Source organism: Brachyistius frenatus, unplaced genomic scaffold (genome assembly GCF_029030835.1).
Source record: "Brachyistius frenatus isolate BFR_SWC_R1_liver_20210118 unplaced genomic scaffold, ASM2903083v1 Contig_110, whole genome shotgun sequence".
NCBI lineage: Eukaryota > Metazoa > Chordata > Actinopteri > Embiotocidae > Brachyistius > Brachyistius frenatus.
Window position 1 is genome coordinate 214,586 of NW_027210709.1, and position 235,452 is coordinate 450,037.

Genomic DNA, 235,452 nt, shown 5'->3' on the forward strand with positions numbered 1-235,452 from the left:
TAGTTACTGTCGCTACTTTTCAGATACACATTTTCATCCATTTCCTGTCTATGAAAACCATGTATCTCTGTGTGTTGATTTTGCACATTTCTGATAAACTCAATAGTTGCGTGGTCCTTTATGATTTGAGAAAATGATTCTGCCTCTTCTGAAACCAAAAGAAACTATTTAAAACCCTGTTGGATGAGCTAGAAAATGCATCGTCACAAAGCTGAAAACAGAACTGTGTCTGAACTTGTTGACCTTTTGGACATACATGGTTCTTCCGTGTATTTCTCTCTGATAGAATATCATGCATGAATGGAGATTCAACTAACCAACAGTATATAAAGTAGTCCAAATGAGCTCAACTTTAAATAATCACACCAGTAACATGCAAAATCCACATTGATGCTGTCGTAATATAAATCCTTAAACATCATATACACCGACAGGGAGCATTTTACTTCATTGTATGTACGTTTACTTTTTATTCTTGAAGTAAATTTTGCTGATAGTACTTACCGTACTCACGTACCATTTTAAATGCAGGAATTTGACTCGTAGTGGAATATTTTCACAGTGTTATATTAGTACTCTTATCTAAGTAAAGCATCTTCCACAATTGAGAATAAGATAAATTAAATAAACCCTTGACAGAGATTTGTCCCGAGGAGGTGATCATTTGTTACAGGTGCCGAGCTGCAGTGTGACCACAAACAGCCAGTGCCACCACAAAGGGAGAATTTCATTACTGTTTTTATAGAAGACAACCTCGATGTGGAGGCGTGTTAAACATTGTGGCCCTCAAATCCACAATCAGAACTAACGTTTTCTTATAAACCTACACATATGCACTGTATCATAACGTCACAATAAAAAAAAAAAAAAAAAACGTTTTAAAGAGTTGACAAATTATTTTAAATATTATCTTCTCAGAGAAAAAATACCAGAGGAGTTTCTAAAACATAATGACCGACAAAAACATGACTAAATTCATATGCTCATTCATGAAAGATATTTCATTATGAAAGACCTTCACATTTTATTTGGTCGCTAGTAAAGTGGATATAAAATAAAACATATTATAGTCACAGAAAATCACATCAATGATAAATTATCAAAAATCAGGAAAGTTTTTAAAAAGTATTATGAGCCACAAACAGTTTTGTACAAACAGCAGTATTTCTCTCTGTCAGTTTACATGTATGTTGGCATTGTCATGTCAATCTGTGTGACATGGAAAGCACATGCTCATAATATAGCATAATTTAGGTTTTTTTAGTTTGAGGCTTCTTGTAAACAAGTAGCCTGAAAAACTGAATGCTTTAACACCATTCAAAATGCAGTTTTCTCTGTAACAGCCAGTTACATGTCAAACAGTTTCCACCTTTGAGCATTCAGGTTTTTTTTAACAGTCACATCGTCTCTCTAGAGAGAAAGTCAGCTGCTCCAAATGTCTCCACTGAAGAGGACAGTTTACAAGAGGTCACAGCAAGGTCGTTTGGTTCCAGCAATCTCTTTCATGTCCTATGTCCATCACCGAACCACCATGTGCTTGGCTTTCACAGCTGTTGCACGTATTTCACCTCTTGATCTTCCCTATCTCCTCGCACAGTCTGGAGAGGTACTGCGTGAGCTTCACCATCACGATGATGAGGGCCCCTCCTGTGAGCATGCAGGAGGGCCACAGCAGTGAGTGGAAAACGACGCTGTGGCCGTAGAGGCGGGTCAGGAGGACCGTCTCCTGCTGTTCGTCAGGGTCGTAGTAACAGGGGACCTGCTGGTTCACCTTCAGACGCTCGGAAATGTTCAGGATCATGACGTGCATGGACACGCTGTCCTTCTGGCACCTGGGCACATAGAAGCACTGCAGGGATAGAAGTGGAGGACACTGAGGTTATCTAGAGGACAATCACTCAGTCAGACTTGTGTTTTTGGTTGATTAGGCCTTTATCTCTTTTATTTTGAAACACTGAATACTAACAAACATTTTCTGGATTGCCAGTTGTCTATCACCAGGCCAACATCTGACAGCCACTGTCAACATTTGAAACGGTTCAGTGACTCCCAGTATTTTCCCCTCTGGCACAGTACTCACTTCAGAGCTGGCGTCCTGGGTCTCTTCATTGTGAGATAAACGGCTGACACGGCCCGTGCTGTTGACGCTCACATAGACCTGCAGACAGGGATATTTGGACACTCTCCAGCAGTCCGACCCACAGTTGTAGGAACAATTCATGTCTGCAGTGACCGTGGAGTTGAGAACAACACACACACCCTCCTCTGTCCACACGCTGGGGTGACATTTAAATTAATTTAATGCAAGAAAAAAAAAGGAAAAAAAGCAGAAATCAGTTTGGGGATGTTGTGATATCAGCTCAGTTAGTGGTATAATTTGTTCCTCAGGATCTGGTTTCAAAAGGTGTTCATTTTTTACAATGTTCAGGTTGAGAGAGCACTGAAACAGTTTGTCAATATAAGCACATCTGATGAATAAAACATAGTTCTCAATATCAGAGTTACAGTGAGGAAAGAGGAAAGGCTATAGAGGCCAATACCTGTCTGCATAGGAGCGTAATATGGTGATAGCCAGGACAAAATACATCATGAATGAAGACAGAATCATTCCAAGTCCCAGAAGAATTGCCCGATCCTCTCCAGGCTTCAGCGCGGTCACCGTCTTCTTCTTATCCAATAAATCTACCTCTCGAAATTTCTTGTAAATTGACCTGATGATAAAATATTAAGAGGAATCATCACTATATCTTTGTAAAACTAAAGTGCATGATCAAAAAAGAGCTCCCTGGGCAACAGAGGCCCCATTTAGCCCCACTTCATTTCAAATCTGTATTTTTAGGCCTGAAATGGTAAGAATCTGTTTACCTGCTTTCAGTTCCTCTCCCTGATCCGGCTGTATTTCTGGCCCCTGCCACGAAAAACATCTTTCCTGATGATTTATGTCCTCCTTTGCTCGCAGAAGCGGAGCAGAAAGACTTTTGGAAAGACCTATGAAAAATTACAGCCAATTTTATGTTTGGCTGTTGAAATGAGATGCAGGTTCACAATACCAGGACCATAAACATAACACAAATCCCAAGTCAGTGGTTACAAAGCAAATTTGTAAGCCAAGAGAACAACAAATCATACTTTACCTTTGGTGCATATTTTCTGTCAAACACACTATTTTTTGGTAAATAAATCCACTTTTGTAAAAGATAAAGTATCTTTCTAAAACCCTTGCAAACAGCAGTTCCTCATTATGATATGTTGGGACAGGACGCACCCATCTGATAGTGGACTCCACCAGGTAAACATCTCATTTTGAACACAAAGAAATGCTGCAAAGGGCAAACAAGATGACAGATAGCTACAGATGAAAGGTGTTAATGTAGATGAGGTGAAAAAGAAAACCCTATCCGCTGTATCCTGAACACTTGTGCTGTCAACACAAAGTCATTGGGTCCCCTCTTAGCACAACAACAACGCCTTGCATGTGCCTCCTCTCGCTCTCTGCAGCTATACTATTGGCAGAAAACACAGCATTGAATATTTGCATGCAGCTTTTAGCCCAATAAATAACATTTATTTGGATCCGAATGCTCATGAGTTATTAGTTCTGGGTCAGTGAAAAGATGCAAAACCAATGTGGATATTGACATTTATTAAAAAACACCATGTAGAATAAATGTATTTATATGTTATTAGTTATTTGGGGTCATTTACTCGTATCGAAGCAGTAATGTCATTGCTTTTTGGTAAAAAAAATATCTAATATCTGTTCCATCTCGAACCAGAATTTAATCAGGAATACCGATCAATGAAGTAGGGGTGAAAAATCAAATCATATTGACCGTTTGCTTCCCTACAGAAAAAGGACGTGATTTTTACACTCAGTAAAGCAGCATGGAAGCAGAATAATAAGGGCTGCTTTCATTTTTTTATGGGGAATAACAACCTTGCCAGAGTGAGTAGTTGGAAAACAAGCCATCAAGTTCCTCTTACATGAGTAATTTCCTCATTGTATCACATTCCCAGCTGCTTAGGGGAAATGTTGCTGAGAGACAACCCCAGTGTGACACAAGACAACTTGAAGGAAACCATAAATGCTGTCTACAAATATGTTTTTCCTCAAAACATTTCGGGTGAATTTACATGCACGACAAAGACTGTCCCTCACACAAATTTTATGCTCTGTCTCACTGCTTTCCGGCTTTTCTCCTGCGTCAAAACACACTGACCATTGACTCTTGAGTGCCTCGAGTTCCACACATAACTCTATTGATTTCAGCTAAACATGGACACACACACACACACACACGCACACTTTCACATGGACCGCCTTACTCCGTGCTTCTCTGTCAAGCAAAAAGATTTTAAAAGGGTCTGGGAGCTGTAAATGTGTTGGTAGCTGTGCCTCATGCTCCATGCAGGCTGGATTTATAGTGGCAGGCTGATAACTTATAAGGAATGGACTGTGACTGTTCTTAATGATATACGGAGCCGGCAGTCTCACCAAGGCTTTGAGACCTTGCAGGGCCTACTGAGCTCCAAATGACACACAAAAAAACAACCTTTAAAACATTTAGAGTAAATGCTTAAGATTTGAAATATATATTTGCTGCTTTTCATATTGGTCACAACAAAGTCTTAAGATATCCCATAAAATTCCGTTTTTATTATGTTTTATAGTTTATCCAAAAGAGATTTTTTTTTTTAAGAAGAGTGACGTAAATCCCAGTCAAGTTCAAGAGACTCCTGAAAATTGGAATTTATTGACGTGAAATGGATTTAAACTGAACTAAAATATTTGTGGTTCTGAGCGACAGCCACCAACTTCAAAAACTGATTACGGCTGTATTTGCGTCCTTCTTTGCTTATTGAAAAAGCTCCTGAGTCTGCAGTCAGTGTCACCACATGAAGCACTGCAGGGTGACAGTCTTTGTGTGTTTGAAGGGATGCTCCAACGCCTGGCACCAGTGTGGAATTGCTTACAACAGCAGGAACGTATTGTTCAGATTTTCCTGTTATCAGTTTAATGAATATCCTGAGCCAGCGGCAGATAGGATCAGCCGACCTCCCCGTATGTTTTTTATGGGTGTGTCCTCAGTTCATATTTCTTCCAGCTGCCTCTCTCTACTCTTGTGAGACTAATTGCAAGACTGAATGAGTGATAGTAAATCAAAATGGCTTGTGTTAGAGCGCATAACTGTAGAGCAGGTGTTATCTCATACATGGATGGATTACTGACTGGGCCGATTGGGGGTCGGCCTCGAGACCAAGGGGCACTGATAACAGTTCTTCATCTCCAGTGTTAACTAATTGCCAAGTTCAGGTGCAATTTTTCAAACAACAGCAGCCCCTGAGGGGTGTGTTCCATCTGCAAAATCTCATTGGAAAAGATACAAAACAACTATAAAGAGATGCAAAATGACCACCGAGAGGCATTACATTATAACAAAGATTCACAAAAGAACACAGGGACAAAATAATCCTAATGCAACTCAAAACAACCAAAAAGACATGCAAAATGTGAACAAAGAAACATGAAAATACCAGACTGGGACACTGAACAACTACAAAGACAGACCACAAAGAGATACACAACTCTAATATAGAAATTAAAACTCTACAAAGATCCACAAAACATCTCTGGAGATGCAAAATTACCACAAAGAGAAGCAAAACAACTGCACGAAACACAAAACAACAACAAAGAGACACAAAATAACAACAAAGACACACAATTACAGTAAATAGACACAAAACAACTACAATGTGGGTGTTGTTGAATGGGTGACTTGGTTTGGTGCTATATAAACACAATTGAAAAGATGCTAAATTAAAACAAAGAGATGCAAAACACCTCCATAGCCACAAAAAACATGGAGACAACAACAAAAAAATACCAATACAACACAACGACAAAATGACATAAAACTTCAAAGAGACACAAATCAAATACAGACAGAAGTGACAGCAAAGATAAAACTACAAATAAATGAAAAACAACCCAAAAGTAATACAAAAAAAAGACACAAATAGCTGCATCATCTGTAGGGGTTTTGCATCTCTCTGCTCCTACTGTATGTTGGTGGGTTGGTGGGGAGTCTACATGTCGGTCCCGGCGCCCTTTGTCTCATAATCCATCCATGATCTTATATGACTTGTGCATTTGTAAAATTCTTTGGATTTTATTGAATTCATATGTACATCATAATAGCCAAATCGTGGCAGGTGCAGCATACAGAGACTATTGTCTGTTGACTCCATTTGAATCTTTTTCTTTATTAGGTGTTTACTGTTACCTTGCGCGCTCACTGTCACAGGAATTCAAAGCTTGGCCTCCTATCAACACTCTTTGATGAAGAATGTCTCAGGATGTATTTTTTTGCCGTGTTGTTCCAGTGATTATTGCTTCTCTGTCACGTGTCCCCGTTGTTGGTGCCTTGAGAATGTCACATGCTGAGCTGCACACCACCCCACAGAGGTGCAACAAAGCAGTAACCACTTACCTGAGGTGCACAAACTGGCAGCTAATGTGAACGGTGCAAGACTAAACGGCATGTCTCCAGAACATTGTGCACATTGCTCATATTACTGAACACAATGTGATGCCAAAACCAAATCGTCTTTTCATAATTGAATGTCTTTTGCAGCTGTTGCTGCCTTGCTGTTCCTCAAACTGAGTAAAAAACAGTAGGTGCCTGTTAAAATGATCCAGTTATGATTCATAAAAGGCATCAAAGAACAAAAAAATCACAGCATCCTGAATTATTTTATCCAGCAGGCCAGTCACAAAATCGGTGCTTTAGCTGATCACTTATAAATCAATATCACATATTGTATAAGTCTAAAACTCTTTTGTATTCTCACCTTTATCCTGAGTGTCAACCGTCTGTTGTGTGCTGGATCATTTTTAAGCACATGGTCTGTGTTATCTATAAGGGTTTCTCCCTGGTGCCTGTAATGATCTCTTTCTCTTCACAGTCAAATTGAAATAAGCCCCAGATTTTGAATGTGAATAGTGTATGCTGAATTGAAATACGTACAATCTGTGCGGTCCTACTTCTTGTCGCGGCATTGTTATAGTTATCCAGATTTTGGTCTACAACTGTCAGCAGTGGCTCTCTCCAACCAGGTCTGGGCTTCCAGGGGCAGCAGCTAGCTACCTCTTATTTAAACTCTTAGCCTAAGTGAACAGGATGCCTGCCATACCTGTGTCAGTAATGTGAGTTCCCTGTAAAATGCCGTCATGCTTAAAATGAGTTGGTCCGGCACAATGACTCTCTGTGCCTCTGAATAACTCTGACTGGCACCACCATGGGCCCGCTGCTATGTTTGTTGCATCTACAGAGGAGTTCAGGGGGGAGTTATTTCAAACATCTCTGCCTTTACATGTTAACAATGTACAGTATGTATGTAGGCAACTTGAAAGTCAAACACTGTGCCAAAAGAAAAAAAGAAAAACTTGTGGCTAGGTGTGGCCACAAGGTGTCTCTGCAACCTCAGAAATTGGAGAAAGATCAATTTGGGGGAGGAGGGGGGGAGTTCCCGCTGACTGATTAGTAGCAACAGATCAGATGAAATGCTTTTAATTTCAAAACGTGATGCTTTTATTTTGGCATAAAGACAGGTGTAAATGTGTGGTATTTTGTAGGAAGATATGTTATTTTGTGTGAAAAAGGCCACATTGGTTAAAGGTTTAAAGGCACATATTCATCCGTTGGCTTGTTTTCAGATGTCCTTATTGCATCTCATACTCATGTCTCTCCTCTTGTTTCATCTCTCCTTCTGATTTTCCATCCATTAAAAGAAAAACTGCCAACAACTTCAAGAGCAAACCTTCCAAATTCTCTGTGCTGGGTCAGAAAAAGGTCTAAAAATCATGCTTTTATTGGTTTAGGTTGCAGACTACAAAAATGTAATGAATTCACAAGGGAGATTTTGAAATTAATTTTCAAACAACCTTGAGTAGATGCGAAGCATGTGAAAAGTAACTTGAATTTCATTGCAACGCTGCATGAAAGGTTCAGAAAGCTTTTTATTTAGAAAATTTTATATTTCATTTTCTTGTTGCACATTTAATCTTTAGAGATTTCCCAGCTGGGGGGTTTTTTTTTTCTATATTTTTTATAAGCAGTCATTTCCTGCTGACCAGATGGGGATTTTTCCTCGCTGACCCCAGCTGATGAGCCATCTTGACAGCAATCTTTCCTCATCCTGCTTTGCGTGTGTGATTAGGAAAGTCTGTCCCTTGTAGCTTCAGATCAGAAACCGTTAGGAGTCACTGCTCACCACCACTCCACCTCCCCAAAGCCTCATCCAGCTGAACACCAGCATACAGTACAACACAGAACAATGTCCCTGACGAATTCCAGAGCTCTTTCCCGCCTCTTACCTCAGATACTTTCCCCCTTTAATTTGTATAACCTGGCCCTGAATTCAGTCTTGAAAAAAAAATAGCAGGAAAACGTGCACAAATATAGCCGGATGAGAAAAAACAACCTCAAAGACATTTGTATTTATTTGAGGTTAAGCCTAAACATAGCTACAAAGTGCAGGCTTGTCTTCAAGGACCACATTCATGTGCCACATTTGGAGGTGAAACAACAGAGTTATGAGGGGATGAAAGGCAATTCTGCTCCTTTGTTTCTCGGGATCTAAAAATAGCTCATGCTGAGCAGGCAGTGGAGCTGATCTGCAATCCCTTCTCCTGCTCCCTTTTCCTCTTTTCTTTCCTTCTCTCACAAGTTTCTCATAATGCATCATAGAAATGATGCATTAGAGGTGCCTTGTAGCTCAAATGTGCAGGAGCATTTCAACACAACAGCACCTTGAACCCAAGACATTGTATTAATATGTGTGTGTGCACGTCACTGGGCATCCCTCTGCTGGAAGAAATGACAAAGTGAGTCCCAGTTTGAAGGTACATATTTACATCAACTGTTCAGAGCTACACTTGAAGGGATCAAAAGCAAATGTTGCTAATTTTAAAAGGGTTGGAGGTTTAAAAAAAAAAAAATGCTTTCATCAAGTTATTATTTACACTTTTATATTGAATAGAAAATCTAAGATTACTTGTCTTTATCTTAAACACAGACCCTAATCTTATGTTAATTTTCTTTCCTCTCAGTGCCCTCCACACTGAAATGAAAAGGCAGTACTGTTGTTGCTAAGGCAGTTGATAAGGCCTGGTCTTGTTATTGTCCTGCAGATTAGTTCCCCGCCCCCACACTTATATCACACTGCTGTACTCCTTCTAGTCTCACATTTATGGAGGGAAACCGTGCTAATCTCATTTTTATGGAGAACGACCGCCGACACAAACGCCTCATGATCTGCAGATATTCACAGATGTATGCAGACATGTCTAACATCCCTCCATGTACAGTATGTACAGTAAGGTGAAAATGGGAGAGTAGGATTTACAGTCACAGAGATGAGAGAGAGGTGAGTCAATTCACAATGTTTGCCAATGTTGTGTAAAGCCTGGCAACGGAGATGAGGAATTTGCTTCACATTTCTTCGATGGCAGCCAGAACCCCCTCACACGGTGGGAGTGATGGGGCACATATTTCTGTTTCTCCTGGCTCCATAGAGGCAGAATGTGCTGGGAAATCACTCGTAAATTAACTAATGGAGACAAACAGCACGGAAACCTGATTTGCAGAATTGTGAGCCAAATATAACCCCCAATCCCTCTACTAAAATCCCTCCTGAATTGCTGTGTGTAATTACAGGCCACTTTGATATCCTATCATCCATACATACAAGTGAATGAGTGACACAATATATATATTTGACAGGAAGCTCTGATGAACAAGTTGCTAAGGATGATGACAAAGAGCCAGATGAGCCCTGAGATTATTGAGTGGGAGGATCAAACAGCTCAGAGGACTGCAGCAGCATACATTATCTGCTCCAGACAAATCCATCACTCAACTACACAGCTAATCAGATAAGGCTACACAAACAAATGCTCCTTTTTTTCCACTTTTCCCATCTGATTGCATGCAAATGCTTGAACCTCTGATGTATTATCAGTGTTGATTTGGTTATAGAGGATGTGTCAGCTTTGGTATAAATGACCTTATAATTACACACATTATTTCCGTGTGTGTGTGTGTGTGTGTGTGTGTGAGTATGCACACAGTGTGGGAAATAGAGAAGATATAATGCAAGTGTATCTGTACGCAATCAGACATTATTATTGGTGTTAGTAGGAAGATGCAGTGTAACAAAGGCTGTGCTGAGTGTGCTCTAACAACTAATTTAATGGTCCCTAATTCCTAATTCAGCATTGCACGATATGTCGTCATCTTTCATCTGAAAAAAAGGCTGAGCTCGTGCAGCAACTTAAATGGGGACATCCACTAATAACAGTCGTGATACAACGTGATGCTGAAGGTCATCATTTATTTGTATTCTTTTGTTTCTTTGAATTTAATAGTAAATCTTAAATGATTAGAGTGCAGACGGTTAAAATGTTCATACTATTATGGGTATCGGGGACATTGGGGAAATTGGTGTGATTAAAGATTATGCAGGCAGCTAAAAAAAAAAAATCAAAAAAAAAAAAATCCACCCCCCCCCCCCCAAAAAAAAAAAAAAAAAAATCTGTGTAAAACACAGATTGCAATGATGATGTAAGGTTGTTGTTGACTTCCCCCAGTCTGAATGACTGAGCAAAGGATAGGGGGTGGGGTGTCATTAATCCGTGGCTAGTGGTGACCTACCAAGAGAAAACGAGGTGTAGTGGGGGATGGGCGAGGACACTGTTATGACTGGTGCTTGGCTGCGGGACAAAACTTCCAGAGGCCTCGGTACATTTTTTTTTTTTCCTCTCTTCTTCTTCCTCCTTTTCCATCTCGTCGGTTCGGTTTCAACGAGGAAACGCGTTTTCATTTTGGTGTGAACGACTCAGACGGACCGGGAGAGCTGCTATTTTAATCAACACTGGAGACTGGGGAAAAAAAAAAAAAAAACACGAGGTGGTGTTTAATGGCTTTTTGAAGAAAAAAAAACAAAAAAACAGGTTAGTTACAGATCCAGCACTTTTTTTTTTTACTTCCGACATTTAAAAAAAACAAAACAACAACTAACCAACTAATCAGTCTGCGGGTTAATCTTTTATATTGAGGTTTATTTAGTGTCGCTTTGAAATAACAGCGTGGATCCGGGCGGCTCATTTCCGCATGTCGGGTCACCGCCCGTCTGAAGCTCGGCTCTTCACCGCCTGGCTTTAGCATCGATGTTGTACCGTTCATGTGTAGAGGGGACGAAAAACAACACAACGACCGGCCTTTACAACCGATTAAAGCGATAACATGGTCTGACTTTGAACACAAGTGCTGTTGGAAGATAATCGCCCCCAAGTTTGAACGGTGTTGTTTTTTTTGTTTTTGTTTTTTTAAAATCCAAGTAGGTACGAGACTCGTTAGCCTAGCACGCTAGGGGTTAGCCAGCTAGCTTTGTCGGCAGGTTTGTAAGCGGGTTTTTTTTTTTTTTTTTTTTTTTTTTTTTTTACGACCTCACGGTACTCGGCAGGAAAGGCGGTTTCAAAGAATCTAATTTAACAATGTTGTAATAATTTTTTTTTTTTTTAAACTAACATTATTTTAATTGATTTCGATGATTGTAGTCCGCCTCTGTCGGTGACGGGTACGGCCGCCCGGGCGATCACCGATGTTAGCATGCGAGCTAGCGCTAGTTAGCCTACAGCTACGGAGAGCGGACGTCGCGTTCACGTCGGTTTTTAATTCACAAAAACTCTCCATTAAGAGCAGCTGAGGAGGTGAAGAGGGGACGAGGGAGACGGTGGGTGTTTACGTGGGCCCTTTCTGAGATGGTAGTCGGACCCATAGTTCCCATTCCCCCCTCCCACCACCCTCCCCTCCCCTCCCCGGTACGTCCGTTCAGTGACCCGTGACATGTGGACGACCATCAGCCTGGATGGTGGACACTATAGTTGTGTTGTTGTTTTTAATATGTTCAGTAGTCACTGGGCTGAAACACCTTTCAGTAACTCGTAGAGGACAGGACGTCTCATCCAGACGGGTTTTGTAGTTCGTGGTGACGACCTGCCTCAAACAGCGTGTCGGTGAAACTGAAGTTTACTCATTCAGTCTGTGTGTGTGTGTGTGTGTGTGTGTGTGTGTGTCTGTGTGTGTGTGTGTGTGTGATGGGGATGAGGGGTATTTCCACTCGCGGCAGATTAGCGTGATGACATAACGTGCATGTTGTTTAACATGCACGGAGTCGATCAGACGTGAGAAGACAACAAAGGCGACTTTTCGTCTCCAGTTGGCTGCAAAACAAAATGTTGAATTGCGCAGTTTGAATTCAGCCTCTTGGAAAAAGAAAAAAAAAAAAAAAACAACCTCCTCCACACTCGGTGTGACCCAGCAGCAGCAGAGGAGACACGTCGGTTCATATATTTAAGGCCGATTGTGAAAATAACTATGACATGTGTGTCTCGTTTTTCTCACACAACTCATGAGCATACTTCTCTAATTACAGCCCTTCAGGGGACGGTGACACCACGCACAGCACACACATCCATGGGGGTTTTGTGGCTCTTTTTTTGTTTGTTTTGTTGCATTGCTGACCCAGTTTCTCTCATTGTTTGGGTGACACGCCCCTTCGTTCACAGCTCTTTTCCTCCGGCTGCCTTTTCACCCTCTCCCTGACAATCTGCCGGTAAAATGTCCATTCTGATTACGATAATTTGCTGTAGCAACCGATGGAGACTTACACTGTTTGGTCTGAATATTTAGCAGGGAGCACGACGCTTCTTGCTCGGCTTGCTGCTGCTCTTGTAAAAAAAAAAAAAAAAAAAAAAAAGTGCTATACAGGCATTTCTAAAAAAAAAAAGAAGCAGATTATTAAAGTCAAGTACACGGTGGAAGGTGGTTTGAAGTATAAGAAGGCTGCCACTATTCAAGGGAATGAAGGATTTTTATTTTTATTTTGCTCGTCTGTTGTATTATTGATTGGAATATTGCGCTGGGTAGATGTACCCAATATCAATGTCTTTATTAAAAGCTTGAGTATATGTGACCCCCTCACTGGAAAACCCTTTCAATTTGCATTATTTACATAACGTAGAGGTGTAGTATGATTTATGGGTCAAAAGGAGAGCATTCATTTTCTGACTTTTTCTTCTTCTTAGGGGCTGAGAGTTCTTGCTGAGGACAACAGAGCCATGATGCGCCCCTGAGGGTATCTTGATCACATGGGTAGTGTATAATGTCACACTTTTATTTTTATGTATTTTGTACATTGATCTAGTTTTGTCTCCATCTTTGGCTGCGCTCTTATATGGCTGTCTAGAAGATAGCCTTGCTATTGCACAGGGTCAGGAGTCATATTGATTGACAGATTGATCATCAATGGGTATTTATGGTGTCGTAAAAGCAGTTCACATGAATGACAAAACGCACGTGGCTTTTACAAAAATGTACGAAAGGGAGGTCAAAAACAAAAAAACGTTTATAATTATACATGTGTATATAAAGGCTGCACAATTCTGGATAAAATAGGAATCAAGATATTTTTTCTTAAAATTTAGATAACTGTTCTCTCATTTTTCTGTTCTATATAAATGTTAATGGCGTGCACCTCAGGATAATGCACCTCATACTTTGGGCCATTTTGTCTTAGCAGTGTGAGTTTCATACGTTTTATGGTGACCTTAGCTAAAATAATAGGAAATGTTGCAACAATCAGCTCTGTGAAATAATGCATGCGCCTGTTAACTCTCAGTAATAAACTTTAAATCTTGTTTGCAAATGTGATAAGAGTCAAATTGTTTTATCAGCACTTATTTTATTTGATCAACTTTAAGTGAATTTTTCAAATTCATTTGTCCACATCTAAAAACATTTGAGTATAACTACCCATTTTAATACTGCGATCTGAATTCCTTCGTTAATCTTAAAAACACATCAAAGATATTATAATAAAAACATTGCTAATGAGATTTTGCTAAATATTGAGAGATTAGTCAAGGACACCTTTTAAATTAATCGTATCAAGCAAATTCTACTGCTGAATCTGATAAAACATTGCTGACTAAATGTTCAAAAACCATAGATTCATGGTCATTTATCGTCAATGATGAACCTGACAAATTTGATTACATCGCTTTCAAGCAGCAGGCCTGCGCCTCACCAAATGATCACAATATGTAGCTGTGTGCGGTTCTACGAGGTGCATGCAAATCTCAATCCTTGACACTCAGAGGATGACGCTTCTGTCCTGGCACAGAGTATAGTCTTTATAGGCTTGTATTGTTATTGCGGTGGGCAGGAGTGTCCTCTGAATGTCCCTATTACAGCCGAGCTGTAGAAACCTCCGACTGAAGAAGGGCTGTCATTTAGTTTTGGTCTCACCAGCAGTAGGACAATGTACAGAGACAAGACCAACAGGCTGGGAACATCCACAACTTGTTTAATGTATCTCTACAACAATCTTCAAATATCTGCAGTAAACCAGCTGCAGATTTGATCAGTTGAAGCGTTTGCTTGCCTCTAAATGTGACGTGCATCCTGCTGCCTGCTTGGCCTGTTGTTTCAAGAATGAGCTTAGATTTCTTGTACAGTGCTCGAGGTTTAGTGGCGTGTAGCACTGGTTCAATACAAGTTGGTCTCTTATTGAAATTTGTATCATGAAATGCTGAAACAATGGCTTTCAACCAAAGTTAATATTTGTAAATGCTGTGTAGTATTTGTTTAAAGAATATATCAATATAACGCTTGGCTGCTTTCAAAGAACACCAATAGTGTAAGTCCACAGTGTGTGGACCTCTGGCAGACTTTTTTGTTTGTACAGTTGACTCATTTGTTGTCCTTGACACCTGTGTAAACTATCCAGGAACATTTGGTGGGTGGTCATTGTAAGTCCATTAGTATGGCTTGTTGAAGGTCCTGTTTTAGGAGAGTAAATGAGGCTCAAAGAAAGACAGGAGAAAGTGTGGTTCGAGCAAAGCACCATGCAGCATAGGAATGATCCTGCAGCCTGTATATAATTTAAAAGATGAACTCGTGCTGCTGAATAATTTTCAAAGTTTTTCATCTCAAAACCCCTGCGATTAATTGTGATCAGTTGAAATACATTTGATACTTCCAGCATCCTTGAGAATTCAAAGCTTGACATTAGTGGCAAGCTAGAAATGAAAACACCTTTGTAAACACATCAAAACTGATTCTGTCAAACAAACTAGAAAGTCATTCACCAGTAAAAGAAATGCAGACTCACTCTCTGAGACCAGCTTTGGCACGGCGCACAAGCACTGTGGACTTGTGGTAATGTGAGACCAATGTCAATGAGTTTAATACCAGAGTGTAAATTACATCTTTAGAGATCTCCATTCTAGCTGTTTGAGTCAGTCTTAGTTTGACAAGCAGCTACTTCATGGTGCTCAATCTGTAGGAGTGAACTATTAAGTTGATCCACGTTCAAATTTGATGAGATAAAGCTTGAAATTTAGAGAGCCTGCCAACTGTTTGCTTGCAGTGTAGGCCTGACTTCCACACAGCGTGTTGCTAATTAGGCTGTCCAATGCTTTCGTTGCACATCTTCACCTGAAAATGTTGTGATATATCATTTTGTCAGGTGAGCATATTTCATTTTTATGTGCAGCTGCTGTATCTAAGTGAGCAGCTGGATTACTCCCCTGTAGAGAGAAACACACTGTTTGTTTACTGTTGTAAATATCGATATGTCAGCGCTCCTGTTGTTCAAAGCTGATGTTTATTAAACTTTTAGATATTGGACATTCAGTCAGCCAGATAAATTGGTCGACTTATTCCTGTAACCGAGCTCTGACCCTGTTCGCTGCTCCTGCGTCACTTGTATGGTGATGACATTTTGTGGACACCCTTCGAAAGCCAGCCTGGTGTGAGATAAGCAAGAGTGCAATATGAATGTGCTTTCACTGCCTTTACAATACTGAACCTCAAATAAAATGAAATTGAAAACAAATTGCACTGTTACCGCATGAGCACAACACTGACACAGTGGTTCGGCACATAATTTGTAGAAATCATACTGTATTTTAGGTAGAAATATTGGTGTCATTTATTGTTGATTAGAGCCTAGCTGATATATTCTGGTTTTATCAAGCTTTTTGCTGATTTGCACTGGCACTGCTTAGTTGTAAGAAACACTATTCGCCAGGACTTTCTGGCCACCTTGTTAGAGACTGCTGTAGGACTTCTACTAGATTCCAGCCCTCTTGGTTCAGTTGGTCTTGGATCTCAGCCTCTGGGATGCGGCAGGAGAGATGTTGACTTTTTCAGCGGGTTGGCATGGTGGAAACAGTGGAGCTTCTGTCCCTCGTCCAGACCCCTTGTTTATTTCCACAGTCCCATTTAAACAGTGCGGGTTCTGCATGAACAAATATGGAGGACGGACACAAGCACTGTAGGATGGGTTATTGCTGAGGTTTGAAGCCTTTCTGTCCCAGACGTTTTTTATTCCAAAATACCCAGCCTGCCTTGTGAAGACGGCTGGTAATTATTTCCAGTTGTAGGTTAATGAATGGAAACTGGTGCCCTGCCTGGAGCCATGAGGCTTCTGCAGCCAGCAAGAGTAGAGAGGAACGTGACATCGTTATTTATCAAATGGCGTTTGACTTTGCCTACTTCTCTGTTTTGAAGTTGAGATCTAGGTCAAGCAAGGTGATGCGTTTTTTTTTTTTTAACCTCTTCTTCTCTTCGGTTTTCACCGTGTGTCCCAGTTTAGTAGTTAGCTCGTAGTGTAACACCATCCTCGGTGTGCGTGTGCGAGAGAGATAGCTCTCTCGTTTACACCTGGCTCAGCGCCCAAGAATGCCAACTTACTTTTTTACAATCCATTGATGTTTCTGTCGGATGTTAGTGCACGTAAGTAATGGAGATATGTCGAGCTACAGCAGCCTTTCAGCTCTTGTCTATGTTGTGTAGTACCGTTTAGCCTTTGATTAATCAAACCTCTGTGCCCCGTGTTTTGATTTCACAGGCTCCTATCCTGTGCTGACCCAATGGTTTAATCACCAGGACTAAAAATGAGCATAAGCAGTGATGAGGTTAATTTCCTGGTTTACAGATACCTGCAGGAGTCAGGTACGTCTAACAAAAAACATTTTTGTAAATACCGCTGCATGCAGTCGTAGTGGCAGTACATTGCACCGATTTTATTCGTTTCAAAATTATTTAAAATGTTCTTTGAAATTGAACTTTGCCTCCATCCTACTTTCCAAATGGACCTTTTCTCCTCCAGGCTTCTCCCACTCAGCATTCACCTTTGGCATAGAGAGCCACATCAGCCAGTCCAACATCAACGGAGCCCTGGTGCCCCCTGCTGCCCTCATCTCCATCATCCAGAAGGGCCTGCAGTATGTGGAGGCTGAAGTCAGCATCAACGAGGTCAGGCTCCATCTTCACATCGTCAGCTGCTAATTAGTGGAACCGTTGAATATACCAGCAAGAAGAGATGCACTGTTAAGTGTGTGTGTGTGTGTGTGTGTTGGCTAAGGCTTCAACTTAGAAACTTTGGCACCGTCCGAATTGTTTCGGTACTATATAGTATTTAAAAATGCCTCGTCATTCAGTAAAAAAAATTTGATACCAAGGCTACATCCACACTAAAATATTTTCCTTTTTTTAAACATATAAGTTGTTACATTTAAGCGGGAATAAATCTCATCAGCGTCTGTGAGCCAGAGCCTTCAGCATACATACGCTCTACTCGAGCAGCCTCTCAAGATACATAAGATTATTCAGTTTTAACTCAGGACAATCTTTTCTTACTTCATCTAATTTCACACGTTAAACACATTTTTGCCGTGTGCCTATTTAAGTTACGTGCGCGACCATAGCCCGAGACTGGAGGTTTCTCTGTGTACAGCTGGCTAGCTAGCGTCCACCAATAGAATGCATGTGAGGCGTTTAGGAAACATCTGTAAATTGTAGCTACAGAAAATAACCTGGTTCCCACTCTCCTCTTCTAAACTGCATAAAACCAAAGATTTGTACTATAATGTAATTTTCTTTTTGAAAAATGGATCTTATAAAATTGGTTTTGAAAATAGTATTGTTTAAGAACAGCATTTCACCACCGGTGCTGGGATCAAATATCTTTGAGTCATACTTAGCCCTACCATTGGCTTATACATTATAAAATGTTTCTCAGTTATTTACAATGATGTCCATCATTAACAATAAATTTACTTGAGGGGTGTTTGGTTATATAAAGTTGAATGTTCTCCATGTAGGACGGGACCTTATTTGATGGGCGGCCCATCGAGTCGTTGTCTCTGATTGATGCCGTGATGCCAGATGTTGTCCAGACCAGACAGCAGGCCTACAGAGACAAGCTGGCCCAGCAGCAGCAGGCAGCAGCAGGCAGTGGCAGCAGCACAGGGCCACAGGGAAGCACCAAGAATGGAGAGGGCGCCGCCAACGGGGAGGAAAACGGATCCCACGCCTTAGCCAGTAAGCTAAGTCATGGTTGTAAACAGTGGCATGGTTGTAAACAAATCAGCTCCTTCACAAACAGCTGTTTTCTTCTCTTTGGGTAAAAAAAAAAAAAAAAAAAAAAAGGTCTTGGGCAGGATGTTATTTTCAGGCTAAATACATCAACACTGGGTTATACCACAAAACAATGTTTACACTTATACTTTCACATATATTTGAGCAAATTCATAAACAAAGCACCTATCTAATGTAATTTGGGGCTGGGCAGTATGACCTAAATTTTTATAACACTCATAAGTAAAGTTATCAAGTCAAACTCTTGTGCTGCTTTCACTAGAATGTGTTTTGTGTGGTCAACCAGTTTTCTGGGGAAAGACTTTGTTTGTGCACGTGTGATTTATTTTCTACTGCCCACGACGGCTGCCGTACAACTCTGGGATTTGGGATTCTGTAAAATGTCTGTGGCTTCCTTGGTATTATGTAAAGCTTCTCTGGTGTTTTGTTTGTACCGCCGCATGTGTTTCGGCACGTTTTGTCCTGTCGGTGTGGTACCGTCTCCATGGCTACTCACCGAGTCCTTTTCCCCGAGAACATCTGCCTTTTCCCTTTGTGCTTCAATCGCAGTAACACAATGAGCAGTGGAATAAAAAACCAGAACCTGCTGCTCGGGGCTGGATTCAGGCTGTAATGGGCTTAAGATGAGTCCTGTATTAGTTTACTTAACCTGATAACTTGTATTTTGCTCGGTGCCTTCTTTTAACCGGACAACTTCCGGTTTACTACAAACACTCGTACAGAAGTGCATTTTCCTGTTTAGATATTCCTGTGTTATAAATGCACAACTGTAGAGACTGTGTGTTGGACTCTGCTAAAACATGGATGACCTACAGCTCAGTGCAGTGCTTGAACACCTCCGCAAAGAGCAAGCGGCTCCTTTAGTGGGGACCTGTGGGACTGGTCTGCTTTGTAGGAAATTAGATGATGTCAGACTGAAACTACAAAGCTCTGCCAGAGTTAAATCTGTTGCAGTTTGCTTGTCTGTTTTTTTTAATTTTTTTATGTACTTACCACAATAAACCATTGTGTAGAGAAACACTGGATAATTATTTCTGAAGTAATAGACTATTTCACTGGAATTGAGGATTAGTTACATTTTATTTGTATTTCTTTGCTCTTGTAAAATGCAGTTGTGTCTCATCCTCCTCACTTTCAGTAGGTAATGAATAATGTCATTTAAACCTTTTGCTTAAGTATTTTTTCTTCATTCCTTTCTGTAGATCACCACTCGGAAATGATGGAGGTGGACAGGGATGTGGAGATCCCCCAAAGTAAAGCCATGGTTTTGAGGGGCCACGAATCAGAAGTTTTTATCTGTGCCTGGAACCCAGTGAACGACCTCCTTGCCTCTGGGTCAGTATCATCTCTCTCTCTCTCTCTCTCTGTCACTGCTCATGCACAGTCTAGATTAGCGTTGAAAAGTGTCAATCTTATGGGCAACTAAGTCCTTAGTTGCTTTAATGCACGTTAGTCACTGGCAGTGACAATATCACAATATTTCTGGGTTGTCTTAACTGCATTCTTGATGATATGACAAATACTGAAAAATATGATATTCTTCATTTCAAGAAAATGGCACAAAAAAAAAAATCAGCAATACCGTTTTATATATCAGCAGAGACATAACAGTTTGCCTTCAAATATTCAGTAAAAATTTAACAAAAATGATCTCAGTTCTTCAGTTTGTAAACAACAACATTAGCTCTGATTTAGATTCTGTAAAAAACATGGTCATGCTTGTTGTGGCTGCGTGCAAATTACGCACGTAACGTTATGTCATACCATTAAGCTATGTAATGGTATGACGTCATTCTGTCAACAAGACTGAAATATTGCTGTTATCCCGATATGATCATGTTAAAGTTAACACCAACGAGATCATGAACGATACAACATGGCACACCCCCCGTACGTCTCTTTGTTAGCGCACTTTTATATGCAATGCAATTGGCCTTTTAATGGCATTATTATGGCCTTCATCATCTGGTCCTGTTTGCTGTTAAGAGTTTAAGTCTGAAGTTTACTCATGACTCTCAGTGAATTCATTTAAAGTAAAGTCTTTGCTCAGCTCGCAAATTTTCAAAAGATAATTACTCTTTTGTAAATAAGCTTTGGGGAAAATGTAGTGTCTGAAAAAAAGAAAAGTCATTCCTCTTTTATCACCACTAAACGTTTGTTGACTGGAGTCTTTGTTTTATCAGTGTCATAATCCCTCTCTAGATAAATGTGATCCCACTAAGAATCTCAGTGATGTGCGTCGTGTTTATTCAAGAGCAAAGCATATCTCAGAATATTACTGCAATGCTGGAAGCGTGCCAGATCTTAAAAACTGGCACCAGAACGGCAGATTCACTGAACACTTACCGCTCAAACCAGCCCCGACTGACGGGTCGATTGACAACAAGTGTGTCCGGTGTTCGGTACAATCTTGTATGTGTCAAACTAAGCAGTTTGATGCCGTCTGCACGACGTTTTTTATGGCTTTAGCAGAACCAGGCAGATGGCTGTAAGAGTAGGGTTAGCTACTATGCACCTCCGAGCACATTGGACCAAACCGCAAACTGCAGTTTGTTCCAATCTACTTTGCAGATTGTTTGTGAAACTGCATTTCTAGTCTTATTCAAACATTATGGCCAAAATTACACAATTTTGGTAGTTTCTAAGTTAAACACTGTTATACATTTCCATCTTCAATCTTACTTCCCAGTGTTTGTCAACATGGCTCAAGGGAGATCCCTTAATTTGTGAGCAGTCAGACAGATGGGAAAGAAGCAAAATGTAATTAGACAGGATGCACAGCTTGTTTCTGTTGAATGAAACGGCAGTCGGCTAAAAAAAAAATATATGACATTCTGAATTAAATTATATGTGTGATAAATAAATGCTGTGCCAATGTGTGTGATCGTAATCCATAGATTAAAGCCTCAGTAGGAAGAAACGATGCAGCGTCAAGGATTGAGTTGTCAACAATTGAAAGTTGTGTTTGTCTTCATCCCAAATTAAACACTTTAATGTTTATTTCTAAAAGTGGCCAGCCCAATAATGGATAAGTATTCAGCCAGGCACTTGCTGAATATGTAACAGTCCTGCTCATAACAGAGCACATCTCATAAAACTAAATAAAAACGGAGAATTGCAGCAGTTCTCTTTGTTTCTTGAACGGATCATGTAAAAGGTTTGTTAGGGATTTGAAAAGGTTTTTGATTTGGGTTCAAATTCGACGAAATGCCTTTAAACCGCAACCGTGCTTCGGAGAAATGATGATCGGTTGTGTGACATTTTGAGCTCTGATTTTGGAAGTGAAAGGTGTGCTGCGGCGCCCAACGTTAAGTTGTCTTGACTCGGGCAGGTCTGGGGACTCGACAGCGCGGATCTGGAACCTGAGTGAGAACAGCACAGGCGGATCCACCCAGCTGGTTCTGAGGCACTGCATACGGGAAGGTGGCCAGGACGTACCCAGCAACAAAGACGTCACCTCACTAGACTGGAATGTGAGTGTGTCGTTGAACACTGACGCGTGTGTGTGTGTGTGTGTGTGTGTGTGTGTGTGTGTGTGTGTGTGTGTGTGTGTGTGTGTGTGTGTGTGTGTGTGTGTGTGTGTGTGTGTGTATTTTCCACCGAGTGCTGTTTTTAGTAATCTAATCTAAGTGTGCCTGTGTGCATGCTTGTGACCACTGCTTGTGCTGGAGGCATTCCTTCCAGCCATATATATATATATATATATATATATTCATTCCTTCCAGCTATATATATTTATATATATATATATACATATATTTATTCCTTCCAGCCATTTCCACAAGGGAGACGGTCTTTTATGCTGTTCGGCCGCAAACAATTTTTTCCTTGAACAGTACAAGTCAATGCACAACACCCAAATCAGCACTAATGTTTAATTAACTACTTAAAGTGGGCCTCAATAACAAACACCGAGGACTATATCTGTGAAATGAGGCAGAAAACATGCAGATGGGACTGAAAGAGCTCGACTGCTCTGACTGCAGCTAACGAGGTTCCTCTCCGTGTCTTTCAGAGCGAGGGCACGTTGCTAGCAACGGGCTCTTATGATGGCTTTGCTAGAATATGGACTAAAGACGGTAAGACTCTGGGCTTTTACTACATTGTAACTTTGCAAGCATCCTGGTCTCTTTCTCTTTCTAAGTGTCATTTGGATATAATATATTTTAGGTAACCTCGCCAGTACTTTGGGTCAGCATAAAGGACCCATATTTGCTCTCAAGTGGAATAAGAAAGGAAACTTTATCCTCAGTGCTGGTGTAGACAAGGTAAGGCCTGGTGATTTATATCTTTGTAAACTGATTGTTTTGGGGAGTCAGACTGCTTGTCCGACAACAACAAGTAATTTGTGGACATCGTCTTTAGCTCAGATGGTCTCTTTCTACAATTGTATTGAGTTATTAAAAAACAGATCAATCGTGATAATAAGTAAAAACAAATATTTGCGTTACAGCCAAATTAGCCGTATCATAAGTGGATTCAAATTAGCTTCTACAAACATTCATTGCAGAACAGGAAAGCAAAGCAAATACGTGCGTGTGGATGCATATATCACGAGTTGTCCAATTGAGGTGCATGTTCATCAAAAATCAGATCCACATGCTCACTTCCTGTCAGAATAATGACAAACATTATTTGAATCATGGCTCAACATTGCCACCTAGTGCACTGAAGTATAATAATATGCACCTTCTTTCCTTAACATTCATATCAATGCCAAAGTGCTGATGTCTTGGTGGTATGAAAAGGTCTTTGGTGTGTGAGAGTTGTTAGCTTCCCTGTGTCTCCACATTATTCAGGTCAACTGAGTGTGACTCGTAGCAGTTTTTCAAATCGACTCCTGAGCACCTTTTTACTCTCTATGTAATGATTTCATTGATTTCTTGGGATGAATGATGCTTGTTTATTCTAGCTAATGAAAATCTCCTTCTTGACACAGACAACAATTATTTGGGACGCGCACACGGGAGAGGCAAAGCAACAATTTCCTTTCCACTCGGGTGAGTGACAGGAGTCAGCTGGATTGTTCCACATGACTTTCAATGCACAAGTGTTTCTGTTTTTAGACAGATGTTACCTTTTGCTGAACTGCAGCGACACCTTAGTGAGAATGGAGTTTTTTTTTTTGTTGTTGTTGTTTTTTTCTGCCATCGAGTCTTTCATCACACCGTCACTGACATTTTTGATCTACCCAGTTCATCTCGACACATTTTGCACAACAGCTCTGCATTTCTGGTTTACTGGAGCGTGACAGTAACAGACGAGAGCCTGAAGGCGTGTTTTAAAGCAACCACCTGCACTTAGTGTATTGATTTAAGTAATCAGATCCAATAAGAAATCACCCTCTCTCACTGTCCGCTTACCTCACTGCCGCGGCAGCCCTAAGCTGTGTCTCTGCCTCCCAACAGCACCTGCTCTGGACGTAGACTGGCAGAGCAATAACACGTTTGCCTCCTGCAGCACAGACATGTGCATCCATGTGTGTAAGCTGGGTCAGGACAGACCTGTCAAGACCTTCCAGGGACACACGGTAAGACAGGACTCCTCTGCGTGTGCACTGCTTTCTCACAGCAGGCCAGGTATACTTCCTGTCGGATCATAATGAGGGGTGGTACGGGATCACGGTAGTTTTCTGATCAGAGATTCAGTGGTTCTTGAAATGCGTTTAGAAACCGCTCTTATCACTTCTATCTGTTGAAAATCAAAAAATTCCCGGTTTCAGCTTTCCCTTTCAGCTCTTTGTGTTTTTTCTAACTCTCATCTTACTCACTTTAGAATGAAGTGAACGCCATCAAGTGGGATCCCACTGGCAGCTTGTTGGCCTCCTGCTCTGATGACATGACACTTAAGGTCAGTTCACATAACAAGCTGATGTAGTGGATGTCTCCTAATGGCCAAGAACATCACAGTTTGGCCAAGCAATCAGGCCGTTTGTGTGCATTGTGTTACAAGTCAAACTCACAGCTGCTTTTTTTTTTTTTTTTTGTAATTAATATTGTCTCCATCCTCTCTGGCACAGATCTGGAGTATGAAGCAGGACTCGTGTGTCCACGACCTCCAGGCCCACAGTAAAGAAATCTACACAATCAAGTGGAGCCCCACAGGACCCGGGACCAACAATCCCAGCGCTAACCTCATGCTGGCCAGGTGAGAGTATGAATCAACACTCCTCTTCCTGACATTTGACATCATTTGCTTCAGGCTAGTTCTGTATTCATACAGGCGAGATTACATAAATGATATATGTGGTTCCCTCTGCAGTTGCTTTGTGGTTATTGATTTAACATTTCATTCTGTAGAGATACCAGGAAATTAGATCCTCTGGATATATATATCCAGGTATAGATATCCATTACTGGTACACACCACTGTGCTGAACTGTGTTCAGTAATATTAGTCAGAAGATTTTTTTTTTATTATTTATTTTTAAAGATTTAACTGCCATAGTTTTAACTGAGATACAAAACAAGATCTTATTTCACTGATGAAATCCTTCTGTAGAAAGTTCTTAGTCCTATTTTAGAACCGTTTCTAACACCTTTTCTGATCAATAGCCCTCATCAAAAAAAGATCTATCAATGACCTTCAGGCCGTTCCTCATATAATATGCAGATTTGACTTGACTTAATAAATTCAACCTGAGCAGCATACAGGCAGTCAGCTGTGGTGGATCGTGTGTTTTACACTATGGACTGAGTCTGATGAGTCACCGCATTAGCTCCTTCAGTGCTCTTCAGATGAATCCTTGAGGAATGCCACACTAGCTCAGCTCATCCTAAAGAAGTAACGGGGTCAAACAGAGGATTTATGTGATTGTTGTGATCAAAAATGCTTCATTTTGCATCGGCTTTTCTTTAAAATTGCAGTCCAGCTTGCAGAGCTTAATGTGATTGTTTTTCTGTAAAAATTGGCAAAAAATTGCAAGACAAGGGGGATGTTTTAACATGACGGTAAATATTTTAGTTCTCAGCTTTCTTTCTTTTTTAACCTATTGAATTATGCAACTCGGTTACAAAAATTCCTGATATGGAAGTGAAAACAGTCTGTGACTAGTACAGAGGTCACATCTTCGGAAAAAAAATATATATATATGTTAATTACAGCTGTATGTAAAACTTGTCTTATTTAATACATGCTGTACGGTCAGACTGATGTAGGGAAGTGTGATAATTGGTGCCTAAAATTCTCACGAGACCACATTTCCCGTGAACCCCATCGCTTCCTGTTCTGCAGTTGTTTCCAGTGAACTGCATGTGGTTTATTTTAATGAGAGCTCTGCTGACTAAATGAGGAGGTATTTGTATTCGTTGTAAAGGCTTACTGTACCGTGATACCTTCAGTGGAGCCTCTATTGAGTAACTTTACTACAGAGAAATGACAGGAATTTTGCAAAATAGAAAGCTTAATGCAAATGCTTCAGAGATTCATTCATTATTGCCATTGCAACATTACAATTTTGTCGAGGGACTGAACAACTTTATTAGATTGCCAAAGTCTTATATGGACCTGAAGGTGCCTCTACAGTGAATTATTGAAAGACACTGCTCTCTCCATCACTTGATGTAAAAACAGCAATGCCATGTTGGCTTTCCAATGGAGTGCATCTCTGAATTCATAGTCTGGCTTTGTAGATTTTAAATGTTGATAAGGATTTAATCCCAGAATTGGGAGATAGTTGATGTCTGATGGAAGGAAACAACAATATTCTCTCGTAGACGAGTGCAGCAAGTTAATTAGTAGCCGTCTTGTCCTCTTGACTCGCTGCATTTTATAGTTGTGGTACATGGCTCCTGACACATGACACTTCGCTCATTTTCACCCCCCCCCCCGCCATCTCGTTCCCTCTCTCTAGTGCATCGTTTGACTCCACGGTGCGTCTGTGGGATGTGGAGCGTGGGGTGTGTATCCACACACTGACCCGTCACCAAGAGCCCGTCTACAGCGTGGCCTTCAGCCCTGATGGCAGGCACCTCGCCAGCGGCTCCTTCGACAAGTGTGTCCACATCTGGAACACTCAGGTCTGGGATAATAACGTTCAAACTATAACCACACACACTTTACAAAATACAGAGCTAAAGCAACACAGGTGCTTCCTGCCACTGTTAAACCTGTGCGTGTGCGTGTGCTCGTGTCTTTGTCTTTGTCTTTTCAGACGGGTGCTTTAGTCCACAGCTACCGAGGGACAGGAGGGATCTTCGAGGTGTGCTGGAACGCCACGGGGGACAAAGTAGGAGCGAGCGCATCAGATGGATCGGTAGGTTTTGCTGCCCGAGCACTTCGTCACACGCAGCGCAGATTCAGGGTTGACACCGAGGACAAACAGACTTTTAATGCCCGATTCGTGACGCGGGGAATCCTCGTTTTCAGCATGTAGCTCGAAGAGCGAGTGCGCCACAAGACCGCTGACTGATGCGGGCAATGGTGTGTTTACGGATGGTGAGCAAGCACAAAGTTTGAAGTTCGAGGAAACATCATTTGACTCGAGCTGAGCCGACGGCCTCAAAAAGCGGAACGCAAATGTGCATTTGACGGCTGCAGTGCTATCGGGTGACACTAGATAGAGCGAGCAGTGCATGAAAGACGAGTTTCTGCTCAACAAAAGAACCGTCTGCGTGTTGTCAATACACAACGAGCAGCCTGTGATGAACACTCTTTAAAGAGAAATGTTCAAACCCCCCCCCCCCCCTTCATCTTTTGTTGTAATTTTTTATCATTAAACAAACATTGCAAGCATGAAGTACCACGATCGGGGAGGTGAGTTATGGTCTGTAGTGGGTCGACAGAAGCCACTGCAGAGTTCAGACATTTCTCTGTGGGGTTGGTTTTTTTCTCTGATTTCTCTCGGGGGGGTGGGGGGGGGATGCTCTGTAAACACGTACAAAGTCCAGTCTATTGACAAATAATTGGCATATATTCTGAAAGCTATCAAATTATACATGTAATGTGATTCTAAAACTGTTCTGAACATATTACGGTTAATGACGAACTAACGTTTTCAGCAGGCAGTTTTTATTTTGGTTTCCTGAAGTTCCCTTTTAAAGTTAACATGTTTTAACATTATAAAAATGTTTTGTGGTCACATTCTTAGAATACTTTTCATAACATTGTCAGATGCCCATATTCTTCAAAAAAAAAACATTTCCAGTAGCAAGTTTTTTTGTTGTTTTTTTGTTCCCAGGATGTTATTTTTTTCTGGAGTTGAGAGAGTCGATCTGTAATCTGTGGCTTTCATAATATCCTGAAGCATTGAAAACATTTTTCATCTGTTATCATGTAACATGGTGAAAATGTTTAATAAGAAACATTTCATAATCTGTTCCTTCAGCAACATCCCCAAATCATCCTCTGAATATTGCAGTAAACGCGTTATGTCTGCAGAAACATTTACCCTCATAGGAGCATGAGATGAAAACATTTTCTTTGAAGCCTTATTAGAAGTTGTAAGTTAATGTCAGAACGACCAAGATGTATTGATGAACTTACTGTCAGTCTGCTCATGAGGACCACAGTGACACACAGTGAAACTCCTGTGGTAGAGCAACTTTAGATCTGACTGTTTCCGTCTTCTTGTTCTACAGGTTTGTGTACTAGACCTGAGGAAATGACACTCGTCTGGGGGAGCCATGGACCGACTACGAATGTGTACATAGCCAAAATGACTGTCCCTGCCTGTCCGCCACACTGCTGTAGTCCCATCAGATGCCATGGCCCACCGTTACAGCCAACCGGAGCCCTCCCCTCCCTCATATGTACACAGAAGGACCACGCATTGGCCACATGCAGTCTTTACACACATGCATCAGACATACAACAGGTCTGTACGGACATTTGTTTTTGCTCCACAGACTCGGAGGAAGAAGCGTTTTTTTTTTTTTTTTTTTTTTTGTCATCACAGTAGAAATATGTCGGACCCGTCGTACGCAAAACCAAAACACCAGGATTCTTCTTGCTTTTCCTCTTTTTATCCTTTGTATCAGAATTGTAAAGATTTTTGTTCTGTGTTGGTGTGTGCATATTGCATATGTCAGCATTTGGTGTCCTGTGGACATTGTTGTGTTGAACTTGGATTTTACTGATCTCTGTAGGTTTTCTATTACATGTGGGCTGGGAGAGAAGAGAGCTGGGTGTTGAGAGTCGTCGTTCAAAGTTGATTATTGGGAGATCCATTCATCTACTTGTCTGCAGTCTTTAAGGTTCAAAAATGCAGATGTACAGCTCAGAAGATCATTTTTGTCAACTCTTATTATTGTCCAATAGGTTTGCTACGTTTTTGCCATTTTTTTTTCTTCTTTTTTTTTTTTTTTTTTTTTTAACAAACTGTAGAGCAGTTAATCTGAGGGTGGACTCAACATTTATCCTTACAAATAAATGGTTTTCAGGTGTTCACATTTCATCAGGTTAACATAAAGCCCTGAAAAAAATTGAAATATCTCGGCTGAAAGACGATCCGCTCGTGTTCATGAGCAGTCGGCTTCACGTCCGCTGGAAGCGAGCCCTTCCCGGGTCTGCGTCTTCAGCTGGCGAGTAGACGGCTGTGCTTTTGTGTCAGTAGTGAGGTAACGTGGCACAGTGAGAGCTCGCTGAGAAAACGGACCCAGAACCGCTCGCATCCATCTGACGTGAGCAGATTAATAGTCTGAAATCTTTTTTTTTGTTTGTTTGTTTCCTGACTTCATGGCTTGTTGCTCAACAACGCCGAATGATAATTGGACTTAAGTCGCTCTAATTGTGTCCCGTTTCTCCTGCTTCGGTCATTACACGCATCGGGACGTCATCTGAAGTACAACCGCACCTCGTCCGGGCTGACGCCTCGTTCGCTCACGTCTCGGCTGAAACGCTGGAGTTCAGACGACGCGTCGGAGCGGCCGCTCGATAAACTTTCCTTCTGTAACGTGTGCGGCTTTTGTGTCCAGTGTTGACCGCCAGTACACACTACAGTCCCTTCTTTGGTTTGCTGCTGTCAGGCAGTTGTTGCCCAGCATTAACACACACACACACACACACACACACACACACACACACACACACACACACACACACACACACACACTGGAGACAGGCTGTGTTCAGGCCTATGCACGGATAGACGGCGCTTTTGTTTGTAGTGTTCAGAGTTGGCGTTTTGAGGCAAGTCTGTGCTTGTTGTTAAAAAGCAGACTCGCAGCATATGGCTTGATGTAACATGGTATTTGCATATAATATATATATATATATATATATATATTAAAATATATCTGTGCTATTACAGGGGATTCTTTTGTATGCCACTCCTTTGCTAAGGGTGGATTTTAAAGTAACTTTTTGAAGACGCTTGAAATACAGTAAGTGATGTTTGTTGTGCATCACTGAGGGTCATGACCATGAGGAATGGGTTTTTATAAAATACCATTAAACAGTCATAGCTAAAAAAAAAAAATTAAAAAAAAGAGCAGCCCTTTTTTTTTAGGGTGTTTTTTTTTCTGCACTTTAGACTAAAAATGGAGAAAGACGGGGAGGGGGTGTGTTTATTCAAGCCATCGAAGACACATCTGATATTTAAAAAATGCTCTCAAGAAAGAATCAGAATTGATGCAGAAAGTGTGCCCCGTGGGCGAATAGTGTCTTGTGTGACTCCTCGGGTACGTCAAAGTTTTAAAAAAAAACAAAAAAAAACAACAACAACAAAAAACCGGCCAACTTCATGGCATTCCAGGTCTCATCTCGTAGCCATAAGCAACACCTAGCGGCTTGAAACACGCACACGTCGTTGAACATTTCAGATGTTTTGTTCAGAATGTTACTTGTTTTAAAAAAAATAAATAAAAAAAAGATTTTCTACCGAAGCTAAAGACTATTTTGAAGTTTGCTTTAACGCAGTCAGCGGTGATTTGGACTGTTCTCACAAAGACACTATTTCAAATGATGTCTATGACAGTGGAATGGTATTTTATAATGGTTTGTTTTTAGACGATAAGCTTTTTACACTGCATTCAAGTGTGTTTGCTATTTTTTGTTCCTACCGAAAGTACTAACGTTACTTCTATCTTTGCTATGTTGGAGAGCCCTTGAAGGTTTTGTACTTATCAAAACTTTTGTAATTTTGATTTTATTTGTAGCCGCGTACTCAATGAACAAAAACTATAGAATCTGGATTTAATTGTTGATGTATTATAACACAGAACATGTAAATACCAATTTGCAGATTTCTTTTTTTTTTTTTTTTTTTTTTTGTCTTTTCCCTCACCTATGTTGTACTCTCTTTCTCTCTCACTCACATGGTTGCAGTCTGCAGCCTCCTGATCAGACTGTTGTAATATCACTCAGATCTCAAGGTCTAGAATAAAATCTATTTTGATAATATCAGTGTGTCTGTTTCTTTTATTGGTAATTCACACACTTGGAATTATTGTCACAATCTATGGGCTTCATAGAAGCTGCGTTTACGTCCTGCATACAGAGCAGCACAAGCTAAACTCCCAATAAACAATTTTCAGTTTTTGCCATGCCAGCTAGGCACCGGTAGGGATCACGTTGTCAGGCAGACAGTCCACCACTTTGATCTCGATGTGAATATCTTAAACAGCCATAAAATATAGCTGAAGCTGTATAATTTGCAATTGAAATTCAGCCTGACATATTTGGCGTCTTTTTGTGATTTTCGCCACAAAGTAAAGGTTTGAATGAACTCCTGGACTGCTACTAGTCGGGATTAAATAACTGAAAGCTCTTTGAACACATAAAATCTAAACTTCACCTTCACTAACTCTGTCGATGTGTTCTTGTGGCCTGGAGGTCTCATGGGTACTTTTGCCATCATCAAATCTGGGTTTATCCATTGTCAAAAAAAACAACCTCAGAACTGGTTCATTTACTCCTGGTTGTATGAGTCTTGCTAAAAGGCCCAACAATTGCACTCCAACTGGCACCAAGTCCAAAAAGATGATCATTTCATTACATTTTTATTAGAAACAACAGTTAGTATATGTACAGTTCACGTTGCAATCATGTAAAATGAGTTCAATATTCATCTAAATATGAGAAATGTAATATTTGCCTGTGTTTAACCATGTAGGGTAATTCAGACTCCTGGATTGTTGACTTTATTAAGTGGATGAAGTGTCCAGAAGATGGAAAAAAAACTTTTAGAGGCAAGAGACTACTGGGAAACGCTGCAAGAAGTATGCAGCGGGTAAAATAAGTATTGAACCAGCACCATGTTTCTCAGTAAATATATATTTCCAAAGGTGCTATTGACATTAATTTTCCCCAGATGTTGGTAACAACCCAAATAATCCACACATACAAAGTAACCAAAACAAATAAATTCAGAAATGAAGTTACGTGTAATAATGTGAAATGACACAGGGAACAAGTATTGAACACGCTTACTGATGTTTATTTAATACTTTGTACAAAAGCCTTCGTTGGTAACGACAGCTTCAAGACGCCTCCTGTACGGAGAAACTAGTCCGTTTTCATTGCTCAGGTGTGATTTTGTCCGATTCTTCCACACAAACAGTCTTCAACTCTTGAAGGTTTCGTGGGCCTCTTCTATCAACTCTGATCTTCAGTTCTTTCCATCGATTTTCAATTGGATTCAAGTCAGGTGATCGACTGGGCCGTTCCAGCAGCTTTATTTTCTTTCTCTGAAACCAACTGAGAGTTTCCTCGGCTGCGTGTTTGGGATCATTGTCTTGCTGAAATGTCCGCCCTCGTTTCATCTTCATCATCCTGCTAGATGGCAGCAGATTTTTTATCAAGCATGTCTCGGTACATGATGTTCCCACCTCCAAACTTCACTGTTGGTTCTGGTGTTTTTAGGGTGCAGTGCCATTCGTCCTCCAAACATGGTGTGTATTATGGCATCCAAAGAGTTCATGTTTGCTCTCATCTGACCAGACTATACTACCATAGTATTTCACAGGCTTGTCCAAATGTTGTGCAGCAAACTTTAATCGAGCTTCGACGTGCTTTTTCTTCAGCAATGATGTCTTGCGTGGTGCATTGTGACAAATCTTTGGCTCCCTGCAACCTATAACTCCACCGTCCATAAACATTCATTCAAATGTGACCAAAATTGCCGCAGACATTCTTTGGATAGTAGATATACGTGTTTTCAACGGGGTCATTGCAGAGATATTGAATATCTCCCTGTAATGTGTAGTGGATGCAAAACTTTTTTAATTTCTCCAAACGTTTCAACTTCACTAAAAGTTGAATCACCATCAACAGGCCGAGGTGGAATCTGAACCATTAACATCAACCTTGGTGAAATCTTTTACCTGTTGAGTTAACCGGGCTGTCGCTTGAGTCGCTGGAAGCTTTGAGTGAACTCCGTGAAACTCTTTCTCCGCCGCAATTCATTCTTCAGCGCTGGAGATAGTCCAGCGGTCTACGAACGCCGCTTCAGAGCTGGAAGCGACCTCCTCACGACGCGGGTTCGAGCCCTGCTCAAGGTAATCCACGTGGTTCACAGAGAGCAAGTTCACAGTTATAGGTTCACAGAGGGTGAATCTCCCTGACAGTGAGTCACACGGTTCACAGAGGGTGAATCTCCCTGACGGTGAGTCACACGGTTCACAGAGGGTGAATCTCCCTGACGGTGAGTCACACGGTTCACAGAGGGTGAATCTCCCTGAAGGTGAGTCACACGGTTCACAGAGGGTGGGTCCTGCTAAGGGTAAACCACACATTTGCATTGTTAATGCAGTCAGACTAAAGGTCAATAACAAAAAAATAAAGGATGTGTCTAAATCTTCTTGGATTTTTGTCCAAATTACCACAAACTTTATCCCCCAAAATTGCATTAATACATTTTAATGTTATAATATGAGGGTTTTTTTGTTTTTTTTTAAATTTAATATTTTGGACAACATCCCACTTGACACAGTGGTGCAGTGGTTCCCTCACAGTGAGAAGTAACTGGGTTCAATCCCCACTTGAGGCATACAGGTCAGTTCAAAAAAAGTCATTCTCCAAAAAGCGATGAAGAAGTCATATTATAGCATGTGACCCAAGATTATTTTTTTTGTATGTGGTATACCCAGGGCGATGCGGCTAACTTTGATGGTTCGCTTGTGTCACAGGAAGTTGATGTTTTATGACCCAAACCTCACGAAACTTTGCACATCCTTGAAGCACCAACTTTCATGAGTTTTTGAAGATGTTAAGGCCGCCAAAAAAAAAAAAAAAAAAATATATATATATATATATATATATATATTTTTTTTTTTTTAATTTTTTAAAAGAAGAATAAGGAAGGACATCGAGAAAAAAAAAATTAAACTGCAAGCGGGATTGTGCGGACCCTCTCGTGCTGCACGCCGGGAAACCGGCGCCCCGGAGCCGCTGGACCCCCGACTTGCAGCGTGCGAGGGTTTTAATTTATTATTATTATTATTATTATAATTATTATTATTATTATTATTATTATTATTGTTAGGCGGTTTTCAATTGGTTGCTAGGGCAGGTTCGGAGTATCCACTCATCTTGAAGGGAAACAGCCCGGGTCCGATTTTTGTTTAGGTTGGATAGCTATAAAATTAGTTTGAGTCTATTTTCACAGTAAACTTTTTTTTTTTTTTAAATAACGTTATAATAATATTTAGACACAACACAAAAAGTCACTTTTCTGTGTGCTCATCAAAGAGGAGCTCGTTCCGACACTCCTCACCCCTCTCTGCTCGTCTGTTTGGTTTCTCCCGGCGGGGAGCCTTTCAGGGAGTAACGGCAAGACGGTTTCGCGGAATCGCTCAGCAGCGGCTGTGGAGGTCTGGACATCATCACCTGTGGAGGTCTGGACATCATCACCTGTGGAGGTCTGGACATCATCACCTGAGGCGTTAGCCGCAGACTCAGGTACGGACAGACTCGTATTTCACTCCTTAAAAAAAAACAACATTTAGACTCTTAAACATTTTGAAAATGACTAAGCGAGGCCGAATGTCCCTGTTTAAAAACAGTTGACTTGTTGACTTCTGCGAGCGGTAAAGTTATTGATTTTGTCATAAATAAAAAAAAATAAAAAAAAATAAAGAAAGAAATCAACCGCAGCACCAGAATACGTCCTACAAAACCGTCGAGCGTCACATGGTGTCGAACAAGCAGCACCGTGTTGACCATCTGAACTTTATTTTTACTTCACGTCAGTTATGAACAGTTGGCTCGTTGACCTTCCTCTACTCTGGAGAAGAGAGCCCGTCACGGGGTTTATTCCCATTTCATATTAACACATTAAAGGCAGCTGTGAAGAGTAACTCATTTCGGAGTTTAAAACAAAAGTAAGCATTAAAATTGTTCTGTAAACTGGCCACAGCGGCAAAATGGACTTCCTCTTCAGAGTGAATTCATGTTGAGTTATTTGTGTGCTGAATTTAAGTTTGCATGTTAAGGATTATATATTAACGGTGTAGGGTGTCTCTCCAGGAAACATACTAGGAAATTACAGGACTCATCAAATAAAATGCTACCCAATAAAAAATAAAAAAATAAAAATAAATAAAAGCAGCAACTCCCACGATCCTGCTTCACTGATTTTTCAGGACTAACTCTTCCTGCAGGCTCCGGTCCAACTGTATGCTTATCTCAGTATCATGTTTGCTGTGAATAATGTAACTCAGATCAAAAGTTTTTTTTGTTGTTGTTATTTTTTATAGTAATCCATCCAGTGTGCACTGACTCGATGTGGTTTCATTCAGGTTACCTGCGGTTGTTTGCATATGTATTTGCATTGCAGACCCCGCACACACACACACACACACACACACGCACACACACACACGCACGCACACTGCTAGTCAAGAGCGGTGAGTGTGTCATTTGGTGGTGCAGCGGTGGAAAAGTATTTTCTGTTCGTTGAATTAGAGGATGTAGTGTGTATTGGTACCTGCTGTCGGAGTTTGATTGAGAAACTACGATTGTTGTGAAAGCTCTGATTCATCACAGTTGGTGCTAAATAATGTGAGAAAATAACCATCACATATAATGCCTTAAGTTAGAGCCAGAACCTGTCATTTCAAGTTCGTTCATCGTTAATTTAATAGGCGTAGCGCTATGTTGTTTATGTGCAGTTCAGTGTTATTCCATGTTTAAATTCAACTCTTTCCAGGAGATATTTAGTGTTATGACAGCTCGGTGAGCCAACATGTCCTTCGGTGTACTTTTTACAAATGTTTCTCTTTTAATTTTATTCATGTGTGCTGATGCCAATAGTTGAGACTGAAACAACACAACAGCAGAAACCGTGTAAAGGCTTGAGCAGGCAGAACGTGACAAATGTTTGCCTCCTGTCATTCACACAGATTTGACAGCCGGACCATTTGTGTGTATTTGTTACAAACAGCCGACGTAAAGACAACAACTGTGAGCTAGCAGTGAAAACATCCAACGTGTCTTCGGGTTTTCTTTTCTTTTTCTTACCTCCGGCCTCCGTCTCTTCTCGTCTTGACTCTCTTCTGATTCGCTCTTCCGACTCCGTTTCATATAAAACACGTTCAGAAGAGTGAACTTTTATCCTGTCGAAACATTTTCACCTCACAGACATATCTTTATGTGAGCTTGCGCCACGCTGCCTGAAGTTGTGTCCCCTAATTTGCATCTTTCCTTCGACCATTGGAAGGTATTTGCTTTACTGGCCACGAATTGAAAACCCTTCCCAGCCCAACTCCAATGAAGCTCGTATAAAAACATCAGCAGTCTGACTTTGAATCAGCGATTAAAGTTAGTTATTTTATGCTAAAATTGCAAAAGACTCTGGGGAAACACAAAGCGGGTATGTCATACTCAACACCTTGTAACTTCGGATACTACCGAGTTGTTTTGGTCATCCTCGGCAGTACTATTGCATTTTTTTTTTTTTAACACAGAAAAGGACTGAGCATTATACTTTTCATTGTTCATGTACATTGGAGTTGTACCAGGAAGAGATCTCTCCTTGGCAAGTGTGGAGAGAAGAGATTATAACTAACTATTTTAAGTAATGAGTTGCTAACCACCAAGTGATCATGAGTTACACCTTCAAAATAAAACGTATCCATCATCGTTGGATTTTAATTTGCGCACAAGTGAAACGGTCTTGATCCACTGAAAGCTAGTTTAGCGTCTGCAGCCAAAGAGCATGTTTGCATTACGTGTGAGTAGGTGGGCGCCTCAGCCCACACACCACTTTCTTCACACTTACCTTGAAAAGTCCCTCGACGCAGACATTAGTCATGTCTGTCTCGTACTGTCGTCTTTTACATCTCTGACCTCCTGACAAACGTGATTTTTAATTTTTTTTTCTTCTCTCTAATGAGGTCATTGGGTATATTTTTAGACATCCATCTACTGTACAGTTGATCGCAGAGCTCTCAGGTGAAACACTTGGCGCGGCTGTTTTATGAAAGGAGGCTGAATGACGACCGGCTGCCTGTTGGTTTCCTGTCTGCATCGAATGGAAAATAAAAGAAGATAAACCCCAAACCAAAAGTTTAGACCAACATTTGACCTGATAATGGCGCTCCATTAAAACTGAAGGAATCACCGATTTATCCTGACAGGAACACGTATACCAAATTTAATGACAAGGCCAATGTTTCCTCTGAAGGACAATAATTACATCATTGACTGTGTCCTTCCTAAAAACTAAAAATATATGCATAATTAGGACCGAATTACACAGCTCTCTGTGGGGAAAATGTATTTGGAAACAATTAAGAAATTACAGGACCCTTAAAAGACCATGTTATCTAATGAAAAAATGAATATGGAACAACTGCCACCATCTTCCTTTCCTTATTTGTTTATGACTAACACTTCTTGCAGGCTACAATCCATCAGTACATTCATCTTGTTGATCACCAAACTGTGGCTGTCAAGATGAAATAAAGGTTTGTTGTGAAACACGGAAGCGCTTAAACCGAAGTGTTTTTACAGTAGTTGGTTCAGTGTAACGTACGTCAACATGCGCGTCACCCGTTGCACATCGCCGTGTATTTGCATCTGCAGGACAGCTCCTCCGTGCTGGTAGTTTAGAGGAGCGAGTCAGTGGAAAGTATTTTCTGTTAGTTGCATTTAGAGATCGCAGCTTCACAAGTGTTGTTCCGTGACCGTCTGGGAAACGTACGTGGGATGCTTTGATTATCTTTGCTTCCATCCGGAGTTGCAAACATATTCAAATCAAAGATAACAGATATTCAGGTCTCTAAATGGAGTCTCATAAAAAGGCCTGAATGAATTTTGCCTTCTCAGGGAAAGAAGCCGCGGTGCGCTTCGGCGGCAGGAAACCACCGGCACCTTCGAGCATCACTGCGTACGCCGTCACGTGTCAGAGATCATTTTGAAAGTAATTCAAGTCCAACGTTTGTCACCTCACCTTTTTAGTTTCACACGGACCGTGAAGAGGAGGCACAGGGCAGGCCCACCACCCATCACGTCCTAACCCCGCCAACCCCCACCCCACACACACACACACTCCACTACCACCTACACAGGCTGCGGAGGGAGGGAGGAAGGGAGGACGGGAGGGAGGAAGGGAGGGAAGGAGGACGGGAGGGAGGACGGGATGACGGGATGACGGACAGGCGGGAGGGAGGGGAGAGAGAGAGAGAGAGAGAGAGAGCAGAGTCACAGCAACCGGCGGCTCATTTACAAGCAACTTACAGTCTACACGCTCAGGCCAGTGGAAAGACCTGAAAAACCACACTGGCACACACCTTCACAGATACCCTCACACAGACACACATCTGTTCCCCCCACACAGAGGGTCTGACTGTTTGCACTGAGGACGGATGCCCGCCTTTTTGACAAGCGTTTTCACCTCCTGTCATTGAAGAAAAAAGTAAACTTCAAGCAGAGGAGACGGGTGCGTGCAGCCGAGAGGACGACTGAGCGGCGGGAGAGAAGACTGTTGCTGCCTCCGTGTTGGATTCACACGCAGATATCTTCTTTTGCCGGTGAGTGTCGGAATGATCATTCGAGCGATGGCGTGAATATCCCCCCCCCCCCTCTTTTCCCTCCCCAATCCCACCCCCCCCCCCACCCCCCACCCACCCCATCTCTCCCACCCTCCCTACCTCTGTGCTTTCAAATCTATTTATACGAATGGTGACTTTGAAAATATGCTCGTGGGGTGGCTCACTTTCACAGCGCTTGTTTTAGATGCAGCTGGAAGAGCGAGGAGCAACACTTGAATTTGTACACGTTGCAGTGTAGAGAGCGTACACACAGCGAGGCCTGTTTCCTGAACATGACGGTGGAAACACCCTCAGTCAATAACCTAAAAAGTAACTAAGGTTAGAGTAAAAAAAAAAAAAAAAAAAAAACGACAACAGCACACAGCAGCCACATCGCACAAATACCGGTGATCATCTAACAAAAAACAACGGACGCATAATTATAAATAGGGGAACATTTCAAAGCGGTACAGATGATCAGATAATGACAGGCAACACTGTTCACCTGCCACTGCTCCGACTTTATGCCGCTTCTTTTTTTTCTTCATTTGGACAATTGAATTTGTTATCTATTATAATTTTCTATTGATAAACTGGCTTCATACATATTTATCAGAAGGTTATAATTTCATCAACATCACTATCGTACATTTGTAAGCAAATCCTCTTTTACTGGCGCTATTGATGATTTTTCATGGGAAATATTACATTTTGTACTGTTCTATATTCTGGTGTGTAAATGTTGAAGACTATAAGATAGGATGTGAAAGAAGGTATGTCAGGATATACTATACTTCCTTACGAGGGGGGGGGAGAGAGAAAGCAGAACTCGTCATTCAAATCCCCTATTATCTGTTCACGCTTACAATACCAGTTATATTTCTCAAAGGTGCTTTTTAGAAGAAATGTTGACGGGCTGTGTTCAACTGCCTTCCCTCTAGCAGAAAAATAGCTCACATGTAAACCAGCCACCGTGGTTTTTTTTTATTTTTTTTGTAGCTGCAGAGGGATTTTTCAGATGCGAGCACAGCATGGCGTTTGGGTAGAGGCAAGATATCTCAAACTCTGGGTTTCAAATCCTTAAACTGTCCTCAGCTTGTTGACACCGAAGTAGGTGAGAATTTTTTTTTTTTTTTTTTTTTTTGTGTGTGTGATTTGTGTGAACAACATCGAGACGTGACGAGTTTCTCTTGCCTCAATCCACACTCATCCCTCACTAACACTCTGACGTGTGTTGGTGACAGTCCACAGCTGTTTGTGTGGTGACCTCCATGTCGGCTAATAGATGTCTGTTTATTAGCCAACGAGCTATAAAGTAACTTTAACTTCAATGAAGTGGGCTGTAAAGAACTCGGCATGACGGTGGTGTTTCTGCGTGTTCGCGGGAGGACGGTGTGAACCAGAGGTGAGGCAGAGCTTCTCATTATCCGGCAGAGAGAAAAGAGAGCCATTCTGAGCCAGTGACCCCATTAGGCACAGGCCATCCCGTGATGTTTAAAAAGCTCTCAGGGCGCAGTGGGAGTCCCAGGCCCCGGGCCCATCATGATCCCCCCCCTTGGTTTTTAGCCCAGGCCCAGACGGAAGCGGGCTATTCTCGTCCCGCATTGTGCTGCTGACCTATTCTGACACGGGCCATTGTGCGTTCCATGACTCTCAGCGTTTTCAGTGGGTCGGCACCTTAAACCCCTCCATTATGGACCAGCTTGTATTGCGACATTTGCTGTGTTGGCTTTTGCATTCAGTTGCAGCCTCACGGCCATCCAACCATACGCACACACACAAGTGAGTGCAGTCATAAGGCAGAATTCAGATCTAACCACAGAAAGAATGTTTCAGAATGTGGTTTCTTTCAGACCTGAAGTTTGAAACCGTTTCTCTTTCTCTCTTTCTGAGGGATAAATACTTCGGCCTCACTGTGAGCCCGCGTCACTGTGACTGGACATTTGATTAAATCTATAAATAGATTTTTTTTTTCCTTCTCTATTGTCATCGTATATGATGGAGCAAACATGATGGCACATCATGTATTTACGGCCATTACAAGTGCACACAAAGGTGCATGTTAACCAAGCAGACACAATTCATAGTTCACTTCCTCCTTTACAAATAAGCAGGTGTTCCACTTTTTTCAGTGTCTTCATTTGAACTGACTACGCCTGCAACTCTTCTCTCTCTTCACAGAACTATGAGCTTCTCGGGTGAAAGATGAATCCCCAGCTGCGAGGCGACTCTGACCTTGTGAGGGATTGTGCTGAGATGGGGCATGTTCCCCAGCAGGCCCAGTGACTCCCGCCACTGCCTTTGCCTCCTGCTGAATGTGGAAAGCCTAGGATGGAAGACCCAGCAGGTGCTGCTCTGAGGCACTGGAACGACACTCTCAACCTCCGCTATCTCGCCTCCCGCGAACACGCCGACACGACCAGCTGCTTCACCGCCATCTCCAACCAGACAGGGAGCGCCGCCACCGGGTGACCAGACTCCAGGATGTTCGTAAACTTCCGCCGGATACGAAAATGCCAGTGTGTGCAGCTGATGACCACCTGCCTGGTGCTGTCGGTGGTGATGGTTTGCTGGGAGCAGCTGGACAACAATGTTGTCAGCCACGTCAAGTCGTACTCCTACCGCTACCTGGTCAACAACCGCTTCACCTACATCAACAAGAGCCTCACCATCCCACGTGAGCAGGCCAGGCGCTTCCGCAACTTCCGCTACCTGCTGGACCACCCCGATAAGTGCGCCGGCAAAGACGTCCTCCTCCTCCTCTTCGTCAAAACGTCCCCAGAGAATATTGAGAGGCGGAACGCCATCAGATCCACCTGGGGCAACGAGACCTACATCCAAAACTCCCTGGGAGTGACGGTCAAGGTGGTGTTCGCCTTGGGAGCGATTCAGACCAAGAAGGAGGAACCTTCGTGGAGCAAGAGGAGCGGCGTCGGCATCCAGAAGCAGCTCATCCTGGAGGATCGTCTCCACGGCGATTTGATCCAGCAAGACTTTTTAGACTCCTTCCACAACCTGACCCTGAAGCTGATCCTGCAGTTCCACTGGATGCACAGTCGCTGCGTGCACGCCCGCTTCCTCATGACCGCTGACGACGACATCTTCGTCCACATGCCCAACCTGGTGAGCTACCTGCAGGACGTGAGCGGCCGAGGCGTCGCGGACTTCTGGATCGGTCGGGTGCACCGAGGGGCGCCGCCCATCCGCAGCAAGGACAGCAAATACTACGTTCCCTTTGAGATGTACCAGTGGCTGTCTTACCCCGACTACACGGCCGGGGCCGGCTACGTGGTCTCCAGCGACGTGGCGGACAAAGTCTACCAGGCCACGCTGACCCTGAATGCCTCTCTTTACATAGACGACGTGTTCATGGGCATCTGCGCCAACGCCGTCGGCGTGTCACCGCAGGAGCACGTCTATTTCTCAGGGGAGGGCAAGGCGCCTTACCACCCGTGCATCTACGACCAGATGATGACGTCGCACGGCCACGTAGAGGACATCCACGACCTGTGGAAGGTGGCGACCCACCCGCAGGTGAAGCAGAGGTCCTCTGGACTCTTTGGGAGGCTGTACTGCACGGCCGTGAAGGTGGTGCTCCTTTGTAAACCCTACCATTTCAACACCTACCCCTGCAAAGCAGCCTTTTTGTAGTAATATTCAGGTGTGTGTGTGTGTGTGTGTGTGTGTGTGTGTGTGTGTGTGTGTGTGTGTGTGTGTGTGTGTGTGTGTGTGTGTGTGTGTGTGCGCGTGTGTGTGTGTGTGTGTGAGAGACGGAGAGAGCGAGAGTGTGTCATATTTTAGATCATGATATTACCTCAGTCCTTTCAGTCGGACATCCGTGTCACAGCACTGTGTTGCGTGTTGCGAGAGAAGCCAGAGACCAGACGATTCCTGTCGGCGTTCGTGTGAGATCAGCAGCATGTTAATGACCTCTAGTCTCGGTGCTTTTCATAGTTTTGTGAGATTGTCGGTCCTGCTCAAACGGAGGCCACGCACAAACAGAATTCCTGTCAGCCGACCACGTTTTCATCTCGGCCGGTCGAACAGAACGGCACTTCTTCACCCGCTTGGATTTTGCACCCTTCCACGACTGTGAATCGCACGAGGCGCGTTTGTGAAACGGCATTAAAAGTTGTCTCGAACACTTCGCGTTCACTTCTTGAATTGCATTTTATTTTTATTTTTTTTTAAGAGTAAGATAAACACAGTCTGTAAAAAAAAAAAACCTGCTGGGCCTACAGGAGGTGTGTTTTCTAAAAGTGAAGCAGACGTAACGCATTTGGGTGTTTTTATGACGCGTGAGTCAAGTGGAAGAAAAAGACCCAGCAGGTCAGTGACGTGTCGGAGCTAAAAAAAAAATGTTACCGTGTCATGAAGTGCTAAAGTAGAATAGATGTGTATGACTTGGCAAACAGTTCCTGTGCTGAGGGAGGGGGGAGAGGGTGGGGGATGGGACAACTTAATTGCATTTGTGACAAACATTTTTCATTGAAATAAAATCTGCACTCTGTTGTTAGCAAAGCGCCGCGTTCTTTGTGTCGCAGAGTTGTCTGCCAGCCTGGAAACACGAGCTCAGGAAACATGTCACTGGAAACGCAGAACAGTTTTGTTTTGTTTTGTTTGCAGAACCAGCTGCACGAACCCGTTCAGCTGGTTCTTCATCACAACTTCACGAACCGAGTGTGTGCAGCGCCGCAGCAATCCTCCCCAGCGGTGCAGTTAGTGTGCAAAGGCCTCGTCACTTCTGTGAAGAGTTTGCATCCCCCTCGCCCCACTTAGGTGGTTTAAACCAAGATGCTGCTTTGTCTGCCATGTGCTCCACACTTGCAGGGACAAACTCCTCCTCCTCAATTTTGTTTTACACCCCCACAAAAACCACAACTACAATAGAGTAGTGTTAAAAAAAAAAAAAAAAAGAAGCGCCAGCCTCCACATCCACGTCTATGTGGAGCAACGATTCAGGCCTGCAACTACAGATTTGAGATATACTCAAGTCCTCCACCCAGAGATCATTTTAAAGAGACTTCTGCTACAGTTTGAATTTATATTAGTCCTTAAAGTGGATTTATACCACTCTTGTGAAGCTAGGAGATGATTATCTCAGACTAGCGCAGAAGAAAGGAGGAAACGGGGCTCCTCAACCTCTGAAGCTCAGTGATCAACATATTAGCACTGAAACTAATTCAACAACACATCATGTTGGTTTAATTCATGCAAAAAGAAGTAAACACAAGTTGATCAAATTATTCCTTTAATCTACACTTTTAAAAAAAATTTTTTTTTTTTTTTTTTTTTTTAATAAAGAAAGGTACATGTGGTTTTCAGTCAATTGTGTCAGTATTTTTCTGTGGAAAATGTCAAAAGTGATGACGAAATATTACTCTGAAAAGTGGGAATGGAAAGAATGACATGTTGCACACCCAAAGTTTTTTTTAAAGGAATACAAAGCCACAGCAGTGTGTCACAAAGATTAAAAAAAAAAAAAAAAAAATCTGCAGAGACCACATGTTGCATATTTTCAGTTACAACTGGGGTCTTTTCTGACCACATTCAGAATAGGCAGGAAGTGCTGAATCTCAACGTAGACACGCCACGAACACTTCCAGAGCAACGCTTTCTAACGAAGCCGGCGGCCGCGCAGGTCGGACTGAAGCCTCCGTTGTTGTCTGCACTTCATCTCCATAGCAACAGTTTGCTGAACGGTAAAGCGGCTGGAAGCGACACGCGAGTCTCATTAGAGTTGAAGTGCCGGCATCTTGCACGAAAGTTCACATCTTCTTATGAGCGGGGGAGCGGCCTTGTGCATGTGTGTGTGTGTGTGTGTGTGCATGTGGGTGTGTGTGTGTGTGCGTGTGCATGTGGGTGTGTGTGCGCGCTGTGGATTTGTTTTATTTATCATGACATGTGATACGAGGTGCCAAAAATACCTCCTCTCCCCGACATCAGGCAGAGAGTAATCAGCGGCTGAACCAATACAAAATAAATAAAATAAAGGTCATGACCCTATCTTCTCTGTTAAAGCAGCGGCTGAGTTTTCAAACAGTGTTCTTGAAATGTCATCAATCTCAATCTAACAAAGGTGTTTGTTAGTGAGTTTAAGGGTCGCTCATCCTGAAGCGTGACGTTGCCTTGGATTAACCGTCCTCCAAACCGGCGGCTCTGTTACCGGTGGCTCCGTTGCCCCGGCAACGCCTATAAAGGAGCATATAATGTCGCGTGGGTCCAAAAAAGCACGAGCCTCATCTGCCTGCATCTGTTCACTAAAACTGACTCTGAACATGCCGCGTGGACTTGAAGGTGATGCTGTGAATGTGCAATTGTGTTTGTTTTAATTTGAAAAAAAAAATCTAACGATGTCTCGGTGTGAGCTGTTTAGTCTGATTTCCCTTGGAAATAGAAATGGGTTAGTTATTCTATTTTTTGGATTTACTCTGCTGATCATTGCCGGGAAACCGGCCCACGAGGAGTCGGCCACTCACTCTGTAGTCATCGGAGCAACGCGCTTATCCTTAGTCACTTCAGAAGAGGAAGCATTGCAAAAATAATTGTATTGACAGAGTAGACCTACTAAATATATCTGCAGACTGTGTTGGTCAATCCATCACATGAGACATGAGACCATAAGACTGAGACTATTAACTATAGATTATTACAACAACAAAAAACAAGTACATGTCAAATTTAACCTTAGAAATTTAGAAGTGTGTAATGACCCTGTTTTCTGATGAGTCTGCAGTTCTTTCATCCTTTTCACATGTTGCCAGATTTGCATTTAACCATCAGATAAGGTGTTATTCACACTGTGGCAGAGCACAAACGTACAAACAGATAAAGTCCAGTTACTCAAATAAATTGTTTGATAGATACTCTGCTGTTCTTTCTTGCCAAGACTTAGAGGAGAAGGTTAAATGTTAAAGCTTCCGTTAGAGGCCAACTTTAGCAAATATCAGATGTTTCTGATGCTGATTAAACATCTAATATAAATTAAAAGCAGTGCTGTACGGCCCTCGCACTCGCAAAACACATATCAGATGTATCATCTCACCATGCCGGATGTATGTGACACATTTCGTGAGGTTTCAAGCATCCTTTGACCTTAAACATCAACTTCCTGTGTCACGGCGAGACATCAAACTTTGCCGCATCGTCACGGCTACGCCCATTGGCAAAGTCGAATGAATGTCTCAATATATCATCAACTACATGTTTAGGTTATTGTGACCCGACTTTACGTTCATGTGACCAACCAGCTCGACGGAGAATGTGAAAGTATGAAAAGTGTCATTTCCAGTGGCCAACAGGGGGCGCTATGACTATGAGCGAATATTACCCCACAGGGGTCTTCAGGGCGGGGCTGTTATCATACCTGTGATGTTTGGAGAAGGTCGGTCCATGTACATAAGATTTAAAGCAACTCGTAGTTTCATGGCGAGATGCTCAAAAAGGCCGCCACACTACGGGCACACGCATCGACGAAAACGAATTATTTATACAACTTTTAATCCCAAACATGTTTTCTATCCATAGAACCTAAATTCAAGTGGGTCCGACAAAATCCCTCGAAGGAGTTCGACAAAGTACAACGTGTCAGAATCGCCCAAAATGGCAACTAGATTCAAAATGGTGGACTTCCTGTCGAGTTGACGTAACGGTGCAATGTAACTTTTTAGTGCGTCCAGGTGATACACGTGTCCACCGGATTTGGTGAATTTAGATAAATGTGGGCGCCGGGGCATCTCTGTAGGGGGCGCTCTCGAGCCGTTTGGCCACGCCCACTCGCGGCTCCACTAGAATACGAAATTTTTCGCTGGGAGACAAACGTGTGTCCAATTTAATGAGTTTTTGAAGATGATAAAGCCTCCAAAAAGGAAAATCACTTTACGTAAGACGAAGAACGACCAAGAACATTTTTACGAAAAACAACAGGGCTTTCGCACCGATGCTCGGGCCCTAACTAAGTGAAGCTTTAGCTGCAACTTTATTACGTCACTGGCTAGAATACAATTAGATGTTGCACAATTTTTTTTAAAGTGTTCAGCTTCAATGCATATTTGTGTCCCATTAATATGTATGTCATGTTGTAAATCAGCAGAATGAAGCGAGTGAACAGCGACACCTACTGACGGACATGAACAGCAGCTCTGAGAGACCAAAAACTCCCAAGAATTCAGTGAAGAAATGTTAGTCAAAGCTTTAAATTTTCACCTGAAAAATAGAACTGTTACGTTTATGATATTTCATAATCATACATTTCAATAAAGCCCCTTTTCCCTCAAAAGGTTCCACTTTCAGTCGCTCGTCAGAGAGCAGGAGTGAAAGCTGATCCCGCCGAGTTCACCCTGATGGTATTAGATGTTTCTCCGACATTGAAATAGAAATATTTTTACAAACAAAGCTGCAGAGGCAACGTGATCAGGCAGTGGAACTGGTTTGCGTCGACACAAACCAGCTTTCTCGTGAAAATATGATCATGTAACGGGAAAAATTGATGCGGAATAAAAACGTAATCCTCAATTGCGGTGAAATAACGTGTTTTCTTTGAAGAATTATTACATGATTTGGCAGAATAGGACTCAGAAAACAGGAGCTTTCAGCACGTGTCCTGCTCAACACTGCAAAAATGTTTTGAGCATGAAACGAAATGAAGTTTTTTTTAATTTGCATTAGTACACCTACACTCACTAAGTGGATCAAATATGTTGTGGTTTGACATTTTCAGGCACATTCGGTCTTTCATCGAGAAAAACGGTGCCGACGTCACTTCCAATCACATCAAAGCAACATGAATACAATTTGAATAAACCTGCTTTCAAATCGCGCATCGAAGGAGAGGCTCGAAAGTTTTTAAGGGTTTTTGAATAGCTCATATCTGCCAGCTGTTATCTGTCACTGACCCCACATGGAGATTTTACAAAGGAATGTGACTTACCTTCTCAAGACTTAAGACTGGAACTAGAGGTTCCACATCACGGTTCAAACATCCTGGTCACAAGGAACAAACACTTGAGTTTGTTTTCAACCAACAAGTCATGTATCTTCTACGGGGACTGATTAAACGTGAAGTAGAAGCTAAGCCGCTCATCAGTTTATCTGAGCATGAAGACTGGAGTTACAGTATTTCTTATGTCTAAAGAGAACTTTAGTTTCAACTGTAATGGCAGACAATAATCTGATATCTGGGAATTAATTGTTGGGGAAAAAAAAACATGAAGCATTTTAATCTGAATAAAAGGGACACAATTTATGACACTACACAAGATGCTTTCTACACAGTTGTCAAAACAGAAGCTGGTCTTAAACACTACTTATTATTGAACATTGTTTCACATGCACATGATTCTTTTTAATCAACATTTATTTTTGAATTATTTCAAAGCGGAGGTGGACGGTGAAAAAAAAAGAAAAAAAGACAGTACTGTTGCAAACCCTCAAAACCAAAACCCACTCCGAGAAGTCAGATATAAGTCAGCAGCACGAGCTCTTTACCCGCAGCAGGTCGACCGCAGGACAGAGCAGATATAAACATTCACGTTGCTCTGCATTTGTGAATAACCAGTTTTTTCCCCAAAAACCCACTGATCTATCGTATTGCAACTTCTAGTTTCTGTATTCAAAAAGTCCGGACAAGTCGAAAAAAATAGCAGTTTAACCCAGACTGTATACTCACCTGCCACTTTATTAGGTACACCTAAGCCAATCACATGGCAGCAACTCAATGCATTTAGGCATGTAGACATGTAGGCATGTAGGCATGTAGACATGTAGACATGTAGACATGTAGGCATGTAGGCATGTAGACATGTAGACATGTAGGCATGTAGGCATGTAGGCATGTAGGCATGTAGGCATGTAGACATGTAGGCATGTAGGCATGTAGACATGTAGGAATGTAGGCATGTAGGCATGTAGACATGTAGACATGTAGACATGTAGACATGTAGGCATGTAGGCATGTAGACATGTAGACATGTAGGCATGTAGGCATGTAGGCATGTAGACATGTAGACATGTAGGCATGTAGGCATGTAGGCATGTAGACATGTAGGAATGTAGGCATGTAGGCATGTAGGCATGTAGACATGTAGACATGTAGACATGTAGGCATGTAGGCATGTAGACATGCAGGCATGTAGGCATGTAGGCATGTAGACATGTAGGCATGTAGGCATGTAGGCATGCAGGCATGTAGGCATGTAGGCATGTAGACATGTAGACATGTAGACATGTAGACATGTAGACATGTAGACATGTAGGCATGTAGGCATGTAGACATGCAGGCATGTAGGCATGTAGGCATGTAGGCATGTAGGCATGCAGGCATGTAGACATGTAGGCATGTAGGCATGTAGGCATGTAGATATGCAGGCATGCAGGCATGTAGGCATGTAGGCATGTAGGCATGCAGACATGCAGGCATGTAGGCATGTAGGCATGTAGACATGTAGGCATGTAGGCATGTAGGCATGCAGGCATGTAGGCATGTAGACATGCAGGCATGTAGGCATGTAGGCATGTAGGCATGTAGACATGTAGGCATGTAGACATGTAGACATGTAGGCATGTAGGCATGTAGGCATGTAGGCATGTAGACATGTAGGCATGCAGACATGTAGGCATGTAGGCATGCAGGCATGCAGGCATGCAGGCATGTAGGCATGTAGGCATGTAGGCATGCAGACATGTAGGCATGTAGGCATGTAGGCATGTAGGCATGTAGGCATGTAGGCATGTAGACATGTAGGCATGTAGGCATGTAGGCATGTAGGCATGTAGGCATGTAGGCATGTAGACATGTAGACATGCAGGCATGCAGACATGTAGGCATGTAGGCATGTAGACATGTAGGCATGTAGGCATGTAGGCATGTAGACATGTAGACATGTAGACATGTAGGCATGCAGACATGTAGGCATGTAGGCATGTAGACATGTAGACATGTAGACATGTAGTAGGCATGTAGGCATGTAGGCATGTAGGCATGTAGGCATGTAGACATGTAGACATGTAGACATGTAGGCATGTAGGCATGTAGGCATGCAGGCATGTAGGCATGTAGACATGTAGGCATGTAGGCATGTAGACATGTAGACATGTAGACATGTAGGCATGTAGGCATGTAGGCATGCAGGCATGTAGGCATGTAGGCATGTAGACATGTAGACATGTAGACATGTAGGCATGCAGGCATGTAGGCATGTAGGCATGTAGACATGTAGACATGTAGGCATGTAGGCATGTAGGCATGTAGGCATGTAGGCATGTAGACATGTAGACATGTAGACATGTAGACATGTAGACATGTAGGCATGTAGGCATGTAGGCATGTAGGCATGTAGGCCCCTTGGTACCAATTGAGTATCGTTTAAACGCCACAGCCTACCTGAGTATTGTTGCTGACCGTGTCCATCCCTTCATGATCTCAGTGGACCATCTTCTGATGGATACTTCCAGCAGGATAAAGCGCCATGTCACAGAGCTCAAATCATCTCAAACTGGTTTCTTGAACATGACGATGAGTTCACTGGACTCCAACGACCTCCACAGTCACCAGATCTCAATCCAATAGAAGCTCTGGGATGCGGTGGAACGGGAGATTCGCATCATGGATGTGCAGCCGACAAATCTGCAGCAACTGCGTGACGCTATCATGTCAATATGGACCAAAATCTCCTTGTTGAATCTATGCCACGAAGAATTAAGGCAGTTCTGAAGGCAAAAGGGGATCCTAACTTCTGCTCTCCCTCTAGGAACACCCAATATTTCACTCCTTTGTACCGCTGTATTAATACTACTTCATTACCGTCACTATGCCAAGGAAACAAATCCTCGAGCAGGGTAAAGCAACTACGGATAGATTAAAGATTTCATGAGGACTTTGACAATAACATGATGAGAATCCAGTTTAACAAATTTAGATTTCTCTGCTGGGAAATAAAACATCACGTAAAGTGAATGGAGATGAGATCTAACGAGTTTGTACTGAAGCCTGCTGGGTAAAACGCATCTCGGGTGGCACACTGTTGCCGAGCTCAAATATGGAAAATGATTTCTGCTGAAGGACTGAAAGGAAACTCGCACAAACCATCCCGTGCTGGTCTTGGTGACCTTCACCAATCATACACCTCCTGGTGTTTGCAGATCTCTACTGCAACCGTACATAAAAGCGAAGTTGTATAAAGCCTTTTATGGCTGCACAGCGAACACAACACGCCTGAACCTCCCAACAACTGTTAGTCAGGTTGATTTATGGGTAATGGAGGCACAATGTTGCGACAAGGAAGACGACTGGAATAAATGTTAAATCGGTCGTATTCATTTAACCGACGCAACCATTTCCGTGTCGTGAAATATTCTTTGAATAATTATTCATAAAGAATTTAGGCTCCTCTGGTTTGCCAGTAGGTGGAGCTGAGGTGCAACTTTTTCCTCAACTGCACCGGTGAACTCTCCTCTGCTTTCTGAAGCCCTCCTCAGCTTCAGGCGTTACATGTGGCGGCAAATACTTTAATTAAAAGACTCTGGTCTTTTGAGTCTGGTGTTAAATCAGTTGGTAAATACAAACACCGCTTCATAACAGAACATAAGGCCAGTTTACTTAACAGCAATTTCAGTTTATTAAGACATTCATACAATTCTGGAGAGCAGGAAATCTGAAAAGTAGTCAAGGGGGAGGAAATAGCAATATACTCGGGTAAGGGTAAAACCACGTCAGCAAAATAAGGCCAACCAGTGAGGAACTCTGTTATAGCAAGTTGGATAAAAAATATAATGGTAGATTTAAACGAAACACATTCACAAAAGATAACAAAAAAAGCAAGTGAATCTACAATAAAACATGACAAGTGCCTCTAGTAAGCAGGCCCACAATACATCGCACATATGTTAGCATAACATAGTTTGCAGACTTTATACAGCACTTATACCTTTTAGTCCACAAGTACGTTACTAAATGGTGGAGAACATCGAATACACGCATCTTAATTGAACATGGAAAGAAATACCTGATAAGGACTTTAATATTTACTGACCCCATAGCTTTGTAGCGCCAACCAGCCAACTGTCGAGGTAAGAATCTACAACTGTCCGAGAGGGACCACCATAGAAGTCACCTCGCTTTTAACACATACCAAAAAATTCTGGTCCAAGGTTTAGCATTGAGAAGTTTTTTTTTTTTTTTCCCCCTCGAATAATATAAGCACAATGCAAGTGGACGATCGCTATCACTGCGTTTAAAACAAAAAGAACAATCTCGGGGCTCAAATCAGATCGGCCACATTCATGGGCATCTCCTCCACGGTAGTATTGTAAAACGTCTCGATGTCCCGAAGGATCCTCTTGTCCTCCTCAGTGACGAAGTTGATAGCGACTCCTTTTCTGCCAAAACGGCCACCACGGCCGATTCTGTGAGGAGAGGAGGTGGGTGAGGAGAGAGGAGGTGGGTGAGACTCCCGCAGGTGACGGAGAACAACACGCATGGCAGCTCTGCGATTCAACGTACCTATGAATGTAGTTCTCGCGATTTGTAGGAAGGTCATAGTTAATGACGAGGGAAACCTGCTGTACGTCAATCCCACGAGCCTGAGGGGCAAAAACAAGACATTTTAATGACATTATTAAGTATTAACAGACCGATTGCTACCACATGCGTTCATCAAGAGAATGTCGCCCGTTTAAAAAGTAACAGATTCCTACGTTCGAGGTACCCATTGTGGAGAACGAGCCCTTATCTCCCAAACGTTTTGACTGCTTGGTCATTTTTAGGACTTTTGCAGGATTAAAAACGGTTTGGGTTTTAACTTCACATTTCTTACATGGTGCCCTTCGTACTAACCAGAAGATCAGTGGTGATCAACACCCTGCTCGAGCCAGACCTGAACTCCCTCATAATCACGTCGCGCTCCTTTTGGTCCATGTCACCGTGCTGTGGACGGAGAACGACCGGAGTTTAGGACGATGAGCAGAATTTACACCGACGAGACTTCAAGCGAAACGCTTTGCTCCGGCAGAAGAGCAACGCAGAGAGAGCCCGTCGTACCAGAGCGGAGACGGTGAAGTCTCTGCCGTGCATTTTCTCAGTCAACCAATCGACTTTTCTCCTCGTGTTGAGGAAGATGACCGCCTGCGTGATGGTCAGCGTTTCGTACAGATCACACAGAGTGTCCAGCTTCCACTCCTGGAGGCATCAGTGAAAAAAAAAAAGAAGGAGGTTAAGGGCCTGTAATGAACATTCAATTCAACATTAACCCGACGACTCGTGATGGAAGCCGACTCCGAGGCCCGTTAAACAGCCATTTAACTTTACATTTAAAAAAGGAGCAGCTAATGTGTAACACAGGATCTTGAGACAAAGGAAACTGGACATTAAGAAAGAGGTCCCTCCTCGCCTCATTTGCGATACTGTGCCTTTCCTCTCCTTCCCTGGTGTACCCATGCTTACACGGCCGCATGAGCTAAACCCGTGAGGCTTGGCTCCTGCAGTTTTAACAGGGTGCTTAAAGAGAAGGGAACTCCATGATGCTCGTAGTTAGACAACATTATCCCGTTAGAAACATCACGCGTCCTAAAACGCTGCCGATAATTAAAACCAACCTCTCGCTCCACATTAATGTAGAACTGCTTGATACCCTCGAGGGTAAGCTCTTCTTTCTTCACCAAGATGCGAATTGGGTCTCGCATGAACTTCTTGGTGACCTCCAGCACGTCTGCTGGCATAGTGGCTGAGAGCAGCACCACCTGAAGGAGCAGCATCACAGGTTACAACAGCGTCCCAGAAGTGCGATCACAAAGTAAAAAATGTGGTGCGGTGTTTTCTAAAGTACCACGTTTGAATGCAAGACGCAGCTGTAGCACCTCACCTTGAGACAGTGGACAATGAACATTAAGAAAGAGGTTCGACCACGTCTCGTTTTCAGTACAGTGCGCAATAATCTCCTTCCACGTGATACTCTGCTGGCATTATTGCGTGAAACAGAAAATCTGGACCACACAATTATAGCAGATTGCTGTTAATGCAGAAGGGCATCGTGCCCGACTGTGCAGATGGTACGTACTTGAATGTTTGTGCTCAGTTTCTGGAAGATCTCGTAGATCTGATCCTTGAAACCTCGACTCAACATCTCGTCGGCTTCATCCAGGACAAACATCTTGATCCATTTTGGGGCTGCGGAGAAGTGAAGGGTTCGCAGTCAAACAGTGTACCACACAAGTTGAGGCTTCGGCTGAAGGGACCATGTCCTACTACTTACACAGATGTCTCCTGTTAAGCATGTCGTACACGCGTCCTGGTGTCCCCACCACTATGTGAGGGGCCTCGGCCTGGAGCTTCTGTATTTCACTACGAAGATTCGTCCCTCCGATGCAGGCATGGCAGGTTGCTCCCATGTAGTCGCCCAGCGCCAGAATTACCTTCTGGATCTAATTAGGGCGGACGGGCATAAACAGCACTGGATCAGGATGATGAGGCACAAACACCAAGGCAGGACACGAGAACACAAGAATGTGGAATAACTGTAAAGTGATCAGTAAAGAAATAGGAACTCTCCATGTCTATAGTCAGTCCCGAAAGATGGTAAGGCATCATATCACCCAGTTTTCCACAGAAACACATGAAAACAGGAAATTCAATCAAGCCAGATCACCTTTTAGACCAATGCAGCCATGGACAGAGACTACACCAATCGTAAGAGGATGCGCATTTGCAAATTTTCACAATTTTGAATAGATTTAAAAAGATGGTACCTTAGTATTTGAATCAGTGTCCTCAGTATGCTGTCTAGGTCTGAGACACTGCTGAGGTTATCGTCACCTCAGGAACAGCATACCTGCTGAGCCAGCTCTCTGGTGGGAGCCAAAACCAGAGCCTGAGTCTCCTTCTGCTCTATGTCCAGCTGCTGCAAGATAGAGATGGCAAACGTGGCCGTCTTGCCAGTGCCTGACTGGGCTTGGGCAATGACATCATAGCCTAATAGTCGGGGGGGGGGGGGGGGGGGGAGAGATAAAGATTTAATGTGTTAAGTGACAAAAGATTTCTTCTTAAATCATACCAATGGGATAAATATGCATTCGAGAAAGAAATGTGACAATGTCACATTTAACTGCACCGAACACATTTTTTTACATTAAGATTTTGATGAAGCAATTTCATAGTGTTGAGTGATCAGTGAAAAAACAAAGATATCCCCATTGTTGGGTAAGTCCCGAAAGATGGTAAAGCATCATTTCACTCAACTTTTAACAATCCACTTGTGAGCAAATTTTGTACACGTGTGTATACATATATATATACCTTTTATGCAAGGGATGATTGCTCTCTGTTGAATGGCAGACGGTTTTTCAAAACCATACGCATATATTCCCCTGAGAAGAGTCTCCTTCAGGTTCATATCATCGAAGTTGTCCGTAATCTCGTTCCAGTTGCTCTGAATTGACAAGGAACAAGGGTTTGAGAGGGAGGGATAGCATACCAGTTTAATATTGACCCAGTATTTTTTTTTTTTTAGCAGGATACAGCTAAAAAAAAAAAAAAAAAAAAAGAAAAGAAGTGCTTGTCTTGGATTTACCTCGATGACACCATCAGGCTCCATCCCGTCCGGCCCCCCATGGTCTCTATCTCTTGAGCTGTAGAAAAGAAGAACACACTTTAAGTCAACTTTAACATCGTCGTTCAATAATGTAAATGAAAAAAAAGAATGAAAAAAAAGAAAAGAAGTATATATATATATATAAATAAATATAATAAAAGGGCGGGGGCTAGTGTATGGACTGCTGAAGCAGTTATTACGACCACGTGTCTCATCAAGTGAAGGCTGCTTGTTGTCGACATGGTCACGTAGCTTCTAAAGAAAAAGACGCTTATTTCTTCTTAATCTGAACATAGTAGAAGGTGGACTGCGTTAGAGGTGTAGTTGGTCCGTCCGGTGGGTCCGGTGGTCCGTCCGGTGTTTCCGGTGGTCCGGGTCACGCCCCGAGTATCTCGTTTCATAGTCTTGGGCGCACGTGTTAAATTCCACGAGCCCGACTACCTGTCCCTACGGACGTGTCCCGTTATGTAACGTGGAGGGTTCAGAGCGGCTCCACGTCCACGGAGGTTCACGACCACCCGGAGTTAACCGCGTTAAACAGCCTCACGTCCCCCCCACTCTCTCTCTCTCTCTCCCGGTGAATCTCAACATGGTGCTCTCGCTTCACTCACCGTTGGCCAACATGTCGGACGGTTGGGCCTTCGCAGTTCAACGGTGGCTTCTGCCTCGGGACTAGGCCCGAGCTGTCGCCTCCCGACGCGAGGCGATAACCGGCTACGACAGCTACGAGTCGCCCGTCACACTCATCCGCGTCCCGACGAGTTTCACATCAGCCGCGACGCAAACGAAAGCGCCGCGAGTTCAAATGGCGTCCAACGGCAATTTGGACGCGCGGTGTTAGCCGGGCAGCTAACTGTTAGCAGCCAGATCACCCGAAGAGCGTGAGGGGCCGCGCTCCGTCGAGAACACCCCAATTCGGCATCAAACTTCGCGCGGACCCTCGTCACATGTTGAAGTACAAGCAAAATATCGAGTATTGTTCTGAAAAAGAAGAAGAAGAAGAAGAAGAAAAAAAAAGTGTGTGTTAAATGACCGGTTTTTTACCTGTTGTAATCAGCAGACTCGCTAGACATGATCCGTTCCCAACTTCAGCATGCGACTGGAAAGAGCGCTGACGGCGAGGCCGGCTGCATTTATGCAAGCCGCACTATTTTTCACCGATGAACTCAATGCTCTCTGCGTCGTTGACGATTCAATGTCAAAATTGACTGACTTATTGTTTGAACCGCACTAAGTTGCATCCGCTGTTCGGTATATACGTCGGCGTTTTTTAATAACGTATAAAATGAGAAAAATTGTTTCAGACTATAGTGCTCGGCGGAAGGATATTGCAGTAATAGCTGGTGCGTGGGCTGCTACGGCGTCTCTGGCGGGTCAAAACGCGGCCTGACAAGGTTGTGTCACGTTATCGGAGAAAGGGTTTGTCTGAAGCCGATACGTGAGGAGTTACATAAAATAAAAATGAATTGTGACACTTTAAGAAGGAGACTAACATGTTAATCTAAAAGAATTGCCTCCCTATCAAAATGAAAACGCTTTTTTGGGGCCGAAAGTTGTGCAGAGGGAATGCTGCAGTATCTGTATATTTGATGTAGGCCCTGCCTTTTGTCCATCGGTTAACTTTGTGGTATACTGTACATTGTGTACTGCTCAATTCGTTCTTCCTTCCAGAGTGATGCTGGAAACTGGTATATGTGACTGCTGTATGCAGTGAAACAGACATACCTGGCACATTGCACATGCACAGAAAACCTGATTTGAAGGGCAAACCTGTCTTACAAACCAATGATTTTTCAGCTGCCGTCAAAAGTATTAATTTGCAGCAAGAATAAATCTGGGGAAGGTATGGATGCCCAACACTTGATTTTGTTTTGCAGATATCCGATATGCTGATATTTTCCAACTATTTCGGCCCGTGCCAACGCCAATATTTGCATTCTCTTTGTTCTCTACAAAGTTGTTGCAAAGATTGTAATGATGGTTTTAAATTTTGTAGTGTTGAAGGACTGCGATGGAGCTCCTCGCATGACCAACACTGAGTAATCATTGCAGATAGCAAAAGTGTGTTTTTGAAAAACCTCCAGGCCCTGCAAAAGCATCCTCACCCCAGGGACACAGCGTTGAGCATTGAGTCAAGCATTGAGAATTTATTCAATTGAAGCCTTTTGAATCTGCAGAATTATTCATTTTGGGACAAAGTTGGTATTTCAGCCTTGATCTGTCGATATCGATGATGTGCCTATATTATCGTGCATACATAGAGGAAGGCTTACATGAAAAAATTTAAAACATGACTTTAAAATGTTTTTCTACCTGCTGGACTTGAGTCACATCTAATTAATATGACCTAGTTTTTTTCAGCCTCTTGTGTTTTCATGTGTTCACTTTAGCCCAGTTAACATGAGCACTTTCTTTTCCGTATTTCCTCTCTGTTCTCTTAAGTTTCTATATGCCTGGTGCCTTGTCTCTTTCTCCCCCATCTCTTCTGCCATCATTTAGTTTTTTAAATACATAAAATACTTGGCTTCTTATTTACTATTATTTGGAGGAGCTGCAACCTCTTTAGACCACATTTAACTGCAGATTATCACCTCTAGCATTTTCATGCTTTTGGAAATAGGCAAACTTTACAATAATCCCCCATTAAGCACTTAATCATGAGTCTAGATTTCCCTGGATCAGAGTCTGTATACTTTTTATAATTGAACTTGAATCTGAGCATTTCCTCCCCCCTCACAGCAAAAGTAATCTCATGGCGAGTTCTGACGATGTATAAGTAATCGGTTACGAAGCAGTGGTGGACAGTAATCAAGTGGGTTTTTTTTTCTCTATTACAATGCATATCAAAGGGAAACTTTTTTTTTTTATTTTTATTATTTAACAGTAAGTTGCTTTGAATGTTGAAGCTGTTATCCAAAACACGTGATCACCTTTATGCACTGTTATAGATTAAACCACCCAGCAGTATAAGCAGCACCTCAGAGATGACCTGCGTGTAGACCCGAAGAATATAAGGAGCCTTGAAGCAACACCATGTGATGGATTTCATGGCCGAATGAGGGTGAGAGTGTGTTTTCATTGGGTACAAACAAGAGAAGCTTTGTTCCCTCCTCTGTTATATGTGAGGTGAACTCTAATGTTATAAACTCACCACGAGTGGGATAATTCAAACGTTGATTTAATTTGAAATGAAATTGCTAGAAAATCGGACAGCCATTCAAGGATTGTGCTACATGTCTCTATACACAACATGTTTTGCCTTTATTCCAGTGTATTGCTGAGTGTACAAAATCTTTTCTCCCCCCCCCATTAACAACAGCAATAATATTACTTGCATTTCCAAAATGTAAGTTTTTTCAGTTGGAGTGTAAATCAATGCACAATGGTGTAGTAGTTAGAGAAGAGTTCCTCTCCTGCTGTAATGTCTCTAACTGACACCAGGACAACACAGCGTAGAGGCCTCTGTGTGTTGTAGTTGACATTTGGGAGATACTGGTGGAGCTCGAAGGGAAACTTGTCTGGCACGTCGTACTCCTGGTAGCACACGTTAGCAGGCCTCTCGTTGGAGCAGTTGTTCACGTACTGACCCACAGCGAGCGGGTTTTGTGGGCTCTCTGTCAGCCAGCTGGTGTCACTCATCATGAAAGGACCCATTCTGTCCCTGCCACTGCACGACCTGAACACCATTTTCGAGATGCCTTTGTCGTTTCCATCGATCAAGATGCCATCAATACACCTGAATACGAAGGGGTTTCTGATGGATTGGAGGAGAATGGGCTCGTAAGGTTGATAGACCGTGCCAGGGTACATGGCCACTGTTACTCCTTTGGGTACAAATCCCTTGGTGACAAACACTCCAGTTCCTGCACAGGGTAAAGTGCTTGGCTTCCTGTCAATGCAGAATCCCATAGACTGCAGCATTGCATCCTGTCCACACGCTGGATACCCTCCAACCGGCTCCTCTTCACTGGCTGCCACCTGCGGGAGGAAGGGGGCCTGGGCTGCCCGGAGCTCAGCGTGATGAGTCCCATGAGTCCTGGGCAGGACTCTGAAGAGCTTCAGCAGGCTCTGTGACACCACCTCATCTGGGACTAGTTTGTCTTTCGAGCGCTCCGTCACCTTCCGCAGAGTTTTCTCATTTCCAGACAGGTTCAACACAACCCAAGGCACAAACCTGTGTCTGTACGACTTCCATTTGTTCTGAAATCTTTGCAGAGCAGTCCTGAACATTCAGATATACGTCTGGTAGGTCGGACACACGGAGGAATAAGATGATTTTCCTAAATTCTCGAGCCACTTCCGACGAGTTACTTCAAAATAAATTACACCGCTTGTTATTATTCCTAAATTTGCACAACAACATAAGAACTTCACTAAAGTACTTTATCGCTTTGAGTTAAGTATCCAAAACGGGCTAGATAACAAATTAAAAAAAAGGAATAATTTAACACTTAAGGAAATTTGCGTCATCAACTAACCATTAAACGGACAGTTTTATTTTGAAGGAAAACGTTTTAACCGGAAACACGTTTCCGTAACTTGTAGAACTTGACGGGCTTTGGCCAGCTGGATGGGAGGAAAGGGAGTCAGGCGAAGACAAACATGGTAAGATATCACTTCTTTTTTCAACTCTCGTTCCCCGGGACGAGTACAAACGGTGCCGAAGCACATAAACTATCACTCTGCGGTGGTTAATTTAGTCAGGGAGCTGCTTTAATGACCGAATATTCGCCTTAAATAACGAAAACAAACATAGCTCCCCTGTGTTAGCATTAGCTAACTAGCGTACGGTGAGGCTAGCACAGCTCGCTAGCCTTAAAAAAAAACAACAACCAAGTGACAAACAAACAACAACAAAAAAACAAACAAAAACACACTGAAGCTACGAGTTGTTGTCCGCAATATCGTATTACTCGAGTGCTTACTCACTGTTATTCATTGCCGTCTTGCCGCCAGTTTAACGCAGCGCACAAGTCGGTGACTGCAGATAGGATAGCATGTTTTTGCTAGTTCCCTTACTGCTGTGATTTAGGTGTGTGTGTGTGTGTGTGTGTGTGTGTGTCACCACGGTTCAGTGTTTATGTAACTTTAAAAACCGGCCGTGGTTGTGACGTCATCATACGCCACCTTGAAACATCACGTTTTCTCAGATCTGGTCGCTGCACGAGAGAAACGCTGAGTTTCCACCTGGCTGTTGTGACGTCAGTGTTTTCGTGTGTGTGTGTGTGTGTGTGTGTGTGTGTGTGTGTGTGTGTGTGTGTGTGTGTGTGTGTGTGTGTCGTAACAAACCGTGTTTAACGTGCCCGTCTTTGTGCAGAACAAGCTGAAGTCCTCACAGAAGGATAAAGTTCGTCAGTTTATGATTTTCACTCAATCCAATGAGAAGACTGCGGTGACTTGCCTGTCTCAGAATGACTGGAAACTAGACGTCGCCACCGACAAGTTTTTCCAAAGTCCAGAGCTCTACGTTTCAAATCTAAAGGGGGCCTTAGACAAGAAGAGGCTTGAACAGCTCTACAACAGATACAGAGGTACAGAACAACAAAAAGAAAGCACCGGTACAACACCTAATGCAAATGTTCAGTTCGTCAGGAGTTTTGATAAACGATAGACGACTATATCACACATCCCCAACGCTAAATGCATTAAAGTGCCATTAGTTGGAGACGCTTTTCCATTTTTGGCCGTAAATAAATAACCAAACGACTCGTTCGCTTGTGCTCTTACACTCAGATCCTCACGATGACAACAAGATAGGCATCGACGGGATCCAGCAGTTCTGTGACGACCTGGGCTTGGACCCAGCCAGTATAAGTGTCCTCCTCGTAGCCTGGAAGTTCAGGGCAGCGACACAGTGCGAGTTCTCAAAACAGGAGTTCATGGACGGCATGGCAGAACAGGGGTGAGAATGTGTTTTCAGATGATGCAAGCAAGAGAGAGCAAACTTTGTTCCTCTATTCTCTGAAGGGGGATTGAACATTATAAACTCACAGACACAAAGACAAGTAAGTGGACTACTGTAACTCAAATGCTGACTTAATTCTAAGTGACATTGCTGAAAAAAAAAAAAAAAAGTATGTCCGAGATGGATTGTGGTTCACACATGTATGTATTCATTAAACAGTGTTTACTCTTGTCTTATTTGGGATGTTTTCTTGAGTATTGACTTATGTGTCAATTTTGAATGCAGCCTTTGTAATAGTTACGTGTACTTGCACACACACACACACACACACACACACACACACACACACACACACACACACACACACACACACACACACACACACACACACACACACACACACACAGGATATCTAGATCCAACATGTTGACCATATAATATATATAAAAATATAAATATAATTTTATATATATATATAATATTCTATGGACAGGTACAATTTGCTTCAAAAATGGTTTCCCAGTGTAAAGTTTCCTGCATTTTAAAGGCTCCAGGTGATGTTAGTCAGATATAAGGCAGGAACTTAATTTTGTGTTTGCCAGATCTGTCGTTGAATATATGTGTTTTTATTAATTAACCAAGAAAAGATTAAATTGAATCCACATAAGCTTCTATTTTTGTCCCCCAGATAAAACAACTGTGCTTTCTGCTTCCAAAGGTGTGACAGCATAGACAAGCTAAAAGCTCAGCTGCCAAAGATGGAGCAAGAGTTAAAGGACCAAGGGAAATTTAAGGACTTTTACCAGTTTACGTTTAATTTTGCAAAGAATCCCGGCCAGAAAGGTTTGGGTAAGGATCTTTTAATGCTCATCACATTACTCATGAACTGTTTGCTTTCTTTAATAAATTCATATTGACCTACTTCTGGTTTTCTTACAGATTTAGAAATGGCAATTGCATATTGGAATCTAGTACTGGCAGGAAGATTCAAGTTCTTGGAGTTGTGGAACAAATTTTTAGTTGTAAGTTAACAATCACTCTTGATTCAAAACATGCCAGCATTGTGACTTCTTATTTATGAACTTTGCTTTCCATCTTTTACAGGAGCACCACAAAAGATCAATTCCTAAAGACACGTGGAACCTCTTATTAGACTTCAGCACAATGATCACAGACGACATGTCGAATTATGATGAGGAAGGTGTGTAAATTGCTCACTCAGCTGAGACAACTTTAACTTGTATTTGTTCCCTCACAATCTTTTAGAAAGGTTTACTCAATAACGAAATATTAATATGATCTATAATCCTATCTTCAAGTCACATTTTTCAACAGTTTTTGCACGTTTCTTCAACAGGAGCGTGGCCTGTCCTTATCGATGACTTTGTGGAGTTTGCACGGCCACACATCGGGACCAAAAGCACGGCAGTTTAAGGGCTGCTCTCAGAAAGAACATTCATGTGAGGTTTCTACAAAACAGAGAACGCAGTGAGTGGAGGACAAGGGGACCACGCTGAGCTGAGAAATACGTTGCCTTTTCAAACCTCAGGACTGAAATATTTTACGCAGCAGAGACTTTATAAATATATGTGTGTGTATGTACATGTATATATAAAAAAAAAAAAAAAAAAAAGGCATATCTCTCTGTTGGTCAACTTGTCATGGTTTGGAACTTTTATCTGAAGTATTGGGCTTTTTGTGTGCGCTGAAGCCAACTAGAGAGGCGTCACCATCTTGGCCCCGGTGGTTCATCAATGCAGTTGGGCTCAAAAGCAGGTAGATAGACACACTTGAATTGTATTGTAAACACAAGGGTTCTCAAGGGGATGTTGTTCTTTCAATCCTGAATTTTAATACTAGTGTGCATTCCTCATTTTGTTTTTGTTTTATGATACATTTGTGAGACAAGTCAGTATAAAACATTGATTGTAATTTTTTTAAGCATAATGCTGTTTGTTAAAACACAAAAGCATAAAGATAAAATAAATGTTTCAGTTTGGTATCTTTAAAGTTGCCAGGTCTCTTTGCATTTGTGCTTAAAAAGAAAAGAAAAAAACGGGGTGAATATAAGTTTAACTGCCATCCAAAACAACGTTTTTTCTGTTCCCTCATTGGAATACAAATGCCCGTTTAGTAGATGTCAGGGTTTATGATTGGCTGGTAATTTTCCTTTATACATTACCATTATCTTTAAGCTTAAAGTCTGTACAACTGAGTTTTTAACAGAGTACCTTTATAATACACAAGGTAATCCTTTAGGAGGACACCATCGACTGTATTTAGCCATATCATAAATGATCATTGTGATAGGGAAATAATCCAGAGACTGTAGGCCTAAATGTCTTTTAGGCTTAATAGAAGTCTGGCTTTATTCATGGTAAAAGTTATTGATCAAAAGAAAAATATTGATTACGTACCGGATATATTTCAAATTTGAGGTGAGGTAGAGACTTGTGTTGTTGTTGTTGTTTTTTTTTTAAAGCTGCATTGTTTTCTTTAAACAGCGTGTTTTATTTTATTCATTGAATTTAAACGTAAAAAGAATAAAGGACAGTGAGGTCTCGTGCGGAGCAGCAGCATTCTTACCGGACTCGCGCGGCCGCCTCGCGGTGACGCCGTTTAAAAAGCACGTGCGGTTGCTACGGGCGACCGACAACAGACGGCAGTTGGATCAAACCGGCGAGAAACCGCTTCAACTCGGAGGCGATCATTTTGTTGCGGAAAACATTTATCACTTGAAATTATTGTCGTGTTACTTTGCAGTCTTTGAAAATGTCGCGCGTCGTTAGTGCCGTTTTATCGGATGTAGGCTGGGATGAGCGCTTTGCCATCCCCGAGCACAACGCTAAAAACAAGGCTTTGATTGAGCAGGTGAGTGTCGGAAAGTGATATTTAACTGTTTATGACACCACTAACGAGATAACGTACCCGACAAAATCTAATGTTAGGAAAAATGTACATCTTCCTATGCTTACCTTACGACACATAGAAGGGCTTTTCCTTTTGATAAATTTAATTAGAGGCTCCCAATTGATATAAAATTAATAAATCCAGACTTCAAAAAGCTGTTAAATATGTCCAGATCGTCCACATTGACATAGTTACTCGATTTCCTTTCTATTTGTGGCTGTCATGTTTATGCTTTTTTCTTTTAATACCGTCAAGTTGCAAGCTATCTAAATCCCTTTCTCACATTTACTTTATTGGTTACTAAAGGTTGAATTTGTATGAACATTTGAATGTAGAAATTGCAAGGTTGTAATTTTAGTATAACGGTTAGGCCTACGTTGGAAAGACCAAATGGCACCAATAACTGAGTTTACAAGTTATAAGGTTTTACATCGACGCACACTGGACAGCCGACCAAGGGTTGCAGGTAAGTGATTAGTCTGTCCATGTGCTATCTCAAGACGAAGGTTTGTATTCGTGTGTGCTGTACAACAACATTTTATGACCGATCACATCAAGATACATGCTGCAGATCATAGGTCACGCTTGCAATGCTTGTAATCTAATGACCGCCTCAACAACAGGTTCGTAAAAAAGAGATGGAGCTGGTGCAGCTGGAAAACAAACTTGAGAGTAACAAAGATCAAAAGCAGCTGAAGACTGAATACCTGAAAAGTGTTAAGCAGGAGCTGGAATACACTGAGGTAGGTATATTACAACACAGTGTGGGTGTGTTTAAAAAAAAAAACAAAAACTGGGTTATAGTCACTTTGTGAGGGTGGGTGGTCAATTTGTCATCTTGATTTTCTGCACATAGGCTCTGTGCAGGGCGAAGGGAAGAGAGGAAGAGTTTGAGAAACATCTGAAAGCCCTCGCAGAGAGAGAGACGGGTCGCCTCGCTCAGGACACTGCAAAGATGGAGAAGGAGCTTGGATCTTTGGCAGAGAGAGAAGACATCCTGGAGGTCTACACCTTTCTAATGCTGTACAAGTAGAAATGAGAAGCAGCTACGGTTGTAGGTGCCAAAATGTGCCTCTTAACCTTTTTACGTATCTTTAGAACCACATTTCCAAAGCCAAAAGGAAACTGGAGGAGTTTAGGCAGCAGATGAACTGGGACCAGCAGACCATGGATGCCTTTTTGGAGGAGTCGGCACAGAAAGATGAGGACACAATGGCCATCATCAAGTACGCTCAGCAAGATGAACAGAGGATCCAGGTAAACAAACCAGTTCTGTTTTCAGCAGCAGTTAAAAGCACCAAACTGAAGTGCTGTTTACAACTCATCCTCATCCTCAACTAACAGCTCTCCAATCTCTCCTGATACAGTCACTCACTGTGGCTATAGAGAAGAAGAGGCTGGAGGCCAATACAAAGCGCAAAGCACTTGACAAGGAGCTGACTGAGACTTTATCTGCACAGGTAATGTAAGAAAACCCATCTGCACTGCTTCTGTGGGTGATTCTTGCTGAGTATCAGCTGACATAACTTTAGGTAGAACAGACCACTACAGTGACAAGAGACCAAGTATAGTTTGTATTCAGCTCAGGAAATCAAGCGCATCATGAACAGAGAATTAAATTCTACTCTGTTGGGAGAAAGAAGGTAATAATGTGGTCACTACATCCCTTAATGGATCAAAGTAGTTACAAAAATAGATCACATTTAGTATCCCTGCTTACAAATGCCACCATGTTGTTCTCAGCTTGCTTTGGATAAGACTACGGAGAATTTGCAGCAGGCTCACCAGGAGACGCTGCAGCTCATCCACCAGTGGGAAAACACCATCAAGCAGATGAAGCAACGAGACACTGAGATGCAGCAGTGCGCGCTGGTGAAGTTTGCTGCCTTTCTTTTGGACTGATAGGACACACTGATTCGAAACCAAAGCCAATTAACTCCTTAAAGGCAACAGAATGTGAAAACACGCTGAACTTTCTCGTTCCTTTGTTATTCCAGCATCTTGCCCAGGCCAACCAGAACGTCAGGGACAGGAACGCCTCCATCATAGAGAGGAAACACCTGCTGGATACTCAGAGGAACAACAACAAGGAAGCTGAGAGGAAGATAGCCGCAGCCAACAAACAGGCTGCAGAACTGCGTCAGGAAGTGAAGACGCAGGAGAGTAACTGCAGAAAGGTCCAGGATGAGGTCAGGTTGTCAGAGTTTGTTGAATGTGTAATTTAAAAGAAATCTAGCTGCATATTGTAAGAGTAAGAAGATGGACTTTTATGTGTCCTACAGCTGAATTGTTGCAAAAGCACGCTGAACAGAGCAACCTCCGATGTGGAGTCTTTGACGTCCCACGTATCCAGAATGAAGAAGAACATCCAGAATAACAATGACAAGTCAGTGAAATATTAAAGCGCGTGTCCGTCTATAAAGTACCCCCTGTAGTACTTTAGTATTCGAGCTCTGTCGATGTACGTGTGTGTTGTAGACTCATTGAGGCCAGAGCCTACAATACTGCTCTAGGGGAAAAGCTGAAAGTGGTTACTCAGACCGCCCTAAGTGAGGAGGAGAGAGCTGCACAGATGGACCAGTATCTTAAGGATGAGGAACAGGCCATCAAGGTGATCTGCATGACAATCATAAACTGTGTGGAGGAGAATATTTGCTGTACACGCAGTATAACTTTAAAAATCTTTTAGTTCTTCTCAGGATTGTGTAGTTTTTGCTTATAGCTTTTTTGTCACAGGCAAAATAACAACTGCTGTTTGTTGGTGTTGACTTGAAGGTAAAGCTGCATTCAGGAACTTGGGGCATTACTGATGTCACAGTAGAAAATGCAAACATAAAAAGCATAAAAACTCAGAAATAATTTGCATCAAGAAATCGAAACATTGTCTATCGAGCAGATTTTTTGAAAATGAGATATACTCTTTGAATTGATTAAAAAAAAACAAAAAAAACATGCATTTGGAAATAAGATGTAATTGTGTCAAGATTCCCACGTTTTTAACCCAAAGCAGCACTGCTTGTTTAATGTATGGATATAAAAAGCATAAATTCCAATTGGCTTTTCCTGTCACTTTAAAAAAAAAAAAAAAAAAAAATCAAATTTTTTTCTACACAAGTGACATATTTCCTCAAATTTCTGGGCAAATTGTCTACTTACACAATCCAGATGAGTGGAATCAGTGTTACCAATGAGGAGCCCAGTTTGTGCCGTGCTCAACATGTCAGGACTGTGTAACCCAGTGCTTGTGCTTTGCTACAGGAGCTGGATGTCCAGCTGCGTGACTGCAGGGACGAGCTGTTTCGTTATAAAGAGCATTTGCTTGCCTTCAAGACGAAGGAGAAGGATTTTATCATGCAGGCTCAAAGGAGTAAATCCACCATTAGCAACCTGGGCCGCCAGCTCAGAAAACTGGAGAAAGAATTGATAAAACAGCAGACTATCCTGGAGGAACAGGCACGCTTAACAAAAATCACACACACACACACACACACACACACACACACACACACACACACACACACACACACACACACACACACACACACACACACACACACACACACACACACACACACACACACACACACACAAATGTGACAATCACACTACCCTAACTTACCCTGGTCTGGTGCTAGACATGTACTTAGATGTTCTTCTCTCCTTATTGCATCGTGTAGGAGAAACAGATAAACACAATGAGTAAAAAACTGTCACGGCTGCAAGGTGACATTCACGCTGAAGAAAAACAAATGATGGAAATGAAGATCGCAGAAATGACCAAAGACCTCGAGGAGAAAAAAAAGACTGCCAAAACTCTCACCAACGCGCTGAAGGAGTCTGAGGTCAGTCTCATACTTCACCAAACTAATCTGCACTTTTCACACTCTGAACCACTGAAATGATTCCACTCACACACACACACACACACACACACACACACACACACACACACACACACACACACACACACACACACACACACACACACACACACACACACACACACACACACACACACACACACACACACACACACACGCGTCTTTGTCTTCGGCAGGATGACATTCGCTGTTTGAAGAAAGGGATGGAGAAGTCAAAAGCTCAAAACAGAGATCTGAACGAGAAGGTAGATGAGCTCAGGCTGCTCGCTGTCACCAACGAAAAGGAGCTGAAGCGCCTCAGACTGAGGAAACAGGTAACTAACTGATGTCATAGACGCTAACAGGGAGTCACCTGAGTCACTGACTCACGTCACCAAGTTTGATTCGAGGTCATATCACTATTGAAGCTCATTCAATGCATCATTCTGGGAAATGTTGTTGATATTTATCATTTTCACCATCTGAATTTAACACATTAGCATGCTGATAGTTTTTAATTAGCACAGACGCAAAGTACAGATGAGGTTGCGCTTGATAAATCAAAGCACTGGACAAATAAGATTTGGAACTGATGATGGCGTTGAAGTCAGAGATGTACCAACACTAGTTGGACTCTTCCTCTGTGGACCATCAGCATCTGTGCAAAAAAAAAAAAATATCATGGTAATCCAACCAGTGGTTCTAAACAGAAATCAGTCTGAACCAAGATGGCAGACGATCCATCCTCTTGATTGGATCCTACAGTACCCCTTCGTGTTTTGGCACTGAAACGGATGCAGACTCCCCAAAATGGATGTTGACAGTCAATAAGTTGACAATGTTAGATGGCGTTTACACTAAAACAACGAATACAGTGTAATATATCTCAAATAAAGGATTATATGTACATAATGCCGCGCACTGCTGATGACCACGCGTGTTCCTCATCAGGACAACATGGTGGAGCACAGCATCACGAACATAGAGGTGAAGCGTGTGAGGGATCTGCTGTACAACAAGGCAGACAGCATGCTGTCCTTGGAGAAGAGGAAGCTGCAGCTGCACAAAGCCATGAAGGAGAGGGAGGATGAGATCAAGGTCTACAAAGAAATGCTTAGCCAGCAGCTGAAGATCGGTGAGCAGGAGAGGCAGAGACTCAGGTAAAAAGCCCAACTCTGACTCCACAGCTCAAATGCACAGTCATGTGGCAAAGTAAAAGTGCATTCCACCGACGTCATTAACTTTATTGATCTGTTTGGCCAAGTAAACATTTGATCATCTTTAAAACGGTTTGAAATTGGTATATTTTTTAGATCTTGGCATGGTGACATCATCCACTTCAACAGCAAAGAGAACAGCAAACCCTTAAATAAGACGGGTTCCACCTGTTACTCTCTGATAAGGCTGAGTGATTGTAACATTGTAGGGATGACTATTTGTGCTTTTACAAAATGTTTACTCATTGAGATTTTTGATAAATAATCATCAGCAATCACTAATAATGAATCAGTGGGTAAAGGCCCAGTAAGTCGCCCGCCCTGCTCTCTGAGGAGGTTTAAATCATTGGAACCTAATCTGGACCTAATTTGATGTCGTCAACGGTGTGATAAATGTAACGGTGTGTAGAACTTTTTACATGTGACTGATATGTTTGTTTAAATTGCGAAAACAACTATAAAGCATCACTTTAGTTTGAGTATGTCACATGTATCTGCTTTGTTTAAGAGAGGATCAAATGTTTGCTTGATCACATATGTTAAAGAAAAGTCAATCATTTTAATTGAACTTTACTCTCAGTGGTGTTTTATGTCATTGTGTATAACATAACAGTATATTACCGTCTTACGTTAGCGTCGTGTCAAAAGATGATCACAATATTAATAAACGGATTCTGCCTCAGCGCTGAACTCAGTGAGAAACTGTCCAAGATCGACATGATGAAGAAACGTTTCGAGGTCATGACCCTTTCTATGGCAGCTCCTGAGGGGGAAGAGGAGAAGTCACAGGCTTACTACATCACAAAGGTGAGCGCTCTTCACTTGTGCTGTTGTCTACTCATACCTGCTGAAGCTGACCAAGCTCAGATTCCTCCCGCACCACGCCAGCACTTTAAATCACCGCTGTGTGCTTTTCACCAGATTGCACTGGACAAAGAGGAGCTGAGGCGGAAGGGAAATGATCTGGATGCTAAAATCCGCAAGATGGAGCTGGAAAACAGAGCTCTGGAGAACACCATCCAGCTGTTCAACAACAGTAACTCTGTGTTTCGCAAATCCCTCAGCAAAGTAAATGAATCCAGTACGTACGACGGGCCGGACTGAACGAAACGAATACAGAAACTCTGTTTTCCTCTTGGTTCCCGGAAATGAACGAAGCAGTTATTACTGGACACAGACCGTTTAAACCGTTTTTCATTTTAGGTCCAGAGTACCAAGAAAAACTGCAGCTGGAAGAGGAGCTGAGAGCCGCTGAAGAGATGCTGAAGTATAAGAGAAGACAGGTCCAAGAGCTCCAACAGGACTTACAGGTGAGTGTTGTTTATTGTTTGGACTACACACAAATATTTAAAGCTCTATTGTCCAACCATTTTATGCCATATTTGTTGCTTTATTTTGTTGTTTTATATATACTGTACATACATGGATGGATATGTGTGCTTCAGGGTCAGTAGTATGTATGCAATTTAAAATGAGTTGGAAAAATGATGATGAGGGCTGACCTGACATCATTTTGTTATTTGGTGATTTGCATATTTGCTTTTTGTAATAATCAGGTTACCTGTTAATTAAAAATGTTTTACTCCTGTAGGTCACAAGTGTCAATTACAGTGTAATATTTACTTTTAATTTGGTCGGTTGGCTTGTTGGGTGTAAATATTTAGTCGCGACTAATATTTCTATAACAGCAGCTTTGTCTCCACATAGTAAACACTTATGCTACAATTAGTCTAGTTTTGAACTGAACACAACCTGGTGCGACATTGTTATAGCTAAAATTAAGTCTGATAAAGATGTGGCCAAAACTGCATTAAAAATAGAAACAATTTGTTACAGCTCACGAGATGTTTTGTTAGACTTGTTTTATATGCCTTCTGGTAAGAAAACATAATTAAAATTGCACTCACTGCAAATTCTCTTTTTTGTTTGTTTTTGTTGTAATTATACAACCCAGCCCAGTTTACAGCATGAACTATCTAGTCTATCAGTCACTTTATTAATCATCTTAATTTTCTCAACACCCCCTCTTCACCCCTGTGTTTTCTTGTCCTCCATTCTCACTTCCTGTCTGCAGAAGCAGCTTATTGTATTACATAGTGGATTCCCTGTGAGAGCATTGGGGCAAAAATAAACTCACTCAACAACTTCATCTATCTGTCATCCAGTAAAAATTGGCCGTGCGTGAATCTCTGTGTACAGTGCATCCGGAAAGTAGTCACAGCGCTTCACTTTTTACACATTTTGTTATGTTACAGCCTTATTCCAATAATGGATTAAATTCATTTTTTTCCCCTCAAAATTCTACACACAAATGAATTTAATCCATTTTGGAATAAGGCTGTAACATAACAAAATGTGGAAAAAGTGAAGCGCTGTGAATACTTTCCGGATTCACTGTATGTGGTGCCTCTAGGCCTAGCTTTTGTTTGTTAACGTGTGTGTGTGTGTGTGTGTGTGTGTGTGTGTGTGTGTGTGTGTGTGTGTGTGTGTGTGTGTGTGTGTGTGTGTGTGTGTGTGTGTGTCTCTGCTCTCCTTTGGCAGGTCATGAATAATACCTTGGAGAGTCTGCTACAAGAGGAGCAGGTGGAGAGAGATAATATAGAACACAAACAGTCATTCATCAGCAAACTGATCAAAGAAATCTCTTCCCAGCAAGAGAAAATTGACAGAGCCACAAAACAGGTGTGATTGTCCACTTTTTTCTCAGCACAGTGTACGCTGGGCAGCGACAAAGAGCTGGTGAACAGTAAATAAAGGAGGGGTGTTATGTGTGTATAAAGTGCAGGTGTCCTGGAAAACAAACTGTTTCTATAATCATATTTTGATTTGATATGTTCCTGCTGTTTGCCAGAGCTCTAAGTTGACCAAAGAGATCCGCTCAGCCAAGAACGCCGACAGTGAGACTTTTGAAGAGAAAGACATTAAACTGAGGGAGCTGAAAGAATTCAACAAGAACATTGACAGGGTGCTGAATGAGGCCATGGAGGACAGACCTGATCTCAGATCAGTGCTGGAGAAATACTTTGTGCAGGTGCAAAACTATTGACATGACATCGCTTTAGTAGGACTCATACATGCATTTAGCCGTGACTGGTTACGCTTTGATGTTTCCTCAAGCTTCATGTGTCTTTCTGCTGTTTCTCTCAGGCCAATCTGTGTCTCCCGTCTCCTTCTTCCACTCCCAGGAGCACCAAGACAAGCTCTGCCTGCAGCTCCGTATCTCTCAGGTTATACTTCAAAACTTCCTAATAAAAACCTATTTTCCAGGGAAGGTGGCAGTGGAGGTCAAAGATGATAATCAGGGCTTGTTGTCAGATTGTCATCAGTATGAACGGTTTAATCTGATGATAAAAATGTACTTGAGTGTTTTGAATGGCTGTACTCTTTTGTAATGGAATATAACCATTGACTGTATGTAAAAGTGGACGTAGTGTCCGGGTCTGAAAAATCAGGCCGATGCGGAAGTGAGTTAAGCTGCAATACCACCGAGTGCCACTAGGGGCCGGCTCAACAAAGCCTCCGGCTCCATTGACTCCTTTTCAACTAGTCTCATAAAATTCTAAGTCAGTATATTTTTTTTTCACGAGTTATTTTGGTTGTGCTAGTTCAGTAAGTCACTTCTTCTTATGAAGTCCTGGCCCTCCAAATGAAAATATTCCCGTCATTAATGAGAACATAAGCCTCAAATAGCTGTGTTGTTGTTTTTTTTTTTTGGGGGGGGGGGGGGCGTGTCTGTTTGATTGACAGGCCTGTGGTGCAGCCAGGTTTTCACCGCTCGCTCCGCCCCAGCGCGTCCAAATATGGTCACTTATGGCTCCAAACCGCTCTGAACTAGCGAGGTGGTGACGGCCAAAATCCGAACTCGGAGGCTTCATAACAGCAGTTCACAAACCGACGGGTGACATCGCTGTTGGTTGGCTTGGACACAACCGGTCGAGCTGATGAAGACTGGGGGTTGTGCTGGGACTGTTTGTGCTTAGAGGGTGAAAGCATCCCTGAAAGTCTTCAGCTGGACGGATAAAACGTTACACTATCCGGCTCAGTCAAACATTTGAAACGCGGGTGTTTTTCTCCTCCTCTGTATCTTCACGGGTGCTCGCCGTTTGTTGCAGGTCTCCTGCGTCGTCATCCAGCAGCAGCCCCAGGTCCTCTGCACTCTGCTCCCCCACGCTGAGGACCGTGGAGCTGGGCTTGGGTCTGACTGCGACCTCTCCTCCTCTCACCACCTCCAGATGTTCCAGCTCTGCCAGCAGCACAAGCAGCAGCGGCAGAAAGTCGAAGGACCTCTAATGCGCTGCTTTGTTATCGCTCTTTATTCACAGGCGTGGATGAAGAGCAATTCAACACGCATGCAGACAGTTTCACTTAGTTAAAGCCGCACGGAATAACTGTGTTGTGTTAGATGATAAGTGAATATTTTCAGTTGTGACAAAAGCTTTAGGATTATTTGTGTGTTGTATTTTCGCATTCATTTTTTAGTATTATTTTTGAGTTTGTGATTGGCAGGCTTGTTTAATTCACTTTATTGTTATATTTATGTTAAACTAAAAGATCTGATCAGATAGGCTGTAGTTTGACAGAAATGATTTACATTTTTAAAAAGAAACACCTTTTCCGCTCTTGGTTTGATGTTATCTTTTGTCTTAAAAATAGAGCTAACGCAAACATATCTCAATAAAAAACTAGCAGAGACGTGTTGGAGCTCGAGTTTGCGTGCTGAATTTGGTTTGTGGTGTTTTAAGCTAAAGAAATTTTGTATTTATTTGCAAAAAATTATCTTTCTTAACCTTCACTGATCAAATGATCAATGCAAAATTTGCATAAATTATAAAGCAATAGTCTTTCTCTCCGTTTTGAAATCAGTTTGGCTTCGTCGTGGCTGTTAAACTTTGAATTTCACGCATTAGTGATTACGGTGGTAGGATGTGCATGAGCGGTGACCTGTATGAACAGCCTCCTCACGTTTCATTAAACATTAAGGGTTTTATTTTACCTTTGCCCTCCTACTCGAGTTGTTCTTTCAAGACATCGCTGCTTTCATGCCACTCCCTCCGTGTCCGGGTGTCACTTCCTTGTACAAAACAAAAGTAGGCAACAGCTTAACGGGAGCAGAAGGAACACTTTCCCACGACAGATTTCACTCATTTCGTTTTTTGGGGGAATAAAGCTTCAACATGCTGCTGCTGATCCTGTTTGGATGTTTGGCCTCATGTGCTGCACAGACAGGTGAGTAGGATGTCACTGATCATTGGAAACTGGAAATGCTGTTTAATATGTGTGTGTGGCAATTAAATGTATGGAGCTGAGGTTTGTAGCAAGAAGTTAAACTATAGATTTATAGTGTGTTAATGTTCCTCAGTGTCTCCTTCCTTTTTCAACAGGTGTCCCCTCCACACCTATGTTTGCCATGGATACGACTCCCTTGGTCCCACCATCAGCTGATCCAGGAGTCAACAGTCAGTACATTTTAAACTTGCAGACTTTGATTCACCTTGAAATCTAACATGGTTTTGATGTTTTTTTTACTTATGTTTCTTTTTATTTGTTCTGCAGTTGTGGCAATCCTTCAGACAACTGTTCAGTCGTCTAATGAGCTCAATGAAACGACACTTGGTCCAGTCTTAAACAAGGTAACTCAGTTCTAAATCCATAATCAATTTAATATCCGGTTCTATCGGAAGGTGAACAAATACAGTTTAACAGTTTAAAATAATGTGTTTTTCAGCTCCATGAGATCATCCGGATGCTTCAATCAGATGGGAACTTCTCTCTGGCTGTAAAGAATATCACCAAAATCTGAATCCTCACACATTTCTGTTTATTGTGTAGTAGCTGGACTAAATATCTGTCATCAGTCTTAGATATATTTAGTTTGACCTCTTATGGCGTATGCTTTTGTTAAAGATTATTCTCTTTAAAACCCGCAGTGAGCAAGTTAAATTGTCTTTAATAGAGGAAATTAAATTGAGCAAAGAATTATTTTAGAAAAAGTACAAAGTTACTGGATAAAGAAAATGTAATCAAAGAGATGTGTGCAGAAATATGAAGAGCTGTAATAAAACTGTATCTTTAACACCTGAAAAAAACAGTTCAGATCTCTACACCTTAAACATAAAAGCTTCATGACAAATACCGAAGTGAGGGGTATGAAACAAGTGTGGCAGAAGGCAATTTGTTTATACTGTATTTTTCCATGTAATATTTATGAATAAAATTCTGCCCTTTTAAAATGTACAGAATTAACTATTTTGCGTCTATCTCAGAAAAAAAAATTGCTGAAATGTAGCAATTACAAACACAGAAATTTAACTTTTGTGCCAGTAGTTATGTTTGACAGTAATTTACCATCTTATTTTAGCCAATGATGTTATTTCTGTAAAGTTCAGTAAAAGTGCGTGAAAGAGAACAGCTTCCTAATCAAACTGAATTACTGCTGTTTGAATTACAGGTTGAAGTCAGGTCACAGGTGTTAAACCGGGATGATAGAAAAACATGCAATGGAAATAAAAAGCGTTTTTTTACGGAGACATTTTAAGCCAACTTTGGACAACACTAGAAAGCTTTGTTGTTGTGCTAAATCTGTATCTGACAGACCTGACAGCCTGCAGGGTGTCATTAGTGACAAAATAACTAAGCACAAGTGACTTTAGTTTACCTTGACGTCTATGTTAAAGCAGAAAATTACATATTGTTTTGTAATTTCCACTAAAAAGCCACTTTCAGTCATTCAATTCTACAACAGTATAAATAGTCAGATTCGAGAGCAGGAAGTGCACAACAGTGAATCGGAGCTGCTCACCAGGGAGAACCAAAGTCTACAGCCGAAACTGAGGGAGCGGTCGGACAACAAAGGGGATTTTAATGAAAAGTGTGTCAGATGATAAACAGGACGATCAAGACAACCTGCACTGTGTGACGCTTAAAGAAAGTTAACTTTTAAAGTTGTAATTGAAGTTTAAATGATTTATGTAAGGAAAATAGATGTCAAGTTTTAAAAGATTTTTTTAACAATTTTTTTAAAAGTTGCACATTTTTGTTGTTTTTGAAGTTGATTCATGATTTCGCAACATGTTTCTTCTGCAGTTCCACGTTCAGCCTTTAGATGTCAACACAGACTGATGGTGAAACTACTCATCCTCATTCTGCTCCGACACCTTTTCCTCAGTCAGGACCTAAAAAAAACCAACCAAGTTATTTAGTTTGCACCATTTTTTTTCTTCAGTTATGAACATGAACATCACTCCTAAACTTTTATGTACTTCCTAGAATCATTCCTGGGACTCTCAGTGGTATGTTCTTCATGACAAATACTGCTTGACTACAGTTGACTCGGGGGACAGGTAATTAAAACGACAACATTGATTGATAATAGTCAGTGAGAGCAGTTCATCTTCAGTGTGTTTGAGAGGGTCACATTACGATTCGACTGGTTCTTATTATCAAAGAACTCGATTGATTCATCTTAACATTATTAAACAAGGCTAATTAGAGGATGATGATTGACTACAAATCGAACCAATCTTAGACTTGTTGTTAGACGCAAGAACAAACATTAAGACATAAATGGAACAAACTGCGTTTGAATTATTTTGTTGTCCCACGGGAGACAGAATAATAAGTAAGGATCAAGTTCAAAGAATGTGCTACTAGGATTGAGTGAAATGTGATATTGTAAATGAAATGGAGGAGACCGTGTGGTGGTCTCATGTTGCTTCTACACTGCAGCTGTCAGTGGATCGTCACCGGTGCGGTTTTGGTTTAAAGCAGCAGGTGTAAACTGATAAAGTCAAGTTAACAAAGTCAAGCTGACCCACAAAGACCTACCTACGATTGTGATGCTGTAAACTGTAATCCGCCTGGAAACATTTTTTTTGTTAACTGTGCATCTAAGGACTTTTTTTTTTTTTTTGCAGTTTGTGTCCCCGAACAAAAGCACAAGGAAACGTCCTGTAATGCAACAGACATTTTAGTTTTACCTTTCATGCCTGGAGAGCCGCTTCGTGCTCCCAGTTCTTCAGGGCTGTGCTCTGTACTCCTTTTGTCCATTCACTGCACACTTCTGACATCACCTCTGCAGATAAACACAGCAGCAGACAAACACACGTCCTGGTTTCCGTAATGCAGCATTTTGTCAAACCCGTAGATAATTCTCCGTCATCGGGTTCATATGTAAACTGTGGAGACTGGGACACGTGAACATCTTTATGTTGCGTGTAAACAGAAATGATCTCAGTTATCAACCAGAAACAATAAAAACCTGTAAATCAGAACATGTCTGGTCTGAAAAGTTCAAGGTCGCGATTGAGCACGAGATTTTCTCATAGTTTAACTGACTGAATGTATATCATCTGTCATCTGACTCAGGGGAGGCTTCTTTAAAAATACAGGTTTAATGCGTCATTCTCAAACTTGGAGAGGATTTAAAGCCCCTCAAATCTGTTTCATGATGAAACCAGAGAGGATTATTTTTCAGACTCTGCTTAGGTTCACTCTCAGCAGCAGTTTTCAGCAAAACAGCTCTAAAACCTTCCTGCACCTCACAGCAGACAAAGGTTTTGATTCGCTGGTCAACCGATTGGAGAATTTAGCACCAGCGTTGGGGGAGGGACTAGTTACATGTAATTAAGTTACAAAATACATGTAACTAATCAGTTACAGTCACTGAGAAAACAATGCAATTAAATTGCAGTTACTAAAATGTTGATTACAAAAGTAGTTACATCCAAATGTTTTGTAAAAAGCTCATATGCAATATAAATCCTGGTGCTTTGCATCTGGAATACCTTCTGTCTGTGTTTTCAATCCGTTCTCGTTTGAACTTGCACCGCCTCTCGTCTACCAAGCTAATCGATGTGCACTGGTCCAAGCAACCACGTCCAAGGCGGTTGATGTTCTCTGATAAGTTGAAGAAGTATAAAAAGAGCCATTCACGAGCCAGTGTGAAACAACCGTGAACCCATCGCAGTGGTTTTATCATCGCTCAGCAGTCGACATGAATGTAGACTTGGTTTGAGGTTGTGGGAACATTTTTCCTTCACTGCAGTCAGTTGTGATTTGTTTTGGTGGTTTTGCTTTAAAATCAAAGCGTTTGAATCCTAATTCAAGTTACAGCGAACAACTCTAAAGTTTGACAGGAATCAGTGTTGAGGTCTATAATGTGGTTTACACTATTTATTTTTCTGTTCAGCTTTATTGTCCAGTTTAAAATGTGTGTTAAAAAAACACTGAAAAAGTGAGATGTAATTAGCAACATTACTTTGATGAAGTAATTAAAGTAGTTACATTAACAGGCAACCTATTCCAAACGTAACTTTTACCAACACCGGTTAGCAAAATTCTTGGTACCGTGTGGTACAGTGGTACCAAAGGGAAGTGGAGTCCCGTTGTGTTAACAGACTGTTACTGGACACGATGTTCCTGAGGTCAAATGTAGGCCCAAAGCATACTTTTGTACATTTTAGACATATATTTGTACATATTTGTAACTGTAACAGCAGCCTAAAAAAAAAGTAACACACTGTCACTTAAAAACCAGGAATACATTTTTTTTTTCTAAAAACAGATTTGAATTCAACTGAAAAAAAAATACACTGTTGTCAACATGGCATGTCCAGGATAAGTTTATGTACTGTTTAAAAAAAAGTCCATTAAAACCACATAACATAAAGAAGCAACCAAGAAAATGGGCCTAAAGTAGTGTGTGAGGATGAAATAAAAACCACTCAAAACATCCAAACTGTCCAGGTTGTCTTGCAGGTTATGGAACTAACGAAGCTGCACGTTTCTGCAAGCTGATTTTAAACTATCTTCAGAGGAGAACAGTGACGGCAGAAGGTATGAAATCAATCTGAGTACTTTTCATTTGTCCTGAAAATGTTCAGCGTTACTTTAAAGTTAAAGGGATGAAACAAACTCAAACAGCCGGCTGCTCCTTTAACTCAACAAGCCGAGTACATCAGTGTGTAATTGCTCCAAAAATAACTTTCTGTATTTGCTACTTTCCCTCCTCTTTCTCTGCCGTACTGCGGCCCGTGTTAATCGATGCTGTACTGCCCTCCTCTCCAGTTCTTCACATGACCTCTGCGCTGGTCTTTTAAGCCCTCGAGGGAGGATCGAGCAGACGTTCAGGAAACGTCCACACACTGGACACACGGCTCCACCACCTGCTTTCAGGATGGACCTGAGATTCCTCACCATAGTGTCATCTCTCATGCTTGGGGCCACACTCACCATCTCTCTGGCAGACCGCACTGCAAATTGCAAAATCAAATGGTAATATGGATTTTCTTTTCGTTGAGTATTTTAGCCTATTGATTGAGGATTTGGAGATGTGTAGATCATCTTTTTTTGAATTCCACTTTCAGTATACTTTCTCTTAAAATGTAAAGATTTGTACGTTATTATGAACATCCTGCAGCAGCTGGTGTCCCTGCTGTCGTCCATGTCTGTAGCGCAGACGCAGCAGCATGTGACCTGCTGTACACAGATCATGCTTTATGATGTTGTTTGGCTTGCATGAAACCCAAACAGTCACGGTGTAAAAGAGGTCAAATGCATGTTAGACAAGGTACTTATAAATGCAGATTCCCGGGCAGCGTAGTTTCTCCTGCTTGTTATCTTTAATATGGGGAGAGTCACAAGACTCACATCAGTCATATCTGAAGGGAAGATATGAGAAAGATTTGATGATAAACAAAATCTAAGAGGTTCTCACCTGATATGGATATCTGATATTTTATAATGAGATTTTCCTTTTTGAATACAACATGATGCCTTCGCTGAAGCAAACACTCCCTGCTCTGTTCTGCTCCGCAGGTTGTTCGGCATCGCATGCAGCGATGTCTCTGAAAAGCTGGTGAGCCAGATCAAGGCCTGGCAGATCAGGCAAAGCTGTCTGTATGCAGGAGAGAAGTGCTCGTATGAGGTCATTCAACTATCACATTTATCAAATATTCTTACTGTGCTTTAAACGCTAACGGGATTCAAATAAAGTGCATTACATTTTTCATATAATTTAACATCCTTTACGTTCAAGCCGTTGCCAAATGAGTTCACACGATGCTGATTAAATCTTCAGATGTCTGGTGAGATATTCCCACGCTTCCGGATGACCTCAAACTGGGCATGCGTATATGAGCAGAGCGTAACTTCGGCGGGACGGATCCACTAGCTTCCATTTTAGCCGTGTGCTAACTTGAGTGGAGATAGAAAATGCAGGCGTGCAGCTCTTCTAGACTTTAAAAAGGTTATAGGACTGAACGCATCAACTCTGTTAGTGAAATTAATCTTTTCCCAGGAGTTGTCACGTCTTTTATTCCATTTTTCCACAATTTGTATCTGTAAAGCTGCAGCAGAGATGTAAGTGCCTGTTCACAGGTTTTTATTTTTTTTTTTTTTTTTTTTAAATAAATAATCTCTGACAGAAGAGGGAGACACACTGCAGGTTTAAACGGAAACCAATTATGCTTCTGCCAATAAATTCAGTATTAACAAGATATTAAACAATAAGGTGAACAAGCGTTAAGTATAATCTCTTTCCTAAATTTTACACCCTCACTGTAAAAAGTAACTCGTGCCTTCATTTTTATCTAACACACACAGAAATTGCTCATCTACTTGTGGTTAGGTTAGGTTAGGTTAGGTAGTTACTTTATTAATCCCCGAGGAGAAATTTTTTTAATTTGATGGTGATGATGCAACTGGCGCTGACTCTGGATCTTTGCCAACTTTCCTATGCTCTTTAATTTTTTTTTTTTAAATAAAATGCTTTACTCTTTATGATTTGACTTCACTGCTGTTTTGGAAGCCCTTTGTGTTTTGCTCTACCAGAACTCGCCTGTCTGCTTCTGTCAAGTGGCCGCTTGATCTTGAAATGTGCAGAATGCAACGTCCCTGCCAGACTCACTAAAGTGAATGTGAAATGTGTTGTCAGCTTGTGTCCTCAGCTCCTTACCTGATCAAAGCCACGCACACGTCTCCAGCAACAAAGAAAGTCAATGACCTGCAGTTTCTGTTTGAGCAGTCAACCATTTGCAAATTGACTGTAAGTATGAATTTTTGGAGTATAAGTCTCATTCAGCTTTGAGGAAATGTTGGAACCGGCAGACAGAAGACGTGTGTGTAATGTCGCGACGCAGTGAGGAGAAATGTTACTTTTCTGTCTACTTCACAGAGAGTTAAAGGGTAAAATCAGGGTTCAGAAGGTTATTCGGTTTTACTCTCTGACATTACTCGTTGACAAACTGTTGTTCTTCGTGAAAAATCAGCTCCTCCTGATGTTTCTTAACAAACAGGGAGATGCAGTGTCTGAGTTCTCCAAAGATCCCGCTGACAACAGCACAAACTACTGCAGCCTGCAGAACCTGATTGATGGTAAATGATCTCTCCGTTGAGATAGTGATGAAAAGTGGAGTGTTTTTAATGTCTTCCTGTGCTGTTCCCATGAAACCACATGTCTGATTGCTTCTCTCTGTACAGGAAGCCACCTGATTGATGCTGAGGGTTACAAGCAGTTCAGCAACAAGTGGATCTGTCCTGGGTTTGATACTGCCAACTGCACCCTGTCTTAAGAGGAGAGGAGATCCTCCTGGCTCCAAATGGCACTTCAAATGAGGAATAATAAAAAGATCTTTCAGGAGATCAAATTTTAATGTTGTATTTTTCTTCATTCTGTTGTCCATGATCATATTTGTTCATAATTTGATTTTTTTAAAATAATTTCTTTACAAAAGGATTAAATTGAACTAACATTATCTTTTAAATAATCTGAAAACAAGCAGCCAGGAGTTTGTTTGACATAAATGCAATGAAATCAAATCCTTTAATTCTGAATGCACAGCAACTTTCTCTTATGACATTTAAATGTTGTGTAAATGTTGGCTGGTGTGTTTTTAACAATAAAGCGATACACTAAAAACAACAAGGAATGTGGTGAAGCTTGGTCAGTGATGAACACAAACAAAGAAGAAGAACAGAATATAAACAGCATTGTACAGTGGGTACGGAAAGTATTCAGACCCCTTTAAATTTTTCACTCTTTGTTTCATTGCAGCCATTTGCTAAAATCAAAAAAGTTCATTTTATTTCTCATTAATGTACACTCAGCACCCCATGTTGACAGAAAAAAAACAGAAATGTAGAAATTTGTGCAAATTTATTAAAAAAGAAAAACTGAAATATCACATGGTCATAAGTATTCAGACCCTTTGCTCAGTATTGAGTAGAAGCACCCTTTTGAGCTAGTACAGCCATGAGTCTTCTTGGGAATGATGCAACAAGCTTTTCACACCTGGATTTGGGGATCCTCTGCCATTCTTCCTTGCAGATCCTCTCCAGTTCCGTCAGGTTGGATGGTGAACGTTGGTGGACAGCCATTTTCAGGTCTCTCCAGAGATGCTCCATTGGGTTTAGGTCAGGGCTCTGGCTGGGCCAGTCAAGAATGGTCACAGAGTTGTTCCGAAGCCACTCCTTTGTTATTTTAGCTGTGTGCTTAGGGTCATTGTCTTGTTGGAAGGTGAACCTTCGGCCCAGTCTGAGGTCCAGAGCACTCTGGAAGAGGTTTTCTTCCCGGATATCTCTGTACTTGGCCGCATTCATCTTTCCTTCAATTGCAACCAGTCGTCCTGTCCCTGCAGCTGAAAAACACCCCCATAGCATGATGCTGCCACCACCATGTTTCACTGTTGGGATTGTATTGGGCAGGTGATGAGCAGTGCCTGGTTTTCTCCACACATACCGCTTAGAATTAACGCCAAAAAGTTCAATCTTGGTCTCATCAGACCAGAGAATCTTATTTCTCATAGTCTGGGAGTCCTTCATGTGTTTTTTGGCAAACTCTATGCGGGCTTTCATATGTCTTGCACTGAGGAGAGGCTTCCGTCGGGCCACTCTGCCATAAAGCCCCGACTGGTGGAGGGCTGCAGTGATAGTTGACTTTGTGGAACTTTCTCCCATCTCCCTACTGCATCTCTGGAGCTCAGCCACAGTGATCTTTGGGTTCTTCTTTACCTCTCTCACCAAGGCTCTTCTCCCACGATTGCTCAGTTTGGCTGGACGGCCAGGTCTAGGAAGAGTTCTGGTCGTCCCAAACTTCTTCCATTTAAGGATTATGGAGGCCACTGTGCTCTTAGGAACCTTGAGTGCTGCAGAAATTATTTTGTAACCTTGGCCAGATCTGTGCCTTGCCACAATTCTGTCTCTGAGCTCCTTGGACAGTTCCTTCGACCTCATGATTCTCATTTGCTCTGACATGCACTGTGAGCTGTAAGGTCTTATATAGACAGGTGTGTGCCTTTCCTAATCCAGTCCAATCAGTTTAATTAAACACAGCTGGACTCCAATGAAGGAGTAGAACCATCTCAAGGAGGATCAGAAGAAATGGACAGCATGTGAGTTAAATATGAGTGTCACAGCAAAGGGTCTGAATACTTTTGACCATGTGATATTTCAGTTTTTCTTTTTTAATAAATTTGCACAAATTTCTACATTTCTGTTTTTTTCTGTCAAGATGGGGTGCTGAGTGTACATTAATGAGAAATAAAATGAACTTTTTTGATTTTAGCAAATGGCTGCAATGAAACAAAGAGTGAAAAATTTAAAGGGGTCTGAATACTTTCCATACCCACTGTAACTGCTTGACTTCCCCCATCCATCTCTCGCACCACTGCTCTATCTCATCTCATCTCCTACCAGGTCCAAGGTATGTACATCTCAAAGAACAAAAGCAGATGAACTCTTGCATCTATCTCTCTCTCTAGCTTTCTATCTGTCATATCGCCTCGCCCCATCCCGTCACATCACCTGGTCAAACGTCTCCAAGAATAAACAATGACGACCTGCAGGCTTCAAGCAGTCCACATGCAAAGTGAATGTAAGTGTGACTTTTCTGAGTTTTCTGAATACACTCTCACAGGCATAATAAAAATGAGAAACTGTACGTTTTAACGACTATGATGACACGGGCCACGCAGTACACAAAGAACACAATCTCAAGTAATAGACAAACATGTTGCGAAAAATATTTGAACTTTATTCAAAATACAAAATAATAGAGAAACAAAGTCTGCCCATAACTTACTCTGCTCAAGACAAACTCAATGTCCAAATGTATAAAAGTTTGAAAAGAAGGAAAGTTAAAATTCCTTCCTGCTTGAGATAATTGGATATGGAAAATATACACGTTTTTAAAAGGAGAAACAAATCACACATTGGTCAAAAAGTAGCACAGCAGTCCAGCGAGTTCAGTAGCACTCAAACACCTTTAAAAAGTAATAAAATAAAAATACAATTTATTTTGAAAGCATTAAGATGATAAAGTGCTTTGATCCAGAGTTTTATCAACTAAAATGAGGGGGAATTGTTTGTATTATTCAAATGCTGTCAATCCAAAGATTGATGTAAAGGTAAGAAGAGCAGCAGGTGACTTCTGCACTCACTCGCTCTCCTTTTCCTGTCGACGGGAGTTGAAGTGATTTGACTGATGAAAGGCGAAGGCTGCAGCCTGCTAAAGGAGAGTGAGTGAGTTTCCCACCAGGTTGCAGGAAGTGTTTGGCTTCCGATAATCTGCTCTAAAATAACAGCTTGGAAACAAACACGGCATGACTCAGTGTCTGCAGACGGAAGATCGGAGCTCACCGCTCAGATCAGACAGATAATCCAGTGAGTGTCTGCGGGTTGAGTGTCGTTATAGAGTTTGATAAAAGTCTTCATACACAGGACCGCTGAACACACTCAATGTAATGCAAAGGTGTATTTCAGAAACATAATTACAAACCTACTGAAACATTAATCAGAGGGAAGCTGTTTAGGAACCAATCATAGATTATTGGTAGTTTTACGGTGGTTTACATTTGCACAATTAAACACTAACTAAAAACTATCACAATTGAAATATTTTTTCAATAGTTTTATTAAAATCCTCATAGAAGATATTCCTTTATCTCTGCAGAGACGTGTACTGCATTAACAGAAGAAAGCAACAATTAACTTCGCTGCTCCTTCCCAGTGAGTCATTTGAGATGTCAGGCCTTTTTTTTTTTAATTTTTTTTTTTATCATGACCGTGCAGGAGTTATCCTCACAAATGTTGTGAGCCTGAGCCTCGCTGCTCTATCCACTCAGCGCCTTCTTTTCCAGAACTGAGGCCTCGAGTCAGAAAGCAGACTAATGAACGACGGAGTCCGTCTGAGTCTTACTGCCGGCTTCTGTTTCTGCCTCAGTGTCGAACTCCGTCAGGCAGCAGTAGAGCAGCATCTGGCTGTATCTGGTGACGAAGGCTGGGAGAGGAAAAGAGGTCAGAGGGAAGGTGTGGGAGGGACAGAGGGAGAGGAGAGGTCAGTTACAGCTGACTGATAATCCATGATGATTAATGCTGTTCTTTAAAAGTGATATAAAATCATGTGGAGCAGATATTTGGCCATCTGGGTGTAAAACTGTGTTATAAAGATACAAATCCGGTAAGGAAGTGCCCTTTTATTGTCGTGAAGGAGACATCCTTCGAGAAGGGGACGCCCTTCACGTGTTTGAACAAGGACAAACACAGAACAATATTTAACTGATAATCACATTTTACAATCTGTAAATTGACATTTGAGTTTGAACCTTACCGTTTAGTTTGTGTAGGAATTTGGGCCTCCTCTCTTCAGGCAGGTAAATGGCCATATAATAAACTGGCACCCCAGACAGTGAAATGCCAATTCCAATGAGGGAGTTGATGGTGTCCCCGTACAGAGGGACGATGACTAAGAACAGGCTGCACACACAGTAGATGAAGGGGAAGAACAAGGTCAGCTGTGGAGAGCAGAAAAGACACATGTGATTAGTATGTTTTAGTGTTTAAACACATACATTGAAAGGTTGAGTAGGCCTGTCGCCACATTTAAGCAAATGAGCTATCCTGTTGTTTGGGTATGAGGAGATGTTGGTCCTATAGAGGGCGCTGAAACACCTGTATGTCCTTTCGAGAGTCATCGGATAAAGATATTTTATCTTTTCGTTATAAAGACAACTGAAACCTTTAAATCTTGAATTGTAAACGTACAGTAAATAACATAACATAACATATCTGCTGGTGGTAAATTTACTTACTGTAGTTGTAGCAGATGTAATGTCACTTGAAACCATGAAAATATCTCAAATATACCAAAAAACGATCACATTGCATACATAAATGTAAATATATTTAGTATAAATCTGAACAATGAAAACAAAGTGCACCTTGACAGGCCGGTATCTGTCTGGCTGAGTGAAGCGCAGGTAGATGAGGCCGGCCACAGAGAGACCCACATAGAGCCAGTAACTGAAGCTGAAATAGTTGATGAGCTGAAAGACGTCCTCCACACACAGAAAGATCAGACCCATTAACCCCTGCAGGACCACAGCACAATGAAAAGTCATTTTACATCACACAGACATTTTTTGTTGTTCTTTGAAGCAGTATGGATGTGAACGTGTGCGGTAAATCTGTTGTTCATTTGTGTGTCTCACGTTGAACAGAAGTGCAGGTATGGGAGTGTAGCGCTCCAGGTGGATCAGACTGAGACTGTTGGGGAGGTGGCCCTCTCTGGCTCCCACAAAGAACAGCCTGCATGATCGAAAAAAGTGAAAGGTTAGTGGGAAAATACTTTTTGAGTTTCATCACAATATGATAACAAAGTCAGCCCCTGTTCCGTGTTCACTTATTACCGCGAGGCAGCGATGACGGAAGCGTTTAGTCCTCCGTAGCAGGACATGGCCACTGAAACAGGGATGATCCACTTGAACGGCCCGAGGACTGCATCTCCAAATGTCTGTGGGGTCATATTTTCAGTGTTTATTACAAACTCTACACTCGATGAGGATGTCGGCTCAGATATGTTTACAGAAGAACCTGTCAATGCCTCAGAACATTATATTCCCTGAGCTACTTTTGCTATAATTTTCGAGTCTTCTTTTGATCTCAGAGGGCAACAATTATTGGGTAAAGCTTTTCCAAGTAGACCAGAACCTATATTTAGCAGCAGAGTGGATCATCTCTCTCAGGTGACCGTTGGTGTCTTACCACAGCAACAGCGTCACTGGCCAGCAGAGAGGGCATGTCGAGAACCACATAGTACGCCACGTTGGTCAGCAGGTAGATGATGGACACTATGGGCATGGAAATGGCGATGGCCAGTGGCAGATTCCTGCAACAACATCCACACAGAGCTTTTACGGACTCATTGAAAAGATGAAAAGGTGATAAAGGATTTCTGTGGTGGCAACAAATTCATTTTACTCATGAAATCCCAACCTCTACCGTCCCTTTTCACTGTGTTCACATATCGATTTTAGAAGTAGCAACAGGACAAAAGAATTACAATATCATCACAGCTCATGTTATTTTTCAACTTTTAGAGTTTTTGTCAAATTTACTTTGAAACAAAAAAAACCAACAAGTTTAAGAATCATAAAACAAGATAATTGTGTTTAACTGTGCTACAACACGACTTGTAAAAGTAATCTAAGGAGACATTTTAAACCCGCATTAATGGATAATTGTTTTTTCCAATTATCTGAAATGTTGCAAAGTTGCTGTTTGCAAGGATTGCTCAGTGTCGTTCACGCGTGAACACTGTATTCCTGCAGCACTACAAATTTAACCAATCATTATAATGAATTTGTAAAGAACAAAAAGGCCATGCGAAAATATTGATTCCAGCATCAGCAGCTGGCCAAAACAGTGGAAAAATATTCGATATTGCGCATCTCTAGTTTTTTGGTAAATTGCTGACATAAAAGTTTTTATTGTAGCCGCTTTTAATAATGCTTGAACAAATGTCTGAATTAAATTGAGGACAATTAGAAATAACGTGTCATTTAATGAGTTCGAGACTCAATGGAATTTCATGTTTCAGTACAATTTCCCGTAACTAATTTTTTACCACCTGTATTTCCTCATTTAACCCGCTCAGAGGCATGTCAGCTATTCAACTCTGACTCATCAGTACCACTGTTGGAAAATGAACTGTGAGCAGATTTCTCGTACATGTACATGTCTCTGAGCCAGTGTTTCTGTTTGTATGTGTGTCTGGTTTACCTCTCTGGATTCTGAATCTCCTCTGTGACAAAGTTGAGTGTATCCCAGCCAGAGTAGGAGAAGAGAGCTGAGTAGAGGGCCAAAGCTATGGCTCCAGGGTCCGTGGAGGAGCCCTCGAAGGCATTCTCAAAGCTCTTTGTTTCTCCTACAGAAAGATAATTCAGAGATTACAGCATTTGATGTTTTTTTGTTTTTTTTTCCTGTTTTCTTTGACACATTCTTACTTTTATTTGCACGTACCAGTAGATATCTTCAGGATTCCTACGATGATGATGAGGAAGAGTGCCATGAGTTTGGCATACGTGAAGATGTCCTGGACCAGAGTCCCCCACTTCACATAAGCACAGTTAATGAAGATGAGCACACCTGGAAAAAACCAGAGGATTATAATTGTACAACCAACCTAACACAGCTTCCAGTGCAGCTTCTGCTTTCCTTTTTGACAATGAGAAAACCTTCTGGACAGAGCGGTAAACCACGTTGGTCAGTTTGGAAAACACACCACATGTTATGAGTTGAATTTGAAAAGCTACGTGTGACTTTCTCAGGCTGCAATTTCCTTTGTGTCACGCGGGCCACATTTAGTACGTGGTTAAAGAAACAGAAACTAATTTCTCACTTTTGCTCACTATCAGTCTTCACAGCACAAAGCCAGGCTGTAAACCACAGTGGTATTTTTTTTACAGGACTGGCAGTGTAACTTCAGTTGATGCCAGTCCAGCCTGCCGTTCACCAGTTTGGTACGAATGCACAATGTGTGAATGTGACTGGGACATAATGCAACATTATCCCATGATTTTACTGATATCTGTCAAGTAGCACAATGGCACTTTTAATCTGCTGAAATTTCTGAGTTATAAAGAAAACCAAAATTAACAAATACATTGAATTTCCTGTGAAAGCTTCACAAATATGAGCACTATTGTATTTGTTGATACACAAGTTGAACACAATTATTTTGAACTGGCATGAGTGGGAAATGTTGGGTTTTCATAGGTTGATAAAGCTTTAATGTTTAGGAGTTAGGACAGCGATAAGGGGGGCTAATATACGAAGGTGAAATGACATGCATCTCATGCATCATTTCTTTTTGTGAAGCAAGTGAAATCCTGGGCAGCAATGATGGGCTCCACCACTTTCAATAAAGACACTGGATGTAAATGAAATTAAGAAGTTGTGTCAAAGATGGGAAATGATTTGATGAAAATCTTGTAATTACAACAAATAGCTTAATTATTGTTTCAATTTCAAGATATTAAAGACAATTATTTTGTCATCTGTTTTTTTAGGGTGATGCCCAACATCTCACACTCACTCAGACTCAGGAGTGTTTCTTACAGAGGCAGGCTGCGGCGATGAGGCGGACACTATCGTACGGCGGCTGGCAGGTGGGGTAGAAAGCCTTCACCAGGTAGTTGGCGAAGGTCAGTGAAATCACAGCCTGGCTGGCCGGTTCGATGAGCAGGATGGATGTCCACAGACGAATGAAAGCCACGAAGCCACCAAACGACTCCAGGATGTAGACGTAGCTGGCTCCGGACTTGGTGATGGTGGTGCCGAGCTCTGCGTAGCACAAAGCCCCGAACACAGAGAAGATCCCTCCAAGAGCCCAAATCAGCAGCGACACCCCGTAAGAGCCGCTGTACATGAGGACGCCCTTCGGTGAGACAAAAATCCCAGAGCCAATCATGTTGCCCACGATCAGGCAGATCCCGTTGCAGAGGGAAATTTCCCTCTTCATCTGCATTTTCTCTTCTTTCCCGCCATTCAGGGCCTTTAAGTTGTCCTCAGATGGAGTTCGTGAACTCGGACATATTGTCTGTGACACGACCCCAATTTTCTGCCTCAGGTCCCCCATTAATCCAGCAGCTCTGATGGGGACATGACAGGACAGTAATTAGAGAGGGTTATTCAAGTTCATTAGCACAACACACATATTTAATGTATGATTTCCATAGAGGAATATTCCTCCCTTTAAATCTAATTCCAGACTGAAGAATGAAAGTTGTTAATGTCCAATATACAAAGAAAAGTCATGTATGCACTCAAAGCTCCCAACAAAGATCACTCACCAAAGCTCTTCTCTGTTTTCGACTCCTTATTCCTCCAGGCGTGACTAAACTGCACGAGTAAAGTATAACATACAAGACGAGCGTGTAAAATAAGGACAAAAAGTGATCTTACCTTGTTTTCCCCACCCCCAGTAGAATCAATAAGTTTGTTTGTCCCACTGAACATGTAGAGTCTCTCAGGTCAGCTCCTCTCGCCTCAACCAGCAGTCACAGCAGTGAGATCACGTCTGAGAGGTAGCAACAGTCGGTCAGTGTTGTAATCCCTGCAGGCCAGCAGCACCGCAGCGAGCCGCACTCTCGTGTTCCTCTCTGTGCTATTTTCAGAGACGAGCAGACCCCATTTCTGTTCCCCCCCTCCCCCCGCCGTACCTCCCAGGGCAGCCATCAACAGCTCCGATTGAGGGAATCGAGCTGCTTCTGAGCCCATATTCAGGATTCAGTTGATAAGATTCTTTGATATAAAACATGCTGGAGTGTGTGCTGTCATTAAACACACAGACATCGACCCAGCGGCTGTCACCACCCATCAGACATTCAGACAGGTCGTCACGCACACGAGACAATGGGTCATCGGGAACAGACACGTAAAAGCCCCCCCTCCCCTAACCCCCTCGGCAAGACACCCATGTTAGTTTTTTGGTTGATTTAAATCTCCATCCATCCATTATCTATACCCGCTGTATCTGTAACCTACGGGCAATTTTTGAGAATCAATAATGAACCTGACACGCATGTATTTGGACAGTGGGAGGAAGCTGGATATTTTTTTTGTATAGAAAAACAAGAGTGAATACTTTTGCTCACAGATCAATAACAAATACAGTAAAAAAACCTAAAAAACATTTCAGCTCAAAACTATCACCGTAACGCAGATGATAACTTTGATCTGAAACATGATAATATTTTTAGTTGAAGTTTGTTGACCTGCGAGTGCTAGTGTTTTATCTGTTTTGATCCTTGACACAACTGTGCACTTGTCATCGATCCAGATTTGGAGTTGTACACAGTATTTTATACTCTATCGACCCTCCTGGTTCTTGGTACACAAATCAACAACTCCATATAAGTGAGAACATGTTTTGAGCTAACTGTGGGAACAGTGAATTATATCCCTGAATTATTGTTACATGAAAAGAAAACAAGGAGAAAGCAGAAGTGAAAACGGAGTATCATTTTAATGAAGAGTTTGATACAATACTTGAAAAATCCTGGTTGTTGCCGATACCGGAGGTACACGTGAACTCAACTTTCTTTGACACGTTATCATCATTTGACCAACTAACACTGATACTGACGTGGGCACGAAATTAGGCCGATATGTTGCAGAAGGCTTTCCTACAAATATCAAATCAACGCTTCACAAAAACAATGCACGAGTATTTAACAAAGAGATCCCAGATGAGAAGATAAAAGAAGACGACACGATCGTCGACAGTACAAAATATGTTTCAACATGTAGGCTATCAAATTTGTAGTATTTTACTCGAATCTGTTTGATATGCGTGCAAAAGGCTTTTGCACATTATGGAGCCGAGAACGAAAGCAAAATGTGAGGCACAGCTATCAAAGACAAGGCAATAAAAGTACCAACACGTGGAAGCATAGCCACCTCGCTCAGCCTTTCTGTCGTCATGGTTTCGTTTACTGTATCAGGGTTTTACTGAGAATGAGCCGCTGTGTTTTTCATTGATCCGCAGTTCACTTTGGTTCCTGTACATCAACACCATGACGGGATGACGAGCATGTTATTTACAGAAAGGGGAACAAGTTCTGTAATGAACGTAAAGATGGCACAGCTACTGCACTTTAAGCACTTATTTGAGGAAGTGAAGGCAGTGATGAATATAGTAAGGCCCTTAATAGAAACACGCGTACACGTACCAAACACACTGGGGGCTGAAGCGGCTAATCGGCCAATCAATAATGCTGTCGATTGACAAACATTTATGCAAGTAATACAAAGCTTTGGATTTTGAATTGCCGTTCAAACAAATACAAAAATTAAAAGATGCCACACCGAGCTGCTTTTACCATTTTCTGTCACCTAATTGATCGATGATAACAACTAGTTGCAGCCTTACTACACAAACAAACACAAATACACACAAAGAAATAGAAATCATTTGTTGTTTAACTGCAATGTATGTTGACATAAAGAATATACTGTAATGTATGAGTGAAGGAACAACAAACCAAAAACAGGTCGTACTCTTATTTACACACATAATCCGGTGCTACTGTCTCACATGAATGTCTATTTAACTACGCCATGCTGAATGTTACCATCACTGACTGACAGAGAAAATGATTTTATAAACATGTTGCTGCAGTTTTGAGCAGCACAGCTACAGTAGAAAAGGTCGTACGATTCAAGAGTAAAAAAAAAAAAAAACTGAGCCGAGCGACTGCCGAGACTTCCTGTGTAGTGCAAGAAAACTAAAGATTATCTCCAAGCAAAGAAGCAGGTTTGACTTTCTCCGTGTTCCCGTTGTTTACTGCTTCAGCTCGGCGGGAACAAAAGTGTAAAAAAATATTTTTGCAATCTCAGCACAGAGTCTGTGGAAGAACAATAACTGTGGAAGTATTCAGATAAGTTTGAAGCTTGTTAAATGGACATTATGAAGAATTACTGAGCACATCTAATGGAATCAGAGGGCAGATCACTTTGGTCCACTTTTAATCTAGACACACGCACAAAATGCAGACACACGCACGCACGCACACATCCCTCTCATTCTGGGTGTTACGTTACAATATCAACTTCCAATCCATGACCGAGCAACTCTCTTTAGGTCAGTGATTAAAAAGAGAAGGAGGGCGACAGAAACTTTCCAGGCAGCCACATGACCTCAGTCTAAACAAAATCCCCACTCCGTCCAACACTTCAGCCGAGTGAAGGCCCAAGAACATGTATTTAAAGTAACACTCGACTCGGCATCTTCGTGCCGAGTTAATGTACGTTATGTGCCTCGGTACAAAGATAGAGACACTCTGCGTTGCTGTGAAGACCGCCGACTCGCTCACTTCACCCAGCAGGCGGTAAACACGATCAGATAAAACTGAAGCCGTGAATACGTGATGAGAGAAGAACGCTCTGATCGGAAGAAACCTTTTGTTACTGCAGGTTTTCCAGCACGTCGACAGTCCACCTGTCACTCAGGTCAAATGTGTGTGTAATGCGCGCACACACACACACACACACACACACACAGGCCAAATAAAGGGAACACTGAATGAAAACCTGCTGCACGTCCACTCAGACTGAAGGGACTATAAATAAATCTCCACATTAAATCCATAACATTTTAAATAAAATGGGTTGTTCTCTTCTGATTCTGATGCTATGAAATGAAAACTCTTTCATCTCCAGCTGATGTGTGGATATTACCTTTGTGTTGTGCCTGTAACTCTCCGCTCAACCAGCTGTTCTTCGACAGAAGCCGTGGAAACAGTAATAGTTCACTGTAGTGTAAAGTTGGCACAGTCTAGGTCGTTTCCTTTTCTTGACTTGTGGCTGCCGCTACATGTCCCGGTGTGCATTGTAGGACGTGGACAGCGGCGGTGCGCTGGGGGTGACGGCTGTGGTCGGGGAGATGACTTCATTCGGGTACGGCTGCAGGCCCATCTGCTTGTTGTCGTACAACTTGCGCACGACAATGCGGCAGAAGTCTGCGTTGTGACATTTGTCCAGGAGGTGGCGGACCTTGGCGGTGCGCGTGAGCTGGTTGGCCACCAGCTCGTAATCCTCCCGCATCAGCAGGAAGCGCGACAGCAGGGCGTCCAAGCTCTGGTTCAGACAGGCCTCGGTCATCTGGCACACGATCTCCTCGCGCCGCGTCGCGATCCAGTCGGCGACGGGGTCTTGTGAAGGGGGAGAGTGTTGCGGTGAAAGAGGAAAGTAATCGGCTGCCAGACGAGGAAGAGGAATGAATTCTATTTCAGGGGTGAAAGTAATGGCTGCATCAAATAAAAACATTTAATTGAACCCACTCGGCTAAATCAAGTCAATTTATTTATACAGCCCAAATTTACAGATCACAAATCTGCTTCAAAGGGCTGTACATATTGTACAACACACGCACACACGCACACACACACACACTGCTCGTACCTTGTTGGTGAGGCCGTGGCTTGAGTGTGAGGTTATCGGGATGCGCCTCGTACTCAGGAGGGGGGTACGAGGGGAGGAGCTGGCAGGATTTGACCGGTATGTTCAAATTGTTCATGTCTCTGTCAGTCTGGTGGTTGTTCAGATTGTTGGCTGGATTGGGGTCCTTCAGCGACTCGGGGGCCTCCAGAGTTTGAGCTATGAATGATGATGGAGGGCTCTCTACATCAGACAGAGTAGAAGAAGAAGTGAGCTGCATCCAGGTGTTGGAATAAAGCTTCTATTGTACACAGACAAATATAAAATGTTACATCTGGTCTTGTCCGTGTTCTTACAGTCTACTCAAAGCGCTTCTTTAAATGCTGTATATCAGGGAGGATATTCATAAAGTAAAGGCTGATGGTGTGAAACGATGCAAAGACAGACGAATCTGATGTGATTACGTTTGGAGGTTGGAGCGTTGATGTCCGTGTCCTGGGAGGAACAGGACCCTGAGCCTGAGGTGGAGCTCTCCTGCAACCGAACAAACAGTGATGTTCAATTTACATTCCCACACAAACATAAAAATAAGACAGAAATAGCTTAAAAGTAGAGGCGCATCCCCCTCTAGGGAGGGAAATTACTCAGGGTCAGCATCATTATGATGACTTTATTTTTAATATTTCCACAGACACTTTATGGATGAGAGGACACTGACCGGCCACAGGTTGGGTCTGTCCTTCAGCATGTTCAGAGATCCCTGTTCGCTCCTCTTCTCACACGTTGGCTGAGCTGATCTCCGCATCAACTGTGGAGGAGCAAGAACGATAGGAAACAACATGTTCAGTTGTAAATGGGTTAAAACTTTTTTTTTATTAATTAGATTACCAACGCTGAGATACGAGGAAACCCTGAACCTGTCCTCACATCAAACAGGGAACATTCGATTTACAGCAGCAGAAATAGTGAATGAATAATGAAACTGAAATGATGTCAAACAGCTCATGGAGCAGAAATCTGACCACACAGTTAAATATTCACCACACTATCGGTTCCTACATTTTACCTGCATGTTGTTTTGCTTCCTTTAAGAGTCGCTCATATTGAAGGGTCCACTTGTATATCTGAGTTTATAACATGGACTCCAAAAAAATAACATGGTGTGTCTCAGTCCTCATCGGTTAACAGTACCAGTGAGGAGAATTTATAAATCCCTTATGCACTTGACTGACGTTCATACAATACTGACTAAAATTGGTTGTATAAATCATAGTACAACGGTAAAACACTAGTGACTTTTAGTACGCTTGGGGATACTGTAATGAAAGTTCAACTGAAAATGGGAAGTAAATGTGAAACAGGAAATAGGACGGGATTTTTTTTTTTTGGTCATCCTCTCTGAGTCATGGTACAATTCAAATTGTCCCAAATTACACACAGTTTAACATTTAGCTCTCATTGGCTGTGGAAAGACATGATTCAGCATTAGTTTGTAACCAAGTGTTTGTGAACGAGGGAATTTCTGTATCCTTCTGACTGAAAAAAAAAAATCAACTCATCAAATGTTACTCATCAGCAGTGTGTCTGTCTTCATTTAGGGAGCAAATACACTGAACTTATGCTGCAAGATGCCAATATGAATCTGTGAAAACAATCAGAGCAGTTTTCACTCCTACACTAACAAAGAGAACTATTATTATAACTTCACTGCTTAGACTGCTAAAAGACCACCTTTTGAGTTTTTTCATCACATGACCATTAACGTCTTTGTGATAACTCCCTGTCCAGCATCGTTGTCAGCCATGTTTGGAGCGCCAGCGTTCCACTGCATTTAATGAGCCTTCAGCTTCTGTGGCCGGCGGTGTTGGTTAGGTTTCGGCATGAGGAGCGAGATGGTCCGGGAAACTGATGGGTCACCAAATACGGTGGAACATCGGCGCTGCATGTCCGGCTAATAACGCCGCTGGGCACGAGAACGGTCGCTCTAATAACAGCCTTCCTCCTACACATGTACGCAGTGGTAGTAGTAGTAGGTTGGTAGGTTGGTAGATAGATAGATAGATAGATAGATAGATAGATAGATAGATAGATAGATAGATAGATAGATAGATAGATAGATAGATAGATAATAGATAGATAGATACTTTATTAATCCCTCAAGAGGGGAATTTTTTTTAGCATTGTAGCATTAAAAAAAAGAAGAATTTAACTCCATAACAGCTGCTGGCATAGAACAAGGTCAGCAATGCCGGTGGTTCATTATCCATGTTGAATTAACTTCTGGTAGTCAAGGCTGATGTAGTTTGTTTCTTTTGGAAAAGGGTCCTTTGATTGAGGCATGGCAAATCAGGGAGGGACGTGTCGTTATTAATAAAAGCCAGTCAGGAAGTAAACGTAGGCGTCTCAGTTATCCTGTTCAAACATTTTCCCCCATCCAGACTGAAATGAAACCCCGGAGTTTTCGGGGTTCAAAAATGCCCGAGTAGTGTGGACACTGAGCCTAAACGTGGCAAAAGCTATGTTTCAAAACGTGCAAACTTATATCCACCCGCAAAAAAATGTCCAAGCTGATCTACTAACGAAGTGCAGTGAGGATTGCGTCTTTCAAATGTGCAATTTAACACGCATTGTTATGACTGCTCTTATTGTGGCGAGAATGAGTCGCAGGGAAACCAAAGAATACGTAGAGAACGTGGTTTTACAGCCGTGGAAAAATTTATTACATTTTTTGAGTTATTGAATGAACTGAATGATGATTTAAAAGCAACGACAAGGAGAAGCCACACAATACCAGCAATTAAAAAACTTCTAACGACTCAGCATTTTCCTGCCTCTGGGTCATTCCAGCGTATCTCTGCTTGGATATCCCCCCCAGTCCTGTTATTCAGGTGAGCTGTCACAGGTCCTGAATGTGTCCCGCACAATTCACAGGTGGCCTCATCAGGTTCCCGAGCAGTCGCGAGGCTCTGAATTAAACGAATTCACCTGCTCATCACAGAAAGCTCTGGACCTGCTGCTCGGTGTTTGTTAGAGGATCTCATCCACCGTCCCTCCTCTTTTATTCGCCGAAGTTTTAATATAAGCCGTTTTTGTTTTTTCACCTAATATTTTGCCTCTTCTATCTTCTCATAATTTCATCTGTTGATCTTTTTGTTTTTCCCACCGCATTGACTTCCTCGCTGATAATCTCCTATATAGCGTTTTGTTCTTGTTATATTAATATTTATTCATTTCAATGGGATCAGATTTACTTTTGCTTCTGCAGTCGTTCTGTTAGAACGGCTGGAATCACTTTAACACACAAACACCTCATTTAAACACAGCGATTTGCAACTGATATCAAAGACGCAATTACTTTTAGTAAATACAAAAAAATAAATGTGCAAACTTTTGGGATAAACGCGCAATTTAGTACCCTTTGTTTGATATCTTAGTAAATCAGGCCCTAAATGTTTTACTGTCACCACTTCTATATTCATCAGCTGAGTTAACGAAGGCCTCGACCACCATCCTCAGTTTGAGTCCAGTCAGGGACCTTCGTTGCAGCTCTTTCCCCGACTCTTTGCCTCGTTTCCGGTTACTTTCCATTGAAGGCTTAAAATGGCCCCAAACACACAAAAAATAAGTATGACAAGACTCCTGACTGACCTTTGACCTCTTGATCTCCAGCACAGCCTCCAGGAAGTCAATTTCGTCAAAGTTCCTCACCATGGGCTCCAGCTCGATTAAACACGCTGAAATAACAGCAAACACACCACACTGCTGAATCTAGTCAACAATGCAGTCACCTGATGTCACGCTTTGTCTTGTCATTTGGTTTGAATGCCAGAAACTTTGATGATTATATCAAACTTCATGGGGTTTGCATTTAGTCATCTGCTGTATATCTTGTATTTTGGTGTTCTGCTTCATGAAACATTGTGTTTCAGTGAAGCTCCTACTTAGTCAAGTAGGCTCGGTCAAGAGAAAATTCAGCATGGTTTTCCTGTTCCTCAACACATCAAAATCTCAGCCATCCCAAACGGTGAAGAAGGTCTGACCAATGCTACCGAGGACGACGTCTTTGGAGTGGCTGGAATTTATAATATTTAACCAGAAAACAACTTGCTGCAGTTGAAGTAGTAGAGTGAGCTTACTGAGGAAGGATGGTCGTTCGTCGGGGTTGGCGGTCCAGCCCCTGGTCATTAAGGTGATGAGAGTTTCTCTGCTCGGGATGTCAGCGGACAGACAGTCCAGGCTGGTGTCGGGCCGCATCCCGCGCAGCACACTGAACATGATCTGCATGGGGTTGGTCACCTCTGGACACACAAACGCGCACATTTAAAATGAACACAATGAGGGAGTGACACATAATAATGAAAATCAAGAGAGTGACATCATAAAACAGGAGTTACCTTCAAACGGTATCTGCCTGGACAGCACCTCCCACATAATGATGGCATAGCTGTGATGTCAATATTAAAGAGAGAAAGAGGAAAAGAAGAGTTACATCATTGTTTCCGACTGGTATTCCCCCTCAGAGCTGAGGGACTTCACGAAAAGCTAACCAGAGAGGCTGCTGCGAGGAAGAGCGATGATCTGTTGCCACAGTATGGTATGCTAACAATCCTGGCCGATGCTGGCACGTTGTCTCACCTTGACAGGCAGGAAAAACTCATTTCAATTAAATACTGATCATTCCCAACAACCACTGCAAAAGCTGATCTATCAGAGTTTAAAAACGGTGTAATAAGGTAACTAAGACTTCACTCATTCACAAATTTGACCTAAAACTGACCACTAGCAGTTTGAGCTTCATGGACATAAAACATATTTAGATTAAAACGCATGTTGCCGATATAAAAATCAAACTCGGCTTGAGGAAGAATATCGACCTTTTTCTAATCACTAGTCGCAGGGATTTGGTGCCTCACCTGTACATGTCATGCTTCACATCAGCCCGACGGCTCTTGGATGGTTCGTACTCCTCAGGGGGCATGTAGATCACTGTGCCCCCCATCTCTGAGGGCTTGGACCCTGAGCCTTTACTGACAGACAGCTGCCGCCATTTTGAAAGTCCAAAGTCTGCAATCTGGAGAGGAAGAGCAGAGAGTGAGCGAGAGAAGAGGAGCTGGGACACATTTGTACTCTTCTATTATTCCTATAGCAACATTTCTATTTGTCAGTTTCAGCCAAACAGTGGAGCTTCAACACCAGTGAGGTGGGAAAACAGGAGAATTGTTCAGTTAACTGATACTGGCAGCTACTATGAGGCAGCTTTTTATTCTTTTTGATCAATTATGATCTTCAATTATTTATAATCAGGGTGTTTATCTCAACTGAAACTATGACGCACATCATAAAATTGAGAAATTGTCCGCACACCCACAACAGATACAGTACATGTGGCTACACATGTGACATCTTACTGTAAGTATCACCCACTGCCCGCCCACCCACACACACACACCCACACACACACCCACACACCCACACACACCCACACACACACACACACACCCACACACACCCACGTACAGTTTCAGCTCTGAGAAAATGTTTACGACTTCCTGATACATCTGTGACACATACCTTGACGTGAAATTCTCCATCCAACAGTATGTTCTGAGTCTTTAGGTCGTGATGGAGGAGAGGAGGGTTCATGTTGTGGAGGAAGTTAACACCCAGTGCGATCTCATACAGAATCCTCAGAAGTAGAGACCAGGCCAGAACAGGGTATATGTCCTTCTGTAGGCAGAGACCACAAACAGGGAAGACAAATGTGAATACAAGTACCAATAAAGAGGGAATATATGGGTTCAGATTCATATCATATGATACAACATGCTCACGAGCAAATTACATAGTTTCCCCACGCACACACGTTATTTGCCATTCTCACAATATGTGCAAGTGACCAATCAGAAGAGGTCCAGTGCATCCTTTAGTTTCTGTCCCAAAAATCAGGTTGATTCACATGAGCAGGACTCAACTGTGAGGTCAGAGTTAACCTGTGAGAGTGTGTATGGCCTCGCAGGTTATGTCTGAATTATGAATAATGGCTCTCTGTACTTGCTGAGCAGAATCTCTTGTATGTGGTGGCTATTTTTCACGTTATGAGCCATTCTTTGCCTCTCCCAGTTTTGTTTCTCGTTCTCAGCCACTGTACGACTCTCAGTTGTTGAATTTTTGTGTGAGGGAATATATCGTGTGAAGAACAGTTACATCTGTGCATGTGAAATCATTTTTTTTCCGTGAGCACATTTTATCGCAGTCGTCACAGGGGAAAGATTGTGTTATACTGAAGTGAAACTACAAAGCAATGCAAGTGCTAAAAGTAAAAGGGAGGAAAGTTCCCAACAGCAGCAGGAGAAGGAATTTCCCCGGACTACTTTCCTCATTGTGCAGCTCAAAATTTAATCAGAGACTGTCATTACCTCATGGTTTCAGTTTTGGTTTTGTTGTGTCACCGGCAGGAATGCCACGACATACATGACCATGATGGGTGATGCACAAAAGAGACGGATAGAGATACAGATCCAGCAGAGACTCTCTTACTTCAACCAGTTTGGCAACAAAATTCCACAAACAGGAAGTGTAAATTCTTTAAGATTATGACATCAGGGCTTGATCAGTTTCTGTTTCTGAATGAACCATTCTCTGTCATAGCCAGTTCCTTGTTGACATGTAGCTGTACCTCGTGGAGCAGCAGGTCCAGAGAGCCATTGCTCATGAACTCCGTGACTATGCAGAAGAACTCGGGCTCGTTGCAGATGCCAAAAATCTGGATGATGTAGTTGAACCTTGCTTTGTGAAGCACCTCGGCCTCCTTCAGCAGGCAGTTCCTCTCTCTGAAACACAGAGAGTGAAAGAAAGAAAAAGACTGAAACAGTTTAAATACTTAAATAAACATGTTAGTTTTCACTTACAGCTTGCTCAGAATCATGAATCAGAAGTACAGGAATCTATACAACGAAAGTATTAAATCATACCATCATACTATGATTGTGTCTAACCTGTCATCGCATCATTACATGGAGAAATGAGGGCTCGCTGTACTCCACATATCTCTTTAAGAATGTGTGCTGGACAGTTTTAGATGTGCCGCTCTGAGCAGGTTTGTATTGAACAGTGAGTGCGGACTGATGAGGTCATCTAGAGACAGACCCTGCAGCTGATACAAAGACAGAGCTAATATTAAATCTTTGAGCGCGTTTTGGCTCATTAGTCAGCCGATGAGTCACAAGAAATAGCTGTGCAGAAATGCCAAGATACGGCCGACAAGTACATTTGCAGGTGTGAAATATCCTCCGCAGTAAATATTTTGCCCGCAATTCTTTTAACATATTTGAGAGACCATTTGCATGGATGTTGGTTCATGTTGCACATAAAGACAAACACTATCAGTCAATGTGCCATCATAAGCTTGCGATCATCCCCCTTCAGATGTGGAGTACTGACTCAAAGTTATGGGAAACATGCCAAAGGAGATCAAGTTGAATCACACAGGAGAGGAGTGAGGTTTCAGTTCACTCCAAATACAAATGTCGCTTGAAGGAAGAATTTGAGCATTATTATTTTTTTTAATAACGTTGAATAGCTCAGATTTTAATGGAGTGGATTTAAGACAGTTTGTCCTACTTTTGGACTCCGGGGAGACAGATGAGTTATGTCATCCACAGACACAACCCGCTGCTTCTCAACTACTGAGACACTCTGGATATACGAGTCAAACGCAATCTTAGGTTAGGTAGTTACTTTATTAATCCCCGAGGGGACATTTATTTATTTATGTTTTTTTAAATCTTGACATCCAGTGACATCAATTCAAGTCCTCATGCTTATGATCCGCCACCTTAAACTGTATAAATACTAACATTTCTGTATAATTTTACTGGAATAACAACCAATTACTCTGGTTTAGGTTGTTTTTTTAAAAAATCTTTTTAAATACACAGCAGTTAAAATGTCTTTCCTGACCTAGATCGTTATATGACGCAGTCGTGGTACCTTTCTCCGAAAGGAGAGTCGAGCTTCAGGCACTTGATGGCCACGGTGGTCCTCCAGTCGGAGTGCAGCGCCTTGAACACGGTGCCGAAGCCGCCCCTGCTCAGGTAGTACAGATCCGTCAGCTTCTGGTAGGGGATCACCGGCAAGGTGCTGGTCAGGCTGCCGATGTTCACACATCCCGCAGCCGCGCACGGCTCCATAGCAGGTTGTTTTTTTTGGAGTCTCTTCCGGGAAGAAGCCGCTGCGGGATTTATCACCCACTGGGTCAGCCTCGGAAAGCAGAAGTGCCTTTCTTTATTTTTTTTTTCCCTCTTTTTGTTTGTTTGTTTGTTTGGTAAACGCTACGAGGAACAGCTCTCACGTTTACGCGCAGTCCATAATGTCGCTCGGCTGCTAGCGAGCTAAGCTAACGGCGAAGAGGACGAGTGGGGGGAAAAAAAAAGAGAGAGAGAGCAGCCGATAAACGGCTCACCTGTTTTACCTGCGAGACACGCGAGCACACCCGAGGACCGCTGTTAAATCGATGCCTCGCACTTGTGATGCGCTTGGCGAGACAGCCGGCTGTACCCGGCTGAGTCCAAGCGGGACGGAAACGGCGCTGCGGAGCTCCGCTGTCATTTAACGCAGGTGGTTTTGTTGTTGCTAATGACGACACATTTCCGGGTTTTTTTTTTTTTGTGTGTGAGATGCGTTCAGGTACGCAAGTTATCCGGCAACTTATTTTCTAATAATTCCTTTTGAGCGCATTCAAATTCTGACTCCAAATATGAATAATATATAGAGAAGGGATCCCAGAAACAATTAAGGTGGAGTATACGCCGTTTAAATAGCTATACAATTTTTTGGAGCCCACAAAGTGTACTTTTATTTCAGTTTCGCTGAAACAAAGACAGTTGTTAACAAAATCGGAATTTTTTTTAACATGGGGTAATCCCCCCAAACCTGGGGCTTTCCTGAACGTGCTGTAGATGTGAATGTGTAAATTAAATTTAAAATGGACGTTTTACAAGTACAAGCCATTAGTACAAGCCTCAAACATATCCTGAATACTTTTTACACTAAACTGTACGTTTAAGTGCATCAATTATTTTTGACATTTTACTCGAGGCCTATATATTCAATACAGAACACAAAAACACAAATTAATAATGTGCAGATAAAATACTACATAACAAATCACACTCCATGAGATAACCCAGATATTTTGGGGGAAAAAACACATTTGATGTAACACTATTTATGCTATATGTACTTATATTTCCTTTTGCTTTCTTATATTTCCAATTATAGCCTTTTGGAACGGTTTAAGACTTGGCATTTATTACATTTTTTATTGATTTGTTATATATATATATATATTTATATATATATATATTGGTATGGTATAAAGCTACAAAATCTCATTTAATGTATATACAATTATAAGATCATTTCTCTTTATTAATGTTCAGGTAGAGAAACTTTACATGATCGACATTTTGCAGATTTGTGGTTATAAAAGCAGGACGTGCTCTTTCTCTGTTGGTAGACGGGGCACGCTGTTTAGCACATGACCGGTTTGTATTGTTCCTCTGTAATCTGAAACCTCTGGGAAGCAGAGGGTGTCAACAAATCAAGTACAACGTTGTAATGTGCCCAGTTGTGTTTTTGATGAGCCAGCAAGACTGTCAACCAGAAAATCCGTGCACAGTTCAGGCGACAAACGCAACTTGGGTCACATATACTCCGGATATTTTCCAAGCTCTGACACAGAGTTAGTTTGTACTGATCTTTTACATCTTTTACTGATTTTTTTTAGGTGAAAGCCGTTTCAGATGTTCTTTCCGGATGGTAATACTGTACGTGTGTGTGTGTGTGTGTGTGTGTGTGTGTGTGTGTGTGTGTGTGTGTGTGTGTGTGTGTGTGTGTGTGTGTGTGTGTGCACAATCCAGTTGAAAGAGCAAAATCTGTCACAGTCACATGTGTGAGCACGGCAGTATATTTTGCAACAGCAGTTGCACTTCAAATTCCCCATTTGACCCAACATAGGGAGATTCCCTCATCAAGTGATTGTTTGAAATTTTACATTTCTGACATTATTAGTAAATATAACTGTTGGCTGAATATATTTGACAAACTATTTTGTTTGTCAAAAAAATAGTAACACTTTGTTACAGATTATCCTAATAATCTTTACAGCTGCTTGTGTTTACAATTATCTGTTGTTGTATCTCAAATTATTGTCCCCAATAGTTTTCCCCGAGTCCGTTGATAGAAGCAGTATTTAGGCAGTTACCGGTTTTAGTTGATTTTTATTAAGCGTAGTTTACAAGATATCTTGGAGAGCCCAACATCAACCTGAGGTCTCTTTGTTGGATTCTGACTTCCCCCTTTCCGGCACATACATTTATACTATAGGAAGAGGTGTTACCTACAGTGAGGCGGGAACATTTGCATAGTATGTTTGTCTCAGTACTTTTCCACTGTCCTCCGTTTGAACCACATCCCCCTTTTGATCCGATAGTGAGTTGCACCCTACTGTGACCCCAACGTGTTAAGTTCCTGCATAAGCAATGTGTTCTACAATGCTTACAGTCAGTATATATTTTGTGCTTCTGTGCTAGGATATGTTTACAACAATACAACACATATATATATATCATATCATATTACTTACATATAGGTCGTACCATCACTACCAATCTTAAGGTGTAGACAAAAGGCTGTGTATGTAAATGAGAGTGATACTGCTTGGCCAAACCAAAAGGTCACAGTAGGAGGTCTGCAACCTGTGGGGTCACATACAGTTGTTCTTTGAGGCATTATCAGATGGCTGTCTGGAGGACTCCAGGGGGTGAAGGAAGACAACCCCCACCTCCACCAACCAACAAAGAATACATCCATATACATGACTTTTAGGTGGAAGACAACCCAAATTATATTGTATTAGCGTACAACATATGAGCCCTCATATGCACTAAGCAGATCTATATTCCACACTGTACAGGCATGACATTAAATGTATTAGAAGGGAAAGGAGCTCTGACTACTTTGTTCTATTTGTGTGCATACAAAGCACAGCTACACACTACATGTGTCCACATATTGGTATGCAGCAGTTGTACCTACAATAGGACGCAGATAAACTGTGCCGATGCATCTGACACGACAACTCACTTGTCTGTTTCGTAGGTTTTTAAGGTGCTGGTGACGGGGAGTCAAGGAGACAGCTGGGTGATCTTCAGAAGATACACAGACTTCTGCCGGCTCAGTGACAAGGTGAGAACCTGTCATGTTTCTCAGCAGCAACATTAGGGACACCATAACGTTGTGAAATTACATACTGTGAAAAGCCCAGAGGAGTTTTATGATGGACAAGGGCAAGTTAAAGCTGTAAAATCCATTAACAGCAGTATAATGCTGCACCAATGATCAGTGAGTGTGAGAAGTTTTACCTTGTCATCCACCAATGTTACTTTGTGTGGTTCATCTCAGTAGAAACATGAAGCTCTGCTGTCTCCAAACATCTCATTTAGTTCAGCAAACAATAACACGCATTCTGTATTTGTTAAGTTCATTTACACCACACTGTGACTACTGTGATATTGTTGCCATAGTGATCGAATTTTCTGTTTCCTCATCCTATGTTCATCGAATTGGTTGCAGCTTAAAGAGCAGTTTTCCAGCTTTCTCCCTGCTCTGCCTCCTAAGCAATGGCTCAAAGACAACTATGATGAGGAGTTTCCAGAGGAGAGGCAGATTGGGTTGCAGACCTTCCTGCAGAACTTAATGCTACACAAATAAGTCATGAAAAGGTATGTGAGTGCAATATTTTTCCAGAGATTGCCCTGAACCACATTTTGACTTTTAAATCCTTTTTTTTTGTTCCCCAATGAAACTTTGAGACGCTTTGTGTGTTTGCTTGACGCTCCAAGTCTATTTGACAGTCTGGAGGAAAACAGGGTGAGGTCACTTTCTTTATATAATCTCAAGGACTAAAAGTCAACATAGTTGTTTGGTTTAACTACCTACTGGCTGCTGTTTGGAGTGCAGGCGTTCTGTGAGACTCCGGAGGAAACCAATCATTATCTTCAGAGGGAACTTGTGGAAACACAGAGGGACGTCGACACGTTGAAGAAAACTCTGGAGGACAGGGAGAGCTGCATCGACCTGCATCAACCTGCTGCTGAAGAAAGTCAAGTAAATATGTATCTTTTGCACAGGCATTACATGCACTGGACACTGTGCTGAAATGATTTAGTCTCACACAGATCTCTGTCACTTTCTTCTAAGAGCCTCAAAGGTCCCATTGAGACAGCAGTGATGATCGCCACACACACCAACAACACACACAGAGACGATGTGGAGGGATTTAAGAAAAAAAAATACACAAATGGAAATGAAGATGATGGCAGACAATACTTTATACCTGAGGCTGATAAAGAATGAAACCAGAGAACAAAGTAAACAACTAGCAGCTGATGTTACCGGAGTTATGCTAAAGGCAGAGTTTTACTTTTTTTCTTCAGCTACTAAGAACATTAATATATATTTTCTGTGCTGGTCTTAATGAAAGTCTTACCTTTGCTGCATTTCTTTCATATCTCGGTGAGAGTCTGATACAACATTAAAAGGCCATGAAGCTTTCTGAAGGACAGTGTTGATCCAGCTGCCTCGTCTTCAAATCAAAGGATACAAGAAAATCAAAACAGAAAATTCCTGATTACACATTTGTATATTTGAAACATTAACTTTCAGAAGTGCAGTGACAGAACAATCACAGAGAGCAAAAACAGACATGAAGTCGAATGAACCTTGTGGATTATTGTGTGTGTGTGTGAGTGCGTGAGTGTACATGCAATATAATATATGAATTGGGATAAAGGTATTTATACTAGGATCATTGTGATGTTTCATTAATAGCTGGCATGTCAACCATCAATACCTCAAAACACAAAGCATGTTGTATTCTCATAAATATACTGTCTTGATTTTAAGAAGAAATACAACTTGAAAAACACTTATTTTAGAGTATTATTTTCTGTTAAATTAATGCATTAAGATGACTTTGATGATTATGTTAAATTAATCCTGATTTTCAAAGTTTAATTGCTCTGCATAGGAAGAGTACAAAAACAAATGACCAGAAGGTGGCACTGTAATACAATAACAGCTTTGGAGAGTAAAGACACTGTATCAACACTGGGAACTTGATGTTCTGTTCTCCTCTCACTCAAGGACATCTTTGCAAGCCCTGAGTACACAGGAGAAAGCAGAGAACAGACGTAAATCACAGTTCACAATCAATAATGAAGTGTGTGTGTGTGTGTGTGTGTGTGTGTGTGTGTGTGTGTGTGTGTGTGTGTGTGTGTGTGTGTGTGTGTGTGTGTGTGTGTGTGTGTGTGTGTGTGTGTGTGTGTTGTGTGTTAGACTAATTCAAGTGGGGCCTCATTCATAGCAGCCCCATTATCAGGCTGAACAGGCATTTTGTTTCACTGCACTCCTTCTATTTCAATCCAAATCCAAATGCTAAATCCAGTATATGAACAACTGAGTTGTACATTAGGAAAAACATGTAAAGATGCTCCTGCTGCTCTTTCATAATGTGAAAAAAACAACCTGGCAGGGCAAGAGTGAAAATCTACATGCAGGCTTTAAGGAAAATCCTTAAATGGGGATGTTGGTTGGTCGACCAAACCACTTTGGTCTAACACAAAATATCTCAACAACTACTGGAATGATTGTCATGACATTTGTCAGAGGCATTAATGGTCCCAAGAGCATGAAGCCCAATTACATTTCCTCTAGTGCTAACTGATAGCTGACAGCTTTAGTTTGAAGAGAAATGTCTTTCTTGGAAGGGTTGCAATGAAACTTGCTTGAGATATTTTTAGCTCCCTGTAGGAACAATTTCTCATCCCTTGTGACTTTTCCTTTGCCGCGCTCATCAGCTCAAAGGTTACTTTGTCCAGGTTTATGGCCAAATAACTGCAAAACTAATCTTATTCCCATCTGCCCCAGAGCGTATTTCGTGTTAAACTAATTTGCAAATGTCATGCCAAGAGTCTGTAGTGAACATAAATATACACTATTACTGTAAATATGAACACGGATTTGAATTTAGCTCAAACCTGTGTCTGCTAGCATGGTGATAAACTTTTTTTTTTAAACATCTAAGATCTTTTTATTTAATTTAATTTTTTTCTTCAATTGCCTTTATTTGAGATAAAGTAGGGATACAGACAAAAAAAAAACGGACTTAAAGGCACCACAGCCAAAGCAATTAACTGGGTCTTCCTGAGCACTCAGCTACCAGACGGCCATCACAGGCACATGCTGCTAAATCAAATCACCTATTCTAATGGTATTAGACTTGTAATAAAAGCCCGGATATATAATACATGTTACATTACACTTGACAAATTTCACAGATATAAACAATTTACAGTTAAGATTATCAAAAACTATATTTGTTATTATTATTTTGACTGTGATTGTTGTGTTGAAGGTGCAGCTCCAAAACCCTGTGAATCCTGTGGTCTCTCCAGACCGTCCCCTCAGAAACTCATTTATCTACCACATGTGTGTTTGTGTTTGAGAGAGAAGTCGGTGTCAAAATAATGGAACACAAGTGTAGATATTCATTTTTTACAACAAAATCTTATCAGCTTATCCTTGAGTCCAAGTGAAGGTTCGTACCAAATTTGTAGAAATTCTTTCAAGGCGTTTTACACAACAATGGGACAGACAGATAAGACATATTATGAGGTTACAGTGACCTTGACCTTTGAACTTTAACCCCAATGCTCAGAACATGCACGGCTCAGACCTGTGAGAGATTAATCTCTGTCAGCTCGGGTGTTATTAAAAGAAGTTTTGTTTGAGGGTAAGAACACCTCGTCAGCTACAGTACAACCAATATTTGGAATATGACCTGCAAATTTTGTGTACGTTGAAGTTGCACGTTGGACGTGATGTTTTTGAGCTGAATGTGCTGAGCTATATGGGTCCCTACTGAGCTGCTTTTTGCCACTAGCACTCATTTCATTATGTGTGTGTATCCTGTTGCCTATAAGTACCTATCGTGCACAATACACACGAGACCACACATAACACAAGCATGATATTTTGACATGAGCACAACAAATTACTTATATTTTGGAATACTATGTTGTTCCAGGGGTGCTGCGTTAGTTAGTTTAGACGAATTTGATTAAGCATAACTCCATTTAGGAATATGTTCCATGAAAGCATGAAATCAGCGCAAATAATAAAGGTATTACATTTTTATTTAGATTTCCCTCAGGGTCACATGCTTAGCTGGAAATCCAGGGACCAGGACCTCCTAAAAGTTCTGAAAATTTCAGTTTTTGTTCTGCCTTAATTTTTGATTTTATTAGCGCTTAGTTTTAGTCTTGATCGTAAGTGAACCTGGCTGTGTGTAAGAGCTTTGAACAAATAATAATGATATAATAATTAATAATGTTATGCCTTAGTTTTGCTGTCAGGTTAGTCTAATACAAGATAAAAAATTTACTGAAGCCATATCTCCCCTGGCTGTGGCAGTGTGTGTTTGAAGTGGATCTGCGTATGATCCGGTCCACGGTTATTCGTAAGATCACAGAATCCTCTGACTCCAATAAGAACTTAGCAGAAAGATATCTGTCTATGAAGACGAGCCAAACCATACAAATGTTCATATATTCCATAAATTAATGTCCACTCATGGATTTGTGCATACCTAAAGCCTCAGACCCTGACTGAGGCTTTGTACAGGGTGTCAAACAGTGAAGCTTCTGTCTGTATGCAGCCCAGCTGTGGCACACCAGGGAGAAAAGATAGGTTTTATAGGTCAGCATTAGTGACTTTGTATTGTTTGTGTTTACCATGTTGGACCACTAATCTTGTTTTCCTCAGATGGACAATTCCTTTTTCTGTAATATTATTTGTGTTTCTGGTTGTCTGCAATGTGTCCACATGACTTGAAATTAGATTGATTTGTATTAGTGCTTAGTTTTAGTCTTGATCATAAGTGAACCCAGCTGTGTGTAAGAGCTTTGAACAAATCTCAACAATAGCAGAGGAGTAAAACAGTAATTAGAAGTTACAACTCATGTCTTTGTTGAAGTGCAAACAAATTTCTCATTTGGTTGTAGTTTATCTTAATTTACAGCTTTGTTTGTACATGTAGTATCTAATTGTTTTTCCAGATATGATATTAAAGGTAATAAAAAATATGATATCTCCAGTTCTGCTGCCGCGATTTCAGTACTTTTTTATTTTACTTTCAAAAAGCCCACATCATGAATCCAACGGTGTTATGCACCTGCAAAGCTAAATCAGTGAAGTGCAAAAATAGTTTAAAAAAAAACCCAGATTCAAACACTTTTGTTGAAATAGGCAGTGATAAGTATACCAATGAATCAGTGTAATTTTTTTGAGTTAAATGGTTTTGAATAAACTTGGTTACGTGTTGTCTTTATTCTTGGGAGGACTAAGTAAGGTAGCAACTGCCTCCATCATCCATTTAATAGTCCCATAAAAATGAGAATATAATTTAAAATTTTGCTCCTGACATAGAACGTCCTAAATAATCAAGCTCCATCTTATAGGCTAGGTAACACCTCTTGGTACCCTACCATCCCAACAGCACACTTCACTGTCAGACTGAAGGCTTGCTTACAGTTCTGAGAGTAGCAGAACGGGAGGCAGAGCCTTTAGTTATCAGGCCCCTCTCCTGTGGAACCAGCATCCACTTTGAATTTGGGCTTTCAAGAAAGCTTAAAACTTTCCTTTTTATGAAAGGTTACAACCAGGGAAGGATAAAATGACTTTGAACCATCCTCTCACTATGCTCTGCATTCATTTGACACAACTGTATTCTGTTTTAACATAGGCCTATATTTAATCATTGACATTTTATTGGCATTGATATTTTAACATTGCTAATATAAGGCAATTGTCTATCATCCTATCTACTGCAATATACAGTAACCTAAATAAACTGAGTTGGGTTTGTTTGCACTTCTTTGTTTTCATATTTCTTTGAAATGTATGTTTTCTTTGGTATTTCGTTGTTTTTGTAAGGTATATTGGAACCACGTTCAATGGTGATTTTGCGTTATAAATAAAACTCAATTTAATTAAATAAAATATATATTTTTTTACCTTACACTAATACATTCACCCCTGTCTTTTACAATTAAGCAATTAATGAGTAATGAGTCTGGCCTGTCCTTGTTCGCCCAAGCGTCTCCTGGCGTGTCTCGAGCCCGTCACGTGGGGGCGGCGCGTCTCGGTCCTCGTCGTTCATCACACACTCTGTGCTGGGTTCAGTGTTGCCTCCTCAAAGCCAGAAAAAAAGAAGAAAAAAAAACCCTGAGGGAGCTAAAGTAAAGATTTACTTAAGAAGTACGTCACATGTGCATTCGTCTTGCTGTAGCACGTGACAGTCCGGGATTTATTATATGAATGTGAGATTAATTTCCACTGTGTCATTAGCAGAGCTCATCATCACCATGAGGAAGATCACCGACAGGCACTTGATGTGCTTGCTCCTGCTCGCCTTCCCGCTGTCCTGGGCAGAGGACACGAAGAAAGATGTGAGGAAGACTGAAAATGCCACAGGTAAATATTCAACCATGTATGATGTGGTTTTTTTTGGGGCACATTAAAACTGCTTTTATTTTATGTTTTGTTGTGCTGTGAGTCTAAAGGCTGCAGCGTCACCGATAATAATGATATGAAAGAACAGACTGGATAATTAATAGGCTACATGTGGCTGTGGTAGCCTGGTGTGGGTGCGTGGATTTTTTTTGAGATAGATACAGAGGTAGATTAAAAGAAAAAAAAAAGAAGCAACTAAATAAAATAAAGAGTTGGGAGACGAGACAGATGTTTGTTGAATATGGAATATTTCTTTAAAATCCCATTACATTTGGTATTGTTGTCTAACTCATGTTATTATTTCCTTTGGAACATGACCATGGTAAAAATATAATTAACTTTTTGTCTTTTTTTCTTAACTTTTTAAGTTTTATTAAAAGCTATACACAAATCATATTAATTGGTATTCATGGCACTTGATTAATAAACAGCAATAAAAGAAAAAAGATAATTAAATCCCTATTATTAATTAGTTTCTAAATTTAAAAAAAAATATTGCTCCAACATTGATTAAAAATATGGAAGGGTAGCTTTCAAAGGATGGTTCACAATACCCCATTGCTTTCTCAAACTCAGACTGCTGAAGCACCTTAAAGACAATTACACTCAAATAAAGTGTGTACTGTTTTCCTGTACACAAAGAGGACTGCGGATTTTGTCCCTTATCATTGGGGAGCGTGTTATGAAGGGATAACCTTAATGTCTGGTAGGGACTGGAGAAATGATCACTGCAGCGTAACCCTTGTTCAGTGTCTATGAGAGCAAGTGACTGTTGTTTTAAGATAGATTGGAAAAAATGTGAACTTCAGGAATTGAACCTAGTTGTTTCTGATATGAGAATTGCAACAGAGCATGAAAAGACATGTAGTTAAATCTCGTCTGTAATATATAATAGGTGTATAAATTGCCGACATACACACTTTTAAATACAGCTGAGGAATTGGACTGAATTAAGAAAAGTAAATATTGTATAAACACAGATTTATTTATTTTTTAAAAGCTGGTTTAAAGGTACAATATGAACAATTTTAAGTTACAATTAGAATGTGAGGAAAAGTCAAAGTCGTCGTGTATTGTAGCTATATATTTAAGTTAGCATGCTAACCAGCCCATCCCGTCTCGTAATACAGCCCCGCGCCCCAAAGGGTGACAGCAAGTCACTGTAGCGTCCAGTCTGCCCTCAGTGCAACATGAGCGGAAGAGGATGTAGTGCACTCTAACCACAGATTGTATATAAAAGGGTTGGCTCCAAAAAGGCTCTGGTTCCATAGACTCCCATTCAACTTCTCTCTTGAAATATAAAGTCAATCCATTTTTTTCCACGAGTCAAAATTATTTAATTATGCTAAAGTCACTCCTTATTAGTTTTCTGGCGGGGCATCTGAAATTAAATCCTGTCATTAGATTGAGATTGAGTCAGATTCACCGCTCGCTCCTCCCCAGCTCATTCAAATATGTTCACTAATGGCTACAAAATAACAACACTGCTGGAGAGAGCTTTTGGCGAGGAAAGGGATTCAATTTGATACTGAACTCACAATATTTATTTTAGACTGGGGTCTAGCTACTATTACTAACGGCAGCTATTTAACAGTATCTTGCAAGGCAGCGGATTGTGTAACATTACTGATACTGATAATATGTGAAGTTAGCTGTGTTAATACTGAAGTCAGACCTGTTAAAATATCTGTTTATGACCACCTCAATTAATTCGTAATCTATCTACCAAACTATAGCAATTTTATGTAGTAAACAAACCAGATGTAATGCCCTTGTTTAGATAATTCAAAACAGATTTGTTAGTGCAGTTAATGACAACACAAACCATACCAAAAAAACAATATTTGTCATTATGTGGTTTTGCTGTGGCTGTTTTCCTGCTATTATGGTCTTGGTAAAAACGGAGATAAGCAAACTGTAACGTGAAATGGAGGCTGATTGGAAGGCTGGATTGAGGGCAGACTGGATGCAACAGCGACTCACTCTTGCCTCTTGACATACAAAATGGTATTACAAGACATATTTCTTACATATTGCATCTTTAGATAGATAGATAGATAGATAGATAGATAGATAGATAGATAGATAGATAGATAGATAGATAGATAGATAGATAGATAGATAGATAGATAGATAGATAGATAGATAGATAGATTCAATTCAATTCAACTTTATTTATACAGCGCCAAATCACAACATAGGTTATTTCATGGCACTTAACACATTAACGTCCTTACAGCAAGACTTTACAATATTATACAGAGAAACCCAACAATTCAACAATTCCCACATAAGCTAGGAGAGAAAAAACTCCTCTTTAAAGGAGAAAAACCTCCAACAGAGGGAAGGAAAAACTCCCTCTTAACAGGAAGAAACCTCCGACAGAACCAGGCTCAGAGGTGGGCGGAGCCATCTGCCTCGACCGGTTGAGGTGAGAGGAGAGCAGAGAGAGAAAAGGACAGCATAGAGATAAAAGAGAAGAACTGTTGGTGGAGACGACAAGCGCAGGGCAGAGACATGCAGCTCCATGACGGGACATCTGCAAAAGAAAGAAGAGAAACTACGCGAGCGAGGGAACTGAATGGAGACAACAGATCATAAGAAAAAGATATGGGAGAGAAAAGGATGGTGAGGTGTGAGTCAGTTAAAGAGTAGGAGGAAAGAAAAGAAGCTCAGCGTGTAACGAGGTCCCCCAGCAGCCTCGGCCTATAACAGCATAACTAAGGGTTGGTTCAGGTCTACCTGAGCCAGCCCTAACTATAGGCTTTGTCAAAAAGGAAAGTTTTGAGTCTAATCTTAAAGCTAGAGAGGGTTTCTGCCCCTCGAACACAAACTGGGAGCTGGTTCCACAGGAGAGGAGGCTGAAAACTGAAGCTCCCCTTCTACTTCTGTAAACTTCTGTAACCACAAGTAGACCACCAGCCTACTGAGAGCAAAGTGCTCTGCTAGGATTATATGGTTCTATAAGATCTCTAAGATATGGTGGAGCCTGGTCATGTAGGGCTTTTTAAGTTATCAAGAGAATTTGAAATTCTATTCTTGATTTCACAGGAAGTCAGTGAAGAGAAGCTAAAACTGGAGAAATATGATCTCTCTTGCTAAATCCTGTCAGTACTCTTACTGCAGCATTTTGGATCAACTGCAGGGTTTTTAATGAGTAATTTGGACATCATAACAACAAGGAATTACAATAATCCAGCCTGGAAGTAACAAATGCATGAATGAGTTTTTCTGCATCATGCTGAGGAAGGATTTTCCTGATTTTATTAATATTACGTAGATGAAAGAAGGCAGTTCTGGAGATTTGCTTTATCTGGTGTCTGAAGGACAAATCCTCATCAAAGATGACTCCAAGGTTCCTCACAGTTTTGCTGGAGGCCAAGACGACGTCATCCAGAGTAACTAAGTGATTACAGAAAGAGTTTCTGAGGTGTTTAGGACCAAGTACAATAACTTCCGTTTTGTCTGAATTTAGAAGCAGGAAGTTTTTGGTCATCCAGGCCTTTATGTCTTTTAGACAGGCTTCAAGTTTTACTAACTGATTAGTTTCATCTGGTTTTATAGAAAGATATAGCTGAGTGTCATCTGCATAACAATGGAAGTTTATGCAGTGCTTCCTGATGACATCTCCTAATGGAAGCATGTACAAAATAAAAAGTATTGGGCCTATCGGTAGATAGATAGATAGATAGATAGATAGATAGATAGATAGATAGATGGATAGATGGATAGATGGATGGATGGATGGATGGATGGATGGATGGATGGATGGATGGATGGATGGATGGATGGATGGATGGATGGATAGATAGATAGATACTTACTTACTTACTTACTTTATTAATCACCAAGGGGAAATTTTTACGCTGCAGCAGCATTTATAGATACAGGAAAGCAATAAAATAACAGTAAAAAAAAACGTAACTCCTGTGTTTACATCTATTGCTTATGTAAGCAAACTTTTTACAGCACCAGTAACAATAATAACTTAAATTTGGTTGTTGTCTGCTGTCATCCAAATAGGAAGTGATGCCATTTACAGTGTTTGCAGCTGGATCAAGATTTGTTCTTTCAAAGAATCACTTGATGATATAGATGTAAGGCTTGTTTGTGGTGACCTCCAGTGCTAAAAACCTGCACTGATTGTTTTTTGTTTTCTTTTTGGCCACTTGGGGGCATGAGATCAACGTGTCAGAAGTTATCTAAATAATCCTCTTAAAAAAGTTGCAGTGGCGAATGTCTTAGCAAAAACAAATCCAGTAGATGTTGAGCAACATTACTAATTATCTGTCATCACTTGGTGAATGAAGAGTGTTTCATCACAATTTGTTTCAAAGATTGATGGTGGTTCCACAGAAATGTCTGTATTTCAAGAAGTTAAGTAGAAATATCTCAAAGGGGAATATCAAAGTATGGATGAAGGCCTCAGTGTCAGCTGGAGAAGAGGCATTAAACATCTCCAAGATGCACAAAGGTATTTCTCGAATGTAACAGATAAAGTCTGAACATCTGGTCAAAGATTAGCCTCAGGGGGTTAAGCTGGATTAGAAGAGAAGGTGAAGCAGCCATCAGTCATGAGGAAGAAGGAAAAAGATCAGAGCCAAGAAGGTAGATTTTTGATTTGTTGCCTTTTGACCTTGCGCAGTGTCCATGCTGCGAGGCTGAGTGGACATGAGTCCTTTTACTTTGATGAAAGTTGTTTTAATTAGGATCAAAAGAACATCCGAGCCGACAGAGACGAGATGTGGATTCAAACTATTTTGATTTCCACTGGAACATTGACATATTGGTCCAGCTCCATCCCACCGGGCTTCAAAGCAAACATTAAGGTCACTTATGACCTAATGGAAGAACTTTTCATGACAAAAGAAATACCCCCAACTTATTGTTTTCATCAATTTTTGGCAATATTAGATGAACAAAAGAAAGCCATTGATTAGCAAGGTCCCTGTCAGTTCTCGAGAAGAAGTCCTCCTCCTTTGGTCCAAAGAAGAAAAGAAATGAGCAGGTAACAACTGGCGATGGCTCCAACTGTCCATCAAAACTGATTTACTCACTACCTTTTTCCACAGCTTCCATTTGAATCTCACAATCCTCCTCCGATAATGTCCTTTGCTCAGTTGTTATGGAAACACTTAAGTTGTCATCACAGGATTTATTATGGTACACCACCATCATAATAAATAAGGAGTTTGAGACTATTTTATCAAGCTTGACTTCCCAAGAACAAACTTTCATCCTCAATTGTCTCGATATTTGCAACTAAATATCAGTAAAATTTCAACAAATCTGTATTTTACATGCAGTAGTAGTTGTAAATACATCCATCCTCTTCAACCCATTATTTATTTTTACAATGAAACAAGGAAAATATACAATTAGTATCCAGTAATGAAACCCATATTAGCTGGCAATCCATGCAAGGTTTTACAAATATAAAATCTACATGAAATAACAATTCATAATGGAAAGAGTAAAAACCAACTGTGTTTGCACAGTTGGAAGTCTCCTAGCAACACTTTTACAGTCTTTTATAGTGGAGGTCTTCAGGGGAAATAGTTTTTAGGCAGCAGAGGTTTTTGTTTTACATTGAGCCCTCCTGTTAGCGAGTCTAAAGAGACAGCCGTTGTGAACCAGTTATCAAATGGTTCCTTTTAACTTACTGCAAAGTGGCTATCACATTTTTCAAAAACTGACAAGACTTGGTATGCCAGACAATTTTTCCCCATATAAAAACCCCTGTAACTGACTCTGATTCAGTGTTTTCCAACAAGAATGAGAGGGGGAAGTGTAGATGTCCAAGCGATCAGTGATATATCCTCCTCCCTACAGGGTGACAAATGGTGCAGAAAGGGAGGATAAATAAGGAATCCCAAGGAAGACTGCTTTTGTTGAAATGTTTTGCTTCTAAGATTTGATAGTGTTTAAAATTCCTGCCAGTAGTTCCATAGAAATGGACAGAACCAAAACATGTCCCATGATACCATGAAAGCCCAGATTATTAAATTGTTCTTTCTCAGAAAAGGCCTCACAGAGCTCAGCCCACCTGCTGACAGAGAACTCGTTCTCCCTGACAGCGTCTACATGGAAGGGTGCCCACATTTTAAAGTCAGAGAAACCATGTTTTCATGGCTTTTTTTCACGGGAAAAGCTGCATCTGCTAAAGCTATTTGGAGCATTTTTTGTAAATGGGTCGGTATGCCAGGAGCTCTGTCGTAACCCACCAATTAGCTGGCAATGCATCGCCCTTTCAACCCAATCCTTGTGGATGATAAGCCCAAATGGCTTCAGCCCCACTCAGACCGTTGGGTGATTACAATCGGGCTTCATGGGTGCGAGCCAGACACTCACTCAATTAGGGGGTCCCAGTTTCTCTATGTAATGTGATGTTAATCTGTTTATTTGTGATTGGTTCATTGGGGTTCTTGTGTTGGGAGATCCTTTCATGGACAATTGTCTGGTAGGGTTTCCTCCACTAGACTGGTATTACCAGACACGATTCACTGATGGATCTGGCACACACCACAGATGATTGTTTGACACAAGATGATTGAATCGCAGTGGGAGGCAATTTCTGGTTAATTTTGAAACTATTGGAGCAGCCTTTAACTAATATGCACTGATCACCATATGACTGATATAGCAAATGCCCAAAAACTGTAGGCATTGTTCTTGCACCAGCTTCAATTCCTCGATATTTGCTAGCATTGCTAAAACTGCTCGAATTGCTTGATCTAGCTCTACCAATGCTGCCATTGTTGAAACTGCATTCCAAAGCAAATGCTTGACTTCAAAGTCATCGCACTGAGCAACCCCCACTGGTCGCTGTTTGGTCCACCTTCCAGAGTGGCTGAGCGAACCTTCATGCGAACATGGTTTCTAGACTATAATCACACCAAAGAATAAATGGATGCACATTTCTAGTGGACAGATTGGGAAGGTCAAACAGCCAAAAGAAGATTGAAACAGAACTGTAACCTCTTCACATTTAAAATAGCCAGCTGAAGTATATGGACATCTGATCAGCCTCTTGGACATCTTACCTGTGAAAACATTCGAGGCACATCCGACTGGAAGAGACCTCTCGGGCAGGCCCAGAACCCACATCTGGGAGTCTCATTTTACTTAATACATGTTTACTTGTCCCTTAATGTGTGACACGAATATACTGTAGGTCCCAAGAGAGTGCAGTGAGGTCTAGTCCTTCTTGGTGCAGGCACACTGAATTGACCTCTACTGAAAAAAAACCCTGATATATTTTAAATAAGAAATGTTTATTGAACATGTTCAGTGACAATAAACAGTCATTCTGTTATTTTTAATCCTAGTTTGGAACCAAGCGAAGACCAGACGGCTGTTTGCGAGGCAAAAGATTTCTTCACCACAGCAAATTCACATTCTTGTAAGTTTTTATTGATCTTCTTTAACTGTCTTTGTCACATAATACCATGGTATGTTCACGGATGTTTCAGTCCAGCATGCTTATGAGTGCTGGATATAAATATTGTTTGAATGTTAATTTTGTGGTCAGCTGTTTGCCATTAGTTGTTTATATGCATATATCCATATCCTACTCTTAAATTTTCCCTGAAGGAGCTTCAGAGTTTGAAAAACGTATTCTTTCTATTTTTTGATAGCTTCTTCATTCTTTTCTTTCATTTAGCATATGTATTTATTTATTTTCCTGTATTTAAAAATGGCATTTTCAGTTTCTTAAAGACATTTATTTCAGAATTTTGAAAATTCCTATTTTCAACAGTGGCAGATTTAAAACTGGAAGCAACAAACAACAGAGATAAATGTGGTCAACGTGGTTTTTGCTGCAAATGTCCAATTAGTCAGCATAAAATAACTAATTCCATTATAATAAGAGTAACTATAAAATTAAGTGTGTTGTCGTTTTAGATTAAAGGTGTGTGTATTTTAGTTTTAGTTTAGTTTTGTGCTGTGCATCAGGCTGAAAACAACCCTGACATCACCTTAGAAGGTTGATGGCTAATGTGCTACCAAACTATCACTTATTTACATATCCAGTTGATATAAAAGAATATTAGCATTAATTTAGAGTTGTTGACCATCTGTTTAGTCTAGCTCTGTTATGGTACACTCTTGACTACCATGCGAGGACCATCATGTTCTCTAACTAGTTGATAACTTTGTCTGTCTGCTGTTCAGTGCTACAGAGTCAGATTACAGCAGTTTTTTTCTATAAAGTGGCTGAGACTACTGAGAGCCTTGAGAGTGAATCAAAACAGCAAAGCTGCAGCCCATTAAACTAAGAATAATGAGCCGAAAGACACTAAAATGTCCTGTAGAACTGACAGGAACATCTTTGCCTGTCTGTCACCGATCTCTCTTACATAAGCCATAACTAATTTAACCCACTATTTACGGAAAAAATATTGTTGTTTTAAAGTCTGGTTAACTGTGTTTAAACAATATTTTTCCACGCAACCTAAATCCCAAGTCAGATGACAGTGGTGACTTTTCCATTTTGATGTGAGACATTTTCTATGACTTCTCTGTCGGTGTTGTTTTAGAAACACAAGTCAAACCTTATGACTCCAGCGCGTCGCTGTGGCCGCCTGATGGAGAACTGCTCCTCACACGTACCTTGTTGCGACCCCTGCGCCTCTTGTCGCTGTCGACTCTTCAACACCATCTGCCACTGCTGGAGGATGAACCCCCTGTGTTTAAAGTGGACCTAGATGTAGCGCGCGCGCACACACACATGCACGCACGCATGCACGCACGCACGCACGCACGCACGCACACACACATATGCATAAACACACCCCAGCACCTGTACATAGTGTATGCAGACATGCAGACACAAACGCTGCCTTTTGTCCTTTGGGATTTCCCTCTATGACTGCACAGGTGCAGTTCAGAGAATATTATTACAATTCAGAGTAACTCGAAACATTTGGAAAACCATGACACAGACTGAAAAAGTAAAAATCTCATTCCCGTCTACTGTGGAGGCCTCACACAGGGAGGTGTGAAGTGAGGAATGAAGCCATTGTGATGGAGAGTTTTTCTTTCTTCGGTCTTCTGAAGTATATGAAATCAATCACTAAATATTAAAATATCCAGGTGTAACAAAGGTTGGGTGACATGTACTTTTTCATGCATGTAGAAAATCACGTTAACTGTATGTTGTGCCTCGGGTATTTCCTGCACTGTTGCTGCTTTGAATATCTTCATTATTTCTGCTCTCCTACCATGCTTATCAGGTGGTAATCCCAACAATTAGATTTACATAAGAACATACATTTCTTTTTTTGGTTTTAACTCATTGATGCAATTGATTTTTGTGTTCCTATGTAAAACATGGCACGAAGAATTAAAGAAATACCAATTTATGAGTTGAAGTTTGTTTAAATTTTTTCTTTTGAAAATAAATAGAGTTTAAGCTTATATTATCTTTCTTTTTTTTTTTTTAGCTGGGATGCCCCGAAATGCATATAAGTGTAGACTGTCAGTCCCCTTTTGTCTTGATTTAAAGGAGGAAATCCTCTTTGATTTAGGGACACTGGCTCAAATAAAAGCAAGAAAAAAAGTTATTTTGAAATGTTTGCTGGCAGCTATCTTGTGGACAAGCAGGGGCTGCTTTTTTCATCTTTTCCAGGACAATTATATGAAGAGAAGACAGGTAATAGAAATTAAGCCTACTTGTGGGGGGTCACGTGTTTTTCCTGGAGAAAAATGTGTAAACACATGTCGACGTCAGTCTTTATGAGTTCCAAAACAAAGCGATTTTGCATCTCTTAAGCCCTGTCCAGGCACTTAGTGTCCCAGACAAGATAATATCGTACGTGGACCAGTCTGCTTGTATTTTGATGTGACGTGAGGAAGAAGAGGGATGTCTGATTGCACAAATAGGCACATCTGATGTCATGTAACAGTACCATTAATGTTTTAAATGATAGTCCATTTCACAGACAACATCTTTTGTTCCATTTGGCCTCCAAAACGATGACGCATGAAGACTTTTTTGAGACAGAAAGGAGTCAAGTGTTGCTAAAAAAAAGAGCCTCACAGTCCAACCCTCTCTCCCTGATGGAGTAAACTATATGTCCACAGAGCTGAACACATGCACTGTGTCTTGTTGTGCAAGGCTAAATGGTGAAATCAAAAACAGTCTTGCATATATAGAGGTAGGATGCATGATGAAAGGTTAGCGATTATGTGTAACATAAATCTGTCTGCAGGAAACATAATAAATGCCACTAAAGTACGTGATTGGAGTCTGCCTGTTTGATTTGGCACGGATACATGCAAAAATGTATTTACTGAGATTAACAGAACATAAATATCATTTGACCTAATGTTTGTTTTGCTTCATTCCTAAAAACACGAGATATCATGTTCTTTGATTTATATGATATCGCTATTTTCTACAAAGGAAAAATCTCTCTCTTCTTACAGAGGAGAGTAGTCCAAAACCGGTCAGCGATGAACATACACATCCAGACTGAGTGCACTAGACAACAGGAATTGAGATGACAAACACTTTTAGAGCAGCTTTGGAATTTCTTGGTATCAAAGAGGAAGGGAAAATTACCGCATGAGTGTTAGTCAGAGAGGGAATAATGCAGAAGTTACTGTAAAAAAACCCAAAAAGAAACTCATTAAACTACTTTAACTTCGCCAGGCTTGTTGAGATCTCATACGGCATCATGGCTACGTGTCCAGAGCTCAGATTCAACGTGGATCACGGCTACCTGGAGGGTCTGGTTCGAGGAATGAAAGCTGGGATTTTGACTCAGACTGACTATCATAATCTGGCCCAGTGTGACACACTAGAGGGTAAGAATTTTCAATCACACATTTTGCCAATTTTTTTTTCCATTTAGGCTTTGCCAACCTGCAATTATACCCTTTTTGAAGTTCTTGTCCCTGTGTGTGGGAGTGTTGTAGAAGTAGCTGAAAGTCATCCCACCTTGTCAACCCACTTTCTTCAGCTGGACCTCATTCATCAATGATATAATCTGGTTCTTCTCTCCAGGAATGAGGCATTCCTCTTTAGTGCGAGTTAGTAAAGTAATGAAGACCAGCTTAGTTTTATAGCTTCTACTGTATTTCAGATATGCACGCCCACTCATCAGTCATGGTTAGTATCAGCACAGCAAATGCATCTTCAACAATCCTAAACTTCCTAACTGGGAACCATACATGTTTTTGTTTGTATCATTTATCATCAGCTGCAAAGTGTCTAACAAGTCGGCAAACTCAGAAATAGCTTTGTGTGAATTATACATAGAATAATGATTCACCTCTTCCTGGTCTTTTGCAACTGATAACTAAAAGGAAGCTGCTGAATTTAGAGCAGAGTGCAGTACTAAAGTTGGCAATGTGTTTCCTCTCTGCTCCTCAGACATGAAGCTCCACCTTCAGAGCACAGACTATGGTAAACTGCTGTCCTCGTCTGAAGACCTGACTGTGTCTTTAGTGGACAATAAACTGAGGGAGAATCTGGTGACTGAGTTCAGCTGCCTGCGCTCCAACGCCCTGCCTCCGCTCTCGACCTTCCTGGACTACATAACGTATGCGACTACGTCACAGACTGAAATTTATTATAATTTGTACAGATGTCACAGGATAAACAGATAAGCACATGACTCATTGGTTCACAGTAGATTTCTATCAACTCAACATTTTACATGCTTCAATCCCAAAGTAAAATGTGGGTTAGATGCTTCTATATGGATTCATTCTGCTATTAAGGTCCTGGGATTTACACTTGTAGCTGAAGAACACAAATTTTTATACAACAGAAACCTTGCTTTAGACACAGAAAGGCTTCTATTACATTATAATCCATTAAAATAAAAGAAAACACGTTTCACTGAACTACAAGCTTCCAGTTTTACAGTATGAGTAATGAAAGGCATAATTGTGTGAGAATATCAAAGGAAATGTCACATTAAATGTCATGCAGACAAAGAGACATCCACTTAGAGCTTTCTTTGTTGCTATAGTTACAGCTACATGATCGACAATGTAGTGATGCTGATCACCGGGGCCCTGAAACAGAGAGATGTGGCAGAGCTGCTCCCACTGTGTCACCCGCTGGGAGCTTTTGACCAAATGGCAGCGGTGAGAATCGCCAGCACCCCAACTGAGCTCTACTCAGCCATCCTGGTGGACACTCCGTTAGGTAACCTGTTTGTCAAAAGATGATTAACATTATGGTGATAACAAATAGAGACCATCACCAGCTTGCAGCAGAAATGGAGGTTAAGTTTTAGTTGAATGGAAGCCCATTCATGATTGAAGAAAAAAACAAAAAAATACTAACTTACACTGTAAACTTCAACTGTCTTGCTCTTCTAAAAAAAATGATTAGAAACTGCTTACATGCTAAACCGTTAGTTTAGTCCAGAATAGTAACAAACGTTTCAGTACCACCTAATAAAAATTATCTGATGATGACCCTCATTAAACTGGACATTTGTCAGTTCAGAAGAAAGTTTTTAATCACGCAATGAAATACTTTGTGTTTTAAGTAAACATAATTTTATGCACCCATCACTAATATTTATCAAATTGTATGTACTAGAAAATAATAAGTTATTAAAAAGACAACATGGTGGCAGTTGTTCAGCAAAACACTAGAAATCTCGCCAGTTTCTTATATGTAACATGAACACAAAATGTTCATTTTATTGAAAGAATATATAAAAATGACTCCAAAAAAACAATACTGTTTTGAGTTCAGTCAACTATTGAATGTGTAAAGTGTATGTGTTGTAAATTGAATTTAATCAAATTAGGCTGTATCAGCCACAAAGATTTCGTACACTGAATTAAAATACCAAACCTTAATTACATAACATAAAAAAGTTACGTAAATGTGGGATGGTTTTGTCTTTTTGGCAATTCTCAACATTTGTATTGACTTTATATAATTTTTTTCCTCTAAAGAAAATGGATTGGTGGAAAATAGTTACGATTTTTACTTATTATCTTTCAATTTTACCTAAAAAGTACACAAAATGTGTCAGGATGAGCTTGTTGATTTGGTAAGGAGTTGTAGGGCTTTTTGGTTAACTTCTCTAAACACTAAATACATGAACAAGCTAGGTTAGTACCAGTCAGTAAATAGTGCTTCACGTACATTTTTTCTTATGGCAGCCAGTTTCTTTTATGTTCTGTGGCTAATTTGCATCAGACAGAGGCCGGGTTGGGGTTACTCTCCAATCAAGTAAGCCTAATGTCAGTTGGCAGCACAGCTGATTTTTTTTTGGTTTTCACCACTTTGGACTTCTGTGGCTCTCCAATCTCAGAATGGCACTAATGCACTCGCAAACAAATCCAAGCCAGTGTGGTTAGGCCTGAACAATTCCTGTTTTTTTATCATCTCTAACTTTTCCTGGCAGGAACAGGCTTTCATATCAAAGGTCTACCAGCAATAACATATTTACTGCATACTTACTATCAAACTGGGACTCACTCTATTATTTTTCTGTGTCATAGCTCCGTTTTTCCAGGATGCTGTATGCGAGTCCAACCTGAATGAAATGGAAGCCGAGATCCTGAGAAACAAACTGTATAAGGTGACAAGAGAGTGACGTAAAATGTCAGGACTACCATAACTCACCTTGATGCCTATGTCAGAGTGCATATTTTCATATAAACTCTGTGCTGTAGCTTTTACCACTGTATCAAACCTGTTTTTTAGATTTGGTCTGATCTCTGTGCTTTCTTTTCTCAAAGGCATATTTAGAGTCTTTCCACTCTTTCTGCAAGAACATGGGTGGTTCCACAAAGGATACAATGTGCCCTGTCCTGGAGGTACTAAGACACTGTTTTCACTTAAGTTTTAAAATCTGTCTCACTGTAAATGCTTCATGAATTTATGTGTGCTGCAGTTTGAGGCGGACAGGCGGGCCTTCGTCATCACAGTAAACTCCTTCGGGACAGATCTCAGTGGGGCAGACAGGAGCGCGCTCTATCCATCTTGTGGCAAACTTTACCCTGAAGGGCTGCGACTCCTGGCTGCGGCTGAGGACCACGATCAGGTCAAAGCTGTGGCTGACTGTTACCCAGTGAGTCTGAGCTCATCAATGAGGACTCCCAATGGGAGCTGCGGCTGAGTTGTTGTTGCAGCTAACTTAAACCAAACGAGTGTTTGACTTTAATTTAAACTTCCCTGCAGGACTACAAAATCATTTTTGATGATCCCGAGCCAGGATCAGATTTTAAGACTCTTGAAGACAGATTCTTTGAACAAGAGGTAACATAACTTTTCCGTCTGTCAGTCCTGCTAGTCAAACAGTACAAATATTTGGATGAAACAACACATTTTTCTGCTTTTTAAAAGTAATAATTTGAAATTTATTTCAAAAATTATGGCCAGTTTGTTTCGATTACTGGTGATATAAAAAGTGAATATTTGTATAAACTGTCCAGTGGGTGGATTCTTTCTGTTAGATGGATGTAAACCTGCCTTTTTTTTTTTTTTTTTACCTCTAAACACATTTATATTTGCTATTCTTCCCAGGTCAGGCTGAATATACTTGCTTTCCTGCAGCAGTTCCACTTTGGAATATTTTACTCCTACATCAAACTGAAGGAGCAGGAGAGTCGTAACATCGTCTGGATTGCTGAGTGCGTCACACAGAGACAGAAGTCCAAGATACACAACTACATCCCAATCTTCCAGGGAGACAAATAACTGAGCAATGAAGAGAAATACATGTATTTAACATACATATCATACAACAAAGTAATAAATGTCGTTTATAAAACTGTAAAAAAAAGATATTGTGGATCTCTTTAGTGTGGTCGTGGGGATTAGTTACTATGGTAACACTAAAGTCAGTCTTCAATATCTTCAGTGTTTGTACTACAGACCACAGAAAATAAAAAAAAGAGGTCTTATGATTATTAAAAAAAAAACAACTACTTGCTATAGTTAGCACATTCACATAATTGGCATAACATCTGCTCAAAGTGTACATCACAGGAAAAATATCAATGTGTAACCATACTATGGAATAATGTGGGACAACCAGTGGTATACAAGTGTAAATTTGCCCATTTTAGCAGCAAACAGAGGTCACAAATTTGTCATCTTTGCTGTCCATTAGCTTGACCCTCCTTCATACTTTCACTGAAACAAAAGAAAAACAAGATGTGTAAAAATAAATAAATAAATAAATAAATTAAATAAATAAATAAATAAATATATATATATTGTATTTATATAAAACGTGGCACATGTTATGGTCAAACTTACAGCACTGGACGGGGACCTCCAGTGGTATGTAGTTCTGCTGGCAGAGATGAGCGAAGGCAGATGCTAATCTGCAGGGTGCTCTGGAGGAGCTCAACTCACAAACGGCCAAGAACTGACCAGGATCCACCTGACAACACAGACACGCTGTTGTAAACATGGAGCGCAGAATCATTCAAAAACAGTGCCACTATATCAAACTGAAGCAAATCAGCCAGATTTTCAAATGTAGTTCACCATGTTTTCAACTTTCTCCCTGACCAAACATTTGTTTTGCAGTAAATGTACAATTCGAATACATTTGAATTTAGCTGAAAATATATACATTTATTATTAAGCACTTTTCCTGGGCAGAACCAATACCTGATGTTCGTCTCTTTCCTTCATTGGCATGCAAGTGAAACTTATAAGTGCAGCTTATGCTTTTTTTTTTACCACGTGAGCTTTTCCCATGATGTTCAGCTAATGAATGCCTTATTTTGGCAATGAAATCCATTAACAGCAAGGAAATGTCAAGACTGTCTTGTGTGTGCCAGGCCAAACAGATGTTTTCAGTGTCTTCCACATACCTCCCCACATTTACCCCACTAGTCAATGATGAAATTTATGAATCTCTCAGTGCCCGCTAATTTTAAGTTAATTACAGGTAAGAAAGTCCTGATATATGCCAACTGGGTTTTTGTACTTACTACCCTGAAACAGGAACTCAGCGGAGAATCGGGAGAAGAGAACATGAAGTCACAGCTCACTGGGTTCATGGCTACTTTAGAAATGTGCTCTGCTGTAGCTGGAGGCTTGGTGCACTTTGGTTTGATCTAAAGACGAAGACAAGTGGTCAAACTGCAGGTGAGAGACGGAAACCTTCCGGTCAACAAAACTCCACCAACACAATCGTGCAAATATTTATAAATGCAAGATTTTAGAATTTAATTTGATAACGCCTCAACAAACCAACACTGCCAGTCCCTCACCCATCCTACCTGCCAGCTGTGGAAAAAATCCACCAAGTTCTTAGCTTGAGATCCATCAGGCAAAGGAAAATCATTCCCAGACTCATTGTCATTTGTACCAAAGAGACCAGTAGATTGCCCTGTGCAGAAAAAAAACAACATATAAATGTGCAGCCCAATATCACGCCAAAGCATTTAATACAACATTGGTCTACTGGTCAATGTCATGTTTTGCCTCGCCAAGATATGAAAAGTAAACGCTTGTTTAACCAGAGTCAAAGCAGGAGCTCATGTGTAGATCTGTACATCAACTCAGTGAGAAAGCAAAGGTCAACATGAATTTCTTTTAAGTAACACAAGTAAGTTACATACATACCTATATCAAATGATCTACTTTAACACACAATGTTATCTTTTTCTAAACAAGTGTTTTTTGGGCTCAAACCTAAGGCACTTTTCTTTTCGTGCCCAGGTGAGGCAAAACATGATAATGAAACTGTATCATACATTATCTGCTAATGTGTGTCAGAGCATGAAGTATGCAACTACTAACAATGGATGTGTTAATGCAACGACTAACTACAGATGTGTTTATGCAACTACTAACTACAGATGTGTTTACAACAAGTCACATTGAATCTTTCCTACCATGTGACCATCCATCCAGAGTGAAGCTGCACATTTCCAACGACAGGTCACATGACACTGACCCTCCGTTCGGACTGGACAGTTGCACAGTATTCGACCCTCTCCTGACAGCCAGTCCATCATCACCGTGAAATGTGTGTGTAACAGCATGGTTGCAGTCTGCCTTCACCTGAGACACAAACATCTTCTTTATCTGTCTGCTGCATTGTTCACTGCACAAAGCTGCTGTAACGGTTCAGTGAGGGACGCAACAAAACACAAATGAGACACATAGCTACCTGTCCGTTGTGCTGAATGTTGACTGTGCTGTTACTCATTCGTATCAGGAGGAAACTCTGTGGGTCTGCATTAAGCAGCAGCGTGAATGAGGGGTCAGCGCCGACATCTTGGGCGAGGAGCAGTGGACACGAACCCGGCAGCTCATACAAGTGACCATCGAACGTTACTACAAACTGATCTGCCACCAACAAAGCGTGATCTTTGGGAGAGAGACAAAGCGACTTGTCAGCGTGCAATGCTACTGCCTTTGCAATTTAATCAATCCCTTGTAGCATTTTATTTACAACTACATAATTTTCAAAGTAAACACATAATTTGGCAAGTTGTGTAACAATCTGTATGAGGTCATTGTAAAATTTCTACTGAGCTTCAGCTGGCCAGCCAACCAGACACAATCCATGAAGACACTTCGATAAACTTGGGAATTAATTTTCCCATCTATGGTGGTGAGTAGTCCGGGTCCAGAGGCACACATCATTTGGCTCCCTCCACTGTACCTCAGCGTAGGGATGATGTTTTCATGTTGGCATGCAGTGCCCTTTACACACCATAAATAGCGCTGTATGCTCTTTCCAAACTGTTTAACTTCAGCTTCATTAATCTCCAGAACATTTACTCTGACTGTCATGTCAACGTGTTTCTTGGCTAACGGTGGACTGAAGGATATCTCATGTCTTTGAGATGACCTTCTAACAGTTTCCAGCTTCATGAAAACATATCTTTTTGTTTTTCAGGAGATGCATGGTTCACATCAGCAGATGCTTCTTGTCAACAGCAAACATCAGAGAACCTGAACTCACCCCTTCAAGGTAGTTTTCACTGATCTGACACTAACTCCTCACTCCAGTTAGATTTTATTGATTTCATAAGCCGATGGGTCCATATACTTTCTCCAACCTACACCGTGAATATTTGAGTGATATATTCAATATGGACAATAACAAAACAATGATCTGTGGTAATTTGTTAAAACAGATTATGTTTGTGACTTAGACAATCTGACCATATTCTAGGACAAATTTCTACATATAATAAGTTTAATTTTTCTTTCCACTGTTTTTAGAGAATAAATGTTCCAATAATAAAGGAAATGGTGGTGGAAGTCAATACTTGCTTATAAATTCAAGCACAACTGAGATGGAACTAAAATAACAAAAAAAAAATCCTGAACTTTGTTTGACATTTTTATGATGTACAGTGCTGTGAAAAAGTATCGACACGCCACCTGACTTCTTCTGTTTGTGTTTATCTCGAACTAAACTGTGTCCCATCGTCAAACCAAATCTAACATAAAAAATGATAAATGTATCAACACCAACTGGGTCTGTGTGAAAAGTGTTTTCACACCCTTGGTTATTAAATCCCTAAAACTACCATACAGCATTGATAAATGGTTGCAGCTGGACAGACAGACAGACACACACACACACACACACACACACACACACACACACACACACACACACACACACACACACACACACACATAGGCCTGATTACTACCAGATCTGTTCAATCAAATCATCACTTAGATATATTACTTGGCTCAAAGGTCCCACCAGTAGCACACTATGCCAAAATCAAAAGAGATTTCAGAGGCGATAAAGAAGAAGGTGATTTAAATGAATCAGTGTGGGAAGGATTACAAAGTCATTTCTAAAGCTCTGGGACTTCACAGATCCACATTGAGAGATGTTATCAACAACTCAAGCAGACTTGGTGGTGAGTGAACTCTCCCAGAACTGGCCGTCCTTCCAATGTTCCTCTGAAGCATGCTGAAGACTCATGCAGGAAGTCACAACAGATGTAAGGAAAACATCCAAGGAACTTCAGACCTTTTTCACATCAATAAAGATCAGTGTTTATGATTCCACTATCTAAATGGTAACCATGGGAGCGAAGCGAGTGTTCAAATCATGTGAACCCATATTTAATTGTAAATAGACCAAAGACAACATATCAAATGTTGAAACTAAGATTATTATTTTTTGTTTAATGAAAAATATATGCTCATTTTTAATTTGATGCTAGCAATACGCCTTAAAAAATTTGGGGCAGGGGCATGTTTACCACTGTGTTGCATCACCTCTTCTTTTAAATGTTTGGGGACTGAGACCAGTTTCTAGAGTTTTGAAAGTGAAATGTTCTCCCATTCTTGCCTGTTATATGATTTTAGCTGTTCTACAGTTCGGGGTCTCCTTTGTCGTATGTTTTGTTTCATGATGCACAAAATGTTTTCAATGAATGTCAGGTCTGGACTGCAGGAGGCCAGTTTAGTACCCAGACTCTTCTGCTACGGAGCCATGCTGTTGTAAAATGTGAAGAATGCGGTTTCCCTGAAAAAGACGGTGTATGGGTGGCAGCATATGTTGCTCCAAAACCTGTATACATTGTTGAGGATTAATGATGCCCTCCCAGATGTGCAAGTTACTCATGCAACGTGCACTAATGGATCTCATACCATCACAGATGCTGGCTTTTTAACTGTGTGCTGACAACAAGCTGGGTGGTCCCACTCCTCTTTAGCCTGAAGGTCATGACATCCATGATTTCCAAAGAGAATTACAAATTTTGATTTGTCAGACCACAGGACTGTTTTCCACTTTGCCGCAGTCCATTTTAAATTAGTTTGGGCCTAGAGAAGGCAGCAGTGTTTCTGGATCATGTTTATACTGTATATGGTTTCTTATTTTCATGGTAGAGTTTTAACCAGCATTTGTGGATACAGCAATAAACTGTGTTTACAGACGTTTACAGATTTTCAGAAGTGTTTCTTAGCCCACACCATGATTTACACTACAGAATTGGGTCTGTTTTTAATGCAGTGCAGCCTAAAGGCCTGAAGATCATAGCCATCCAATATGGGTTTTCGGCCTTGTCCCTTAATTAGAGATTCCTCCAGATTTTCAGAATCTTTTTATGATTTTTTTTTTTTGTACATAAATGATGAAATTCTCAAATTTGTTGCGATTTTGAGGAACATTATTCTTAAATTGTTGCACTATTTGCCAATGCAGTCTTTCACAGTGGTGAACTTCTCCCCATCCTCACTGCTTCGAGACTCTGCCTCTCTGAAGCTCTTTTTATCCTCAAAAATGTTACTGATCTGTTTGCATTATTTGCAAATCATTGCATTCTGTTTTTATTTACATTTTACACAGTGTCCCAACTTCTTTGGAAACGGGGTTGTACTTCTAATCCCTAAAAACATTAAGTTTCGTCTGAATTTTGCCACAACACACCTTTATGAACCTCAAATCTTTTGTGAGAATGTTGTGCTGATGAATTCAAGAATTCCATACCTCTGAAAAGGTAGGAAATTAAGTTTAAAAATTTTGGCAAAGTCAAAATCCAGACCTGGACGTTATTCTAACTGAATTATCAGATTTTTTTTTAATCTGATTTAGTGCTGAGTTCAGATAAAGTGATGATAGTGGGTGACTTTAACGTTCATGTTGACATGGACAACGACAGCCTCAGTTCTGCTTTCAGCTCATTATTAGATTCCATAGGCTTTTCTCAGAATGTAAATAAACCCACTCACCATGGTAACCACACCCTCCATCTGGTTCTGTCGTATGGCATGGAAACTGAAAATGTAATTATATTTTCTCAAAACCCTGTTTTGTCGGACCACTTCTTATTAACATTTGAAGTTACAATAATGGACCACACAGCATGTGGGAATAAATCCCACTACAGTAGATGTCTGACAGATGATGCCGTGGCCAAGTTTAAGGAAGCAGTTACATGCTTATCCTCTTCGATGCCGTGTGTTAAAGCAGTGGAAGACATCTACGTTGATCTTAGTCCCACACAAGTATATCATCTGGTAGAAAACACTCCAGTATCTCTGCTACAACTCTAGATAATGTCGCCCCTCTGAAGAAGAGAGTAATGAATCAGAGGAAGTTGTCTCTGTGGTACAACTCACAATTACGCTCTGCTGGGCAGGCGACTAGAAAGCAGGAAAAGAAATGGCGTTCCACTAATTTAGAAGAATTTCACCTGGCCTGGAAAGATAGTCTAATATTATATAAGAAAGCTCTTCGTAAGGCCGGGACTTTGTATTACACATCATTAATAGAGGAAAACAAGAACAACCCCAGTTTTCTTTTCAGCACTGTAGCCAGGCTGACAAAGAGTCACAGCTTGGTTGAGCCGTCTATTCTTTCAGCTCTCAGCAGTAATAACTTCATCAACTTCTTTACTAATAAAATTCTTACTATTAGGGAGAGAATCGGGCCGACCCTTCCTGACACCATCACTGATGTGATGTTAAACACAGCAGCCCTGAAAGCAACTGTAAGACCAGATGTATACTTGGAAAATGTCTCTCCTTTTGAGCTCTCGAGTTAACTAGAATTATTTCTTCATCTGGATCCTCTAGCTGTCTGTTAGATCCCATCCCAACTAAACTTTTTAAGGAAGTCTTCCCTTTAATCAATACTTCCATATTAGATCCAATCAACCTATCTATTGTAACCGGCTATGTACCGCAGGCTTTTAAAGTGCCTGTAATTAAACCTCTACTGAAAAAGCCGACTCTTGATCCAGTTGTTTTAGGAAACTACAGACCAATTTCCAACCTGACGTTTATTTCTAAAATCTTTGAAAAAGTTGTTGCAAATCAACTTTTTGATCATTTACAAAGGAATGATCTGTTTGAAGATTTTCAGTCAGGCTTTAGGGTTCATCATAGCACAGAAACAGCTCTGGTGAAAGTTACTAACGACCTTTTATTAGCCTCAGATAATGGACTCATCTCTGTACTTGTTCTTCTGGACCTCAGTGCTGTTTTTGATACGATTGATCATACGATCTTATTACAGAAATTAAAAGACGTTACGAGGATTAAAGGAACTGCATTAGACTGATTCAAATCCTACTTATCAGATAGATTCCAGTTTTTTCATATCAACAATGAGTCTTCCAGACAAACAAGAGTTAGTTATGGAGTTCCACAAGGCTCAGTGTTCGGCCCAATACTACATGCTTCCATTAGGAGATGTCATCAGGAAGCACTGCATAAACTTCCATTGTTATGCAGATGACACTCAGCTATATCTTTCTATAAAACCAGATGAAACTAATCAGTTAGTAAAACTTGAAGCCTGTCTAAAAAACATAAAGGCCTGGATGACCAAAAACTTCCTGCATCTAAATTCAGACAAAATGGAAGTTATTGTACTTGGTCCTAAACACCTCAGAAACTTTTTCTGTAATCACTTAGTTACTCTGGATGACGTCGTCTTGGCCTCCAGCAAAACTGTGAGGAACCTTGGAGTCATCTTTGATGAGGATTTGTCCTTTAGACACCAGATAAAGCAAATCTCCAGAACTGCCTTCTTTCATCTACGTAATATTAATAAAATCAGGAAAATCCTTCCTCAGCGTGATGCAGAAAAACTCATTCATGCATTTGTCACTTCCAGGCTGGATTATTGTAATTCCTTGTTGTTAGGATGTCCAAATTACTCATTAAAAACCCTGCAGTTGATCCAAAATGCTGCAGTAAGAGTACTGATGGGATTTAGCAAGAGAAATCATATTTCTCCAGCTTTAGCTTCTCTTCACTGGCTTCCTGTGAAATCAAGAATAGAATTTAAAATTCTGTTGACGATTTACAAAGCTCTACATGACCAGGCTCCATCATATCGTAGAGATCTTATAGAACTATATAATCCTAGCAGAGCACTTCTCTCTCAGTACGCTGGTCTGCTTGTGGTTCCTAGAGTTTACAGAAGTAGAATAGGAGGCAGAGCCTTCAGTTTTCAGGCTCCTCTCCTGTGGAACCAACCAGCTCCCAGTTTGTGTTCGAGGGGCAGAAACCCTCTCTAGCTTAAGATTAGACTCAAAACTTTCCTTTTTGACAAAGCCTATAGTTAGGGCTGGCTCAGGTAGACCTGAACCAACCCTTAGTTATGCTGTTATAGGCCGAGGCTGCTGGGGGACCTTGTTACATGCTGAGCTTCTTTTCTTTCCTCCTACTCTTTAACTTACTCATACCTCACCATCTTTTTCTCTCCCATAATTTGTCCTTATTATCTGTTGTGTCCCCATTCAGTTCCCTCGCTCGCGTAGTTTCTCTTCTTTCTTTTGCAGATATCCCGTCATGGAGCTGCATGTCTCTGCCCTGCGCTTGTCATCTCCACCAACAGTTCTTCTCTTGTATCTCTATGCTGTCCTTTTCTCTCTCTGCTCTCCTCTCACCCCAACCCGTCGAGGCAGATGGCCGCCCACCTCTGAGCCTGGTTCTGTCAGAGGTTTCTTCCTGTTCAGAGGGAGTTTTTCCTTCCCTCTGTTGGAGGTTTTTCTCCCTTAAAAAGGAGTTTTTTCCCTTCCTAGCTTATGTGGGAATTGTTGAATTGTTGGGTTTCTCTGTATAATATTGTAAAGTTCTGCTGTAAGAACTTTAATGTGTTAAGTGCCATGAAATAACCTGTGTTGTGATTTGGCGCTATATAAATAAAATTGAATTTAATTGAATTTAATATTGCGGGAAGAGCAGTTCATGGTCATAAAACCTTAAATGTGGCCGCAGTAAAGCACCTCTGCAAAGAAGAGCAGGCCAAAAATCCACCAACAGAGACTAATCTCCAGTTATCAGATGGGTTTGGTTGCAGTTGTTGCTGCCAAAGGTTGCATAACTAGCTATTAAGTTCAGTATTCTCACATTGGTGATGTAAGTAGTAGATAACCTTTTTGGATTGCCCTTGTTTTGTGTTGAGTTTTGTTGGAAGATTTACCGCAGTTTAAAAAGAGATACACACAAAACCAGAAGAAATCGGGAGAGGGTCCAATACTTTTTCGTGGCGCTGTAATAAACTTGTAAGACTAACACTGTTGTTAAAATGTCATCTTACGGGAGAAAGGGCTGTCCATGATCTTCCTCTTCAGACGATAAAGTTCGGCAGTGGGTCTGACGGAGGCGAGGGCCTGCAGAGGCCTCAGGAGCCACTCCTCCAGAAGGATCTCCATCAGCCCGGCTTCGGCCAGCCTGGACCAGGGGAGCAGTGGCAGTGGCACCGACATGATCACTGAACATTCGCTGGAAAAAAACAAAACAAGAAACTTTGAACAAAATGTCTTACTGGAATAATTTTCATACATCTGTTTTGCTTTGCCACAACATTTGGTCATTTAACAGCAAATGCTAAACTTTGAAGTTTAAAATGACACAACTGTTTATTGCTTCTTAAATAAGGATTGATTTGGTAATTTACAGGCATCTGGGTTAAACACCTGGGTTACATATAATATTAGCTTCAAGTGCATTGCAGTAACTATATTTCAACATGAAGAACCTGCTTTGAACCAGTCCATGAAATACTTCCGAAATACTGTGAACAGATATGCATCTAAAAAAACAACTAAATCTATTCCAGATTTTGCTTGTTTTTACTACAAAATAGTGAGTTATGGTAGGTAGGTAGGTATTTACTTTATTAATCCTCGAGGGGAATTTTTTTTCGCTATAGCAGCATACAGAAGCAATAAGATAATAATAGAAATAATAGAATAAAATAATAGAATAGAATAATAGAAAAGCAATAAAATAGCAGTAAATAGCAGTAAAAAATATAAAATATAAAATGCACAGTATATACAGTACATTATATATCTATATATATTATATACAAACAAACCAAGAAACACAGTCAACAGTGTTATTGTACTGTGATGGATTTTGCCAGAGGTGAGTTATTGTACAGTCTTATTGCAGTGGGCAAGAATGATCTCCTGTATCAGGAATGATCTCCTGTATCTGTCCTTGTGACAGTGGAGCTGGAGGAGTCTTTTGGAGAAAGTGCTCTGCTGTCCCTGCAGCAGGTGGTGGAGAGGGTGGACAGGATTATCCAATATGGATAATAGTTTGTTCAGCGTCCTCCTCTCCACCACCTTTTCCAGACTATCTAGTTTGTAGCCGATGATGGAGCCGGCCTTCTTAACCAGTTTGTTAAGTCTGTTGGTGTCACCGGCTCCAATGCTGCTCCCCCAGCAGACCCCAGCTAAGTACAATGCACTGGCCACAACAGACTGGTAGAACATCTCCAACATCTCGCTGCACACATTGAAGGATCGAAGTTTCCTCAAGAAAAAGAGTCAACTCATCCCCTTCTTGTAGACAGCGTTGATGTTGGTCTTCCAGTTCAGTCTGTTGTCGATGGACACACCCACGTACTTGTACTCCTCAACCATGTCCACCTCCTCTCCCAGAACTCTCAGCGGTTGTGGAGCCGTCGTCTTCCTCCTGAAGTCGACCACCATCTCTCTGGTCTTGGTCACGTTCAGGAGCAGGTGATTCCTTCCCGCCCACTCCACAAAGTCCTCCACTACTGCCCTGTACTCGTCCTCCCGTCCATCCCTTATACATCCTACCACTGCAGAGTCATCAGAGAACTTCTGCAGATGGCAGGACTCTGAGTTGTATATGTTTGATTCTGACATGTTCAAGTAATTTTCTGAAAGAATGGACACAGGCAGCTTTTCTTTATGTAAGTCTCAGCTATTTGCAGTACCTGGAGGAGAATTTGTAGACAGAAGCCAGTCGTCTCCTGACTCCAGACAGAGCCATGGCCAAACGGGTCTCAATCCAGTGGTAGGTATGCTGGCCTGCCTGATTGACATAGAAAACGAGAAATTAATGAACATTGATAAGAACATTTAAAGGATTTTATTGCATGTTACGACAGTTTGGAGTCTGATAGTAGATTTGGCCATATTTGGGATATAATGTTATATAACCTAGATATTAATATATCTTTATACATGATTCAAATATCAGTAATGGTTTGTCTTTGACTCCTCAACATCCAGCACATTTTTTATTTCCATACCCACTGAGTTATGTTAGGATTACTGGATGCAAAGTCAAAAGTTTATGATCACGTTTTATGTTTTACTGACTGCACACAATGTAATTTAATTTGATGATGTACCTGCAATTAGGCATCTGGATAAGCTGTTGCCACAGTGTCCTGGCATATACAGGTTTCTCAAATCCAGGAAAATAACTCCTCCAAGTTTTTAAAATAAGACAATATATACACAAAACATAACCTGGACTGTCCAAAGGCACAGCTATGACTGGGATAATTGTGTGCATGTGCAAACATTGTAAAAAATATTTATAAATGCTTTACAAGAGCCAAAAAAGATTTTGTCTGTGGTCCAACACAAAACAGAATTTCCTCACCACATCCAAGGCGATGCTGAGTGTGGTGACGCCAGTTTGTGACAGCGGCCTCAGATGGGGGTTCTCCAGCAGAGCAGGCAGGACCTCCACCAGCCTCTCAGTCCACAACAAAACAGCCTCCCTCGATACCACCTCCAGCTTCTGGCCCCTCACATCCTGGTACACACCTGCCAGAGTGGCCAAGGGCCCTGAGAACAGGGTGCAAAAAACACAGCAGGGATTCAGTTACACTCATTCATACTTTATCACAGATGCCACTAAACTTACAGGAAACAAAACTGTGAGGGAAACGGGTCAAGACATCTCGAGAAAACAGGATTTCTGTGATCATGTTTGAAAAAAGCAATGATACTGTATATAAAAATAGAAATACTGACATGAGTGACTGAAAAGTTTGTTGTTATGTTTCAGATAAATAAGTAAAGGAAGAGAGGATTAGCTCTGCGTTTCTTGAAGAAATTAGATTTCTGCCTGTGAGGAAAGAGAAAGACTGACTGGACTGCCCTCAAACTAAAAAACTAAAGAGCACGTTTCCAGCGACTAAATTTACTGTATATGCACAACCAGAGTACAGCAATCTGGCATTGTAGCTCATGTACCCGTTGGCAGTTTTCTACATGTATAAAAAAAGAAAAAGTACAGTATAAAATGTTATGGCATGGGAAATAGAAGTGCAGCAAAGGGTGCCTCTTTTCGTGTTTTTTAACAACACAAAATGTGGGGCCCCATCAAGCTGGCAGGACTGGTAAGCATAGTTGTTCTGCACTCACTCCTAAGCTCCTGTTGTCCCAGCAGCGAGGCGTGCTGCAGCAGACTCAGACAGCGAGGCAGGATGTCAGTCACGATGTGACGCAGGGGGCTGCTCTGCCACAGAGACGGCAAGCTTCTGTCTCTCTGCCCCAGCAGAGCCTCGCCTCGCTGGGCAACATGGAGAGGCACGGCACTCAACTCCTGCAGCAGCTGACTGTCTCTGGACTGAAGAAATAAAACAGAAGCAGTCACAGCTTTAAAAAAACTAAGCCACCACATGCTTTTGTGTAAATGAAGCATCCTAGTTTGTGTGTTGTGGTTACCTGTCGTCTAAAATCTACGAGGAGATGCTGTAATGTCTTGATTCTCTCCAGAAGTTTGTTCTGTATCTGAGAGCTCAAATAGTGAACACGTTCCTGTGACATGAAGGAAAACAGACTGTACTGAAGTGTCCGGTTGTACTCAAGCTAAATTTTGAATACTTTGGTGTTATTGATGATACCTCTGCTGCAGTTAAACTCTTCAAACAGCCGCTCGCTCTCAGCATCAGCCTCTGACTGTCTGCTGCCAGAGACACAGAGCCCAGATTCTCAGATTTGCCGCTGTCATCTCTGTTCTTCACATCCAGCATCAAGCTGCGATTTGTTCCCACACATGCTGCCACACTGAGATCCTCCCTCAAGCCTGGACCTCCACGTAAACAGACAAAATTCCTCGTAATTATAGTTTTAATATTTTTGGCATTATTGCAAGCACTGCAGGGATTCGAATGTATTTACCCTTCATATAACCAACTGTGGTCTTCAGACATCGTCTCTCGACCGTCCCGTTCAGCCAGATCTTCTCTCTGCGGTCCAGTGTGGCCTGCACCTGGAGGCCTGACCCTCGGGGCCAAATTAAGGCACTACCCCCGACCTCCACAGTCCAATTACCCATCCTAGACTGTAAAAGGTAAACACACATGCTTGGACTTGTATACACTGATAAAAAAAAAAGAAGCTTAGTCATGGTTTTATGGAGGGTTATGTGTGGCACTTGAGTGGCTTACTGTGATTTCTGTTTCAAAATCATCTATACATGGTTCAGAAAACGATGTGCTATGTATATCTGACCACTGGAAACAAAGTTCTGAGTTCTCTGTTCAGTTTAAAAATGCTGCACCTCAATGCATATTCTTTGAGACTGCGTTAAGGAAATATTGTCTCCTATGCTGCAGCATAAATACATTTCCTTTGCGTCAACAGCAGGTGTTTGTGTTTTCTTTTTTAAGAGCCAAGAACCAAGGAGCTTTTTCACGACACACTATGTCTCAGATAGATGTAGCAACTTCCTAAAGTCTGTAGGAAGTGACTTTGCAGTGACTGTCTAACCTACAGACCTACAGGAAAAACACAACTTGTCCTTTTACACTTAATTTTTTTTAAATTTATTAACTGAGATAAAAAAAAAAGTTTTGATTAGTGAGCATGAGGAAGTGGAAGGGGGATTTTGTTACCTTATGAAGCCAAGCTTGCTACTTATCCCTGTTTCCAGTATTTATACTAAGTTAAACTAAACATCTGCAGGCTTTAGTTACATATTTGCCACGCAGATGAGACTGATGTCAATCTTCTCATCAAAAAGCAAATAAGCATATCTCCCAATTATCTTAAACTATTCCTTCAAACCATCACGGCTCAAGTGCTTTCCCTAATCGTATCATGATCTTCAATTTAACCCCAAAACCCAAGGATCAACCCTCAACAGCCTGTCAGAGAGGGAAGGTCAAAATGTTTCACTTTCTAAAAATGTTCCAATGAAAGTTTTTTCAAATACTTTTCTTCTTCAGTCTTCATTAAGGTGTATTATGTTGTGGTCCTTCCAGTTGTTTACCTCAGAGAACAGAGACATGTTGGTCCTCTGGGATGTAGAGGAGTTGATGAGGGCGAGAGTGAAGCTGCACTGGTGCGGCCGTCCCGTCACTGACAGGCGAGAGCGAGTGTAAAACAGCTCCTGTCCGGTGTTCGCTCTGTGGGATCCCGACCACGATAAAGTCTAAGAGAAACACAGAGAGTCAACACTGACTGAAGAAAGGAAATGAGCAAAGCCAAATGTGACAGATGTGTGGACTCACAGGCTGAGGGGGACAGAGGCCCAGCAGCACAGTGTGCTCCAAACGGTCCCTGAGGTTGGTTTGAAGTTTGGCCAGGAGTGTGTGTGAAGGACAAGGCGCAGGAGACACTCGGTCCAGGCCAACACTAACCTGAAGGATGTGTATTCCCCGCGGACCTTTCTAGAAGCAACAAGGAAACACAAACTTTTTTCCTTTTATTTCTAAAACATCAGCCATTAATAGTGGAAAAGCAGTATAAAGCAGAGTACCTGGTACTTCATGCCTTGCTTGACACTCCTGTTGTTCCATCTTAATTCTGCATTCTGTGTGTATGAGTTTCCCTCCTGGCCCACTGACACACAACCTTCAACTGAAGACAAAACCATCTGCACACACACACACACACACACACACACACACACACACACACACACACGCACGCACACACATATCAAGGAATTGGCTGTCACGCAAACTCCTCTACTATTCTCCTCACATGCAGCCTCATCCATGAAGAGCTTTGAGACTGCTGAGGAGCCACCGACCTGTTGCGCTGAGAGCAGAGCACACGCCTGCCCCCTGCTGGAGTTGGTCTGCCACTGTTTGGTCAGGGTGAGCGAGACGTTGACGGGAGCTGCACTGTCCCAGGACAGATGTGTCTGCATGGACACACACAGACACACAAAATACTTAAAACTAAACTTTAAAGAAAGAAATCTGTTTTACTAAAGTTTATGTACAAAGTCAAATTCACAAGCGGTTGTAATGTTACAGGTTCAATGCATTTATTGGCATTTAATGGTGGTTATCTTTGTTTGTTGTCCTGAAATATGGCATTAAATGGAGGGATTTAGTGATGCACCCAGCAATCATGAATATTTTTGTATTTCTAAGTGGTGAAAATTCATAAATAAATCCTCAAGAATTTCTGGAAAATGTTATTTTGGAGTGAAACGTCAGTCTTTAGTTTCATTGTCCCCGGAAAAAATACACACGTCTATGTAATATAATTTGAGTAAATTGCATTATGCATGGTAAACCTGTCATGTTTAAACATAGTAAAATCATAATGCGAACGTCCTCGTTCACCTGGTGGCTGCTGCGTTGTTCCCCCTGTGAGCTGCGTGACAGCGTGTGCAGCGACAGCTGGCGGAGAGCGGAGAAAAAAGGCTGTTTCAGCTCCAGCTTGGTTTCATTCGTCTCCTCCGAGCGGCTCCACGAGCTGAGAGCTCTGGTCTTCAGACGAAAAGAAACCACAGAAAGCAGAGGAGATGCTCCTGCTTTATTAAAGCTCTGGCATTTTTCACAAAAAGGCAAGAGGTGTGTTTCCATGACACAAATGCAGAGCTAGCGTCATGCAGCACGGCGGAGGTCACGTCAGTCTGGATATTAATATCTTTATAGCTGCTACTGCAAATGCAGCGGCAACCCAGTAGCTCCCTGAGTGGTCACGATTCAGTTCACGCATTTTCTTCCAGGTACCAACATCTGTATTATATAGCTTAAATGATGTTTCTTTTAAAAAAAAACAAAAAAAAAACTTTTACGCATTTGGGTTTAAAAGTACACTTGTTCCATTATTCTTTTGTTTTTCAGGGTCACTTCCTCATTTATATTTTATTCAAGTGTTACATTTTAATTCCAATTAATTCGATTTTTGTTCTGTGTCCACTCATGATAATTGAATGAAAAGCATCAGACTCTGAGGGACACAAAAGCAGATGTCACGAAACAAACCCACATGGCTCGAATGACGCTTTTCATTTTTTTCAGGGTGACGTCACACTTTGTACAGTCTGACCTGCTCCAGTTGTCCGTGCCTCGTCCAGCCCAGTAAAACGCTGTCCAGTCGTCCATGTAAGGAACGCTCCAGTGTCACCTCCAGATGGGTCAAACGGGGAACACAGGTGATCTGAACTAATGCAAGGACGAGAGAAAGACTTCAGTCATCTGAAGTCTGAAAGGATCTCGGGAAGTTAGCAGGACGTCGAGGACAGTTCGCCCAACAATAGCTTCATGTTGGCTTTAAAGGATAATGTAAACATGATCAAGCCTCGTTGTTATAACATCTGAGAGCTTCTGCAAAGTCTGTGTAATATTTTACCCCTCAGCGTCTGGTTCCCCGTCTCCAGTGCTGGAGGAGCAGAGTACAGACCAGACAAGCTGAACTTCTGGCTGCCCCACACGGCTGCATGCTGAACTTGGTAGCTCCACTTCCTTGCCTCGTACACCGTCCTCACTGTGACGGTCCTGGGCAGCGGCTTCAACTACAGAACAAAGACAACCACTGACATGATGAGGATCTGCATGTGGATGTACACCTTCATGTTCAGGCAATGGAAGGACAAAAGTATTCAGATTTTAATCCATAAAAGTCTGCTTTGATGAATAAATATAAAATAATACATACAAAATTTGATAACAGAGTTGATTTGAGTGCGCTGCCTAAAGCAATAAAATGCCGTATGCACATTATCTGCTCTATTTTGATAAATAAAGGCTAACAGGATGAGGAGAAACACATCAGTAGTGGCAAAAACTTGAGTTATCAATGAAATATCTTCTGTTTATTTGTTTGTTTATAAACAATAGCTCACAGAGTATGTGATCTTTCTTGACACCAAATTAAAAATGCAATATTGCCAATGAAAATGTCGGTGATGTTTGAGCTCAGAGATACCTGTGGATACGAGTGTTTGACCTCTAAAGCTTGTCTGTATCCGCTCTCAATGGCTGCCAGCTCCCCAAGAGCCCACAGCCTCCTCCTGCCTGACAACACCTCCACCTGACCTGACACACTGGACTGAGACTGGTTCAGCTGGAGGAGGGAGGAGAGAAGGCAACGCTTGTGTGAACTGTCATGTTGGTACAGATAGTAGGAACAACATAAAAGCATTTGTAATTTGATTGAATTTAATTGGAGTGCATTTGAGAAGAAGAACCCACCTGAGACCGCACATTGAGCTGAGATGGCAGGTAGACCAACATCTGGGGGATATTCTGGACCACCTTCACCATCAGGTCCTTGCTGGACAAAAGAACATCTGTCACTTACGTGTATGAGCACGTGTTTGTCAGAGCTTTTGTTTAGTATTAAATGAATTCATTAATGTTTGATGCAGGGTAGGACATTTTAAAATATTTTGGGGGGCTAACAAATTGAGTAGTTTGAATAGTTTTGACCTGGGGACAATTACAGCACAGTAGCTTAATTAGTTGCATTTTTATTGTGAAATGAGATTAGAATGCATAAAGTTATCACCAACTTGTGCCAACAGGAGTAAATAAAAAGCAAAGAAAGCGTGCAACCCTGCTGTATGCAACACCATCTGTATGTGTCATGGAAAGAGACAATTCTAACTACTTGTGCTTTTATTTAGCTCTTTCTAGACATTGTCTGACACTAGGCTGCTGCAATGGTGGATGACTGATGTGATTTCAGTATGTGTATGTTAATATACCTATGAGGCCCTTGGTATCCCTGGACGATGAGCGCGAGTGAGGAGCTGAGTTCAGGGTTTACAGCCATGGAGCATCTCAGCTGCGACTCTGTCAGTCTTCCCCAGGCCTCGACCTGCATCAGCAGTCAGAGAGGTGTCAGCACAGAAGAACAAAGCTGTGGGAATTTTATGTGCATTCTCACCTTACCTGCAAAGCAGGGCTAGCTTGTCCTTGTACGGTGTGTTTCAGTGTGACTCTGACCTCCCTGGTCCCTCCATGTGTCCCCCATCCCCCAATGTCCCCCACCATTCGGATCCTCCGGTCCAGACTGTGAACGTCTAATGAGGCGCTGCGCAGAGGACCTGCAACGGGGATCAGAGTACCGGTGTCTCAGGTTAAAGCCATCATACCTGAGCGAGCTTCACAGCCATCATGAGGAAACCATTTTTCTAAACCATCTTTTGCTTTTACAGGACAAAATGTAAAAGTTATCAGTATTTTAAAAATAATATTTTAGTTTCAGTTGTATAAAATGATCAAACTTGATTGGAAAAATACAAATGGACCCGATATAAAATAATCATGGTATTGTTGGTTATATAAAGACAACATTATACTGTCTTGTCCTTTTATCATTGACATAGGAACAACTAAGGGAATATTTTGCCCTCCCAAACTTCAGGAAACGACATTGAAGTGGGCTACTGCACGCAAATATCAAACCCAGCTCTAATTACAATCTGACCTTTGAACTGAGCAGTCAGGACAGTGTCTAGATTGTGTTGCGTCCTTGTTTGATTAAAACCCGGTGGAGAGTAAGAGAGAAGCACAGCCAGATGTCCATCAGCGACACTGACATTCAAGCCAGAGACGAGCAGCTTGTGTCTGTCCACAGTGAAATGAACTCTGGACCGAAGATGAGATAAGACCTCCTGAATGGAGCAGAAGCCCTTAGAGAAAAAAAAAATATCCAGAGATAGTTGCTTATTTTTGCCACTAACCTCTTAATTAAACAGCACATATTGAGATAGGAAATTATCAACAACACAAAGGACATACAGTATACTGTAAGTGTTCTTAGATATACAGGTTGTCAGTATATTACAATACCTCCATATTCAGTGGCAGTCCTCTGTCATGCAGCCATGACCAGCTGTGCCACATGGTTCCTCTCACTTCTTTGATGGCGGGGATACTTTTCATCTTCAGTCTCAGTCCCGCCTGCTGACCTCCAAACTGGGACAGAAAGGTCAAAGCCTTCCCCTCAGCCGAACCAAGCTCCACCTGCACGCACAGCCATTGTACAGGGTTTAGTGCAGCCCGCGAACAGTTAAATCACTCAGCTTTATATTTCTTCACCTCTCACCTGCACGCTGTTATTTGCAGGGAGTCCCAATCTCTTCAAATGATTCACTGTGTGTCTAAAATGACTCTTGACTCTCACTGTCTCAGACGTCTTTGCCACTGTTATCCCTTGACTTAACTGCAAAAAAATTCAGACTGTGAACGGTCACATTTTGTATCGAAGTCATAACTGACAGATGCTCAGTTTGAGAATCCTTTGCTATCTGGTTCAGGAGCCGAGCACACCGCAGATACAGAAATACTTATTCTTTGGTCTTTTTTCAGCTGTTGGTTATAAAGATATACATGGTATTATATTTCAGGTTTCATTGTGCTGATACCGGCCTCACCTTTTGATTTCCTGCACTGCTGTTGAATATGTAAAAGTATGAGCCATTGTTGTGACTCCCAGAATTCACTGTTACTGCAGCGTTCACAGGGAAACCCAGTTTCTTCAACAGGGGCACAGACTGGTTTAGATTTAATGATGCTTCATTTTTATCCTGCAAAAGCAAAACATTTAAAACATTAAAAGGAAGGTGACATCTTTACATCACAGGTAACACAATTATAATGCGAAATGAATTGCATTTTAAAGTAAATTAATTGACATTTGTGAAAGGTAACAAATAAAACATCAAATAAAAATCAATCATAGCAAAATCGAATTACTTTAAAATGCATTTCCACACCTTAGTTTTTCTCAGAGACACTAAAGTCTGTAACTCTGCGTCATCTATCACCATGGTGACTTGAGATTCGACAAAAGTGGTGGAGACCAGCAGAGACCCAGAAACTTCCATCCTGTCCGGACTACCCCACTCCTAGAAACACAAACAGGAAATGATTAAAGATTATAGATTTTACAGGCAGTAATATTCTTATGTTCATAATTAAAGATTGCAAACAGTGGTATCTGTACCTGAATCACTGTGCAGTTGTTGTGATACACCAGCGACCCCTGCAGGCCAGGCGGTGACATGACAGCCCCACTGGCTCTGACAGCACACTCCTCCATCTGAACGAGGGCTTCCGCATCATATCGCTGGTTTGTGGACCTGCCGGTGACTCTCAGTCTGCTGCTCTTTGGCAGATCTCGGAGAGCAGGAAGGTTGTGGATGAACTCACCCTCAACACTCAACTCTGGCCAGGCCCTTGCAGTAAGCCTCAGGAAACCCCTTCTGCCCTTCAGATCAGTGTCCAACGATGCTGTCCACATACCCCGAGGATCTTGCCACACAGAACCATTCAGATGAGCCTTTAATGGAGGAGAAGTCGGTTGTTATTGTGACTGATGCTGGTCGCAAAAAAAAAAAAAAATACATCTTCCAAAAATATGGGATATGTAGAATTTTTTTTGAAGTATCAGTGGACTTTTGAAAGTAATATTGTTGTCTCATCCTCCACAATCAGTGATTTTTGTAAGAGTAGGTTGTTCTTTTGTAGCATGTTCCACTTCATGACTGTATAATCAAAATGCCCTATTCAAGGCAACTTAACTGGAACACAACATAAAAGATTCCTTTCTATTTTTGTGTGTATGTGATGAAAACACTGACAAAGACATCAAGTAGTCACCCAAAAAGTCCTACCTGTAACAGTGGGCACTTAGACTCCAGAGCCCAGAGCCACAGTGTCCGTTCTCTGGTTTCTATGACTCTTTTGGCTATGATGTTACATGTCCCCACTTTGATAAGCAGAGCTCCAGCCTGGTCGGGGCCTGTAGGAGCAGTCGCCTCTATGGTAATGATTTGTGGTAGACCCTGACTCCTTAGCCCAGTGAAGGAGTGACTGAGGGTCCCAGAGACGTGTGGAGACCTGCAGGACTGACTCAGCTCCAGAGAGAGGTCCTGGTTGTCCGCCCTCAGAGAGAAGGACACAGTCAGCTGGCAAGGAGCGACCGACAGGAGGCCTTGAAGATCCAGAGACACGGGGAGGATGGTTCCCTGTGGCACAAACATAGGTGGAGAACAGTCATTAGTTTAAAAAGACTGTTTTAATACCCCAAAACGTGTCGAGCTGAGCAGCTGTATCATCTATGGTGCTGTTCTGCTCTGCTGCTATGACAAACAAGCTGTAGCTTGAACTCCTAATGGGCTGGAAATTGTACTTCAAAGGAGGCTATGTTAACATTAAAACAGATGATTCATGTAGGAAATCCCAGTTCTTTAAACCGTGATGAAAGAAATGATAATCTATCGTCATGGTTATATCTAACAGCAATGTTTACAACTAAAACATAACTTAGTTAGCTTTCTACAAGCTGTCCATAAAACTGACTGGCTGTCTTACCTGTAGCGAAGGACAGTAGTTGGTCACATTGAAGGTGTAAGAAGACTTCTCAGCTTCTGTCTGCAAAGGCTTGATTTTCCCCAAGTTACCCCTGAAATAACACTGTCCCAGCTCCAGGCCGACCTCCACACCAGGCCAATGTGCAGTTGAGACATTCAGGAGAAGCGCTCCATGGGTAGGAAATCGCAGCACCTTTAGTGCCTCTAAAAAGTGCTGTACAGATGCCCTCAGACTGAGGTGGGGGTGACAGGTTAGGGACAGACTGAGAGTTGTTTTTTGCGCCCCCTCGGCCTGGAGAACAGTGCTGAGATTTGTGGCACAGCCAGAACGGGTGATGGAGACATTGAGCGAGGTCTGTGGAGGCAGGAGAGTCTAGAAAGGAAACATTTTAAAAGAAAGATTACAACCATGGCCAGTATTTACTCTAAATAGATTAGACACAAGTACTGAAAATATTGAGTAGGCTTGTCAAATAATTACCACATATTTGTGAAATATATGGTCACACACATGTGCTAAAAGTATATAGCTTTAACATTACTAATTCATCAATACACTAATTTATGAAAAATGAAATACACAAACAAGACCCATGCTGACAGGATTAACAGCCTCTCCTCCACACATTATGCTTTACATTGGGCTGAACAGGGTTTTATATTGTTTCTCCTGACATGATCTGACAAGCAGAACTAAGTAGCAGATCAACTTGGAGGTGATGTCCTCTACGGCCCAAATCACACAGTAAAGGCTGTCAGAGTTTAATATGTTTGCACATGGTGAGAAAATTACTTCAAAGCAGATGGCTTCGAGGAAAATATAATCTTAACCGTAAACACGACTAACCAGCTGCTGTGTGTGCTCTGAGCTAAATGCAAACATCAGAAGGCTAACATGCTGTTCAGCATGCTAATTAGCACCAAACACAGTCACAGTTGTCATTAGTTTTGTTTCGTAAATTATTAGACAAATAACATTTTGAGTTGACGGTGGTACAGGAGGAAAAGTTCATGATCTTCAAATTTGCTATAGTTTATCCTTTGGGGACAAATAATGACTGTACCAGATTTCATGGCAATTTCCATCACTGGCTGTTGAGGGATTTCAGAGTTACAGCCATGCTATTAGTGTGGCAAAAAACATTAAAAAGCTAAGTTTAATTACAATCATGATCCTGTTGCTAAAGCAAGTTGTACTACAATGGAAAGCCAAGAGTCATCTCCAAGGTGAAGATGTTTCTTTTGCTTTCTTTCTGGTGGGAAACAAGTTTCCTCGCGCTTTTTCTTGTTTCCTCTCTAACCTTCAGTATGACACATCGCTGATGGACAAAAAAATTCCAGCTGATCCTGCTGTCCTTCAGTCCCTTGTGTTGATTTGACAGGAGTAGCATGGAGCACACATTACTTTCCACCTCAAACTGGGCTTGACTCGCCGTGGTCGACATGGTAACAGTGAGGACGTCTGGCTCTCTAGCAGTAGTTAGGTTTTGCTGAAGCACGGCTCTGAAGAAGGTGGAGGGCTCCCAGGCAGCGGTGATGTTCATCTGAGCACAGAGGGTGTTAAAAGAGACTCGAGCACTTCCCGTGAAGGAGGTGTCACGGAGCTGACCTGACCCATAGAGGTCAAATCTGTTCGGGATGACTGTGGCAAGAGAGGCCCAGTAGTGCTGGAGGCTCCAACCCACCTCAGCTTTATGATCTTTCAGTAGTACAGACAAGAAACATTGGAGGGAGTCTTTCTGGTTTTCAAAGCTCACGGATCCTTTGAGCCCATCTTTTCCTGCTTGTCCACGAACATTTAAAGAGGTTTTATGTGGTGTACCACAATCAACACCCCCAACCTGCGCCCAGCCCAGCCTCCCCACCCCTGTACACCGGACAGACACCAACAGACTGGAGCTGAGTGAGTCCCATGCTGCACTGACATCCACCCAGATGTGACACCAGCTTTCCAGCCTCATCCGACCCGTCACTGCAGCCTTGTGTGTTGCATTGTGGGTCCCATACTCAAGCAGCCCGTGCCAGCCGTACAGCCCAGGCCTCTCCAATCTCAGTCCCACATTCGAGTCTGCTCTCCAAGGGCCAACCACAATCCCAGTCCCTAGGACCCACCTCTGGGGCCCAGGACGGAGCAAGAGCCTAAAACCGGATTTGGTAGGAATGCCCAAATATGTCAGTAATGGCACAGAGGCATGAGTGAGGTTAGCTCTGAGCTCCCTCTGACCATTGGAGCTGTAACAGCCTTTAGCCTGAGCGCCGAGGCTGAAGTGAGCAAGCGACAGGCCATAGCAGAGCCTGCTGTGTGGTCTATAGGAGCGAAAGGCTCGTACCTCCACAGGGCGGTCTGCCGCATTTCCATAGCAGTGAGCTGAGAGTCGGTCTGCGGTGGCGTCCCCTGTGCAGTTCATCTGTGAAAACAAAACCCCCCGTTGGTAAAGTTTGTTGTATCTGAAGGAGGCTATGGAAGCATATCTGAGGAATTACTGAACTTTAGACCAGACACATAAAATATTGTGGCACCCTAGGATGCTAATCGGAGTCCTAAATATGGAACAATTCACATTTATTTGTCAAATAGTATTTCAGTTTTATTCTGCTCCGTATGACACTTTTGATGACAAAGTGTTGTTGGACATACTGGAATGTGTCGCCTTCTTAAAACTAATATTTCAACATTTGGCTAAATACACTTATTTTCTTTTTTTGCTTTTTCATCCTTTCTCTCATGTTTGCATGAAAGAAATGCAGACGCAACCAACACTCGGTTATCTTAGTTTAGCATAAGCACAAGAAACAGCCAGCCTGGCTTTCATCAAATGAAACATAATCTGCCTATTGGAAACTCAGTCTTCTTTTACATTTTGTTTTTGTATGCATTAACTAAATAAAATATAATAATCTAAGTTTTTCCTGCAAATATGCAAATAAAAATATTTGAACAATTATTTTAACTGATTTAATCTGACATCTTGTACTGGAACTAATGACCACAATAGAAATAAGTCATAGGGCTATATTCTGTATTTTTATCCTCAGTGATTCTTTTAAATTTTATATAAAGTCTGTCAATTGTGAACAGGTGTTGTGTTTCTTTTAAATTTTGTCAAATAAAACTATCTATCTATCAATAATCTTCCTGGCTAGAAAGACACAATCAAGTTATTTTTAGTCATGGGCTTACATCTGTAAATTAACATGTGGAGAGTTGTGTAAAATATACCTGTAAAGAGGTTGGTATGAGTCCCTGGAGCAGCTTCATCTGTTGCCATAGAGACACTACCAAAGACACTGTTTTGTTTTTTGATCCAACATTAAAAAGGATATCAACCATTCTTATGTCTTCCATGTAAAGGACAAAGCCTGTGTCCAGTCCTTCTGTTTCTAACTAACAGAGGGAAGAACAAAATGAACATACAGGAGAAGTAAACAAACATTTGCCTATATCCTGAGAAATATAACACTAATGCAGTTCCATAATAAATTGTGAAATTGGAGAAAACAAGACAATAGTCCTTCACCTGGTAATGTGCTTTGGCCTGGAAGGAGCTTGACAGGCCTCTTTTCAGCAGGGCTTTGACTTGGTGCTGCATCTGGGCGAGGTATTGGTATTGTTGGATAAAATTATCCATTCTGCCTCCGTGAAACTCAGCGTCTAGATGTTCAGATCCAGCCTGTAGCTCTGCCAGGACTGACAGTCGACCGTCTTCCTGGGCCCACCTAACCTGAGCACTGCTGTTAGCAGGTACACCTGTATCCAGAAGAAAAAGTCACTGAGAGACTGGAAGATAAAACGTGTAAAATATATTGATATCATATTGGTATTGTAAGGATCACCTGTGGCATTGAGCAGGTGGAATGAGTGAGTAAGCTGCATGTGGACTCCCCCCTTCCCTTGATTCCCCAGCTGGTGGCTCACATTCACACACAAATGCACCTCCCCAGACCAAACACATAGCCAATCACGGGCCCACTGGGACTCTTTTCCCATCATGCCCTCTTCATCATCCCCGTCTAATATTTCCCCAGGATCCTGCTGATGTCTCAGCTCCACACTGTGCACGGTCTCCATGACTCTAACTCTCAGCTGTCCTGCAATAACAACACAAATATTATATAAGACATTTAGCACATTGGTAAAGCTTAATGAATTCCATACCCTGCAGTGACACACAAAGACAGCAAATTAATTATGGCTAAATCTAAAAGCTATTAATATGATTAACATTTTCATATGGCGCTCCACCTTCGATGACACTATCAGTCTTCCCCAGGACCCCATCCAACCCCAGGACTGGAGGCAGGACATGGAGGTTGGTCATGGAGTGCCTCAAGTCGCCTGACACCGCCAGCTGGAGACCCTGGGAGCTTTTTAGAGACCCTTTGACCTGAGCCAGCAGAGCCTCCTGTCCCTGTGTAACGGAGCCATGGAGAAACACACTGGAGGAAACAGGATGAACACAGTGATGCAAAAGAAGTCCATGAAGAGACAGTCAGCATTGTTCGTTAGATATCTGATTGTCAGGTGTGAAAACCAAAAAATAAATAAAGATGGACAAACCTGTCTGAGGACATGTTGGCAGCCATGTTTACATGCAGATCAGTGGGAGTAGGCAGCAGGCTCTGGGATAAATTCAGCCTCAGTCCCACAGCTCTGTCTCCCCTCTGGAGGATGTGAGACATCTGGGCGTTCAGCATCACCCTGTCCTTCCCATCAGCCCTCACAAACACTGAGCTGCTCCCTTTGCCAGACACCTTGGAGATGTCCGCAGTGGCCTTTACCTTTACAGGGCAAACAGTAAACTGATAAATAACTGAGACAGTAAAAGACAGACAACATGAACATGAAAGCAGCCCCACCTCTACTGTTTTGGGGATCTTTGATTTGAAGGGATGACTGAGAGACGAGTACAGACCGACTCTGCCTGACGTTCCATTCAGCTGCACAGAAAGCTGAAATAAAAACAACCGGATATTTCTCAGAAACTCTGCTCATCAAACAAGCAATGATTCAATGCATGTAGTGCTTGTTTTACTCACTTGGCACTCCTGTCGCTCTATTCTCAGTTTCCCTCTGGCCTGATAATCAAAGTCATTGTTGCTTTTTGGGATCCAGCATACATCTCCCTCCATTACAGCAGAGGAGGGGAGCTGCAGCTGCAACAGCAATAACAAATGAACTCGTCACAAGTTTAACCTTTTCTACTGTAAACTATACTGTACACTGTTGGAGGTGGAATTATATAATTTATTACACTGATGACTGCACTCGCTAGACAGTGCTTAATGCATATCAGCACTTTGAGAGGCTGCAGCTTGGATAAAAAAAAATTCAGCAGCCAAGATTTTAACAAGAACCAGGAAAAGAGACCACATTACTCCAATTTTATCATCACAACTCTTTCTGCCTCTGTCACCGAGGATTGATTTTTTAAATTCTTTTGCTTGTTTTTAAGGCTCTTAATGGTCACTTATCAGTTAATGTATACTTATCAGAGTATGTTCCAAACCGTCCCTTTAGATCTAATAGTGCTGCAGGCTGGCTAAATGATCCAAAAATGAACTATAAAAAGTATAGTGAAGCAGCCTCCTGTTTTTATATACCAAAGGTTTGGAACTCAAAGAGCAAATTTTGTCGGCAGTTTTAAAAATAAGTTCAAGACTTACTTTTATGATCTTGCTTTTAAGTCATTTCTATCTGTTTTTACCATTACTGATTATATTTAATAATTCATCTTTTTACTTTTATAAACGTTTTTATCACAAGTTTGTCTTTATTGCTAACTTGTCTTTTTAACTGCATTACCCTATTTTATGTCTTTGTTTTTACCTTCTCCTGTTAAGCGCCCTGAGCTGCATTTTATGTATGAATAAATATAGTTCATTATTATTTTTAAGTGTGAAATTTCCAACCATACATTGTTGTATCAATGCGAAGAGAAGCATGTTTACCTGGAGCTGATGGATGAAGTTGGCTTTAACTTTTATAGCTTGGTGACTTGAGTGCAAACGGTTCAACTGAACTTGCCCAAAAAAAGTCAGTCTCTCCTTGCTCCCAACACGTACCCTCCCGTGTATGTCTTTCTGGGTCTAATGAAGATCGTATGATAAAGAAAGCGTATATTTAATACATAAATGCTCCCAATATTTCACTAGATTACCCCACGACAGTCAACAAGTTTAATTTTCTGTCTTTTTTTGTTGTTGTCAGTTTTGAAGGCAGGCAGTTTACCTGGTTGCTGGTTACGACCACACAGATTTCTGAGTCTGATGGAATGGTGTCAGAGCTGAAGGGATGGATCAGCGCAGAACAAACCTGAAAATATGAGATCATATTTGAAAATAAATATCACTGATTACAGTCACTAACAACACCTCCATTGTTGAGGTAATAAGTTAACTTACAAAAGGGCTCGGAGGTCGATAGCCCAGAGTCAGGGTGTGGATGACCTCTCTATTGTCATGGAAACCAGCTTTAGACTCCAGAATGTAGAGGCCTTTGAGGAGGTCGACGGTGAAAGTCTCCCGCAGGAGGAGAGTCTGAGGGAAGGACTGGAAAGGCTGTCTGTGCGAGACGGTCGCTATTAAAGTCAATAATAGAAATAAAAACACACCAACAGAATAAATCAGGCGAGTCGGAGTGAAGTACAGACCTGAGCTGGAGCATTGCAGTTTTCTGATACATCTTCTTGTCCCTCCGCAGCTCCTCCACCACTCCCTCAAACTCCAGGTCAGTGGACGGACTCTTTGGCTTCGAAAAGGTCATCTTCAGAACCACCTGCCGCTTTTTCAAATTCTTACACAAGTACATAAGCAAAAATTTCAACAAAACAACCAAAGAATGACAACTACATTTTTTCAATTAAATAAGGATTTAACATGCCCAGTCCAGTGTCTCCACCCACCTTATCAACAGTGTTCAGGGCAGCAGTCAAGCTGACATTTTGCTTGCCGTAGGTGGAGGCCATCTGCAGGCTGTGGCTGAATTTAGAGGCCTCCAGAGAGATGTCTCCTCTCAGGGGGGGAGTCCACGTCGAGCTCAAGGAGCACGAGGCCTTCACACTCTGAGTCCCCACTAGCCCCCAAGCCTCTGTCTGGGAAGGGGTAGAAGGAAAGGTGATCAGAGAAAAGGCATGTGCATTCATAAGTGCAGTACTACAATTTTCCTGATAATTATTTGACCCTAAAATAGAATTTATACACCTGATTTCATTTAAGCCTTGAGCTATGCAGACTTTTCTGCATTAAAGTCTTGTCTAGAACCATTTTAAAGATTTTGTAGATAAACAAAAAAAAAATTCCCATCATTCCTTCTACATTGACTGTTCAGACAGAGCAGCCTATTCTCTCCTTACTTTGAGGTAGGTGACAGCTGGTGTGTAGAGCTGCAGACGGGCCTCCCTCTCTCGGGCCCTGTCCCTGTAGAAGCCCTCCAGGATGAGGTTACGGATGGTCAGCCACTTTCTGGCCGTCAGCTCCGAGGTCAGCTGCAGTGTGTGACGCTGGAGGTTCAGCCTGTGGGTGGTGTAGATGTAGAGCCACGGTGTGTCCATGTTAAATGAGCCTGGGTGATAATAAGAGAGAGATGATGCTGATCTGTGCCTCGTAGGATTTATGCAAAGAAAACATATGGATATTGAGAATCAAACAATGTCAGACGACAATTTGATGCAATACAATCACAGTGGAAGACTGATTTTACCTTCCCATTTCTTCTGCAGGGCATATTTAGGAGGACTTTTCCAGTGTAATCCTGCCACCAGTGGCATCAGGTTGTTGTAATTTATTTTTAAGTGAGTGCTGCTCTCTGACCCGAGCTGCTTCAGATGAGTATGCAGAAGTTGAGTCCTGTAGTTTAAATTTTTCTCCGGTACCTGGAGATTGAACTTGAATAACACGAAGAGGAATATATCAGTTTTGGAAGAAAATGCCCATATACTGGTTAGAAATGGTAAAAACAGGGATTATCTCACAGTAGACAATATGTTATGAATTTCTATGTGTTGGTTAGATGACACATGTGGCTTTACCTCCAGTGCGTAGCTGGTGTGATTTTGCGTGGACTGGTTTTTGAAGGACTGGCTCAAGAGAAGTTTGTGTTTGTTGTTTATCTCATCCCAGTGTTTGCCATAGCTCATGTCCAGGGCTGACTTAATGTGGCTGGGGCTTTCTTCATGCCTGAGGTGGATCTGAGAAGGAAACACAATACAGACACACCACAACACTTTCTATCATACAGTACAATACCCACTGGAAGCAGCACAAGCATATACAGTTATATAAAGCTCATAAGCATTACATTTAGACTCATATTAATGTTGGCTTCTGACTTCTGTTCTGTGTCATACTGTGAGTTCATGTCTGCAGTTACCTTGTGGCTGATAGGAGCCGTGTTGGTGCAGTAGAACTCATGATCAGCTCTCATGATGTATGTGAGGTTTGAGTCTCTCTCACTCCTCAGCCTCTGAGACGTGTAGCACTCCTGACGCAGGTGCCGAGCATCACCTTTGAGGAGGTCAATAGTAATACTTGTTATCATGTATATTTGTCATTCATGAGATCAGCTGTGGAACTTCCATTTCTTCTGAGCTGCCCTGAGGTACCTTTGCATGTTGACGGTTGTAAATGGCAGAGGGAGTTGATGGTTGATTTGTTGTGACATTTGTGAATAAATTCCAAATGATGTGACTTTATTAAAAGTAACTACAACATGCTTCAGCAGTTTTAAACAAAATAACACTGAAAGAAAAATATCTAATATTCAGGGTTCCGGGCGAGTAATTTTCCCTGATTCTCATTTCAAATAAATCTCTATTTGTCTTTTCAATAACCCTTATGACTGATTGGTTGAAGCAGGCATGTTGCTGTTAAGGTCTGAAAAATTATGCCAATGCCAAAAGTACCTTAAACTGCAATACCACAGAGGGCCACTATAGGTTAGCTCTAAAAAGGTTCCCTCCATAGACTCCCATTCAACTTCTCTCTGAAAGACAAAGTTTTTCCACGAGTCAATTTGATGTCATTCAAAAAACGTACTCCTTTTTATTTGTTTTCTGGTGGTCCATCTGAAAATAATTCCATCATTAAATAGATATTCGGCCCTCAAAAAGCGGTATGTTTGTGGCTTGTCTGTTTGATTGACAGGCCTCTAGTGCGGTCAGGTTTCTGCTATCGGTGGGTGGGCCGCAGTATCCTTAAGTTCCCAATCAGGTCCCCGCTCGCAAGATGGTGCTGTTTTGAATTCACAACAGCAGTTCACAAACCAATGGGTGACATCAGTGTTGGTTGTCTCTTGGTTTTACCAAATGTATCATGGAACCACAGTGAGCAACAGAAAATTTATAACCTCCACAAATGACAATGAAACTATCTCAATGAACAGAGTAGCACTGTAAAAAGACATGCACATTTGTTTGTGTCTAGGGGTGAACTGATCCTTTAGTTACTCTGAAAGGTAACAAAGCAGCTTGAAGCATCAGAATGTTAAACTATGTGTTTCTCAGTCACTCACCTCCCAGTCCATATTTGAGCCTGAGCACGGAGCTCCACAGTGACCCCTTCTGCTCCATCAGTCCCAACATCCTGCTGCCGACCACAGCAGGTAGGAGGAGCTCCGCCTCCACCGAGTACTGCCGGCTGCTGCCGTCCCGCCTGCGCTCCAGGGTCACTGAAAACACATATCAACTGAATGTCTGCTGCTGCCTACTGAGTATGAAACTGCAAGTTAGAGGGATACTTAACGTTAAATACCTGACAGTAATGCAGTTTCTCTGAACACATTCTTCACAGTAGCAGACAGGCTGGTCTTCCCGCCCAGTCCACGGGTAACATTAGCAGAGAGGATCATGGGAGGTCCATCAGTAGCTGTCTTGGCTTCAAGGTGGTAGCGTGTCCTCTGCTCCAACAGGGAGGTCTGGGTGTCCACCAAACCCTGCAGTGGACAATATAATTAACGTCTTTTGTGGTTTCTATCTATTCAGCAGAAAAATCACAAAATCCTAATATATAAAAAACTCCAGATCAAAACATACCATGATATAATAATGACCACCGTCAATCAAGAGCTCCAGCTTTCCTGACTGTATATTACTCTCCTGTTCAAGTTGTCCTGAGAAAACACCACATTTTCAGCATTATATCCAAACTGATGATAGGATCCTGGGCATGCTGTTCCACTGAGACCAACCTTGTATTAGAATGGTTTTCAGAGGATGGGTGATCCTCAGTAGTAGTCTGTGAGGGTTGAAGGCCAGGTCCAGAGACATGTCCCTGGGGATGGAGGACTGAGGAGTGGCTAGTAGAAGGTGGATGGAGGCCTCTCTGGGAAGCCAGGTGCCTCTCTGAAACACAAGATGTGACAGCCACTGTGAGGATAGATAAAGAAATCAGCTCTTTTAAGTCTTTGAAGAGCATTTCGACCATATTACGGTCAAAGTTGTCTCACAAGTAGGAAAAAGAGAGATTCCTCTTTGAACAAAGAATGGTCCATCTTTAGTATTTCTTTGCACCTGATGAAGCAGTGAGTAAGCAGCCTCCAGTAAGTAGTAATGGAGGCCTCTGTCCAGCTTCAGCAGCCTAAGGGAGAGGTGGACTGGTCCAGGTGGAGGGAAAGTAATACCAGTGACAGGTAAAGGGTAAGAGGTGTTGGAGCAAAGTTGCCAGCCGATCATTTTGGACCCTGGGAAGAAGCAGAGATCAGTGTTTTAGTCAATAATATCACTATTCTAGTGTGATCATCAAAGAAAGTCAACCAGTGAGTCAAACAAGCAGCTGATTTTGACTCTTTAAGAGAAATATTTCAAAGCATGATGACACACACCAGGATTTTGTGCCAGACCAGAGAAAAAGGAAAATAAAATGTACTTTCATTAACACAGTAATAACACAACACTCCCATCCAAACATCAGTATCAACGCATCGTACTAATGGAACAAAATTGTGTTCGATTTGCCTTTGGAAAGATTGGGCACAAGTAAAGACGTACGAGGGCTAGCATTGGTCAGTTATTCAGCCAACAACAATAATACCATCTAATATACTGATATGTAATAGTATAATGAATTAATCAACAACACATATAGACTCAAAAAGAGGAAAAGCAATGACTAACAGAGCAGAAACTTCAAAAAGGCAAAGTACAATGATTCAAAATGTTAATAGTATGTCAATGTAAAGCATCTTTGAGCTGCTAAAAACTGTTTAGTTTATAATGTGTGTTTGTACTGACAGGTTTTTGGTGTGCAGGTGGTCTTTTGGACTCGACTCTTTGGCCCCTTTATCTCCTCCCTGTGGTCTCCACTGAGTTGAAATACTCTGGAGCTGGAGAACACAAAAATTACACAAACTTCTTAAGAAACCATCATTCACATCTCAAAACTGAAATATTGTACAATATTTAACTACATTTTATATTATTTCTATCTTCACTCACATAAATTATATATTGTTATGCAGGTAATAGGCTGTGAACTGCAGACGCTTAAACAGGCTTTTTTTTTTTTTTTTTTTTTTACTCTGTACGTTTTTTAAGTTTTTCAGCGACAGTACATTTAAACCCTCTCATTTAAACTATCTAAATAAAACACATTCACGAATACAGAGGGTATATTTTGGGATGTGTTGAAATGTTTTACCCGAGAGAGATGATGTCCATTAAGTCTTTTGGTGTGTTAAGTGTGACCCTGACATCGCGCCCCTCCTGCAGATGAACGCTACCATCCAGACTGGTGGAGCTCATCAGCTCGGAGACCCACTCCACCGCAGCCTGACCCAGAGCGCTGTCAACCCCCATCCTGGCCGAGAGCCCCACATAGGCACTGAAGAAAGAGACCAGTAGAACAGTGTTACAGCAACAAGACTGGAAACAGGTCGTGATCAAAAAAAGCTCCCGTTTCATTTGGTAACAGAGAAGTACTTGGGTTTAATGTATCCGTTCAGGGAAAAGTGAGATGTATCCCTGTAGCTGATGTTGCCCTTTAGAAGCAGTGAAAGAAGGGAGGTCATATTGATGCCCAGTTTGATGGGAACACCAGATAGAGATGGTAAAACCAGATCCTCAGCCATCAGCACGGCCCTGTGGGTCAGCTGAATCTCATGACCCTGGAGGAGGGCAGAAGGAGAGGGAAAATGACATGGGGTAACTTGACAGAGAAGAAAGACTCATGACAATCTCCATGACTGCCACCCTCATACCTTCAGCAGTTTAACAGCCAGTCCAGCCAAACTCAGTGAGACCTGGTTGATTTGATTGTAGAGATCTTCACATGTAAAAACACTGAGCTCATTCCCAAACACCTTCACACCAACCCAACACTTGGGTCTGTTTTCTTCCATTTTCTTTCTTCCAAACAACTGTAAAAAAATAAAAAATAAAAAATAATAATTATATATATATATAGTACAGATTAATTGGATCGATTGGCAGTGAACGTGATTACATTTTAAAAGTAAAGAAGTCGCTGCAATGTTAATCCTTCTTTTCCAATTCATCAGATTTTGCTATTTTCCAACATACAGCATATAAGTAAATGTTTATAAAACATATCTGATGATTTTGGGACATTTATATATGCTGAGAGGCATTCATTATATCTTGTTATGTTCTTGTTTCGAGATACCAAAGAATTTCACTTTTTTCTGAATTCTTTTTTAAAATTCCTTGACTCAAATTTATATTTTATCTCAGCAATTGTTTTTGTTGTTACTTTTATTGTCAGAGCACACTGTCCTTGTCCTCGCTCTCTGTATTCTTTTGTTGCTTAAATTTTTTTTATATTTGGGCAAAAGAGCAAAAAAAAAAAAAAATGTGTCACAAAAAATTGGAAGTAGCAACAATTAAGCAATAATAATATTATGTAATTTTTCAAAAAATACCAAAAATGTTATGGTCCGAGCAACGCAGATATGAAAATCTGCTGCTTTGTCTCATTTCACATTACTTTAAACTGAGTATGTTAAGGCTTTGGACCGTTGGTCAGACTAAAAGTATATTTGAAGACATCATTTTGGAAAATAATGCTGGAGCCACAAGTGAAAATAACTGTTAGTTGCTGCCCTAATATATGTATTTGCCTACATCAGTATTTTATCAAAGCACTGACAGTAAGTTAAACCTGATGTCTTTACTACTCCCCTTAGATAAAAGCCTGATGTCTATCTAACAATATCCACAGAGATCTCACCATCGCCCTGGCCTGGTTCAGGTAACTGTTGGCTTTGGATAAACACATTTCTTTTTCTCTTCTTTGGCCATCATCTGTTTTTCTTGACGACCTTCTCGCCTCATGTTTTCCATTTTCAGCGGTCGGTTCTCTCTCCGTCTGGTGACCGAAGATGTTCTTCAAAAGTGGTTCAGCATTTTCAACGTGAAGGTCCACCTAAGTTAATAAAACTAAATGTGAGAATTCAATATAACCTTTAAAATAATTTTTGCAAAGGACAAAAATATATTAAAAAAAAACAAACTAAAACTTGAATGCAAACTCACTTCCAGAAGGTTGTGGGCTCTCCCATGAAAATATACTGTCAGGTTTGCAGAGGCAGAGCTCGGTAGAAATGATTTCGGAGAGAAAATCAAGGATGTTTCCACATTTACGATTCCGATGCCTGAAACAAATAAAATATCAGAAAAGAAACAAGACTGCAGGCTGCTTACAGTACACATACCACCACCACCACCATCCTTCTCCTCCTCCCTGTCAATCATCACCCTACACTCATGTAAATACAGTAATGGTACCACAAACACCTGTTTATTTGTGTTTGATTATAACTGTATATTTTTGTAATCATGGAAAATAAAGACATTTACCTTGAACGTATCATTACCTGAAGAAACAGTATAGTCAGAATAGGAGGAGTATTTCAAAAACTCAGCTTCAAAGTCTCTGCTGATAATGTCATCAGGTAGAGACTCGATTAGGGCTTGCTTCATGGGGTCCTCACTCCTCAGGATACTCGTCAGATGACTGCACACAAATGAGCCCACTAGAAAAACAGAGCAAGAGAAAAAGCAAAAGATCTGCAAAGAGGCAAGTATGATCAGAAACACCTGAAAAGGAATCATATGTGTGACCTTTTCCCCTTACATTTCAATCTTATACTGTAGGTTTATGGGGCTGAAACAATCAGCCAATCTGTATTAAAAATCAACAGCTCAAGAAATGCCATCAAACAACTCAACTCTATAAATGCCAGTTAGAAGCATTTCTCAGCTCAAAACCAAGAATACAATATTCAGATTTTACAGTATGTACAGGTTCAGAAATATTGTATATTGTATACTAAATAGTCTGAGATTTAGTAATCCAAAATATTCCTTTTGTCATGAAGTATCATTATTTTGTCTATCCCTTTAGCATTTATTAGTTGCCATCACTGAACATTTTCCCTGGAAGAACCTGTTATGGGCATCTCTACGATCCGCAGAGGTTGAAATCAGACCTTGGCTGGAGGTCTCGTCCCTCAGTGTCATCTTCACCACTTCAAACACGTCCTGGTCAGGGAAGTGCATGAGCTGCTGGTATGCAGCGATTCTGACCTCAATATCCTCCTGGGAGGAGCCGTACAGCTGCAACAGCACAGACCTCTGATGGAAGGAAATTGCTGTCAATAAGTGATGTTCGACTCTCAGTTCCCTCCTCACCTCTTCACCTCTGCCTCAGCTCATGATGAATCAATTACCACCTCATTTAGACATCCAGCGTATGAAGACCTGCCAACATTGGATTTTCATTTGAGTCATTTAGACAGCCTAAAGGCTGATGTTCAGGCGATTAGCATAAAAATAGACTACATAAATCCAACAAACGGAAAGTTTCCGGTGAACATTATCATTTCTGTCCTAGCTTAATTGTTATTTTCAGGGTCTACTCACATCAGCTGAGCATGGAAAGCGTCTGAAGGCTTGGATTGCAGCGAGTCTCAGCTCCAGTGCTGTTGAGTGGCCCAGCATGCAGCGATTCAGCAGAGGAATGAAGGCAGAAGCAGATAAACCAGCGTTCCCCACTGATTTCAGTACATGAAAAATCTGTTGGGCAACATGATAGATGTAAATTGGGCATTGTTTGTGATATTTTTTTTTTATTTTTTTTTTAAACATCCATGTACATTACATCATAAGTACGTTAAATGATCACTGACACCAGGTCAGTACTGTACCTCTTTCACTCGAGTGGGCTCCTGTCTTTCACAGCCCTCCTTCAGGCTTCTTTCAAGCGTCTGTATAAAGGTCTGAACTTGAGGAAGTTCACTACAGGATGTTTGAGACCTTTGGCACAGTTGATAGGCCAGAGATGATCCAGCCAGCAGTGCCTTGGACCGCAGCTCTGGGACCTCTAGTAAGGCCTAACACACACAGTAGACATTGGTTGGACTAATATCGCAAATGAATGAATACAGGAGCTCTGATGAGCAATTTACATCATCATCAATGTGACCAAGAGGTTCCTACATTGATGGAGCCAATGATCTGTGGCGATGGATGAGGGATGAGGGCTAAGGTGGTGAGGAAGGAGTGAGCCTGCTCCTCCTCCAGCTCTTTGTTCCTCATCAGGTCAGTCAGTAGTATGATGCAGTTTTCAGATCCACATGCTGGTAATGCATCCAACAACGGCTGCCTGTCCAAACACTTAATTGTCAACAGTGTAAAACTCTGCTGTATATAACCTCTGTCAGACGATATATTATGACGGTATAGTGTTGTTAGAGATTAATGTAAAGCAGTGAAACGTAAGACAATTGTACAAGTTCACTGTATTTTGCTGCAGAGTTCACTAAATACTACATTTTGTGTAGATCTTGGTTAACGTATTTGCTAAATACAATTTTTTTTTAAAGAATTGTTGGAGATTTGAGGAAATATGCTGTTTAGCTTTCTTGCAAAAAGTTAGATGACAATCTTGATAGCACTCTCACATCTGTACAGTTAATATAAAGCTACAACCAACAGAGGGTTAGCTATTATATGTCATTTGTTTAATCTATAAAGAAAAAACATGGCATAAAAATTTAAATCTTTGTGGTCTTACAGGGGGAAATTATCAAAGGGCCTATTTATTGAGTAACTACAAGGTCTTTAGATTTACCATTTTAATTTAATTAAATTTTACTTTTAAAATATAAAATATCAAAATGTAACTTAGATTAGTCTAAAAGTTGGAAATAGGAAACTCCTGTGCAAAAAGTTAAACTATTGCCTAGCAGCACCTAAAGCTAAAGCTTATGGTCACTAACATGTTACTAATTTGGTTAAGGCAGACATTTCGTTGTAGTTTTTTTAGAAGTATTGCACCAGACTATTTCTTAGCTGAGCCCCACAACTTCATGAAGCTCCTGTTGCAATAATCACAACACAAATCACAATCCCACTGTTTCCTGTTTTAATGGTGTAAAGATCTGACTGCTTGTAGCCTCATAGTCATTGTACATACATGAGAGTGCCATCAATCTCCTTGTGTTTTTTTTTTTTTTATGTTTCCTCCATTCATTTCAGCGGTGCCAGTAAGCCAAGCACTGAATATGTAATCTTGTCACACAAACACATTGGAATGCAGCTGTTGTTAACTGCTTTCAGTCACACATGTGTTTTACAAAGTCCAAATGTCCATGATGATAATGTCAGATTTGTCAAATTGAGTGGTAGAGGATACTAAAGATGAAGGAGGCGACTCTGTCCTGCTCTTTGAGTCATCTCTGTCATAGAGTAGCTTCTGATTAAGTTGGCTACCGACCCACACAGACTGTCCTTTGTTTACTTGTTGACATGGCCTGAGGCTGTGTTTTTTTCTAATTATAAACCATAGACAAGATTTCTTTCAGCTTTAATCCAATTGACTGACAGCTAAGGACAATATATCTTATACAGTGTTTGGAAAGTGAAGAGGGTGTAAATGTGCAACAGTTATGTTGGACATGGATTGATGAAAAACTGAAGGACTAGTCAACTCAATTATAAAACATTGTGGAAATATTGACCAGTCATTGCGGCACTTGAAGGATGCTTCTTGCCAAAGTGTCGTGAGCTGAGAGAGAGTCAGATCTTTCAGCTGGAACACCAGTTGGAGGAACTCTTGTGATACCTATGAGCAGATAAAGTCCAAACACATATATCATGTCAGTATCATACAATAAATGCAAGTTATTCTCCAGTTTATTAAAACTATTCCTGCTCAAGCAGAACTAATCAGCTACTAAAGAACTGCAAACACAGTTTCTAATCCCATCAATCACTTGATTGTAAAAATATCACAGTATGGTCATTTCTGGGTCTGATGGAGCTTTGTAAGCTCCTCTCATGCAAACAGCAGATGATGAAGGTCGCCAGACTGAGTGTGATTAACCTCCTGAGTAGGGAAGATTTAACAATCACTGGCTCATACACAGCAGAGCCTCAGGGGAAGTAGAGCTATGACTTACAAATACAACCACGCCGTCACTGGACTGGCAGAGAACAGGCTTTGTAAATGATTCATAGTCATTGTTTAAAGAGACTGCTGTGCCTTAAGATAAAGCAGGTAAACTGAAACACACAAAGAAAATCCTTTGAAATAAAAACAGGTGTAAGTAGATTGGGACCTGTTGCTTTTGATGCCTACCAGTTGTGGGTCTGAGGTGAGGCTGCATAACATCCTGACAGTCTGAGCCACTTTCTGTGGTGTTGATGGTTTGTTTTTTCCCAGCCTTGCAGCCCCTTCATCCTCAAACTGCAGGTCAGTCAGCACACCAGTCCCTAAGGAGTCTGCAGGAGCAATGAGGAGACCAGGCATCGGAGTCCATGTCAGTCAAAGTGTCCAGTAGCTCAAAGAAAAAGCAAAAAAGTTTATGCTAATCTGACCTGCCCCTGCAGGACTCCCTGGCTGGGCTCGGAGAAGGAGTAGTGTCGACACTGTTTGGGTCTTCACCAGCCCTGCCGTCCTGGACCATGTTGCCATAGACACAACTTCAGTGCAGTTAACCTCCTCCATCACTGATCGATGGCGCTGAGCACAGTGTAGCTCCAACTGCACTGACTAGCAAAAAATAACAGGAAACAAACCTCCCATCGTAAAAGTGTGTTTCAAATGCAAAAAAAAAAGGGGTGCAGAAAACTCAAGTGAAAACTGGCATCACCACCCATTTTTCAAATTCTGCTTTTCTTGAAAAGACATCAGAAAGAAGAAAAAAAAGGAAACTACCAGCAAAATCTACTAAAGGGAAAACAATCCTGCAACAAGGATTTTACAAAGAATGAGGTCAAAGGTCACAGTCCTTCAGTGAAGCCTCTGTGCCTATTCTTAAACAAATTGTGATTCGAAGCTTCACACTGGTGGTAATTAAATTCTATTGTAGAAATACTGAATCCCTCATATGTATTTAACACAAAAGTAGTCATTTTTATTGATTGCCCCATAATATAACCATTGTGTAATTTTTTTTTAAGTCCATGACCTCTGTGTTCTCAGTAATGAGCCATGTCTACCACTAATGAACAACATTTTCACATTTCCAAACATTTCTAAGAAAGACAGAAGGTGTCTAAACTCACTGTGTCTTCAGTTAGAGCTACTGAATGAGGCCAGAAGTTTTCCAGCCTGGACTGCTGGCACTGTTTTACATCCCTGGTTTTCAGCAGCGCAAGTCCTCGCCTCTCGTACCTGCTGGTGCAGGTACCGTAGACATCCGTCTGAGGAGGAGGCATTAAAGAAATATCAGTTAATCACCCTGTGAATCTGGTGCATGATAATATTAATGACAGTTAATGTTAGTAGCTGCAGTAGAGCTGGGTGGTAATAAGTTGCACTTGTGTTGTTCTGAATCCTGCATAAAGACTGAGGGGCTATTATTGTTTTTTCTCTTTCCCAAACTTGTGCAAAATCTCTTCACATTAATGCATCTTTTGGACATGTATTAAAATGTATAGGTTCTTCCTCAACCCACCTCCTTTTGTAATTCCAGTTTGGAGGCCATGGGGGAGGTCTGGAGCATGCTCAGTAATGCCCTTTTAATGTTGAGAGCCCACACCTGCTCCCCCTCCTGGAGACAGAGGGCTGTGACCTTTCCCCCCTGAAGAGAGAACTTGAGGCGCGTTCTCTCCAGTGACTCCCTGGGAAACAAAAACACCAGATGAGTCCTCCCCGAGACCAGAGTGCACAGACAAATGGAGCATCTGAACAGAGTATCATATTCATAGGAAAAACAGTTGTAGCATTCCAAAATGATCTGAACTTGCACTTTAACTGTGAACAGAGAACAGATAGAAACACATGCACACAGTAGAAGAAGAAAACATTGTAAATTCATTCTATGTGGAAACACTAAAAACGGAACGAAATCTACTGGGTATTATTACCTGAGACTTTTTAACCGCTGTACAGAGTGTTCCTTCTGAGGGGAAAGCCGCTTTATCTGTGGATTCCTTATCTGTTGGACAAGCATGCACATGAAACCATAGCACCATGTGCTTCTTGTAGCACTTATACAAACGATTCTAACAAAGCTGACCTGCATCATTAGGTGACACTTGGAGACCACGTCGATATCAACCACACAGTCCAAAGCCAGTCCATTCCTGCCGACATTGGAGCCATGAAGGGTGGTGGTAATTGTCGTGCTATACCTGTAAGTATACCTCACCCCTTTCTGATAGGACAAGTCAGAGGTAGGGTATCCTGCAGACACAAAATAATACACAATTAAAAATATTAATAATATGTAAAGAAATTCCTGTTTGTTTAAAAGCATACAGCAAATTTGCCCTAGAGAATTTAAAAATGAACCTTAAATTTGTTGGTGTGCATGCATCAAATCTGAGGTGCATTACATTTAGTAACAAACTAAATTCTCACCAGCACAACTTGAATCACAGAGATTTCGTTCCACTTGAAGGCAATCACCTGCTGAACAGAGGATCTGGTCAAAAAAAAATCTAAGATTTACTGTCAAAAACATTTAAATACGTCTTGAAAAAAGCTTGTCAAACTTCTATTCTGAACATCTACTGTCAAGTCACAAATATCAGCCCTGTTTTCAGTGGAAAATAGCATTACTCACCAAGAATGAACCTAACGAAATAAGCCCCAAAACTTACCACGTAGCAGGAGAAAAATGAGTAAAACATGTACACAGTTAAGCAGTGAGCGCAACACAGCCATGGCAACCCAAAGTCACTGCAGGTCTGGCTACCTCTGAGCCTCCACATGGAAGTGAGATGAAAACCAAGCACTGTTCGTGGCCACTGAATGACCAGGCTTGTATGTGGGCTTCCACAGTGACCCAAACTACTTGCAGCAACCAATCAGGAAATACCTTCAAGCTGGAGCTACAAACAGTCGCAGAGCCAATCACTTTGAGCAACGGGCCTCACAGAACATTAAGTTTTCTTATAACCCCAGTGGCTTGGACAGACATGAGACAGAAGACCTTAAATGGAGAGGAAATTCAGCTTATTCCAGGAAAGTTGAAGTCTAAAAGCTGGCAGTCTTACTTACAGTGTTACACATAGGCTATTTATCAGACAGGAGTGATGGCCTTGCTATATTATAAAGGGTTGGACAAAATAACAAGAACACCTTAAAACAGGCTGCAGCAAAGTAGCTTAGTAAATAATGCTGAAGTGTTAATGCTGTTGTGCCTCTTCTTCCATAGTAAAAAAAAAAAAAAAAAAAAAAAAAAAAAGATTTTATTGGTGATTGTTTGAGTTTAAACACTCACACGCCGTCAATATGACCATAATCAATAAGCCACACAACCACTGTGGGTTCCAATGAGTTAACAGCTGATTCATAAACTTCCCAGAGGACAATGAAGTACAGTTAATAGAAGTAAACACATGAAAAGAGGGACATCTAGTGTCCGTCTCCTATGGATAAAAACAGGTGGGAAAGTGGAGCTTTTTGGTGCTGTGATGGCGAGTTGCAGAACTATTTAAGACCCTTCCCACTCAGCCACGTTATCCAGTTTCCGGCTGAGCTCAAAACTAAATTACCCAACACGCCTTTCATCCCCATCTCCTTCCCCCATCATTACCCAGGCTGCCTTCCTTCCAGTGCCACCTACTTTCCACGATGCACCCGCCGCCGCGGTCCACGCCCGTGCTGCGACGTCAGTTACTGCGTGCTGCTGGCTCAAGATGCCTTCAAGCAACTGGTAAAAAATTGTTTTCAGGAGTCTCCATAATAACGATGCCGTTAGCTATCTTTCAACCCAGCTTCCGGGCCACGAAACTGTGTTAGAAGTGATCTTTCTGACACATATTGCGCCAAATGTATTTTAGTTTGTTACAATATAAACAATAATACTTATAACTTTGAAGTTATATGTGAAATACAATTGAAGAACAGAGTTCAATGCCAGCTTCTCTGTTTGTTTTTAACTAAATTTTGTTGTATGTGCTGTAGATGACTTGAGTTAAAAGTTTTACTTTCATAACAACAAAATAAAAGCGTTAGTTATTGAAATTTAAAACAATAAGAACCTCTGAAGGATTACATCCGACACGTCCTGAACGCACCCGGGGGGGCGTAGGTTTGACCGGCTTCTCGGAGGCTCAGACACAATGAACCGTCAGACAGTGAGGGGCACGCATGTTGGGCCCGAGGAATTAGGACAGTTTTAGCACACTATTTTTTTCTCAGATGTGCCTTTTTGGGGTTTATTTAGTATTTTTTTTTAAACTACTGACACACTGTATGGCGTTAACGAGGCTCAGTTGGAAGAGGTTGGTTCGTCGAGTTTGATGAAAACGAGGTCGGGATCAGACCAACGATACCGTTAGCCCCTCCTGGTGGATTTTTTTTTTTTTTTCTTTCCGTTATTTGTTTCCTCGTTAAAGACAACAGAACAAAGTAGATAACGATGTCGCTGACCGCTTCGTCTGATTATTTCGCTGCCGAGTGTCTGGTATCGATATCTACCGGCCCTGTTCTGCACAGACCCACCCCGGTCGCCCCCGCCAGCCAGCCTGCCACGGCGGGCCTGCTCCCCGGGGAGCACGACGGGTCGAACGAGGACAGGGAAGTGCGGGAGACTCTGAGGCTGGAGGGGGCCAACATGATGGCGGTGGCCGGTATCCTCACCGACCTGCACGGCAAGTTCCGCCCCATGTCGGCCTACTCGGAGAGCAGCAACTCCTCGTGTGGTGGGGAGAGCGGTTACACCACGTTGTCCGACCCGACCACCCCTACCATGACCCCCTCCGCCACCCCGATCCCCGGGCAGCAGCAGCAGCAGCTCCGGGTGGGGGGAGCGGTGGGGGCCCCGCGGTCCCCGGTAAAGCGACATCAGTGCACTTTTGACGGATGCGACAGAGTTTACGGGAAATCGTCCCACCTGAAGGCACACATCCGGACACACACAGGTACGGAGACGACAACAACAGTTTCGTTACATCAGCAGTTCACATGCTGTGTTTGTAATCCAGGAAAGTTTACGAGTTAACTTGTGCTATTTCTGCGCCTCTAATATTAAAACCTTGAAATCAGATAAATATGTGGGGAGGAGGAGGAAGAGGAGGGGGGGTGTTGTGCTCTTTACTTTCGGGGATTTCGCTGCTGTTAACATCGCAGTGGTTATCTTTTCCCCCATTTTTTTTTTTTTTTTTTACCACGAGCTAGGTTACAATAACGTGGCCAAACAAAGAGGGGAAAGACGGAGAAACTCCTCTCAGAGACTCCTGACAAAGAAGTAAACTCAACAAAAGAACTGGGCTGGACGTTAAAACCTGTGACGAAAGTCTTCCTCCCGACCGGATTTGCATATGAACTGAACGTAAGACGAAACCTTCACGTCGAGTGCGCAGAGTTCACAGGGGCCGCAGCAAGTGCACGGTGCAGTGTAGGTTTCCTGTGGACATCACCTCCTCCTCCTCCTCCTCCTCCTCTTCATCTGGGGCCGCTGACGAGATGAAATCTACTTTATTCTCTGCAGTGTGTAAATTATTGATAAAACATTTGGGAGAAGCTGGAGGAGGAGGAGGAGGAGGACGCCCGTCCGATAATGGGTGCGTCAGCCCCTTCGTCATATTTTTTGGGTGGGGGGGTGATTTAATGAAGAAATACCCGCCTGAAAATGTCGTTTTCACCTCCCGCCACCGGGGAGGTAATAACTTCTCAACCGCGCACACTCACTAAAAGCTCGATCGGGTTGTTTTTTTTTGTTTTTTTTTTAATAGACCCACCCCCCCCCCCCCCCCAATCTGCGCGGTAGTGGATATGTACTCCCGAGTTGAAATGTGCATGCGATTTATTTGTTTTTGTTGTTGTTGTTGCAAACTAAGGGGCACCGGTGTGTCCCGGGTCACTGAGCAGGCGCAAATGGATTAAGGGCAGGAAACGGCTCAAAGAAACTGGTGGTGGTAACGCCCACAGCTACTTCTGTAACAACAACGTGGCCACCGGGCTTTGTGATCTTGAAAATGGACCCGGGCATCCTCCTCGCTTATCCTGGGTTTGACTCGTGTTGACTACAAGAGATTAAGGCTAGTGGTAGCTTAGGAAGACTTATCTGAAGTATCTAAATCCTGGATATGGTTTGTCACGTATTTAACTACGTGGAGATTAATACGTGTGGCCTCATCATATTCCGTAGAAGAAATGCAGACAGAAGATTTCTGTCACTGTCTCTCTCTTCTTTTTTTTAATGTATTTAATGTGAACACCAAAAGTACCCACTAATTTTTTTTTTTTTTGATACAACACGTTTGTGTTTTGACAAAATCTACAAGCAAGCACAAGCCATTGCACACTGTATTGTTCATTTGAAAGGAGATTATTACTTTAAACAAAACAGACTGCAAGCTGGCACATTGCCCGAGACTGTTATTAAAATGACAAAATCAAATTTGGAGGAGCAGCTAAGTGCAATGCTTGGCTGTTTCATTGTGAACCATGAGAGGCTACACGCATACACATGTATAGCACATATTACTGCTGAAACAGCATATTTTTAAATCTTAATTCATTATTTAACCAACAGTAAAATGATCAACTATTTGTTTTATCAGATGACATGAGCAAAAATACAAAATATTTTTAGTTTAAACCTCTCGCATGTTAGGGTTTGCTGCTTGTCTTTGTCTTGTGTGATGGTCAACTGAATATATTTTGGGGTTAGGAGCAGACTACTGATCACTAGATGTCACTAGAGGCTGTAGGACATTGACATGAGAACGTTCCCCTTATTTTCTGACATCGTATAAACCAATTGATCAACCAGTTAATCTAGAACATTTGCAGATTCATTGCTAATTCAAATAATTATACATTTTGAATGCTATTTAATCAGTGCACTGCATTTGTTCAATACTGGTTTGATGTGATCATTGTGCATATAAATCAAATGATGAAGGGAGTAGTCTGTCTAGGGCGTACTGTCTCTGCTTTTTCTGTTGCGTGATTGTAGAGTAAAAATAGTGACAACATTTTAGATTGATACTTGTTAATAGGTCTGTGCAATATATTGACATTATATCAACCAGGGATGGGAGAAGATTTTATAAGTTATTTAAAAATACAATACTGAATAGCTTATGCAACCTGTGATCTTATTTCCCTCATTTTTACCAGCGACGAGTAGTAATGCATCGCTACCGCCAGAAAGTGGCGGTAACGCACCTAAAAGCTGTTTGCCAAAAGGGGAACACGTTACCATTTGCCGGTAAAACATGCGAAGCTGTAGGATCGGCTGCTACAGTACAAACAGCGGTCACGACAAATACAATCGCAAAAAGGTCCGTGTGGAGCTCCCAGCAGATACACAATTTTCTCGATATGGAATCAGTGTTGTCTTTTCTTGGTTTTAAAGGCTTCATCACAGTAACGTGATGTCACTTTCTGAATTTATTAGATTGTAATACCCACTGTACTGATAATTTATCCAAAATCTCTTGTGTAACTGAGCTGTAAAAGCACCAACTGCAATCCCTAAAATATTGTCGCCATATCACACAGATTGTTTGATTTTGTCCATATCTAGTGGTAAATAATGTGACGCTTAATGGTTGTCCCTGCTCTCTCGTGCCTCTGTATTGCAGGTGAGAGGCCATTCCCGTGCACCTGGCCCGACTGTGAGAAGAAGTTCGCCCGCTCCGACGAGCTCGCCCGCCACACCCGCACCCACACGGGGGAAAAACGCTTCCTGTGCCCGCTGTGCGACAAGCGCTTCATGCGCAGCGACCACCTGATCAAGCACGCCCGCCGTCACCCTGACTTCCAGCCCTTCATGTTGGGACGCAACAAGGGCGCATCCCCCGCTTCTAACTTTGCCATGCACGATTAGGATGGTTTCGGGGGTTTCCTGTGTGCTCGGGGTGCACGGGAGCGCAGGCGGTCACGTTGGTTTCAAGTTAACCAGCTACAATCAGATCCACTGATTAGGATTTAGCATAGCTGTGTTGTCCTCAAACATGTGCACATACACAATGTACACAAGCCAACACACATCGAGCTGGATGTGACTGGGGGGGGGGGGGGAGTAGGTTCATCTCTCCATCCACACAGACAAGTCATGTGACCACTATCCACCTTACTCAACATAACTAGGGTTGGGTTCTTAAACTGTTCCATACATCTCGGATTCTCCTGTAAAATTTGCTTTTTGATTCCAGTTATCTTTTCCTGAAAGTCAAGAGTTCGGACCTAGTGCAGTTTTATTTTCATCACCTGTTGCACATGTCTCAAAGTATGTGTGTAATGTTTACAGTATGGCAGACCGGAGCTACTAGCTTTTTAAGATTGGTTAATGAAAGGTAGAAATGATGCAACGAAATGGAATTATGGCATGAAAAGAAATACATGAGGGAGTTGGGTAAAAATGAATTCCTATTTACTATAATGATGCAGGTCTGCAGGGCTTTTTTGTGTCGTAATATTTAATTGCAAAACTTTTTTATAGCGAATGTTTTTGGTTTTATTCCCTGAATCAAATACCGGATAAATTAAGTTACTTTATCACATTAATACAAAACTGATGTGTAAAACCACCATGCAGCAGTGGTTTGCAATATTTTCTAATACTACAATATTATTAGGTTTTCATGCCATAGCAAATAAAAACAGCCGGCACAGCAATGAAGATTTTTAGCGCTCTTTCTTTTAACCAAAACCAAATAACAAAATACCTCATTGTTTATTGTAAGCTTATGGCAGCATAAATGTTATGAAAACAATTTTTTTCTCGATCTTGGGATTTGAATAAAAGCCCGAATCAAGAAGCAGATTTAAATGGATAAACTAAACCCAACCCTAAACATAACCTCATCGTCTCAAACGGAAACATGTTCACAAATTGCAGGGATTTTTCACCTTTTCTGTAATAATCTGCACATTCATCATCAGCCAAAAACTCCTCTGGTTTCTTGTGGTTAATTTGTAGGTTGTTGTTTTGCTTTTCAGTTTATTTACCACAAGTAGCACAATATTGTGATATTAGGTAGCGAAGCAGTGATTAGAAGCTTTTTAGCTTTTTAAAAAAAAAAAAAAAGTGTTTTGTTTTAGCTTTGCTGATTCTAAGTTTTAGTGGTGATGCATTCCTTCATTTTTTTTTTTTAAATTAATTTAGTAACCATCATTGAGGCAATTTTGTCAATATTTTTTTTCCTGTATAGCCAATTTATCTATAGATCAAATATTAATTTTGCCAGAAAGTGGATCAAATTTCACTGTAGAAGAGCTGTTTGCACGCCATCCTTAAAGCTGGATCGGTTATCATCCATGACAGGCTGACACATAATACACAGCAGTATTATGTCTAATATTGATGCAAATGTACATAAGCTTTAAGCTTTTAAATGTAGAAAAAGTGGTAATGCTACTAGCAGCAGAATTAATACGTGATAAATTGTAGTCCTTATATTAGGGGTAATTATATGCTTAATAGGATGGCATTGCCTGTGAGTGTCGGTGTGTATATTTTTCATTATTTACTTTTTTTGTGTGTTAGCGACAGAACTGGGAAAAGTGTCTATGCAATGGTATCAAAAATATTTTTGGGGGAAACAGATGACATGAGTTGGGTTTTTTTCAGCCTTCAAAATGAACAGCATTCACTTCACCCATCAGGGACGTGGAGCCAGATGGCAGAATACATTTGTGGGTCAGGTCGGGATGCACAAAAGGCTATTGGATATTTTCCAACTTTTTTTCTTTTTCTGATTGCAGACACCGATCCATGCATACATTCTTTTCTCTTCACAAATTGGTCCACCTTCAGATGGACAATTCAAGCTGGCAGTGTTGAAGGAAAGCGATGTGGCTCCTCCGCAAGTGACAGACAATGAGCAAATATTGCAAACGGCAACTTTCAACCACTTTTAACGCCGCAGACATGTTGATGCACCCTCATGCCCGGGACGAGGCGTCAACTATGAGTTTTCTGGCAAAATTAAAGCGTCAATTTCTCAGCCTGTCACATCAACCGAAATATTCATTTTTGGCTGATGTCGATATTTCATTTTAAAACTGATATCAGTCTATACCGATGACGTGCCGATATTATCGTGCATCCAGCTATTTTTTTTTTTGCCCTCAACAGTCTCACAAAAAGGTTAAAAGGTTGGTTGATGGACATTTCAACTTTGTCACTTGTCCAAAGCACAGCGGTACTAATAACATGAACAGTGACTCGATTCTGTGTATATTTGTCATTGAACCAGGCAATTCTAAATGGGATGTAGACATAAATAATGTTATTAGTTCCTCCTGTGTTTTAACCTGACTACACTCGCTTATTGCTCACAGCTTCAGTCTTCGCTGTGATTATAGTCGAGGAACCCTGTTCACATGAAAGTTTGCTCAGCCACTCTGAAGAACGGACCAATCAGTGACCGGAGTGGGTGGCTAAGCATGATGGCATTGAAGTAAAGCCTTTTTTCAAAATGTAGGTGCAGCCATGGCAGCGTTTTGGCGCATGTGGTAGTGGAAGTTGATTGGTTAAAGGCTGCTCCAATAGTTTCCAAATTAACCGAGGTCTTTGCCCATTTGGATGCAACGTTGGGAAATAATTGTCAATGGAGCGTGGCCTCGTCCATATATATATATATTCACAAAGTGAATTTGGGCCTCGTAATTATCTGTTATCAGGTAATCTGTGTTTGACAACAAAACAAATCCCCACTGTGATAAACCAATGAGGATTTATTTAGCACCTGCTCAGTAAATTTAAGCGAACTATCACCTAAACATTCCTGTCTTGCCAAAACCTTGAATCGTGCTCATGTATTTCAGGAACTATCCTTCAAGAGAAAACTTTCATATTTTACCAAATCAAGCAAGTAATTTAGGTATTTAAAATCTTATGTGAGTACACAGTGTCCAGTTCTGGTTGATTGTTTTTATTTTAATGTTTCCACACTGTTTGTCCCACTCATGGACATATTCCTTTATCTCAGTGAACAACACTTCTTCAGGAACCTCTGAAAGCCTTAAACTATGTCATAACTACTTTGCACCATGTTTACAGTCAGATCATTGTATAGGTATATATGCCCTCGTGCAGGTGCATTACAGAATCTCATTATGCAATACGGCACTTTTTTCTTACAGGTGTACTCGGCTGAATAGTGTAAGGGCTTGCACTGTCACTGTGTTTCTACAAGCAAGCACTGTGGAACTTTGCTGATGTGTTGATAACCAATAGTTTGTAAAAAAACAAAAACAAAAAAACTGCCTTTTCCAAGTGCTTTAGAAAGCGTGATAAAAAATTTAAAAAAAGAACTGGGTAGTTGTTTTTATTTAGGTTTTTTTTTTTTTTTTTTTTTTTTGCGTTTGCTTAGTAATCCAGGCCATCTCTCGTTGTGGAGTTTGTGTCTATTTTCTTGATGAAATTTGCTTCATTGTTTTCTTTTTTGTCTCTTCCACTCTTAAGATTAAAGACATCAGATGTCTTCCTCATTCATGTCAAACGGTCGTCACATACCAGTTCACTGTTGGTTTCAGTTTAATGGGAGCTTTGAAATTTTGTACTCTCCTTCATCTTTTATCTTCTTCTCGGGACGTTCAATCTGTTGAAAGTTTTTGGTTGCTGCTGGCAGTAACCTCGAACACATGGACAAACTCAATATACTTGTTTTTTTTTTTCACGTTTTCAAATGGAAATATTTGCTTCCATCTCTTCTCGCAGATGGAAGTGTCATCTGACACAGACTCTCAACGCTATAATATCACAAGAAGAACATACCTCACAGTTGTTGGTTTTTTTTATTTTATTTTGCAATGTCTGTACAAAATCCATCCAAACCCATCTTTCAGAAATTCCTATAAAGCCATTGAGCCTTGGATTTCAGAAGTTAGTTTTTACCAGCTAGATGGTCTGTTATGTACCCTTGTCCTTACTTTATGCAAAATCATGACTACCTGTGTAGCAGCAGAACTCCTTTTTCCCTGCCTCGGTGAACTTCTGTTGCTGATAGACAGTAGAAAACGAATCTACTAGATAAATCCTGCACCAACCTTCATTAAAGCCCAGCACCGGAAGTAAAAACCATACATGTAAACTGTCAATTCACTGATAAAATTGATTGAAAAAGCTCAGTCCAAATCTCTTTGTTCATATCACTGAATGTGGCTTGATGACAGCCGAGCATTATCCAGCCCAGATTTAATTTGTGCTGCACTGCCTCGCTAAAACAAAAACAAAAATATAATTTCTCTTGTAACCACACTAATTCAGATATGCACATTGTACAAAAGTGGATGGTTGTTTTTTTTAAATTGATGCCTAATTTTTACATTAATGTAATTTTTTAAAATCCTCTTATCAAAGCTTTAGTTGAGTGAAATAGGAGGAACTGGAACTGAATAAATGCTGCAACAAGCTGTTTTGATATTTATATTCTCAGGTGTCTTAAATTTTCAGCATTGGAGTTTCGATAGTTCCTGTGCAACACCGAAGTACAAGCATGTTTTTATTTCTTTTGTTGTGCTGATTAATTTATTACGTATCATTTGTGTGGTTTAATTTTTCTTTTCATAACTCATTTTGTGATATGGAACAGTACTAATAAATGGTTCCAATGTTTGCTTGACCAGTGCTTTTTTTAAAAATAAAAATTCTTAAGTTTATTGCATCTCTGTCTTTCTTTTACATAATAGTACATACATGTGCAATTTTAAAAACTGAGTTGGAGTAGAAGAAAGTGGCTTTGCTGGATGTCAGTTTAAGCTCTTAATTCTAACCACATGCCTTTAATCAACATGATGTTCCCTCTTTTGAAAGACAGAAGTGACATCATGACTCAGTAATTCACCTGAGGCTGTATTTGAACTTTAACTGGCGTTACTGTGAGAAGCAGAGCTGTAGTATCTGAACAAAGTCTCCATCTTGAGCTCATCTCTGAGCTCAAGTCCACTTTCAGACAACTCTTACAAAAAGTCACTGTGTTCCTGTAATGTAAAACCTCTCTCATCAACCGGTTCCTTTTAAAGTTCTAACTTTTTATTTTGAATGTTATTTTAACGCATTTTATTGACATGGCTACGTACCAAATTATGTTTTCACAAGAAACTTTATTTTATCAGTTTGTATTACAAAACTTACTTTCCAAAAACTTCTACCTGAACCTATACATACTCACGTCAATTAATAAAGATACCTTTCTGGTAATAAATTGAAATGTTACATAACAATAAATCACCATATGTCACTAGTATGTAGTAATACCAAGATGTTATAACAACACAAAACATTATCATGTATGTCATAATGTTAAAAGGTTAAATTGTCATGGTCGAAACAGTACATTGCTTCAATTACCTGCAGATAATATGTGCATCTTTATGCATATATTACTTAAACTGTCAGTTATGCTCCAAAGCTGTGTAACAAACTACGTGCAGATATCAGGGAAGTGAGCTCAGTAAAAGAAAGCTTAAAACAAATCTCTTTAACCAGCTACATCTGAAGGTTTCTTGCACATGGCTGCACTTTGCACCACTGTGCCTTTAAAATGTGTTTTGATTTAGTGTATATTTTTTAACTACAACTGTACTTTATTTTATCGTGTTGTCTTGTGTTTAATGTCATCTGTTATTGTGCATTTTATTTTTATTCTTAAATTATATTTTAACATGTTTTAATGTTCCTGTATGTGTTTTTATATGAGGCACTTGGTGCATGTCATTTTCTAGCTGTAAAGCACATTAAACTGCATTTCTTGTACAACAGGTGATACACAAATAAAGTTTATTATTATTTTTATAAACTAAATGCTGAACCTTCTTTGCAAGGTATATACAGTATTAATCCTGAACAATGTTACTTTTAGAAAGACACTTGCAGTGTTATTTACCAGGTGATTTTGGTTTCTAGAAGGCTGGATTACAACCCGGGCCTAAAAAAACTCCTGACTTGACTGTCCTGGTTTGTGTTTATGCCTAAATCTGGGACCAGACAGGCTACACACTGCAAAAAGAGGGAGAGGATTTGAGTTTAATCAGGGCCCAGGCCAGTAATGGTGTGTAACATGACGTGTGTTTGTACTGTCAGTCCTCCTCAGAGCTCATCTCTGTTGTCACTGACAGAGACAGGAGGCGCCTCACCATGACTCACAGGTCGAAACTTTACTTCCTCAGCTGCCTGCGCACGGCTGTGTTTGGCTTTGTCTCTGTCCCAGTCTGTTTGTATGGCCTCGTCATCCCAGATGGTGGAAGTCTCTGTGTCGCTGAAGTAGCCGGGCTCGCCAGTGAAGTGTGTGGGGAAGAGCAGCAGAGGCTCCACTGAAAAGGCTCTCAGGTCCCTTTGCTCAAAATACTGCATGTACTGTTGTCTGGAGGGACAGGGAGGTTCACATGATGACTTAAAACTGGACAGAGAAGGGTTTAACTGGTATTAAATCATAATATTTAAATATGTGAGACGCACTTCGGGTGCTTGTTGAACATGACAGGCAGGAACTCATCAACAGGCAGCATTTTGCTCAGGGGTTTTGTCTGCAGGAGCTTCTTGGCACCACTCAGTGAAAGGACATAACCCAGGGTCCAGTAGGAGTAGTCTGGGTGCACCAGGTTACGGACTCCCTTCACCCAGTACTCTGGCTCCTTCACTTGCAGCCGCTTACGGCCTACATAACTACAGGGAGAAAGTCTCTATTGAAGCTCAATGTGGACATGAAAAGGATTCAATCATTGAGAAGGAAGAAGAACTTACTTACATGAGCTCCCACTGAAGTCCCACCTTCTGCACATCGTCCATGATGGTCACCAGCCGGCTGTAAAATCCAGGTTCAAATCTTACATCATCCTCAAGCACCAACACTTGCAGTAGTTCCTGCTGTACCACCTAGAGGGCGACACATTTACAAAGCCGATACTCATCATGAGCAGCTTCCAGTTAAACCTGTCAACCCTGTCACATCAGTTCCACGTTCACGGCACTGCTCTGCACTGTTGTTGAACTGTCATTGCAAAACTCAGGCGTGCTCCACACAGATTATAAATCTGTACCTGCTTCCAGATGTTGTAGTGGCTGAGGAAGCAGCCAATCTCCCCTCTAGTCAACATGCGGTCTGAGTACGGGTCTTTGTACCCTGGCAGCATGTCTATCCCCAAGGACTGCAGCTGAGAGGAGTTCAGGGCTCTGTGAACAATAAATATGCTCATTATCAGTGAAACACATGGCAAGTTATATTTGGAGCATTGATCTCTCATTTTTACCATAAATTCCTACAACGTTAATGCAAAAAAAAAGACATCAACTAATCTGGTCAAATCCCAGCAGTAAAGGCCATTCAATTAACAAAAGGACTAGTGTAGTGTCTCACAATACAGGTAGTTAATACATCTTTATATTCTGTTTGACTGTCATACAGACTTTTTTTTTGTCATAATAATGGTACAAAGTTTTCAAGATTTAAAGGTCCACAGTGTAAGATTTAAGGAGCTCTATTAGAAGAAACAGAATATATTATTCATAGTTACGTTTTCATTAGTGTATAAACACCTGAAACTAATAATCATTGAGCTTTTGTCAAAGTCACTGGTTACTAGTATTTTTTTGCAGATTCACATTTTACATTCAAAATTATATGTGATGCATTTGATTGCGTATTGATCATCAGTAATAGTATAACCAAATAAAGAAACAAACATTTAACAGTCTGAAGGGTTTATTCTCAACATACCTCCACTTTGGATACTTTTCGCTCAATACTTTAATCATTTTAATCATGTCAAGGTATGGCTACAACTTTCAGAGTTAGTATTTTTTCATTGTTTCACTCTAAGTTTTATTTTTGAAAACTTCTGCCTCTATTGAATTCAGAGAACTGTGTCTGAATGTCGTACTTGCCATCCACGGCCTCTGTCAGTGTAGCATTAATGCCGAGAACGGCCAGAGAGCTCAGCATCCTCTCCCTTCGGTCTGCACGCCTCTTCAGATTGATCAGAAAGATCTATGTGGAGGAGAAAAAAGTGAGCGTTCGGCACCATGTAACTGAAAAATATTTCCTCTGGCTTAAAAACGGTATCTGTACCTCATCAAACCCCATCTTCCCTGGTTCTTTAGATGTAGTGTGCACATACTGTGAAGGCTCCATTGTGAAGTTAACTGGAAATAAAAGTCAATCATTCATATTTCATATTAAATACAGTAAATGTACTTTTTTTTCAAGCACTCCTTTTCTTTTAAGAGAATTTGTTAGATAAGTTCAACATCTAAGTGACGTGAAACTCTCAAATAAAAGGAGGAGAAAGGTAAATGAGAGGCGTTGGGCTTTAACACAGGAGTGAGGCATGTGTCATGACTGCGAGAGGGAAAAAAAAGACTAAATATGCTCCAAAGAAACAGAGCGCAAAAACTGAAGATAGAGAGCCCTAAAGTTCCTCCTGCTGTTAATTAACCTACATTTTATGCAAAATTAGAGTAAGGGCTTACTGAGTGCCTCTGTGTGTGTGTGGGTGAAACTCTCCTCTTCTTCCTCTACAGTCTGGTCTTGTTTCAGGGGCACTGGTAAATATCCATAGTGGTCCTTGTTGCACACGTACATCTGAACACCTGCAATGGTGAAAATGAATCAGTCTCATTGGAGAAGTTCTGTGAAAATATGGTCTAAATTCAACTCTGTTGTATGACAAGAAACATATATTTGTACAAGAATGGTCTGTCTACATGTCATAAAGTCATCAAATTATGCCACTATTAAGGAGATCAGTGATACCAAAAATAGTATTTGATTCTGCCTTAACTGTATGCTTATCATATAGTGATATCTTTATAAGAAATAGCATGTATAATAACATCACCATAATTCCATATATGGTAGGCTGACTAAGACTTTTAAGATGTACTATAATAAAGATGTTGACTAACTTTTTAAACCTCAGCCTTACTTTCACATTAAAATACTTTTAAGCTTCCTCTGAATATTTTGTACTTTCAGTCTCAACATTATTTCTTTATTTCTACATATAAGGTTTTGCATTAGTGTAAGGACAATGTAAACAGCTGTAAATAATCTGACTGATAATTTAATGATTTCTGAAACATATCACTCAAGAAAAAAAGTATCACTGCAAAGCCATTAAATGTTTAAATTTTGGACTCAGTTGCTCAGTCTGGCTTCAGCATAGTTGGTATCAGAATACCTCCACACTTTATGAACTATATTGATTTAACTCAATAGTTAAACACATTAAGGTCAGTTAAGTTTGTATTTCCAGCTAAGTGCTTTTACCTGCTTGCCACTAATCAGCACCACTAAGTGACAATTATACAAACCACACAGGAGAATTTCAACCTTTTGTAACTTAAATGAAACCACAGTTTGACAAAGGTCTGACCTGCTTGCCGTGCAGAGAACGCAAAGGCCATGATGTCATCCAGATGATATGGGTACTGGGGGTGAGGAGGGTAGAAGGCCAGTGCTCGGCTGACTCTGCGCCTCAGGTCCAGCAGGTATGTGGAGTGCACCATGGGGACAGCAAAGCAGCCCTGCCACTTCCACTTACGGATGGGAATATACTCTGGGGTTCTTCTGTAGTAACCCTGTATGTATATTAGAAGAGTAAGAACAGTGACTCCCCTGCAGTTTGCAGTAAATATTCTGCACAATCCATTACACAATACTCTGTTTTGGTCTCTAACAAACTTTACCTGAGGAGTTATGCCACACCAGAAGTTGGAATAAAGGCTTTTTGATTCCAACATGGGAGCCACAATTGTCAGGTTCTCTGCTATCATATCAGTAAGTGTCTGGTTGTTTGTCAGCAAGTTGTCACTGTCCACAAACTGAGAGAAAAATATGTAACAATAATATAATTCAGATGATATGATACACTGTGATTGTGGAAATTTCTCTGAGCAGATACTTAATTCTTAGTGTTTGTTTTTCTTACCAATATGTAGTCGATCCAGAGTCGTCTGGCTGCTCTAAGTGCCATCTGCTTCAACTTCATCACATGGGTGAACCGAGAGTCAGGCCAGTGTTTTGGTCCCTCCTCATCTGCATAAGAGCTGAGAGACAGATAGAGACACACAAAGATTGAAGGATCAGAAGAGCAGATGATATCAGGCAGGTTTTATATTGTCCCATTAAACAGTGTCATGATGATAAATGGAGTAGCTGCCTCAGACTTTCACATTCACAGTCATTCACCTCGGTTGCTCCACAGGTCTCCACTCCACAGAGTGGTACAGGTGCTGAACTCCTTTGAGCCACTCCTGGAGCATCGCTGTGCTGTTATCCATGCTGTGGTCAGAGGCTGCCCTGCGATCACACAGAGCATTACTGAACACTGAAGTGTTTCTTTCTTTCTTTCTTTCTGTCTTACTTTGTTTCTCTTTGTGGGAAGTTTTCTCACTTCTGTGAGAATAGCTTGTTTGCTTATGAACAGCAATGCAGAATGTGGAGAATGACATTTACAGTGCAGTCAAACTTGCCACAAAACAGTATCTTCATTGCTATTAATACATCTGCTTGTTGTTCTGTTTGAGCTCTTTATATCAAATCATTAGTATATTTTCCACAAACCATAATTACAGTGTATATTTTCCTACTTTCCTCAGAAAGATGAACACATTCAAATTAAAGGATAAATGCAAAAAAAACAAAAAAAACAACAACAAACGAATAGTTGCAGTTTTACCAGATGGCAATGCGGTCCTTTGGATAGTCCAGTCTGTCGATGCATCCCAAGAAATAAGGCAGGCTGTGTTGTGCGTTGCGAGCGAGGATGGTGATCAGCACTGTGGGCTTCAGCAGGGAGGACTCCTGCTGTGTTGGTTGGAGGAGCTGATCAGCTGGCAGCTCCTCTGTGCTGGCGTGTAGGAAGAGTCTTCCTGTTAAAATCAGAAAATAAAATATGAACCCTCTCAATTCAAAAGGCATATTTGCAGCAGGGCAACTTAATGTGTCTGCAGACTCAACCTGGTGTAACAGTCAGGGAGAGAGACAGACCAGACTCACACACACATGAGAAAACACACACACACACACACACACACACACACACACACACACACACACACACACACACACACACACACACACACACACACACACACACACACACACACACACACACACACACACACACACACACACACACAGAGAGAGAGAGAGAGAGAGAGAAATCTCCACCATACCATAGACTACACAAAGATATGAATTTGTTGTCTTTTCATTATTATTATTATTATTATTATTATTATTATTATTATTATTAATATTTAGTAGTAGTAGGAGCTAATAGCAGTACCAGTAGCAGTTGTAGAAGTATTAATGAATAATTTCTTTGATGTTTTACATTTATCCGCAATTTATATTTCTCTGATTTATTTTAAATTTGTAAATCTATTCATTAAATCTATAACTTAAATGAATGACTGGAATATAATGAGTGGAACAGCCTGATTGTGGCCCTGAGTTCAGTCTGTAAGGCAGCTGCTGGTCTCCTTCCTGTTTCTGACAGGCTGCACGGAAAACGAGAACTGGGTCATGTTTCCATCCGGACGAATTTTCATGCGGCACGCCGGCAAAACCTGAAAACACAACTCAGCCATGCCGTGACAGCAGCAGTATGTGGTGACACGAATAGTTGTTTAATGAACCGGTAATTGTCGTGCAGACAGGTTTAGTGATGAAAATGTCGGGAGCGTCAGATGGAGCAGAAACGTGTGAGAAAACAACTGCAGCAGTTCCGAACTGGATCCTGCAGCATTCAACGGTGTGTGTGTGTGTATATATGTATATGTATGTATGTATGTATGTGTGTGTGTGTGTGTGTGTGTGTGTGTGTGTGTGTGTGTGTGTGTGTGTGTGTGTGTGTATATATATAGATGTATGTATGTATGTATGTATGTATGTATATATATATATATATGTATGTATGTATGTATATATATATGTATGTATGTATATATATGTATGTATGTATGTATTTATGTATGTATATATATATATGTATGTATGTATGTATGTATGTATGTAGCATTAACTATCGTCTGTTCTTCAGTACCAGCAGATGAAGGACCTGGAGGTCGGAGACAGCGCGCAGGTTCATGCAGCATTTCTGGTGTACATGGATCTTACTGAAGGTGAGTTCTACAGATGTAGGAACACTCAGGAACCAAAGTAACCGTCTGTTTGTATATCATGCAAAGATTGATACTGTTGGGCAGGTCTTAACAAATGAAAATGAGTATTTTGTTGTTGTTGTTAGGTTAGTAGATATGTTGTGTACTAAGCCTTAAAATGAATCAGTTCACACAACTCAATGTACAGAAGTTACAAATTACATTAAACTGTCATTATAAAATTTGTGTCAGGAGTGTGGAGATTAATGTGCAAATAAAAACATGTTCTAAACAGATAAAGAAAAAAACTGAATCAGGGGCCTGTTTCATAAAAGCAGAATTAAGATAACCAGGATAACAGAGAAAAGCCAGCCTTGACCCCAGTCACTAGATCCTGGCTTAAGCTATTTCACAATTGCCAATTCTGTCTGATCAGACTACTTCAAGCCAGGTGTAGTTCATCTGGATAAATGCGCATTCACAGCTGTCTTCAAAAGACCACAGATTGACTGATGGAGAAATGGAAAAGAGGCGTGTCACACGCTTAAATCCCAGTGAGAAACAGCTCTTAATGGAAGCATACGAGGAGGAAAAAGACACAAATATGTAAATAAAGGAAACACTGTTGCTATAATTAAAGAGCGTCAAAAGGTGTGGTAGACATTAGTGGACTGACTGAACGCGTAGTGAACTAAAACTGTCATAATTCTATAATTCAAGGAGTTAATGGCTCAAAATATCTGCCTGGAAGTGAAAGTTACTCACATTATTCACCATCAAAATTACCCCCCCCCTCTCTCCTCTCCGTGTGTGTAATTCATTGCACCTGCAATTTAGTAAAATTCCTCCTTAATATCGCACATACTCCTGTGAGAAGATAATAAAGATGCAATAATATTGTTTCAATGCCAAATATACCTTCTAACGGAGCGCCAAATAGTGGCTTTGCTCAGATTTTCAACATCTCCTGCTGAATAAAGAGAAACATGTCACTTGAAATGTTTTTTTTTTTAGCCAAGTTCAGATCATCTGTGGGACGGTCAGGGCTCTGTGGGACGGTCAGGGCTCTGTGGGACGGTCAGGGCTCTGTGCTCCGCGGTGCTGAATCTTGGGAACGCTCACGCAGGCAGTCATTAAGAAAAGCCGAGGGGTCCGACTTGTCCCGAAACACCTTTTATCAATCAGAAAGTCATGTCAAGAAGTGCAATAAAACATTAATCAAACCTCAAGTAATAATATAAACAGCAGTCTTCATAAAAGTACATTTATTTTATGATTTATTTTATAGCTAAACTTCCCTCTGACATGGAATAACTGTAAGAAACTGTTTCTGATCAGAGTAAACACTGACTGAAAGGCACCAGGATTAAGTAAGCCTGGCTGTTAGCTAGTTTCACAGAATAAATCTCCACGGTAATTTATGTACCACTGCTTTTATGAAACCAAACCAAGATTTAACTAAGCCAGGATACCATATCTAGATTTTGTGAAACAGGCCCCAGTACTCAGCTGGTGACAGATAACGTCCACAACATGCAGTTACCTTTGCGAGGCTTAAACTTCACCTACTGTATGTGACCGGTTTGGTTACCATACTCGCTCTGTGTTTCTTGATCTCTGCAGTGCGTCGGTGGAAAGAGGTGTCTTGTGTCAAGAGTCCTGGATTGCAGGTGGTTTTACTGGAGGTGAAGGAGAAGGAAGGAGGCCCCATCCAGACTGTCCTTCCCCTGCCTGTCCACCGATCTCTGAGCCACAGAAGGTGATAATGACACCATCCCAGGTTGTTTTGCCTAAATTTCCCAAATTTCCAGCTTCTTCCTCCCTGCTTCTTTGCAGCATTCGCCACGTGCTGGACAGAGGCTTTCCTATGCTGTTGTGTGCTGTGGCACCTGACTCCACCCTGGTGTACCAGAAGATGACTGATGGGTTGGTGACACCGGACCCTCCTGCAGGCCCTTTTCAGGATGTGGGACGTCGGCAGCACCGGAAGAGACGGCAGCAGCGCTGAGCAGCTGAGTGAGAAGGTGATGAATCATAGAAGAGCAGGCGAGGTTGAAAGTTGCCCACCTGTTGCATGTCTATGAGTTGAGGCGGAGAGGTGAGACCATCAAGTAATTCACAAGGAAAAAAAGAGTGAAGATTAGGAAAATGAAGACATACAATGATTTTGTGCATTTTTGTTCTTCTTTGCAATTCTATGGAATTCTTATGAAGAAGTTATGTGGACACACCTCGCTCAAAACCTGGGCATGGGACCTAATGAGTCGGCATCCACAGGATTTTTGAACAACAGCCTGACCTTTAATGACTTTTGAGGCTGATACAGAAATAGAGGAAAAGAATATATATTTTATAATGTAGATTAGAAGATTTGTTTTAATCTTAAATGCATTACATAAACAGTTTCGATGAGGATCCCTTTAATAGGTTATTTAGGAAAACTGTTAATGAATAATAAATGTTACCTTTTTGTACAAGCCTTTTATTTTAATCCTTTAAAAACATAAGTGCCTTTCTTTTGTCAGACGTGACAACAGAAAATGAGTCTCAAAGTAAACAGTAAACAACGCTTAAGATAAAAAAGATGGTAAAGAATAGAGCTGAATATCAGTTTGATTTGTATCACTACTACTGTCGACAAGGGACAACAAGATATGTTTTATTAATTGATGTGTTTTTAAGGACTTTATTTTTGTGTGATAAGTTAGCTAACCACCTTTGTGTTGCTATTAGCGTGTTTAGTAACGTGACGTTAACAACTCCACCTTCATCTGAAGTAATTGGTTTCCTGCTTCAGTTTGTTTCCTTTTCTATTTAGCGCTTACTTTGGTATGATGGTCCAAAAATATAATTTTATATCTTTTTAGCATTTAGAGATATCGGTATTGTAATATGACGTTTATCATCGTATAATAAGAAATTGCAGCACAGAGTGCAAAAGATGAGTTTACAGGGATTCAGAAACCGTATTGTCATTACTTAGTTGTTCCACCAGAGACCACTGATATGTGTATTTTTCTACAGTAAACTAGTCCTTTCATATCATCACTGGAAAAAACACCAAATTAAAATCTTCCCTTCGCTGTCAGAGCAAATGTATGTTGCGCTTTCATGTGATTTTGCCATGATCATTTTGTATATTCATAGTATCATTCATTTATCAATGTGAAGTAACTGACTGTGCCAGTACAGCAATACACATTGCTACAGTCATTATTTTAAATGTCCTAGTTTCCTATTATTTTAATTCAAAGTAAACTTGCCTCATAATGAGTCATACCACTAAATCATTCAGTATTTAGAGGTGACCTCCAATGAGCTTATTATACAGTTAAGTATTGTGCTGAGCTGCAGAGCGTGTTTATAATATAGATTACCACAATTTTATTACCAGTCCTTAAAGAAATGTGGTATTGATTTTTTTTTGCAAAACCAAAACTGTAATAACTGTACACAACGAGTGCATCGATGGTTATTTCTACGATCGTGTGATTCATCTTGCCAGTTGTTAAGTGTTCGCTGCACTTCTGCCTGTGCTGCCAGCTCTTTCTAAAACAACACAATCGTGTCAACCGTGGGGTTAGATTACTGAAAACACTTTTTATTTTTCTAAAAAAACCAAAACAAGAGTTCAACATAGAAACCGAACACAATGATATAACACCGGTGAACAAAATACATAGAGACTTGTATGTGACGTTGCAGTGTTCGACCTCGTAGGGTTATATGGGACAGATACTGAAGCAGGGTTAACGTCAGTCACCCTGGTGTGTGAGTGCATGTGTGTCTTTTTTTATGGTGTAACAGTGTCTTAATGAGAGGAAGGACGTGACTACATGAGACAAGAGATTACAACACTTCAACCCTGAGCCTTATTCAACATAAATACTCTACATCCTAACAGAAACGGACAGACGAACGCACTGTACTGGCCGACACACCGTAGAAAAGAGGTTGATACTATGTCTTGGAATGCAGGAAGTCTCCAACACGTCAACTTGTCAGGGAGGCATTCGAGGATGAAATATTCAAAATGATGCAGAGACGTTTTTTTGTTGTTGTTGTTTTTTTTCAATCATGAGTCAGTGTCCACAAGAGCACTGGTCGCTTCTGCTGTCAGAAATTTGCATTGACATCGGGGCTGCGTGTTTCAGACGTCCACAGTAAGTGTCAGTGACAGCCATGTACGGCACATCGGCCTTTCAAGAGTTTCCGGAAAGAAAAGTGTTCGATCCCGAGATCTCCGTCATCCTGTGATGGCCATATTAAAGGAAGTAAACAGAAACCTTCTCTTCCTTTAAAGAACCTTGGAGTTGATTTTGGTTGTAAACTTTCTTAGAGTTGATGAGACGAGCAGGTTGTGTGCAGGAGGGCGAAAAGGTGCTTGTTTCAAGTCAGTAATCCATTCTTCTTGAGGCGTGTACGTACACGGGACAGTCAAAACAAGATGGAGTCCCCCTGGACATCATGTCACGTCCCACCCGAGTTCCACCGGCAACTCTGGAATTAAATACTAACCACAGGGCTATGTCATGTCCTCCTCCTCTGAGCAGTAATCCTGGCCCTGGATATGCAGCCCAATGAAATCAACATCACAAGATTAATATTACTCCAATAGTGATATACTGCATGTCATTATAAAAAGCAAATGTATTCAAAATCACATGTAAAATATCAACCTGGGATCACGCTAGAGTGTGTAATACACTCGTCAGTCCATTAGAGGGGGCCGTGTCTGTCACGTTTTGCCAAACTGTCAACCAACAGTGACGTCACCCATTGGTTGGTGAACTGCCGTTATGAAGACTCGAGCTCAGATATTGTCCGTCACGATCTTGCTAGTTTGGAGAACTTTTGGAGACAGAAGTGACCATATTTGGACGAGCGAGCGGGGGATCTGACGCGATCTGGTTGGAAAGCCGACGATACTACATCCCGTTCACCGATAGCCGTAACCTGACTGCACCACGGGCCTGTCAATCAAACAGACACGCCCCCAAAAACACAACGTTCTGAGGCTTCTTATTGAGATAATGATGGGATTATTTTCAGATGGACCGCCAGAAAACTCATAGGAAGGAGCGATTTTTAGCTCGCAAAACCAAAATGACTCGTGGAAAAAAAGTACGGACTTCGAATTGCATGAGAGAAGTTGAATGGGAGCCTATGGAACTGGAGGCTTTTTGGAGCCAACCTCTAGTGGCACTCGGTGGTATTGCAGTTTAAGGCACTTTCGCATCGGCCTCATTTTTCAGACCTGGAAGATACATCCACTTTCATAAGCAGTCTATGGTTTTGCCTCGGCTACATGTGAAAAGTCTGGTACTTTATGATTAGGCACCAAATCCACGTGGTCAAGTTTAGCGGGAAAAAAAAATCGCGTTTTGAGTAAAAAGTAATTTTATGTAAGTAATGTTACTTAATGTAGGTTAACTAACTTAATAAGTTCCTTTATGGACATTGACTTTTGCTTTCTCACGGACTCCACCAGCAGTCTCCCAGGTGTATGTTCTGTGTTTCTTACATCCAAACACCCCGACCTCGTTCCTACTCTCTTTTTACTTCATCACATGACCTCCTTTTTCGACCCAGGTTGTAAATGCGTGTACTTTTCACGCCTAGGTGAGGCAAAACGTAACACTGACACATTATCCTCTAGTGGATTGACAGGTGTACTACAAGCTTTGGCATCATACCGAGGGGAAAATATTCAGACTAATTTTGTATAAAGCAAACTGTTTTCCACTGTTACGCTTTAAGTTTAAAAGCACTCGGATAGATACAACAAAACCTTCAAAAGCTCATCCACTTATGATAACGCAATACTATCACCAAAGTGTGACACAGCAGTGGAAGTTGATAAGCGGTAATACTGGATTACTTTAAGGGCCCTCAGTACGAGGATAAAACACCATTTTGTAGAAATATTTGCAGCACAGCCTCAATGGAAGAGTAACAAGAGAAAGACTCAACAGTCTGAAACCAACAATAATCTTCTGAATTAAACACTGAGGACTGTTTAATGTCAATGATGAAACGATACCGAATTGTTTCCATGGTTGTCCTTGAGGTAAAGAGCTTCTTTCTAGACTCAACATGTTTCACAGATGTAACACTAACACAGAGATCACAGTGTAAGAGGACAATTATTCACCATAAGTGATCCCAAAGAGCGAAAATACATTGCAGCTGTAAGATACGTTGCATTTTAACCCAGTTCTGTCTAACAGAGAAATATGGCTCTGTAACTCTTACTATTACCACATACACACACACAAATGTAGCCCAAAACTGAAAACTAAACATTAGTTGGCACTATTTAAAGGAATTCTGACAAATGTATGTAGCTGCAGGCACAGATAAAAGCAGGGAAGAATGAGGCCTAGTGTTATTATGTATTTAATAAATCCTATTAAAAACCAAAACGTCTATCAGTCTGCTTCTCAGTACTCTCTTGACTTCCCAATCTAAGCAACTTTCTTTCCTTTTTCTCTATTTACATTTTAAAAACCAAGTACAAAATTTCTTTCAAAAAACCACAAAATCCTCAAACATGTGGCTGCTGTCATTTTTGACCAGCTTCCCTGAAACAGGAGTTAAGTCTGCGTTTGTTGGGGACTATTTTTAGCTGTGGATTACCTCCCATTTGGGACTTGACTGAGTATTTCCAGCAGCAGGATGGTGGAATTGTCACAAAATAAACCACAGAGCCAGTGCAACACTGTGACTCATTAATGTATTTTCTTTTAATATTTTTTGGACAACAATGGAGCGCGATGGCACAGACTGATATATGGCATTGGCTGCACAGACAGCATGTGTCATTAACGTTATTACTTTAAATAACCAGACTGGTGGAAATGCGCTGGATGTGACAGATTGAGACGGTTTTGCAGTATCATCTGTCGTGTCCTCACTTGCTACAGATTTGATAGGATTAACCTCCATTATGTCATTGAGTAGAGGCTTTTTGCCAAAAACAAAGTGATGCTCCACTGATGCTTTTGTAGACCGTTTGTTTTTTACCTTTTCAATTTTCTCATCCAACATCCTGAAGAATTCTTGCTGACTCTCTGAGGAGTGGATGCTCCTGCAAGGAAGACAATGCAGCCTTAGGTTAGAGTTTTACGGTTTAACATGAGAAAAAACATTGAAACATATGTTCATGATAGTGACAGTAAAAACAACAGACGGATATACTTACAGAATCTTTCCATTTTCGTTTGAGCCCGTTTCATCCATGTGTTGGCCTTTACCAAGGAGAGCACTTTTCTCCTACACGACAACACACACAAATACATGAACATACACACAATAAACCATCCTATCATACGGTCTACTGTTTGTTTTATTATAAAACACACCATGAAACACACCCATAACTATGTGCCAGTGAATTTTCCTAATAATCAATTGAAAAGAGCAATTCATTAAATAAAAGGTTTATAATGAGTTATTACAAAATCTTTGTCTAAAAATGTTTGACTTAATATAATAAATGGCTGATATTAATAGAAACGCCATCATCTTCAAGCTTTACTTGGTTACAGTTGTTCAGATTTTCCTCATTATGATGCAAATAGACTCAGCATGGTCCAGTAAAATCTGATATGTGTCTGAATATGAAGTTCATGTCATGACTCATTCTGATTGACTATTTTTACAAACAGACATATAAACAGAATCCATCCTGAAAGATGATAAAGTGTCTCATTAGAGACAAAAACATAGAATACAATAAGAATCACGCACTGTGCTGTCCTGGCCGTCCACTCCTGCCTCCTCTCCACTGATGTACTTGACTTTCTCCACTCCTTTCATCTTGTATTCATCTGTGACAGAGTGGGGGGGCAGAGAGGAGCACATCTCCTGTTATTAGTGCACGGCGGCAGCGGCGGACGCACGGAGGACGAGCCGCTCACAGCCGCTGTGATCGCCACGATCCTCCGACGCCGACAGTTCTCACAGTTCAGTACTTGGCAAAGTAATTATGTGCTTGAATTCGCACGCTCCAGCCTAAATCCTCTCTTAACAATCAGCGAACACATGAGCTGTCGGCCTGATTCTCCTCTTTTCTCTGCCTCTCCATCTTTTCTGTCACTCATGGACAGCCCTCCAGCCCCCAATCCCACTTCCACAAAAGAGGAGATGAAAAATACAGTAATGACAGCTGTAACACATCAGATTAATATTGTGTAAGGTCTTACTTTACAGTGTATTGTTTAGGTTTAACATTGTGATGATAATCAACATATACGATTTTATATTTATCCTACAGATGATGGTTCCACCATGTAAAACCTCCTTTAATAAAACATTATTTTAAGAATTGCAGGAGGATCTGATAGCTTGTCAGTTAATAAGTATCATTAATATAAAAGTTCATCCATGCATTTTCAATCACCGCTGAAGATTTGTAAAAACTGACATTGAAGGCCTGATTTACTAAACGTTTGCGTGTGTAAAATCACGTGCAAACTCCACACCACCCGCGAGCATATTTACTAACGACGTGCAGTGAGGATTGCGTCTTACAAATGTGCAATTTAACAGACGTTGTCCATTTTGCGTGTTTGCCTGCATGCAAATATAATATTGGGCGTTTCTGCTTGAAGATGCAAAATACTGGGAGGGAACATGCAAATAGAACAATTTAGAACCCGCAATGATATTTACGAAATCTTAAAGTAGAAATAGGAGAAGTGATTGTTGTGTATTTTAGTACGAGTGAAAGGAACGTATTAATCAGTTGCGCAAATCTGGGGAGACGGCTGCTCTTATTGTGGCGAGAAGGAGACACAGAGAAACCAAAGAATACGTAGAGAACGTGTTTTTACACCTGTGGAAACATTTCTGAGATGACGGAGGGAAAAATGATTCAGACATATCGTTTGTCCAGCGATGACATTTCTGAGTTATTAAATGAACTGAATGATTGACAGCCAACAACAAGGAGGAGCCAAGAAATACTAGCATTGTCAAAACGTCTAACGACTCAGCATTTTCCTGCCTTCGAGTCATGCCAGCGTATCTCTGCTTGGATATGCTGCCCAGTCCTGTTATTCAGGTGTGCTGTCACATGTACTGAATGTGTCCCGCAGAGTTCCAGTGAACTCATTGTCATGTTCAAGAAACCAGTTTGAGATGATTTGAGCTCTGTGACATGGCGCTTTATCCTGCTGGAAGTATCCATCAGAAGATGGTCCACTGAGGTTATGAAGGGATGGACATGGTCAGCAACAATACTCAGGTAGGCTGTGGCATTTAAACAATACTCAATTGGTACCAAGGGGCCCAAAGTGTGCCAGGAAAATATCCCCCACACCATTACACCACCACCAGCCTGAACCGTTGATACGAGGCAAGATGGATCCACGCTTTCATGTTGTTTACGCCAAATCATGACCCGACCATCTGAATGTTGCAGCAGAAATCCAGACTCATCAGACCAGGCAACGTTTTTCCAATCTTCTGTTGTCCAATTTCCGTGCCCGTCTGGCACCAACAACCATGCCATGTTCAAAGTCACTTAAATCACCTTTCTTCCCCATTCTGATGCTCAGTTTGAACTTCAGCAGGTCGTCTTGACCATGTCTACATGCCGAAATGCATTGAGTTGCTGCCATGTGATTGGCTGATTAGATACTTGCATTAACGAGTAGTTGAACAGGTGTACCTAATAAAGTGGCCGGTGAGTGTATATGATGCAGTGTGATGAACACCACCTTCTTATTCATCCAATTATCAAATCAGCCAAATGTCAGCAGAAAATGAAGCAGATACAGGTGAGGAGCTTCAGTTATTTCAGGAAAATGAGAAAAAAAGTGACCTCAGTGACTTTGTTTGTTTATTGAATGTTAGTGCCATATTTATGTTACAGTATTTCTGAAAGTGCTGATCTCTTGCGATTTTCACCACAACAGTATCTACAGTTTACTCAGAGTCGTGTGAATAACAAACCACATCCATCGAGCAGCGGTTCTGTGCGTGGAAACATTTTATTGATGAGAGAGGACAGCGGAGAAGAGTTGACAAAACCATTCTTAACAGCTGTGGTGAGCAGAAGAGCATCTCAGACTCACAACACAATCAACTGTGAGGTCAACAAGAGTGGAGGCACACTTCTGGTTCCACTTGTCAGCCGAGAACAGAAACCTGAGGCTGCAGTGAGCACAGTCTCACCTAAACTGGACCGCTGGATTTGGAAAAATGGTCTGATAGATGTTGTTTTCTGCTGAGGCTGCAGATTGTAGGGTCATAATTTGGTGTTAACAGCATGAATCCATGACTCAGGCTGCATTGTGTTAAGGCTGCTGCTGGTGTAGTGGTGTGGGGAATGTTTAGGCCCCATAAAACCAATCAGTCATGTTTTTAATGCCACAGCCTATCAGAGTATTGCTGCTGACCATGTGCATTCCTTTATGGCCTCAGTTTACCATCTTCTAGCGGCTCCTTCCAGCATGATAATGTCACAAAGCAGAAGTCGTCTCAGACTGGTTACATGAACATGACCGTGAGTTCAGGAAACTTCAGTGGCCTCCGAAGTCTCCAAATCTGAATACATTAGAACCCTTTTGGGATTTAGCAGAGCGCAGCAGACAAATCTGCAAAAATGATGTCATGTTGCTGCATTATCATGTCGATGTGGAGTGTGAATCTCAAAGGATGGTTTCCAACATCTTGTGAAATCCATGACACCAAGAACTGAGGCTGGCTAAAAGCAAATGGTGGCCAAGTCTAGTCTTGGTATGGTGTTCCCAAGAAAGTGCTTGGTGTATATTTATAAAGAGATCAAAATATTTCAGTTGACAAATCAACTAAAATCCTTTGATAATAAGTATTTTTTGAAGCATAAATTCCAAACAATTACATCTTCCAGGTTCTCCAGTGTGAAAATTACATGACAGGCGCACAGTTACGAAAATGTTGTTTGCACATTCACTGATGGTAAAATTATTTGTTCGCTGCAGCCCTAAACTAGAATCATCTTAAAAATGATGGCAGCAGCTTATACAGATTTGTTTGAACCATAACAAACAACTGCCTGCAATTTTTCAAAACTCCTTTAAAAAAAAAAAAATAGATTAAGGAGATGGAATTTCACCTGAACAGAGAAGGTAATGGGAAATGCAAGCATCCAAAATAAGACACTCAAGTATATACAGTAAACAGACTGACCAGAGAGGAGGTCCCCATTGCTGTAGGCTTTATTCTGGCCCTCCTCACCGTTGGGCACGGCAGACACCTGTTTAGCAGAGGTGCAGCCCATCTCCTTCTCCTCAGCTGCTCTCCTCCTCAGCCCTGAGCATGACAGGCACACCTGGGGAGAGGTAGGAACACAGTGTAAAGTATAAAAGTCATGTTAAGAAACTTACTATGTGCGCAAATAAGCTTCAGATCACAGACTCCAGAGGTCTTTGTGGGTCATCTGGGCAGCATCTAGTCACTTTATTCATCATAACCAAAGGGGAAAACCATGAAAGGAAATAAATGAGTCTTAATTTCCCATGTGAAGAAACCCCCAGGACTCCAGCATCACTATTTTCATAATCAATTAGTCATGAAGCGCCCCGCCCTAGAATTAAAAACACTCAATGTATTCCTGATAAAGACAATAAAAATAAAGCCCGGTTGTGAATCACGCACACACCGGTCTAGGAAACCACCAATCACAACGTGCGCACGGCGGTGCCAGCTGCACCGCAACAATAAGGCCTTTCAGGATGCTCGGATGCTACTGTGCCAAGCCGCCGGGTCATCTTATGAGTGAATGGGGGGTTTTCTGTGGCGCTCAGAGGATTAAACCGTCTGTGCACAAGTGTTCCCATCTCCACCGTGATCTCGGGCTGTAAAGAGCTACAGAAATATGGCTAACAGCGTGTCAGACCACTTGATCGCACACGAATTATTTAACATTATGGCTCTGGAAATGATTCATCCCCGTGTGGTATGATCCTGAACGCACAGCAGAGTCCAGCTGCAGAGTCAGCTGTTAGGCACCATCCTCTTTACTATTGGCTTTAATTTATACTGATAATAGCCGGCAAATACATCCCGTAATCACTGTGCAATGTAATGCGATTGCGGGCAAGCAAATAAACAAGAAAAACGATGGGGGTAAATGCATCACCCTTAAAGCTGTAAAATGTCACCTATCTTCTCCTTTTACTACATCGAACTGAGGGCATGATGCTCAAAGGGTCCTTGTGCAAATAACAACAAAAGAGGCGAAAAGAGCTGCCTTTCCACGGCCAGCAGGAAACGCCGAGACGAGATCACAAGAGACGGAAACAAATACACACTATAATGTTTAAGTGCTCCATGATTTGGGCAGCATTACCTTTCTGGTGTGTCCATGGTTCAGCGCTCCGTCCTCTGGTTTTAGTTCAGAGAGGCTTCAGTCCAGACGGGGAACCCGGCCAGACCGTATCTGCATCTCTCGGCTCAATACAGGCATCAGCAGTGGAGATGTAGTCAGTCCGTCTGCCAGCTGTCTGGTCGGACCGCTGGAGCTCATGGCCTCATGCTCTGTCAAAGTGATCAAACAGCGCCAGCTGATTAGAGCCTAAAATAGGCCAATCAAACGACGGATAATAACAGTTTAAGAAAAGTATTTTTTTGATCGGGAGAAAACACACAAATAATCCACTTTATTTTCATGCGATTTTTTTAAAAGCGTAAAGTACCTCTTTAATGCGATTGGAAAAATGAGTTCTGCGTTACCAGTTGTCACCCGGACCCAATTCGCCGGCGCACCGTACACTTCCGTCCAACGTAGTCCTTCTGCATCATCAAAAGTAAAATCGCGAAAAGAGTCCAAAGTTTTTGAAGTTCACTTTCTCCGACTGCACTGCCAGCTTGCCCAGCCGCCGATTACTGACCTCCATCAGGATGATCCTGCTGACAATGATCGCTCGTCTGGCGGACGGACTTCCGCTCGTTGCGTCGGTACAGGAGGATGAACAGGTATGAATGAGAGCTAGCGTCCCCATGTAGCCCGAACTACTTTGTTTAAAAACAAATGGGCCATTTTTCACAACGTGGTCAAAAAAATAAATAAAAACATAAAAAAAATCAGCACGTCAGTAGAATCGCTGAATGACTATAGATGAATGTTGAAATGTAACAGCGTCATCGGTCTACTGTAAAATACATGATTTCTACAGGAAAAACAAAAAAAAGGGTTTTGGACTAACTTATTCAAAGTTGAGCTAAATATAAAAGATAGTTTGCTTCGGATGGTGAAAAGTTCATTTGTGAAAGTTTTCAGGGTTTAAAGGTGCAATATGCAAGATTTAAATCCAGTCTTGTAACACCATTTAGTACGTCAAGCGGTGACAGTGAGTCTGTAGCATCCGGTCTGCCCTCTCTGGTGTGTTTTCTTGCACTGCTGTTACTTATCAGCTGGTAAAGCTGTAGTGCTGCCAGACGTGAGAAATCAAAATGTTTGCAGTTTTTTTCATGACCTGGATCAAATATTCATTTGCATTTTTCAAGTGCTTAAAAACCCAATAATTTCTAAGAGCCATTAATAGAAAGGGAATTGTGAAGTTCTCCTTCAACATTCAAGGCGTATTGACTGATTAACTAACTTGAAGCCTCGTTTTGATCCGCTCCCGTTTTCCCAGCTTAAAGTTACTGCATTTACCCGTTAATACGAACTCAACACTTCCTGTATCCATTTGAAATTAAAAGCCCTGTTGCGTTTCAGCAGATATTCATTTCTTAAAAAGGCTTTTATCATGAAACATTTGCAGAGACCTGTTGTGACTCAAATCAGACAATAACACTTAAGATGAGTAATGCAGAACAACCATTGAAAATAGCCTGATTATATTATTGACTTTATTAAATCAGAGCGATGGAAATATACCTTATTGACTATTGTATGTAAACTTCCCACCACAGAAATTGTAGTAACACAACCTCAGAAACGGCAACGACTTAATTGTGTGTGCTCGTGTCACAGCTACACCCCGGTAGTTGAATTTTTGGGGGGGAAAATAACGAATGATTGTGAGGTTAGATTGTACATAACAAGCGGGGGATTGACAAAAAAAAAAAAAAATGGTCAGAGCTATAGTTTACATTATAGCATGCTTAGCAAGAAACAACCTCAGCAACCGAACGTTGGATTTCTGATTCGGAAAGTCAGAGGAACGTCACCAACCCTGATCTCACAATCCAAGATTGTTGTTCCACGCATCAACAATGTTGAAATCTATATTAATACTGTTTGTTAGCACTTCTGTCTTATTTGTGTTGCATTAAATTACTCAACCGTACTATCCACATTATTTCTGTGGACATGTTGCTACAGTGTTTGCATGCACAACATTGTGTGTAGTCTGTTGTGATCAAGTAGTATTGCTAAAGGTGGTGAACATTGCTTTTCTGACTGCTGTACTGGAATGCAATCAACTTGGGTGTGATGTCATTCCCAGCTCCCACTTCTGAGGTAAATCAAACAGCATTAGAATACCCGACTTCTTCCTCTAATGTTGGACTGAGGGCAGACTGGACGCTACAGTAACTCCATCGCCTGTAGAGGTGCAGGGTGATACTACCAGATGTTACGGGGGAAGCTGGATTTAACGTTTTAAAATTAGTAATCTTGGTCCTGAAACAATGTATAGCCTTTTGACTATTTGTGAGATTTTAATAATCGAATTGATATAATTTAAACTCAGGAACTACACGTTTTTGTTTATCTCTGTCAGTCTGGGAGAGACCTCCAGCAGTACCAGAACCAGGTTAAGCAGCTGTGCCGCAAGTTGAACACTCAGAGTCCGGACCGCTGCACTCTGGAGGCCGGGGACATGAACTTTCAGTAAGAAACACAAGTACTTAAAATGTATTCTTAAAGTGAAAAACAAAAACTTGTGTCTACTACATATATTTCCGGGCATCAAAGTCCTCATTGATAACCATCGGTTTGGACTGAAATTGTTTTCAGCTATTTAATAGCCCAGGGTGTATGCTACCTGTCCCTCTGCGAAGTTTCTTTTCCCAAAAAGATGGCCTTTGCGTACCTTGAAGAGCTCCACAATGAGTTCTATGACCAACATGGAAGAAGAGTACCCACAGTAACGAGGCCATACTCCTTCATTGAGTTTGGTAAGACTGATTTTGGTTTGCAAAGGAAACACTTCACTGTTCACTATTTAAGAGTACAAGAAAGAATAAAAAACTTTTGAGTGTGTCATATCGTTCCAGACACTTACATCCAGAAAACAAAGAAGACTTATGTTGACAGCAGGGCCCGGAGGAACCTGGGCAGCATCAACACAGAGCTGCAGGATGTTCAGAGAATTATGGTGGCAAACATTGAGGAGGTTCTGCAAAGAGGAGAAGCTCTTTCTGGTAATAGTCCATCCTGGCTGGCATACGTGCACAAAACACAACACGGCGTTGATTCAGCTCTCCACTCAATTATGCAGTTTGTGGTGGAGGTTTGGATTGTACTGTTGTCACTGCAGTTTTTAAAAATTACAAAGCAGATTTATCGATGAAGGGATGTTCAGTTCATCTCAATATTTGTGTCTTTTCCTCAGCTCTAGACACCAAAGCCAGCAATCTGTCCACCCTCTCCAAAAAGTACCGCAGCGATGCCAAATACCTGAACACCCGCTCCACTTATGCCAAGGTGGCTGCTGTGGCGGTGTTCTTCATCACACTCATCATCTATGCGCGTTTCTGGTGGCTCTAATGGACGCTCAGACAAGGACCTTGACTTAAAGATGCTGTTTCTCCTTGACAAGCATTTCAACTCGTCCTGTTACGTTGCTTTTGTGTACCAGGGTGCCTTGACTTACACAGTCCATCCTTGTTGGAGGTAGACATGCTTTCTAGGCTTCATTCAGCTTTCCGTTATGCTATCTCTACAGTATAAACCGAGCCGTGGGTTGATCATGGGACTTCTCTATGTATGGAACTGTTTCATGGCAAGTTCATGTTTAACTTTGTTTACTGGAAAATCTAGGAGCAGCATGTTAACAAATTCATATGTTTACACTGGTATTGGGGCTTTTTCCAGCATTTCAGCAGTTAGGAGAAACCTTGTATGCATTTGCCGAGCTTTTGTGAAAAGTCTTAATACTGTGATGAAAAGAATGTTTATTGTTTACACATTTGTAAGAAAGTCTTATTGAAAAGATTAAATATTTATAAAATTCTCAGTGTCTGTTTTACAGCTGCATGTTTTACACAAGTTATAGTAATATCCAAAACTGTCCCCTCTCTTTATAGCATGTATGTATGTACTTGTAATAACCTGTCCTTTCCATGGTCCCTAACAAAGCAAGCAACATGCAGTTTAAAAAAAAAAAAAAAAGGAACACAAAGCTGCTCTGTACAACCAATGGTAGTTCAGCACATTTAAAGAGTCAGACAATGATACCGACATGTAGCATTAGTCAGACGAGTCACCTGACCTCCACCATCAAATACTCTAATAAGCAACAACATCAAACCACCGACATGTGAAGCATCAATAAATCATCCTTTCATCAGTATGAATATATTCAGTTGTTATTCAATCTGATTGAAAGAGGTTGTTGTTTTTGTTATGTTGCTGTTGAACTGCGCTGGGTTAGAGGTGTTTCTAATATTCATTTAAATTGGAGGAACACATCTCGGTAGAAGCCAGAGCAGTTCAACAGAACCACAAATTAGTCTCTAAAAGGATCATTAAAATAAATCCGATTGAATGACAATAATCCTTATAAAAGGGAGGATTTATTGATGAGCAGTTGTTTTATACTTTACCTGTCAGTAATTATAATGCTGATCAGTCTTTACCTTGCCATTTACTCAATGTGCAAAAGTTGTTATGACTCTTGTCAGATTTTGACATCAGACGGGAGTTTGTTGTCTGTAAATGCACTTCTTCTGTTATTGCTCAGCCATTTAAGGTTTTTGAGGAGGTGAGCGAACTTATTTTTCCAGTGTCCAGGCCGATAAGATATTCAAACTGGTGACTTCTGTATTCACAGCACTGTTCAGAGATTTTGTTCCTGTCCTCCGGGGTGATGAACGGACGATAGAAAACAGTCTAAGCCACCATATCAAAGTCATCCCTCTGCAACAGAAACACAGTGGTCTTTGATGTAACATCAGCATTATACTGTAGCTGCGCTAAATGGTCATTGTGTGTGTTCAAACACCAGATTAATCAATTGAAACAACAACAACAAGAACTGCATAATACATATTTAAGCAAATCCTAAAAAAAAAAAACCTCACCTCCTCATTATAATTCATGACATGCTGCTTGATCTTGGAGGAGTCCACCCATGTCACAAAATCTTCCATATTTCTACAGAAGGCATAAAAATAGTGTAAACATTGAATCTCTTGCGATGCTTTAATAACTGTATCTACTGTATACTGTAAATTTATTCTTTCACGGTTTGTGTGGAAGGCTCTTCGCAGCATAAAGTGTTTCTATAGAAAGTGAGAAGACAAAACACTACGTGGAGACCAACCTTGTGACTAGAAACGCCGGGTCTGTAACGATGTCTGGACCAACACGCACATCTGTGACTTGAGTCAAGGACGATCCTGCACAACAGTTTTCTATTCTTGGATGTAGACAAATCTGGGCAGTCCTTTAGAGGTTATTCAAGATATTTAAACAACTGTAGAAAAAAACAACAACCACATGACAACACGAGACATTTCGCAGTACTGAAGGATACGTCCTTGTTCTATGAAAGTAATGGCCGTCTTCAGGTTCTGAGCCATCCGGAGGTTGAGCATGATGCTGGGCAACCGCCGCCTGCGGGAGTCACAGAGCCGTCAGGTAAACTGACAGACAGGTGATGCATGGTTGCATCTACAGACTCATTTTTGACTTGAACACGATTTACCTGCAGAATGAGGAGGCTGTGACTTTCTCTGTGAGAGACAGATTCTGTTTGGTGGGGATGAGACCGATGTTGTACCTTATGTGAAGAACAGTACATTCATCAATAATACAGATTTAGACTGAGCTGCACAATATAAAGCACTGCCATCACATAAAAAAAAAAATTAATATCCAGACAAACTGCATTTCAGTGCATGTGTTGACACAAAAATAAATGATACATGCTAAAATGTTTGTCAATATAAGTGAGTGTCATGTCACTGATGTTTAAGTGGATTCTGTCAACAAACTGAACAGTATGGCCCCGTTCACACCTCCACTAACACCAACAGGCGTCTTGGGAAATCTGATCACAAGTGGACACTTGTGAGTACGTCTCTTCACACCTTGTATTATTTCCCCATTCTTTATGCAAATGAACACGGATATTAAATAAATAAACAAGCCGACACTTACAGAAACGCTTGGAGAGAGGAGTTGGAGTGACAGGTATTTACCAAAATGAGACATCGTTGCTTACTTCGAGTCTCATTTTATTGCTGCATCAATTATCCTACCTATGAACTAGTTCACATCTGCGAGTTACTACTGTCATTACTTGACCAGAAAAATTTTATCGTACAAAATTTGAAGTGCTCTTAAAGAAATATAATAATCATCCTATATCCTAACTCCTTTTTTTTTTTTTCCCTTTTACTTTGCCGAGACATCACAGGTTGTTTAAAAAAAAAAAAAAAAAAAAAGGTACAGGTATACTAAAAAACTAAACTAAAGAAGGGGCATTAGTGAAGCAAGCATTAAGTCCAAATTTTTTTTGTTTTAAATCACAAAACAGCTTCTTTACAGCCACAAATTCAGGGTTCAGATTGCAAACAAATCTCTGCTGGTATCTGTTTAGCAGCAATCAGTGGAATCACGCAGGATGTTGTTTCTCTCAGATATTATTTCTGTTGCTTACACAGAGGATATAATTTGAGGAGGTGGTCCTTCAATGTAGCCCACACCCATTTGCGCACACGCTGCTAAAAAAAAATTGTGGCCATATGCAGCCCAGACCACCTCCGAATGTCGTCTTAGTGATTATATCTCGATGCCTCCTCAAAGCATTCTTGTTGGTACTTGCAATCAGATCACCCAGGACACATTTCAGGGCATCTGATATCCACACTCACAGTTTTTCTAGTAGTCGATGTGTGCTCTGAGCTCTGAAGCCATCTTTCTCATCCAGGTCTCTGATTTTCTGGGCCAGATCTCTGATGTTACGACTCAGCTTGTTGTACCTGAGATAAGAGGGAAAATAAATCATATTAACACTGTATCCAAGGCTCTTATATCTATACAGTATAACAGTGTCACCTGATATATCTCCCTTATAGGAGTAAAAAAAAAAGACAAATCTCACATGATGTCCCACTTTATACTCAGTATTATGGGTTTGATTATTGCTCCTTTCCTAATGGGTTGGTTAACCCAAAATATTGGGACTTAAATACAGATTTTACAGGTATGGCAATAAATATAAACAGTTTATAGGCTCAAATTCCTCCTATATCTTGCTCTTGGTTTTCAATTTTATGTAGTGTCGCTAACAATGTTGAATACGTATGTTTTTCTGATGACAGTTATTTCGGACGTCGACGAAGTTACTTTTTCAACCTCCCCTTCTTTTAGTTGTAAAATCCTTCCCTGTCTAAGTCATCTCGGATAAAACATCATCTTAATCCATCATCACAATAAGGTTCAGTGCTCTGGCTCGCTGTTACTCACTTGGTGTAGTCTTCCCTCTTCTCGATGTGAAACCTCCGCAACACTTTGACCTCGTGCAGGTTGTTGTCCACCTCCCAGTTAATGAAGTCTACCTTCTTCAACAACTTCTGTTCGTGATGCTTTAATTTACGAACCATTTTTACACCTTTTTCTGGTCACTTATTTTCAGGCCTGAATCCGACCCATGCAGCTTTAGAGGAAACAGGAAACACGTGTTTTTTTTTTTTTCTCCCTTCTTCTTCTTCTTCGACGGCAATAGAAGTAAGAGTGTGAAGTCACCGCCGGCCACAGCGCCATCTACCGGACTTCAACGTCAAACACTCCTGTCGCCTGTAACCTTTGCTAACACGTTTACCTTTAAATTAAACGTTTCTATATGCAGTTTGTGGTTAAAACCACTTTCTTTTTTCTACAAGCATATCTTTAAAATAATTAATAAATAAGAAAATGAAAACTCTATTGGAAAGTCACACTCACCTGGGTGACATGTCAATCAAAACCAGGCTGGATAGTAGGCTACAAAGAAAGAAAGGAAATAGCTGCATTGAGTATAAAACTTTTTTTTTTTAGTATATTAAATTTTAATGTAGCGTACCTTACTTTCTCGGAGTGTTAAAAAAAGAGATAGGAAATATTAATGACAATAAAATTAAATAATAAACAAAGCAGTAGATATTGTGCTTATTAACGTTAACATATTTAGAGGTGTCCATTTAAACGTTCTTTTACGCAGCCACCCTTAACAGATTTATGTTAAATTTGGTATAAAGCTGCAGGTGACCGTTTTTATTATCTTTTAAGAAAAATATATAATTATTTCTCATTGGTAAACCAGATTGTTGTTGTTTTTTTCCCCATTATATTTCCTCAATTCGTTTGTTTCGATGAACAAAAATATATTTTGGTTTAAAGTGCGCGCATTCTTTTGCATTCCAATTTACTTTTTTTTAATTTTATTTTTTTAGGTAATAGTGCCACATTTGTTCAACAGGTGTCACCAAACTTCTGTAGCGTCAGTCCGTGTGTGAATCGTTCATTCAGAAGAGGAGGAGAGATCCGTACCGAGCTTAAAGACTCAACTGTACTCTATTTTTAACTTAGTTGAGGTGCCTTTATGTGCCCTGGCTGGCTGCAAGTCACCGGTGGGATCAACGACACGAGTGTTGTGTTTAAGTAGTGAGAAGCGGAAGACTATCCAGTGAGCGAGTCCGCAGACTTCATCATCCACGTCCTCAGTTGAGCTCCGGTCCTGCAAGTAAGTTTCTGTGTGATGGAGAGTTTGTGAAGGGGCTCTTTCAGGCATGTCGGGGAAATAAAAAAAATAAAAAAGTTTACAAGAAGCAGATGAGAAGCTAAATAACCTGTATGATTTTATCTGTCTGCGGAGACATCTGCTGTAGCCAAGTTTTTAAGTCTCTACCTCCTGTTACCGTTTTTTTAATCCGTTAAAACGCCTTCAGGGACCGTTGGATAAATTATCATCGGTAGTAAGACCATCAGAGTAGGCTGTCCTTTTCTTTACACAGACACGTGGGCCTGTAGCCTACTGACAGCTCCGTATCCTGATGATGATGATGATGGTGATGATGGTGATGATGGTGATGAAATTCAACAGGTTAAATCAGTTCCCATTAAAGAATGAGGTAGGGTTTCCTACAGATGGCGGTCCAATCAGCTCACAGATCCACGTCACCAGCAGCAGACTCATTCAGATGTTGGACACGTGATGTGATTCATGTACATGCAGCATGAGCAAAGCTTCACTCTGTCCTGAAGCCTGTCTCATCAGCGCTGCGTTACCATGTCCTGTGTGTTGAATTCTCACTTGTCCCAAAGGTGGAGCAGTCCACAGAGGCCCCACCTTCAGCAGGGACACAGAGGCTTTCTTTGACCTAAATCCACCTCAGATCAGATTTTCTGTTATCTGATCCTGTTCTCATCTGTGCAAAAATCAGATCTTTGACTCAATGATCAGTTTGCTGTATGGTTGATATAAAAGACCTATATGTATATAATCTTGGTTTAAACAAGATATCTTTAACCACTGTGGCAAATTGTCTCATTGTGTCATTGTGTTGTTGTTGCATGTATGAGGAATTACATAATTACAACTTCATCCAGAGCAAACCCCAAACATCTGTCTTCCCATGCTTAACCACACTTCAGTGTTACAGTTGCAAAGGTCAAAGTTGTCATGCTACTTTTTTCTTTTCTTTCGTGAAATGAATGTTTTACATTTAATTATCTACAGCTTCCATCTGTAACTCCAGGTCTTTAATACATCTAACATGTTTTTCAAACCATACTCAGATTCAGTAGATCAATATCTTACAGCAAAATATCCAGAGTTTAATATTTCAAATGTATAGTTAGATTCCCTCCTTTCAAGAGCTAAGTTACTTATGCATTGTAAACGGGAAAGACTGTCCCCTTGTTCAACACCAGAGGGACCCCAACCTGTTTGTGTATTGTTTACCTGTTCAAAAGCTACATGAGAACTTTACAGAAATTGAAAGTTTATAACATCTAGGTTCAAATTTAGCCTTTACCATGCAGAAGGGACAAAACTGTATTTGGAACAAAACTGTAACTAACAGAGAACACGTTTAAACGTGATGGGTGTCTTTAATTGGGATTCCCTGCACACCTACAGCTTCTACCTTTTGCCATGCCTGTAGCTCTATAGCTTCTCCGTTCAGTTTCACTTTCACTTTCATTTGACTTTGAGTGGCTGAATTCGATTTTCCTGGTCGACATCCATCTTTAAGATAAATGGAGCTGATTGCATCACCCATGAGCATCACTCCTGTATCCTTTTCCTATTTACTTGCCATACCTCTGTTACACGTCACCCTCCTTTGCTTCCATTGGTCGGGTTATTTTCATACCCAGGTGTTTTCCTCGTCTACCCTGTCTGTGTGCTCGGGGCCCGTCAGCGGAGCAGGTTGTTTCACGCTGGGGCTCGAGGTGAAGATATTTGCTGGATATGTCCGAACAGGTCAGTAGAGGAGGATTGCGCATCTCTGCGAGGACCGCACTTGAGTGTTTGGAGCTGTTTGTGTCATGTGTGGCAGGTTGGAGCGTGTTGCGGTGGGCTCGGTTGTCCGCTTCATTTCCGTATCTGAGAGGCTGCTGGTGGTTTGCGAGTGCACTATCAATGAATATCCGGCATGAATGATATTAGTGATTCTCTGTTGTACGCAAAGGAGAAACTGTGTTTCGTGTTGATAGGACTCTTTGCGTTTTAAGGAATGGTTTTATGGTTTCGGATAACATTTTTCAATACTGTGCAAAGATAATATCGCTCCCACGTGTGAAGCTTGTTGTTCTGTCCAAGGTGTTTATGATGTAGTAGACCGGAATAATAGTAAGCTGTATTAAAGGTTTATGCAGGGATCAAGCATCTGGTAGTAGTGTAATACGTATTTAGACTCTTTATTTATGGAAAAGTAGCAATATCACAGTGAAAATACAGTTTAAGTGAAAATCCTACATTCTTTAGTGTGCTTGTTGGCTGAGGTGGAGCTCATTTTAACTCCTTATGTACTGGTCAATTGTTAATATTTCCCTGTGAAATACAATAAAGTAGCTGAAAAAATAAATACTCAATTACAAGTGGAAGTATTCAGATCCTGTAGTTAAGTAAAAGTACAAATTCAGCAATGTAAAAATACTCCATTACAGGTAAAAGTCCTGCACGAAATGCTCTGCTTGAGTAAAAAATATTTGCAGCAAAAAATATTACCGTAAAAGTCCTGATTTGGTTCCTCTAACTCAAATATATGACTTGATTAGATTATTAATAGTGAAGCATCACTTTGTAAGCAGCTTGTTTCTGTTGTAGCTGCTGCAGGTGGAGCTAGTTTGAACTACTTTATATCCAGTTTAATATCCAGGGACAGCAGATAAATCGGAGCGGTTGTGTGATGATTACTGGGAGAGGAAACGAGTGAAACAAAGTTCTGATCCACATATTTGTTTTTTTTTCTCTAATGTTTGTTTTTTGCTGAGACGTTGAATAATTTGAATATTTATGAAAATGAAACCATTTGAGATATTTAGTGGGAAAAATCAATAATTTGGTGGAGCTGTTTAACATGTGATCTGAAATGTGATCTGACCACACACTGACTTTAGTAAGACGTCAGAGGACATGAAGATTGGAAGCCACTGGCTTGTTTCTTTCACAATATGTCGTATTTTAAAAGCTTGTTGTATTATCGATTGTGTAAAATCTTCATCTGAAACGTAACTAAAGCTCTCATAGAAATGTTCGCAAAATCCTACTTATGTACAGTACTTGATTAAATGTGCTTGAATACTCTCCTCCACAAGTAGTTCCAAACTCTTGTAACTGAGTAAATGCACTTAGGGACTTGCGACATGCATACCGCTGTGTTTTGAATAGCTTGCACCGTTCCAACATGCTTTTACTAAAACTTAGTGACGCAAGCAGTGTGCTAGTAATCGCTATTTATTTGCATCTTGACATCATTCGTTCCTTTGTCAAGTAAATTTGATCAAACAGGTTAAATGACATGAGCATCGATGGCAACTAAAAAGTGTTCTTGAAATGTGCTTGGAGGGATTTAGGAGAGTTTGCTGGGTGTGAAGAAAGACACACACGCACTCACACACTCTCTCTCTCTCTCTCTCTCTCACACACACACTCTCTCTCTCTCTCTCTCTCTCACACACACACACACACACACACACACACACACACACACACACACACACACACACACACACACACACACACACACACACACACACACACACACACACCTAAACAGAGGGGGATTGTGCAGCCATACCCCTCTGCTCAGCAGAGTTGCTACATAAGGCGGTTAGTGTGCTGCACACACCACACCCCTAGTTATGTCAACACTACTTTGGCTTGTTGAACACCCTCTTTTTTACTTGAGCAGAGTAGGACAAATAATTAGACTACTTTATGACATGGCTGTAGTAAATGTAAAAGTGAACCATTTTCTCTCACATATTACTTTTACCAAATAATCTTGTGTTTGAAATTAGACAATACGGCTTTACAATAAAAGCAGGATGACTTGCAAAGATGGTCAATCTGGTCCAGGTACCCAATTATCTCAAGTTAATAGTGATACAATGCAAACAGTCCAACTGAGTCAATCCCACAGTTTGACTTCTCTACCAGAAAAAGTCCCTCTCACCTCTCAAAGGGAGCTGTAGGCAGTGACTCTACAAGTAGCATTGCTTCATAAATCTAGTGTGGGTGTAGTCTCTGTGAACAAGAGTTTTTACATTTTGAAGGCAATGTGGATGAGATGATGAAGAAAAGTGGAAGTGGCAGCAGTGACTGTTCGGAGACAAAAAGCTTCCGTCAGGAAATATAAAGCAGAAGAGAGACCAATGACTTTTCTTCAGAGCTCCCAGATGACGGCATTATGAGACTGGTAATGTTTACCTCGTTGCTGTCAGCTTAACTGTTCTTGCATGACACTTTAAGAACAATAATTAGACAGTGTGCTTTTCTTCTTGGGGTTGAGCTGAGGGCTAATACATGAAATTAAACTTGCTGAAACTGGCAGAATTTAAGTTATAGCTTATTGTGACATAAGATGTGTCTTAATATGCTGTGTCAGTATGTGTCAATCCATTACTTAACAAAAAAATACAGCGACAAGACTGTAAAAATACAAGTAAAACTCAAGTGTAATTCTGTAGAAATAATCTACCTGAATGATGTGTTATTACATTATTAAATTGTTTCCACGTGTTCAAAAATTTGAAAAAAGTTTTCCTTTAAAAAATGTTTCTTCAGCTGATGATTGATTGTGTTGGAAAGAAGGAAAAAAAAAAAATTTGGACTTTAATCCACCCAATCCTGTGGAGACATTTTATATTTGCATCTCAGTTAGTTAAATGAAACAACTCATAAATTTTTTGGGGGGGGAATCCTTTTTTTGCTGAACAGACATGCACTAGTGACAACCACAATAAAATCTTATTTGAAATCAAATGCCAGTGTCACGGTCCTCAGGAATTGCTTGTAGCAACACCTTCAATTCCATGTTTTTGATGACATACTAAAATCTAGTTTAATTGTATTGCCTTAGACAACATATTCCCCTTTAGATGCACATTAGAAATCATTTAAATGTCCAGAGGTAAGAAATGTAATGTACCAGAAAAAAACAACAACTTTTATATAAAGGGAAAGTGACAGCTGTGTTTTTGTCGACCAACTATTGGTCACTTTCACTAATGACTGACCAACCTCCTGAACTGACACCGCTGTTGTGGGAGGAGATATTTCCACAGTAATGGAGCATCGGAGCAGTGACAACTGTTTCCAACTCTTCCCCCCCCTCTTTTTCCAAATTACTTTTACTGTTAGTCTGTGTTTCATGTGCTGAAGGTAGGTCAGAGGAAGACCTGATACTGCCTCAGGCTGGAAATGTTAGCTTTCTGTTTAACTACCACTTTAACTGCAGCCTCGTCCGCCCAGTTCCTGATCGCCTCACAGTCCCTCTCTTTTCTAAGACTCCTCTGACTCTCTAATGTCTGTTCATCCTCAACCTTTTCCACTATTCTTTCATGCCGTAGTTTGTTGTCGATTGTGCGATATAGAAGTTGGTTTCTTGCTCAAGGACACTCCAGCAGCTTTGCTCTTAACTCTATCTTTTTTAAGGACACTCCCATAGTTTCTGAGGTCCGTAGATTCAAGCAATTAGAGGTTTGTCTCCTTTCTCTTAATGTACCTGATTTTGATCCACTCTTATTTTCTTTGTGTCTATCCTAAAGGCTCCTCCGCTGTCTGCTGACTCGGACAAAGAGGCCCCCGCCATGGCCTTGTCCCCGTCCCACTCCCACTCCTCCAGGTTAAAGTACATGTCTCTAGGAGTGCTGGTAGTGCAGACCACCTCGCTGGTGCTCACCATGCGCTACTCCCGAACCCTGAAGGAAGACGGCCCCCGCTACCTGGCCTCCTCTGCTGTGGTGTCAGCTGAAGTGCTCAAGATCATCGCCTGCATGTTCCTCGTCTTCATGGAGAACAGTGAGTAGGAAAACGGCTGAAGACTCGTGCTTTCTCGGTCTGCTTGCAGGTGTAGATTTGGCCCCACTGGGTAGAAGATCTTGTATAAACTCTCCCCTTGTCTTGTAATACACTCCATGGGTGGTCCTCAGGTCGATTTACTGACAACCCTCTCTCTGTCTCTGGCAGATTACAGTTTGCAGGGAATGAACCAGCTGCTGAATGAGGTTGTGAACAAGCCCGTGGAGACCATGAAGCTGGCCGTTCCAGCGGGGATCTACACGCTGCAGAACAATCTGCTCTATGTCGCCTTGTCCAACCTGGATGCAGCCACCTATCAGGTTACACATGAATGAAAGAATGCGCTGGTTCAAGTTCACTGCATGAACTGCATTTGGTGTTCTCACCAAATTCAAAGTTCCATAGTCGGAACATTTTATTTTGAAATAAAACAAAACTTCATATACTCATCATAAGGTCAGATTGAGATTTGAAAAACTCGAGCAGTAATTGAATCTTTCCCTCTCTTTGATCAAAACTATACATTCGAGGAAGTGAGTGAAACTGTGACTTTGCCATAAGATTGTTTTTGATGTGACTCATGTTCTCCTTTCATATTTACATACCTGGCTACCTCTGAATATGTGTTGTTAATTGGAGCAAATCTGTCTTTTATGTTATTAATCACAGGTGTGTTTGTGCTCCACACAGGTCACGTACCAGTTAAAGATCCTCACCACAGCGCTGTTCTCCGTCTCCATGCTCGGGAAGAGGTTGGGCTTGTACCAGTGGCTCTCCCTGGTCCTCCTCATGGCTGGAGTCACTCTAGTGCAGGTATCAGCAGACACCGGCATCGTATAGTCCCTGTGCAGTTTAACAAAGTTATGTAACTCTGACCAGACAGATTATAAGTACTCTGTTTTTAACCTCCACAGTGGCCCACAGACTCTGGAGGTGACTCGGAGCAGAAAGTCCTGTCTGCAGGCTCCCAGTTCGTGGGACTGATGGCCGTGTTGGTGGCCTGTGTGTCCAGTGGTTTTGCCGGAGTTTACTTCGAGAAGATCCTCAAGGAGACTAAACAGAGCGTGTGGGTTCGTAACATACAGCTGGGTGAGTGACTTCGGTCTCTAATTGTATTGTGGGGGAGATGATATGAGTTGAGTGAGTAATGGTGTATGCCTGTGAAAAAGTTATTGAAATGATGGGTTGTTTCTTACCCATCAAACATTAATGAATGATTTCATTCTGTCTGCTTTAAATACGTGTATTTCTATCCTGTTAAATTCAATGCTACATGGTAATAAAAGCCTGCTGTCTGCATACAGCAAGGAGCCGCTCAGCCAGGTCACTATATATCTCTCCCTTGCAGCTTCTTGCATTCACACAGAGACACCATGAAATATTGAACCTTTGGATTTCAGTATAATACAAGCAACATTTCACTGACACACCTGATGTGGTCATACTCCACTGTCATCTTGATATACTTAATATATCAAGGTGTTAAAGATAACACTCATAATTGGTTCATTTTTGCAACATGGCTCTTATGTCTGGCTGAGAGCCTCAGGTTCAAGTTCCTCATATTTTATGCTAACGTAACAAACAGGTTTTTGAAGTTCAACAGCCTAGTGTTTCATGAGCACTCGTCTCTTTCTCTCATTCACTTGATGATTCACTTCGCAGTCAAATGAGTTTTACACCCTTGAAAAGCAACAAACAAAGCAATCATCTGTGTAAATTGAGCAAATTAATTAATTAATTGCTTGTTGCTTCTGTATGCTGCTGTAGCGAAAAAAATTTCCCCTCGGCGATTAATAAAGTAACTACCTAACCTAACCTAACCTAACCTAAACCTTTCATGGTGTAAGCTAGTGCGTTTCTTGGTATGTTTGTGTGCGAGTGCAGTACAATAATGTGATGACACTAGGAATGACAGATTGTTGCTAGAAAGAGGGGAGGAGTTAAAGGCAGGTTTATGGCCATGGGAAACAGGCTGGATACCTGTCAAACTTGATGAAAGTAATACTTGTTCTCTTGTATGTGTCAGTGTTTCCCAAAGGTGAAAAATGTACTTGTGGTGGTGGATACTTGTAACGATGTGCATGCAGAGACTCGTGCATTTTAGTGGGGGAGAGTGTAACCAACACATGCAAGTTATCAGTTGCTCTGGGGCTGCGCAAAGAGACTCAGTTATTACAGTGCACCCTACTCAGACAGTTATGTGGCCCACAATTAGTTAGTTCATGAAATAAGGCATCCTAATGTAAATTTTTATTTAAGTTGAAACAAAGGGACTTTATTTACCTCGGTAGAGTCTATGTATGGGAAACACTGTGTGTGTATGTGTGTGTGTGTGTGTGTGTGTGTGTGTGTGTGTGTGTGTGTGTGTGTGTGTGTGTGTGTGTGTGTGTGTGTGTGTGTGTGAGATCTCTTGGGGCAATTAGGTGTAGTGAAACACCGTATTAGGACAGCAGTCTGGGTTAAGGTGACAGAACTGCAACTTTTGTCAACCTTAATCATATTGTTTCCTTTTTCCCGCAGTAACAGTTAAACTATCACTTTATTATTTTTCCTTACTTATTAAATTGTTTTCTCTCTCTCTTGCTCTCGTCTCTTTCAGGGTTGTTCAGCTTTGTGTTCGGCTTTATAGGAATGATGTTGTATGACGGCCACAGGGTGAGACAGTCGGGGATGTTTCAGGGCTACGGCACAATCACCTGCGTAGTTGTTGTCTTACAGGTTTGGTCACTGTGTTTAACTTCATTCTCACCTTATCCTTTGTGCCCCATTTGTGAAGTTGTCATTGAAATGAACCTGCACAAGAAGATGCGTATACACCCATTCATTTCATTCTTCATGTTGTGTGTGTTTAAGTGCAAAGTGGTCTTTGTCTGCAGGCTCTGGGCGGGCTGGTCATCGCAGTAGTCATAAAATATGCGGACAACATCCTCAAAGGATTTGCCACCTCTCTGTCAATCATCGTGTCAACACTCATTTCATATTTCTTGTTGAATGACTTCCACCCCACAGGGTAAACACAATCATGCTCATACACACTCTGTCAAGGCTTTGTTTTGATATGCAACTGCTTTATCAGTGCCAAACCCTGCATTCCTTAACTTATGCTAGTGCTAGCAGAATTACTTCAGGCTGAAATGCATCTGGATTGATTATAATGAAATTTCATACAGACATTCCTCGTGCACAGAGGATGAATTCTAATGACTATGGTGACGCCTTTACTTCATCCCTCTAACGCCACCTTGACATTTGTGGTTTTGATTGAAACTTTGTGACAACAACTCGATGGACTGTCAGGATTTTTGTATTGCTCATTTTGGTGATGACTTTTCCTCTGGCGCCACCATTATGGTCAAAATTCCAGTTTGTCCATTCCTTTGGTTTACGATCAAATACCAGCAAAACTAACAGCATCGGCCTCAGCTGCGCTTTGACTTTAGTGCTAATCAGTTAGCTTGATAACATGCTAAGCTGACATGGGGAACATAATAAACTTTAAACCTGCTAAACATCATGAATTTATGTAAGGATCTTTTATCTTGAACATCCTCCTATGTGTCTTATTTACGTGACATGGCCTGAGTACACAATAGTTTGTTTATTGAATTCATTTTAATACATTTTTTTGGTTTCTTTTCCTCCCTCTTCCTGTCTCTCCCTCAGGGTATTTTTCTTCGGGGCAGTCCTGGTTATTGCCGCCACATTTCTGTACGGCTACGAGCGCAAGCATGCCAGTAGCAGCGCCATCAAAGTGTAGTCAGAGACCTCTGTGAACTGTGCTACCTGATAGAGGAGATGGTGGCCACCCAGCATCGATGGAGCAGGACTGCATGAACTGTAACACGTGTTCAGAAACTACACATGCAGGAGATGTAGAAGCAATATAACCTGTTACTACAGCTGTGTGGGAATGTGTCCCTCCATTTCTGAAGAATTGTTGCTCAGCACAAATGAGGGGTGTAAATGTTGTGAAATACATTGCTTGGTCAGGGTTTTTCCTTATAAAATACTAACTGGAGAATAGTGCAGCTAACCTGTAATGTCAACACACACTGGTGCAGTAAAAAAAAAAAAAAACGTACTGCATGTGCATTTTAAAGGGTCCAGAAGGATATCATGATGAAACCATGGCCTCATGGATATTTTAAACATAATATTTTATAGTTAAGTATTTTATCTGTGTATTTATGTGATATGTGACAATGGTAATGGGTTATAGTTACAAAACAAGAAGGGGATTCATGATGCTGGTAAGGATTCAAAAAGAGCAGACTACTTGACACAGCTTCCATCTAGTGGTGGAATGAGGAGCAAACTTGCTGCAAAGAGGAGGGTACTTCTGTCCTAAGATGCTGAATGTCCGCTTTTATATGAGACAAGATGAGATCTCATAAAAGGGATCTGACTGCTTTGACCTTGCTGCTCACCATCTGAGTATTTATATCAAAAGCACTCGTTGTACGGTTATTTAAATGAAATATAAAGGTTTTTATGAGAACAAGTGAATATATTAAATAATCTTTTATGCCTAAACAACCTGTTCTGCCTTGATCTTCTCTTACATCAAAGTGCATGTGTGTGTTGATGTGTGTTTGTGTGCATTCTCACACACACACACTAATGCATACACACACAGCTAGGCACACCAATGAATATTTTCAACTGTTTTTTTTTTCAGTTCCAGTTGCAGTGCACTCAGGAAAACCAAACCAGTCTCTATAGCAACAGATGGCTGGGTGAGCTGAGGTGCTGTGACAAACAGACACACTGAATTAATATGACCTAATTTAACCTCTTGAGTGTTTTTAAATGGTACTAACAGCCATTTTTAATCAACAAAGACCCCGACAAATGAAAGCAGGTTTCAATCAGATGAACAAAAGCCCGTCATCTTGCATATTTTTTGCCTTTTTTTCCACATTGTTTTCAGCAGATATATACTTTACACATATGATGTTTGCATAGTTGTGGATTTCAGAGAAGAAAAGTGTTTTTGTTATGTTTGGTACGTGTGATGAGGTGGACAGACAGGGGAGGAACAGAACAGGCATATGGGAAGGTGAGGCGTGAACCTGAAGAGAAGCACAGATGGAGGGTGAGTCACGTGACTTGTTTGTGGAGTGGCAGGCAGGGACTTGGACTGAGCCCAGGACAAGACCATAACACCGACACAAGACGGTCTTCATCATATATGTTTATCTGCAGCAATCTACAGAAAAACAAATGTGATATGAGGAGATGACTTCATAGAAGCAGTGTTGGCACTCATCCAAATAAACCCTCTCAAAACAGTGTCTGGTTTAAATTCATACAAAGTAAACTATTAAAAGTATATTTAGATTCCCTGATTGTAAGAAGATTTATGTAATTTAGAAGTGCAAAATGACCTGATTAGTGCCACATCAAATCTACCCTTAGTCTGAGTACAGTTTGGCCCCGCTCCAGTTATAATATATGTCCTGACTGCTCTCACCCTCTTGTTTTAAATTCGTTGTATGGCACTACTCCAAGTCATTTACACTGCACTTATTGAAAGCAGGTCTGACATTATTTATTTAATGGAGTAAAAGATCCAGCTCTCCTCTCTGATGGCTTGTCACCCATCTGAATACAATATCAGCTGCACAACGGAGGTGAGTGAGTTGTAAATATGTTGGTGCAGAAGTTCAGTGTGTTAGCAAAACTCCAGTGAAAACTACAGCAGATTTGTTTTTCTCTTTCAGACTTTTATGCCAAGTGGGTGCTCTTAATACAATCTGTTTGACGTGAGTTTAATCTTAAACCTAAAAAGAGTCATATAATACTTTGTCGCTTTTAAATTATCTGAATACATCCTTTAATACTGGTACTGAGTGTGCTGAAGGCCTTTGTTGGCACTGATGAGGTTTAACCAGCCTGCAGGTTGTTTTTTTTTGTTTGTTTTTTGGCTGACTTTTCAATCAAAATGTCTTCAGGTATCAAGTTATACAAAACAAATGCTTAAACTTCTTCAAGAACTGTTTTTTTTCCCTCTCATTCTCATGCAATAAGGTCTACATAAGGATGCAGGATGCAGTTCTTGTTGTGGTCTAATAACTCTGTGGTACGTCTAAAAACAGTGTTCCTTCATCGCTAAAAGGCCGGCAGAACTCCTTATTGCCGTCCAAAACTTGCCAGGGGTCAAACGAGCCTTGATGCAACTCCAGGTCCTTGACACTAGTTTGTTGTAGACTTCTTTTTCTGACAGATCCAAGATGTAATATCCCCTCTGGCTTATTATAGTGGTCTACTCGTATCTTTTAAAGATAAGGAGCCACAGGGAAACCATCAAGCTTCACAACTTCATCTCCTTCCTTTCCAATTACATCCCCCCTTTTTCTGCAATCATACTTAAGTCTGTGCAACCTTTTGATCCTCTTATTTTGGCGGTATGACCACAAGCGGTGCCCCTCTCCTCGGCCTCCACATTAGCACTTGGGCGTCGTTGGCGTTCGGCCTCCCCAACGCGTTAGGAGGGATGGGCTCTTGGTAGTTGAGGATGTGCGGTTGCTCCTGGTAAGGACGACCCACCAACGAGGCTCGAGAGCCCAGAGGCATGTCTGGATCCACAGCTATATCCACCCGCATCCGCCACCGCACCGTCTGCAACACAATACGCTCCTGGAGGAGGAGAGAGGCATAATGTTAGTAGAGTCGATTCTATGTGTGCGTGAATGCTGCAGTCTGTTTTGTTTAGGAGTGTCTTTTTAAGGCCTCATTTGTTTGTGCATGATGTCCTCCACTGCTAATAGATGTGTAGTCAATGTGCGCAATAATAAATGATGGGATTAATGATCATTTCATTTTGACTGACACAGTTTTCTGACCTCAAAACATTCATGTCTACAGTCAACAGCCGACACAGAACTACAGGTATGTTCTACTCCTGTTCTAAACTCATTAATCGACAATGAAGAAAACAAGCCTGAATAACCTGGAGAGAATGTTGCTCTTCCAAAAAGACAACATGTGAATACTGCAGCCATTTGGATACACATTTTCTGCTGGACTGACTTTTGATGTTTTTTTTTTGATGGGATACATTCAGGAGAGCTGAAAGCAATGAGGAGGTACTTTGTAACTTTACACCAGAAAGGGAAAAGTGCTGGGGGAGCTGGTTACATCACAGTCTGTCTCTGTGAAATGCAAGAGTAGTTTCTAAATATGTTTTTCATTTTAAACTGGACCAAACAGTTTAACATGAAAGCAGGATGGAAGAAATGATTTGTGGATACAATGTGAAGGAAACTGATGCAAAATAACAAAATAATGCGATGCAGGAATAGTCAGGCTGCTGTTTTGGTCCTATACCTTGGTGACAGAGTTCATGGCCACCAGCCAGGTGATGAAGCTCTGGTCCCTGGTGATGTGGGTCAGCATGGGTGTGTTGCTGTTACTGATGGGCACGGCCCAGGTCACACTGGGGTAGAAGTTGTCGTTCATGCTGACCGTCAGACGGGACGGTTTGGATGTAGGGCCGGTCAGGGTGACCGTCTCTGTGGTGTTGCCGTACCAGGGGTAGCTGACGCCATCCGAGTCGCTGATGGCCTTGACTCGACCCTCTCGCAGCTCTGGTAGCTCCCAGCTGGACCTGTGGCAGCGGACGGTGGAGGACAGAGAAAGGATGAGAGGCTTTGCAGTGCCAGGTGCAAGCTTGTGATGTCCTGAGTGAAATAAGTGGTGTACACATCGAAACACATGCCTACCGAGACACACACACACACACACACACACTAAGGAAAAAAGTTTAAACCTGTTCACTTACATGCCAATGTCACCATAGGTGTTGTAGAACTCCATCTGGGTGCAGGCTTGGATCCAGCCCACCACCCAGGTTTCATTGCGGGGCACTGGTGGCATCACAACTCCTGCTGAGGCCCTGAAGTAAGGCGTCTTGTAACGGAGCACAATCGGTGAGTTCTCCTCAATGATGGTGGGACACTGGTCAATAGAGGCGGACACCTCATACACCACAATGTTCTCCCGTCTGATGCGGGGCTTGCATGCGATGCTCTGAATACAGCCCATAGTGCAGGCGACAAGCAAAATGAGCAAAACCAGAGAAGACGGGAGCAAATGATACCTGGCCAGTATGCACATCAGTCCCCTCAGAGTTCCACCCTTGCCTGAAGAGCAGACCTAATCTTTTAAGTGCACATCATCAGTGAATGGTTGGTAAGAAAAAAGGAGAGAAAATGATGGGGAGTAACACAGTCACCATTGATCAAACACATAAACATCCACCATCATATTTGCGGGATGATATGGAGGTGAGATCGCAGTATTGACTTGGGGGGGAAGTATCACAGATCTCCGCAGCCTCCTCCCCCCGGTCTGCCTGCTGACTGCCGCACTGCCCTTGGCGCTCGTCCCCAGAAACTGCAATCCGGCCTCCCCTGGGCTGCTGCTGCTTCTTCGCCGAGCGTCCGCAGGCTCCTCTGCTCCTTGTCGAGTCCGCACGTCCGGCTGCACGTCGGTGCCCCTTGATCCTGCTGCTCTGCTCCCGGCTCTGCGCTGTCATGTCAAGTGGCGACAGGGCGGCCAGGTGCGTCAGAGCAGGGGGGCTGGATGCCTTTTGTTTGCTTGGCTTTCCTGTGTTAGCCCTGCATTCGCGCGGCGCCCTCAAAAGACAGAATCGGGGTCTTCATCACTTTGACCTACATGAAAAGAGGCTTCGCCAAATGAGCTAGACTGAGTCTTATGAAGGCGAGCCGACCGGGGCTATTCTAATGTTTTCCTCGCAGTGTGTTTCCATTCTTCGGGACGCATGAATGGTGCATCATGAATGGAGGACGCGAGGCAGCATAAACGTGCAGAAAGCAGTCCCTACACCACCGGTCTCTCGGTTAGCCGTCTCATTGTTATGTCTCCGCGGGCCGGTGAACACCACGGACCGGAGAGCATCCTCTTCCAGCAGCGGGTCGCCTTGTTCGGTTTGGAGGTGCTGATGCTGTAGCGCTAGGGGAGGGGCGTCACCCGACCTCTGCATTGAAAAAAAAATAAATAACAAGTGCAAAGAGGGCGTGGTTACGAGCCCGCGTCACGGATCTGCGGAACCCCATTGGTCGCCGAAGTCAACAGCGGAAGTGGTGTCGTTTGCCTCGTCGACCCGCACTGACACGCATTCACCGGTCAACTCGGCGTTTTTTGTTTTGTGCTCCCACTCCTCCGGCAGGTTCACTTCTGTCGCTGGTAGCGCCGGTTTATGATCGGCCGTTTGTTCAGTAACGTGTCTCAGAGGGTGCCGAGCTTGCTGTACCGGGCGTCGCTGACGATGAAGCCCCAGGTCGTGTTCGTGCTGGGCGGGCCTGGCGCCGGCAAAGGGACCCAGTGCTCCAAAATCGTGGAGGTACGAGAAAAAAAACAAGAAAAACAAAAAGGACAATGAACACCGCCGAGTGCGGAGGTTGAGGAGGTAGCATGCCGTGATGAAAATAGTGTTTGTTACGCTTGTTGAATGGTTGGGTCTTCCGGTAGCATCTCTTTTACGAGGTAATGTCTCAAATTCACTGACTTCCGGTTGTCCTCTAAAATTGAAGCTGTGTTAGCTTGCCGGCTAGCTAGTCCCCCCTCCCCCCCCCCACAGGATTTACAGTTTATGTGCTGATATATAAACATTTATTGGCAAACAGGAGCTCTTAAGTGCCATTTTAATTATTCAGAGATTACCCTGCGGTAATTTTTTTGACAGCAACCTAGTAAAGAAAAAAGTATATATATATATTTTTTTGTAGCCCCAAGTGTTTTATTTTGTGCAGTCTGAATGAATGGGGGAGATTTATGTTTGTTAATTAACTTGACAGCAGCAAACAAGAGGGAGCAGGAGATCACTTCCCCAGGGACATTTCCTCCATGTCGTCACCTCATCTATGTGTCACGGTCTGGAGTGAACTTCAGCTTTCAACTTTGAACAGATCAGACTTTATTATAGGAAGTTGTTATGTCACAGCAGTATAATCAACAACAGTCTAGATGAACCATGACGACAACACAAGTGGCAGTGAGTAATATACACGATATGTCTTTGATAAAAACAACAACAACATTCACAGTGTGTCCACCTGTCACACAGAGGTGAGTTAAAGTAAACACATGGCATTTATTGGATGAGGAGCCGATCGCCCCGTAGAGGTGTGCCAGATGATTAGTTGCACTTGTATGTTCAGCTTTTGTACACGAAGACGTGTTTGTTCAGTTTCCATCCAGGATCTGCCGTCATGTGTTTTCTCTCGTCTGAGCGGAAATTGCCGCACTCGGATGGATTCGATTATTCTCTTGATTGTTTGCAGTTGCTCATCTCCTGTGTTGTCGTCGGTAATAAAACGTTTTAAAACGTCAGTCTACGTGATTAGGTCCAGAGAACACGGGTGGTGCAAAAGTAGAGGGACGTATTTCAGTGGTAAAAAAAAAAATGTCATTCAGGGAGTCACCGGGAGTTGGACAAGAAAAGTTATTTTCAACAAACCGTTTAGAAAGTTTGAAAAGCCAGAAGTTTTCTGGAGGATGCTGCTTTGATGTTTGGTCTGAAAGTCATGAATGCTCGTGAAGATGCAGCTCTACTGGGGGCCGACGTGGATGCTTTGATGTGAGTGCCTGCATGTTTGTTAAAAAGTGCCTCTATTAGAGAGACTTTATAACTACTTGTGTGTTGGCTGCCTTGCTTCAAGTGCTGTGGCGAGGCCTGAATGGCAGCTCGGCATAGAGGCTGCTTTCATTCGGTACACAAGGACTGACTTCTTCCTGGCGCGTGAGTGAAAAGGATTTAGCCCGTCTGTAGAGGCTGTCGTCCTCTGTAGAGTTTCATTGCAGTAAATAAAATACCAGTCCCATTCTCATTACAAGACATCAATCTCATGATGATTTGTTTTGATGTTTCATCCCTCAAGATCAAGTTGTCATTTTCAGAAATGAGTGTTGTTCTGTGTCTCTCAGAGCTACAACTACACCCATTTGTCTGCCGGGGATTTACTAAGGGCAGAGCGAGCCAGAAAAGACTCTGAGTCCGGGCAGCTCATCGCCAACTACATCAAAGAGGGGAAAATTGTTCCAGTGGAGATCACCATCAATTTACTCAAGAAGGTGCGTCATGACTACAGGCTGTTAAACTGGTTTGTAAGAGGAATGTCCTGATGTGTGTGCCACAGGTCAGACGCTTCATTCAGGACCTGTTTGCCAATCCGCTGTTGTGAAAGTTGACAGGACTTGAAAAATACTGTTCTGCTTATCAAACTCTTAGTTTACAAAGTCTCTCTGTTCAGAAGATTCAGTGAAAATACAAATATATTTCAGAATCTTTCAACCTTCTTAATTACTTTGAATTAAGATATCGCTGTCAACCGACTTTTAACAATGTACAGGACATTACAGTGATCATCAATACATTTCTGAAGATATTTATTAAGTAAATACACTAAATATTTGCATCTCCAATTATTGTGGAAGTAAGTATTCAGTATTTTCTTCTATTCAATATAATTTAGAAAATAAAATGTTCTGGGCTTGCACTATTGCTCAAACATAAAAACTAATTTGAAGACATCAGTTCAGGCTCTGGTAACTTGTGAACTGTCATTTTTTTTTGACATGGAAGACGAGAAAAATATCAATAATTCAAGTAAATAATTTTTTGCAGCTTTATCTTGTTTTGAGTTTATTGGGAACATGTCAACACCACTAACGCAGCACATTGCTAATGGTTGAACACGTATTTGCAGAAGCTGCTCACAGCTTCACTGAGTTTTATTTTGTACTTTGTTAGCACAATGATACTTGTTGCAAACTTTCTATAAATACACATTAAAAGTTTTTAAAAAAAAGACCTTTTTGTTGTCGTTTTTAGGCTATGGAAGAGACCATGCATAAAGATGAGAAAAAGTTCCGTTTCCTCATAGATGGTTTCCCTCGCAACGAGGACAACCTCCGGGGGTGGAACATTGTCATGGATGGGAAAGCAGATGTCAAATTTGTGCTTTTCTTTGACTGCGGTAATGAGGTAGGTCATGGAAACTAGAGAGCTAATACCCCTGTAGCTATTTTTAGCTGCACACCGTGCTGAGCTGGCATCCTGTGAACCATCTCACACTGAGAACACAAGCTTTTTTGTCCACAGGTTTGCATTGACAGGTGTCTAGAAAGAGGGAAGAGCAGTGGACGCACAGATGACAACAGAGAAAGCCTGGAGAAAAGGTGCACGCCTCCATTTTTAAAGTGTACTTTGTTTTAATGAGCGAAGTCCCTCCAAAAGTGTACTGCTGCTGAAGACAATTGATTTCATGCACTTACTTACTGCCTTTAACAAAGTACAACAAGCATGTCTGATCAGTATAGATTTCTATGACCCATTTAACTGACTGGTGGATACCTGCATGTGTGTTTTTGACCTAATTTGTGTCTCCTTTGAGTCCCTCGTGTCATCTGACCCCAATAACCAGCCTTATTTTTTCTTCGATGCAGAATCCAAACCTACCTGCAGTCGACGCGACCAATCATCGAATTGTATGCGAAAACAGGAAAGGTGCACACCGTAGACGCTTCACGTTCTGTGGATGAGGTGAGTAAACGGCATCAACTGGAGGAAAATACCCATGAATGCCACCCACCACAGTTTTGTGAAGGGAGGAGCAGAACCTTTAGAGGAGGTGGTGACATTTAGCACAGTTGAGAGTGAAAGCCTGAGAAACCTGTCAATCAAAGTGAATAATTTCTGAATGAGAGGGATTCTCCAACTTAATATCCACAGTGTGTTTTGGTTGCAACTTCTAGTGATAATCGCACAGGAAGGTATGAGTGAGTGGGATGATAGAAGTACGCAGGGCACCTCGCAGCACAATGAGGGCCCTCAGAAAGCCTATAATTAAATCTGTTTAATCTGCAGTTTTGAAATGTGATGTCATTAGCACGGTAAATACACAATAATCTCGGCTGAACAAGTAGTAGGACGAGTGACTATTTCTTTTATTTAAAATTATGGTCAAAAGTCAGTCAGGCTGGTAGTTGATAACAATCCGATGATTTCAGTTTGAGGACTGGTCTTAACTTCTGTGTCTATACACCGTATGACTAGTGCCTTTTAGATTTTAGTTTTATTATGTTGCAACTGTGACTAAACTTTTGCACTTCCTGTTACTGTGTTTCTTGAATGCAGACAAGCAAATAAGACTTCCCTGGAATCATGTTTAATTTGCAAATTAAGATGAATTACTTTCTAAATCCTTATTCTTAGAAGATTATTTATATATGATATAAGACATATCTGGGGGGTATCTTTTAAACAAATGATTCTCAACTGGTGGGTCGCAATCTAAAAGTGAGTTGTGGTACCATTTTGTCTGGGTTGCGGATGTGTGCAAAAAAAAACCCAACCCAAAAAACAACTTCTATTTGGAAATCTACAGAACTGCTGTTGCTCTGCTTTTATTTTGAAGGACATAAGTTTCTCATGACAATATTTCATACAGTTGAATGTACATTGTTGAAACTGCCCTTTAAACTTGTTTAAAAAAAAACATATATGGCTTTTGTTGAGAAGTTTAAGGTATAATATCCTGTCATTCATCCAAATATTAAAGAAGAAAAAAATAAGTATTCATCTTAATAATTAATTGAATAGTCAACCAACAGACAACTACAGCGTCTCTTCTGACAAGACTTTTGTCTTGTATTATTATAAAGTAAATATTATGTTTTTGGCTTTCTACATTTATACTTTTTACACTTAATGAAGATCAAAAATGAAAATGCAGTTCCGGGTAGCTCGGTTGAAGCGGATAAGTCCGAAATGTTTTTGCTGGTACTCCTCTGTACGATGTTACTGACCGTCTTAACCTGTTATGTTTGCTGTTTGTTGATTAGCTCGTCATCTATCTATCTATCTATCTATCTATCTATCTATCTATCTATCTATCTATCTATCTATCTATCTATCTATCTATCTATCTATCTATCTATCTATCTATCTATCTATCTATCTATCTATCTATCTATCTATCTATCTATCTATCTATCTATCTATCTATCTATCTATCTATCTATCTATCTATCTATCTATCTAAACAAACCAGACTTATCGACCTTGTTTGAACAATTTAAAGCGGAACTCTAAAAATGTTTTACTGAAAAATGTTCTAAATGGCATCAATATATGATTGTACTGTGGCTGTTTTCCTGCTACTCTGGTCTTGTTAAAAACTAAGAGAAGCAAGCTATATTGTAAACTGTAGGCTTTACTGACTGCCATTTCTTAGTCGATGAACAACGGGTTCATACGAACTAACTACTAACTAAGAGCAGGGCATGAATGCACCAAATTTTACTGCCAAAATTCTGGAAGCTACAGTGACTCAATGTATAAAATAATTTTACAGGTAGGTGTTGAATTTTTACACATTACACCTTGATTTGCAGCCCTATTTCAGATAATAATCTTCGAATAAAAATTAAGTTTTCATCCCCAGCATCACAGCATTAGACTTTAATAAATGAAATGTCGTTATAACCAATAAGCATGATACCCAAAATGAAATGTTTTTCTGTGTACTTGACATTTGATCAGAGTTATACATACACGTTGCTTTGGGTGGTTGTAGTTTGAATCACAGAGGCTGAGGTCAAAATACACTCACCTGTTGTTCTCTTCCAGGTGTTTGCAGATGTGAAAGCCATCCTAGACAAAGAGGGCTGAGTTTCTCCAACTGCCAACAACATTCAATTACCTTTTTAGTTTTCTTTTTATCAACTGCAATTACACTATATTAAGTTTATATGTCCATTCATATGACTTTTTACATTTGGTTGCTTTGGATTTCTTTGTCTTTTGTAAGTGCTTCGCTGTTGGTTGGTCTGCAAGTGTGTGTACAACGGGTTTTAGTATGAGTGAATGGTAGAGATGCCTAGTAGCTACTTGTGATCAGCTAGTTCTTGTTCAGAAGAGCTCACAGTTCAATGTCCTTCATCATAGTCTGAGGCCTTCGCATCGGAACAAAATGTATTCTTAGCTTAGAGCAGCACTTATTTTATCAATCAAAGACACTTTGACTGGAAGTCTCTAAAACACGGTATGTATCACTAATGTCTTCAGAGTATCATGTCACGAGAAGCAGCCGTCATGCTTCAGACCAAATAGTTGTTCGACTCGAGGACAAAGATCGAATGAAGTCTTTACAAAACGGTCAATAGCCTGTGTGGCCTCCAAATAAAATAAATACAACATCTGTCTCGTTTGATGGACAGAACGACAGCTGCTTTTGTGCCATGTAGAAGTATCGGGTATGTTTCTGTGATAGATGTTCATTCCACAATGAATATTAAGTTGAGATTATGAACACGTCATGTGTCACGTGTGCTTTGTCAAAGCGGTGACATCTGGGACTAGTTATAGTGAAAACATGGCAAATGAACTTTGTTAATTATCTGCTGTATCTGCCTGTAGGAGGCAGTGTAAAGCTGAAAAGTAAAAACAGACTTTTTTTGGTTGTCTTACTTAAAATAATGAAAAATCTTTCTCAAAAAGTATTTATTTACTTCTTTGCCTGTGTATATTTTACTACTTTACTCAGTATGGTATTGTGGCCCAATACTTGGAAAAATTTTGATCGTGTTTTAAAGTCTTTCATAATATTTTACAAATGCTCAAATCTCAAGCCCTTTGCAGTTTTGAAGCCAATCGACCAGCAGGTGGCGCCCAACACCACAGTACATACTCACAATTAATACACTATATTTTGTATCTTTTTTTGTTTAGTTTTTTTCCCTTCATTTTTCTGGATTTCATGGCTTATAAAAATGACTTCATTTATTGGTTAATAAATTTGTGCTTAATTAAAGAAGATTACAATTACAAAAACTGATAAAGAAAATTCAATTAATATCTAAATTAATAATTGGTAAATCTGTTTTTATCTTCTTTATTTTAGAGTGTACTCTTTCAGCATGTATTCATATTAATCATTTAAATAATTTATATTTTAGCATATATTTACTGTATGTAAATATTTGTGTAGTTATCAAAAGTAATGTTCTCAATGATTTCATTAACTTTTGCCTAAACACAATTGAGGCTCATCATTTGGCTAATTAAAATATCTGACCTCCAAATGCTCATTTAAATCAGGTTTGAGCCAGATTAACATGTATTTTCCACAAACCTTCAAACATATCCAATGATATTCCATAAAATACTGAACGGATCAGATGACTCACTCCTTCAAACCCTAACCCTTATTAGTTGAAAATAATGAACACAAGCGGTGCAATATATGCTACATAATATAAATTTAATTTTCTTGTTTTATATATATATTTCATATATATATAATCTGCAGTTACAAAGACAGTTGCTTACATAATACTAATATTCCTGAGGGGTTTTAGCTTGAGGCCTGGTGTCTGCATTTATAGAGTTACACACAACAGATTAGAAGCTTCCAAAACAACAGTACCTTGACATGCATACAGGGCAAAGTACCAAACGCATCACAAAAGCAGTTCAAAACGACCGGGGCTTTCATATTGTCATTGTTAAAATGCATTATCAGTTAGACTGAGTAAGCAGCCAACAGAAGAGTGTGAATGTAAGGCACTATGAATATCCTACTTTATGAGTGCACTGTAATTAGGTTAGGTTTAAAAAAAAGAATCAAAAGTTTTATGATCCTGCTGTGAAAATGGATAATTGCAGCACCAAATGTAAGAGAATACAGCAAAGAAACATTACAAATATAAATAAGAATATTACAAGTGCTGGGAATGGGTTTTAACAAGCTGTTTCAACATGTCAAACACATTTTAAGTAGAAATAGTTGAATGAAACGTATGAAAATATATGGATTACAGCATTATGAGTATGTGCAAAATACCAACATGAACATAGAAATGATTGAAAAAAAGAACATGTATATATATACAATTTTGAAAATAAATCACACCTTGTACATACTGTGATATGTACCACAAACTATGACATGGAAAATAACAAGCCCTTGTGTTAATGACAGTAACACTTGCTGCACGTAAGAAAACCGTACTTGGCGTAAATATATTCGTACTCTGCCAGCAGATGGCAATCTGAAAATATATATTATCTTATTTACAGAAACAGCCCTCTGACAAACAACTGCATAAGACCACATTGCTGGGCAAATTCATACCAATATCTGAAGCAAAAGTGTAACAGTGATTTTCAATACAAATGAAAAGGAGAGCTGTCCTTCGATGCAGATATTCTGTTGAAGGATCTGCTAAACAGAGAAATACCGACTCAGATTCACATTCAAATGGACATTCGGTTGTTAGACATTCACAATAAAAACTCCTACAATCTTTGAAGTACAGAAGAGCTTACATAAAGTACCGTGCATCATTTACAAATACATAAAGGGCAAATACTGTGAGTGATATTTTCTGTTTTCTGTTTGAATTTAGAAAAAATAAAATCTTTTGACAGCACGGCAACGATAAAAACAAAAATGAGACGTGACGGGTTGTGCAGCGGGCTCAGCAGGCGTTCAAAAGGCTTGTGATGATGTTGCTGGGAGACCGGTGGTACTGAGCCTTGGTGTTGGTGACCGCGCCGTGCTTCTGTCGGAGATGAAGCCTCAGCTGACTCTTGTGTCGGAAGTGGAGGTCACATTTTTCACACTGAAGAAAAGGAGAATAAAAACATAGTTTAAAAGGACACTTTCATCGCGCAGCCACACCAGCAATCGTTCGTAGCCCTCCTGGATTACCACACAGGATTTATAACTATTGATAGGCATATGCATCATCGAGGTGAGGGGATTACACTCTTTTTTTTTTTTTTTAAGCCAGCAGACTCAGTGGATCAGGAGGGGAGACACACTAGGAAGCTTACATGATAAGGCTTCTCTCCGGTATGAATGCGCATGTGGCTCTTGAGCGTCTGAAGGTGGCGGAAGTGTGTTCCACAGATGTCACAAGGGTACGGTTTCTCACCGGTGTGAATTAATACATGGGCGCGAAGATGGGCCACCTGGATGAAAATAAAAATTAAAAAAAACAAACATTTATTAAATACTGTAAGAGTTTGACAAAGGCAAAGTTTTCCTGAGGATATGTTTTTTTCTTCTGACCTGGACGAATCGGGAGCCGCAGGTTTCACATTTGTATGGCTTTTCTCCAGAGTGAATACGGGTGTGGGTCTTGAGATTGGCTGGTCGGTTGAACTGAGCACCGCATATGTTGCAGTGATATGGCTTTGCACCTGCAGGTTGAGAGGGGCAAGTTATGCAATTAATACATCAGCCACATCCTTTAAACTTGATGGTTGTATTTTAAAGGCAACAAGGACGCACCTGTATGAACGGTCTTGTGGCTGGCCAGGTTGCCCTTGTAGCGGAAGGCAGCCTGGCAGCAGTCACACTTGTATGGCTTGTCACTGTGGACCTGGACCATGTGGTCTTTAAAGGAGTCTTCCTCCGTGAAGTTGGAGTCACACCCGTTGCAGTAGTAAGTGTTGTTTTCTGCAGAAAGAAGTAAAAAAGAAAAAAGAAAAGATCATTTAATACACCTCTGCAGCTTCATTTTAAAAAGTCCAGGTAGATCATTTGTTATGACATAAATATAGGCTTCGGTACTTGTGAAGTCAACTTACCACAACTAGAGGAGGAATAATCTGAGTCTAGTTTGGTGGTGTCATCTCTGCTGTATGAGTTAGGAGAAAGGTGACCTGTGTCCATGCGCTGAGGGCTGTCACTGCCACAGGAGGAGCATCTGCGGTGGCTGCACAGAGGAGGAAGAGTTAATAAATAGTTAAGTTTTTCTCTTTAAGAAGTGCTAAGTGCTAATTTATTGTCACTTCTGGTAATGCTGTAGTTGTACCTGATGCTGCTACAGGGGCTGCTGCTGCAGCTGTCCACACTCTGAGAAATGGGGGTTTCTTCTCGATGCTCGATGGCTCCCTCTTCTGGCTGGACCTCGTTGTGTCCACTCCTGCAGGGGCTCAGTGTTGGAGAGACAGCTCCGCTTTCCACACTGCCTCCATCAGCTTCCTTTCCGTTCTCATCAGGAGTTTGGTTCATGACAATGAACTTGTACTTTTTCCAGTTGCGGGCCCTGGCGTCTTTGGGGCAGTCTGAGGGCTGTCTGAGGCTCATGCTCGCATTTCTGCTGCTGCTGGACTCGGTGGGCGAGTTGGGCTGGCAGTCGGATCGGAGCGGGCTTTGAGGGCTGCAGATGACACCTTTGTTGAAGCCTAGGGAGAGTTGTACGCAGCTGGTTTGTGGGTGCCGAATGCCGTCTTCCTCTATGAGGGCAGTGGGCCCATGAAGGCTGTTGTGGGCTACTGCCGGTTGGATGATAGCAGGGGGGAAACCTGGGGGGGATGGGACAGATTTGGAGATGATGGTGATGGACTCGTTGTGAGCCACGCTGCTGTTGGGTACCTGCGAGAGTCTGATTTTATGAGAACCTTCGAGCTTCCCAGCAGGGACATGGAGGTCACCGTAGACATGATAGGACCCAGAGGTGTTGATCCCCCTGAAAACATTGGAGATGGAGCCCTTGCTCTCCTGAAGAGGAGATGAGGTGGATGTGCGGTTATTCCTAAAGTCAGTCTCTTTGTCTTCGTCTGACCGTACAGCAGAGATTTCCTCAGCCAGATGTGACGAGTTGTTCTGTACCTCTTCGATCTGCTTATTCAGAGTCTGCTGCCTGTATGAACATATTCAACTTTGAGTTGGATATCTTCAGTTTTTACCAAGAATATAAAGTGTGCCTTATCACATTTTGTATTTGCCTTTACCTGGACTTGATGAACCTGTGGCAGGTGTCAACCACATGCTCCATCTGAAGGTAGATGGCTGCATTCATGGTGGCCAACACCAGACTGTCGATGAGGTTCAGACAGGACGTGTACATGAAGTCCAGCAGGAGGGAGAAACCCTTGGGGTCCACTTTGGGGTCTAAACTGATGGCACTAAGGTTTGCGTTCTCAGGATCCATGAACACAGAATAAAAGAAGCCACTGTAGAGGAGCAAGAGAGATGGATATCATGATGTCACTTAAATATGTGAAATGTAGTTCTTGAAATAGGCTTTTGACGGGCAAAACAAATCTGTTAGTGCTCGTACTTCCGAACTCATGTGTCAGATGTCAGGACACTACATACCTGCAAGCCACCAGGATGGCCTTGTGTGCATGAAATTGCAGTCCGTCCACCTGTATGGTGACATCACACAGGATGTTCCTGCTGCGGAGGCGGTTGAAGTTGAGCAGGACGTCGCCTGCATGGCGTGTGAATTGAATGCAGCCATCTGCAGTCGTGGCCATGCTGTCGCAGTCTGTGCGAGGGCAAAAATGAGAAGTGTTTAGTTCAACGTTGATGACTCTAGAAGTGAATAACTCTTAAATATTATAAATTCATCTTGAGCTAAATTACTTTGCTGGTAACAATGAATATATGCGCAATTAGACCTGCAACATTTAGTCAATTGATCAGATAATTGTCAAGAAGTTATTGACCAACTGTTCTGATAATCGAGTAATCGTTTTGAATACATTTCTTATGAAGAAATTCAAAAAAAATTCCCTGATTCTCTTTCCTTAAATGTGAATACTGGCTGGTTCTTTTAGTTCTTTAAGATAATACACTGAATATGTGTTAGTTGTGGATGGTAAACAACACATTTTAAAGTTGCACATTGGGCTTTGGGAAACATTGATAAACTTTTGTCAACATTTTCTGACATTTTAAAGCCCAAACAGCTAATTGATTAATCAAGACAATAATTGACTGATTAATTGATATTGAAAACATCCCTTATTTGCAGCGCCATGAGCAATACAAAAAAAACATATAATCCAAAATTAACCAAATAAGAAAAAGGAAAACGAGACTAATGATTACTGTCCGCTAGCAAATACAATACAAAAAAACAAAACACATTCAACATATTTCATCTCTTCTGGCTCATACTAGAGTATAATTCAAGCCACCCTGCCTCTGGTGTTTTTAATCAAAACAAACTGAACCAAACAAGTGTCTTAGCTGCGTTCAAACAAAAGGCGGCGCCATTGCAAAAAAACAAAATAAAAGGGAGGCTGACCAAACCTTTCCAGCCACACTTTACTTCTCATTGGGCCTAAAACTGACAGTCTGATTACAAACGATGTAATCAGCACGAGTTATTTGTGAAAACAGATAGGCTATATTTCTTCAGTGGATTAACATCAACATAACCCAGAGCCCATGTCACAATTTTTGAGGTGACAACGAATCTTCACTACATGTAATACAAGTTAAAAGAAAACAACAACAACAACAACCCATACAACCACATTCAACCATGAATCCCAAACTGGTGACGTAGTTTCGGAGATTAAATATGAACTTTCTCATCTTCCCTCTGAGCCAGCAGACAAACAGAGCAGACTGTCTGCTGGCAGCCTGCTGCCTCGGAGCGTGTTTGACGTTGAGCACATTCCGTCCTGACTGCTCAGATTAGGTTGCCAGTACACACAGAGAGGTTTCCTGTTCCCCGATATAAACGGGACTCCTCTCCCTTAAGCCCATCAACATGTACTTCCCCCTGCTGTTAGACAAATCTCTCGAGTTATTTCTAAGCCTTTGAATATTAGATAAAAAAAAAAAATAAAAAAAAAAACAAAACAAAAAAAAACGGAGCCAGCGTGATTTCGTGGGATGTGATTTCGAGGAGTGGTTGTTGCTGCGTAACTTTCGGGCTGTAGGTTAAGCCGAGCAGGCCGGCACAAGCCCTAAAAAGGTTAGAAATACTATATGTAATGCGTGGAGGGGCTTGTACCGCACTTTGTTTCTAAAGTGTTTTAAGAAATGGCTTGCTCGGTTAAAACTAATGCTGAACAGTCCTCGGCTCTGCGTCGGAGACATAAAGTCAAGTGCGTCGACAAAATAAATGCGCAGAGGAAATTAGATGTGACTGAACTAGACCGACAACTCCTGCTAAGCCTCAAATGGTTTACAATTTAGTATTAAACTGCCAAACAAATAAATCACAAAAATGCCTAATATTGAGCTGTGATTAAAAATCGTCTGCCTCGGCCACAGGTTAAGTCGCAAAACAGCAGTTGTTTTTTTTGTTTTTTTGTGTGCTCTTAACAGTATTGTAAATCAAATCAAATCGGCACATGGTTTAAAATCGCGCATATACACGTGTAAAACAGTAAAACGCAGTGCAGCTGTCAACATCCGCTATTCTAGTTTAAAATCTGTTAGTTGACTTCTAACTACAGGAAGCAAGAAAATCTTATTAAAAATAAATAGAAATAAAAGTCCAGCAGCGAAGGCATCCACATGCGCATCTGCTACTTCACTACACTCCTGACTTCATGCTGCTGAGAGAATAGGAAGGAAAAAAAAGTCACCTTGTAAAAGTTTCCTCGAAACTCTGTGCATCACCACTTCTGAGAATCCAGTTCTAAGAAACACAGCAGCTCAATTCTCGGAATTTCAACAGAGGGCTGTGCCATCTTGTTCGGGCCGGGGGAGCTCTTCACTGACATATGTCGCTCTGCAGCCCTGCGCTGGGCTGTAATGTGAAGTATAAATTATGCGTGCTCAAAAAAATACCGGTATCGAATCATCTCCGTACGTTTAGAGTGGGATATATTAAAGATTCAAAACAGTTCATTTTGTTCTTTTCACCGTGAATCAATCTGCCCGTGTAGTGGATCGCTCCAAGTGCAAGGTCACCTGACCGAGTTATAAATACCGTGGGGAATATGAGCGCATGTTGTCGCTGTAAACCCTCCTCGGTTCTTGAGAAGAGTTGAGTAAAGTCAGTCATCATATCTTGTAATACTTAATATTACATGCTGCCCTGTAGTCTGTAGTTTGTTTGTTCGGGTTTTTTTTTTTTTTTTTTTACTGAGTTTGAGTTTTCCTGAAGGGGTGTGAGCTCTAGTGCTGATTGAACTCTTTGTGCCTTGGAGTGGAGCCATGCTTTATCTCTTTAACCTGATTAAGAAAAGCACCTCAAACTAATACATTTAGCTCCATTCTTTTTTTGTTTTAGTCCATGTGAGTTTAAAAAAGGGACAGCCCTATGATCTTTTTATTGTGGTACAAACTGATCTCACATGATCTTCAAGTGGCCTCTCTTACATACACTAACTGCTACAAAGCAGCGTGTGTGTGTGTGTGTGTGTGTGTGTGTGTGTGTGTGTGTGTGTGTGTGTGTGTGTGTGTGTGTGTGTGTGTGTGTGTGTGTGTGTGTGTGTGTGTGTGTGCATAAAGTCCTCAACTCTTCAAAAGGTTTAACTTGCAATTGTCTGTGTTCCCACCACTTCCTGTCTCAGCAACA

The 235,452-nt window shown here is 41.2% G+C and overlaps 24 protein-coding genes and 4 non-coding genes across 39 annotated transcripts; 13 read left to right on the plus strand and 15 right to left on the minus strand.

Moving 5' to 3' along the window:
- Positions 1-1,564: 1,564 nt before the first annotated feature.
- kcnmb2a (potassium large conductance calcium-activated channel, subfamily M, beta member 2a) lies at positions 1,565-3,145 on the minus strand. The gene is made up of 5 exons (XM_069712576.1): positions 3,135-3,145; positions 2,866-2,988; positions 2,541-2,711; positions 2,081-2,276; positions 1,565-1,849 (listed from the first exon to the last, which is right to left on the minus strand). Exons 1-5 carry the CDS (start codon positions 3,143-3,145, stop codon positions 1,565-1,567), a joined length of 786 nt encoding a protein of 261 aa, XP_069568677.1.
- Positions 3,146-11,594: 8,449 nt separating this feature from the next.
- On the plus strand, positions 11,595-28,217 carry tbl1xr1b (TBL1X/Y related 1b). Of its 4 annotated transcripts, none has more exons than XM_069712506.1 (16): positions 11,595-12,681; positions 13,154-13,220; positions 16,984-17,087; positions 17,245-17,390; positions 18,239-18,458; positions 19,718-19,850; positions 21,847-21,988; positions 22,531-22,594; positions 22,686-22,783; positions 23,455-23,515; positions 23,924-24,045; positions 24,291-24,365; positions 24,535-24,662; positions 26,368-26,533; positions 26,668-26,769; positions 28,094-28,217. In XM_069712506.1, exons 3-16 carry the CDS (start codon positions 17,030-17,032, stop codon positions 28,118-28,120), a joined length of 1,542 nt encoding a protein of 513 aa, XP_069568607.1. In that variant the 5' UTR covers positions 11,595-12,681; positions 13,154-13,220; positions 16,984-17,029; the 3' UTR covers positions 28,121-28,217. The 4 variants fall into 4 exon arrangements, with proteins under 4 accessions (XP_069568607.1, XP_069568608.1, XP_069568605.1 ...); XM_069712507.1 differs by having other exon boundaries at positions 11,595-11,799; XM_069712504.1 differs by having other exon boundaries at positions 11,595-13,220.
- Positions 28,218-38,122: 9,905 nt separating this feature from the next.
- b3gnt5b (UDP-GlcNAc:betaGal beta-1,3-N-acetylglucosaminyltransferase 5b) lies at positions 38,123-43,296 on the plus strand. Its single transcript, XM_069712592.1, has 2 exons — positions 38,123-38,425; positions 40,607-43,296. The coding sequence occupies exon 2, from the start codon at positions 40,910-40,912 to the stop codon at positions 42,074-42,076; it is 1,167 nt and encodes a 388-aa protein (XP_069568693.1). The 5' UTR covers positions 38,123-38,425; positions 40,607-40,909; the 3' UTR covers positions 42,077-43,296.
- A 7,727-nt stretch (positions 43,297-51,023) lies between these two features.
- Positions 51,024-56,267, minus strand: eif4a2 (eukaryotic translation initiation factor 4A2). The gene is made up of 11 exons (XM_069712459.1): positions 56,050-56,267; positions 54,985-55,042; positions 54,711-54,843; positions 54,247-54,386; positions 53,671-53,839; positions 53,476-53,585; positions 53,015-53,158; positions 52,461-52,598; positions 52,257-52,346; positions 51,924-52,003; positions 51,024-51,826 (listed from the first exon to the last, which is right to left on the minus strand). Exons 1-11 carry the CDS (start codon positions 56,076-56,078, stop codon positions 51,682-51,684), a joined length of 1,236 nt encoding a protein of 411 aa, XP_069568560.1. The 5' UTR covers positions 56,079-56,267; the 3' UTR covers positions 51,024-51,681.
- Positions 52,748-52,931, minus strand: LOC138629104 (small nucleolar RNA SNORA81). Its single transcript, XR_011311510.1, has one exon. It is a non-coding gene; the product is annotated as a small nucleolar RNA SNORA81 (small nucleolar RNA).
- Positions 53,265-53,444, minus strand: LOC138629105 (small nucleolar RNA SNORA81). Its single transcript, XR_011311511.1, has one exon. It is a non-coding gene; the product is annotated as a small nucleolar RNA SNORA81 (small nucleolar RNA).
- LOC138629106 (small nucleolar RNA SNORD2) lies at positions 53,938-54,012 on the minus strand. The gene has a single exon (XR_011311512.1). It is a non-coding gene; the product is annotated as a small nucleolar RNA SNORD2 (small nucleolar RNA).
- LOC138629107 (small nucleolar RNA SNORD2) lies at positions 54,576-54,650 on the minus strand. The gene has a single exon (XR_011311513.1). It is a non-coding gene; the product is annotated as a small nucleolar RNA SNORD2 (small nucleolar RNA).
- Positions 56,268-57,903: 1,636 nt separating the features above from the next.
- Positions 57,904-59,481, minus strand: setd9 (SET domain containing 9). The gene has a single exon (XM_069712465.1). The coding sequence runs from the start codon at positions 59,233-59,235 to the stop codon at positions 58,378-58,380; it is 858 nt and encodes a 285-aa protein (XP_069568566.1). The 5' UTR covers positions 59,236-59,481; the 3' UTR covers positions 57,904-58,377.
- A 73-nt stretch (positions 59,482-59,554) lies between these two features.
- On the plus strand, positions 59,555-62,923 carry dcun1d1 (DCN1, defective in cullin neddylation 1, domain containing 1 (S. cerevisiae)). Its single transcript, XM_069712497.1, has 7 exons — positions 59,555-59,610; positions 60,323-60,536; positions 60,739-60,907; positions 61,629-61,759; positions 61,850-61,932; positions 62,015-62,111; positions 62,268-62,923. Exons 1-7 carry the CDS (start codon positions 59,608-59,610, stop codon positions 62,342-62,344), a joined length of 774 nt encoding a protein of 257 aa, XP_069568598.1. The 5' UTR covers positions 59,555-59,607; the 3' UTR covers positions 62,345-62,923.
- Positions 62,924-63,518: 595 nt separating this feature from the next.
- Positions 63,519-73,889, plus strand: ccdc39 (coiled-coil domain 39 molecular ruler complex subunit). Its single transcript, XM_069712496.1, has 20 exons — positions 63,519-63,781; positions 64,444-64,563; positions 64,677-64,823; positions 64,919-65,077; positions 65,188-65,280; positions 65,564-65,692; positions 65,818-66,009; positions 66,103-66,206; positions 66,299-66,431; positions 67,079-67,273; positions 67,498-67,662; positions 67,878-68,015; positions 68,632-68,840; positions 69,581-69,704; positions 69,819-69,978; positions 70,101-70,207; positions 71,439-71,579; positions 71,749-71,928; positions 72,045-72,124; positions 73,010-73,889. Exons 1-20 carry the CDS (start codon positions 63,683-63,685, stop codon positions 73,185-73,187), a joined length of 2,853 nt encoding a protein of 950 aa, XP_069568597.1. The 5' UTR covers positions 63,519-63,682; the 3' UTR covers positions 73,188-73,889.
- A 2,171-nt stretch (positions 73,890-76,060) lies between these two features.
- Positions 76,061-81,836, plus strand: LOC138629031 (uncharacterized). Its single transcript, XM_069712498.1, has 7 exons — positions 76,061-76,237; positions 78,642-78,731; positions 78,963-79,169; positions 79,713-79,821; positions 80,830-80,940; positions 81,191-81,269; positions 81,375-81,836. Exons 3-7 carry the CDS (start codon positions 79,072-79,074, stop codon positions 81,464-81,466), a joined length of 489 nt encoding a protein of 162 aa, XP_069568599.1. The 5' UTR covers positions 76,061-76,237; positions 78,642-78,731; positions 78,963-79,071; the 3' UTR covers positions 81,467-81,836.
- A 2,068-nt stretch (positions 81,837-83,904) lies between these two features.
- On the minus strand, positions 83,905-89,917 carry LOC138629080 (Y+L amino acid transporter 2). Its single transcript, XM_069712574.1, has 9 exons — positions 89,289-89,917; positions 88,191-88,316; positions 87,951-88,095; positions 86,934-87,057; positions 86,579-86,682; positions 86,381-86,477; positions 86,111-86,260; positions 85,501-85,684; positions 83,905-85,170 (listed from the first exon to the last, which is right to left on the minus strand). The coding sequence occupies exons 1-9, from the start codon at positions 89,806-89,808 to the stop codon at positions 85,058-85,060; spliced, it is 1,563 nt and encodes a 520-aa protein (XP_069568675.1). The 5' UTR covers positions 89,809-89,917; the 3' UTR covers positions 83,905-85,057.
- Positions 89,918-91,178: 1,261 nt separating this feature from the next.
- LOC138629006 (receptor-interacting serine/threonine-protein kinase 2-like) lies at positions 91,179-102,735 on the minus strand. Of its 5 annotated transcripts, none has more exons than XM_069712452.1 (11): positions 102,099-102,735; positions 100,786-100,939; positions 99,681-99,836; positions 99,023-99,180; positions 98,504-98,553; positions 98,246-98,407; positions 97,758-97,843; positions 94,828-94,917; positions 94,574-94,643; positions 94,134-94,352; positions 91,179-93,883 (listed from the first exon to the last, which is right to left on the minus strand). In XM_069712452.1, exons 1-11 carry the CDS (start codon positions 102,296-102,298, stop codon positions 93,543-93,545), a joined length of 1,686 nt encoding a protein of 561 aa, XP_069568553.1. In that variant the 5' UTR covers positions 102,299-102,735; the 3' UTR covers positions 91,179-93,542. The 5 variants fall into 5 exon arrangements, with proteins under 5 accessions (XP_069568553.1, XP_069568552.1, XP_069568551.1 ...); XM_069712451.1 differs by having other exon boundaries at positions 91,179-93,928; XM_069712450.1 differs by having other exon boundaries at positions 91,179-93,955.
- LOC138629084 (sorting nexin-16-like) lies at positions 102,478-111,459 on the plus strand. The gene is made up of 6 exons (XM_069712577.1): positions 102,478-102,487; positions 102,652-102,725; positions 105,270-105,356; positions 105,744-105,878; positions 106,089-106,277; positions 111,328-111,459. Exons 1-6 carry the CDS (start codon positions 102,478-102,480, stop codon positions 111,457-111,459), a joined length of 627 nt encoding a protein of 208 aa, XP_069568678.1.
- Positions 111,460-111,461: 2 nt separating this feature from the next.
- asip2b (agouti signaling protein, nonagouti homolog (mouse) 2b) lies at positions 111,462-121,108 on the plus strand. The gene is made up of 4 exons (XM_069712460.1): positions 111,462-111,488; positions 111,582-111,704; positions 119,072-119,145; positions 120,284-121,108. The coding sequence occupies exons 2-4, from the start codon at positions 111,596-111,598 to the stop codon at positions 120,449-120,451; spliced, it is 351 nt and encodes a 116-aa protein (XP_069568561.1). The 5' UTR covers positions 111,462-111,488; positions 111,582-111,595; the 3' UTR covers positions 120,452-121,108.
- A 1,317-nt stretch (positions 121,109-122,425) lies between these two features.
- LOC138629072 (V-type proton ATPase subunit d 1-like) lies at positions 122,426-126,443 on the plus strand. The gene is made up of 8 exons (XM_069712566.1): positions 122,426-122,555; positions 123,124-123,292; positions 123,728-123,906; positions 125,226-125,305; positions 125,466-125,543; positions 125,621-125,797; positions 125,908-125,985; positions 126,253-126,443. Exons 1-8 carry the CDS (start codon positions 122,426-122,428, stop codon positions 126,424-126,426), a joined length of 1,065 nt encoding a protein of 354 aa, XP_069568667.1. The 3' UTR covers positions 126,427-126,443.
- On the minus strand, positions 126,435-168,134 carry LOC138629070 (uncharacterized). Its single transcript, XM_069712565.1, has 74 exons — positions 168,045-168,134; positions 167,803-167,850; positions 167,459-167,625; positions 167,307-167,377; positions 166,895-167,060; positions 166,503-166,640; positions 165,813-165,987; positions 165,574-165,716; positions 164,954-165,057; positions 163,431-163,596; positions 163,139-163,324; positions 162,855-163,007; positions 162,422-162,566; positions 161,807-161,965; positions 161,466-161,584; positions 161,161-161,355; positions 160,172-160,330; positions 159,894-160,078; positions 159,613-159,795; positions 159,207-159,298; positions 158,487-158,656; positions 158,165-158,318; positions 158,010-158,086; positions 157,729-157,909; positions 157,490-157,645; positions 156,350-156,483; positions 156,009-156,167; positions 155,681-155,864; positions 155,334-155,542; positions 154,884-155,072; positions 154,632-154,774; positions 154,384-154,543; positions 154,211-154,294; positions 153,931-154,068; positions 153,019-153,135; positions 152,839-152,931; positions 152,540-152,760; positions 152,225-152,418; positions 151,816-152,070; positions 151,500-151,729; positions 151,202-151,366; positions 150,312-150,389; positions 147,983-148,354; positions 147,283-147,636; positions 146,613-146,948; positions 146,383-146,514; positions 146,041-146,193; positions 145,713-145,829; positions 145,457-145,630; positions 145,092-145,296; positions 144,554-144,708; positions 144,367-144,479; positions 143,852-143,933; positions 143,586-143,723; positions 143,010-143,172; positions 142,707-142,822; positions 141,995-142,141; positions 141,451-141,564; positions 141,175-141,291; positions 140,927-141,085; positions 140,686-140,847; positions 139,593-139,755; positions 139,316-139,497; positions 139,137-139,229; positions 138,834-139,038; positions 138,064-138,251; positions 137,387-137,484; positions 135,731-135,915; positions 128,864-129,063; positions 128,586-128,754; positions 127,968-128,077; positions 127,677-127,802; positions 126,991-127,117; positions 126,435-126,864 (listed from the first exon to the last, which is right to left on the minus strand). Exons 1-74 carry the CDS (start codon positions 168,106-168,108, stop codon positions 126,854-126,856), a joined length of 11,475 nt encoding a protein of 3,824 aa, XP_069568666.1. The 5' UTR covers positions 168,109-168,134; the 3' UTR covers positions 126,435-126,853.
- A 1,385-nt stretch (positions 168,135-169,519) lies between these two features.
- On the plus strand, positions 169,520-178,011 carry LOC138629033 (Krueppel-like factor 9). The gene is made up of 2 exons (XM_069712500.1): positions 169,520-170,312; positions 172,986-178,011. The coding sequence occupies exons 1-2, from the start codon at positions 169,811-169,813 to the stop codon at positions 173,228-173,230; spliced, it is 747 nt and encodes a 248-aa protein (XP_069568601.1). The 5' UTR covers positions 169,520-169,810; the 3' UTR covers positions 173,231-178,011.
- A 1,128-nt stretch (positions 178,012-179,139) lies between these two features.
- LOC138629085 (procollagen galactosyltransferase 2-like) lies at positions 179,140-184,271 on the minus strand. The gene is made up of 12 exons (XM_069712578.1): positions 184,030-184,271; positions 183,540-183,650; positions 183,280-183,397; positions 183,038-183,172; positions 182,725-182,929; positions 181,820-181,939; positions 181,419-181,492; positions 181,231-181,337; positions 180,391-180,523; positions 180,099-180,226; positions 179,810-180,016; positions 179,140-179,714 (listed from the first exon to the last, which is right to left on the minus strand). Exons 1-12 carry the CDS (start codon positions 184,269-184,271, stop codon positions 179,441-179,443), a joined length of 1,854 nt encoding a protein of 617 aa, XP_069568679.1. The 3' UTR covers positions 179,140-179,440.
- Positions 184,272-184,924: 653 nt separating this feature from the next.
- On the plus strand, positions 184,925-188,576 carry tsen15 (TSEN15 tRNA splicing endonuclease subunit). Of its 2 annotated transcripts, XM_069712435.1 has the most exons (5): positions 184,925-185,109; positions 185,398-185,479; positions 187,082-187,217; positions 187,295-187,482; positions 187,676-188,576. In XM_069712435.1, the coding sequence occupies exons 1-4, from the start codon at positions 185,023-185,025 to the stop codon at positions 187,464-187,466; spliced, it is 477 nt and encodes a 158-aa protein (XP_069568536.1). In that variant the 5' UTR covers positions 184,925-185,022; the 3' UTR covers positions 187,467-187,482; positions 187,676-188,576. The 2 variants fall into 2 exon arrangements, with proteins under 2 accessions (XP_069568536.1, XP_069568535.1); XM_069712434.1 differs by having other exon boundaries at positions 187,295-188,576.
- Positions 188,577-189,519: 943 nt separating this feature from the next.
- LOC138628999 (uncharacterized protein C1orf21 homolog) lies at positions 189,520-198,384 on the minus strand. Of its 2 annotated transcripts, XM_069712436.1 has the most exons (8): positions 198,340-198,384; positions 198,145-198,241; positions 197,799-197,986; positions 196,637-196,778; positions 193,211-193,290; positions 192,663-192,733; positions 192,485-192,548; positions 189,520-190,022 (listed from the first exon to the last, which is right to left on the minus strand). In XM_069712436.1, the coding sequence occupies exons 4-8, from the start codon at positions 196,725-196,727 to the stop codon at positions 189,984-189,986; spliced, it is 345 nt and encodes a 114-aa protein (XP_069568537.1). In that variant the 5' UTR covers positions 196,728-196,778; positions 197,799-197,986; positions 198,145-198,241; positions 198,340-198,384; the 3' UTR covers positions 189,520-189,983. The 2 variants fall into 2 exon arrangements, with proteins under 2 accessions (XP_069568537.1, XP_069568538.1); XM_069712437.1 differs by lacking the exon at positions 198,340-198,384 and having other exon boundaries at positions 198,182-198,256.
- On the plus strand, positions 198,340-201,464 carry sec22ba (SEC22 homolog B, vesicle trafficking protein a). The gene is made up of 5 exons (XM_069712432.1): positions 198,340-198,424; positions 200,179-200,288; positions 200,415-200,575; positions 200,675-200,821; positions 201,013-201,464. Exons 1-5 carry the CDS (start codon positions 198,350-198,352, stop codon positions 201,165-201,167), a joined length of 648 nt encoding a protein of 215 aa, XP_069568533.1. The 5' UTR covers positions 198,340-198,349; the 3' UTR covers positions 201,168-201,464.
- A 355-nt stretch (positions 201,465-201,819) lies between these two features.
- imp3 (IMP U3 small nucleolar ribonucleoprotein 3) lies at positions 201,820-205,294 on the minus strand. The gene is made up of 7 exons (XM_069712433.1): positions 205,095-205,294; positions 204,500-204,607; positions 203,329-203,403; positions 203,158-203,237; positions 202,945-202,996; positions 202,703-202,775; positions 201,820-202,538 (listed from the first exon to the last, which is right to left on the minus strand). The coding sequence occupies exons 1-7, from the start codon at positions 205,229-205,231 to the stop codon at positions 202,512-202,514; spliced, it is 552 nt and encodes a 183-aa protein (XP_069568534.1). The 5' UTR covers positions 205,232-205,294; the 3' UTR covers positions 201,820-202,511.
- A 2,620-nt stretch (positions 205,295-207,914) lies between these two features.
- On the plus strand, positions 207,915-215,946 carry slc35a3b (solute carrier family 35 member A3b). Of its 3 annotated transcripts, none has more exons than XM_069712467.1 (8): positions 207,915-208,092; positions 211,884-212,136; positions 212,305-212,456; positions 212,827-212,949; positions 213,051-213,225; positions 214,739-214,857; positions 215,016-215,149; positions 215,803-215,946. In XM_069712467.1, the coding sequence occupies exons 1-8, from the start codon at positions 208,081-208,083 to the stop codon at positions 215,894-215,896; spliced, it is 1,062 nt and encodes a 353-aa protein (XP_069568568.1). In that variant the 5' UTR covers positions 207,915-208,080; the 3' UTR covers positions 215,897-215,946. The 3 variants fall into 3 exon arrangements, with proteins under 3 accessions (XP_069568568.1, XP_069568570.1, XP_069568569.1); XM_069712468.1 differs by lacking the exon at positions 207,915-208,092 and adding an exon at positions 210,423-210,532; XM_069712469.1 differs by lacking the exon at positions 215,016-215,149 and having other exon boundaries at positions 214,739-214,794; positions 215,803-215,924.
- A 722-nt stretch (positions 215,947-216,668) lies between these two features.
- Positions 216,669-221,123, minus strand: fam78ba (family with sequence similarity 78 member Ba). Its single transcript, XM_069712470.1, has 3 exons — positions 219,923-221,123; positions 219,469-219,748; positions 216,669-218,778 (listed from the first exon to the last, which is right to left on the minus strand). The coding sequence occupies exons 1-3, from the start codon at positions 220,255-220,257 to the stop codon at positions 218,536-218,538; spliced, it is 858 nt and encodes a 285-aa protein (XP_069568571.1). The 5' UTR covers positions 220,258-221,123; the 3' UTR covers positions 216,669-218,535.
- Positions 221,124-221,235: 112 nt separating this feature from the next.
- cmpk (cytidylate kinase) lies at positions 221,236-227,886 on the plus strand. Its single transcript, XM_069712560.1, has 6 exons — positions 221,236-221,506; positions 223,090-223,236; positions 223,997-224,149; positions 224,267-224,343; positions 224,611-224,707; positions 226,796-227,886. The coding sequence occupies exons 1-6, from the start codon at positions 221,363-221,365 to the stop codon at positions 226,835-226,837; spliced, it is 660 nt and encodes a 219-aa protein (XP_069568661.1). The 5' UTR covers positions 221,236-221,362; the 3' UTR covers positions 226,838-227,886.
- Positions 227,887-228,409: 523 nt separating this feature from the next.
- bcl6ab (BCL6A transcription repressor b) lies at positions 228,410-234,624 on the minus strand. Its single transcript, XM_069712529.1, has 9 exons — positions 234,515-234,624; positions 232,281-232,452; positions 231,914-232,135; positions 230,992-231,822; positions 230,765-230,892; positions 230,466-230,633; positions 230,244-230,374; positions 230,006-230,143; positions 228,410-229,791 (listed from the first exon to the last, which is right to left on the minus strand). The coding sequence occupies exons 1-9, from the start codon at positions 234,543-234,545 to the stop codon at positions 229,648-229,650; spliced, it is 1,965 nt and encodes a 654-aa protein (XP_069568630.1). The 5' UTR covers positions 234,546-234,624; the 3' UTR covers positions 228,410-229,647.
- Between the last annotated feature and the right edge of the window lie 828 nt (positions 234,625-235,452).

Bases quoted from the DNA above. Each gene is read 5' to 3' on its own strand.
- kcnmb2a (XM_069712576.1), bottom strand. The intron at 2,712-2,865 runs GTAAACAGATTC...TTTTATCATCAG, and splicing joins GGGAGAGGAACTGAAAGCAG to GTCAATTTACAAGAAATTTC. The intron at 1,850-2,080 runs GTGAGTACTGTG...CTATCCCTGCAG, and splicing joins CCCAGGACGCCAGCTCTGAA to TGCTTCTATGTGCCCAGGTG.
- tbl1xr1b (XM_069712504.1), top strand. From the start codon at position 17,030: ATGAGCATAAGCAGTGATGAGGTTAATTTCCTGGTTTACAGATACCTG. The intron at 17,088-17,244 runs GTACGTCTAACA...TTTCTCCTCCAG, and splicing joins CAGATACCTGCAGGAGTCAG to GCTTCTCCCACTCAGCATTC. The intron at 18,459-19,717 runs GTAAGCTAAGTC...TCCTTTCTGTAG, and splicing joins CGGATCCCACGCCTTAGCCA to ATCACCACTCGGAAATGATG.
- b3gnt5b (XM_069712592.1), top strand. From the start codon at position 40,910: ATGTTCGTAAACTTCCGCCGGATACGAAAATGCCAGTGTGTGCAGCTG.
- eif4a2 (XM_069712459.1), bottom strand. From the start codon at position 56,078: ATGTCTAGCGAGTCTGCTGATTACAACAG. The intron at 54,387-54,710 runs GTATATATATAT...CCCGACTATTAG, and splicing joins AATCATCCCTTGCATAAAAG to GCTATGATGTCATTGCCCAA. The intron at 52,347-52,460 runs GTACGACGGGCT...CTCCGTCCACAG, and splicing joins ACTTCACCGTCTCCGCTCTG to CACGGTGACATGGACCAAAA.
- setd9 (XM_069712465.1), bottom strand. From the start codon at position 59,235: ATGTTCAGGACTGCTCTGCAAAGATTTCAGAACAAATGGAAGTCGTAC.
- dcun1d1 (XM_069712497.1), top strand. The intron at 60,537-60,738 runs GTACAGAACAAC...TCTTACACTCAG, and splicing joins GCTCTACAACAGATACAGAG to ATCCTCACGATGACAACAAG. The intron at 61,760-61,849 runs GTAAGGATCTTT...GTTTTCTTACAG, and splicing joins TCCCGGCCAGAAAGGTTTGG to ATTTAGAAATGGCAATTGCA.
- ccdc39 (XM_069712496.1), top strand. From the start codon at position 63,683: ATGTCGCGCGTCGTTAGTGCCGTTTTATCGGATGTAGGCTGGGATGAG. The intron at 67,663-67,877 runs GTCAGTCTCATA...TGTCTTCGGCAG, and splicing joins ACGCGCTGAAGGAGTCTGAG to GATGACATTCGCTGTTTGAA. The intron at 70,208-71,438 runs GTGAGTGTTGTT...CTCCTTTGGCAG, and splicing joins AGCTCCAACAGGACTTACAG to GTCATGAATAATACCTTGGA.
- LOC138629031 (XM_069712498.1), top strand. From the start codon at position 79,072: ATGGACCTGAGATTCCTCACCATAGTGTCATCTCTCATGCTTGGGGCC. The intron at 80,941-81,190 runs GTAAGTATGAAT...CTTAACAAACAG, and splicing joins CAACCATTTGCAAATTGACT to GGAGATGCAGTGTCTGAGTT. The intron at 81,270-81,374 runs GTAAATGATCTC...CTCTCTGTACAG, and splicing joins CCTGCAGAACCTGATTGATG to GAAGCCACCTGATTGATGCT.
- LOC138629080 (XM_069712574.1), bottom strand. From the start codon at position 89,808: ATGGGGGACCTGAGGCAGAAAATTGGGGTCGTGTCACAGACAATATGT. The intron at 88,317-89,288 runs GTAAGAAACACT...GGTTTTTTCCAG, and splicing joins CATCGCCGCAGCCTGCCTCT to GTGTGCTCATCTTCATTAAC. The intron at 85,685-86,110 runs GTGCACTTTGTT...TGCTCTCCACAG, and splicing joins ACAGATACCGGCCTGTCAAG to CTGACCTTGTTCTTCCCCTT.
- LOC138629006 (XM_069712449.1), bottom strand. From the start codon at position 102,298: ATGGAGCCGTGCGCGGCTGCGGGATGTGTGAACATCGGCAGCCTGACC. The intron at 99,837-100,785 runs GTACAGCTACAT...CTCTGCCTACAG, and splicing joins TGGACCTGCTGCTCCACGAG to AAGGACATATACCCTGTTCT. The intron at 94,353-94,573 runs GTAATCACATCA...TGTCTGATGTAG, and splicing joins CAACGCTCCAACCTCCAAAC to AGAGCCCTCCATCATCATTC.
- LOC138629084 (XM_069712577.1), top strand. The intron at 102,726-105,269 runs GTGGTTTTGTTG...TCTGTTTCGTAG, and splicing joins TCCGCTGTCATTTAACGCAG to GTTTTTAAGGTGCTGGTGAC. The intron at 106,278-111,327 runs GTAAATATGTAT...TGTTCGCCCAAG, and splicing joins CTGCTGCTGAAGAAAGTCAA to CGTCTCCTGGCGTGTCTCGA.
- asip2b (XM_069712460.1), top strand. From the start codon at position 111,596: ATGAGGAAGATCACCGACAGGCACTTGATGTGCTTGCTCCTGCTCGCC. The intron at 111,705-119,071 runs GTAAATATTCAA...TTTTAATCCTAG, and splicing joins GAAGACTGAAAATGCCACAG to TTTGGAACCAAGCGAAGACC. The intron at 119,146-120,283 runs GTAAGTTTTTAT...GTGTTGTTTTAG, and splicing joins CACAGCAAATTCACATTCTT to AAACACAAGTCAAACCTTAT.
- LOC138629072 (XM_069712566.1), top strand. From the start codon at position 122,426: ATGGCTACGTGTCCAGAGCTCAGATTCAACGTGGATCACGGCTACCTG. The intron at 125,544-125,620 runs GTACTAAGACAC...TGTGTGCTGCAG, and splicing joins CAATGTGCCCTGTCCTGGAG to TTTGAGGCGGACAGGCGGGC. The intron at 125,798-125,907 runs GTGAGTCTGAGC...ACTTCCCTGCAG, and splicing joins CTGTGGCTGACTGTTACCCA to GACTACAAAATCATTTTTGA.
- LOC138629070 (XM_069712565.1), bottom strand. From the start codon at position 168,108: ATGGCTGTGTTGCGCTCACTGCTTAACTGTGTACATGTTTTACTCATT. The intron at 167,061-167,306 runs GTAATAATACCC...TTTGTTTCCCAG, and splicing joins CAGCGGTTAAAAAGTCTCAG to GGAGTCACTGGAGAGAACGC. The intron at 156,168-156,349 runs GTAACTGCAGAC...TTTCCTTCTCAG, and splicing joins CGGCTCCTATCAGCCACAAG to ATCCACCTCAGGCATGAAGA.
- LOC138629033 (XM_069712500.1), top strand. From the start codon at position 169,811: ATGTCGCTGACCGCTTCGTCTGATTATTTCGCTGCCGAGTGTCTGGTA. The intron at 170,313-172,985 runs GTACGGAGACGA...TCTGTATTGCAG, and splicing joins ACACATCCGGACACACACAG to GTGAGAGGCCATTCCCGTGC.
- LOC138629085 (XM_069712578.1), bottom strand. From the start codon at position 184,271: ATGCCTTTTGAATTGAGAGGGTTCATATTTTATTTTCTGATTTTAACA. The intron at 183,398-183,539 runs GTGAATGACTGT...TCTGTCTCTCAG, and splicing joins AGACCTGTGGAGCAACCGAG to CTCTTATGCAGATGAGGAGG. The intron at 179,715-179,809 runs GTGCGTCTCACA...CTGTCCCTCCAG, and splicing joins ATGTTCAACAAGCACCCGAA to ACAACAGTACATGCAGTATT.
- tsen15 (XM_069712434.1), top strand. From the start codon at position 185,023: ATGAAAATGTCGGGAGCGTCAGATGGAGCAGAAACGTGTGAGAAAACA. The intron at 185,110-185,397 runs GTGTGTGTGTGT...TCTGTTCTTCAG, and splicing joins GGATCCTGCAGCATTCAACG to TACCAGCAGATGAAGGACCT. The intron at 187,218-187,294 runs GTGATAATGACA...GCTTCTTTGCAG, and splicing joins CGATCTCTGAGCCACAGAAG to CATTCGCCACGTGCTGGACA.
- LOC138628999 (XM_069712436.1), bottom strand. From the start codon at position 196,727: ATGGGCTGCACCTCTGCTAAACAGGTGTCTGCCGTGCCCAACGGTGAG. The intron at 192,549-192,662 runs GTAAGTATATCC...TCTTCCTTGCAG, and splicing joins AACGAAAATGGAAAGATTCT to GAGCATCCACTCCTCAGAGA. The intron at 190,023-192,484 runs GTAAAAAACAAA...CTGCATATCCAG, and splicing joins TGGATGAGAAAATTGAAAAG to GGCCAGGATTACTGCTCAGA.
- sec22ba (XM_069712432.1), top strand. From the start codon at position 198,350: ATGATCCTGCTGACAATGATCGCTCGTCTGGCGGACGGACTTCCGCTC. The intron at 200,289-200,414 runs GTAAGAAACACA...AATTGTTTTCAG, and splicing joins GCCGGGGACATGAACTTTCA to CTATTTAATAGCCCAGGGTG. The intron at 200,576-200,674 runs GTAAGACTGATT...ATATCGTTCCAG, and splicing joins ATACTCCTTCATTGAGTTTG to ACACTTACATCCAGAAAACA.
- imp3 (XM_069712433.1), bottom strand. From the start codon at position 205,231: ATGGTTCGTAAATTAAAGCATCACGAACAGAAGTTGTTGAAGAAGGTA. The intron at 203,404-204,499 runs GTGAGTGTGGAT...TCTTCACATAAG, and splicing joins CATCGACTACTAGAAAAACT to GTACAACATCGGTCTCATCC. The intron at 203,238-203,328 runs GTAAATCGTGTT...TGACTCCCGCAG, and splicing joins ACAGCCTCCTCATTCTGCAG to GCGGCGGTTGCCCAGCATCA.
- slc35a3b (XM_069712467.1), top strand. The intron at 212,950-213,050 runs GTATCAGCAGAC...TAACCTCCACAG, and splicing joins CTGGAGTCACTCTAGTGCAG to TGGCCCACAGACTCTGGAGG. The intron at 214,858-215,015 runs GTTTGGTCACTG...CTTTGTCTGCAG, and splicing joins GCGTAGTTGTTGTCTTACAG to GCTCTGGGCGGGCTGGTCAT.
- fam78ba (XM_069712470.1), bottom strand. From the start codon at position 220,257: ATGTGCATACTGGCCAGGTATCATTTGCTCCCGTCTTCTCTGGTTTTG. The intron at 219,749-219,922 runs GTAAGTGAACAG...CCGCTGCCACAG, and splicing joins ACCTATGGTGACATTGGCAT to GTCCAGCTGGGAGCTACCAG. The intron at 218,779-219,468 runs GTATAGGACCAA...CTCCTCCTCCAG, and splicing joins CCATGAACTCTGTCACCAAG to GAGCGTATTGTGTTGCAGAC.
- cmpk (XM_069712560.1), top strand. From the start codon at position 221,363: ATGATCGGCCGTTTGTTCAGTAACGTGTCTCAGAGGGTGCCGAGCTTG. The intron at 223,237-223,996 runs GTGCGTCATGAC...TGTCGTTTTTAG, and splicing joins CCATCAATTTACTCAAGAAG to GCTATGGAAGAGACCATGCA. The intron at 224,708-226,795 runs GTGAGTAAACGG...GTTCTCTTCCAG, and splicing joins CTTCACGTTCTGTGGATGAG to GTGTTTGCAGATGTGAAAGC.
- bcl6ab (XM_069712529.1), bottom strand. From the start codon at position 234,545: ATGCACAGAGTTTCGAGGAAACTTTTACAAG. The intron at 231,823-231,913 runs GTAAAGGCAAAT...ATGTTCATACAG, and splicing joins CACAGGTTCATCAAGTCCAG to GCAGCAGACTCTGAATAAGC. The intron at 229,792-230,005 runs GTAAGCTTCCTA...CCTTTTCTTCAG, and splicing joins CCGGAGAGAAGCCTTATCAT to TGTGAAAAATGTGACCTCCA.